Source organism: Triturus cristatus, chromosome 8 (genome assembly GCF_964204655.1).
Source record: "Triturus cristatus chromosome 8, aTriCri1.1, whole genome shotgun sequence".
NCBI lineage: Eukaryota > Metazoa > Chordata > Amphibia > Caudata > Salamandridae > Triturus > Triturus cristatus.
This window is the reverse complement of record NC_140591.1, coordinates 383,952,905-384,241,262: the sequence shown is the minus strand read 5'-3', so window position 1 is coordinate 384,241,262 and position 288,358 is coordinate 383,952,905.

Here is a 288,358-nt window from a genome sequence, read left to right as displayed (position 1 = left end):
TAACAGGCTATAAGTCTATATTAGGATATTGTGTCCTCAAGGGGCAGAATATTTTAACAGTGTTATAGCCTGATGTCTATTGCAGCCATTAAAGTCCCACTCCCTTGTTGTAGACCTTTCCTTTTAGCTTAGGCCTATCACACTAGAATGGGTCAGTTTTGTATTGAAAAATTGCCAGACCACAGACTCAAGACTGGTCCTGATGCCTTCCTCCTGCCCATCCATGTCCTGAGGTGGTTTTCTGAGTTTAATTCCCAAAAAAGAAAAACATTTTTTTTTAAATCACAGAGGGCAGCAGGTCTAATTAATAAAAAAGAGATGCCAAATGACTGTCAAGAGGGAGGAGGTAGTTCAATGTACAAGAATACAGCAATGAAACCCAGAGAAAAGTGACTTTATAAAAATACACAGGTACCATTCACAGGGAGCTTGGTAATGCCACACCTTAAAATGCAGAAATGTCACTAAAAAGTACAAAATGTCTTGCTTATTTGTGCCTGTGAGGAACCCCCTAAGCCCAAAGTCTAAATAAAATGATTCTTTAATAGTAAACACAACTTTTTTTAAATACATCTGGGTTATGTGGTACTCCTGTGGTATCCAGTGAAAGAAGTAAAGACTAGACCTAGGCAAATTTCAATTTGTCAGAATAATTTGCACAATTTTGCTTATTTTGCATTTCACTTACTAAGCAATATCCCCAAAACGTAGCCAGTACACCACTTTGCCTAATTATGCACTAATCATGGTAATAATTTACAACGAATGCACGTCAATAAAAGTACACAATATTCTGTCGTTTACAATGCTTCATTTAAATGCATCCTTGCACCAAAAGTTGACATGATGACGCATTTCGAGCTAAAATATAGTGTAAAATAACACATTTGCATTTCACATAAATTCATGTTATTTTGCATAATGTTGCCGAAATTATGTGCAATTGCACGAAGGAAAATTGCTTGAATTTTGCAAGCCCCTAGTGAAAACCCCATCTAAGTAACGTGACACTTCTTCATTGGTTCAATGGGTCCAGCGGGAGTTTAGTGATACCTTATCAAAGGTGAAAAAAAACATGAAAGGAGCCATTTGATTGTCCAGAAAGTTTAAAGGACTTAAAAGAAGTAATTTGTCAATGTTCTTTCACAGAAGCACCTAGAAAGAAATACAATCTAGTTCCTTCATGCAATCTAGAGAAGTAAACAATCTTTGATGAACAGAAGGGAACTAATCCAGGATGGAAGGGGAGGCTCTAACAACAGTGTCTTGGCTGGTGATACAGAGGAAGGTCCTGGTGGCTGGAGATTGGATGGAAGGGTTTGGAAGGTTTGGCTCCAGAGTCAATAAATACAGTAGTTGCCAGATATCTTTGGGTGGGGGGTTGCGATGTGGTATAGAGCTCGCTGGTTAGATCGCAATATGTCATACTTCTGAACCAGGCCTCAGTAGTGTGTTCGAATGCATTGCCCCAATAAGTAGGGAGGGATCAAGAACCAGCGAAGTCATGAGAGTATAAAAGACCAGCTAACCAATATGCAGTATTATTGGGGCAGGTCCATGTTATATGTGCAAAGTCTGAATTCGGGAATTTACATTGAGGGCAGAGGGAGGATCTGGAGAAGTCAATTTTGGCCAGGCTGGCAGGCGTGGTGTAAGTTCTATGCAAAAATTGAAAATGGAGTTGTTCATGATGGTGGTTGGGGGATATCAGTTTAGTAAACTCAATCTCCATTGGTGAGGGTTTGGCCAAGGTCCTGCTTCCATTGCCGTCGGGTTTTGCTATCTAGAATGTGTTTAGGAGCCATGCTGGCGCGGTAAAGCCTAGGGACCAAGTGTATCCCATCAGGGTCTGTGATTAGTCAAGTAAGGGGTGTGAAGTCCTCAGGTGCCAGTGGATAAGAGTAAAAACAAGAGCATGTCATCCCAAATAATCATCGGAAGATGAATTGATCCATATATGCGGCATCTGAAATAGTGTGGTCTGTGGTGAAGAATATACGGGAATAAGTCGCCGAACACGTTGAGCTCGTGTCTGGTCAGTGTACACTGTACTAGTTTTTTTAAGTGTAAAAGGTAACCAGGAATTTTGGGAAAGGTGAAGTGCAGAGGAATATAGAAGGTCAAAGTGCATTACGCTCCTAAGCTTTCGGAGGACCCAACATGTTGTGGATAAGGTCTGTGTGTCTGAAGAATCAAGTTTAAGGTCTTGTGGTAATAAAGCAGCCAGAGAAGTAGGGTGTGCTAGATAGGGCTCAGGTTCAGCATATCTTAGGCAGGCATGTGGGTGATAGCAATGGTGGGCAAATTGAGACTGTGCGACCAACATTTTATTTTTTAATTGGGTACGACGAAGCCTCGTTCATAAGGGGGGACAACGGTATCCCAAGCAACCCAAGGTTGAAGGCCAGCCCAGATCAGGCATATTATTAGACTGCCTGTCGTTGGAAATGCCCAATTTTTTGGGCGGGTGTACACTCCAATGGGGTTTAGACCCTTGATACCCTAATTGTAAATAAGTTGACGGTGAAGTAGGTTTGGGGAAGACACACCTACTTCACCTTCAACCTAAGCATTAATAGACTGCATAGGGAAACAAAATAGGAGGTTGTCAGAGGGATGATTATATTTTAAAAAGATACAGAAAGAGGGGGAGAACAATCATCTTTATAATGGCTTTGTAGCCTGCAATGGTTAGGGGAAGTTGTATAAAACGTTCAATATGTTCAGTTAATTTGCCTATGGCAGGGCCGTAACTAAGGCAGATAACTTGTTCTTTATCTCTGTGCAGGACTATACCCAAATATTTTGTGGAGTCCATACACCATGTGAGAGGGTAGTCACAGCAAGGAGGGCTAGTAATATCAGTAAGAAAAAAAATGTTTGGACTTCGTTCAATTAATGTGTAGTCCAGAAATACCACCAAATTTAATAATCTCACAAATGGGGGGGGAGTACATTTTTCGAGGGGTTTCTGATGAACAATAAGATGTCCTCGGCATACATAGATACGAGAAGTGGTCCAGGCTTAAAATAGAGACCCCGATGTGAGGAGAGGAGTTGGCCTAACGGCTAGGGCGGTCGACCTCAAATCTGGGGAACCGGGTTCGAGAACTGGCAATTACGCTGAACATCCTATGATTCTGAGCAAATCACTCAATCTCCCCGTGCCTAGCAAAAATGAATGTGTCCTCATGTAACGCAACTGGTGCTATGATACCCGATACCTTCGGGTCAAGTTCGCACTATATAAAACACCGTAAAAAAAAACAAAAAAAGAAAATGTCTTTCTTGGAGATGGCAAACCAAAGGGTCCATAGCAAAAATGAACAGTAAGGGTGAAAGGCGACATCCCTGCCTGGTGCCTCTAGCTACATACCAAATCAGATAAGGAGCCATTGACCTGTATACAGGCAGTAGGTGCTGAATATAAAAGGGAGACTAGAGCAATAAACTGTGTGGGAATGTCAAGTGGCATAGAGAAATAGCCATTCCAGAGAATCAAAGGCTTCCTCCGCATCAAGAAGGGCAACTATAGTGGGCGTACCTGGGGAGATCCGGTTCAAAACTGAGAATATAGTACGTAAGTTAAACGAAGTGGATCTATGGGGTAAAAATCCAGTTTTAATGGGAGAGATGATTTGTTCAAGCACCAGCAATAGTGTATTAGCCATTGCTATGGCCAAAATGTTACTGTCAAAATTAAGCAAGGACAAGGCCTATAGGACGTACAAAGGGTAGGGTCCTTGCTGGGTCTGAGCAGCAAATAAATCGCTGCCTTTCTCATAGTAGGAGGAAGAGTCCCTTTAATCCAGAGCTTTGGCATAGACATCTAGTAAATGGGTTTGAAGATACCTTTAAACACTTTCTAAAAAGCATTGTTGAGGCCTTCAAGGCCAGGGGACTTAGAGCCATCTAAAGCTGTAGCACTCTCCTGGGCCGTGAAGGGTTCAGCTAAAAATTGGGATTGACCAGTAGTGAGCCAGACCTTGGCTATTTCTTCAAAATAAGCCAGCTGCAATGTATCATCCAAATCGAGGTGTGTGGTGTATAAAGAATTATAAAATTAGACTAACTCTTGAATAATATCTTCATTTGCAGTGAAATGGGTGCCATTGTCAAGGCAAAGTTTAGTAATGCATCCCTGACCCCATGGGGGGTGTAGGAGATGGGCTGGAGTGCGGGCAGGCCACTTACCTTCACCATAACGGCGAGCAGTTGCATATTTACCAAGGTATGCTATCTCTCTCTCTTCAAGGCCCTAAAACTCTGCCAATAATATTGCTCATCTGTGTAAGTAGGTGGGACTAGAGTTGGAAGAATGTGTCCTATCGAGATTCACAAGTTCAGCCTCCATCCAAAACATACTGTTCCGTAGGTCCCGGAGGAGGCCGGTATGTTTTGAGATGCAGAACCAATGGATATACGCCTTGAAGGTGTCCCATAAAATGGGATGAGTATCGACGGAGCCATTATTTAGCATAGCGTATTCAAGGATTGAATCTCGTAGTTCTGAATAAAAGACAGCATCAAGCAAGGTAGTGAAGGGGAGGGACCACCGGTGCTCCGAACCCCCACAATATGGTAGTCTGAGATTCAGTCTAAGTGGAGCATGGTCTGACAGTGTACGTGGCAATATCTGTATAGTTTGTATCCACGGGCTAATAGTTTTGAATAGGTAGCAAATGTCTAGTCGGGTCCATACTGCATGTGGGGTGGAATAAAAGGTATACCCAAGAATGTTGTGTTGGTGAATACACTGACAGTAATTGAGGCTGTACGTGTTTGTGATGTCAAGGAGGGTGCACAGTGATTGGAGTTTGCGACAGGGGCAGAGGCTAGTTGTGTCTCGCCAGGGATTGACTATTAAATTTAAATCACCTCCCAGTAGCATGATGTCAGTGTCAAACATCCGAAAAGAGCAGCTAGCTCTTGATAAAAGAAGGGATCATCCATGCTAGGGGCATAGACATTCAGTAGAAGAAACTTCCTCACCAATAGGGTTCCTGTGAATAAGATGTAGCGGCCATGAGTATTAGTTATGGTAACATGGTGATGAAAGGGAAGATTTGTATGAATGAGGATACACACTTCACAGGAATAAGAACTGTAGGTGGCAAAGTATCTACGGTTTCGTCAGAATACAGCAAAGCAGGGTGAGGGTTGAGGGGGAATATGTGTTTCTTGCAAAAAATCTACTGTTATTCCGTGTTGATTTAGATATGATAACAACAGTAATTATCATGCGTGCCAAAGTCATACACGTAAAACCATAATTGGTTTGCTCAGCCAGGTAAAAGAAAGAAAAATGAAAAACAGAAACTAAAATCTAAATAAACCGATGAGACCCACCCCCCACCCACACCTGATATAAAAGAACCAGTAAATCGACAAACGTAAAAGCAATGCAATCATAGTCAATTCCCTTACTGAAACATACAAATTGAAGTTTAGTCTAAGAGATAATAAAGTTACTAGAGAGTAATTTGCAACAGGGGAGTGGGATGATTGGAGAGCCACGGGCTGTCATTATAGGACAATTATTATTGTAAAGACGAGAACCCTCACTCACCCAGAGGTGACATGCTTCATCATTGGGTTCCCTCTTACACACTGTGACTGCAAGGTACACAGTGTGGGCTACAACTCTCCCACAGGAGAGGAGCGAGAGGTGTTTTAATCATCCAATGGTGGTGAGAGTGAGGGGCAGAGTGCGAAAAAATATACTCATAAACATTGAATTAAAACTATTTCATAGGAGGACAAAAAACTTTAATAGGTGTCCTTGAAGGATAGACATAAAAACAGTGTGAAGATAGGGGTATGGATGTTCCCTATTTAGATTAGGTCAACATGTGTCTGCCTTGATGACCAAAAGGTTTGTGGCATTCTTCAGGACCATGTCATGTCACTCTGCTATTATTTGTGAAAAAATAATGAATGTAAAAATGACCATACTTAATTGGATGGAAATAACCATAAACGAGCTGCAGTCTGGTCCGTATCCGGTAAAAATAGAATTAATTCTATCAATCAGAAATCATTGATCGCACCAAAACAACCAAAAACACCAGTGTGCATACCAGCTTGTTACACACGTGACAAAAAAAGGAAAAGGTTTGTGTCATTTAACACAATCTCACCGATACTAGACACCTCATCTGCCTCCGCCTTCAAATGGTCCTTTACACGTGGATCTCGAGAATCTAGAGGTGTAGTATGTGCACACATCATAAATTATTACACATAAAAATATCCTATCTCAATATCTATTCCTCCATATTGTCCTCTTGTCACATGGTCGAATAATTAACTAGGTAGTGCTCCCAGTATTGTGCGAGCTCTGTTGTTATAAACACGTACGTCACAGGTATGTCATTTCGCCAGTGTAAGTACCATCAATTGGCAACATATGATGGCACCTAGTATGGACTAAAGCATACTGCTTCTGACTTATGTGGTTCTTATTTCAGATGCACAGAAACCAGATCATAGGGGTGTGCCACCCATACAGTATAAGCAATAAGCACTTATAAGGGACACCGTCCTGCACATAAACAATCATTCCCCTCAATGCAGGCACCCTTGCACTATGGTGAAAGGGTGCCTGCGCTGGTGCAGGGCAGCTAAATTAGTGCCAGCGGTGGGGGAAATGCAAGGCTGCACAGTATTCTTATAAATACGGTGCAGGCCTGTGTTTCAGAAGTTGTTGAGCTCGGCGTTAAGCCAAGGAGGCTAATGCTGCGATCCGCCACTTCCATGTAAATATGCCCCTTGGTCTTTAATGCTTGGTAAAGCTTGCTATGGCAGTCTATAAAGCTATTAGAACATTCTGCTCCACAAGGATACAGCTGCCTCACACCATTCCCCAAAGCATGCTCACTTTGTTGATTGCGAATTTTCAGAGAGATGTGTTATGAAGCAGTGGCGAATTTCTTTACTTTGAATTGGACTTTCCTTTATCACCTACTCCACTCATCACACTGACCACAAGTAGTTAAAGCTCTTTAGCTTGTTTACACCTCAAATGATCTTCAGGTCTTTTCTGGATCACTTTTAGACTTAATTTGTCATGTTTTCATGGGTTACTAATACAATATTCTACAAACATTTCTCAGGGTTAAATTGCTGTTTCTACTTTTTGAGATAAAGAACTGGTAGACCTTGAGTGGATGAGTTAGACGCCAAGTGAATTTTTTTATGTTGTTTCTAAAGGTGAATTTCACAATCTTGGTAGGCCTAGATGTAGTCTTCTCTTTGAAATGTTTGTGGAGGTTGTTTCTAAGAAGTTGCATGTAGGTTGAGGTCCAATTTCATACTCGGGGTGTGAGAGAGGAAAGTATAGATATCTCTAGATGCAAAATTTTGCAAGTGCCTGACACCAAACTCCATAGAATGCTGGCATTGTAGAATGTGCACTTTCCCTCTTAAACCCTGTCCTGGTTTGATTGTAAGTTTTCAGACCGATGTGGTGGGAGACAAGTTAATTCACTTTCAGTTTGTCTTCTTTTTTGTCACCTATGTCAGTCGTTGCACAGACCACACGAAGTTAAAGCTCTACAGCTTTTTACACAGTAAATCATTTTCAATGTATTTTACCCTATTTTCAGACTTCATTTTGCATGTTTTAACGGGTTACTGATGGTGTATTCCACAGGTGATTAAACTTCTGTTTCTACTTCTTTAGGTGTATTATTAGTATATTGTTGTCATGCTACCTAGATGAGTAAGGTGTAAAACGTCTGTCAAACTTACAATGAATTAGTGCTAGCAGTTGTAGTCTAAGAACAATGCAGCATATCACAGCCAGACTTACATGTCCACCAGACAGGAGTCAAAGAGAAAGATTTTTAGGTTCTTTCTGTAAAAAGTTTCAGATGGACTAAGTCGCAAACTGAGAGAAAGAGCATTACACAACTTAGAATCAAGGAAAACAAAAGATCTTCCACCTCTCCTAGACTTGTGAATCCGAGGCAATTGGAAAAGTTTAAGGTTGTTGGATCTCAGCGATTTGACTTGAAGATAGGGCTTAAATCTCTTCCTCACATAAAGGGGATCTTTATCGTTGAAAGCCCTAAAGGCAAAAGTTACTGCCTTAAATTGGATCAGCTTGGTAAACAGTAGCCAATGAAGTGGGCGTATGTAGGGAGCCACCGAGACCCAAAGTCGAGCCTTAAAGATTAGGTGAGCAGTGGAATTCTGCACCATTTGCAGGCACTGAAATTGGTACGGTGGCAGACCCAAATGCAAACTGTTCTCATTATCCAATTTGAATGTTACCAGGGCATGAACGATTGAGTCTTTCGGTATTAGATGGAGCATCCTTTTTAGGGACCTAAGTGTGGCAAGGCATAGGACTCTGCCTCTGCCCTGCGTGAGCTATTTTAACTCATGTTTTGATGTTATTGCCAAATTGAATGTGATTCTTTATTTTAAAGCTTTAAAAGCTTTAAAGCTTACCTCTCACTTGGTAGCCAAGGCTTGCCCCCGCTACGCTGCCCAAGTGCCGATTTCACTTCCTAGTGAACGCCCATTAGGGGTGTCCAATCACAGAGGGCGGGAGGAGGAGCTAAGGCTGCAGTCTGCCATTTAATGCCGGTAGCATCGCTGGAGCGCAGCAGACGCGTGCTGTGGGTGCGCCAAAGGCAAGCCCATCTGTGCCCACCCACGGCTGTCCGGGCCAGTCACCATGCCCAATTTTTAAACTACACCTTGTCTGAGTTAAAGCTTCTACACTCCAAAAACTACCCTCTCAATCCCTCCCTTGGCCCAAAACTGGTCAGAGCAGGGATTATGGAATCTAGGGTCTCCTTCCTTGAACTTGATCAATCTTCCTCTGTCGCCGGAAACACCCAGAGACAGGATAATCACTGGACATTTGAACTAACAATCACATATCTAAAGACTTGCTCCCTGGTAAGACACAAACTAGATATATTTCACCTACTGGACTCAACTAACCCAGACATTCTTTTATTAACCAAAACTTGGCTCACACAGGAGTCCGCTCCCCAAGATTCTGGCCCCCCTCCCCTACAACTACTACATCCTTCAGGCAAACCGACCAGCTGAGAGAATTGGTGAGGGGTAGCCGCCATAATATGCCAGTTACTGAAATTCCCCACACTTACTAAGCTAGACATCACCTCAGTGGACAATCTAGTTATTAAACTGAACTCGGCTCTGGTACCCTTAATTTGTGTACTGCGATATAGGCCACCTCAGAGCATGCCCCTTTCTCCCCATATATTAGGTGAGCAGATGGCCAATCTAAAAATCAACCATGCAAAAATGTTGCTGATCAGTGACTTTAACTATTGTGCCAATAATGTGATGGGTGGACCACATTCTGCATAATTGACCTATCTACTTAGTGGGTTGAACCGTACTCAAGATGTGACATGCCCCACACACATCAAAGGACACACACTAGATCAAATTTGGACATCTAACCTTACAGTGTCTGCATTGACAGTGTCCCCCTGCACATGGTCACTTTCTAATAAAGTTTGTGTTTAACAATATAACTACATTCAAACCCCCAGTTAAAGGAGGGCTCATCGCAAGGAAATGGGACAGCATTGATAATAATACCTTCTGTAGTTCAATGGCGAACACTGTTCCCACTAATCAGCCATTCGTTAACCTAAGCGAGGAAAACATCAAAGCTTGGTTAACAGCAGCTAGTAACGAACATGGCCCTATCAGAATAATAAAAACAGCCAGACGTCATGAGGCTCACAGATGGTTCTCAGAAGATTTAACGACTCAAAAACTAGCTCTAGGCAAACTGAAAGGAAGTAGAGACGGAACTACTCCCCTGATATAAAAAATCCATCCTATCCAATAAAGCCACTTATTTCTCTTCAAAGATTCTGAACTCCACCAATAAATCAAAATAAATATTTGTAATTGTCAATGAGCTGTCCAATCCTGATAGTCACAATAAAATCTACCCTTCCCAGTCGCTCTGCAACTCCTTGAATACTTTTTTTATTGATAAAATCACTACGATTAAAACCAGCGTTCCTGCCAGCCGTGCTTATGAAGCATTACCAACGGGGCTGAGAAACCCCTGCTCCCTTCATCAATTCCCAGAAATTAGTAGAGAAGCCCTCTTGAAAATACTTTTCAAAGTTAAATCTGGATCCACCTTACATTTTTAAAGAAGTCTTCACTGCAAACCCTGACACTGCCCTCTCTCTTCTGAATGAGTCTTTAACACAGAGCCTTCAAAAAAGCTATCATAGTCCCCCTTTAAAAAAAAACTGGGTTAGACCCCCTCATCCCGATTAACTACCTTTGCTTCCCTTTCTGATCAAGGTATTGGAATCCCACATAGCAAATTGCCTCTGGTCATTCTTTGAACAGTCTCATTACCTTGATCCACCCCAAGCAGGGTTTCGTTCCTTTCACTCAACTAAGGCAGTAATGCTGACTGTGTTGGACGAACTTAGGAAGGTTGCTGACAAAGGCACCCCACAGGCTCTGGTGTTATTGGACTTATCTGTGTTATTTGACAGGGTTGACCATGGCATTTTATTGGACCGTACCAGGGCCGCAGGACTTTAGGGCTCGGCACTCAGCTGGATTACATCCTTCTTGGAGGACCGTTAGCAGTCTGTTCGCCTTTCCCACTTTACTGCACCAAATACGAAGCCAACCTGCAGAGTGCCACAGGGATATTTATTCATCACCGCACCTGTTCAATCTGTATCTACTCCCTCTGATTGTGTCCTTAAGAGAAAGAAATGTGAGCACATTCATTATGCAGATGATCTGCAACTAGAATTTACCATCGAAAACACGCCCGATTCCACGTTTGAATTCCAAGCCATCATGCTGCACATCCGCAACTGGATGAACAGCAACCATCTAAACTTAAATCCGGTTAAAACCAAGCTGATCCTGTTAGGTGGTGCTCGAAACCCTTGGAGCTCACACTTCTGGCCAGCTGAGCTGGGTTTTCCCCAATCTCATCTTCTGCAGCTAAGTGCCTCGGGATTACAATTAACTGTTACCTGTCCATGAAGTACCAGATTGGAATGGTAGTTTCTACCTGTTTCTTCCAATTGCGGAAGATAAGGAAAATCAGCAGTCTCCTCACTGGGGAAGCACTGATGCAGGCTGGTCTAGCCTTGGTTATTTTCCCACATAGACTACGCTAACTCACCATACTTCAGTCTACTGCGATATCTAGTCAAAAGACTGCAGCGTGTGCAGAATCAGGGCGCGATACTGATTTCCCATCAGCCCAGGTGGCAACATCCTTCCCCTATATGAGGAAGCTAGATTGGCTCCCTATATCACAACGCTGTGCTTTTAAAATCGGGTGCCTCATTTTTACATTTTTGCATGGCACCTGCCTGAAATTTGTCTCCAATCTTATTCAGAGACACTAACCCAACCGCAATTTGCGCTCAGCCCACATGAACCTCCTGGTCTCACCGTCTTATAAATCAAAGAGGCTAGGCGGCTGTAGGTTTGTGGTGCTGGCCCTCCGCTTCTGGAATGCCCTACCCCTCAACAGCAGATCCTGTACAGACCTTCTGAGATTCAGGAGACTTCTTAAGACATAGCTGTTTATTCAGGCATATGAATAACTCACCAGGACTCAGGCTACTCCTATTCATAGCGCAAAGAAACCGACCGGTGTATGTGCGTTCTACAGTTTTTTCTAACATACCATAACAAGGCAGGTGGCAGAAAAAGTCTTGATTTAAGGCTCGAATGGAGTTGCCTGGTACCCAACTCCAATACATGCTAACTTTGTAGAATGTGTAGTTCCCCTAGTTAAGGCCTATGCTGGTGTGCACTATTTGCCTATGAGTTTTTAGGCAGATGTGTTAGAAAGTTTGAGTGTGGATTTTCCTTTCTCAATTATTACAGTCATCACATAGGCCACAAGAAGTTAAAGCTGTACTGCCATTTACATATCAAATTTGAACCCTAGTTTCAGACTTAATTTTGCATATATTCACTGGTTACTAACAAAGTATTCCATATACTTTTCCCTGTGCTAAACTGTTCTTTCTGCTTCTTAGGATATAGTACTTGTTTGCTGCAGTCATGTTCAGTGGATGAGTAAGCTGCAAAGTCAGATTGCTGTCCACCTTCTAAAGGTTGATCTCCCCCCATCTAGTACCCCTAATAGCAAACCAAACCACTTTTTGGACACTTTATGTATGGCGTTTCCAAAGGGTTCTATGTGGATTGAACTTCATTACTTTTTTCAGATTAAAAAAGAGGAAAGTAAATTTTCTCAACTTGTAAAATTTGGAAGCTGCCTCATACGTCACTACAAAGCGAGTTGACTTTCAAGAAAGTGCAGTTTCTTATCTTAAGGCCTAAGTTGGTATGTACTGCTTGATTATGGACTTTCACATGGATATATTCGAAAGCTCAGGCACGTTTCTTTAATTTGAGTTTGGATTTCTCTTTGTCACCTACTCAAATCATCAGGCAGACCATAACAAGTTAGAGTTGTACTGTTGTTTATAGACTTAGGGCCTTATGTAGGTGGGCTGGCATTTACCACTTCATAAATACCGAATCATACCGATTCGGTATTTATGAAGTGGTAAATGCTATGTAGGTAATTGGTCGGTAAATATTACCGATTCGGAAAAATTCGGTAATTACCGAATCGGTATTTACCGATTCGGTAATGAGGCATACCTTCCCATTGATGGGAAGGTATGCCTCATTACCGAATCGGTAAATACCGATTCGGTAATGGGGGAGCACATGCAAGGGTGGCAGGGTGTCACATTGACACCCTGTTGCACCCCTGATTCGGCCATGTGTGCACATATGGCACACATACATGCCCTGAGGGCATGTGTGTCTGCCACATTGCACACATCTACGGGCAAAATATTGCATTTACACACATATTCGTCATTTACCACCAACTATTAGTTGGTGGTAAATAACGAATCCCCATACACACCACACAGTCCCCCTACATCTCATTTCTGTATTCGGAATTTACCGAATCGGTAAAATTACCGAATCGGTAATTTTACCGAATCGGTAATTTTACCGATTCGGTAAATTCCGAATACAGAAATTCTCCCCCTACATCTCAAAAGCCAAAATACCGGTCGGTAACGGTATAATTACCGAAAATCGGCCGTTACCGACCGGTATTTGGCTACCTACATGAGGCCCTAAATGATTTTACTAACTTTTCTGGCCTACCATCAGACTTAAATTCCACATTTTTAAAGGTTACTAATCAGTATTCCTCATACTTCTTCCTGGGCTACACTACTGTTTCTACTTCTTTAAATGTCGTACTTCTATACCTAAGTCCTGTTTGGTGCAAAACAAAGGTGCAAAGCCAGTTTTGAGTCCAGTTTCTACAGATAAATCGCAACACCTTCGGCGGGCATACCAGCAACCCACTTTTCAGGTACTTTCTCAAGGGTGTTTTGAAATGGTTTCCTGTTGGTTGAGCTCCAATTTCTTTCTCAGGGGCAACAGAGAAAAGTAAATATCTCTCACCATCCCAAATTTCAGAGCTGACTCATACTTGACTCATGATGACTTTCTACAATATGCAATTTCCTATCTTGAGACCTTTACTGGTGTGCAATGTTTGATTATTACTTTTCACATGGATATTAAGAAGCATAGGTGAGTTACTTGGGTTTCAGGAATAATTTCTCTTTCTCACTTACTACAGTCATCATTTGGATCACAAGAAGTTACAACTCTGTAAGGTGGAGACTCGGCACTCAGGGTGGGGATCTCCACCCATTGCAACAAGCAAGTAGAAGGAAGTCAGCCTTTCTGTTGTTATTCAGAACACCATCCTCTTCCATCCTGCTGTTCCTTGCAATATTCAAGGCTGACAAACTTGATGAGACGGCCCCTCCATTATAAACAGGAGATCATTAGTCAGGTGTTAGTCAACAAGTACCCTAAGCTTTAAGAGTGCCAAAGACCCAGCTCAGCAATGCAGTGTGCGCACAAACCTGGAAAGACATTGTGCCGTGCTGCAGTGCAGTGCCTGTCTACACCCGGCAGGGGAATCTGTGTCAAAAGTGCTGGAGGGCCTTTGTCAGTGAGCCTGAATTAAGGCCAAGGACATTATGTACTTGTCCTACCAGCCATGTTCTTGCCACCTCCACATGACACTCTTTATACCGGAGGATCCTGAAAGCTGCCTGGCTGACCCTTGATATTCAGCTGGAAGAGTTTGAGAAGCAGAGAGATTGCAAGTGTATCTTAGAAGTAACAATCACTTAAGAGCCCATTCATTTTAAAAGTGGTGTCCTGTCATGTGCTCACTGTGAACTTTGTCGTGACCTTCCATGTTGTATTTGTCATGTTATTTTGTGTTATCCAGTGTCTGAAAATGAAACATTCCTAACATACATGTTTAGCGTTTGTTTCATTTAGATGGACTATTCCTAAAATGTTGACATTAGGTAAATACTATTAACATACTCAAAAGTAAAAGTTAAAACACACAATATGCATTTGTAAACTGCAACATTTCGATTTTGCCAATTATAGTTTATGTGATGCTGACATTTACTTTACTTCCTGACCACAATATAATAGTTAGCATTTTTCTTCAAAGTTTACCAAAATATTTAATTAATACATACAAATGGGTAGAGCAATTCAACATCTTTTACTATGCTTTTTACCTATGCTTAAAAATTCTCTCCTCTCAGGTAACCAGCATTTGGAACCTATTGATAATTAAAAAAAAATTACATTTAAACAGAGTTTTTCAGACAAAGCTCTTACTATCACTTTGTCCTCCCTTGAATCGCTGATTCTGTGGATATTTTGAACATTTTCAATTTTAACTATATGTAATTACCAAGATTTGAGTATGAACCCAAAATATAGTAGCAACGTTGTTAGTGAGACCACAGCGTCAGCACTTTCAAAATGACTCGGTTTTTCCCTTTTAGCTAAAGTTATGAATACAAGCATTATTGACCAAATTTTTAATCACATAACTTTCAGTAGGGGTGGGCGATACATTCCCCTCCGCAGGTGGAATTGGCAGAATTTTGTCCAATTCGAGTTAGGCTTCTAACGTGGAGTTCCGGCTAAATTCTGGTGGAGTGTTTTCTTGCACATGGCTCAAAAACAGTAAATTGAAGGGTGAGATCTGGTGTCCCCTCGAGTGATTTTCTGTTGGTAGGAGGTCACAAGGTGAAATTTTTCTAATGTTGGCAGTCACAGAAGGTCTCAACCATTCGGAGTCAGAAAGCTGCCGCTCAAGTAGAAAATCTGCTCAACCAGCGGCAAAATCAGCTTGAGAAGCTGCACTCTCTGGTACACCACGTGGTGCCATTCATGTAGATTTCTCAGCATGGAAAGAGCTCTCGGCGCTAAATCACAGCGTGAGCAGAGCTACGTGCCTATTTCCACCCGTTCACCAAATTCTGTGGAATCTTGAGGAGTTTTTTTTGTAATTCCTCTGTATCCCATGGACTAAAACTGCATTGGTTCCACCAAAGCCTTCTTTTCAGTCAGCAGCGATAATGCAATCACCTGTATACACACATGATTGGTCACCAACAGACTTCAGGCAGAGGCTGAACAGCCAAATGGGGGCAGTGGATATGGATAGTCCCTGCCAGGAGTAGTAAGATCTTGGATCTCTTCCTGGCCTTGCAGAAGAACAAGGATCTACCACAATATCATCTGGGAATGCACCCAGCCCCTCCCTAACTCCTGTTGCCCCATTCCATTGGGTCCACTAGCTGTACCCCCATCCACATACGCCACCTCTGACGCCCATTGTGCACACAAAGGAACTAGAGTTAAAGGCACTTCTGAGTTGACACCCAACAGCCCTCTTGTGTAGTCCAATGCCTTCCCCCTGAATAGATAGATACTCTCAAGGAGTTCCTGAGGTTAATCGGAGTGGTTCAAGCAGGGATCTCTTGAGATATCCAGGAATTGGTTGGTGAAGTCTAGATAGTCCTAGAGATGGTCTTTGAACAGCTTGCAGAAGATCATGAGGTCAGTTTATGTGACTTCATGACTTCTTTATTAGCAGGTCTTATAGTTTGTATTGTCTCTCCAACCCACCCTAACTCCTGTAGTGCTGTCTCAAAGTCCATCTGTGATCCCCGTTTCTCCTGGTACTCCTCTGTTTCACTCTTCCAATGGAGTCTGGTCTTGCCATGGGCAGCCATTTCGCATCTGTGTCTGGAGATAATTTTCACATTGTTGTGAAGAGTGAGATAGAAGGTGACCAGGAAAATTTGTCTCTAGCCAAGAACATGTTTAAGACACACTGTTCGGATTGGGGGCATGAACTTATTGTAATCAGGGACAGTGAACTCTTGCTTTTGGACTCTTTATTGAAGGTGGAATTTTTTATCTGCCCTTTGTGTATACATATGTACTCTTGATGTTTCTTGACCTGTTGTTATTATTTGCCCTTGCCCTTCCATTTAGAATTTCCCCTCTGATAAAAGACTCCATTTTTCAGTTATGAGTATTTATAGTTAGGATTGCTTTTCCATAGACAAAACGTTTTTTTGTTTTGCTACTAACCTTTGACATTTTGAAGAATCTTCATGAAACTTTAAAAAAAAAAATGCTAATTTACCTCAGCTCCTTCCTGAAAAGTGTTGGGGTGATCCATCAAGCATGCGACAAGTAAAAATCGGGGGAGGGGAGTCAAAAAAGCAAATATCCCCATGCATTTTCCTTAGACTGCTTTACTGCTAAACGGAATTACACTAAATTTGGAAGGAAGCTAGATCTTGGTATGTGGATAGTGTGTTTTGTGATTTGATGTAAGTTCATCCAGTAGTTTTTTAGATTAAAGTTTAAAAATATTTGTATATCTGAATGGTTAGGTCTGAGGGACACCTACAAAAGTCTTGAGGGAGTGCCAATTTAAAAATAGCCCAAGGAGCTTTTTTCCCTTGATCTATTCTGCTCCTGTGGGAGGCAGACTCCTGTGGGAGAGAGCACTCTGATTGCCTGCAAGCAACACAAGATAAATGTTGCTGGCAGCCACTACAGGACTCAGGGACTTAGTCCCCTGTCCTGATGTTTTTTTAAACGGAAATAAGGTGGCAGGGTACAGATACTATGCCCCCTAATTCCCAGCAGGGGACCCAGACATCAAGGCCAGAGAGGCAGAGTCCAGTAGTGATGGTGGCAGCTTTTCTTCAGTGCCCTCTGGAGACAAGAGGGTCCATATTCCCAATGGTCCAGTGCCGGACTTTGTTGTGGAGGGCAATATTGTCCAATGGTTTGAGGCTTATGAGATTGCCTTGCAGATGCACAAGATCCATGAAGAGGATTAGGGGGATAGTCTGTGGAGGCATATCCCTAGCGAGGGGAGGGGCACCTTACTGGCCCTCAAGAAGGAGGACAGAATGAGGTATCCTCCCCTTGTTAGGAAGTATGATCTGAGCCAAGAAAGTACAGACAGAAGTTCAAGGGCAACCAGAAGCTGGCCCAACAGACTTGTGTGGATTGTGTGGATTTCTTTTGCAAGGCACTGGATAGTTAGGTGAAGGGCAGTGAAGCAAAAGATTATCAGAGGCTGTACAATTTGATTGCAAATTAGCACATGCTCAGTCTTTGTTTTCCAGATCTGCGCCAAACCTAATTGATAGTAGGCTCACTCAGCCCAGGGAGCTTGCTAAGGAGGTGGACCACTGGTCAGCACCAGGGTCCATAAGAAGGTTTCCTTTGGAGATCAGCACAAGGGTGGGAAGGTTTCCTATCAGAAGGAGAAAGAGGGGGACAAACATAAGAAGAAGGAGTTCTCTAAAGGGACCCAAATGAGTTCCATGGGTCAGGTTTCCAATCCCCCAACTAAGAAAAAGAAGAGATGGTTCCCTGACAGTAAGTCTTCAGGGAAGGCACTCCCCCAGTGATATGAGTGTCAATTGCCAAATGTCCCAAGAGGGCACAGCCTCTCAGTATTGGACAGTCACTGGGGCCGGCTAATGTAGGACTTGGGAAGGTGATTGTACCAGATAGTGTGGGGACAAAGTAGAGTTTACCCTAGTGTCCCTGAGTGACAGAGAGATTGTGCAGAGGACTCACATGCCTAGTAATACTAGGAAGTACGGGTAGTGGGTCACCATCAATGGACAGAGGGTGGAGACTCTGAGCAACACTAGAGCCTGCATGACAACTACCAGATGTCATCTGGTGACCTTGGAGCAGGTAGTCCCTAATGCATTCTACCAAGTTGTTGCAGCTGACAACCATGAGAGTCACTATCCCGTGGATCTGGTCCCCTTTGAGTGGGGGTCTCAGGTTTGTTGAAGGTAGCTGTAAGTCCATCCATGCTTGTCGATTGTCCACTTGGCAATTGCCTGCAGCTCACCATCTGGAAGGTGGTGGAGCTCAAGTCTCACCTGAAGATGTTAGGGTTGTTTGAGTGGGTGTGCCTGACCACACAGTCCATGGCAGCCCAAGAGGGTAGTCAGGAGGACCTGGAGCCTGGAAGAATGACCCAGGCACCTACCAAAAAGAGGAAGGGCAAGGGGCATGGAAAACCTGCTCCTGAAACTCCCACAGTCCAGGAGGATGCTGACCCTGAGTGGAATACATCGGAGCCTACAGCGGAGGATGTTGCTAACCTGGGGAATCACTCGAGCTAGCGAACTGGCAGAAGCACGGGGGTCCCACCAAGGAGGAGTTCTGCAAGGTGCAGAGGTAATGTCCTACTCTTGTGGGCCTACAGCAGCAAGCGGAGAATGAGGCAGCTGGTGACACCTCTGGTGATCACCTGATTTATTGGAACCATGGTTTCCTGTATGCTGAGCCTAGGATTCCTGAGCCTGGTGCAACCATGTGTTGGTGGTCCCCCAGTGCTACAGCACCATCCTACTGGAGCTGGCTCAATGTACCCCTGGCAGGTATTTTGGGGCAGAACAAGACCCACTTTTACTGTCCAACCTGCCAGGCTGGTGGCAAGCCAGCAGGGAAGGACAAGGCTCCCCTGCAACCATTTCCTGTCACTGGTACCCCATTTCAAAGGTTAGACATCAACATTATTGTGCCTCAAGCTCTTAAAACAGCCATGGGTAACAGGTCCATCCTGGTCTTGGTGGACCATGCCATGCAGTATCCAGAGGCCATCCCTCTGAAAACAGTGGCTGCGCCTGTAGTGGCCAGAGCACTAATGGAGATTTTTACTCATGTGGGGTTCCCCAAGGAGATAGCGTCAAACCGGGGTACCAACTTCATGTCAGGGTACCTGAAGGCTATGTGGAAGGAATGGGGGATAACATACAAGTTCTGCATTCCTTGCCATCTTCAAAATAATGGGCTTGTTGAGAGATTCAACAGAAACCTGAAAGGCATGTTAATGGGCCTATCAGATTCCATTAGATTGAAGTGGGACGTCCTCCTGCCATGCCTTTTATTTGCTTACAGGGAGAGACCACTGAAGGGGGTTGGTTTCAGCCCCTTTGCACTTCTGTACGGGCAACCTGTGGGAGGACCTTTCAGTCTGGTGAAGGAGGGCTGGGCCAAGCTCCCAGGAATGCCCCCCAGGTGTGGTCAGCTACATGCTGACACTCCGTAACCAGATGAAGTGCTTCTGGAAGCAAGCATAGCAGAATCTAGAAACCAGGAGGGCATGAAATGAAGGTATGACTGTAATTCTACTCTGGTTGAGTTTCTGCCTGGGCAGAAAATCTGGGTTATGTAGACCATGGAGGCCAGGGCCCTTAAAGGCCACTAGTCTGGGCCTTATGAGGCTAAGGAGCGCAAGAGTGATCTACTTGGTGGACCTCAAGACACACAGGAACCCTTTAAGGGTCCTGCATGTCAATCACCTCAAGCCCCACTTTGAAAGGTCTGAGTTAACCATGCTTCTAGTCATGGAAGGGTGTAGTGTAAGAGGAGAGTGAACCTTTGACAGTCATCCTTTACTCCAAGGAGCAGGATGGGTCAGTGGAGGGTGTCAGCCTCCCCCCGACACTGACCCTGGAAAAACAGAGATCCTGCTGCTAGTTTCTGTGACAGTTTGTCTCTTAATTCTCCTTTACCCCAGGATGATTTACATAGTGTTCCCATGATATTGATACTGGGGACAGCATGCCTGCGAAGAGTAATATCTACAGGTGTAATAAGATGAGAGCCAGCATTAAGGAGGAGGTCTACAACATAATAGAGTTAGCGGGTATTGAGTACTCAAACAGCCCTTCGTCCAGTTCAGTGGTGTTGGTTCCTAAGGCTGCTCCTCCAGGTGTCACTCCAGAAGTTAGGTTTTGTCTGGACCTCAGTGGGCTCAATGCTGTCACCAAGACTGATGCAAACCACATCCCCAGAGTTGATGAGCTAATAGAACAGCTAGGAGCTGCCAAGTTCCTGAGCACATTTGATTTAATGTCTAGGTACTGGCAGATTGCCTTGACTGTGAGGGTTAAAGAGAGGTCTGCATTCTCTACCTCAGAAGGGCACTTCTCATTCTGGGTCATGCCCTTCGGGTTGAAGAACACCCCTACCACCTTCCAGAGGTTGGTCAACCAGGTCCTGGCTGGTTTGGAGTACTTCAATGCCACATATCTGGATGACATTGCGGTCTTCAGTTCTAGTTGGAAGGATCCTCCAGGCCACCTCAGATAAGTGCTTCAGACTCTGCAGAGGGCAGGCCTGACTATCAAAGCCATTAAGTGCCAGATAGGGAAGGGTTCAGTAGTCTGCTTCGGTCACCCAGTGGGAGGAGGCAAGGTGTAGCTCCTTCGGATGATGGTTGAAACCATTCTGGCTTGGGAAACCCCCAAGACCCTGACAGAGGTGAGAGCCTTTTTAGGCCTCACTGACTACTACAGGAGATTTGTCAAGAGGTATGGCACTATTATTGCCCCCTTGACAGAGCTGACATCCAAGAGGTGATCTGGACAGAGGCCTGACGGGAAAGCTTTTGACACCCTGAAGGAGCCATGTGCACAGCACCCATGGTCAAGGCCCCTGACTTCTCCCAAGAATTCATTGTACAGACAGATGCTCTAGAGCATGGCATAGGGGCCATGCTCTCACAGCTAAATGAGGAGAGCCTGGATCAACCTGTAGCCTCCATCAGTAGAAAGTTACTTCCCAGGGAACAGAGGCAAAGTGCCATATAGAGGGCAGTCCATCCTGTGGTTTGGGCAGAGAAGAAGCTGAGACCATACTTGTTTGATGATCACTTCCAAGTTCAAACAGACCACAGACACCCTCAGAGGGGTAATACAGATGAGCAGTGAGAATACCAAACTGCTGAGCTGGTGCATCTCCCTACTGGGAATGGATTTTATGGTGGAACACCACCCTGGAACAGACCACACCAATGCTGATTATCTCTCCAGGTTCTTCCACCTTAGTGAAGAGAAATCCCAAGGGTAGTTCTCGCCACTTCAATCTGGGGGGACATGTGTTAGACCTGGCATCCTTGGCATTGTTTCCTCCCTGACTTTTTGCCTCCTGACATCCTGTTTTTGGTGACTTTGTTTTTGCTGGCCTTAGGACTCTTTACACTTTACCACTGCCACCCAGTGCTAAAGTACTTGTGCTCTTTCCCTAAAACATTATAACTTATTATATTATTGGCCTATATACAATTGGCAATTTAATTTACTTATAAGTCCCTAGTAAAGTACACTACATGTGCCTAGAGCCTGTAAATTAAATGCTACCAGCCGAAACCTTCCTTTTTAACACATACATGTCACCCCTAAATTAGGCCTTAAATAGCTCCAAGGGCAGGGAGCGGTGTATTTAAAAGGTAGGACATTTACTTTGAAGTTCTACATGTTCTGGTAGTGAAAAACTCTTAAATTAGTTTTTCTCTACTGCAAGGCCTATCTCTCCTACAGGATAACATTGGAGTTACTGTATTACATTTTATAAGTATAAATTCCAAATGTGAAGAAAAAAACCCTTCAAGTTTGGTTTCTCTGGAATCACAATTTAAAGTCCTTTCTTTTGGTGAAGTTGGATTTTAAACTGCAATTCTGAAAATGACACTTTTAGAAAGTTGTCATTTTCTCGCCCTAGCTATTTGGTGCCTGCAGCCTGTCTGGTCACATGACTGGGTATAGTTGGCAGAAGGGCATCTGTGGACTTCAGGGCATGCCTCTAGAAGCTTCTTGCCACTTCAAAGGCACAACTGTGTATAAAAGAAGGACCTCAAACACCACCACTTCAGTACACTTCAGGACCTGTGGATATTTTTCCGGGAAAAAGGACCACTGTGCTGCTGAAAGGACTGTCCTCTGCTGGACTGCTACTCTGAAGGATCTGCTCCCTTGCTGTGCTGACCTGCTGCCGGCTTCCCTCTTGTCTGGGTGGAAGAACTGGACATGCAACTCCATCCTGAACCCAGAGTGACTCAAAGACCTGGTCTGCTGGCCTCCTGATGTGAACCTCATGGACATAACATGCTCCCCACAGCCGATGGACCTTTCTTCAGTGAGTTCCTGACCCCAAAGAGGTGCTTCTCATGTCCTGGACCTTTGGTGTGGCTATTGAGCTCTTACATTCAAGTTTTTGGACTCTACGCAACTGTGAACTGGTCCGTTCTCACCAGTACCGTGCAGCTGGCATGGAAAATCAACGGTAAGCCACCATACGTTCATCACTTTGCACAGCAAGCATTTAAAGCCTGCATGGACTGAAAAATTGAAGCACCAGCCTGCCCGTCCGTGACACCAGGCCTGCACTTTTCACCACGCCAACCACAGCCAGCGATGCTTTCCTTGCACCCGGCAATCTTCTTCAATGCGACCAGAATTCTTGGCACAAAAGTTGAGAAGGTAAACCTTCATCCGACCTGTGCTCCATTGCGGTCAGCATGAACTTTTGAATTTGCCCTGGTCTAGCATGACCAGATAGCCGCAGTTAGCACTTTCTGTTTCTAGGCACTATTCTTCAATATATTAGGCCTGGGCAGAGTTCATGGAGTTATCGCGGAACTCCACAAAGTGACAAAAAAACTCCACCATGCTACATGGAATTCTGCAAGTGGCAGAGTGCATTTGGTCATGCCGTTCGAATTGATTTTCAGCCGGTGTTTGTCAGCGTGAATGGAGCCAGGCACAGCGTAAGAGGGTGCTGCTTCTTTTCTTGCCACTTGAATAGATTTTCTACCTGAGCGGCAGCTTTCTCAATTTGAACGGAAGGTTTCTCAACGCGAGTGGTCGCGACCATCCGCGACTCTCCATGTTGAGAGATCTGACCGCCTGCGTTGAGAAATTTCACCGGGAGTACATTGGCTAAAGCAGAAAGAACTCGGAACTCCATGTGCTCCATGAGTACACCCCCAAACCGACAAAATATTCTTTAAAAATTCATAACTCCAGTTCTATTGATTGGATTTTTTCGATTTGGTCTTGTTTAATTTATTGAATTCTGCTTTATTTGTGCTTTTTGGCACTATTCTCGCTGCAAACATTAAAAATCAATATCTCTAGTTCTATTAGTTGGATTTTGGAAATTTTGGTCTTGATTTATTAATTAAAAATAACTTTATTGTTCAAAAGCCTGGTGGGATGTTTTGTTGGTGGGGGTTTACTGTTTTACATTTTGAAGTGTTACACAAATACTTTTCACATTGCTTCTAGGTTAAGTCTGACTGCTCTGTGCCAAGCTCCTAGGGAGTTGACACATGTTAATCTGGGGTTTGCTTGTACGTTACTCTGACTAGGACTGTGGTTTCTGCTTGACCAGGGCTCATAGCCCAGTCAACCAGTAATTCAGATTCTAACAACTACATACACTCTTCATATAAAGTACCAAAAATAACCATTTACACCTCATAATGTATATTCATGCCAAATTACTTCTACATCCATTCGCACACTTTCACTCCACATCATTTTCAATTAACACACTCCACTCTATACGACTCCACTCTATGCTATTACACTCTACACCATTCCACTGTACGTCACTCAACTAGACTCTATGATAATTAATTGACCATATGCCACTGCACTCCACTCTACTCTACTCTACACTATACAACCGTCTACCCTACACAATTATACTTTATGCCACCCCATTCAATGACACTCCAGTCTACTCCACTCCACTGTACACCCCTCCACTCTTCACACCACCACTGCATGCTATTTCAATGTATGCAACTCCACTCTACGATACTACCCTCTATGCTATTCTACTCTATGCCACATGACTGTGCGCCGCTTCATTATACACCACTGCACTGTCTTTGCTGCTTATGAGATAGTTGCTCTTTGCACATATTCTTTGTTTGAATTTTAATTGGCCCCATACTTGCACCGTAAAAACTGATGGATCATTTTTATCGAATTTTAACTTAAAACACAATTGATTGCTGCTTATTCACAGGGGACTGCTTGGTGGGGGCACACGCTACCTTACTTCCTGTGCTTCCGTGTTGCCTTGAGAGCCACCATTTTTCTGCTCGGTGGCGGTCTAGCTCTCAGGCACACGGGATTATTTAATGCGCGCTGATCGGATGTGCAGCGGACGCACAAGGCAAGCCTGTCTGCGCCCGTCAGCGACCCGGAAGCGCCCAGCGCCAGGCATGCTGTCCGTAGATCCGTGTTATTGGCGGCCAACAAAGGGTATACTCGGGGGGATTTGCTATCATTAAGACCCGGTAGTTGCTCAGCACCTTCCAGCTGGGATGTCGGCTCTGTTCGGCGTCCAGTCTGCCCAGAATGCCATTTCCATCTAGGCGCTGGCTTGAAGAGACCAGAGTTCAGGGATGCCCCCCTACCGAAAATTAAAAATCGCCCTTTCATCAGAGCTGGCTTGATCAATAGCAGGTCGCTGGTGAGACACTATCAAGATATTTTTGATCTTATATTGGACCATCAGCTGGATCTCCTTTTTATTACTGAGACCTGGCTGGTTATCTCTTCCAATCCTATTATTCAAATGGCTATTCCAGCGGGCTTCCGAATTTCTTGGGCGGACCGCCCTAGTGGTAGGGGGGGTGGTGTTGCCATTGTGTATAGAGATGTCTGGGAGGTGTCCCAAGGGTCTAACATTACATTAGGGCAGGGTGAATTTTTGGACTTTACCATCATTTTATCGGCCCACTCTACGTTGGGCGGGACATTGGTGTGTAGACCGCCCGGCTCTGCGGGTCCCTTTCTCAATGGTCTGGAGGAAGTTATTGTTCCTCGAGCCCTGCGTTTTTCCCAATATCTTTTTCTGGGCGACCTTAACATTCATCTAGATCAGACAGATTCGGTGACTACCCAGTCTCTTCTGGATTCTTTAGATTTAGCTCAGCTCTCCCAATGGGTTAGGCACCCAACTCACTGCGGGGGCCATATTCTCGACCCTATCTGCTCCAACTTCCCCATCCATATGGAGAGTCCTCTTTCAGTCTCCTGGTCAGATAATTTTTTCTCTTGCTTCACGTGGCCTCTGGGAGTTGAGGCTGTGGAGCACCAGGTTAATCCGCAGCTTGCCACTGCTAAAATTAATCCGGTTGCCTTTAAGAATCTTCTAGAAATTTCAAAAACGGTTCTTCCGGCAGATTTGTGTGGGGCATTGACCTGCTTTACAGATTGGATTGAGCGGGCTGTGGGTACTCTTTCTCCCCCCTCATGCCGCCATCGCGTGAGGAACACTCCCTCTAAACCATGGTTTTCAGCCGAACTAAGATTGCTCAAGCAACATTGTAAAAAGCTTGAACGGGGTTGGCCATTAGATTTTTGCGCCTCTGCAAAAAAGACCCTTAGAGAAGCACAGAAGGTGTACCACCAGGCCATTAGAAAGGCCAAAAGTCTCTATTACGTTGATCGTATCGAGTCGGCCAGTAATAACTCGAGTGAAATTTTCTCTATCGTTCAGAGCTTCATGGCCCCTAAGGCTATGATTTCCACATTCCCTGCTTCGGCTGCTTGGTGTGAACAGCTGTCAAATTACTTCATTGATAAGATACGGGCCATTCAGGGGACATTTGCTGGCCAGGACCTGTATTTGGGCGCGGCCCCTATAGTTGGCCCTACGCTGTCTGCCTTCGCCTCTATCGATCTGTCGGAGACCCTGAAAATTTTAAAATCCATGAAATCGGGATCTCCTGCGGATCCGTGTACAGCTAGATTACTGGCCTCTACCGCCGAGGTGGTGAATAATGAGGTTAATTTACTTATTAACCTCTCCCTTAAAGAGGCAGTTTTTCCTTTGGAGTGGAAACAAGCCAAAATCCTCCCCTTGTTAAAAAAGTCCTCACTTGATCCGGGAGCTCCAGGGAAGTATCGTCCCATTTCTCTGCTTCCCTGTCTTGCAAAAATTTGTGAAAAAGCTGTTAACAAACAGCTCTCTGACTTTGTAGAGGGGTCTGATCTTCTGCATCCAGCCCAGTCGGGGTTCAGAGCTGCTTACAGCACCGAGTCCGCCTTGCTTGAGGTTTCGGAAGCTATTCGCGAGTGTTTGGACTCGGGCGGTAGTGCAGCCCTCATAATGCTGGATCTGTCGGCAGTGTTCGACACTGTCCCTCATGCCCTGCTCCTGACTCGACTAGCAGACATTGGTGTCACTGGACGAGCCTTGAAGTGGCTGGAGTCTTTTCTGGAGGGACGGTCGCAACAGGTCTGGCTGCCGCCGTTTTCATCTTCCCCACAGTCGGTTTCCACAGGAGTTCCACAGGGGTCCTCTCTGAGCCCCCTGTTGTTTAATATATATGTCACCCCTCTGGTCCTTCTGGCGGAGGCACATGGCGCCAAGATTGTGGCATATGCCGACGATACCCAGCTTTTGTTCACCTGGGATAAATCGGATTTTTCCACCGTAAGGGTGCAGGAGTGCCTGACAGCCGTTTTTCAATGGCTATCGGCGGCTCAACTAAAATGTAACGAAGAGAAGACTGAGGGGCATATGTATCAAAAACCGATTTTGCGATTCTCAAATAGCGATTTTTTGAGAATCGCTATTTGAGAATCGCACAACGGGATGTATTTAAAATATCGCAAATATTTAGTGATTTCTTAAAATTCCTTAATTGCGATTAGCAAATTGCGAAATCTCAATTAAGGAATACCTTCCCATTCATTCGTATGGGCCAGGAGACCCATAGGAATGATTGGGAAGTAATTCTCAAATTGCGATTAGCAATTTGCTAATCGCAAATTGAGAATAATTTCAAAGGTGAAAGGGTGTCATGATGACACCCTGATGCACCCCTGAAATGAGCTTGTGTGCACATATGGCGCACATACATGCCCTAAGGGCATGTATGTGCACCACGTAGCACTTTGAAAAATTCCAAAACGTGCATTATTCAAAGAAATCGCAAATTACCACCAACTAGAAGTTGGTGGTAATTTGCGATTTCTTAAGGATAATTCGCATGATTTTGGTGCATGTTACATAGCATTTAAGAAATCGCAATTAGCGATTTCTTAAATGCTTACGCAAAATTAAGAAATCGCTAAATTAGCGATTCCTTAATTTTGCGATGAGAAATTGGCTCATACATACCGTTTAGCGAATTTTTATTCGCAAACGCTGTTTTTTGCGATCCGCAGCGTTTGCAAATAAAAATTTGTTTGATACATATGCCCCTGAAAACCTTCTCTATGGTAACTTTCCTCTTAGTTTTAGGGAATTACTTTGGCCTTCTGACTTTCCCCTACCCCTGTGCTCAGGTCTTCCAGCAAAAAATCTAGGGGTCTGGTTTGATGAGCAGTTGTCCTTCTCAACCCAGGTCAAAAAACTGACGGGGAGCTGTTTTGGGATACTTAAGTCTCATAAGAAATTTCTTCCACTGCTGCCAAGATCAGCGAAGGAAACAGTGGTTCGGACTTTGATCCTTTCCCGGGTTGACTATGCCAATGGGCTGTATCTGGGCCTTCCTGACTATACTTTTAAAAAATTGCAGGTGGTCCAGAATGCGGCAGCCCGGATGGTATTGAACATTCCGACGAGGATGAGTATGCATCATCTGTGCACGGTTCACTGGCTCCCGATAAGGAAGCGTGTTGAGTTCAAGGCTTTGGTGATAGCTCATCGCGCCTTATATGCTGGTGGTCCGCCATATCTCAGGAAACGTTTTGCTTTTTATGTGCCTACTCGGCATCTGAGATCGTCTTCTCAGTTGCTTGCAAAAATTCCTCGGGTGCGCCTCCAAAGAATGGGGGGCAGATCTCTTGCGGTCAGGGCCGCTATGGCTTGGAACTCACTTCCCGTTTCTCTATGTGCCATTAAAGAAATTAGTCAGTTTAAAAAACAGCTCAAAACTTTATTGTTTTAACTTTCCCTTCTCTGGATCCTCACAGGCTCGCGCCGGGACACTCCTAGGAGTAGCTGTGCGCGTTATAAAACTCAATAACATAACATAACACTGTGCACTATTCCACTCTACACCTCTCCAACGCTCTATGCCACTCCACTGCACACCACTGAACTATACACCACTCCACTCTACAACCATCTAGTGTACTCTATTACACTGTACATCATATTCTATGAAACTCCACTCTATGCCTCTTCACTCTAAGTCACAGCACTCTATGCTACTATACTCCACGTTATTCCACTGTACAACACTGCACTCTATGGTACTCTATCCTACTCCACTAGATGACACTCTGCTCTGCACCACTACACTGTACGCCACTAAACTCAACAGTATTCCACTCTACATCACTCTACTGTATGCTACCCCTCTATATGCCACTCTACTCTATACCATGCCACTCTACACCACTACAATCAATGCTGTTACACTCTATGACACTACACTCTACAAAACTCTACTATTTGCCACTCCATAGTACCCTATTACACGGTATGCGACTACAGTCTATGCCACTCCACTGTATGCTACTCCAATGTATGCCACTGCATTGTACCCAGTTCCACTCAATCAATCAATCACGGGTTTGTTAAGCGCGACTACTCACCCGTAAGGGCCTCAAGGCGCTGGGGAGGAGGGGAGGTGCAGGTTCCAGTCCATCAAGGAGGGGGTCTTTCAAAGAGCCAGGTTTCGAGGTTTCTCGTGAAGATGGGGAGTGATGTTGTCTGCCTGAGGTGGAGCAGAAGGGCATTCCATGCTCTGGCCGCGAGGAAGGAGAAGGAGTGGCCTCCTGATCTGGTCTTTTTGTTGCGGGCCATGGTACACCACTCCACTCTACCCCACTCCAGTGTACGCTGTGCCACTGTATAGCACTGCACTCAACGCCACTCAATTCTACGTTATTCAACATTACACAGCTATACTGTACCTCACTCCACTCTATGCCAGTCCGCTCCACACCACTGCACTATACACCACACCACTATATGCCACTCCACTGTACTCCACTCCACTCTATGCTATTCCTCTGTACACCACTCCACTCTACGCGACTGTGCTCCACTCCACTCTACGCTATTCCACTTTATGACACTTCAGTCTATGCTGGGTAATTTTTTAACATGAGTGGCATTGCAGGTAGATTTTGTGCTTAAGTGAATTATTCACTTAATTTTTTAAAACAACAAGTCTGAACGTGAGCAGTCGAGTTTTGAACGTGAGCAACTGAAAATCAGCATGTTTGAGATGAATTATTACCCGCACAGATCATTTGGTTAATTGTTTGAGTGCTAGATGCTTTTTATACTTCATTTTGCATTAGATAATTTTGCATAATTACGCAAATGCAAAATACACAAGTTTTGCACAGCCCTAGTTTGTAACATTTTGCCATATTATTTACAGCAAAAGCTGTACCCTCCTCAGGAAAAAAATTGCCTTCCATTGCGCGGCTGGTCTGCATACTGCTGCCACCTTTTATTGGTCATTTTAGGAGTGGCAACTGCACTGCTTGCAATACTAGCAACACGGTTAAAAGTTTCACTAACAATGGTTTGAATTTTAATCTGACACATTTTTCAAATTGCAACACACCTAATGTAAATACTGCATGGAATGCCATGTGGTTAACCGTACATTGGGAAAACAACACAACCTGTACGTTAATGCATATTGCAACACTAGTCACGTGTCAGATGCAAGGCGGAGCATGCAACCCTAGCAGAGCAATACATGCAATTCAAACATTCCGAGAAGGACATCAAGAGGTGGGTGATAGATGTAATCAAACCTATGGCTAGATTTAAAAACATTGACTGTTTCCTCATTGTCCGAGAGAATGAATGGATTTGGAAGGTGGACAGTGTCAGGAAAGGTCTAAGGGCCATATGTAGGTAATTTCTATTTACGGATTCCTAAATACCGAATTTTACCGATTCGGTATTTAAGAATCGGTAAATAGAATGTAGGTAAAAAAATCGGTAAATGTTACCGATTCGGTAATATTCGTTATTATTGATTCGGTATTAACCGAATCGGTAATAAGGAATACCTTCCTATTCATTCCTATCGGCCTGGAGGCCCATAGGAATAAATGGGAAGCCGTTCACTATTACCGATTCGGTAAATACCGATTCGGTAATAGAGGGGGCATATTCAAGGGTGGCAGGGTGTCACATTGACACCCTGTTGCACCCCTGATTCGTGCATGTGTGCACATGTGGCGCACATACATGCCCTAAGGGCATGTATGTCTGCCACATGGCATTTCTAGAAAAGCACAAAATTGCTTTTTAAAAGGTATTCAGTATTTACCACCAACCTGTAGTTGGTGGTAAATAACGAATCCTTAAAACAAAAATGCACTCACTTGAGTGCTCCCTAAATAGGATTTAAGGATTCGGTAATTTACCGATTCGGTATTTTACCGATTCCTTAAAATACTGATTCGGTAAATTACCGAATCCTTAAAACCTGCCTCCTACATTAGAAAGGGCTAAATACCGGTCGGTAACGGGAAAATTACTGATTTTCGGCCGTTAGCGACCGGTATTTAGCTATCTACATATGGCCCTAAATAACTAAATTGAATGGTAGACATTTGCATTATTATAGTCTGAGCCCTGCTATTAGCTGAATTGATGTGATAATTCGTCTATCAATATAAATGAGAAACCATTACTGTCCTTATCGGTTTAATTATTAGATATAATGTATGATCCTGCTTAGTGTTAATCTTATTTAAACTTGAAGCAATCGATTCATTCACCTAAGCCTCCGTTATTGCTTGTATTGTTTATCATGGGATTACTACAATTGTTTTGATCAGCTGATTTATCTGAGATTGTATTCTTTTTGGAAAAGTTGTCATCAAGATCGTAATGCATGACTTTCACCTTCTTTGTGTATTCTCCCAGCTGTAATTTTTATGAACCTATTTATCAGCATTAACGTTATGTACTTTCGGTTGAATCTGCGGGTGTATTTGAGATAGTATTTGTAGGAGAGTAGGGTCTGCTATCCTATGGTCACCCCAAATTTTTGCTTTTTGCTTCACTGGTTTTTGACATATTGAGGCTGTGGGCCTGCCAATCAGACCCCCAGCCTGCTGTTCTCTCTACTAAATTAAAACTATGCACCCTAGGTGCATAACCAATTGGAAGTGGATCACCCTGTCAGCCCCTGTACCAGTGTACACTAGGTACCCAGGGCATTGGTGTACCCAAGGCCTGCCAGGGGCTGCAGCATGTATTATGCCACCCCAGGCTTGGCCTAACAATCTGACACAACTGGCTGATCACTCAGCTGGGGTAAGTTGGTGTAATCACCTCTTACTTAGGTGTAGTATACCTATACCTAACCTTAAATGGGACACCTGGTAACCCCTAAGTCACTCCTATGGCAGGCCTTAACAATCCTGAAGGCAGAGTGCTTGGTTCCATGTGAGATGGTGCTCTGGCATGAGCTGAGCCTGTCTGCAGTGGTCGGAACAACTTCCTTCTGCTGTTTCCAGATATCGTCATACCATATACTCTTAAGTGCATTATGAACCTCGCGGTTAAATGCTATCTTTGGTTTGGCTTTATCAAAACATGTCGAGTAAGGTGTCATACGAATTGGAATACTAACCCCTCGCCAATTCTGGCGACGGGGTTAGCATTCCACCCTTCTAGAGGGACACGACATGTACAGTACCTGAAACCCGGGTAAAATCAGACATAGCCTCAGCTCCACAAAATGGATGCTGCCACCACAGACACAAGTCTGCCCTCCTGCTGCTGGGAGTCCTTCCAGCTTGGGAGGTGTGGACAAAGGGTTTCCTGCCAGGGGAGGTGCGTGCACCACCCCAGACAGGATTTTGTGTATTGGTCAGGTAGGGCTTGAAAGAAACCAGACATGCCTGTGGCTCACAAGGAGCCTCGGTGCATATGCCAGTTCAAACCGGTCCTGGGGCACACCAGTCCCGGGCCTGGGGCGAGCTGGACAAAGGATTGGGGGTGTAACCACCCCCCTTCCTGGTCCCACCCTTAGGGAGGGACCTAGCAGGTAGTCCGGCCCCTAGAATCCGAATAAAGGTAGGAGCTGTGTCCTAAGACTTCAGACATCCTGGAATCAACTTGAAACTAAGAAGAAGACGGGAACTTCGACATTCTGCTGCACAGAAGACTGAAGAAAATCTCCCCTGTGGTCAGGGAGTGACCACCTTGCTAACGCAAGCACCATCCAGCGAATCACCGTCTGCTTTGCCGCCGCCTCCCGCCGGAGCCCGAGCCCAGAGACTGACAAGACCTGGACCTCCAGACCTCTCACCGCCCGATCCACAGTCCCTGAAAAGAGGAGACCCGTGGAGGCACCGAGACACGTGGAGCCAGCCATCTTGGAACGACTACGACAAGCTGACAAGTGCAACAACCGAGGCTCCCTCCAAGTTGTGCTTTGGGTCCTGAGAAGCCCAACCCTCGAGCAGCATCTGCACCAAAGGTGAGCCCTCCAGCATCTCCACGATCTGCGTGGGGCCCTTCTGCATTTTGCCACTCGACGCGCCTAACCGGTTGCTGGCCCGCTGGCTAGTGGCCACCTTGGCGACGAAATCTACGACAAACACCGCTGGTCTGGTTGCTCCAGACTGGCCCTTGCTCCCCTCCAAAGGAACAATCCCTCTGACCTTGCTGGTCAGAACCAACAGCTGATTTCCGAATCCTCCTACAATTGCTTTTGCCAAGGCTTGTTTGCTTCGATCAAGTCGCCGACACCGCCGACAGCGAGAGCCTGCGTGGGACAGCTCGTGACTCGACTCCTGGACGTCGTCGACCTTCAGGGACCACGTGGCTGCAGAGTCAAGCTACACCTTCCTTCCTGTTTGCACCCGACATCGCCTGGTACCCACCTGGTGCCACGCTGGTCACTGGCTAGTGACTGTGAACACTGTCCCCTCTGCTTACAGGTCTTCAACATCTCCGATCCACTCTTGGATCCACCGCATCTCTCCCGGACCGACCGCCTGCAGCATCTTTGTCTTCAGGCTCCACGGAACAGATAGAAGAAACCCGACGCACTTCGAGGCCTATGCACCCGCTTCCTGTGGGTGAGGTAAAGCTGGCACTCCTGTGCCCAAGTGTAGTATTACATCTCTAGTGCCTGTGTTCCAAATCTTGAGTTCCTAGTCCATCCGGAAGATCCTTTTTGCAGTAACTTTGTACTTTTTACGCACCCATTGAAACCTATGGGAGCACGCGTGTGACTATTTGCTCTGCACACGCCACCCGTGGACCTCCTGGTCACTAACTGAAGTTAGCTCCTTGTAGGCCCAGCGATTCTAGAGGCCCTAGGCCTTTTTCCTTTTCTGTTCGTGGTACTTATACCACTATTTTAGTATATGGTTTGAGTGGCCACCAGGGCCTATCCATATAACGTGCAACTTCTGTGTATTCTGTGATAATCTTGTTTGACGATTTGTGCTCCTGTGCTCATAAAGAGACTAGGGGTTACTTTGAGAAATAAATACATATATATTTTGAATATATATCTGTGTGGTGTCCTTTCATTGGTATAAAAGGGGGTGCATTTGGTAAAACAGCTGGCTTAACACGCTTCACGAGTTTAGCCTCAAAGACTGCTTAGCCTACGCTACCACTAGGGCAGCTAGTCCGAAAAGGTTGACTTACAACCACACCATAAGGGTTGCTTGGCATGGTACAAGGTGATCACTAACTAGTGAGCATCATATACCAGGCCAACTTCTCACATTGGTGAGCAGCGGTTGGATTTGAGCTTGCTGTGTTTTACCATTGTAATCTCTTGGTTACCAATTGAAAGATCACATAGGTACCTGTAGGTACATATAAAACAAGATTAGATATACATAAGTTCTACTGAACTTAGTTGTTGTAGAGCAAAGGGAGTAGCACACCCTGACTACAACTACTAGATAGGTTTAGTAGGTAAACCCAAGTGTAGGTAGATTGCAACACATCCACCCACACTTAAGAGCAATGGCCGGGGCAGAGGGGTCCACTGTACCCATCTCTGTTGAGAGTGACCCCCAGAGGGCACCATCCAGCTTTGCTACCCTTAATCAGAATGAGCTCAGGCATTTGGCAACTCTTAGAGGCCTTAAACAGCCCAAGAACCCAAACTCTGCTGAGCTCAGAGAGCTCTTACAGAATGATGAGAATCAGAGAGCACTCAAGAAAGCTTCCCAGTTAGCCCCCTTAGGGACAGGAACAGGAGGCCCCCCTTCTAAAGATGCCACTGAAGTACCCCTTCCCAATAGTCACCCCTTAGATGGGATGCCTACCACAGAGGATGAGAGTGAAAAGGATACTGACAGTAGTGAGGATGAAGGGAGAACTAGCCCAGTGCCAAGTGTTATACTTGGCCCAGCTAAACCAAGGCTATTGGGGACTGACAGTGGGTTCAACCCACTGGATCTCCCCAGTGGACTTAACACAGGGCTGGGAAGGCAAAGGAATCGCTCAGGTGACTCCAATGCTTCCCATGGCTCTAGAGGCTCTCAAGGTCACTCCAGGAGAAGGATGACCACCCCTCAGAGGAGGGAACATGAGGCCAAGATGCAAGAGGCCCAGCTGAGGATCAGGAAGCAGGAGCTAGAAGTAGCCCTGATGGAAGAGAAACTTAGCAAGGCTAGACAGCATAAAGAGAGTGGGTCTATACCCACTGGTGGCAGCATTGTCCCTAAGGACAAAGATAGGGTTTTCGACAATAGAAACCTGTCTAAGGTTGTGCCCCCCTACAAAAGTGGGGATGACATCCACAAGTGGATAACTGCTCTTGAGAGAGCCTGCAAAGTACAGCAGGTTCCTGAAGATCAGTGGGCAGCAATCCTCTGGCTCTCCTTTGAGGGAAGAGGCAGAGACAGACTCCTCACTGTTAGAGAAGAGGATGTCAGAAACTACAGAGTCCTGAAGAGTGTTCTAGTAGATGGGTTAGGCTTAACCACTGAACAGTACAGGTTAATGTTCAGAGACACCCAAAAGACACAGACTCAGGACTGGTCTGAATACATTGAATGTGCCACTAAGGCTTTGGAGGGTTGGTTGCTGGGAAGTAAGGTATCTGATTTTACAGGATTGTATAATTTGATGATGAGAGAACAGATTTTAAATAACTGTCAAAACCAGCAACTGCATCAACACTTGGTTGACTCTGATCTGACCTCTCCCCAAGAATTGGGAAAGAAGGCAGACAAATGGGTCAGAACCAGGGTTAAGCAAAAGAACCAGAACCAGGGCCAAGGGGGTGATCAGAAGAAAACAGACCAAAAGGGTGGAGATCAGAAATCTAAAGACCAGAAGTCTTCAACAGGGCCCCAAACTACTGCTAAAGAGGGTGGGTCCCAACAGTCCAAGAAGAAGAAAGAAGGTCAGAAGAAACCCTGGTGCAATCATTGTAAAAATACAACTCACTGGACTAGTGATTGCAAAAAGGGTGGAGCCCCCAACACTGTTGCCCCTAAGGCACCTGCTCCCAGTACTACTGTTAGCAGTGTTGGTCCCCAGACAAAGGGTGTAGTGGGAATCACTATGGGAACTGAAGGAGATTCTGACTTAGACAGAACCCTTACACAGGCAGTCTTGATCTGTGATGGGGACATTGATTTGTCCCTGACTGTGAGCCCCAGTAACCTGGGCAAGTACAGACAGACTCCTTTAATTAATGACAAAGTGGCTCAAGCCTACAGGGACACATGTGCCAGTGTCACTATGGTGACACCAGGCTTTGTGGACCCTGGACAGTACATACCAGGTGAGAACTACCTGGTGACCAATGCCAGCAATGCCACTACTTCACATAGGGTGGCAGTTGTTAACTTCTCATGGGGAGGGGTAACTGGCCTCAAAAGGGTTGTGGTTAGTGCAGACCTCCCAGTAGAATGTTTGTTGGGCAATGACCTAGAGAGTTCTCTATGGTCAGAAGTGGAGTACAGGACTCATGCAGAGATGTTAGGTATATCATCACATGTCCTTGCTGTGACCAGGTCACAGGCCAAAAAGTGCCTCACTGAACCTCAGGTCTTGGATCCTGGAACAATGGACCAAGCACCTACCAAGAAGAAGAACAGGAGGGTCAAGGCTGTGCCTTCCCCCCTGCCTCAGAGTGATGATCAGCCTTCCCAGGAAGCTGATCTAGAGGACCCTGAAGGAACTGTCCCTGAAGAGCTTGAACCTGATCAGGTTGAGTTTCTGGGGACAGGGGGACCTTCAAGGGCTGACTTGAGGCAGGCTCAGTTATCCTGTCCCTCTCTTGAACCCCTCAGACAGCTGGCTGCTGCTGAGGCTGCTGGGAATGCTCAAGGTACCCATAAAGTGTATTGGGATGAAGGGCTCCTTTATTCAGAGGCTAGAGACCCCAAGCCTGGTGCAACCAGGAGGTTGGTCATACCTCTGCAATTTAGGGGCTTCCTTCTTACCTTGGCCCATGACATTCCTTTAGCAGGACACTTAGGCCAGAACAAGACTTGGGACAGGCTTGTCCCTCACTTTCACTGGCCTCATATGAATGAAGATACAAAGGAGTTTTGTCGCTCCTGTGTTACCTGCCAAGCCAGTGGCAAATCAGGTGGCACAACAAAGGCCCCCCTAATACCACTACCTGTGGTGGGGGTCCCCTTTGAAAGAGTGGGAATAGACATAGTGGGTCCCATGGATCCTCCCACTGCATCTGGGCACAGATTTATACTGGTGGTAGTGGATCATGCCACCAGGTATCCAGAGGCAATTCCCCTTAGGACCACTACAGCTCCTGTTGTGGCCAGGGCCCTGCTGGGAGTATTCTCCAGAGTGGGGTTTCCTAAGGAGGTAGTATCTGACAGAGGTACCAACTTTATGTCAGGATACTTGACAGCTATGTGGAAGGAATGTGGTGTCAACTACAAGTTCACCACCCCTTATCACCCACAATGCAATGGGCTTGTTGAGAGATTCAACAAGACCCTAAAGGGTATGATCAAAGGATTACCTGAAAAGCTCAGGCGAAGATGGGATATCCTCCTACCCTGCCTTCTGTTTGCTTACAGAGAGGTCCCACAAAAAGGAGTTGGCTACAGCCCCTTTGAATTGTTGTTTGGGCACCCTGTGAGAGGCCCACTGTGTTTGGTGAAGGAAGGATGGGAGTTACCTCTCAAAAAGCCTAAGCTAGACATAGTGGACTATGTACTTGGTCTCCGCTCCAGGATGGCTGAGTATATGGAGAAGGCATCTAAAAACCTTGAGGCAAGCCAGGCCTTACAGAAAGCTTGGCATGACCAAAAGGCTGTCTTGGTTGAGTATCAGCCAGGACAGAAGGTATGGGTGTTGGAGCCAGTGGCCCCAGCAGCACTCCAAGACAAATGGTCTGGACCCCATACAATCCTGGAAAAGAAGGGAGAGGTCACCTACTTGGTGGACCTAGGAACTCCCAGGAGTCCCCACAGGGTACTCCATGTTAACAGGCTTAAAGCATATGTTGACAGGGCAGACATGGGCTTGCTCATGGCTACAGATGAGGGACAGGAGGAAGAGAGTGACCCTCTCCCAGACCTGTTGTCTCAGAACCCTGAAGATGGCTCAGTTGAAGGAGTGACCCTTGGAGGCAACCTCACTGCCCATCAGCAGACTGAATGTAGACAGGTTCTACAATCATTTTCACATATGTTTTCCTTGATACCTAGTCAAACTGACTGGTGTACCCATGTTGTGGACACTGGTGACAGTCTGCCTGTAAAGAACAAACTTTACAGACAACCTGACCACGTCAGGGACTGTATAAAGGCTGAGGTACATAAAATGCTGGAATTAGGTGTCATTGAACCCTCAGAGAGCCCCTGGGCTAGCCCAGTGGTTCTGGTCCCCAAACCTCACACCAAAGATGGCAAGAGAGAGATGAGGTTCTGTGTGGACTACAGAGGACTCAATGCTGTCACCAGGACAGATGCACACCCTATTCCAAGGGCAGATGAGCTCATAGACAAACTAGCTTCTGCAAAGTTTTTGAGCACATTTGACTTGACAGCTGGCTATTGGCAAATCAGATTAGCTGAGGAGTCTAAGGCCAAAACAGCATTCTCAACCCCAGGTGGGCATTATCAGTTTGTGGTGATGCCCTTTGGTCTGAAGAATGCACCTGCCACCTTCCAAAGGCTGGTGAACCAAGTCCTTACTGGGTTGGATGACTTTTGCGCAGCATATCTTGATGACATTGCTGTCTTTAGTTCCACCTGGGAGGATCACCTGATCCACCTGAAGAAGGCTCTTGAGGCTCTGCAAAGGGCAGGCCTCACTATCAAGGCTACTAAGTGCCAGATAGGGCAGAGTAAGGTTGTGTATTTGGGCCACCATGTAGGTGGGGGCCAAGTTCAACCACTGGAGAGTAAGATACAATCCATCAAGGACTGGTCCCCTCCAACCACCCAGACTCAAGTTCGAGCTTTCTTGGGCTTGACTGGGTACTACAGGAAGTTTGTTAAGAACTATGGGTCCATTGTGACTCCTCTTAATGATCTGACATCCAAGAAGATGCCCAAAAAGGTTCAGTGGACAGTAAGCTGTCAAAAGGCATTTGATGACCTGAAGGAGGCCATGTGCTCTGCACCTATCCTGAAAAGTCCTGACTACTCCAAAGAGTTTATTGTCCAAACAGATGCTTCTGAGTTGGGTGTGGGAGCTGTGCTGTCACAACTTAATGTAGATGGTCAAGACCAACCCATTGCTTTTATTAGCAGAAGGTTGACCCCCAGAGAGAAGAATTGGTCAGCTATTGAGAGGGAGGCCTTTGCTGTGGTGTGGGCCCTGAAGAAGCTGAGGCCATACTTGTTTGGCACTCACTTCAAGATTCAGACCGACCATAAGCCCCTCTTGTGGCTAAATCAGATGAAGGGTGAAAACCCCAAACTGCTTAGGTGGTCCATTTCCCTACAGGGGATGGACTTTACAGTGGAGCACCGGCCAGGTACTGACCATGGGAATGCAGATGGTCTCTCCAGGTACTTCCACTTAGGACATGAAGACGAGACTGGTCAAGGCTAGTTTAATGTCCCAGCGTTTGGGGGGGGGGTTGTGTAGGAGAGTAGGGTCTGCTATCCTATGGTCACCCCAAATTTTTGCTTTTTGCTTCACTGGTTTTTGACATATTGAGGCTGTGGGCCTGCCAATCAGACCCCCAGCCTGCTGTTCTCTCTACTAAATTAAAACTATGCACCCTAGGTGCATAACCAATTGGAAGTGGATCACCCTGTCAGCCCCTGTACCAGTGTACACTAGGTACCCAGGGCATTGGTGTACCCAAGGCCTGCCAGGGGCTGCAGCATGTATTATGCCACCCCAGGCTTGGCCTAACAATCTGACACAACTGGCTGATCACTCAGCTGGGGTAAGTTGGTGTAATCACCTCTTACTTAGGTGTAGTATACCTATACCTAACCTTAAATGGGACACCTGGTAACCCCTAAGTCACTCCTATGGCAGGCCTTAACAATCCTGAAGGCAGAGTGCTTGGTTCCATGTGAGATGGTGCTCTGGCATGAGCTGAGCCTGTCTGCAGTGGTCGGAACAACTTCCTTCTGCTGTTTCCAGATATCGTCATACCATATACTCTTAAGTGCATTATGAACCTCGCGGTTAAATGCTATCTTTGGTTTGGCTTTATCAAAACATGTCGAGTAAGGTGTCATACGAATTGGAATACTAACCCCTCGCCAATTCTGGCGACGGGGTTAGCATTCCACCCTTCTAGAGGGACACGACATGTACAGTACCTGAAACCCGGGTAAAATCAGACATAGCCTCAGCTCCACAAAATGGATGCTGCCACCACAGACACAAGTCTGCCCTCCTGCTGCTGGGAGTCCTTCCAGCTTGGGAGGTGTGGACAAAGGGTTTCCTGCCAGGGGAGGTGCGTGCACCACCCCAGACAGGATTTTGTGTATTGGTCAGGTAGGGCTTGAAAGAAACCAGACATGCCTGTGGCTCACAAGGAGCCTCGGTGCATATGCCAGTTCAAACCGGTCCTGGGGCACACCAGTCCCGGGCCTGGGGCGAGCTGGACAAAGGATTGGGGGTGTAACCACCCCCCTTCCTGGTCCCACCCTTAGGGAGGGACCTAGCAGGTAGTCCGGCCCCTAGAATCCGAATAAAGGTAGGAGCTGTGTCCTAAGACTTCAGACATCCTGGAATCAACTTGAAACTAAGAAGAAGACGGGAACTTCGACATTCTGCTGCACAGAAGACTGAAGAAAATCTCCCCTGTGGTCAGGGAGTGACCACCTTGCTAACGCAAGCACCATCCAGCGAATCACCGTCTGCTTTGCCGCCGCCTCCCGCCGGAGCCCGAGCCCAGAGACTGACAAGACCTGGACCTCCAGACCTCTCACCGCCCGATCCACAGTCCCTGAAAAGAGGAGACCCGTGGAGGCACCGAGACACGTGGAGCCAGCCATCTTGGAACGACTACGACAAGCTGACAAGTGCAACAACCGAGGCTCCCTCCAAGTTGTGCTTTGGGTCCTGAGAAGCCCAACCCTCGAGCAGCATCTGCACCAAAGGTGAGCCCTCCAGCATCTCCACGATCTGCGTGGGGCCCTTCTGCATTTTGCCACTCGACGCGCCTAACCGGTTGCTGGCCCGCTGGCTAGTGGCCACCTTGGCGACGAAATCTACGACAAACACCGCTGGTCTGGTTGCTCCAGACTGGCCCTTGCTCCCCTCCAAAGGAACAATCCCTCTGACCTTGCTGGTCAGAACCAACAGCTGATTTCCGAATCCTCCTACAATTGCTTTTGCCAAGGCTTGTTTGCTTCGATCAAGTCGCCGACACCGCCGACAGCGAGAGCCTGCGTGGGACAGCTCGTGACTCGACTCCTGGACGTCGTCGACCTTCAGGGACCACGTGGCTGCAGAGTCAAGCTACACCTTCCTTCCTGTTTGCACCCGACATCGCCTGGTACCCACCTGGTGCCACGCTGGTCACTGGCTAGTGACTGTGAACACTGTCCCCTCTGCTTACAGGTCTTCAACATCTCCGATCCAGTCTTGGATCCACCGCATCTCTCCCGGACCGACCGCCTGCAGCATCTTTGTCTTCAGGCTCCACGGAACAGATAGAAGAAACCCGACGCACTTCGAGGCCTATGCACCCGCTTCCTGTGGGTGAGGTAAAGCTGGCACTCCTGTGCCCAAGTGTAGTATTACATCTCTAGTGCCTGTGTTCCAAATCTTGAGTTCCTAGTCCATCCGGAAGATCCTTTTTGCAGTAACTTTGTACTTTTTACGCACCCATTGAAACCTATGGGAGCACGCGTGTGACTATTTGCTCTGCACACGCCACCCGTGGACCTCCTGGTCACTAACTGAAGTTAGCTCCTTGTAGGCCCAGCGATTCTAGAGGCCCTAGGCCTTTTTCCTTTTCTGTTCGTGGTACTTATACCACTATTTTAGTATATGGTTTGAGTGGCCACCAGGGCCTATCCATATAACGTGCAACTTCTGTGTATTCTGTGATAATCTTGTTTGACGATTTGTGCTCCTGTGCTCATAAAGAGACTAGGGGTTACTTTGAGAAATAAATACATATATATTTTGAATATATATCTGTGTGGTGTCCTTTCATTGGTATAAAAGGGGGTGCATTTGGTAAAACAGCTGGCTTAACACGCTTCACGAGTTTAGCCTCAAAGACTGCTTAGCCTACGCTACCACTAGGGCAGCTAGTCCGAAAAGGTTGACTTACAACCACACCATAAGGGTTGCTTGGCATGGTACAAGGTGATCACTAACTAGTGAGCATCATATACCAGGCCAACTTCTCACAGTATTCTTATTGGATAAACTGTCATCTAGATTGTAAGGGATTATTTTTACCTAGTTTGGGAATTCTTCCAGATGTAATATTTATGAACCTATGACCTACATTTAAAATAAGTGAATTTGATTTATGGTTATACCAGTCTAGCCTTTCTGTTGTATAAACAGTCCGAGTTGTTTTGATCATGGTATATTATGTTGTTTACAGAGTTACCTACTAGTAAGAGTTTTTTAGCCATTATTCTACAAGAGGTGAGTCTGTGAATTACAGCATTAGGCTACTCTGTTAACTATGTGCGGGTCCCAATTGGATCTTTACATTCTCGGACACCGTTTTTTTTAATTTCTGGCACTCAGACATTTAAATTCACATTGAATTTTTCAGTTTTGAAGTTACCAGGTCAGTTGTCAATGCCCTAGGGCTGCATGCAGATTTTTATTTTAAAGGCCTTGTTTCTTGTACATCGATTTACATTTCAGTTACAATCTCCGTGAATTTGGTTTCACTTCACAATCAGTTTTTCTTCTTAATTGATTTCCAACCATTTGGTGTTTGGTTTTCACTATCATAACGGCAGATCAATTTTACATAAGACAAGCATATTTCTTTGAAATTAGACATTATTGTTGTTTCCTAAATTTTAATTAGCTCCTGCTGGGTCACTCATGTATCTCTGCATAATTCCTACTGGTCCTGAAGATGGTCTCGTGGATTGATACCACTTGAGACCAAAAGCTGTCAGACAATCCCATCTCTTTGGTTAATTTTTCATTTTCCCAATCTACGTGGAATTTTGTCTTGAAGAAAGACGGACATGCACATTGATCGATTTGAGAGTAGGATTCCTGCTCCGTGACAGATAAAACCATGGAATTGTGTAGTTGTACTGGGATAATGCATAGCAAATGTATATTTTAAAAGTACTTGTATTGAACCCCCATTTTTTCAATTGATTAATACAGGTTCCTTTAGATTGTATCACTTTATGTGCCTGTCTTGTAGTACTTTTGTCAAAGTTGTTTCTGGTTTCATTCTATTTAAAAATTTCTATATGATTGATATAATTTTATTTTTGATGCCACTTATAGGGTACCACAATAAGGTTAAATACTTTGTATCATTTTGTTTAAAGGACTCCCTTATCAGCAGTTTACCTTACTACAGCCAGTAGGCGTGAGCCGTAGGATCATAAAGACGACAAAGAGTTAAAAATGCAGATCCTAGGTGTTGGAAGTATTTATGTGGTTCTAAGGGAAAGGGAATGTTTGTGAAATATGTCTGATTCCTTTTAGGTGTCTGTAATTTTCCATTTCACTTCCATGTGTTGGTTGCCTATTGACTACCAAGCGGTGAGCTCCGCCCCCTAGTGCGAAGGCTCCGCTCCAAATGCCAGATGTGAAATATGGCTACAAGTTGCTTGTAGTACTGATAGTGTCATAAATTATGATTATTCTAATTCGACTGCCTAAACTATGGGGGTGGAGACAGGTAAACCTACACTTTTGAGAACCTTTACTATTGGAATTGGTGAATAGCCAAAAGTAGTAAAGTTACTCAAAACTTTAAGTTGAAATGTACATGTGTGGCTTACTCACTGGTATAATTTATCTTTGTGAATACCCCTGTTACTTGAGTTTGAAATCCCTTAAATAACAGAAGATGAGAGCCATTTGGCAAAATAATAACATTTTGTTTAATTAAACATTACAGCCTGGAGAAAAGTTACAGGCACAAGATCTGAGGACTGTCTCACTTTACAATCAGTATGTGTCCTTCATTTGTACAAAACATGATGTGTTTTACATGTTTCCGGCTTACCAAATATGGGGAGGAATGTTGGTTGCTGCCTTTGGAGTAGTACATTTAATGTCTAATGGTTACCACAGGTGGTTCTCGACCTCACGTGGACACAATATGGCCAGTAAGTAACTAGTCCAGATGTCCGGCATGGGGAGCACAAGATCACTAGCTGTGCTAGCTCCTGATTGGCTATGTGTTTCTAAATTATGTGGCATCTGACTTTTTATGGTGTTTTAGCAGCATGTGTACCTCTTCCGGCAATGTGTATCTTATTGGGGCAATCTCCCTTGAACCTTGTAATATCACTGCGCTTATCCGTGGGACTGATCAAGAGTTTCATGCTCGAGCATTTGCCTGCCAGATAGGCTCCTTCTCATACGTGACCTACTAATCATCAATCGCAGACCTTCGTCTCAGGGCCTGCTTGACTACATATTCGCGATTTACGTTTGATATGGAGTAAACAGTGGGTGATTATGTTAATAAGGACAATATTTCACTTTCATCGATGAATGCATCGATTTCCATATTAACATTCCCCCCTCTAGTTGGTTCTTCAACTACACTAGCTAACTCATGCATTTTGACAGTTACTTTATTTGGGGGCTGTTGTCTCTTCTGCTGGCTTTTGACAAAAGCTACCTTCCTATTTACCTGCATCTTTACCAGTTTGTGGTCTGCATTTTTAAAGCAGGTGATTCCTAATTGTATAACCCTACATACCATAGCAACATAATGATAACTGGCAACAGTGATTTACATAAACTGAATTTCAATCGATGGAGCCAGGACAACCAATTCGAATAACCACTCTAGCTGAGGGGCACCTCCCTCTTCGTGTATGTTTATTTGTAGATTGTGCAGTGTTTAAATGGCAAGCCTTATTGTACCATTGTTTATATCCTTCCCTGGCATGAACGTACAGCAAGCTGCTCTAATCTTGGCACAGACCCCTCCCTCTATTGTGGTCATTAAGTCCAGTACACCTCCAAAAATCTTTTCACTGGGAAATCTCGGGCAATGTGATATCATTCCCTATGTGTCCCTTCCTACACATCCTGTCCAGTTTGGTTTGGATATCAGTGGGTTCAGTTAGGATGTAGAGAGATGTTGGGTGGTGTCATATCAAATTATGTTTACAAATACCCTGTGTGGTTCTATCTTGTTGGGTTGGATCTTGGCCCTATTTCTACATAGATAGAAGTGCACGAGACATTTTGCTTTCTCTGGGGCTACTTCTTGGAACAAGTAAAACCTGTCTGTGCCTAGCACATGTGGGATTAATGAATAGACAAAACATGACTTGGCAGGTGCCTGAGAGCTGAATGTGGTCATGTGCTGGTACCATGAGTCATGCAAAAGGGTGCTGTGCAGTATATGTGGGATGCTGATGTTCTATTTGGTGTACTTGTAGGTAACGTAGGAGAGATCCCTAAGCAGGCACTGTAGTTCCCATCCAGTTAATGTCATTTGTCTCAGCAGTTCCTCTGTAGTATTCAAGAGTGGGACTATCCATAGTATGAAGATCGTACATAACCATATAAATATACATAACTTCTGTTGCAACACTGCAGGCATAGGTATTGCTCTCTCTCCTGGGAGTCGTTCCCGCTCTTCCTTTGGCTGTGTCCCTTCTGAACAGTTAATGAAAGTTCGCAGTTTTAAGTTTTAGGGTGATATCGCCATGGAAGGGCTCGACTGCACGTTGGAACGGCACACCAATTCACTTTTACTCTCCCCCTTGAGGGCCGTGGTTGTTAAGTAGATCCCTCGCTGAGTGCCCATGGTTCAGTAAGCTTCCTTTTTTCTTGGGTCGTGGGGATTGATGACAAGTCAGCGTTGTTGCACTTCATTGCCCTTGATACTACCTGTTTTTTAATAAGAACTTTGTTAACTGTTAATTCAGCTTAATTACTTACGCTCCATTTTCAATGGTTTTAGAGAACCTGTCGTTTACCACAGAGTTGTGATCACATCAACCTACTAGTTGTGAACTTGTGAGGTATCAGAAGGCGAACCCTGTTGGATATGACTTTCAGTTATTAGGAGAGTAAGAGTGATTGCTATAAGCATTATTAATGAGACAGATCTTACTTTTATAAGCCACTGAGCTCCCCTCCTTATCCTTCTAGGGTGTTTGCAGACCTTTTCTGACAATTTGGCTCTGGGTGGTCAGCTCAGTGTTAGGTATGTTGTGCAGTGGTCCAATGTGTTCAGGGAGGGATAGGATTGTGGCTTTAGCAGGGTTTCTATGGGCATCACTATTTTTTTCTAAAAAATGCCTCCCCCGGTGCATGCATAAGAGGGCAGTTGCTGAGCGGCCCCTTCCCGAAAGTATGTTCCTGCTGGGGGCTACCTGTTTTGTTATTGCACCCAGTTGCTCTTGCTGTGAGTTGTGTTTTTCAGTCCTTTTATGTTCGCTGCATGAGTGCTGAAATATTGTAAAAGAGGGTGTGTTCCCGTTTGGTGTTGCTGGTGCATGCAAAATGCCCTGGGAATATGTTTTTATGTTTATGCATCTCCCTGTCCCCAGCACGTGGTTTGCTACATGGCCCTCCCTTGTGGCATCTGATCATGACCAGCCTTTTTATCTGGAATCCTCCTTTTGAGCTAATTTTGGGAGGGTTTCTTTTAGTTTGGGTGTTTCCTTGAGTTACATAATTCATGGTTTTTCTTGCCCCAAGGGGAGAGGGTAAGGGGCTTCTTTGTGCTCCCCTTCACCCCTATACCGCCCCGCGGGGTCGGAAGTCAGGGATGACTGCTTTTCATGGATTGTGCCTGCAAGGTTGGAGCAATATGAGTGGACTATGCTTTGAATGGAGGGAAGATTGGAAAGGGTGCACCCGGTGCCCTGCTTTCCATCTGGAGCAGGGGTAAAGGTTTGGAAGCCTCCATCTCTGGCACCCCCTCTCCTTCGGACCACATCCCACTTCCTATCAGCAATTCTGGTGGGCCTGCTGTCCTGAGCTTTTAGCTGGGGTCTCTTGAGTTCCTCAGATTAAATACAGTCGTTGATTGCATTACGAAATTGGTGCTCATCTTGGCAATCTCCAGAAAGGTGAAAGGTTGAGTGAACCCCCAACTGGAGTCTCAAACTCGTCATCACACTTAGATCATTGACTCTTGCGTGTAGAGGTTGCAGAGTCTTAGAGTCCTATCATCCCAGGCGCAAGAAGAACATTGTTCCCACCACTGAGTATGGCTTCATTTAGAACTGAAAGGGAGGCTTCCATTGATTCAGAGGCTGCTAAGGCTTTTGGGGGCCATATTGAGACTACAGGCCATGAAAGAACTGTTAAGCTTGGACATGATACCCGATAATGGGGTCCTTCCGGCTTGGCGATTGGAATGCGTCCCATTGGAGAAGTGTAGCTCACTGGTTAGAGGAGGCATACCCTGAAGCAGAGATCAGACCCGGGACCTGGGTTCGATTCCCGACGCGGCAGGGTCCAGAGCCCAATCGTCCACGGACTCGATAATTCTCGCTTCGGTGCCCACTCTAAGCACGAGTTCACACTATGCAGCTCTGGGCAACAAGCCTGCTTAATCTCCACAACGGCCCCCCGCGGCGGGATGCCTGGCATTCACCTTGGGGATGCCCAGTATGGGTTATCTTACAGGGAAAAACCAGGACGGGTTCCCAATGCAAGCGCCAAGATGCCCGTAGGGTGATAGCTGCGCTCTATAAGTACACCAATCAATCAATCAATCATTAGACTTTGGCTGGGAACCCTGGGTTTCTGCTTTTTAAACAGTTTTTGAAATGCCCTCCTGCTCCCTCATCAGAGTGCCCTGTCCCTGGGGTTTGGCCAATGAACCACGCCCTAGGGGATCAGCAACAGAGTGGACCCTAAGGTTTTGTAGGTGCCTTAGGCAACCTGATTATTCTGCGCTCCTGTAGGATGACCATTTCATTAGTGTGGATGCAAGATTGACACAGCCCTCAGCAGCCCTGATTTCCTAGATGCAAGTAAACATTTCCGGCCTCCAATGCTGTCTGTCAGTCCTTTCTCATTTGATACAATTTTTAGGGGGAGGGGATAGGGGTATGCCGGTTGTCTTTATCATTTGAGGTGAACAACTTAATTTGCTGGGATTATTATTACCTGTCTTCATTTACTAGCGGGGTCTATTTTACTGTGAATTTTGGCTTAGTGGTTGCGTGAAGGCACTACCTTCCCACACTGTCACCCCTCTTTGCCAGAGATGTGACCCTGGTCCCTGTTTTGCTGAGTTCCCTATCTGTGGTTGCTGCTGCCACGTGCTCGCCCAGTTTTGATCCCTGCTGTAGTTGTGTGGCAAATGGCAGACCTCCCTGCGTCTGAGTGTATGATATGTTCTGATTACCCTATGCTTGGTACTGAAGAGGGACGTTAACCATATCCTGTCACGTGGAGTTGTGTGGCAGCTGGCCCTTTAACTCTAACTGCTTCTACTTTTGCTGCTCATGGTATGCATTTATCAAGCAAGCCTCTCCCATGTGACCCCGCCTACTTCAATAGAATGACTCTTTAATGTCTTGTTGCGGCCAGCCTCCCTGGCCTGTACTACCATAACCTGTTTGTGTTACTGGATTACCTGTTTGGAACACTCTAAAGTTTTGCCGCAAAGCCCCCATTGTGCCTGGTGCCATCTGCATGGTTGCAGCCATCTCTGCTACCTCTAGGTCAGCCTTTTCTAACGTTTGCTGCACTAATTTTGATGTGTCTCTTTGGGTCTGCTCCTGCTTCTCTCTCTCCTTTTCTTGCTTTTTCCTATGATAATGGAGTATAAAAGCTTGTATTCCTGCCAGGGTTTGGTATCTAAACCAACTGCGCTCTCCAGCCCACTCTGAATCTCGGTAGGAAAACCTTTCTTCAAAATATTGTAGAAAAATGTGACGTATGCGCCCTTGTTGGCCTACGGCTGTCCAGCTTCCTGTCCCCATCATTCCCTCATTCTATTTAGAAAATAGTTTATTCTCTGGCTTCATGATCTCTGCCACTTGCCTTCCTACATCTGGGTGGTCATTGAATAATTCTCTCAGGACAGTCCATATCTAGTGCCTGTGTGTATTAAATGCAGCCCGTCATGCTGGCCATTTGCTAGCGTGATTGATGGAATGCGAGCTTGGGTTAACAGTGTGTTTGTCTGCTCACCAATTAGGCGGCTTAGCAGACTCTTAATTTCACCTATTGCTAGGTTGATACCTGCAGTGATTTTCTCGAAGTATGGAATCCATTTGCCTGCCCCACCTAGCAAAGACGGCAACTTTGCTCTCAACCCCTCTTTGTCCATCTTGACGCATGACATGTATATAATCCCCACTGCCCCCTTTTGCAGTAACTGGTACACTCTCATTCTAGGTGACTCAACTGATTTCTCCTCAGCATAGCGCTCCCATCTTGTGAGGCATTGCTGCATGTAAAGGAAGTCCCAACTGGGGTCTCCCCCTTCATTCCTGATGTAATCCTTTGCTACTGCCATGTCCTCTGGCTCAAACTATCCTTCCTTCGGCCAAGACATGTCAAATTGGGCCTTCTCCTAAGTCCAATTTGCTAATAGGTCACAAAATGGGTGAGCAAAATTCTTGCCTTCCTTTTGGCTATTATCTTCCTCTGGGTTAGTTTATCTTTGTTGTGCACCCATGCGGAGCAGCATGTATCCTCGTTGCTGCTTCCCTCATGTGTATGCACAGGTGCGTAAGTACCAGGCTGTCTTGTTCCCTTATTTCTTGGGCAGCCAATCTCCCTTGTCGACCGGACGGTGTGTCTTTAAGCCCTGCTAGTAGCCTTTCATCTACCTACCAGCACTGCACCCTGTACCTGGTCCGCCTTCCCTCATGTAAAGAGCTCGCTGTCCTGTACACTTGCAATAACTACTGGTTGCGTGCCTTTTCTCTATCAAGCATCAACTCACGCCTCTCTTCCTCATGCCTTCTGGCCTATCTCTTTTTCTCTGAGCTACACGCTGCTTCCATTGGCCTGGGGTCACCTTCAAATTCACACTCAGTTTGTTCCTGGGCAATCCCTGTAGCCCTACCCTCGTCATAGGTTTCCGATTAACTGGAGTGTTCTTCCTCTCCTGAGCTCACTGATTTCAATTGAGAAACCCTACAAACTTTGCTGACACTCGTTTACTCTCGCCTGAACCAGTGGGAGTGTGTGTTTTACTTGCCTTTGGGTTGTCACTTTTTGAGCTTTGTGGATGGGGAGTCAAGCTTTTGGGGACCTTCCCTAGGGACTTGGGCTGAGTTGGTGGCAGCTGGGCTCGCTTGCTTTTGGTTTTCTTGGGCTTAGACCTAACTGTCCTTTTTTCAGTGGGGGCTCATCGGCTTCTACTATTGTTGGATTTGAATATCCTAATGCAGGAGGATCATATGGTAGGGGAGGTGCCGACACCTTGTTCGCTATTGGCATTGTGGGGCTATCAGTTTCTGCTTCTTCAAAGATGGCCCAGAATTCTAACACTGACTTTCTTTTGTCTTTCTTCTGTACTGCATATTTAGTCTGTATATGTGTTTTAGCATGTTCAATTATATTAGTGTCAAATATATTCTTCTTATTGCAGGGACATGTTTGTGCATTTGTGTGTAGATGCCACTCTTGGAAAAACTTATTAATTCCCTTCATCTGTTTGGGGAACCTAGTTCCCATATGCTTCAATGGGAATCCTTGGCTAGTAATTTGGATATTTACAACTTAAATTAAATTTTGTAGTTTTCTTTGTCTAATCGTTGGGGCAATCATACGTGATGCACTCTTACAAATTATGTACTAGGAGCTCAGCGTTCTTACAATATCTGCATCAAACAGTTTGACTGAACATTTCAATAAGAACAAGATAAAAATACATATGTAGTGTTACAACATTGGGCGAATATGCGATATGTTAGAATAGCATCGGCACAATACAGTTTCCAATCAATACAACATCATCACATACATAACACAGCTCAATAATGGTTGACAGAAAAAATAACTTTGGCAAAAAATGAGTAGGCTCTCAGCACAGGTTATCCTCTAAAAAGAGAAGATTTGCGTGTAGCACGTTCCTAAGTGAGTTGGATAGTCTACCAATATCCACTCCCAAACAAAGGTGGTAATCATAGAAACCATATCATAATACCTTTAGAATCACTGGTCCCTCTTGGAAACACACAAGGTACGCCCAGATTTCCAAGTCCAATTTTGGCCTTTGTTCGAATTCCACCCTGTTAAATTCCCAGGGTCCAAGCCAGATATACCTCCCACACTCATTCCAGATACTAAGGGTGTTAAGAAACCTCTAAGCGTTGAACTAAAAAACTATGGGGCATATTGACAAGCGTCAGCGATAAAAATGTTATCGCTGGCTATCGCAGGAAATTATCGCCATGCTAGCGTTGTATTAACAACGCATAGCGCAATGGCGATAATTTCCCAGCGATGTTCCATGGAAAACGGCGATAACCTTGCAGATACGACCCTTTGGTCGTATCAGCATAATCCACCTCCAATGGTAAGCATAGCTAAGTCTGCATTTTAGCAGACGTTAGTTTTTGGAGAAAACAGCTGTTTTCTCCAAAAACTAATGTCTGCTAAAATGTGTGGGCAGCCTTGTAAATATCGCGATGTGTACATCAGCGATATTTACAAGGTTGTACTGCCCAGTGACGCCCACTTTGCATCTCATTAGAGATGCAAAGGGAGGCGTTGTGTAAAATGGTGCTAACATGCGCTAATGCATGTTATCATCCTCTTGTAAATAGGGCGATATTTTTATCTCCGCTTTTTTGGCTTTAAAAGCCAAAAAAGCGAAGATATGGCCCTTGTAAATATGCCCCCAAGAGACGGAGGTATCAACTCCGCCCAATCAGGATAGCTGAATCTCAAAAATCAATGTCCTGGGAATTATCTAGGGTTATCTTCACCTAAACTAGTGTACTCAGCTATCGAAAAAAGGTGACTTCTGAGGGGAACGCCTTCAAGGCCGCCTTACGACTGATTCAGTTAGGACATATAAAATAAGTAATATGGCAGACCCTGTTGGCACAAGTGCTTAGGTTATCTTTTTACTCTTCTCCCTAGTTTACCATACAATAAATTCTTTAGAAAATTGTTTGAGGTTCTGATGTAGTCTCTTACCCTCTGCGATGGCTGCTTCAGGGCGAGTTCTGCCCTGGACATTCAGCAGAACTCCCAGTCAATTGCGGTGTCTGCCTACCTTTCGTGTTGTGCAATCACAAATCTGTCCAGGTGGGGTCTCATTCTGTTGGCTGCAATTGGGGTTAAAGTCCCAATCAGCTCCTATCTGGCTTGCCAAAATGTTACATGAGTTATATTCCCTTAAATAACAGAACACGAGAGGCATTTGGCACAACAAGAAGAGTTTGTCTAATTAAACAGTGTTTTATTTATTTATTTTATTTGAAAAGTTATATAAAGTTTGAACATGACACGAGAGGGTATCAGAGCGATGCACAAAAGAGCAGAAGCAGAAAGGAGGAAAAGGCAAAAATACAATTGCAAAAAATCACTTAAGAAGCACAAATATAAAATAGAAGCAGCAACCCACCTCGTGGGACAAGTAAAGTAACAGAAGAGCAACCAACAGTATGACCGGGAGAATAGTTACAGTCTCAAAGTCTGAGTTTGCATTCAATATGTGTCCCTCTTTCATACAAAACATGATGGGTTATAAATGTTTCCAGCGTACCATATATGGGGAAGAATATCGGTTGCTGCCCTTGGAGTCGTAAATTAATTGTCTACTGTTTACCACAGGTGGGTCTTGACCTCGTGTGGACACAATGTGGCCAGTGAATAACTTGTCCATATGTGCGGCATGGGGAGTGTGATCACTACGCGTGCCAAGTCCTGATTGGCTATGTGTTCTTGACTCATGTGGCATTTGACTTTTTGTGGTGTTTTTATGGCATGCACACCCCTTCCGTCAACGTGCGTTATTGGGGCAATCTCCCTTGCCCTTCTAATGTTGCTGTGCCTATCTGTGAGATTGATCAAAAGTTTCCTGCCTGATCGATCCTGACCTATCAATTAGCAATCCCAGGTCTTGGTCTCAGGGTCTGTTTGACTACATATTTGCGGGTCGAGAATAATGTGGAGTTCACAATGGGGAATTCTGTTAATAATTACCAGATTTCAGGCCTCATCAATTAATGAACCGAGTACCATATTATCTGCAACTAAAATGTGGTATTAAGCCTATTACTGAGCTGCAATATATATATATTGCCAGAGACAAATATTGCATGTTACATTAAGGCTGCACAATTTATTTAACTATGTATATCATGCAACATTATTTGAGCCAGTCAACCTGACGGAACAGCATGTTTTTCTTTTGGAGAAATAATAATAATTCCTACACATCCCTAGCAACAAGGTTACATTTTTCAGAGGACAAAGGGGAGTGCTTTGGTAGTAAGGAGTCTCAGTAGGGAAGATCAGGGACTGGTGACCTCATGTATGAGTGGTTTTCAGGCAACGTGACAGCGGGCAAATACAGGGTGACGAGAAAGTCAGTTACCAGTTCTGGAAAAATGTAGCACTAATACAGCCAAGGAGTATGACTGGGGGAAATTTGCTGAAATTTCTTTGTGGTAAGGCCCAAAGAAGTAAGTAAAATTATGTGTTCTTGCATGAAAAGTTGGATTAGGTACTTTGCACTATTTTTTGTAAGAAGAAAAAATGTGCCCTTGCCTCTTCTTTTTGTGTATGAGCGCACTTTCTGCTAAAAAAGGGGCAACATTTCGTATTAAACAAAAAAAAGAGCTTTTCACGTTAAGAATGTTTGTGTAAAAAAAATGAGCTTTTCACATTAAGTATGTTTGTGTTCTTCCCAAGTCTCAGTTATGCGACGTGGCCTAGTAGCATAATCGTATGCATTTCGCTTTATAATCAAATTGTCAAATTCTAAAAATATCACCAGATACTTTCACTTTTATCATGTATCCTCACATGCTGACCATCACACAATGAAAAAAAAGATTTGGAAACAAAGAAAGCTCTTCTTTTGCATCTTGAGGTTACTTTTAAAAACGTAAATCCTGTTGCTCGCACCAGAAGGTTGTTCTCTCCTAATGTGGAAGGCAAGATGTTCATGTCCTCCGCATTTCCTTTGTAATGGGGAGGAGGTTAGTGTCTTATGAGAAGTTACTCAAGTTTTTTACAATTGAACTAGACCACATATTTTCCCACTTCCACAGGGGAAATCTTCCAGATCAGTAATTGAGCAACTGTTCTGTTACCACAACAGAGACTCTATACCCCAGAAATCCCACTCACATATCGCATTCTAGATAAACAATGTCAATATCCTAAAATTCCCAGATTGCCATTGGCAGTATAGTCCTAGCTCAGAGATACGTAGATCTGGTGCATGGAATTACTCCCAATGAAGGTCAAAAGTAATCCATGGGGCAGGCAGAATCCGCTTCTTCACAAAGTCCTTGATGGAATGGGAGTGGCTGAAACATTATGGTGCCCATGTGATTGATGACCATGGTCACCAGCAACGTGGCCCCAGACCTCACAGTATGCCTGGCAGGTACAATGAGCAACCTACACTACTCTTTTCCAACAAAATGCTGGCTGATCAGGCAATGCCAGTCACAGCAGAACAAGGAGAGACTCTGGATTGTTTGTTAGAAATAAATAATTCCCACAACTGTTGAATCATGGCCTGAGGATGTCAGACAAAATGTCCAATTTGATGCATATGGGACCTGTGATCACTCCAATGAACTCAGTCTTTTGTCAAGAAAACAGCAATCATATATGAAATATGCATCATTCAAGAGTCACACTTTGATGTTGCGTAAAAAGGCTCCTCAATTGAATTCTTTGGAAGGGGTTTAAGATGTTGATGCAATTTACAACAAAGTAAACTTATCTGAGGCCATTCACATGCATAGTGTCAGTGGCAAAGGATGACGAGATGGGCAGAGTGAGTAAACCAAAAATCCTGTAATTTCTCTTATTATTTCCATAGACCTTTTATGTAGTAGAGCAAATTAACCAATTCTTGTGTCTTATGCAGTGACTACCAATCAGTACTCTGCTTAGGAAAAGCTTGTTAAGTAGCACAAGTATTTTTTGCTAGTGTAAGAGGTGGAATCCTAACTCTCAAACCTAGGTTGTCAAAGAATAGCACAGATCACTACAGTAACCTGTTAGGAATTCTGAAATGGGGCCAGTAGTTAGTAAACTAAGCGCTAGTGGGATGGAAGAGGCTGGGTTGTTTTTACAGATACCGCAAAGTGACAAGATTGGGAGGCATGAAAATACCAGAGTGGGGAAACCAAGAATTTTAACCACACCACAGCACATATGTTGACTCATAAAAGCTACACTACAAGGTGGAATCAATGCAGGATTGTCTGGCACTTTTAAAAACAGCCATGATCTCTCCCTTTATGCTGAATAGGTGCTGTGAGTAATGATCTTTCTACCTGCACTGACTGAATCAATAGTAGTATGACTACCCATACAAATACAATCATGACATGCCATACCCATGGTGTGCATTGATCATCAAACTCTACAAGGTATGCAACCAATTTCAGTGCTCTCATTTTTGCTCTCATGAACAGACATTCTTCCATGACAGATTATTTTATTTAGATGATGGACAAGGAATGCTGCTACTGTTCCCTATGTTTCTCTATGAAATAGCTATCAGCATTTGTTCTGAAAAATTTATCTGTAGTGCTTATCTTTCAATATCCCGGGGTAGAGTTAAACATATTTTTTGCACTGTCTTTAAAAAATTTTCACAGGAGACCATCAGTAAAGTTGTATATTGTTGAAATTACCAATGTTCTAAAACTGGTGTCTCCTTTTACTCCTGTATGGTACTAATATGTGTGAAACCAGAATTTAAGAAAGTTGAGAAAGACTTGAGAAAGAAATCATGGATAGGGAATAGAGATCTGTTATTGTTAAGGGACTATTGCACTATGCCCCACTACTACTAAATTGTATGTGTACCTCAAATATGCTGCCAGTCGAACTACTGCACACTGATACAATGAGACCTGACTGTGGGGCCTGTTTGTGCAATCAGGGTAGAGGATTTTAGCTGTCTTTTTGGTGTGGAACAAATAGATTACATCCTCTATTGTGCTCCACTGCTAATGCCACAAATGTAGCGGACTGCAAACGACAGCTACGCAATTGGGAAATATACAATGTATAATAAGCCCAAATACCTTGACTCTAGAGGGTAGTCTATCTACTCTCCAGTGCATAAACTATACACCTGCATGAACAGATTCTTAATTAGCACCACCCTATTTCACTGTATTTATGTAAAATGATATCAGGAGAAATCCACTGTTAATGATTATGGAACGCATTAGACTTCTTACAGATCCTGTCATGGCATTTACATGTGTCAAATTTATAACACCCAACCTTCTGTGGAACACTAGAAAAGTGAAACAGTCAATATTTTGCAGAGAACCAAAATACTGTGGGTGCCAAAGTGGTGGAATGGGCAGCATTTAAAGTGGAGAATTTCAGAGTAGAATGTAATTAAACTTCCAAGGGGGTGAGAGTCACACTCCGGCAATATTCAAAGAAAGCGGGGAAGGAAATGAGATCATTAGAAATCAGCAGTGCATTAGGCAACCTGTGAAGGCTAAAAAGTGCAAGGCCTGACAATCCCTTTTTACCATGTTGGAACACTAACAGATTTGGACTTCATGATATATACCAAAATAATGCATTCAGTTATGAAATAATGCAGCAATTTTACTTGCCTCCCTAATTACAGCAGAATAGAATAGTTCAGAATTGACATCCTTGAAGGATCGCCCGGGAGAAAATGTTTACTCCCAAACTGAGATCAATTGCATATATTGAGAATACTACAAAATTGTGTATATCCAGACTTCTTCCACAACATAGTTTACAGATTAGGAATTACCTATAGTCCAAATATCTTATGAAATTTTAGAGAGAATAAATTGAAGCCCTTAATCAACCCATACTGACCAACAATATATGGGAAGCCATGTGAACTATGTGTACGAATAAATTGCCATTATCAGACAGATTGCCTGTACAATTCTACAACAAGTTTTCACTTCAGCTAGGTCAAATGTTATTAGATTTAGTCAATGACAGATGAAGCATTGGGATGCTGCCAAATACCACTAGAAAAGCAACATTACTAGTAGTCCTACCTAAACCAGTAAAGGGCAAGCTGGAAAAGACATTATTTAGACCCCTCTCATTCCTAAATTTAGATTACAAGATTCTGGCAAAGACATTTTCAAACATATTGCTCCCAATGCTAACAACACTGGTGCATTCTGAACAGAGCAGGGTTGTACGTTAAATTGTAACTAGTCACAATTCTTCCCTCAATGATAGCACTTGACTTAGAGAAGACCTTCGATTCGGTTTGGCCCTATTTGTATGCAGTATCAGAAGATATGGGGTTTGACTCTACAATGAGGTACTGGGTTAAATTACTGTATTTGAAGCATAGATCTAAACTGAAAAAGGGAAAATGTTTTGCCCCAAATAGAACAGAGAGGAAGGCACTAGACAAGGCTGCCCAATATCCTCCCCAATATCCGCCCTAGGCATGGTACACTTGGGATGCCACTTCAGGATATGGGCATCATTAAGGGCTTGAACTATCCATTAAATGTCATAGGATATTGTTTTATGAAAATGGCATAGTTCTGAATACAAAAGGCCTGTAAACACAACTTTGAGACATTATGGAACTGCTAAACACATTTAGTACATTTTCAAATGTGAGAAATCTACTCGATAAGGACTGCTTTAAATGCCCAACCATAATTTGAACTTGACCTATTTCCGTGTTGGTCGATTTTAACATATCTGCTTATATATTATCCTCTTGAACTGATCAAGGTTCATTATGACTATTCGACTCATCTGCTGATGACCTAGTCATAACCAAATGATTAGCTTCTATATAAAAAGTGCTGGTGCCCTCTGAGTGAGGTCTTTCCACTGGTATGGAAAAAGAAGATTTCTCTACTTAAAACAAGCTATAGTGACTAATTCACTGTTGGCAGATGTTAACCTTCATGTTTGTCCTCTTTTGATCCTGTGATAAATTAGATGCAGCATTGTGTGTCTTCCACTTTTCAACAGGAGTCAGAGGATTTCCAGTGGCTTACCACTAACAGAGCTGTATTATATCTAAATCAACTAAGACAATTGTAATAAATATTGATATCATGTAAACTCCCATGTCTCCCGCATACATGCAGCAACCTAATTCACTAACCCTTCAAAGTGCTTTAAGTGGATGTTAGAAATGGGGTCTCTAGTTGACAGTGGTTTGCACCCTGTCTAAGTAGGGACCCTAACTCTAGTTAGGGTAAGGGAGTCACACAGCTAAGAGAATCCCAGATCACCCCCTTGTTAGCTTGGCACGAGCAGCCAGGCTTATCTCGGAGGCAATGTGTAAAACATTTGTACACACACACAGTAACAAAGTGAAACCACTACAAAAGTAGTCCCCGCCAGTTTAAAAAATGGCCACTATTTATCTGACTAAAACAAGACCAAAATGACAAATCCAACATACACAAATCAAGATATCACTTTCAAAACATAAAGTAAGTTTACTCGATATAAATCAATATACGCATTCGGTTTAGGGAAATGTACCTTAGGTGTGTCAAAAATCAAAGACGGTGAAAGGCACAGGGAAGGTGAGGTGCCAGAAAAGCAAAGCGATGCGTCAGTTCCTTACTACACAGAGGAGGTGATGCATGGGTTCCCTACTGGCAGGGAAGGTGATGCATCAGTTTCTTCCTACTGGGCAGGTGAGGTGATGTGTCCGTTCCTTACTCGCAGGGGAGGCGATGCATCAATGTCCAGATGTGTTGCCTGGTGTCGATGAATAATCGGCGATGAGGGATGATGCATTGAAAATCCAGATGCGCTGCGTCGATGGACAGTGGCAAGGCAGGAGCTGTGTCGATTCCAAAGTCGCCAAACAGTTGCTGCATTAATTTCGCAGCTGCGAAGCAGGTGATGCATCGAAGTCAGAGCGGGTGCCCTTGAAGTCAGTGACTTGGTTCACGAAACTCATGCTGCTGTCATTTTTCTGACGCGCTGCAACGCCGAACTGGGGAATGCAGTGAAAGTGGTGGCCAATGCATCCAGTGAGAATCACACTTCAGGGCAGGCAGCAGCGATGCATCAATCTTTTGCAGCAGTGTGTTAAGTAAACAGGTGCTGGGAGTCAATGTGTGGGTTTTCTCCTTTAGATCACCAGGCTACATTTGAAAGGGATCAGGAACTAGATTTGGCACCACTTGGTAAGTCAATACGCTCAGCAGAAGAGCCCAGAAACTGGCAGGTGAAGTCTTTGATGGCCCTGAGACTTCTTAACAGGATGCAAGCACACACAAGCCCTTGGGGAACCTTGAAAACAGGATGTAGAAACATGAGTCCAGTCCCTTCACTCCCAAGACCGAAGAAGCACGCAGAAGGCCATCACAACAAAGCAACAGGAAGAGTGGCAGTCCCTCCTACAGCATCATCTCTTCTTCATGGCAGAATATCCTTAGTCCAGAAGTGTTCTGTTTTTGGGGTGCCAGTGTTCCAATACCTATAACCCTTTCTGCCTTTGAAGTAGGCAAACTTCAAAGACAAGTCTTTGTAGTGCACAATACCCTACCTTTCCCTGACCTGGCTCCAGACACACTACAGTGCGTTGGAGACAGCTTTCAGTGAGCACAGGCACAGCCATATGGAGGTGTCAGTGACAACTCCTCCCACCACTCTAACTCAGGCAGGCCCATCATCCTGGTGATGGCCCATCAAGATATGCAAGGCACACCTCAACTACCTTTGTGTGACTGTCTAAAGGGAATGCACAAGCGCCCAACTGTCATCCAACCCAGACGTGTATTCTACAGACAGGCACAGGCACAGAATGGTTAAGCAAGAGAATGCCCACTTCCTAAAAGTCATGGACACTATTGGAGGTGGGCTGGGAGCAGTTAAGCTGAGCCTGTAATATATAAACAATTGGAGTGCTAAAACTGCCCTTCAATTAAAGCTACCGTAGCTTTAATTGAAGGGCAGTTTTAGCACTCCAATTGTTTATATTTTATACACTTCCTAAAAGTGGCATTTTCAAACACGCAATTTAAAAACAAACTTCACCAAAAGATGATTTTTTAAATTGTGAGTTCAGAGACCCCCATACTCCAAATCTCTATCTGTTCCCAATGGTAAATTACACTTAAAATATACTTCACGGTAATCCCAATGATACCCTATGGGAGAGATAGACCTTGCAATATTTAAAACAGGAAATTTGCAATATCTCACTATCATGACATGTAAAACACACCAGTACATGCCCTACCTTTTAAATATACTGCAACATGCCCATGGGACTGCCTTGGGCCTACCTTAGGGGTGACTTACATGTAGTAAAAGCTAGGGGTTGAGCCTGGCAAGTGGGTGTGCTTGCTAGGTTGAAATGTCAGTTTACAACTGCACTCAGAGACACTGCAGTGGCAGGCCTGAGACATGTTTGCAGGGCTACTCATGTGGGTGGCTCAATCAGTGCTGCAGGCCCACTAGTAGAATTTGATTTACGTGCACTGGGCACACCTGGTGCACTTTACTAGGGACTTACTAGTAAATCATATATACCAATCATGGAATAACCAATCACCAATGCAATTTAGATAGGGAGCACTTGCACTTTAGCACTGGTCAGAAGTGGTAAAGTGTCCAGAGTCCTAAAACCAGCAAAAACTAAATAAAGAACACAGTCAAAAACAGGAGGCCAGAAACAAAATGACAATCACGTCAAAAGATGCCAGGTCTAACAGTGGCATATCCCTTTGGTTGGAAATTGGACTTCTAGTTCGCAGAGGAATGCACCCTGTCCAAATAGGGACCATAATCCTAGACAGGGTAAGTCACAACACAACCTAAATTATCCTGAGCTCACCATCTGGTAGCTTGGCACAGAGCAGGCAGGCTTAACTTAGAAGGCAATGTGTAAAGTATTTGTGCAATAACTGCTACAGTAACATAGTGAAAATACCAAAAAAATAGTCCACAACAGTTTAGAAGAATAAAGTATGACGTTATAAATAAAACAATACCAAAACAACAAAAATACAACATGTAAAAGTTGAGCTACTGAAATTTAAAGAAACGGATGCAGAAATGGATGCAGAAAAGCACTTAGAAGCAATTAGCACTTAAAAGGTTACTTCAGGTCATGCTGGACCGTGGAAAAGGAAAAGTTCGGGCTAACTGCGATGGAGTGCCAGCCGGCTACAGGACCCTAGCAGGCCCCAGTGAACAAGGTGCCTATCCTGGTCGCAAGCAGCAAAATGCGTCAATCTTCTCTATCTCCAGTGAGGGTGATGCATCAGTTCGGAAGACGGTTGCTGGAGTCAAGAGGCGTTGAGCACTGCACTGGTTTCTTTCATGCAGTCGAGGGGATACGTCGATCTCACCAAGCTACAGCAGCGGCCAAGCACTGTCTGATGCATCAATCTCTGGAGGCAAAGCGCTGGATCAAAAGTGAAAGGCAGGTAGAGAGAGGAGGAAATAGCCCTTCCCAAGTACTTGAAACAAGGTAAGATGGCAGCCTTTAATTAATACTTCATTCAATCAAAACACAGCGAGACTGAAAGGCCCTTGACGAGAGAAGCACAAAAATAGGGGGAGAAGCAAGCAAATCAAGAACAAAAAAGTGGGGCTGAAAAATTATCTGTTCACATCTCGATAAATATGAACTTAAACAAGCAGGGTATAATGGCCTTTATATGTTGGTAAAAGTTCAAGTTTTAATCAAGAGAACTGAAGGTTATCTTGTGTTTAATCTTTAGTTGCTTAAAACACAATTAAGAAAACAAAACTGCAACAAAATCGCCTACGTTTAATCAATAACATTTAATAATAATATTTATAAACAAACGGTGCATTAAGTGAAATACCAAACCTTTAATTAGCTTATGATATTACAATCACAAATACCAAATCTGCACGTCAAATCAAGAGGAAACATATACCAAGAGGAAGGAAGGGGGTAGTATACATCAGAGAAGATAGGTGGGAGGAAGGAGTAGAACGCACATTGAGATTAATAGAATGAAAACACCAAGCATAGCAATGAACAAATCATTGGTCAAAAATTTCCACTAAGAGCGTTATTAGGAATGAGTAGGTGCTATTTTCCTGAATTAAGTGAGGAAGAAGCAACTCTTTTAAACAAACAGACTTTTCCTTCTAATTAATTGTTGTTAAGTGAGGAAACAGGCGGTACCACAAAAACGTTTACATTTGGGATTTTTTGTTTTGTTTCTGCTGGCATAGATAGGGTGATTTTGTACACCAGTTTTTAGTACATCGCTAATTTCAAATGATATACATCTTTACGGATTGTGTTCAGTTAAAAGATTTGAACGACTGTGCAAAAAATATGTTTAACTCTACCCTGGGGTATGGAAAGATAAGCGCTACAGATACAGTTTTCAGACCAATAGCTGATAGCTATTTCGTAGACAAACATAGGTAACAGTAACAGCATTCCTTGTCCATCATCTAAGAAAACGAATCTGTCATGGAAGAATGTCTGTTTGTGAAAGCAGAAATGAGAGAAATGAAATGCCTGGGGTCCAGGAATGAAAATGTTATCATGTTGTTCTCTGCAGTCACGCTCTGTAACTTCTCACACAATCTTTTATATTTAGGCGGGAGAAAGGAGTCTAGCAAAATAGTGAATATACAGCTGGGCTTGAATGGTTTCCCAAACAACTAAACTAAGCGGCTTATTTACATTTTAAATGGGAAAAAGTGACGCACCGGTGGCGCAAGGGGCTTGTAAACAAGCTCCTAAATGTTTTTTAAAACAATTCTTTAACACCATTCATCTCCATGCCACCTTGACATTTTGATTGACGAAACAGATGCAAATGAAATATGAATGCTTACTTTATGCAATGTAATATTTCAGGCTAAGATATTCTTAGCACACAAGGATTTAGACACATCAAAATATTAGCATTGTGTTCCTGACTTTTGACTTCGAGGATAAAAAATAAATATGTAACCATAGATAAACTCCCAGGTAATAAATCCCCATTGAAGAACTAACCAACTATTTTCCTCTGCTCCCATATTTATCGCCTGTGGTAACTAAGGGGCATATCACCAACAACCGGTGATAATTATCGCTAAGCACACTTTTTAGGTTTCTAACGCGAGATAGCACGCTATCAGCGACGCTTATCTCAAAAGCGATAGAAATACCAGCGATAGCTACATATTGAGCGATTATCGCTGGAAATCCAGCGATAATCGCACAATGATTGGCAAAATATTGATGATAGGGCAGACTTAACCATTATATCCACCTTCCATTGGATATAATGGCTAAGTCAGATTAAAAGCAGGCGTAAGAAAAGTAGCGATAACTGCAGTTAGCGCTACTTTTCTTATCACTCTGCAGGTTAGCGTGAAGCTAGATAACAGGAGAAATGTCGGTTAGCGACATTTCTCCCATTATTTGGGGTAGCAACGCCCACTTTACATCTCATTAGAGATGCACAGCTGGGCGTTCAGGGTCAGGGAAATGGCGAAAATGCATGGAAACACGTGCTAACGTGTCCATGCTGATGGGGCGTTAAGATTATCGCCGCTTTAGCGGCAAAAAGTGCCGCTAAAGCGGCGATAATGCCCTTGCTGATATGCCCCTTGGTTTTTGTATAAGCTTACGTGAAATGTAACAGTGTCACATGCCACTGAAACCTCCCTGCAGAGAATATTCCAGTAATAATGTGATTCTTTTATTTGTAACCGAAGCCTGGCTGATGAGGGTGGCTGGGACGTTTTCTCCATTAACGTTCAACTCATTAAACCACACTTCTACCTTCTAATCATCTTGTGGTTCATCTTCTTGTACAAGAGCAGCACTATGTAACCCTCAAGTATCAAAGGATAAATTGGAGAAGCAGAAAAGTACCACTTAAGAGGAGAAAACATCTCAACTTATATTGTGAAAAGACTTTGAAAACATCACGCTTTTGTAAGTCTTGTCATTACGATGTGGTCTGTCCAGGAGGGATTTGTGTGTTTAATCTTACCACAATGGCTACTGAGCTGTCCAGCGAGCATTGCTGCAGGCGCTATCCCCCACCAGCTAGTTGGGTGAGGAGCAACACGTGCCGAGAACAATGTTCCAAACCGTGTGCCCAGTACATGTGTGAGTTAAAAAAGATCTACTCTCCGTAGGAAGCAATGTTTTTGACGATGGAGTGGCCATCTTGGGTCACTTGCCTCATACACTTTAGTCTGCATGGTTGGCACGACGTTTTCGGCAACAGGCACACCTTTACTATAACTGCCTTTTCATGACAGCTCTCAGGGACCGGCATGTCTTAAATTATTGAAAAGTGTTACAGCAAACAAATGATGGAGGAAATGCTGACAATGCAAACATCTCCCCCAGTCAAAAGATCTGGGTGAAATCCATCATTCTTTTGCTCACTACGCCACCCCAGTTTGGACCCAGCCACATGCAAATCAGTCTTGACCCTGTGCCCCATGGGAACAGTCCGGACCGAACTGCCAGGCCAGGTCCTCCCTGAACCGGAAACAAGCATCCTGGGACTAGTTTCAGGGTATGTCACCCTTTTTCATCCAGGCTAGCTTGAATCCAGTGGCACAGTGAGCAAGGGACCCACGTCTGGGCATACCTATCCCACTTAGAGTGAAAAAGTGTTACAGCAAACAAATGATGGACGGAATGCTGACAATGCAAACATTCTCCCCCAGTCAAAAGATCTGGGTTAAATCCATCGTTCTTTTGCTCAGTACACCACCCCAGTTTGGACTCAACCATATGCAAATCAGTCTTGACCCTGTGCCCCATGGGAGCAGTCCAGACTGAACTGCCAGGCCAGGTCCTCCCTGCACCGGAAACAAGCATCCTGTGACCGGTTTCAGGGTATGTCACACTTCTTCAGCCACGCTAGCTTGAATCAAGTGGCACAGTGAGCAAGGGACCCACGTCTAGGCATACCCATCCCACTTAGGGCGAAAGGTGTTACAGCAAACAAATGATGGACGGAATGCTGACAATGCAAACATTCTCCCCCAGTCAAACGATCTGGGTTAAATCCATGGTTCTTTTGCTCAGTACGCCACCCCAGTTTGGACTCAGCAATATGCAAATTATTGAAAGGCCTCTTAATATTGTCAATTACGGCGACAGGAAGGTCTTTGTTTTGAATTAAGCAAAAACCAAAGGAAATGATGGACGGAGTGTTGAACATTGCAAGCACTCACCCCCAGTCAACTGATCTGGGTTTAATCCATCATCGTTCTTTAGCCCACTCTGCCACCCCAGTTCAGACATGGCCATATGCAAATCAGTCTGACCCTGTGCCTCATGGGAACAGTCCAGCCCGAACTGCCAAGCCATGTCTTCCCTGGACCGGAAACAAGCTTCCTAGGACCGGTTTCTGGCATTTCAGCCGTCTTCAGCCAGGCTTGCTTGAATCCAGTGGCAAAGTGAGCAAGGGACTCACGTCTGAGCATACCCTGCCAACTTATGGCGAACAAAGCAAAAACCAAAGGAAATTTTCCTTTGGTTTTTGCTTTGTTTTGAATTGCCTGTACACTACCTCAACGTAGTGATCCTCGGTGATATGCTCTTTGTTGTTGTATTTTGGAACAGTGCGACATCTGGGGGTACAACGTAGTTTCTGTCCTGCAAATGTTATGGTGACAGACATGCTTGGGAAGTGATTAAAGGTACAAAGTTAACTTTAATGTACTAATGGTGCCCGTGTATTCCCGATGATACGCAAACACATCTTAAGCTTGGTTGGGCTTCTTAAGATTCAGATAGGCAATATTGTATTGAGCTTCTGCAGTCACGGCGATAGGTATGTCTCAATAAAAGGAAGAAGTTTGAGTGAACAGCTGGTGTATAACTGTTGATAAATTACAGTTTATCACATTTCCCCACCATACCTGTATGACATGTCCACGAACGGCCACTCTCTGAGCAAGCGGGAAGCAGCGGCGCTAAGCTCCAAGGCACCAAAGTTCAAAGCTGCTGCAAAACGGCATAGCAGCATAATGGCATACCCGCTGTGAGGGTGCCCCGCCCCTTGAGAAGGCCCAGTCAGGAGCTGACACTGGCATGACAGACGTCAGGCCCCATGCACGATGCCACTGTCACTGGTGTGCAAGCATGAGGCATGGCTGAAGTCGCTGGGAGCCGCTTGCTGGCTGAACCACTTACCAGAAGCCACTTGCCTTGTTTCGGCTCTGCAGATCACAGGACCCACCTACACCGCACTCCTGCCCTCTCCACTGCAGGTTTATCTGCGTACCATTGAGTTGGGTAACAATAAACATCTGTTATTCAGCCCCAGGTCACCTACGGGTAATCGTGCGCTTTACAAATACACCTGTTATGTTATGTTATGTTATTTTGGCTTGGCCTGGCTGCCTGAATTCTACAAGCAGCTCCAGGCTGCCATCGTTCAGCTGCTGATGTCCTGAGCCCACATGTTAAGAAAGAGATCTAGGCCCCTACTCAGACTCTGGGAGCGAAGGAAGGCAGGAGGTAAGCTGGGTCTGTGAGGCCTAATGCCGAAGCGTCTGTCTTGGGCCCAGAGATGGGGAAATGGGGAGTGAGTTGTAGTGCATTAGGTGCTGCGCCGGAGTATTGCAGGCAGAGGTGGCCTGCCTAGGTTCAAGTTTGGCTTGCGCAATGTAGCTCCCTCCCCCTGCCTTCTACTGGTCCCCCTCCCGTGAAAAAAAACTCTTGCAATGTTGTTTGGGACTGCATTGGCATTAACACCAGCATTACACAGAGCTTAACACAGATACTCTTCAAGTCTCCCTAGACCACTCATTACTTCCAGCCCAACTTACCCTCAGACAAGACCAGGCCAAGGGCACGTGATTGGCCTGGTCAGCCTGGTCACAATGAGGTCTGGTAAAGAAAGAGGACTGGTCCTCACAAACAAAAAGAGGAAACATCTCTGCAACACCTGCACCTCAAACCACATTGGCCCCACTGGGTGCCACACTGTCAAGTAGCCCACAGAGGGGCTTACAGGGTGGCCAGGGGCACATTGCAGGGAAGGTATGAGAGCTATTAATGAAGCAACCATGAAGATTTAGCCCTGCACTCACCAACCAAAAATCTACACCAAATTTGATTTCTTAAAGGAGGCTGGTACAGCTACCTACTCCAGCAAAGAGAGGATTGTGGGTCTTTTACCACTCCTACAACCTGTCGTCCTTTCTCATCGGTCAGAGGGGAACTCAAGCATAGCACCCCTTCCTTCTGTCACTGCCCTTACCACAACAAGTAAGATAATGTGCACAAAGGAAGCAACGCCAGATGGCGAAGAGGGAACAAAGGACATTGTCTCTTAAAGCGTGGACGTAGAGAAAGAAGCCACTGGGGCAGAGCCTTCTCTGTGCCCCAAATCTCCCCAGGTGCAGTGCCCTAAATCTCCCCGGGATCATTGCTCAAGGACTAATCCAAGTGGAATATGTGACGTTACAAAGTGATGATTTACATCGCTGTAAGTTACATTGCATTTATTACAACGTAAGTCATTACAACAACTTGCGCTGAAGGGCACTGGACTTAGGAATAGTATGATTTACTATTCCAACTCCAGCCTACCTAACAGTAGGGAAGGTGTTGGAATAGTTAATCATACTATTCCGTAGTGTATAGCGCCATCCATCGCAAGTCGTTGTAACGACTTGCATGGTGATGACTGCGATGTAAATGTATCGCAGTGTAACGACCGCGTTGTATAGGTCGTTCGCCATCCAAGTGACATGGGCGAGATATACATTATGTTCCCTAACCAAAGCATTTCTCGATCAAGTGCACACGAGAGCAGCGGCCGCTGAACGTTATAACTGGGGGTAAGTCAAGTAGCGCTCAACAACACCCAAACAAGAGCAAAACTGCCCCCGCAGTCACCAAGTGCCTCCAAACATGTGATTGCACACACAGTTTCCAGCAGCGTACCCCACTCGTAAAACCCCCACTGGCCAAACTGAAGAGGAATGGGTGGACTTTATTGCCTCATATGCACAGAACTCTTCTAAAGGTGGTAGTCACTCCTGCCCCACAAGTATTCCCAGTATCAAAAAGGAACAACAGACCGACTCCATCTGGACATCGCTGCTTAACACCATGCAGCTCTCTGTGAATGCACTGTAGTGCCAGTCAGACAAATGGGATATCCAGTTATCACTTCTCCACTGTTTAGTAATGTATGTCTCTGGGGTTGATGAGAAGCTCACCAAACGTGTAGTCCCATCATCAGGCAATGCAGGACGACTGCACTTGTGCTCCAGTTTTAGAAAAACTATCCACCCTCCCTAACATGTTGAGAGACCTCATAATGAATTTGAAACAAAACCTCTGCACTAAAAAAGGACACCCATCTTAGATCTCCAATCTCACATAAGGGGGTCAGTCCATTGACCTTGGCCTTGAACTGCCTCAAGAAGAGATCCAGGTCGAGGGTGACAGGACAAGTAGTCTTCAGAACTCCAGCAAGCCTCTTGAGACCCTCAATTCATCACACCCTCCACTGCCCTCTCTTCCTTTAGGCTGACCCAAAATATAAGCGAGATCCAAAGTGGTAAAGGGCTGTCAGCCAATTGCCCAGCAGAATAATACCCACGCATGCTGCAAGCAGAGAAAAAAAGGCTGAAATACAAAGAATTATATCATCAGATATTTCCGAAGCAAAAACGATTCCCAAAGCCAAGGAAGTAACAAGCAGGGCACTTAGTCTGTACTACCAACCCCTTCACATAACACCCTGGCATCTACCTCATAGGAGCTGCACTCAGCTGCCCCAGGAAAAGAGAGAAGGATCAATGGTGGTGACTCTGCTGAATCTAGTGATCGAGGTCTGAAGCCATGCTGGTATTTCGGCCGACTTAAAACGCTGCAATAATGGGCTCTGCACACCAAGGTGCTAACCCAACAACTAAAGGGCAAGTAATAATGACCCAGCAAGTTATCAGTTCATCGGCAACAACGACCTTAATTATGATTCATTCCCCCCCTTCAATTGAGATAAGTAAAGAACTTAGGGGTTGATTTCGATGGTGGTCGGACTTATGTCCGGCCGCCATCGTTTTGGGGGTGTGACCACCGGAAAAGCTGTTGGTGGTCCCGCACCCCGAATTACAATGGGACTACCTTCATGGTGGTCACAAACTGTATTTTTTGTGTTGTGGCATGTGCTGCTGGCTGCAGCACACGCCACAGTCCAGAAACCACACATTGTGCATATGCCTGCACTATGTGGCAAGAACAATGCGGTGCCTTCCACATGGTGCACGGATATGTAGGGGGGCAACATAGGTGCACCCAAAAACCAAAAGTAAGGCCAAAGGAGTTAAGGGGGGGCCTGCTACGGGACCACAATGTCCCCTTTTGCCTGCCTTTTTATGGCTGGTTCACCGCCATGAAAGGGCCAGCAGAAAGGAACATCGTAATGCCTATGGCGATGCCTGGCAGGCATGCCTCCATTGTAGGCATTTCTCCACCTCCACTGCACCGGGGGGGCTCAAGGTGCCCATCATATGCATGGCAGTTGGTCTTGCCATCTGCCAAAAAACTACCCAAAACCCTAATGTGGCAGACGGAAAACATACTTAGGATGACAGTGAGACTGCCACCGATCGGCTGTCAGTGGTAGTCTCACAGCCATCCTAATCAGCCACTTAGTCATACAGAAATTCTCCAGCTACAAGTGCAGCAATATTCTTTTCAAAATCTAATCACCTCCCAGGCAGTGACCAAATGGACACAAACACCATCATTTTCATGCCTGAATACAAATCAAAGGGGAGACGAGGCATCTTAAATAGGGGGAACATACTACACCTCTTAGCAATGATCAACTGCATAGAGAACTTAAGTTCATATGACCTAGTGGCCATCAAATGTGTCCAAATGAGCAATCTTTAGGAAAATGATGCATATAAAGCCACCTGAATATCGATTGCGATAGCCAGGATGGTCTTGGACGAACAGGCCACTTTTCGGTGCTGGGGGATTAGATTGCTCCCTTATGAAAGCCCCCGCTACCCAACACCTTTGCTTGCTGAAAATCAATCTAGCATGGTCTTGCAAGCCAGTATCACTAACTATTCAGTGCTCAGGGGAGTGAGGAGCACTTCTACCTCTGAAAAAGCCAAACCAGAATTTCAAACTGGCAGAAGTACACAAATGGAAGAAGTACCTGGCCTGAATTGGAACTGGATAATTCACAAAGTAAATGGCACAAATGCTGCCCTTAGATAAAATGTCCAAGGCAACATGCCCAAGTTGCTGAGGCCTATGCTCCTGGAATATAAATGGCCTAGCAAACAAAATATCAGATCCACAATTTCTACTCTATTTGCTTTCCTTTGACCTTATGCTACCTTTGACCTTATGCTATTCCAGGAAACTTGGCTTGAGCACCTTTCTCATTTGCAGGGTTACACGATTCATCACGTACCAGCACGGAAAGAAGCTGAATTTGGCCATCCAATGGGTGGGTTGTGAATATATGTATCAATAGCAAATATCAGCCCTGCTAAGGAGCTGAAGATGAAGTCTACTGCAACAAGCAAGGTAAATGCAATCAGAGTGACACTCAGGAGTGAAGCAGAAGAATTGAAGGTAGTGATATTTAACATGTATCTATACCCAAGGGATGGGGCCAAGGGCTAAAAAAAATGGTTAGTGAATACACAAGGCTCCTCGAAGAGGAACAAGTATCTGACTTCATATTGACCGGGGACTTCAATCTTCACCTTCTCAGCACACCAGCTGGTGAAGATCTAATATCTGTCCAAGCTTCGCAATGAGACATCCCGGAGCAGGGTCTCAACAAGACAGGCAAATAATCTAAGATTGGAAAACAACTTGTGAGAGAGCTGGAGTCTCTTAGTTTCTGGGCACCGAATGGTTGCTTTCAGAATGACAACCCGTCTGCAGCTGCTTTCCACCCAACAATTATATAAATACAATGGTTCTGTCGGGAATTTCTAATTTCTTTTGGAAAGTTCAAAAAATATTCATTACATGTAACAGATATCAGATAAACGAGGGAAAAAAGAAAGGCACACACCAATGAAGTTTGCAATTTGGTAATTTAAGGGAATAAAGTATTATGGGCTGTCGTAATACATAAGTTCAAAAGAGCAAAATATTGGTGACTTGTGGTGATAAAGTGACATGTGATGATAAATAGTATATACAGTATATTTCAAATGCGGTAAAAGTGAATAAGAAGAATAGAAAGGTACATTATTTCTTGATATGTCTTTATGGTTTTTCACATATGCTACAAGATCCTATGTGAATTAATCTGTGATCAGAAGCATTGTGTAGACATATAAGGGTGTGTCGACGTTTCGACCCCGTGTACTGCGCAAAATATAATAAGCGTCATGGTGGGTCTTCCTCAGGACAGTGCAGATGGGTATACAGCCTACCAATATTTTGCTCTTTTGAACTTATGTATTACGACGGCCCATAATACTTTATTCCCTTAAATTACCAAATTGCAAACTTCCTTGGTGTGTGCCTTTTTTTTTCTCCTCATTTATCTAATATCTGTTACATGTAATGAATATTTTTTGAACTTCCTAAAGGAAATTAGAAATTCCCGAAAGAACCATTGTATTTATATAATACGCCCACCCAGATTCTGAGGGACACCGGGTCACCCCATTATTTTTTGCTCATTCCACCCAACAATGGCCAACTCAACACTCAACTTCACAATCGTCACGCTTTCCACATTTCACAAATTCTCCTCTTTCCATCTGGGCATGACAGACATGAGTGATCATCTTCCACAAGAAGTCATCTTTAAATCATAAGCCATACGTCTCAGTCGTCCAACTGCAATTGGTAACTCTGTATTTACCACCAACAATAAACAAATCAAATGTCTATATAATCCATTAATTGAACGGGAGAATGATCTTACTATTGCACCAAATGTGATTTCTAAAATTTTAGAATATCCCTTACGGTCAGCGTGCTGCTCTTCCATGGCACTGTTGGCAAATATTACACTTATAGATTTGGCATGGATTGATTACGAATGGTGTAGTCCGTTTTAAAAACACTTTCCTTGAGGGTTTAGGCCTTCCTCTCAGTAAATATCACAATTGGACACAAAGTTACAGGGCGGTATGTATTTAGTTCGTGGCACTATAGCATACAAGGTGCTTCAACGGCACTGGGAAGGCACGTGTGCTACTTCTTTTCTTACACCAAGCAATTTAGCCTTGCCGCATAAAGCAGCACATGAGACATTACATTTGGGGAGTTTCACTCATAGGTATAAAAGAGATAAACATGCACCTATTCTGGAGGTTAGACATGGTCTATTCTTTTTAGCTAATGAATATATTTTTTCCTGGATATGGTATAAACGACTTTGAATTGGCCCTTGTTAACATGTCTGCTGAGTTAGCCATAGCATTTAATGCAACAAGAGATGCACTTCAAGAGTTGCAGGTGGAACTTAATTTGGTGGCTGACATGACTATTCAACCTAGAATTCCACTTGCCCTACTGACAAAACAACAAGGAGGACTGAGTGTTTTACTGAATTCCTCTTGCTGTTATTTGTTTAATAAAAGCGAAAACATAGCAAGGGATGTGGCACAAATTAAGAATGCAATTCACATATTCCGTGGAGCAGAGAAAATGACAGATTCTGATGATTGGTCATGGCTATGGTCGTGGATACTAACAGGATGGTTGAAAAGCTTAGTTCTAGCACGATTTGGTATCTTTATAGCCATAGTGGTACTTTTATGTTGTCTTCAGTGTGTTGCTCCATAGGACAGTAATTGTGTAGTAAGAGCCTCCTTTTAATTTCTGCAGCTAAAGTTCAACCTCCTACAGAGCAGGAGACAGATATCTTAGCATACAACAAGACGTAGAGGAAGCACACAAACACACTTTTAAATTAATGGCCATTAACCAATAGAATATGAATGCATTCAGCACTAGCATATAATTTTTTCTATGTTTGAATAATGACTATCTCGTAAGTGAGTATCTTTTTGCCAATATGTGCACTTTATTTAAGTACTGTGTAATGGTGTAATGCCACCCAAATATATGTACTTTATGCATAGGTTGTTACTACTGTGTTTCTACCATGTATATATTTTTATACTGGTGCATGAAAAAATATATATCCATATGTAAGCAACACATAGATATTATATTTAGATCTAGTTCTCACCCGCACTATCTCAAAGCTACTGAGCAATCCTGCTTCCCCCTGTAACAAGCTGCCTGTTCAGAACGTGCAGCTCAGGTACTCCTTGGCAAACCAACCCCTGCTTCACAAGTCTATTTCAGCCCTGACCCAAGGCCTTACACTGCCCTTTCTGACACCTCCAACAGCTGACAATACAAACCACTCTAAGCCTCCTGTCTCTTATGTTAAGTTTAGCTCCAGTCTCTCATGTTAAATTTAGTTCAACCTGTTTTCTGTTCCCTTGTTTGTCTACAATGCAACATGTATATGTTTGTACTGTGTTCTTGTAGTTTTGTGCTTATGTGGCAATTCTATTTTCTATATATTTGCCCACGTTTGGACCAAGTCTCCTTTTGGGGGCTTGATGGCGATTGCACTTTCTAACATATATAAAGACCCCACAAGAATGACTCATGGCAGAAGAAACTTAGTTCTTATGCATAACACTGGGATGTGCTTTTGCCCCCTGCCTTGGCCTGTCAATAAGCTTTGGTACCTGCAAATACATTTAATCTGTTTCGGAGCCCTGGTGTCTGTGTTTGCTTTGCGTCACTCCTATGAGGGTTGGAAACGTTGTTCTCTAAAAGTCACCCTCTCAGAATAAAGAAGAATAATTTAGTTATTTAGGGATGGCCAAGTATTACTGCACATTTATTACCCAATTTCGCCATGAAGAGTCCTAAGATGAGGAATTTGTTAAAGAAAGGTGCAGATTTGTGTGGGACCAAGATGGTGAAAAAAGGTTCAGGTTAATAAAACAAAAACTTGCGTAAACCCCAATTTATTTAAGTTTAAAATCCACGGTAGTTACATATGCAAGTGTGAAGGGGTTAGGAGCAGTACTGCTGCAAGGTGAAGAGTCCAATTCTAGAACAATCATGTTTGTGTCTAGAGTCCTGAAAGGACCTGAAACAAGGTACTCTGTGATCGAGAGGAAGGCCCTTGAAATATTCTGGGTGGTATGGCCATTTCTTTTGGCATGTGAAATTAAAATCGAGATTGATCATAAGCTCTTCCGAGAGATTTTCCACAGGAAAGGCATTGATGCGGTGTCAGAAGGAATCACTAAGTGGGTTGTGGCATTGCAAAAATATAATTTCGTGGTGGATTATATACCAGGAGCAAGAAATGTTGTTGCTGATGCGTTATCCAGATTGGTGTCAAAAGATGAAGGGATGGTGATGATGAGATTGAAAATGATGAATGTGTTTGTGCCATTGACGGTGTAGCAATTCCTGAAGAGGAGTGGAGACAAGGTTCTTGTGAGGACGTAGTAATTCAAGAGATTTTTATGCTGTTAAAGTCTGGATGATGTAAGAAGGGTTTGTTGCGGGTATTCTGCATCTACACAGAACTATGCACAGGAAAACAGAATCTCGGTGTATAGGGGGTGTACCAACCTATCACCTTAGTACCCAAAATCCCAAAACCGACTAGCTATAGTGTCTCATTCGTTCTCCTCCAAAAATCTCAAAGCTACAAATGATTAGACAACCCAGAACACCACACTCCAGACTCTCTCAGGAATCGCGGTAGCAAGACATACCCTTTCCCTTGATCACTCGTACTTGTTCACTATAAGAATGGGCAGAGTCACTGTGATAGTTCAAACTGTTTATTTTAACTATCGTACTCTACAATACAGTATATGAGCCACTACCAGCAGCAAAATGCATAAACTCAAAACAATTAGCATTGTTAAAATTCCATAGAATACAAAGGGGGAATTCATTTTGTAAAAACTGTGGAAAAAGGACTATAAGGCCTAACCACTCTCCTCTTGACTGGAAGAAGTTTATTTATATAAAAAGAAGATCTCTGGGCTTTGACAGCAGACCCCATACCTTAAAGCCTAGATGTAAGGTTTACAACAAAGGAACAGCATAGCTCTTCTCCATGGAAAGGCTCTCTCCAAGTGTGTGTTAAAACATCATGCATCCCCGTAATATCAAAGCACGAGCCTCCAGCATTGCACCTGTGTTTAGCATGTAATGTCTAGGTGCTAGGGACTGACCAGAACAGAATAACAAGGGGCATTGTATATCGACCTTGAACAAGGTATTCAGACTAAACTCCAAGAACGCAGCAGACAATATGAAAAGCAGACGGTTCTCATGTGAAAGACATAAACAGAGCCTTGCAAAAATAAAGTCATGTAGTAACGTGCGAAAAGCAGCATCATGGGAGCAAAGCTCATGCTAACTGTCGACAATGTCCCTAGGGGCCATATAACACCCTCCCTTTGGTACGGTCATAGGACATAGACAAAGGACTAAAACAGAGTTCAAATGCCAAACAAAGTTCAAAGCGTTGTAAAAAAAACTAATTGGCATGGAAAAAAAATATATATATATTCAAAAATCCAATATGTTCGTTGAGACTATTGGTAAAGTGTGTCTCGGGGATAATGTTATCATGAATGAGGTGGTAAATCCATCAAAGTATGTGAACTTAAGAATGCAATTACTCCAAAAGTTCATCCTCTCGTTAGCAGAAAAAAGGGATGCCATCCAATCAAGTAGGTTGGGGGAACAAACGTGCTCCTCGTAATCTGATGCTTACAAAAGCATAACCAGACAACTTGCATGATATTCGATGAAGTTCTGATGCAGGAGGTTCTGTGCAGCCGCACAGATATCCCATTCAGCCAATGCTCCAAGTGCTGCTGCACACGCCATACAGTCATCCCCAGAACAAGCCTGGTCATGGGCCTCTAAGGGACCCATTAACTTGTTAAAATAAGGGACTGGACATGACGTATTGGAGAGGTATAAATCCACAGCCCAATAGAAGGGACATCGCCGACAGTAGAGCATTGGTTGCATGAAAGTAAAGTAGGCAAAGTGAAAAGTTAATCTATAACTCAAGCCAAGCGTTGCTAATGGCAAGCATCCAAAAACGTGTTGCATTCAATTATGGTACAGTTGCAATTGGCCTTGTCAGTGCAGTACTACAAGATGAGCAGCCATTGCACAGCAAGAACAGAAGAATCAGGGTTCCACCAGCTAACACCAGTAATAAAGGGAATCCTCCTAAGACGCAAGAAAAAATAGAATGATTAAAAGCCGGTATTACAAATATCGTCTGAAAGGAAGTCACAACGCAAGATCCCACATATTTTAAAAAAAAAGGCCTTTAGTGTCAGACAAATTAAATATTTGATGCATAAGCTCCCCAAAGTGAAGTGGGAAGTTAGTGTTCAGAAGGACTGTATCTCGCTAGATGTCGTAGCCACCTGTAATTCGAAGGTCTTGCGGGCCGAAGTGAGAGCCACCTCTTGTTGAAATAATAACGCTTTGAGCCTGCTTAACTTGTTGAAATCTGTTTTCAAAGTGGGAATTGAAGGCCAAAGGGAACTATCTACACTCCCATGCGGGGGCGGAAAAAGCACATTGCTACAACAAGTTACGCGCTGTGAAACTGTTACTAAATATGGGATTCCTGCCCGTAAACCACAGCAGTCTTGGTTGTTCAAAATAAGATATTGCCGTTAGTAAGCAAAGTAAAAGTGGGAATTATTGATGGCACTGGGGTTCCTTAAAAAAACAAGCTAGATTAGGCGCTGACCCATTACAAGCGCCGTGCAATTTAACGTGTTCGCAAACCAGGGAATGTCCTACTGTGGAATTGCAGTCCTCCCCTGTTAGTAAAACTTCCTTACCCTCTCGCTGACATCTGTAAGTGAAAGGCAGGGACCATAATTCATGGAGAAATGCACTACCCAGTGGTTCAAAACGGCCAATCGGAAAATATTGAATGCATGACTTAAATTGGAACTGTGAAAAAGAGAGAGATATAACCCCATGAATTAACCAAACAGCAGAGTCTGTTTCCGCTACAGAAAACGGCAAGTGCTCTAATTGTTCAATATACAATAGTGTATAAGCATCATCTTTCATGGATATAAATCTCTGTTTATCAGTCAGATTAGACGGTAGAAACAAAGCAGAAGCATTCAAATAATCCCAAGGAACTTTTCTCATTTTGACCCTGCAACGTCCATGTAAACTGCCTAACAGATCTTAATTGATTTTGACAATGTTACAACACAGATACATCACCCTGAACAATATCAATAACTGAAGAAACAATATTATCCAATGTATAAATGCGTGATGAAAGTGTATTGATGCTATTGTCGACCACGGCAAGGACTTTATCTAAATTAGCCTGATCAATTTGGCGCAGACAAAGAGCTGCCTCAATCTGAGAAAGTTTCAAAATTTCATTGTAAGTGGCAAAAATAAATCTCTTAGATATAGGAGTCCTAGGGCCCAAGATGAAATCAGCCAAATTGATGTCATTCGTACAAGAGTGTTAGGTGTTGTTTCACTGATGCTAAGGAGGAATGTTCCAACTATTGTTGGCATAATTTACCAACCTAGTATGTGGTGATCGAATGTGTAAGTGGATAACGAGGATCCGGTCTAGGCTGTGTGAAACCAGGTGCTACATTATAATAACGTAATTGACATGCATTAGAATTTGTTTGCCACACCAACCAGCCAGATAAATCAATTTCAGAGACATTGAAGGTCTCATTTTGAAGCAAAGCCTGTATAATTTATCTGAGCGTGCCAATTGTCATATTCCGCCAAGGACGGAATGGATGGGATATTAAAATTTTGTACCAACGCCAGGCCGAAACAAGTGGTTTGGTACACTGTATCATTTAAAAATAAAATTTGAGTCGGGATCAGGCAGGCACGATGTAATGCTTCCGTTCCCCGAACCTGCCATTGTTTAGTGCCCCTGATTGATTTTAAATCAATGGTCTCTTTTCAGTGATCATAACGCTGTGTGGCCAATTAATCCTAAAAGAGTTGGAGTAAATTAATTTAGTGTGGGTCAAGATAAATTTGGATTGAGATGACAATTGCAGTCTAAAGAAATAGGATTCGGGATTAGACGTGTCATAATCGATAAAATATATGAACTTATCTCTAAGAGTTTTAGAACTCCCTTGTACGGGAGTAGGACAATGTTCCCACTGAGTATAATTAAAAACTGGTCTTAACGTGTTTGTTCTATGCAAAAAATGATGCCCATAATATTGATAACAATAGAGATCAGCATAATTGACAGAATTTAAATACAAGTCTTCAGCATCAAAAGCATTATACATTTTTAAAACGGAAAACAATGAATGTACTGCTTGCACATTCCAATTGTCAGAATGTATGTCCCGTGTTACCACATCTCCTAAAGAGACGCAAAACACGTATGGCACCCAGAGCACCTCGGTTGGGCCATGAATTTCAAAATCTACTTTGTCCCAAACAATGCCATCTGAAACCGGGAAGGGTGAAATGTTCACAAGTGTCTGATCACGTTTCATGATATGGAATGATGCGTGAAGGGCCAGAATTCCATTGACCAAGTTCACAGCAGAGCATTCTGGCAAATAATGACCATTGATTAGTAAGAAAAACACTGTCACAAATCCAATTGACATGAAGAGGAAAATCAGGTTAAGCACCAACCAAATGTAGGTACATGGAGGGACCAGGTAAGTCTTTTTGAACCAAGAGTAGAAAACACTTAATGAAGTCGGTGGGACTGCCAAACTGGAAGTTGAGGAGGATGAGTCATAAAAGAAGCTGGCATGGTCCCCAAAATAACCGTTTGCATCTCTCGGTAGTAAGGTTGATGGGATATATCAACATGATGTTGTCGAGGATTGCACTGCGCTCTCCTCTGGGACTCATCTGTGGGATACCTAGACTCGACATCTGCGTTGGAAGAGGATGGAGGTAAAACAGGCGAAAGATCAACAGCAGTTTCCATCTCATCCTCACCGGTACGGGCTTTAGTTGTAGACGTTGAGGACACCGGAATCAAAGAAATAGCGTTGCAGGAAACCACAGGTGTTACACTATTCAGAATCGGCCAGACGGTGTAGCTTCACATGGTCCACTGAGATGTATCTCCTGTCTTTTCGACCAGGTAAAGGAAGTAAAATGACTATACGAGTACCCTTCAATCCAAGTACTGGAACTGGTGCACGATATGAGGGACCACATTCTTTTTTGTTCTCCAACTTTTCTCGTACCAGATCTCCAATCTTGGGATGCCAACCGGCAACCGGAATCAGCAAAGCTGCATCAGTGGAAGAGGGTAAATGTTCAGTTGCGTAGCTGTCACAGGTCTTTTGTAGATCCTGTAACACAGTAGAATGATTATCTACGTCAAAAGTTGCGGCAGCCGCCACAAAGTCTAGACCATCAAGTTCTGGCACAAACATTTTAATGTCAAAGAGCATTTAGTATGGGTTCAGCCCATCCAGAGATCGTCTATGAAGATTATTGAGTGCACGTTGAACACTATACAAATGGGCCAGCCAGTTCCTGCCGGTACCTAAGACTTTAGCTGTCAATTATAGATTTAAGCCACAGTTCATTCACTCCACAATTGAATTGCCCTCAGGCCTGTATGGAGACGAAAACTGCACCAGCACTCCATTGACTTCATTGCGTCCTTGTACGGTTTAGAGGCGAACGCTGGACCTTGGTCTGAATGGAAGGTGCCACAGGCAAACATCCCGACAAAGACACGCAAATCCCTGATGTCATTTCGAGCGTCAGCACTGCCTTGTGGCCATACCCAAAGGAATCTAGTGCACAAATCAACTGCAACAAAAATATATTTATACGCAGTATCAGAACAGAATGAACTGCAGTGATCAAGATATACACAGCCAAACGACTGATTAGAAATACACAGCTGTGTTTGAGGTGGGCGTGCAACTGTAGAAGGTTTAATTTGTTGACAAATGTCACAAGAAAGTACATAATTACGGGTCTGTTTGTATAAAACATTCCACCAATAACGTTGCTGTAAAATCGAGACTCTCGCTGACACACCGGCATGAGCAGTAGCCATGCCCTCGTGTGCGACTTTAATCAGATTAAATCTGCAGTCCAAGTTGCGAATCAGCCGGTCCCCAACTGAAGGAATCTTAGCATAAGGAACTTGTTCAGGAGTTATATGAAAAGAGTATTTAGAAGGGAAACCCTGAGGATATACAGTTCCCTCCGTCGTTGCAGCTACCGCTGCCAGAATATCATTATCCATTTTAGTCATGGACCTTGTAATTGCTGGTACAGAACCCATGGCTACTGCAGATTTGGCCGCTTCGTCAGCCAAAGAATTAACAAGAGCATATGCTCCCACACACTGATGGACAAGAGTATGGATAAACTGTGTGAGGGGCAGACGTTGTTTAAGGTCTGCCGCTCAAACCCAAAGCGTCAAATGCTTAATTGCGCTGCCTTTAGAGTTTCGATATTCATTTTGAGACCAAAAAAATAAGTTGTCATTATAAGACTGGACACAGTAGTAGGATTTGTACAAAATAAGAATATTCACATTAGGATCTGCAAACTTGAGAGCAAGAACAAGAGTACGCAGCTCTGCCAATTGTGCCGTACAGTCTCCAAGTGCCTGAGTGTGCACTATGGAAGACTTAAACTCTCCATTGACAATTGAGCCATCAACAATTTTGCAGGCCGCTGAATAAGTGTGTTTGGAACCAGTGGCCGGCTGCGCCGAGCCATCGGTATAATTGATGCATTCTTACTCATGTAGAGGAAGCAACGACAACGAAGGAGGATGAACATATTCATACTGTAAAAACTCCTGTGTCTGAAGCGCAGGGTCAAAGTTAAATGTGACATCAGAGGATGTCAAAGACGTAGCCCATTGTATCCAATAGGGCTGTAGTGCCTTCAAGTTAGGTACACTTGCCTTAGTCACGGCCTCCAAAGCAGGGAAGGGCGTGACCAGAAGAATGCGTTTTCCTTGCGCCAGTGAGCGTTCTTTCCGAACAGCCATCCGGACTGCTGTCAACATTTTTTCAACATTCGAAAAACGCATTTCAGCTGCAGTGTACAAATGTGATTTGTATGCAATAGGTGCTGTGTCTCCCTCATTGAGCCTTAAGTATACGAAACCCACCGCCCCTGATACTATACGTATCACCAGGATCGTGGTGTTGTCATACGTCAACAAGTAGTTGGTTGCAAGCATGTCAGATTGCAAAGAATGTAGTATAGAGGTATGTTCTGGAAGCCAGCTGGCAGAGGAATATGTAGGTTGTATCAATGCATAAAGTGGTTTGATACGCTGGCCATTATTGGGACTGTATATCCTCCCGAGATTAAAAAATCCCAGCAAGGACTGAAGTTTCTGCAGTGTAGAAGGGGGTTGCAATTGCGCACATTTCTCCAAGAAGTGTGGGGCTAGACCCTTTCCTTCATTATTGAGCACTGTCAAATGTGCCATGTGCGATTTTGTAAAATTGAACTGCTATCCATAGTCGGCAAATGATAAAGTGATCCTGTCGATTCGGACAAGATGCGGCATAAGCTTGTTGTCCTTCAGATAAATGTCATCAACGTACGAGAATTCATCTGGATCTATGTCATGCAACAAAGACACAACATGTGCTGCAAATGCCCCGGGGCTATTCTTATACCCCAGAGGCATGTATATTTTTTCGGATTTCCCACTGCGGTAAATGCTGTCAAGTCACGACTCTCAGGGGCGAGATTATGACTGTAGAAACCATTGGAAATGTCCACTGTTGTTTTGAATTTTTTACAAACAAGATTGTTCACCAGCGTAAAGCTGTGGGTGTTTTGCACTGCAAAAGTGCGACAATGACTATTCAAGTTTCGGTAATCCAATACTATCCGATATGAACCATCAGGTTTCGATACCGTAAAGAGAGGATTATTCATTGGTGATGTACATGATTCAATCACTCCTTGATACTCCAACTGTGTTAGAATGTCACAAACGTGAGCCTTAGCTACACACCTAATCAGATATTGCGGTTGTGGCTGTGGCATAGATTGTAAAGGTATATCTTGAGCCGATGAATCAGCATCCTAGCCCACCTGATTACAGTACACCGCCGGGGCAAGGGACAAAGCCCACTCAGCTGTGAATGCCTTTGCATGCTCCTCAGAGATGTAACTTGAAAAACTCGGAAGTATCACATCCTCCCCTTTAGAAGCGGCTAGCACAAATGGTGGAGGCTAATCTGCCTCTGCTAACAAAATGTCATACGAGGAGGTTGGATTCTCCCGGAAAACCGCCTTGATTGGATGCGCTATATCACCATCAATTTGGAAATTAGTCTCATAGAGTCTATGCGGGGGGGGGGGGGGGGGCAACCCGGGTATCAGCTGTTTCTACTGTAATGAATGTATCAGTTGCTGTCACCACCAGACAGGGTCGCAATGCCTCCCGCACTATGGTAACCTCCGCTGCTCAGAGTCACCGCCCATGTCCAGTTCAGGAGTCGCATTCTCACCATCTGAGGCATACCTCGCTGTTAAAGCGGCAAATTTTTTCTTCTGATACAGAGCTCGTAAACAAGGCGGTTGCCCTTGTTTAGCCTTAACGTCAAACTGTTGAGGTTGATCTCGTCCCTGTTGAGTGGTCGGACCCTTGCCGCGTTCCTGCACTCCCCGCCACCGACGTGAGAGTCCGATGTGTCCTGTAAAGAACGAGGAGAGCGCTGATCAGGGACCTGAAATCTTTCAGGAGTCTTATTTTTCACGCGGTCGCACAAGTCATAAGTAAGCTCAGAAGTCTAAGGTGTAGGTGAACCAGCACCCAAACCTTGCTTCTGCTGTTGCTGCCCCTGTTTTTTGTTTTTCCAGTTCTTTTTAGGAAAGAACAGGCTCCCGTCTTTGTCAGACTGGGCCTTTTGTTGAGCTTGAGATTGCGTTTGCATTTGAGTAAATGGCTTAACCCCCAAAATATTACGGCCTATGGTTTTATAAGCCTTTACAATAATTTGTGGTAGTTCGCGTGGCTTGTCTGCATCTGGTACAGCCTCCAAGCAGTTTGCCAACTGTAAGTTCACAGCATCACCCTTGACATTGGCAAGTATCATATCAGCAACCTCATTGAACACCCCCACCAGTATCATTCCCAACTCTACAGTCGCTTCTGCTCCATGTTCATCTTGAACACGTTTAATCATGGAGGGGAGTACAGTCATGGAGGCAGTGCCAAAACACTTTGAATATACCGCCGCGAACACCATGCCCAGGTGTTACAATCAGCTAATTGGGGAAGTAAGTCTTTAGGCAAACTTATAGTCAAGATCCTGTGTTTCTCCACAGGAGTGGTATTTGGAAAAACAGCCTCTAGTTGTCCAAATTTTTCAGCAAGCCAATAAGGAAATTCATCCTTATTCTGTGGATGCTCGCACATTACTGAATTAAGCATAAGGGGCTGATGGTCACACCAGCAAGTTTCACCTGGAAGTTATGAGACATGAACTGTATAACAGCTCTATGCACATGTACCAAGGATGTATGTAATACGCAGAGGTCTGCAATTGCAGCAGTCAAATAACGTGGGTGTGGGGTATACCCAGCCAAAATGGGCCATCTGGCCCCAACTATTGATAAAGGGCCTAAACGGACTGGCATTATTGGGCGCCATTAAACCAAATTTGGTGTAACGTGCGCAAAAGCAGCATCATGGCAGCAAAGCTCATGCTAACTTAGTAATGTCGACAATGTCCCTAAGGGCCATATACCAGGTTGTGGTGGCAATGAGTGTCAGAAGTTCTGGAATGTAAGAGAAGAATTATCAGAAAGACATGGACTGTTGTTTCGTGGTACAAGGTTGACACCTCCAGTCATCCTGAGGAAGTTGTTAAAATTGAACCTGGGAATTTTTAAAACTAAAGAGAAACTAAGAACAGTTTATTGGAGGCCAGGGATGGACATGAGATTTTGTGTAATGTATGACAAGTGATAACATTCTTAAACCCAGAGTCCTTGTGTTAATGTACTGATTTTCGAGGTGGCCAAAGGTGACTTTCACTCAGGAAGTGGAAACTATACATTTGACGGTGTTTCTCAGAGAACTCTTTGATAAGGAAGGTATCCCTGGAGTGTAGGTAAATAACAATAGAGTTCAGTTAGTCTCAAAAGAAATGGATTTGTTTCTAGCAGAAAGAGTAATTAAACACAAAAAATTTGCTTTATATTACCCAGACCCTAATGATGTTGTGGAAGGTTTCAATAGGGTTTTGAAGGAGACCATCAGGATGTATAAGGATAATGCTGAGGAATGGAGAGAAGAATTATATAGGAATGTTGAACTGTATTGTTTAGCTCCACATTCAGTGACTGGAAAATCTCTGTTTGAACTCATCATGAAAAGAAAGTTGAACAGTGTTATGGCTAGGCCTGGGTGTAGTTCGCGGAGTTTTGGTACCCGGAACTCTGCAAAGTTACAAAAAAACTCAGCGAAGTTCCGCGAGTGGCAGAGTGCAGTGCGAACTGCAGTTTGTTCTGGTATTCCTGCCGCTCGGGTAGAAATTCTACCCGAGAAGCAGCTCGCGCTCGCAAACTTACTGTTCGCGATCATGAACGTACCGTTGGTCATCATGAGCTGGGACAAAACTCCGCTGCAAATCGCGAAGTGGAGTTTTCTGCACTCCATGAGCTACGCGGAGTGCAGAAAACTACACAAACTCTGAACGGAGCGTAGTTCACCGCCCAGGCCTAGTTATGGCACCATCTCGGGTGAATTTGAAATGTGGGGAAAAAGGGACAGATATGATTGCACAAGAGAGAGTGAATAAGAAAATGGAAGAGAGGTAAAAATGATTTGATGAAAGAAAAAGAGTAAAAGTCACTGAGGTAAAAGTGGGTGTTTAGGTGAGAATCAGAATGCCAGGAACCAGCTGGAAATATCCCATATGAGTGATAAAGCTTTTCAAGAATGCTGTTAACACAGAGAGCCCTAGGCCCGGGTTGAACTGCCTCCGTTCTGTACCCACATGGCATCCCACTGGGTGTATTAACATCTCCTTTTGAGCATAGGCCCACAATTTACCTTGGTTGTTTGGTTGCTGTTTGTTTATTATGTGGTCAAACGACTTTGTATTGCTTTACTGAATATCGGAGGAAGTTGATTCATTGTCAGACTTAGTCACCTATTGTATGCTTGAAATGATTTCAGAATCATGACGCACACTGTACCTAATTCTCATAACATTATCGTGTGAAATGTGAGAGGTCTCAGGACTATGCACAAGAGACAGAGGGTATTAGCACAATTACATAGGCGCCATGCACATATCTCATTTTTACAAGAAACTTATCTCACTTCACTGAAGGCTCTGAAATTACAACACGAATGAAGGGGACAATTATTTCACATATCCTGTTCTGCATATGTGAGGGGGGCTCTTATTTTGCGCTGAGATAGGGTCCCGTTTAAGGTTTTGGATACTAGAACTGACACCCATGGATGATATGTACTGCTGAAGGGCAAACTAGATGGAGCTTCTATTGTGTTAGGCTGTGTATATGGGCCCACCGTGAAGCAAGATGTTGACAGTCTTGGCGGATTGGGCATTGTACCCTTGGGTGCTGGGAGGGGATTCTAATGCAGTTGTAGACATGACCCTTTATCATTCCCACTCCAAATGCCAGGCACTGCCCCTATCCGTCAAGCAAGAGCATTGTGACAGTGGATAGATGGATGGGATCTCTTGGACCTATGGTGTAGCCACAATTTGTCTATGAGAGAATATTAATTCTATGTGTACCCTCATCAGTTACACTCCCGCCTTTAAAGGTTCCTTTGCTCCTCGCACCTCAAGTATAGTATTCCACATGCCACGTATCAGGGAAAGAAAGTTTCTGACCTCAACCCATTGGAACTCTGTCATGGGGCCGAGTTCCAGTCCCAATCCCCACCTGGTGTATAGAGCCCACTCTACTCAAGGATGCAGTGTTCAGAGACACACTTGCTACTTGCATTGATACATATTTTTCTGAGAATTTGAACACGGCCTCCTCTCTACTGGTAGAGTGGGAAGCCTTAAAGATGGTAATTAGGGGCATGGCTATTTGTGCAGTGGTGGGAGTCCGTAGAGAGGATGTATGGGAACTGATGCAATTGTAGGACACACTGGGGTCGTTGGATAGGGCTGAGGTTAATGACACTGAGACAGCTGACAGGTTGCAAGAAGCAAGGATAACCTATGCAGAACTCCTAGAGCACCACTGCGTAATAGATTATAAGGCTTATACAACGAGGACACATACAGATTCAGATAAATCAGGCACACTTTTGGCCCATTTCACCCACACCCATTCTCTCCAGAAATATACCAACCCATGGGACTGCCATGGAACGGCTAGACATCAACATGGCAGTCTGCAACTATTACACACTACTATACACTGCCATGGCACCCCCGGATCCTGCGAAAGTCACCTCCTTTTTGCAACATGAGGCACTGCCAAAAGTGTCAGTGACTGATCAGGAAACTCTAAGTGCCCCTATTGCAACAGGCGAGAAACGAGGAGCGATCAAATAACGCACCCACAATAAAATGCCTGTGTCAGACTGCATCCCAGTCGAATTCTGCTTTCCGCATGCTGTCTGTTCCCCTATTGGTTGAACATCCAGGTATTGAGGTCCCTCCTGAACTGCTGGAGCAATGGTGAGGCCCTGAGGTGGGAGGAGTGGTTGTTGCTGCTCCTTGGATTCAGATCTGGTTGAGTCTGTTGAACAGTGTGTGGTGGGATACCCTGTCAAAGGCTGCTTAGAGGTTGAGGAAGATGAGGGGGGCTGTTCCTCCGTGATCTAACAGTATTCTGATTTGTCCATGGCTGTGACTAGGGCTGTCTCTGTGCTGTGGTTAGCTCTGAAGCTGGATTACGAGGGATCCAGATGTGTAGTGAGCTGCATGTTGGTGGCTTTCTTGATGAGCTTGGCTGGGAAAGGAAGCAGGGAGGTCAGTAGTCTGTGGATGATTCCTTCAGCAGCAGCTTAACGTCAGCATGTATCCATTTTTGGGGGAAGTGGGCCATGGTGATTGAGGAGTTGAGGACCGTGGTAAGTTCTTTTCTGATGGGTGATTTCCAAGGTTAAATGTATGGTGTGGGTAGGGGTCTGCTGGGGCTCTGGAGTGGATGGATCTCATGATGGATGCTATTTTCTTCTTGGTGAGTATGTTCCACGAAGTGAGCTGGTGTCAGTGTGTGATACTGTTGATGCTGTCCTCGGCAGCAGGTTGGGATGCAAAGTCTTGGTAGATGGTGTTGATATTGTTATGAAAAAAGTCTGTGAGGGTGTTGCAGAGAACTTGTGAGGGTGAGATGCTTTTTTTGGTTCCTGACTTTGTTGAAACGTTCCTTGCTGTTGTTGGAGCTGTCCTTGATGTAGGTAGATGGGGTGGTCTTCTTCAGGAGGTGATAGATCGGTTGAGGGCATCTTTGAAGTGTGTTTGAGCCTCAATGGTCTTACTGGCACGCCATCTTCTTTCCTTCTGTCTGCAGAAGGGTTTTCAATTCTGCCGTGAACCAGTTGGGGTGTCGTGTTAATTTCTTAGGGTTGGTGGGATTCTTTGGAGCGACTTTGTCAGTGCTTGTCATTAGCCAGTTCATTGTTGTATATGAATTTTTGCAACAATATTGTATACAACACCTATGACCCAGGCTCGTACAGGGCCTTTTATCTCTGACTCGTATTAGATCTCATGGGGGACACGACAGGGCTGCCCCCTTTCGCTGCTCCTGTTCATGCTCGCCATTGAACACATTGCACAATGAATCTGACAGGATGCTGTTGAATGGGAGATCTCCATTGGTCGTACAATCCATTCTGTGTCCTTATATGCGTACGATATGATCCTCGATCTTAAATCACTCCAGGGAAGCCTAGCCGGGATAGCCCAACTATTAACCGAATTTGGGGCATAATCAGGTTTGCAAGTCAACATGGATAAATCTTATGCATTTTCCTTCACTGATACTTATACAGACCCCATGCTGCCACTTGGATGCACCTCTCTTCCTGTGGCTCCACATACAATCCAGTATTAGGAATGCAAATATATTGAGAGACACAGGATCTACTTGAGGGCAGCATTGTCCATACAGTCAACACTTTATGCTCACAGATCCCATTCTGGACCACATTATCTCTGTCAGTGACTGGGCATCTGGCGCTGACACAGATGGTCACGCTGCCTCACCCACTCTATTATTTTGTTAACCTACGACAGTGGTGCTGGCTTGGGTTTTCAAGCTGTTGAACGCTATTTTAGTGGAGCTCACATGGGGAAAAGGGTGCTGCAGAGTCAGTCTTGCAAAGTCAGTTACAGACTGATGATGGTGGTCTGGGAGCACTTGACTTTAAGGCATACTGACTAGCTGGGCAGCTGCAGTGGCTCTATTTTTGGCTGGCCGGCTGGAACCTGATAGAGATTGGGTATACTGTGGCCATCTACTAACTAGAGTACCCGGGGGCAATAGTGCCTGTGACAAGCTCCTTTCTATTGTGCATAGCCCTGACATACTGGAAGATAGCAAGGGACCACATGGTCTCTATGGTTCCATACGCACCAAATATATCACTGTGTGTCCTCCCGACATCCTTGGGTAATCTGAGGGCAAGCAGGCGCAGCCCTTGGGAGCAGGAAGGGGTGGTAAAGGCGGACTCCTTATTCCAGGATGGAGTGTTGCTCCCACATTGGGACTTTGTGCACACACATGGGCTAGCTGAAGACCTCTTTCTCACACATGCAAGTATCCTTCGATATGTGCAAAGATACTGGGCACCTGAAGGGAGGGAACCCGAAACACATGTACCACTTCAGGTGTTACACACTATGGGACATGGCAGGCACCTGGTATGTTGGCTCTACCGCGGGTTCTGATCCCACCTCCTGATATTGCTCTGTTTCTTGAAAGCGAAATGGAGAGAGAATCTTTCACATGAACTCTCAGACAAGAATTGAGCTGCTCTGTTAGCGTATCCCACATACGTCTCTCGTAACTCGAGTTTCAAATTGCTCCAATTCTCCATTTTACATACAGAATACCTAGCTCCACACAGAGTCAGCCAAATGTTTCAGTCGGCATCCTTCACATGTCCTCACTGTCTTATAGCCAGTGCCAATCTCCTGCACATGCTATGGTCATGCCCTTCACTGTCTGCTTATTGGGCCACAATTTCCACAACATTAACAGAGCTGATGGGCATCTCACCTTGGGATACCCCAGCACACTTTCTATTAGGGCTACATCCCAGAGTGATGATTTGGCCCTTTTACTAGCAAATCGACTGATAACCAGACACTTGAATTCCACGAAGGTGCTACAGCTGATTCTATGGCAAGAGAAGGTTTTACACTGGCGACAGGCACGATATGGCTGGAGGAATATAGAAGAAAGCATAGGAGACCCATCTCACTCGCATGGGATGCCCTCCTAGAAAGGTTTAGATTACAAGATGAGGTCTCTAAAGAGGAGTAGTATGCTGATTTTTTAGGCTACACATGCAACGTATATTTTACTTCTACTGTTACACTTCCTGCGTCCTCTCTCCCTACGGGGCTGGATGTGCATTGCACCCTATAGTGCACTGCTGCCTTACATGATTAATATACCATAATGACAGATCACCCGTTGTAATTTGCTACTCATTCATAGTGCTGTGGACACTTTGGCCACACACCACCACCTCCACACTTGGTTACTGATTTATACTCTAATAGATGGGGGGCATTGTCTAGTTGTTTGGAAGGATAGATGGATACTGTTAGTAATGCATTATTCAGTAGCAATGAATATTCATTTCCAGACACCAGCTACTTGATAATGTCTGTATTACATGTGACATGATTCCTCTGTACTACATTGCTTATTTTGACATTGTGATTGACATAACAACAATGTGAAATTATTAATTGAAATAAAGTTAGTGTAAAGAAAAAAAGACAGGGGACACCAGGGTGTGGAATCTTAACAGAATGGTTGTAATGAAATATGTTGCGGACGTGAGCATGGAAGGTAATAAAAATGGGAATGGAAACCTAAAAGGAAGACAAAGTCTGAGAAAGGTGATTCCGTCCAAGTAGTTGGAGGATTGTGTACAAGATGTGTATAGTGATTATACCATTGTTGGTTGATGTTTTTTAGTTTGCACTTTGTGTCGAAAAGGCACTCCCCTCTGCATGTGGCCCACTGAGGGCTAATTTAATGGACATGCAGAGGTGAGTGCCTTATCATCATTTCAGTGCAGTATCATGGAGCCTGTGACCAAGGAGCTGCCTGCTCTGAAACGCATAAGGCAATGAAATGGATCTGAATGAAAATGCCAGTTTCCTTTTATTAAAGAATCAGTGGAATTTTTGAGTGCGTCTTCAGCTGTGGATGTTTTGTTGAAAGATTGATGACCATCAGTCCAGCTGGGAAACTGCACCACCCCTCAAGGTCAAGGTTAGGGAGCCACGAGGACATTTACTCGAGTCTTCCTAAGTGGAAAAGCAGAAAAGAAAACATAAACTGAACATTTTCATCTCGGAGGCCCACTAGAGGGCTCTTAAATTAAATGAACATTTTGCTACAGTACAAAAACCTACTAAAGGTAAAGGAATTTTGAAAGTGCGCTACTGATCCCAGCAAGCAACACTTAGTTGAACTCACCTGTGAGGCCCACTGAGGGCTAATTAAATGGACATGTAGAGGGGAGTGATTTTTCACCATTTCTGTGCAGTATCATGGAGCCTGTGACCAAGGAGCTGCCTGCTCTGAAATGCGTAAGGCAATTTAATGCATCTGAATAAAAATGCCAGTTTCCTTTTATTATAGAATCAGTGGAATTCCTCTGCTTTTTGAGTGCGTCTTCAACTGGTAATGTATTGTTGAAAGATATATATGTATATTTATTTATATTTCACCAACAATTGATTCAAAGGGCAGCGCGCAACACTGTAAAGATGGACATTACTAACCGCGATGAAGACAGCAGAGGTCGAAACACATTGGTGATGGTGGAAAGTTAATAAAACTGCATTAACTAAATCCCTGGGGTGCGACGTATTTGCTTTGTTGAGAACTGATTATGAGGATTGATTCATCCTTGCACGATCTCACCAGCCAAGTTGCGTGCTGCCCCCTTGAATCTATTGTTGGCGAATTACATATGTGAGGAAGCAGCGGTGCCCGATAGCGAACAAAGAAAATTTGGATGTTGTGCAATAAGAATTTGAAACATTTTGAAAAAAACTCTCAAATTGCGACCTTGGAATGCCAGGTGCACACCAAGAAAGCAGCAGCTGTCAGTAACAGCCAGCGACTAAAGAGACAGAGCTGGGAAACTGAGCGAGCAGGCCGGCGACACCGCCCGAACCAGGAAGAACCACGTGGAATGGATGCTAACTGATTGTTTGGAGGCACAAGGGATGGTGAGGGTTTGCTGTTGAGGCAGTGAATGTTACAGAGAAGCTGAGGACATCAGCTTTAACGGATTCACCAGGGTTAAAAAAGGAAACGCTGGCAATGATATCAAAAGTAATATTGCATAACACCATCAGAAGATTCATTTTACAAACAAAAACAATTTTAAAGAAATTGTCAATCCCAAGGAGTAATATAGGAGTGAGCAAAATACTATCCTGGAGGCAAGAGTGACCAAAAGACAACAAAAAGCTAACATTACTTACCAGCAATAAGGAAGAAAAAGCTTGAAAGAAATCTAGCAACATGGATAAAATTAATACAACAGAAAACAACATGAAACAACTGTTTGTATGTCTAGAAATACTAATGAGAAAAGAAATAAAACAAATGATGGGAAGTAATCACAATGGAAAAGTACATTGAGGTAGACAGAGTACCAAGAGGTCTGCGGATTCTTCATTACCGAGCCATCCAGATACAAAACTGGAAATGTTGGATGAGTGGGGCAGAAATAAAATGCCATGTTCAAGGACCATGATGCAAAATATTATTAAGTATGGAAAAATAGATTTGGATTTGATTTGATTTGAGGTTTATAGAGCGCAACATTCACCCGAGGGCCTCAAGGCACTGAAGACTATCCGTCCAGCAGAGGACAACCTTTACACCAATACATCTGCCCCAGCTGAGGGATTAGCCAGACAATAGCCAGGTTTTAAGAGCCTTTCTGAACGGCAGTAGAAGAGGGATGGCTCTTAAGGTGAAAGGAAGAGAATTCCAGAGTTTGCATGATGTGCGCAAAGTGATAAACAACATTGAAATACAGATTCAATCCTTAAAAAAGGACGAGGAGAGTAATCAATATAGTAAAGAGCTGGAAACTAAGTTCGATGAATATGAAAATGATATTAAAGAAAGAATGCAAAGGAAATTCAGATGAGATGAGAGAGACTATGAAATCAGAACAATATTTACCTTTGCAAAACGATTTATCGCCTTAAAGCAACAACTGCAAGCCAAACAATTGAGAGAAAATGCATCAGATGCAACCATCAGTGAATCAGATGCTGATTTAAGTGAAGGTGAGGGTGTTGCGACTGCCATCAAGAAAACAAAGGGGCAGATCTATGTCGGAGATGCGCCACTTTTACGCCGCCGTTGCGTCACTTTTGTGACGCAGCGGCGGTGTAAACCCTGCGCCACGTTGCGCCATATTTACATCGTGACGCATCTATGGAGATGCGTCACGATGTAAAGCCCTGCGCCACGTGAAACCTGCGTCAGGTTTCACGTGGGCGTGTCGACATAGGGGGGGGCGTTCCGTCGCAGGAACGCCCCTGAAAAGTGACTCAGTCAAATCTATAAGATTTGACTGAGTCACTTTCCCAACGCTGATGCGCCAAAACCCTGCGCCTGCTTGAAGCAGGCGTAAGGCTTGACGCACCATGTTAGGGATAGGGTTGGTTGGAACAGTGCTGGAGTTGCGTCGCGCTTGCGACGCAACTGAAGCACTGCGCCAACCTTACGCCATTGGATGCGTCACGCATCTGTTTATTCCTGCGCCATGATGCGCCGCATTATAAATGCGGCGCATCATGTGTGGCGCAAGGGTAAACTTGCGTGACGCATCATTCCTGGCGCATCCTTGCTGATTTGCAGGGATGCGCCAGGCAACATAAATCTGCCCCAATGTTTTTAGAGAAAATGAGATTACTCTACAATAGACCAACGTCCGGGAACTGGAAGAGGAAAAGGGAGAGGATGTGGACAAGGATGGGGACGAGGAAGAGGAAGGTCAAACAGTGGTTCACGGGAAGATAAACAAGGAGGGGAACAAGAAAATACAAACAAATACCCCCTACGCAACAGACAGAAAAAACAGGAATGTGAGAGCACCTGGATGAGGATGAAAATATCATTATCTACTTATCACAATACGCATTCAACAAAGATCAAAGCAGATTATTGAGGAAAGGCCCCACAATGTGTCCCGAAAGGCACTATGATTTTGTGGAAGCAGAAATTGATGTATATAAGTATATAAGGAAATTAAAATTAGCAAAGATTTTGAAAAAAGGACCCTCTCCAATCATTGAACCGAAGTGAAAAATCTCAAAATGCTGTATCTATTGATCAAGTACCGGATTTGAAAACTGTGTATGATCTTGACTTTAAATGTTGAAGAAATGTCAGAGTCACAGATATTTAATGAGTTGGAAATAAATACTGTGGGTCATGAATATACAAAGTTTAGATCCCAATCCACGTTTTGTCCCAATTTGAATCCAGGAAATAGAATTGATATATATCATGAGCTGGTAATATCAGATTTGGAGAATTTGAAGAATAACCTACATCAAGAACATAAGGAACACTTAGCAAAAGCAGAACAAACTTGCTCTCCAGGAGTTAATGAACAACCAAGATATCAAGATTAAACCAGCAGGCAGAGGGGGCAATGTCATGGTGATGGATTAAACACAATACAAAAAGGAGGCTCAAAGACAAATTAATATCAGTAGTGCCTACAAAAAAATTATGCAGAATCCAATAAAGGAATTAACAATAACCTTGAATGAAAGAATCAATGTGTGGAGGAATAAAGGGCTATTAAATGATGAGGAATCAACATTTCTGAAAAATGATAGTCCTATTATTTCAACATTTTATTTCCTCCCAAAAATACACAAAACATTAAAGAACCCACCAGGGAGACCAATAATATCAAGTTGCGGTGGGTTATTTGAATCCATTTCGACATATGTAGACCACTACCTTGCTCCAATAGTGACATCATTAAATTCATATATAAAAGATACAGTTGATTTCTTAAGAATACTTGCTGATGCTGACTAGCAGGATGGATATCTCCTAGTTACAGTGGATGTGGTGTCGCTGTACATGTTCATTAGCCATGAAACAGGCTTAACCGCAGTAAGGCATTTTCTGGGTCCAAAACACATCAGCAAGGTAAAATAAGAGCTGAGGAAATCACTTGAGCACAGACACTGATCCAAAAAAAGAGAAAAATGATAAAAGAAGACAATCAGAAAATTAGATTGCTACTACCCTACATTAAAGAGAACCAGCAAATTGTGAATATTATGAAAACAATCAGTGGAATATATTATGAAAAGATCCAGACCTGGGGTAGAGACTAGGAGAAAGACTGGATGTGCCCCTTCATTGAAAGATACATTGGTATGTAGTCACTTTGCGAGGCCGAAAAGTGAAACATGGCTAGACAACATCAGAGAGGATTCAACAAATGTTAGAAATGCAAGGCATGTCAAATAGGGAAAAACATCAGTGAAATTAAAGACTTTAAAGGAAGAACCTTTATGATTAATGAAAGAAATAACTGTGAAACATCCTATGTTGTGTTTATGCTGGAATGCCAATGTGGCCTACGTTATATAGGAAGCAAGATCTGCCTATTGAAAAAGCGAATCTTAGAGTATATCTGGGCATTACAAAATAATGTCATGAACTATGCAATGGCAAAACAAATGAGAATACATCAAGGATATAATTGGCAAACAATAAAATACTGGGAAATTGCCACAGTGCCTGCCAGTGAGAGAGGGGGATAGAACACTAAAATTAAGACGCCTTGAATCGAGATTGATTGATTATAAGGTTCGAGGCAAAACAACCTCATGGTCTGAATGGGGATGAAGGATGGTACGTGTTGTAGAGTACGTACTTCTCTAGATGTTGCCGGAGGACAGTAGTCACATATCCACTAGAGTAATATTAAATATACACCTCATATATGAAATATGCTACAGTTAGATAGGACAAGGTTGGTGACCAGTGACGCTTAGCCAAAAATAAAAGAAAAGAAAATTATGTTACTTTATCTTTACGTAACACGAATTGGGCTATTCAGTTACTTATATGACCCAGTGGGCACAATGCCATAAAAAATCTAGAACTTGAGGAAATACATGAAGAAATCCTCTATAGTTATTTTGGCTGAAATCATTAAGGTCAATGGGGCACTTGCCGCACATGTGTATGTTATAGTAAACATACAACCACTCATAACTTTAAGGGGCAAGAAACAAGATGGTCATAAAACATATTTCATATGAACAATAATACGTGACTCTTAAATGGCCATAGTACTCAATTCAATAGATCACAATGTCTTCAACCCCCATCAACTAACTTACTGGGAATTCATTGCGTTACCATAGTGCTATAAAACACTGATGCAATGATGATTTCTTTTTTTTTTTTTTTCTTTCTTACATACGAAAGATATGGCAGATCATATTTAACAGTTAGCGGCAAATTTTAACAGCACGTAGCCCGAAAGCAACATCAGAAGAAAAAAAACAAGAAAACAAAAGGGAAAAAAGTAGGATTTAAAGTAATAAGAGGAGAAGAAAGAGAGGACCAAAGAGGGAAAAGCATATGAAGACAAGTTCATCCTATCCAATCCATAATAGGGGCCCAGATTTTCTGGCCGATCTCACGTCTTCTTCGTCCTTTTAGTCTATATACTGCTGACTCCATATTATATATGGCCAGCAATCAAACCCTCCAGTTTATAAATGTAGGTGGGTCAGGGCAGATCCATTGAGAAGTAATACCCACTCTAAAAACAGACATAGCAATAAGCAAAAAGCCTTCTTCGGCTTTACTCCGCACTGCCGAATTTTGCATCCGATCAACCCTCAATATCACTAAAGTGGGTGTTAAAGTCAGGGGTTTTCCGGTAATCTGGACAAGAAAAGATTCAATATCTTGAATATATTGGGCCAGTTTGGAGCAGGAATAAAACATGTGAATCGTGTCAGCAGCAGGGGTTCCACATCTGCTGCACGAATTCCCACGATAACTGGACCATTTCGAAATTTTCCCGGGAGTATAATATAAGTCAAAAACTGACATATAGTGTTGGGCCCTGAGACTACCAGTTATTAAGGTTTGGTTAGCCAACTCAAGAGAGATTGCCAGATTGGTACCTTCTTGCCCAAATTCCTATCCCACTTATCATTTTGGGTGCTTAAATCATCAGGCAGGTCAGAGATAAGTGTTTGGTAAATTAACCCAATCCTAGATCTTTTCTCTATAAGCCCTACAAGAGGGATTTTCACAAACTTAACTACTCCTAAGGTTGCTATCTTCGACAGATAGCTCCTAATTTGTAGGAACTTAAAGAAATGCCTAGTAGGGAGCCCATACTTGTCTTGAAGGTCAGAAAAAGAAACAAATTGACCCTCAATGCCCAGTGCATTAATCCCTAGATTAACCCAGCTAAAGGTGATTGAATCCAGAAAAATTGAGGGCAATAAACCATATGACAAAAGGGGGGTATTTGCGTTAATATTAGTTATGCCAGAGCGTCGACGAACCTTTTTCCAAACAGAATACCCTGATTGAATAACTTTGAATTTAGTTTTCTTATAATAACTTGGTCCAACTTTTCTGACTAAACATTTACGTGCATCCTCTCCGAGTAAGATTAAAACAATTGTAGGTCTGGCAAATTCAGGCACCACTGCCTTATCCCCAGATAATAGTGGTCACATTTGCTGTAAAAGTGCGGCCCAATGGTATTGCATTAGAGAAGGTAAGCCCCACCCACCACTTAATCTAGGGAGTATTAGCCATTTAGAAGCCCTTCTGGCTTTGTGATAGCCCCAGAAAAATCGTAAGCAAGCCCTTTCTGCACTAGAGATGAATTCCACTGGAAATTCGATAGGGATGGTCCTAAATAAGTATAACAATTTCGGGAATATAGACATTTTTAAAACATTGGAGCGACCATGGAGTGAGAGGTGCAAGTGGTCTAATCTCTCAAGAGTCTGATTCACTTCTTTAATGACAGGTAATATGTTGATTTCTGGTATCTTCTCTACTAAAGGGGTGATCTTCACCCCCAAATAGGTTGCAACTAAAGCTATTGGGAGTCCTACAGGTTTTGCAACATCTGAATGTATGACTTGGGTTTTGTCGACATTAAGACGATATCCCGAGACTGCACCAAATTGCTAAGCTACGTCATAGACTGTTGGGAGAGCCAGACAGACGTCCTTTGTGAAGATGGCAACATCATCGGCATAAGCTAAAGTTTTGTAAGCCACACCATTAACAATGACCGTCTGTATCTGTATATTGTTATCCAATTTACTCAAGAGGGGGTCAATATAAATTGAAAATAGAAGCGGAGAGCAGGGACACCCTTGACAGGTTCCTCAGCTAATCGAAAAGGAGCGCGACTCTTGTCCTGAGATATGTATAGAGGCCTCTGGGGAGATGTATAAATCTTGTACGGCTGTGATAATCTCATGCGGGAATCCCTTAATTTTTAGCAGTTTCCATAAGAAGCCCCAGGAGACCCTGTCGAACGCGTTTTCGGCGTCCAACAGGATCATTGCCAAAGGTTGTTCACAAACCTGAGCCCAATCGAATAAACAATTGCCCGTCTGATATGATCTGATGTATCACGGCCAGGCACAAAACCGTGCTGGCGAATAGAGACTAGGGCGGCAATGACCTTTCCTAATCTAAGTGCGATGATTTTAGCATAGATTTTACTATCAGCACAAATTAGGGAGATTGGTTGATAAGAGGAGGGACTGACCTCTGGCTTGTCTTTCTTTCTAAAAACTACGATGGTGGTCTTATGCCATGAGTTAGGAGTCCTGCCAGTCTGGGCAAGTGCAAACAGGGATTCCAGCTCCCCTAATAGAGTGTGCCTAAATGCTCGATAGAATTCAAGGGGTAGTGAGTCAGGACCGGCGGCCTTCCCCCGCTGCCAATGAGGCGATCGCTAGTTCCAACTCTTCCCTAGTTATCGGGGAGGAAAGTGCATCCGACTGTTCCGGTGTAACCTTAGATGTTGTATAGTCACACAGAAATTCCTGACCCGGTTGAATTGCATCATCCTCTTCCGTGTCTGAAGTGTAGAGCGTCCTATAAAAGTCTTGAAACACCTCCAGCACCTTGCCCGGTTGATCCTGAATCTGGTCTTTTTTATCTTTAATGTGGCTTATTCGATTTGAGACTCCCTTATACTGTAGTCTTTTAGCCAAGAGTCTGCCTGTATTTTCGCCAAACTCATAGATGTCCGATTTATACTGAGTAAACTTAGCAGCAAGTTCCTCCCCGAAATGTTGGTGTATTCTGTTTCTAACAATAGCTATCTGACGTGAACATTTCTCTTTTTGAACCTGATCTCCAATAACTTGAATAAGTTCTTCCTCTGCTTCACGAAGTTGGTTGATACACTGATTGATCCTTTCCTTGATCACCTTCTGGCGATATAGAGAGAAGCTGAGAGTCTCCCCCCTCACAGCTGCCTTGAAAGTATCCCAAACTATTAACGCAGAAGCTGTGCCCTTATTTCTCTGAAAAATATCTATTATCCGATTTAATAAACTTTATTCGACAATTAAGTCATGAAAGTATCGTACATTTGCCAAACTTCATACACAAGCTAAAACATAAGTTAAGACATAACATATTTCCATAAACACATGATTTTCGGACTTACACCTGTACTAAACAACAATTTAGGTAAACAGCAATAATATCTAGTGAAGCAGTTAGTAAAAAAAAAGAAAAAAACTTCCTAGTTTAATTTAAATTAAACAGATAAGTCCGAAATTAAAGGGTAAAAGATACATTATACATTACTTCAAATCTTCAAATCAGCGCTACTGAATTGGCACTATTGATATTTGTCTGCCTGGAGCGCATTATCCAGGCCCACTTTATGTACTTTGCCATTGCAATTGCAATTAGTGGGCTTGGGTCAGAACACAAAATTCTTAATGCCTCAACATATCTTCGGGTGCCTAAGAGGCGACAGACAGGTAAAACCCATTTTTTCCGTGGAAGCTCATAAAGGGGACAAAAGAAAACGAAGTGGCTCATAGATTCGATCTTATCCCTACATTTTGGACATTTGTCCGAGGACCCTTTTGTCCATTTTGATGTAAATGAAGTAATAGGGAGAGTGCCTAACCTAAACTGAAAATAAAGTTTGCGATCAGTTGGTGCCTCTATCAAATCCCAATAACGTTCCTGACTAGGATAAACCTTGATCTCTAGGTATCTAGCTGTTAGCTGGGAAGTACACCCCTTTGCAGCAGATTCGATGGCGATAAATTCCCAGTATCTGGTTTTGACAATTTCCTTTGAGGGGAAAACAGCATTTAGGGGATCGTCCCAAAGGTTGCTCCAACCCAGTTTGTATAATAACACCTTAATGGACCTCAACCAGTCTATTCTATGGAAGTGATCTTTCTCCATTATTTCTTTTAGGCCCAACGCATAATGCTTTAGCTCCTCAGTTGACCAAATCCTGCGCCAATAAAGCAGTGGTCGCAGATTGGCAGTGTCTTGTATGGTTTTCAAACCTAAGTCCCAAAAAAGGGGTAACAAAGGAGTACTTTGCGGTACGCCAACAACTTTCCTTATGAACTCACTCTCCATGGCGATCAATCGCTTTGGGTTACTTCCATATCCCCATAGCTCAGAACCATATAAGGATGAGCTGCGTACCTTCATCGTATAAACCTCAAGGAGTGGGGCTATTGGCTGGGTCTGCGATGTTTTGAACCTTTTTAGAAGGAAACCTGTCTGCTGTTTAAACTTCAGAATAGAGGAGTCTATTTGGCTTTTCCAGTACATATTCTTCTGTAATGTTACTCCCAAATAGGTAAAGGCGTCCACCTGTTCCAGGGGGGAGCCGTTCATTACAATTACGCCACTAAAGGGTTTGTACGATCTACACGGGTTCGGGCCATTTAAAACCATAAACTTGGTCTTGGAGACGTTAATCTCCAAGCCACGTAGCAAGCAGAATTCTTCAAAGCGCCGGAGGGTTAGCTGTAGGCCACTCGGGGTTTTCGAAATCAGCAGGGTGTCGTCCGCGAACATAAGGACAGGAATGCGGGTACCGGCCATTGCTGGAGCATCTGAGGGGACCCGGGAGAGGAACTCGGCCACCCCGTTCACGAAGAGTGAGAACAAGGTCGGTGCCAAGACACAGCCTTGCCGCACTCCTCGCTCCACGGGGAAAGACTCCGTAACCTCGCCCTGCCTTCCCCACCGGACCCGAGCAAAATTGCCCTCATGTAGGCGGACGACTAATGCCAACAACTCCGGAGCCATCCCCAAACCCTCCAGCACTTGCCACAGCCTGCCACGTGGGACCAAGTCGAAGGCCGCCCGCAGGTCGACGAACACGGCATACAAAACCCCTTTTTCCAGGACCACTGTCCTCCAATAGAGGACAATAAACCTAAATACCTGGTCTATAGTGCTGGTTTTAGGGCGAAACCCCGCCTGCAATGGACTTAGCACGTTACTTGATTCCATCCAGGTCTGGATTTTGCCCAAAACCAGCCTGCCCAAAATCTTTTGTAAAGCATCTATCAGGCTAATGGGTCTATAGTTGCAAGCCATCGATTTATCCCCTTTTTTATATATTGGGACGATTTCCGCACCTTTCCAAGAGTACGGGATCGGCATTCCCTGTGCAATAGCATTTGCTAGGTGCATAATATATAATAACCACCTCTCTCTTTTGTACAAAAAAACGTCGGCCGGGATACAGTCCATGCCGGGTGCACGACCCGGAGTCACCTTGTCGAGCGCAATGTCAACATCCCCGACACTAAACACAGGAGTATCATAAAAAGGCCTTACCTGAGGAGACTCACTAGCTTCCACAGGGCCTATCGAATATTGAGACTTAAAAAAATCTACCCAAGAGCTCTGTGGTACATGATTTTGAGGGCTGTCAACTATTTCGCCCTTTTTCCATTTAAAAATGTTCCAGAATTTTTTCTGGTCTTTATGAGCGCATGCTGCTTTTAAGTCTTGCCACTCACTTTCATTCCACTCCTTTTTTGCTTTCCATAGGGCTTTTTTATGAATATTACGAGCGAATTTAATCTTGCTCGGATCTTTTGATGTTAAAGCAAGTCCCAGCTCGGTGCGAGCATGTTTGCAGGAGGCATTATACCAACCCTCCTGCTTACTTCTTTGGGCTTTCAGCACTACGGGGGGTTTGCAAAAACAAGATTTTAGTTTTCCAACTAACTTCCCATGGATTTCCTCAAATGTTACTGGGTGTTGTCCTAAATTACCTACTGCCGTAATTGACGACAGTGCCTCTTCAACGTGGGACTCTATACTATCCAACAGGTCTGGGTGTTCTACTACGTGGCGCCATTTAAGTTGGCGTTCGTTATTTGATAGAACTACCGCTAGACCATTCTTATCGGGTATTTGATCTTTGTTAGCTCCCATTCTCAAATCAAACGCAGCTATTAGGGGATTATGATCGCTTTCAATCCGTGTCTCAACCACCATATCCACTAACATATGCCACATCCTCAAATGGACTAAGAGGTAATCTATATTGCTTGCCCTTGTGCCATTGCTATACGTTTTATTACACATCCTATCTGATTTGGTTCTGCCATTGGCTGCCCTCAGCTGGTTACCCAGGCAGAACCCTTTCAGGTACAGGGCCGCCTCAGTCCATTTGCTAACAGTCTTCGCCTCAAGCTGTGGGACACCCCATTTTGCATCCTCTTCCTCTGTCAGGAGCATGTCTTGAGACCCAAGTGGCTCGAAGGTCGTGTTAAAGTCTCCAGCGATAAGTGGGAGCACATCAGAGGGGCTAGATTCTACAATGGTGTTTAATGCAGATATCACCTCAGATTTTTTCCCACCTGGTAAGCCCCTTGCATAGACATTGAAAATGTCAATTTTAAGGTTTTGCGGACTGGTCAGCCTAATTCCCAATATATCGGGATTCTGTGTTTGGATAGTTTGAAGTTTACATTCTAAATTCTTTTTAACCCAGATGATCAGGCCTCCTGATGCCCGTCCCCTGGGCATTTCCACTGCCGGAGCAAAATAGTTCAAATATCCCAGCATGAACACCGGATCCACTGACCATGTCTCTTGAAAAAGACAGATGTCATGCTTACTGATAAAATCCACCCAAGGGGGGGATGCTAGTTTAGAGTTTATACCCGCCACGTTCCAAGATAAAAACAATACATGGCTTGCAGTATTGGATCCCCCTTCCATACTCCCTGTGGTTGGTATAGGAGAAGGGACTATATCTTGACCAAGACAAGGCCTGGAGTTAATGCCTAAGATTTCCTTCTGACATTCAACAAGCATGCCTTGTACACTAGTCCCAATCATATTTACTTGTACAAGGGATGTATTAACATCACTACCATTAGGCGGATCGCTATCACACGTACCCTCATCTGACATAAAGAGCACATTTGTTTTACCACTTGTGCCTGATGATAGTAATGATACACATGGCATGGCAACGTTAGAGTGTATACTACCACTAAACAGTCAGTCACAGTCCGCTAACCCAGAGAGTACATCGAATCTATTAATCGATCTTATATCCTCAAAAAAGGTTCCGTTAGTCAAGGGGCCCCTGCATGTGTTCCCACCTGTAAACTGTGGCTTGGATACATAAAAATAAGACAGTGGCATTGTACTTATCACAGAGGAAGAAGCGGAAGCGTTTTGGGGCCAGGAACAAATGTATTCCACACACCGCCTATCCCTAAAATTAACAACCACACAATCCCCCTTAGATGATTTTATATTTCTGCCCACCCAGTTTACACGCCTTGCATATAAGATCTCAGCACTCATCTGGGCCGGCAGTGGTCGTTTGGCATTAAGCCAATGAGTGCATTTGTTCTTCAAATCCCAATAGGATTCCCTTGCCCCCTTCGCCAGGCTGGGAACCCCAGTTAAAATCACCACATAGGGGGCAGCTTCAGGGGGTAGATGTAAATCAATTAGGCTTGAAGAGGCCTGGGCTCCGGACTGAATGGATGGAAACTGCCTGCCAGTTACTTCTCTACTAACCCTAAGGCTGGCTGATATCGGGTGTGGGGAGAGATGTTCATCTGCTATCCTAATGTCCACTGCTGGGGTCTGGTCAGGCTCATGGGGGATAGGCCGATTATCTAGTGTGGAGTTAGTCAAATTACTGACTGTAGATTTGGTCACAATCCGTTGGCCTGTTATACCAGAATGCTGTTTTGACGAGCTCTGGTGTTGTTTGACACCCCGAGAACTCCCCGATGCGAGTGAGAGTTCCATACACACAAGTCTACTCTCAATAGAGCCTAATCTTTCGTAGATGGGATCACATAATTTCTTAAGAATACTTTCAATTTTAGCCCAAAAAGGTACAGTATCAGTTACTTCCACATCCGCCGTCCCCAACAATGGTGATGGATGTGACCTTAAATCAGTTGTTTGGGGTTTGGGATGTGAGGCAAAAGCCTTCGGTGGAGCTGGGGCTAGGGATTGACCAGCCTTGGTATTAATAATCTTCCCTGCGGCTTTCTTTTGGTTACCCCTACAGTTTTTTTTCAGGGTGGTGGCTGGTTGTTGCTTGCCGGAAGCCGCATTTAAGTTGCTGGTTGAGCGAGTTTTTACGCCTAGCAAAGGTTCTGAAATGGAGACCCCATTACCCATATTAGCATTATAAACATTATCGGCCGGTATTTCAATGAAAGACGTAGGGCATATCATTGACTCGTTGGTTTGTTCTTCCAACACGGGCGATACTGGGCTCGAAGAATCCAACCTTACGGGCTGACCACAGGGAGGTGATTTTGAATTGACCATACTCCCCAAAGAAGACCTCTTGTCGCAGAGAATGTCAAGTGAAAGTCTTTTCTCCGTTAGTTCGATGTCCTTGGCAAGGACTGTCTGCACTCTCACCAAGAAATTGTCCAATGTTCCCATTAGGGCACCCCCAGTCGATTGCAAGATAGGACCATCCCTTTTCTGCGTTTTATCCATTTTTGTCATCTGGTCACCACGTTTTAAAACAACAAGGTCCCTCTGAGTTACAAATGAGCTGTACTAAGCTTGCACTTACCAGGCTCCCAGAGTTGCAAGCAGCAGGTGTTAGAGAGGGGTCCCGTTCCGTTCTCTAGCGTTCTCGGACGGGCTCAGACGGGCCCGCCCTTGGCCCGGGCTTCGCCCGGCGCGCGCCCGCGCGCGTCCCGCGAAGCGGGGGCCGTGAGGAGTGTTATAGCGTCAGGGCGGGAGGGCGGGAGTACGGGAAGAGGACACAGCTGTGTTCAGGCACGGGGCTGCTGGTCCTCGCAGTCCCGCTTTACACTCACTTCCTCAGATGACAGCCTCCAGCAAGGATTTCAGGCGACTCCTCCGCTGCTCTGCTCTATTATCCAATTTGACATATATCTACAATACTCTTGGTCAAGTAATAGTTTTCGCTCAAATGTCCAAGTTGCCATAGCTGGTTTTGGACCACTGAGCGGTAATTGTAGAATTAACGGATTATGATCCAAAATTACTCGGGGATATAACTCACAGCTAGTCCCTTCAAGGATCGGGTCAGTAACAAAAAAATAATCTAGAAATAAGAATTTGCTATGGAGAGCGGAGAAGAAAGTAAAGCCCGGTTCAGTCGGACGCAATCTCTGCCAGACATCTATCAAGGCATATTTGTGGCAATGCCCATGAATAGCTTTAAATGTCCTGCCCTTTCTTCCAGAAGATGGGGTATTACTATATGAATCAAAATTAGAGTTCAGATGAATATTAAAATCCCCGCATAGAACTTTGGGAGAGGGCCACAAAGCAAGTTTGACGAGAACAGGCAATCAGATCAAGACCAACTTCCTTCAACCAGGCACGATTGTTTCAGGAAACATGGGTCTCCTGTAAAGAAAGTAAATCTATATCCCAGTGCCTGATAAGTTTGGCTAGGATACTCTGCTTCCTTCTGTCATTTAAACCACAACAGTTCAGAGAACAAATTCGAATAAAGTTGTGTCTAGCCATCATCTGATAAAACTGTCAAGACCGGCCCTGTAGACATCAGACATGTCGGACGAGTGTCTCTAATCAAAATAGCATCTAGGATACAATTAGTCAAGTATTGTTTTAAGAGGTTTTTATATTGTCTGCAATATTTTTTTTTTACAAAGAGCAATTTGTGCCCACCACCAATACCCACCCCTAAGACTAACCCCCCTAACCCTCCCTCCACCCTGAAAAACTTCCCACCCCAAAACCCACCCCTTCCCTTCCTCAACATCAAAGGCATGGGGACCCTTGTGATGCTGAGCTGAAAGCCTCACTCTCTCACTGCTGCACACTAGAAGTGCTCAGAGATAGCTTGTAAAAAGAAAAAAAACCTGAAAAACAGCCATTTGAAGACAATGGAAAAAGGGCGAAAAGTGGAAAAAAGAAAAGGATTAACCCTTAAGAGACCGGACAGTACCAGGTCTAACAAAGTCAATCAGATCTCAAGTATGAACACTGTACTTGTCTGAAAATTAAGTCAGGGATTTTGTCCTGTATTCATAGATGATAGGTACTCCGTGGCCTGAGCCTCTTATTGAAAAAAATGAGTTTGCCCTTTATAGATCGCTTTTAATTTGGCCGGGTTCAGGGTTCAGGAGAAAGATCTGAGCACCCTTCGCCTGGAATTCTGGCATCAATTGTCGTAGGTGCCAGCGCAGTTCAACTGTTTTCTGGCAGAAATCGGGGCGCACTAAGAAGTTGCAGCCTTTCCCAGTTCTTTTGCGATCGGGCCTAGCCAGGTCATATAGGGATTCCCGGGCCGGAAAGTTATTCAAGGAAATCAGAATGCACAAGAGCGGTTGTCAGAGCGACCACCTGAGCTACGTTGGTTAAAAGGAAAGCGGTGCGCCCTTTGAATTTGGGTCTTCCAATCCCATTGAGGGAGATCCGGGAACGCTTCCTCGAAAAGTTCAACCACAAATTGATGGATATTGGAGCACTCTTGGCCTTCAGGAATACCCAAAATTCTTAAGCTATTGCGCCTGGCCCGGTTTTCTAAGTCAGATAGTTTGTACACAGTGTCATCCTTAATCAATTGTATTGTTTCCACCTTAGATTTCTGCTGGGCCAAATCATCTTCGAGACAGGAAATCCTAGTTTCTGCTTCTACTATTCTTGAAGAAAAATCAGAACAGGTCTTGGGCATCCTACGGATGGAGTTTTGAAGTTTCCTGCAAGCCCCTTGTGTGTGGGAGCTTTCAACTCTTGACTCCTCTCTGTGTGCCATCATCACCTGATAGATAGCAGATAGCGTGATTTCTTCAGAGCAAGTGATAGCTGAGGCAGTGCTTACAGTCGTTACTCCATGCATTATTTTGTTTTTATCCCCCAAGCCTGGTGAAAATGAATAATCCCAAAACATAGTTCCTGTGGTTGCTTCAGACAAAGTAGGACAAACTGAAGTTGCTCCCGTTTTTTTTACAGTCTCTAAGCCCAGCTGAGAACAATCCACATCAGCCTCCCAGTGAAAACTGCTAGTGTCACTGCCATCTCCAGCCCAGTCTTTATCCTGATTTTCATCCTCTGAGGAATTAGGTACATCAGACAGAGAGAAAATTTTATCCACAGAGTCATCTTTCATGTTAGAATCAAAATCTTCCTTTTGAACATTCAAGAACCCTTTTTTTACTGTGTCTGAGCATTCTGCCACTAGTGTATCAACTAAAGGGACTTCACTAACCAGGATGCAACTTGTTTGCTGAATGGAACTCGACACAGCTTCTAAGCTACCTGAACTCACACAGGCAGACTCTGTGTCCTGAAGTGTCGGTTTGTTCACAGACGGGAGCATCGATACAGTGTAAGGCTCCCTGCTGTCTTGAGCCCCTGCTCCAACATCCAAGATGAAAATAGGCGATTTAGATGACCAAGATACTCTGCCCCCGGGCACGGGGGCTTTGCTTTCTGTGTCTGCGCTTTGAACAGCGCTGGAACCGTCTGTCTCCCCCGACCAGCGGTATTGCTTTTCAGCGTCTCCGACGCGGACACGGAGGAAGGAGCTGCTTGAGGATTATCGACCTCCCGGCCATCAGTGCGGACATCGGCAGCGGGAGCGGGAGTCTTCAATAGAGCACTAAGGGCAGACGATGGTCCCCTGCCCCTGACACTTTTACTGGATCCCTTTGGCGGCACAGTAGCGGGTAACAGCGTCCGTAACCCAGTCTGCACAGATGACACAGCAGATCCAGTAGATACCGCGCTGACCCGGCCTGAGGACACCAGAGATGCAAGGTAACAGGGGAGCAGAATGCTCCACACCCAAGACTGGAAGCGCCAGATCATTCAGATCCTCCAGGTAAGCAAACAACATGTGTACCCGGCTTTTCCAGTACGGGCAGTTCTGGTAGCAATTCAAACAGTTCAAACAGCAATTCAAAACAGCGGTTCAAACAGCAGGGTTCTTCATTGCAAAAGGCAAATTAGCAGCAGAGAGTGGGAACGCAGCTCACTCGGCCGTCATGACGGACGCCATCTTGCCAGGAATTGTGATGGTGGTGTTTGTTTGTTAGGAAACAAAATTCATACACAGTTATGGAACTACATGTCGCATGATACCTCATTAATGGTCATGTGGGCATTCATGTATATATGGAAAGTAAAGATTGACAATAATAACCATGATCAAAACCGCAGAGGTCAAAATGCGTTGGTGACGGTGGCAAGCTAATAAAATTGCTTTAACGAAATCCCTGGAGTGCGCCGTATTTGCTTTGTTGATAAAGATATATATCTTTCTATTCAAAAAGTGTTTTTTCTTTTGCAAATATCTTTAACGCCGGGTGACGAATCTTCACAAAAGTTTCAAAACTAATGGGGTGCTCCGGTCAGCTCCTGTCTTTAAGGTTTCGTGGTGATTTGTCGAGCGGGGACCGAGAAAATAGGGGGGGTCCCAAAACGCATTTTCCCCATGTTAATTTCCGTAGGAAGTTTTAGACACGGCTACAGCCTAAACTGCTGAACGGAATTACACCAAATTTGGCAAGAAGGTAGCCCTTGGTTCAGAAAGAGACCTTTTTTTAAAATGGTGTAAATCTGTTCAGTAGTTCCTGGTAAATTAAAAAAAGAAAAATATTTATATCTGAGCACATTGGAGGGTTGGCGAACCCTCCCGGGCACGAGCTTCACTCTGATTGGCTGCCAACACTCCAAACTAGGAAGTGTTGGCAGACATCTTGTGACTCAATAGAACCGAGTCACAAGAAAACAGAGAAATAAAGGTTTAAAAACAAGAAAAGGGGGCAGGGTAGAAACACCGTGACCCCCTAGGCCTGCTCAGGGGGTCCAAAAGCATTATGCACTGCTGGTGGGGCGATGAGGTCCTCTTGAGTCCCGAGGACCTCAGGACACGAGTGGACTTCATCCTCCGAGCAGCAGTGCACCAGAAGCCGCGTTTGCAGCGTGGTGTAAAAATGGGCATGGCCACGGAACACCTCTCTGCAACGCAGCTCTGTGGTGCTTACTGGAGGAACCTGGTGGGCTAGTTGGCCCCCAGCGAACCTCAGGATTCAAGGGGACTTAATAGGGATGTTATGGTTAGAAATTAGCATGTAAAAAACCTTAGAAAGGCACTGAAAAAACCATAGGTTTCAGGGACGTTATTGTTAGAAATTAGCATTTAAAAAACCTTAGAAAATCACTGAAAAACCACAGGTTTCAGGGACGTTATAGTTAGTTGGACATTTCTCTCGTACAAAACCAGAGAAATTTGGCTGTTATAGTCAGTAGAGCTAACTATAACTCGCGCCCCCGCAATGCACTGCTGATGACATCACATATTACATCACTCATGACATGGTCAGTGACATCACTGATGACATCACTGATGACATCTCAAATGACATCACTGATGACATCATCATGTGATAATCTGATGCACCTCCTCACACCCTAATAAAACCTTTTATACAACCATTCTAAAATACAGACTAGCAATATTAAAACCATAGACAGACCAATAGCAGTTAGTACATACCCGCTCAGTGATTCCTAGGTCTACACACACACATCCACTCATTCACTCATACAGAAACTCAAATATGCAGTCACTCATCAATACAGCACTATCATATGCACTCATGCACCTATACATAAACTCACACACCGCCACTCATCCATTGACTTACTCACACACCTCCTTAGCAAAGAATCAATCACACCCAGTTACTCACATACACAGTTATAAACAGACCACCTCACTTATTTATACAAAAACTAACACATACTTACTCTCATATAATCACTGATACAAGCACACACTCATTCATACAGCCACTCTCACAATCACTCACTCTCACGTATAGTCATTTATATACTCCAACACTCACATATACTGCCTTTCACATATGTAGTTACTCACACATATACCACTGAGACATCTATTCACTCACCAACACACCCATACACACACTCACCCACCCATATAGACCTTTACAGATGCACTCTTGAACCCATACACCCATTGAATCAACCACTTACACATCTTTGCACAGAGTTACCCACTCCCCACAAACTCACACAGACATTCAGGCACCCATACAGATACTCAGACAACCAATCAATAACACATATAGACAATCATGTAGCTACTCACCAACCCATGCAGCCTCTTATACACCAAGTGACAGACTGATACAGACATTTACACAGTTTACTCACTAACCCATGCATTCAGTAAGATACGCTTAATCAGTCAGTTATACAATCAGTCACACACCAACTAAATCATCCATTCAGACACTTATACACACACTCATTCTTCAATACACCTTGGCATATATATATATATATATATATATATATATATATATATATATATATATATATATATATATATATATATATATATATATATATATATATATATATATAAAACATATTTAAACTTTAAAGAAACACACATTCACTAGATGATGTCATCAGTGATACCATTTGAGATGTCATCAGTGATGTCACTGACCATGTCATGAGTGATGTAATATGTGACCTTCTCAGCCAGTTATAGTTAGCTCTACTAACTATAACAGTCGAATTTCTCTGGTTTTGTATGAGTGAAATGTCCAACTAACTATAACGTCCCTGAAACCTGTGGTTCTTTCAGCGCTTAAAATTTTTATTCAGCAACCAACAGCAAACAAACGTGTTTCAGCGAGAAGCCTTCTTCGGAGTTCATGACACACCGAAGGAGGCATGTTTAAAAGGCATTCTAATGGAGCACTGAAATCAAGAAGGGACAAGCACTCTTATACTAACGTGAGTGCCATTTTGAAATTGTGTATACATATATATTTCTTATAGAAATTCATTGACAATGTGCTTCATTTTTTACATGGTTATAATCCAAATTAATACTTGTAAATCAGGTTATCGCCAATTTAAATGATTCAGCTGTGTATCGGCTGTACTGTATTGTACCACATAACATCATACTCAATCTAGCCATGAATCAGCATAAGTCCCTTCCTATCAAACTCCATATTTACGTGCTCATGCATTTTAAATCCCATATATTATCATCAAAACACGTTTGGTTGCTGTTGGTTGCTGAATAAAATTTTCAAGCGCCCCCCGTGAGTGTGGTATTTCTTTACGACTGATGAAATAGAGCAAAATACATAGCGGGGTCCACTACCGCAAACCGGCACCCGCCCACGAGTGCTCCGTCTGAAGTGTATATATATATATATATATATATATTATCTACTGGCGGTCGCCAGTAGATAGTTATAGTTAGGACCCTGTTTCCATAGGAAATCCGCAACATTCTATTTGGAATAACTTTGGCGCCGGTCGACGAATCCTCGCGAAATTTTCAAAACTAATGGGGTGCTACGCTCCGCTCCGCTACGCTGCGTGCACGGAACGAACTGCGTGAAGTGGGCGCGCACGCCACGAACGGCGTAAAGTAACTTAGCATTTAAAAAACCGTACAAATTCACTGAAAAAACCATAGGTTTCACACACGTTATAGTTAGGAATTAGCATTTAAAAAACCTTGCAAATTCACTGAAAAAACCATAGGTTTCACACACGTTATATAACTCACGCGACCGCAATCCTCTGCTGATGCTAATACTGTATTTAGACACTTATTTGCCCATGTCTTCTTCCAATAAATTTTAGCTATACATATATTGCAAATATTTTTTTTTCATAAAGACACATATGTCATCAGCAGAGGATTGCGGTCGCGTGAGTTATAGTTGCCTGCACTAACTATAACGGGGGAATTTCATTGGTTTTTTATGAGTGAAATGTCCGCTAACTATAACGTGTGTGAAACCTATGGTTTTTTCAGTGAATATATATATATATATATATATATCAGCTCAGCGGGGAATGTCCACAAGATAAACCGCACTCAGCAACGAGAAGCTTTCCCCCCAAAGCTTTATTAACAGGTACGAACAGTCGATATCACCAGAAAATTATTAGGGCATCAGGCCGCAGTCCGACGCGTTTCGAGTTGCCTCTTCTTCCAAGGAAATGCAGCCTTCAAGCTCTTAAATGACTCCGCCTCTTAAGTAGTGCTTCTATCGCCTGCCGAGATCGGCACACTGTATGTATGGGATTGCATTATGGGAGACAGAGTCATGAATAATGTCCACAGATGGAAGCGCTTGTAATTACTTGCCAATAGAAAGCTCCACATGAGCCCCATATATATATATATAAATATGTATATATATATATATATATCATGGCTCCAGAGTCCCCCTTGCTTCTGCACTTGCAAGCGGGTGCTAATTAGTGTGCGGGTGTACGCACCTATATGGCGCTCCAAAGAAAGTTTAAACCAGCACTAAAGGGGAAAGAATTATCCTTTTAACCCATTTGCTGCGGTGCAAATTTCCCCGCTGTGCGGGCGGATGTTACTCGTGCGGAAATCGGACGGTCCCCAGCCGTCCGACGCATAGAAGGCGTTAATGGATTATTCATGTACAACTACGTATTGCAATGTTCGGGCTCCCCATAGTGGTGTCTAGTGTAACCATTTTGTGGTTAGGATTACCCCATAAAATTTTATTTTCCTAAATGTGATCTGTGAAGTGTTATGTAGAGATTTTTGTTCAATATCTGGTCATTCTTTAGTATATAAAGCAAACACAAGGAGATGATAGACGGAGTGCTGAAACTTTTCAAACACTCACCCCCAGTCACAGATCTGGGTTGAAACCATCATCATTCTTTAGCTCACTTTGCCACGTCAGTTCAGTCACAGCTATATGAAAATCAGTCTTGACCCTGTGCCTCAAGGTAACAGTCCAGCCCGAACTGCCAAGCCATGTCTTCCCTGGACCTAAAACAACCATCCCGGGACTGGTTTCGGGCTAACAGCCCTCATCAGCCAGGCTAGCTTGAATCCAGTGGCAAAGGGAGCAAGGGACCCACGTCTGGGCATACCCTACCAACTTAGGGCGAACAAAGCAAACACAAGGAGATGATGGACGCCAGTAGATAGTTATAGTTAGGACCATGTTTCAATAGGAAAAGCAGGTTTTTTTTTGCTTATAACTTTAGCGTCGTTTGACGAATGTTTACGAAATTTTCCCAAAAACTTCTCTATTCAGATCAGCTCTCATGTTGAATGTTTGGGGTGATTCATAAGGGGGGGGCTGAGAAAAAAGGGGGTCCCAAAACGTGTTTTCTCCATGCAATTTTCATAGGAAACTATAGACAGGGTTACAGGACAAACTGCTGAACGGAATTACGTCAAATTTGGCAGGGAGAAAGGTCTTGGGTTAGAAAGCACACTTTTGTTTAAATGGGGTAAGTCTATTCAGTAGGTTTAGAGTAATATCAACATTTACAGATATCAATATTTGAGATCTGATTGGCTGAGGCGTTACGAGCATGAGCGTGCGGCTCATTGGCAGCGAACTGTTGAAACTAGGTAGTGTTGGCAGCCATTTTGTGACTGAGTTGTAAGGCGTAGGGGATCAGAGCAGTGCATTGTGGATGTGCGAGTTATAGTTAGCTGAACTAATGGTGGAATTTCTCTGGTTTTATATGAGTGAAATGTCCAACTAACTATAACGTACCTGAAACCTATGTTTTTTTCAGTGAAGATATATATATATATATATATATATATATATATATACATGTATATATATGTAAATGGAAATAGTCCTTTCCGCTCTCCTTTCCTCTCGGCGGAAATACAGGCACGGACCTCTCGCCTCCAAATCGAAATCACACAATCCCACAAGCCAGGGCGGGTGAAGCAAATAATTTAATACCCAGTTTAAAATGAAGAAATAAACGGACCAGTGTCCTCCATGACGCGTTTCGCTCCACGCAGGGAGCTTGATCACATGATGCGTCTCCGTGAAATGAGCTCATAAATAGAGCGACACTGAACACCACAAAGAAAAAAATAGAAGACAGACTGCCGAATAGATCCTAACACATAATCTGCTCCCTTAGGGCATGATCAGCAATGCATTCAATGTCTTGTGCAAAATACGCAAAATATAACAACGGGGCTCAGTAAACAGTTAATTAACAGAAAATAGACAGTCATTGATGAAAATGTATAAATATATAAATATATATAAAAAATATATAAAAAATATATAAAATATATAAAATACAAAAAGGAGGTGCCATAAAAGGTGGTCTAAAATAAGTGCATAGTGCATATAATCCACCTAAAAAGGCAACCTGAATAAGCCTATTATACAAAAAAACGAACTGTCATATTAAAGTGCAAGGACAAGTGTCCAGTGACCGAGAGCCAAAAAGGTATGTTGCAAAACTCAATGTGTACAGCACAGGACATGGGTCAAAATTAGCAGCATATATGAATAAAACTAGTCCAAAAAAGAAACAAAAATTCATAAATATACTAAAAAAGTCATAGAAAGATATAAAAATTCATCTTATCAAACAGATCAAAAGCCCAGGGAAAACAGAAAATCTCTAAAGAATCAAGCAGTCTGAAAGTTAAAAACTTGTTCATAAAATGCCTAAAAGACATAAAAAAAGTGTAAAAACCATTACAGCAATAGAGTTACATAGACAAGGCAAGTAGCGACAATAGTTAACAAAACCATTCATAAAAAATTGTGAAGATCCTCATTAATATTCAGACCATTAGGAGCTCTTGTATCTAAGGCTAGAATAAAATGTGATTCACGCTGTCTAAGTAATTTATCACGGTTGCCACCTCGTCCGGGGTTGGCAACTGCTCCTATGACAGTGTATTCCAGATCTTTTAATTTATTATCATGGATGGCCTTAAAATGTCTTGCCACGGGATAGTTGTGGTCTGAGTTTACTATCGCTCTGATATGTTGCAGGACTCGTTTATGCACAGGGAGTTTTGTACTTCCTATATATTCAAGATTGCAGGTGCATTTAAGCTTATAAATTGCATAATCGGTGCGGCACGTCAGATGTCCCTGAATGGCTATTTCTTTGCAATTAAAGGCAGTTCTGTAGTGTGTACTTTTTGTGGCAAATGTGCAGGCCCGACAGGAATTACACTTAAAAAAACCCCTTTTTTATTAAGCCAAGTGCCTCTGGTATTGACCGGAGGCATGGTTCTCACTAGGGCATCTCTCATGGAGGGCGCTTTCCTAAAAGTGATAGAAGGTAAACTCAGAAGGATAGGGCCCAAAATATTGTCTGTTAAGACAATAGGCCATTCAGAATAAATAATTTTACGAATGGCTTTTTCTTGAGAGCTAAATGTGGTAATAAGACGAATAGACTGAAGATCTGATTCAGTAATCTTATTACTACTAGGTTGTAAAAGAGTGACCCTAGGCACAGAATTGGCTTTATTAAGGGCAAGTGTGAGGAGAGGTTCTTTATAGCCCCTGTCCAGGAACCTATTAAAAGCTGCCATCTGACATTCAATTGAGACAGTATCATGGCTACAGATACGTCGTATGCGGATGAATTCGCCATACGGTATACTGTTGATAAGGTGACGTGGGTGTGCACTTTCAGCATGTAAAATCGAGTTTCCTGCAGTTGTCTTCCTATGTAATTTGGTGCAGAGTATATTGTTGTCTATATAGACCAGAACATCAAGAAACTCGACAGAAGAATTATCAATGGAAGCAAGAATGTATATATATGTATATATATATGTATATGTATATATATGTATATATATATTACCTACTGGCGGTCGCCAGTAGGTAGTTATTGTTAGGACCCTGTTTCCATAGGAAATCCGCAACATTCTATTTGGAATAACTTTGGCGCCGGTCGACGAATCCTCGCGAATTTCTCAAAATAGGTGGGGCGCTACGCTCCGCTCCTACCCTGAGAGTCTCGGGGGGATTCATCAAGCGGGGGCTGAGATAAAAGGGGGGTCCCAAAACGCGTTTTTCCCATGCATTTTTCCATAGGACCTTTAGACAGGGCTACAGCCCGAACGGCTGAACAGAATTACTAGAAATTTGGCAGAGAGGTAGTCCTCAGGTCAAGGAAGTGCCTTTTGTAGGTTTGGTGTAAATCTGTTCAGTAGATTCTGAGAAAATAGCCTTTAAATCAATATATATATCTGAGCCAGCTTACGGTACGCTTACCGTAAGCTTACCGTACGCGTACGGTGGCGTGCGCGAGCGCGATTCTGATTGGCTGTTAGATCTTAGTAAACATTCGAATCGGCCGAAACCAGGAAGCGGCGGCCGCCATTTTGTGTATTTCACTCCGGTAAAAAAGAGTGATATCTTGAAAAGGGGGCAAGGGAGAGAGTTACAGACCCCCTAACATTTGTAAGGGGGTCAAAGAAGGACAGAAAAGTACAAAGGAAACATTTATTGATTTAAAAAAAAATCACGGGGTACGCGTACGGTAAGCGTACGGTAAAAAAAAAATACAAAAAAGAAATGAAATTCAGATTTAAGTGTTTAGATATTAGGGGGCTCTAAAAAGAGCCGTTGTGTTTATTAAGTGATTTTTTTGTGGTACCTACAAGTAAGTACCGATGCAGAGTCTAAGGTTCAAGAGGAAGACTCTGTTCCCTTCATCATTGAAGTGCACACCATCTCCTCTATAAATGTCTTGCATGTCGTAACGCAAGTTGTTGTGGTAAATGGAACCCATACCATAGTCACGGAGGAAAGCAGAAACAGATTTGTTGACGTGCTTTCTTGCTTTGTCAATCTGCGGACAGAAATGATTGGACCAGTTCCATTTTTGCCTTTGGCATATGTTAGAAAACACAAAGGCAGTTTTAGGGAAAAGTGAAAACAGTTGTGCAAAGGTGTCCTTCATAAGCATTTCCAGACCTACCCCAGTCAAAGTGCCTAGGTCATTGCCACCACAGTGCACTATTATGAGGTCAGGGTGTTGGATTTGCATGAAGGATTTCACCAATGGCATCAATTGGTGCCACTTTAACCCTCTCTGACCAATCTATTTAATGTCTACATTTGGCAAAGCAAGGTCTCTCACCATACCTGTTTTCTCTGCAAACTTTTCACTCCAGAAGACATAGCTGTGCCCTACAATCCACACTGTGAACATCTTCAAAGGAGAACTGGATGCACTCAGGAGGTGTCTTTCAGTAGAATGGCAATATGAAAAGAAAGACAGTTTGGAAATGGAGGCATACATATTTTTTTCAAAACAAAAAGAACTGATTGGCTGTTTCATACCATTCTAGAATAAAAACTAGGCTGTATGTGTAAATTAATAGAAGCATGTTTTGTATTGGTACAGAAAAATGTGTTACCAAAGAACAGTACTATGGATTTGCTGTTAGGTTTGAAAAGTCAAGCACTCTTGCTCTGAGGAATTGAAACATTGTGTGGCGAACTTCTGACCTAACTCCACACAGCAGTGTTCCATGAGCTGTTGCTATGGTAGCAGGCAGAAGTCAAGTTGGGGGAAGGGTACTAGGCAGAAGTCAAGTTGGGGGCAGGGTACTTTTGGAAAAGGGTTGGTTTTCAACCAATAGAAATGTGTGATTACATTTGAAAAAAAGGGGGAAGCACTGAGATTTGAAACTTACATGTATATGTGTGGAAAAATAGAGGGAAACTTTGCCATTATCTGGTTCTGCTGAGAGGAGAGAGGTGTAGAGAACAGAGATCCTGGCTTTGATAATCTGCTGTTTGAGTGCCACATTTCTTTCACAACTAACTAATTTTAAAGGTGAGGTTAGAGTTTGAGAGGGGATGTATATGGTAAATTAAGAAATGAATAATAGAAATGTAATTCTTTTTGTTGAAGTTGAAAACAGCAAAAATAAGGCAAAAATATTTTTTGATAAATATGTAAATATGTGTACTGTATTATAAAATGTTTTAAAAATATTAATACTTTTTTCTTTTTTTTCAGATTGATATAGAAAATTTTCGAAAACTAGAACCATTTTTAAAGCAATTTTTTTTAAAAACAAATGAATAAATATTTTTTTGAGTGGGTATGGTAAGTCAATAATAATAATTGTAGTCTCTCAAGGACCTTGTAATGTGATAATTGATTTTTAGTGTATTTTTAAAAAAAAAAAAAAATTACGCGCACCGTACGCGTACGGTAAAAAAAAAAAAAAAAAAAAGTTTTTAAAAACATATATAAAAAAAAGATGAAAGATAACGTTGGCTCTTAAAAGAGCCGTTGTGTTCATGCAGGGACAGAGGAAAGAAAGATTGGGAAAATTAGTCTCTGCGACAAGTGTGCTGATCTATTTTGTTGTTCACTAGGGAAACACTGGTCTCCCTATGACAAATTAGATCATGACAAGAGGCGCATCGAATATCAACCCTCAGAAATCGAGGGTTAATTTCCAGAGGGCCAGCAAAAGGAGATGCTCCCCCCACAGATGAAGGGCTCACCTGACCTGCAGAAGAAGGACTCAGCCCTGCAGATGATGGTCCAGGCTGAGCTGCTGTGGATGTGCTTGGTTGACTTACTGAAGGGTTACCTCCAAAAAGTCGAGCATGTGTCCTTTTGTGTACATCCTTGAGGTGCCTCATCATGGTATGATTCCCAAAGGAATACTTCCTGTCAGGATTACCTCTTGAAAGTACACGCTGACACAGCTTGCAAGTCACTAAGGGTGCATTTACCTTTAGCTGGCCTTCAGGAAAAGTAAAATAATCCCATACATAAGAGGTCTTTTGTTTCCTCGCTCTCTGCCTCAAGGTAGTGCTGCTAGTGCTAGCCTCACTCTCAGAAGGGCTCTGCTGTTCTGCCATCGTATCACAAAGACAACCCAGCTCCTTCTCCTAAGGGATCACAAGCAGAAATGAGGGGAATGGGTGTGGTGTAGGAGAGTTCTAGAACTGAAAGTAGTTTCATCCAATCAAAAGTTGTGTTTCATGATCACATGACCTACCGTACGCTTACGGTACGCTTACGGCAAAAGTACGCATGCGCGTAAAAAAGACACGCGCTTGCGCGCATGCGCATAACAGTCACTACCCGACACTTCCGCGTAACGTGCGCGTGTAGCGTACACGCGTACGCGTCCCACGCGGAGGACGCGCGGCTACGCAAATTGCGTAACTATACGCAAACAGCGTAGATAGATTACGGACGTTGCGTAAACCGTACGCTTACCGTAAGCTTACGGTAAGCGTACTAAAAAAAAAATTAAAAAAAAGGAAAAAATGTATTGCTAATAAATTATACATGTTTATTTTATAAAATATATTAAAAAAAACATATTATAGAATTTTAAAAATTTAACCATAGTCTTTAAAAAAGGATAGAAAATTAAAATAAAAATATGTAAAAAAAAATAGAAGAAAAAAAAAAAAATTAGCATTTAAAAAACCTTGCTAATTCACTGAAAAAACCATGGGTTTCACACACGTTATAGTTAGGAATTAGCATTTAAAAAACCTTGCAAATTCACTGAAAAAACCATGGGTTTCACACACGTTATAGTTAGGAATTAGCATTTAAAAAACCTTAGAAATTCAATGAAAAAACCAAAGGTTTCACACATGTTATAGTTAGCTGGACATTTCACTCGTAAAAAACCAATGAAATTCCCCCGTTATAGTTAGTTCAGCTAACTATAACTCGCGCGCCCGCAATGCACTACTGATGACGTCACATATTACATCACTCATGACATGGTCAGTGACATCACTCATGACATCACTGATGACATCTCAAATGACATCACTGATGACATTATCCTTGTGACAGAGTGGTAGACCTCCTCTCACCCTAATATAACCTTTGATACAAACATTCAAAAATAGACACTAAAATTTTCAAAACAATGGACATACCAATAACAGTTACAACAACCTATTCAGTAATTCTAAGATCCACATACACATCCACTCATCCACCAACAATCCTATACAGTCACTCATACATGTACTCACACATCATATGTACTCATACACCTAAACATCCTGTAACACAATCCCACTCATCCATAGAGTTACTCACACACATAGTCACTCATGCTAATAAAGAAACAAACATCCATTTACTTGCATATACAGTTATACACACACCAGCACACTTACTTTAACAGAAACTTACACATACTTAGTCTTTTTAACAATCACTTATAGAAACACATACTTATTCATACAGGAACTCTTCCAATCTCTCACTCTCACATATACTCACTTATAAACAACAATAGTCACATATACTAGTTTAAAACATATGTAGTTACTTATGAAGACACTATTGAGACAGTCATTCACTCACTAACACACCCATGCACACACTCATCCACCCATACAGTCCTGCACACATGCTGACTTCAACACATACAAACAGTGAGTCACTCATTCATGCACCTATGCACTACGTAATACCCCCCACTGCACAATGAAGACACTCAGACTGATACTCAAAAAACCAACTAATAACCTATATAGACACCCATGTAGCTACTCACCAACCCATGCAGCCACTTATACACAAAGTGAGAGACTGATACAGGTATTTACACATTTAAACATTACTCACTAAGCCATGTATTCACTAAGATACACTTAATCAGTCAGTTATACAATCAATTTTTCAGAAACAGATCATCAATTTAGACACTTATATACTCATTTATTCTTCCATCGACCTTGAGATATACATATATAAAACATATTTAATTTTCAGAAAAACACACATTCACTGGATGATGTCATCAGTGATGTCATTTGAGATGTCATCAGTGATGTCATGAGTGATGTCACTGACCATGTCATGAGTGATGTAATATGTGACGTCATCAGTAGTGCATTGCGGGCGCGCAAGTTATAGTTAGCTGAACTAACTATAACGGGGGAATTTCATTGGTTTTTTACGAGTGAAATGTCCAGCTAACTATAACATGTGTGAAACCTTTGGTTTTTTCATTGAATTTCTAAGGTTTTTTAAATGCTAATTCCTAACTATAACGTGTGTGAAACCCATGGTTTTTTCAGTGAATATATGTATATATATATATATAACATACTGGCAGCTGCCAGTAGGTAGTTATAGTTAGGACCTAGCTTTCATAGCCAATATATTTGGCGCCGTATGAGGAATCTTTGCCAAATTTTTAAAACTAATAGGGCGCTACGGTCAGCTCCTGTCTTGACCATTTCTGGGTGATCCGTCAAGTGGGGGGTCCAGAAAGCACTCTTTTCTTTAAATTGTGTAAATCTGTTCAGTAGTTTTTGAGAAATTTAAACATATACATATATCGATATTTCAGGATTGTGAGATCTGATTGGTTGAAATCTCCTGGTCTCGGGCTTGTTTCTGATTGGCTGCCATCACTTCGAACCAGGAAGTGTTGGCAGCCATCTTGTGACTCGGTTGAAGTGAGTCACAAGTAAAAAGGTAAGAAAACAAGAATAAAATTGAAAAGGGGGCAGGGTAGAAACACCCTGACCCCCTAGGCCTGGTCAGGGGGTCTTGCAGTGACCCCCAGGGCCCCGAAAAAATATTTTTTATATTTTTGTTGGAACTCGCCTAGAATCCCGCTGGGAAAAAAAGTGCAGTCACCTGCGCTTCGTTTCGTTTAAGCCCCCGGGTGGGCCAGGTCCCATGGACAATGTATAATTGTTATGCGGGGGCCTGCAGGGGCCACACCACAGCCCCAGGGGCTGCCACCTCCATGGGGCTTTTTTATTAATGTGCGGGGGCACATGGCACTCCCACAGCCCCAGGGACTGCGAGCTCCCCGGGGCATTGGTTTAATATGGGCAGGGGGCCTCGCGGGCCCCCCAGCTCGGGGGACTACCCCGTTCCTGGGGCTGCTATATATTAAATGAAGTGTGGAGGGGGCTCCTGATCCTCCACACTGCCCCCGGGACCACCACCTCCCTGGGGCATTGAGTAAACTAAATATGGGGGTCCATAACGGACCCCTGGCCCTGGGGACCACCACCTCCCCGGGGCTTCAAACTTAATAGGAGGAGGGCCACGCAGTCCCCCTCTTGGAGCCCTCCTTGGCCCCGGGGACCGCTACCCCCCAGGGCTGGCTCCGGCAATATCCCGGGGTGCCCACCCCAGGACATTGCAGCTTGCTATGGCAGAGCGGGAGCACGGCACCCGCCCTGTCATGGCAAACTCCTGCTTTGCTTCATGGAAGCGAGAGCAAGAAACCTGATCTCACTTCCATGAGGAAAAGCAGAATTGTTTTCGGGCAAAGGGAGCTTCATGTTAGCAGCTCCCTTTGCCCAAAAGCAATGCAGGAGGCGGGGAGCTGGCTGGGAGTGCGAGGGCATAGGGGCTGCCCCCGCGGACCCCAAAAGGTTTATCAGAAGGGGGCCACAAAGCCCCCCTTCCTAAAATTTAAAAAATAACAGAAACCAGCGACTCGCCGGAGCGCCCATCCCCTCCCAGCACCATTCTGCAAACGCAACTCCTGGGGTTGGGGGATTAAGTCCCCTTGAATCCTCAGGGTCCTTTGGGGCCAACTAGCCCACCAGGTACCTCCAGTAAGCCCCACACAGTGGGAATTCTGAGAGGTGGTCCGAGGCAATGCCCCTTTTAAACCAATGCGCCTCTTGGTGCACTGTTGGTGGGGCGATGAGGTCCCCTTGTGTCCTGAGGACTTCAGGACTAAAGTGGGCTTTATCCCCCAAGCAGCAGTGAGCCAGGAGGCATGCTTGCAGAGTGGTGTACAAAAGGGGGCGAGGCCTGTGTCCACCTTTCACCTCTGTGGAACCTACTGGAGGTAACAGGTAGGCTATTTGGCCCCAAAGGACCCCCCAGTAGCAAAGGGGGCTTCAATCCCCATCAAAGAGAGCACCATGGAGCGCGTTTGCAGAGTGGTGTGCAAAGGGGTTGTGGCCTGCTATGAGAATTTAGCAATCCTGCTGTGTGGGATTTACTGAAGGTAATAGGAGGGGTAGTTGCTAAGATGTCTTCAGAGGCCACACCCCCTTTCTCCACCACTCTGCAAACACACCTTCTGGCACACTACTAGTTGGCAATGACGTCCACTTTACTCCTGAGAGACTTTAGGGGCCAAGAAGCCTACCTGGTACCTCGTGTAAGTCCTATAAGTCGAATTCCTGAGTGGTGGTCGGAGGCCCAGCCCCTTTTCTCCACCACTCGGCAAATGCAACTACTAGTTAAAGTCGCATTTGCGAAAGTTACGGTTATTGGCTTTGTAAATGTAAAAGTATTTACTAATGTGTTTTTGGGGTGGAGTGGATGCGGATGTGTGTAGTGGAATTATGTGGTATGTTGTGCAGTGAAATTATGTGGATAGAAAGTATGTGGTATTTATTGTATAGGAATTATGTAGAGTGAGATTTATGTGTTATGGAGAGTAATTATGTGGTATGGTAGTCTGTGTAGTGGAGTAGTAACCTCAGGTTTAGTCTTCCACGTTTCCATAGAAGCTAAACTATAAACTCAATGAGACAAAAAAAAGAAGGAACCACTGAGGAGCACTTCTGGATCTAGTCAGAGGTATGAGCAGGGCCACTGGAATTATGCGACTGTTTGGCTGCACCGATTTTCGCAGAATTATACATTTTCCTCATTTGCCACATAATCTATAATCTGCTGCATAATCTGCAGATTTGAACAGAAAAACCTTGTTTCTAGCTCAAATGTATGAAACGTTACCAAAAAAGCAGCAACAAGTGTTACAGCATGGTGGAAGTCCCTTTGCAACCAGGCATGGTCACCTGTTACTTATTGCTAACTGTGGGTGTTAAATTGGTACTAATGGTGCGTAATCACTCTGGCTTCTTTCTGCGCCTCTCTTGCTTTTTTCTGAATTTCTCTTGCTTCTTTGAGTACCTTTCTTCCTTTTTCTGTACTTCTCCTGCCTCTTTCTGCACATCTCATCTGCTTTGTGTACCTCCCTTTTTTCTGCACCTCTCTTGCTTCTTTCTGCACGTCTCTTGCTTCTTCCTTCTGCACCTCTCTTCCCTATTTCTGCACCTCTCTTACCACTCTCTGTACCTCTCTTGCCTGTTTCTGCACTTCTCTTGCCTATTTCTGCACCTTACTTTCTTCTTTCTGCAGTTCCCTTGCTTCTTTCCATACCTATCTTGCTTCTTTCTGCTTCTTTCTGCACCTATGTTGCTTCATTCTGTACCTCTCTTGCTTTTTTCTGCACCCCTCTTACCTCTTTCTCCACCCCTCTTTCCTCTTTCTGCACATCTGTTGCCTTTCTGCACCTCTCTTCCCTCTTTCTGCACTTTTCTTGCCTATTTCTGCACCTCTCTTGCCTCTTTCTGCACTTCTCTTGCCGCTTTGTGCACCTCACTTTCTTCTTTCTGTACCCCTCTTGCCGCTTTCTGCACCCCTCTTCCGTCTTTCTGTACTTATCTTGCCTTTTTCTGCACCCCTGTTCCCTCTTTCTGCACCTCTCCTGCCTATTTCTACTCCTCTCTTGCCTCTTTCTGTAGTTTTCTTTCTTTACCTTTTTGCTTCTTTCTGCACCCCTCTTGCCTCTTTCTGTACCCCTCTTTCTACACATCTCTTCCCTCTTTCAGCACTTCTCTTCCCTTTTTCTTCACCCCTCTTGCCTCTTTCTGCACCTCACTTGCCTCTTTCGGCACCTGTTTTGCCTTTTTCTGCTTCTCACCCGTCTCTTGCTGCACTTCTCTTCCTTTTTTCTGCACATGTCTTGTTTCTTTCTGCAACTCTCTTGTCTTTCAGCACTTCTCTTGCCTCTTTCTGCACTTCGTTTGCCTGTTTCTGCAGCTCTCTTGTCTCTTTTATCACTTCTCTTGGTTCTTTCTGCAACTCTGTTACTTCTCTCAGCACCCCTCTTGCCTCTTTCTGCAACCCTCTTTTCTCTTTCTGCACCCCTCTTGTCTCTTTCTGTAGCCTTCTTCCCCCTTTTCTGCACCTATTTTAACTCTTTATGCACCCCTCTTGCCTCTTTCTGCACCTCTGTTGGTTCTTTCTGCACTTCCGTTGGCTCTTTCTGCACCCCTCTTGCCGTTTTCTGCACCTCTGCTGCAACTTTCTGCACTTCTCTTGTTTCTTTTTCTGCACCTCTCTTGCTTCTTTCTGTACCCCTCTTGCCTTTTTCTGCACCCCTCTTGCCTCTTTCTGCACCCCTCTTGCCTCTTTCTGCACCCCTATTCCCTATTTCTGCCCCCTCTGAACTCTTTCTGCAACCCTGTTCCCTCTTTCTGTAGTTCTGCCTCTTTCTGTACCTCTGTTGCTTCTTTCTGCACTTCTCCTGCCTGTTTCAACACTCATCTTGCCTCTTTCTGCACCTCTGTTGGTTCTTTCTGCACTCCTCTTACTTCTTTCAGCACCTCTGTTGCTTCTTTTTGGACCCCTTTTGCCTCTTTCTGCACCCCTCGTCGCTCTTTCTGCACCTCTCTTGCCTCTTTCTGCACCGCTTTTCCCTCTTTTTGCATCTCTGGTCCCTCTTTCTTCACTTCTATTGCCTCTTCCCGCACCTCTATTGGTTGTTTCTGCACTTCGCTTTCCTCTTTCTGCACCACTCTTGCCTCTTTCTGCACCTCTTTTGCTTCTTTCTGCAGCTCTGTTGTTTCTTTCTACACTTCTCTTGCCTCTTTCAGCATCCCTCTTGTCTCTGTCTGTACCAATGTTGGTTCTTTCTGCAGTTCTCTTGCCTCTTTCTGCGCCTCTCTTGCCTTTTTCTGTGCCTCTCTTGCCTCTTTCTGTACTTCTCTTGGCTCTTTCTGCACTTCTCTTGCTTCTTTCTGTGTTTCTCCTGCCTCTTTCTGCACTTCTATTGGTTCGTTTTGCACCTCTGTTGGTTCTTTCTGCACTTCTCTTACCACTTTCTGCACCACTCTTGCCTCTTTCTGCACTTCTCTTGCTTCTTTCAGCACATCCTTGCTTCTTTCTGCAACCCTCTTATGTCTTTCTGCCCCCTCATCTCACTTTCCGTACCCCTCTTGCCTCCTTCTGCACCTCTCTTGACTCTTTGTACAGTAATCTCGCCTCTTTCTGCACCTCTGTTGCTTCTTTCTGCACTTCTCTTTCCTCTTTCAGCACCCCTCTTGCCTCTGTCTGCACCTCTGTTGGTTCTTTCGGTACCCCTCTTGCTTCTTTCTGCACTTCTCTTGCTATTTTCTGCACCTCTCATGCTTCTTTCTACACCCCTCTTTCCTCTTTCTGCACCCCTCTTCCCTCTTTTGGTGCCTCTCTTCCCTCTTTCTGCACCCCTATTCCCTGTTTCTGCACCTCTCTTGCCTGTTGCTGTACCTCTCCTCCCTCTTTCTGCACTTCTGTTGCCTCTTTCTGGACCTCTGTTTGTTATTTCTGCACTCTCTTGCCTCTTTCTGCACCCCCTTACCTCTTACTACATCTCTGTTGCTTCTTTCTAAACTTCTATTGCTTCTTTCTGCACCTCTCTTGCTTCTCTCTGCACCCCTATTGCATCTTTCTGCACCCCTTTCCCCTCTTTCTGCACCTCTCTTGCCTCCATCTTCACCTCTCTTGCCTCTTTCTATAGTTCTCTAGCCTCTCTCTGCACCAGTGCTGGTTCTTTCTGCAGTTCTCTTGCCTCTTTCTGCACCACTCTTGCATTTTTCTGCACATCTCTTGCCTCTTTCTGCACTTCTCTTGCTTCTTTCTGCTCTTCTCCTGCCTCTTTCTGCACCTGTTTGTTCTTTTTGTACTCCTCTTGCCTGTTTCCGCACCTCTGTTGCTTCTTTTTGCACTTCACTTGCTTGTTTCTACACCACTCTTGGTGCATCTCTCTTACCTCTTTCTACAGTTCTTATGCCACTTTCTGTACCTCTATTTCTTATTTCTGCACTTCTTTTACCTCTCCCAGCACCCCTTTTGCCTCTGTCTGCACCTCTGTTGGTTCTTTTAGCAGTTCTCTTGCCTCTTTCTGCACCTCATTTGCTTTTTTATGTGTATCTCTTCCCTCTTTCTGCACTTCTCTTGCCTCTTTCTGCACTTTTCTTGCTTCTTTCTGTGCTTCTCTTGCTTGTTTCTGTACCTCTTGCTTCTTTCTGCACATCTCTTGCCTCTTTGTACATTTCTGTTGCTTCTTGCTAGACTTCTCTTGCTTCTTCCTGCAACCCTCTTGCCTCTTTCTGTACCTCTGTTGCTTCTTTCTGTACTTCTTTTGCTTCTTTCTGTTCCTCTCTTGCCTATTTCTATACCCCTCTTACCTCTTTATGCACCTCTGCTGCTTCTTTCTGCACTTCTATTGCTTCTTTCTGTACCTCTCTTGCTTCTCTCTGCACCCCTCTTGCATCTTTCTGCATCCATTTTCCCCTCTTTCTGCACCTCTTTTGCCTCCATCTGCACCTCTCTTGCCTCTTTCTATAGTTCTCTTGCCTCTTTCCGCACCTCTGTAGCATCTTTCTGCACTTCTCTTGCCTCTGTCTGCACCAGTGTTGGTTCTTTCTGCAGTTCTCTTGCCTCTTTCTGCACCTCTCTTGCATTTTTCTGCACATCTCTTGCCTCTTTCTGCACTTCTCCTGCCTTTTTCTGCACCTCGGTTTGTTCTATCTGCACCCCTCTTGCCTTTTTCTGTACCTCTGTTGCTTCTTTCTGCACTTCTCTTGCTTGTTTCTACACCTCTCTTGCTTCTTTCTTTACCCCTTGCTTCTTCCTGTACCCTTTTCCTTCTTTCTGCACCTATCTTGCCTCCTTCCGCATCTCTCTTACCTCTCTCTGCAGTTCTTTTGCCGCTTTCTGCAACTCTATTGCTTCTTTCTGCACTTTTCTTGCCTCTTTCAGCACCCATTTTGCCTCTGTCTGCACCTCTATTGGTTCTTTCAGCAGTTCTCTTGCCTCTTTCTGTACCTCTTTTGCATTTTTGTGCATCTCTTCCCGCTCTGCACTTCTCTTGCCTCTTTCTGCACATGTCATGCTTCTTTCTGCACTACTCTTGCCTCTTTGTACATTTCTGTTGCTTCTTTCTTAATTTCTCTTGCCTCTTCCTGCAACCCTCTTGCTTCTTTCTGTACTTCTCTTGCTTCTTTCTGCACCCCTGTTGCCTCTTTCGGCACGCGTCTTCCCTCTTTCTGCACTTCTCTTGCCTCTTCCTGCACCTCTGTTGCTTCTTTATGCACTTCCCTTGCCTCTTTCTGCATTACTGTTACTTCTTACAGCACTTCTCTTGCCTCTTTCTGCACCTCTGTTACTTCTTGCAGCACTTCTCTTGCCTCTTTCTGCACCCTTGTTCCCTTTTCCTGTACCTCTCTTGCCTGTTTGTGCACCTCTTGCTTTTTTCTGTACCTCTCACCTCTTTCTGCATCCCTGTTCCCTCTTTCTGCACGTCTCTTGCCTCTTTCTGCAGTTCTCTTTGCTGTTCCTGTTCCTCTCTTGCCTCTTTCTGTTCCTCTCTTGCCTCTGTCTGCACTTCTTTTGTCTCTTTCTACACTTCCCTTGCCTCTTTCTGCACTTCTCTTGCTTCTTTCTGCACCTTTCTTCCTCTTTCTGTATATGTTCTACCTATGCAGGCATAGTTAGAAATGAGCTTTTAAAATACTTAAATATTCACTGAAAAAAACACAGGTTTGAGGAACGTCATAGTTAGGGATTAGCATTTAAAAAAAACCTTAAAAATTCACTAAAAAAACACAGGTTTGAGGGACGTTATAGTTAGGGATTAGCATTATACTTAGGCTAACATTTCACTTGTACAAAAATGGAGAAATTCAGCTGGGCTAACTATAAATCGCGCACCCACAATGCACTGCTGATGATGTCACATATTACATCACTCATGACATGGTCAGTGACATCACTCATGACATCACTCATGACTTCTCAAATGACATCGCTGAAACCTGTGTTTTTTTCAGTGAATATGTATGTATGTACATATATAAAATATATATATATATATATATATTCACAGAAAAAAACCATAGGTTTCAGGCACGTTATAGTTAGGAATTAGCATTTAAAAAACCTCAGAAATTCACTGTAAAAATCATAGGTTTCAGGGGTGTTATAGTTAGCTGGACTTTTCACTTGTACAAAACCATTGAAATTCCCCCGTTATAGTTAGTTCAGCTAACTATAACTCGCGCGCCCGTAATGCACTGCTGATGACGTCACATATTACATCACTCATGACATGGTCAGTGACATCACTCATGACATCACTGATGACATCTCAAATGACATCACTGATGACATCACTGATGACATCATCCAGTGAATGTCTGTTTTTCTGAAAATTACATATGTTTTATATATGTATATCAAAACAATGATGGAAGAATAAATGGGTATATAAGTGTCTAAATGGATGATTTGTTTTTGAAAAATTGATTGTGTAACTGACTGATTAAGTGTATCATAGTGAATACATGGCTTAGTGAGTAATGTTTAAATATGTAAATATCTGTATCAGTCTCTCACTTTGTGTATAAGTGGCTGCATGGGTTGGTGAGTAGCTACATGGGTGTCTATATAGGTTATTAGTTGGTTTTTTGAGTATCAGTCTGAGTGTCTGCATAGTTCGGTGGGGGGTATTACGTAGTGCATAGGTGCATGAATGAGTGACTCACTGTTTGTATGTGTTGAAGAAGGCATGTGTGCAGGACTGCATGGGTGGATGAGTGTGAATGGGTGAGTTAGTGAGTGAATGACTGTCTCAATAGTGTCTTTATGAGTAACTACATATGTTTTAAACTAGTATATGTGACTATTGGTGTATATAAGTGAGTATATGTGAGAGTGAGAGATTGAAAGAGTTCCTGTATGAATAAGTATGTGTTTCTATAAGTGATTGTTTAAAAGACTAAGTATGTGTAAGTTTCCGTAGAAGTAAGTGTGGTGGTGTGTGTATAACTGTATATGCAAGTAAATGTATGTTTGATTCTTTATTAGCATGAGTGACTATGTGTGTGAGTAACTCTATGGATGAGTGGCATTGTGTAATAGGATGTATAGGTGTATGAGTACATATGATGAGTGAGTACATGTATGAGTGACTGTATAGGACTGTTGGTGAATGAGTGGATGTGTATGTGGATCTTAGAATTACTGAAGAGGTTGTTGCAACTGGTATTGGTATGTCCATTGTTTTGAAAATTTTAGTCTCTATTTTTGAATGTGTGTATCAAAGGTTATATTAGGGTGAGAGGAGGTCTGCCACTCTATCACAAGGATGATGTAATCAGTGATGTCATCAGTGATGTCATTTGAGATGTCATCAGTGATGTCATGAGTGATGTCACTGACCATGTCATGAGTGATGTAATATGTGACGTCATCAGCAGTGCATTGCGGGCGCGCGAGTTATAGTTAGCTGAACTAACTATAACGGTGGAATTTCAATGGTTTTGTACAAGTGAAAAGTCCAGATTACTATAACACCCCTGAAACCTATGGTTTTTACAGTGAATTTCTGAGGTTTTTTAAATGCTAATTCCTAACTATAACGTGCCTGAAACCTATGGTTTTTTCTGTGAATTTCAAAGATTTTTTAAATGCTAATTTCTAACTAAAGAAGAAAAAATGCACAGAAAGAAAAAAAAGAAGTGCAGAAAGAAGCAACAGAAGTCCTCAAAGACGAAGAAAAGTGCAGGAAGAAGGATAACGTGCAGAAAGAACAAAAAGAACAGCAGAAAGAATCCTTGTTGCAAAATCATCCTGTACCCTCAACTTTTTCAGACAGATACTGGTGGTAACTGAGTCTGACTAACCAGTCCTAGAGCCAGTGCTATGTTAAAAGACACTTAGAATACAGTGAAAACACCTACATACACTAGGGAACATTATGCGTTGGGGTCCCCCTGTGATTAGCATGACCTCCTCTGTAAGCCCCTAGTATATAATAGGGCAGGGGGATTAAAACTACCTCTTAAAACAGGCCACAGGCGTTTTTGCACACGTTAACTCAGGCCCCGTCCCCTCCCTTCACCACTGTGTAAACACGCCCTGTGTCCGTTTTTAGTTGGGAGATTAAGTTCATTTGAATCCTGAGGGTCCCTAGGGTCCAACTAGCCCACTAGGTACCTCCAGTAAGTGCCACAGAGCTGCGTTGCAGAGAGGTGTAAAAAGTGGCACGGCCTGGACCACCTCTCTGCAATGCAGCTCAGTGGCGCTTACTGGAAGCACTTGGTGGGCTAGTTAGCCCCCAGGGGCCCTCAGTATTGAAGGGAAATTATATCCCCAATTTAAAACGTGCCATAGTGCGTGTTTGCACACGTCACCTCAGGCCCCGTCCCCTCCCTTCACCACTGTGTAAACGCGCCCTGTGGCTGTTCTACGTTGAGAGATTAAGTCCCCTTGAATCCTAAGGGTCCCTAGGGTCAAACTAGACCACTAGGTACCTCCAGTAAGCGCCACAGAGCTGCGTTGCAGAGAGGTGTAAAAAGGGGCTTGGCCTCAGAACACCTGTCTGCAGCGCAGCTCCCTGGCGCATACTGGAGATGCCTGTTGGGCTAGTTGGCCCTCAGGGATCCTCAGTATTGAAGAGGAATTAATTCCCCAACTTACAACTCGCCAGGGGGCGCGTTTGCAGAGTGCTGCAAGGAGGGGGCGTGGCCTCCGGCACGATGCCAGTCTTTTATTTATTTTAATTTTTTAAGAAGGGGGGCTGTGTGGTTCCCCTTCTTATTCTAATTTATTGGCCCTGATGACCCCATCCCCCAGGGCCTGTCTCCTAATTATATTTTTTTGACCCCAATCCCCAGGGCCGGCCACTGTTTTTTATTATTTTAAAAAAATATATATTTATAGACACACCTAGGACATGCTGGACGAACCGTACGTACCTATCGCCATGACGATTTGCGTGATATTCATTAAAAGGCGACTATGCATACAATGAATCCACGTGGAATGTATTTACACCACTAGTGAAGCTCTGACATGTCTGATGCCCTACCGTGCCTAATCCCGGTAGACACCCTTGTCGTTTATTTATACAAACATGGGTAGCTATTGACGGGCACATTTAATACACATGCACACCAAGCCATTCAAAGGGGATTCGACAAAAATTCGACCAAAACTATGCAAGAAACCCCCCTCACGGTTAATAAAACACACATCCACTGCCGGATGTGTAATACTTTTTATTTTACTCTCTGGAAAGGGGACGAACATCACTTGAAAGTCACAGCGCGCTCCTGGCAGAGCCCAATGCTGTGTTACACCCACCATTGCCTGCCGAGTGCCACACACCTCTGTGTTGTATTCCACCAGCTAGTGCATATGCTATGACACTCTCTAGCTCATGTGCACTGTAACACCACCCCGTGAATATGTCATGCCACACTTGTCTTCGCACGGGTTATATTGCCCCATCTAACGTGCCTTCCTCGATGCCTATGTTATAACGCACAGTGCTATGCCATACATATTACAATCTGGGATCCATATCTTTGTCACAGTGCATATGCAACGTTACACTCCCCAGCACATATTTTATATTACAACTTTAGAGACTAGTTAGGTTACACAACACTGCCCTGTGCATATTACACTCCAAGGCGCATATCGCATAGCACGCGCTAGTGCCTGTGCTATCTCGCGCTCTCCAATGAATCTGTCATTGCGCACAATGTATTGCATATTATATTTCACGCCCGGTTCATCTTATATCACACTTTTTGGTGCATAGTTTATACCATACACTATATATAGTTTTCATTTTCAATCGTGCTCTCAGAACTATGTTCTATATAACACTGTGTTCACCTACCCTTTTCACGGGCATTACATTTTGCGATAGCGGGTGGAGGGTCAGGGAGTGTTTCTGCCAAGTGAGCCCGGAGTCACAGTCACAAACGTCCTCTTCTTCCTGAATAAAAGTGAGATTATGCTGCATACTTGTTCATATTTTAAGTAGTTCGCACAGACACACGTTTTAAAAACAATAAAGTTCCTAATACCCGCCTTCTCTGAACAGTTAGCTTGCTGCCCCATCCCCCTCCTCCCTATCCTCCGTTGTGTGAATCCATGGACTAGCCTCCTCCCTCCTGCCATGCATGGTCTGATGTGCTGCCACTGCCCTCAATTTAGTATGATGTACCAGTCCACTCCTCCTGCCCTCCATTGCCCAATTCTATGCCCCATCATTGACCTCCTGCTTAAACTCTGTGCTTAGCTTGCTGCCCCTATTCTACTCCCCCTGCCCTCCGATGTCTTTGTGCATGCCCCTGCTCCATCCTTTTTGCCCACCATGTTCCATGGAACTGCCACTCCTATCTACTCTGAGTGTTCTGTTGAGCTGCCACTCCCCTCCCACCTGCCTAGCATTGTCAGATGACTGTAACCTGTCCCTGCCACCTCCACCCTGCATGTCCACATGCCATGCCCCTATCCTCTTCCTCCTGTCCTACATGGTCCATTGTACTGCCACACTCTTCTGCCCTCCCTGGTCTGTTGTGCTGCAACTGCTCCTCCTGCCTGCCCCGTGCGGTCTGTTGTGAGGCCCCTTCCCCTGAACTTTCTTGTCTGTGCACAGGTCCTGACCCTCCCTTCTATCCTCCATCGTCCTTTGTGCATGCCCCTGCACCCTCCTTGTTGCCCATCATTGCCATTGTACTGCCACTAACCCTCCCACTTGCTATGCATGGTCTTCTGTGCTGCCATGGCCCCTCCCACCTTCCCTGTGTGGTCAGTTAGCTGCCCCTGACCCCCTCCCACCTTCCCTCCATGGTCTGTGTGTATGCCATCACAGTCTCACTGTTGCTCTTCATGGTGTGTCTTGCTTCTAGTGCCCATCCTGCCTGACCTCCATGGCTATCTTGCTGCTCCTGCCCTTCCCCCTTGCCCCCAGCCCTCTGTTTACATGTGCAGACCCCTACTCCCTCCCTTCTGGCTTGTCTGTTCCATTGTAATGCCCCTGATCCGTCCCTCCTGCCCTTAATGGTCTGTTATGCTGCAGCTTTCTCTCCTGTCTGTCCATTATGGTCAGCTAGCTACCGTTGCCTCTTGCCCCTCTGTTCTTTGTTGTCCATGTGCATGGTCCTGTCCCCTCCCTCTTGCTTTCTATGGATTGTTGTGCTGCACTCCCATCCCGCATGCCCTGTGTGGTGTATTGTGCTGCTGTAAACCCTGATGCCTGCCCTGCAGGGTCAGTTTGGTGCACCTCTCCATGTCCCTCCTGTCCTCTGTTATCCAAGTCCATGTCCCTACCCCATTTCCTTCCATGATCCAATGTACCATACTTGCGAACATTTTGAGCTTGGTAAGAGGGAGATTTTGAAACAAAACTGGGGTATTGATTTTCCCCTTTGAGTTACATTGAAAAAGAAGAGATTGTAGACAGTAGACAGATCAAATAAAGCCCATTTGAGCTTAAAAACATTGGACGTTTCCTGGCTGAATCAGGTCTGTTGGCATGTATGGTTGTACTACCATTGCCTCTTCCTTCTGCCGACAATGGTCTATTACATTGCCACAGCCTCTCTTGCAAGTCCTGTATTGTTGATTTGTTGCCCCTGCCTCCCTTTCCACTGCCCTCCATAGTCTGTTGTGCTGCCACGGCCCTTCCTGCCTGCTCAGTGTGGTTAAATTGTTGCCTTTGCACCCTCCTACCTGCCTTCAATTTTCATAGTCCGTGCCCCTGGCCTCTGCCTCTCAACAGTATCCTAATGAACAACTAGATTGCTAACATTCTATATTTATTACAAAAGTGTAGAACGCCTGACGTCATGTTGATGTAATCAAAACTGTAATACCTAGAGCATTTCCTTTAGAAATTACATATATGAGAGGGTCTTATTGGCATCAAAATTATGGTTAGTGCTCTAAAAGACTAAAATAAGGACATATTTTCTGAGTTTTCAAATAGCGACAAAGCACTTTTAAATTATTTGTTATCTTTATGTTTTTTTATCCAGTTGACCACTTGATTAAATGTTGCACTTAGGGGAGAGGATGTGGTGTTACTTCCAGAACTGCAGACTTTGCAACTGGGGAACCAGGTTGGAGTTTCTGCTTCAGCTCGACATTCTGTGCTTCTGGTCAAATCACTTAGTCTCCCCATGTCTACAACCAAAATGAATTTGTTCTTGTGTGATGTAACCAATGCTCATGTAAAGCACTCCAATACCTGACAAGTCTGCACTATATAACACTGCAAAAACACAAAATAATAAGTGTTTTGCACACTTCTGTCATTGGGCTATATTTGGGCTACATCTGGGTGATTTTGGGCTACATTTGGGCTCTTTTGTTTCCGGTGGCCATCTTGGGAGATTTATTTGTTATGAAGTTTCCTAATTTCCTCATGTACTTCAGTCTCCTCAGTAGGAAATGCTTTCAGTTTTTTACTTTGATTCCATCATGAAGGGATTCAGATATGTCACACATTTGCCATAAATTCTGAAAGTTAGCTCTCTAGTTGCTCATTAGATCACTGTAGTAAAACTACTGTTCACCATGGAAGTCTGCTCCTGGTATTAAAAGTGCATGTTTCAGTCTGCATGTCAGAATTTTGTAATGAAATAGAAGAGGATTTGAGAAGTCACTCAAAATGTGCCCTCATTTTCTTTCTTCAGCATTAATCATAATTTCTATGGCAAAATGAACCCCCTCATTGTGTTCCTTTTTAAATTAAATGTTTTAAGTGTTACCAGTTTATTCCAATCAAGATGGCTTCAGGTGTGCCATACTTTTGTCATAATGAAGACAGTAAGCGCTCTAGTTGTTTTTAAGAACACTCTGGGACATTCTGTCATTGGGCTATACTTGGGCTACATCTGGGTGATATTTGGGCTACATTTGGGCTCTTTTGTCTCTGGTGGCCATCTTGGGAGACTTATTTGTTATGAAGTTTCCTAATTTCCTCATTTACTGCAGTCTCCTCAGTAGGAAATACTTTCAGTTTTTAACTTTGATTCCATCAAGAAGGCATTCAGATGTGTCACACATTTGCCATAAATTCAGAATGTTAGCACTCTTTTTGCTCAATAGATCACTGTAGTAAAGCTACTGCTCAACAGGGAAAACTGCTACTGGTATTGAAAGTGCATGTTTCAGTCTGCATGTCAGAATTTTTTAATGAAATGTGCCCTAATTTTTCTTTCTGCAGCACTAATCATACTTTTTATGGAAAAATAAACCCCCTCATTTTGTTCCTTTTTAAATTTAATGTTTTAAGAGTTACCACTTTAATCCAAGCAAGATGGCTTCAGGTGTGCCATACGTTTATCATAAGTAGGACTGTTAGCGCTCTAGTTGTTCTTTGGAACACTCTGGGAAGCTGCAGTAGAACACAAAGGAATCAACTGACAGTCTCTGCCCTTGTTGGATGTACATGTTTTACTGAGAATGTCAGACTTCATTCTCACATGACTGAGAAAGATAATGTGAATTTAAAGAAAATAAGCTCTCAGTTTAGCTTATAGATCACCTTCCAAACCTCTGTGGGAAAAGCATGAGAAAATATTTTTCTCTCAATCATGATATCCCAGCAGAAGGCTTTTTCACATGGTGAAATCACCTTAGAACATACCACAATTCCTAAAATGAGTATGGTACCATCAACAAATGATTTATAATGTAACTAAAGTCTTAAAACCTTCTATTAACTGCAATGCTTTTTAATGAGGTGCTTTCATGTATATTGGTCCCAAGATGGCTGCCAACACTTCTTGGATGAAGTGCTGACAGCCAATCAGATCTCAGAATGAGATGTGTGGTTAGGCTCTGCCCACATATATATATGATTTTACTTTAGATTTTCTCAGGAACTACTGAACAGATTGACACCAGACCTGCAAAAGGCACTTCCCTGAGCTGAGGACTACCTCTCTGCCAAATGTCAAGTAATTCTGTTCAGCCGTTCGGGCTGTACCTTGGACTAAAGGTCCCTATGGAAAATTGCATGGGGAAAACGTGTTTTGGAAACCCCCTTTTTTCTCAGCCCCCGCTTGACGAATCCCCCCGAGACTTTCAGGGTAGGAGTGGAGCGGAGCGCCCCACCTATTTTGAAAATTTTGCGAGGATTCGTCAACCGGCGGCAAAGTTATTCCAAATAGAATGTTGCGGATTTCCTATGGAAACACGGTCCTAACTATAACTATCTACTGGCGACGGCCAGTAGATAATATATATATATATATATATTCACAGAAAAAAACATAGGTTTCAGGGGTGTTATAGTTAGCTGCCCATTTCACTCATACAAAACCATAGAAATTCCTCCGTTATAGTTAGTTCTGCTAACTATAACTCACGCGCCCGCAATGCACTGATGTCACATATTGCATCCTTCATGACATGGTCAGTGACATCACTGATGACATCACTGATGACATCTCAAATGACATCTCAAATGACATCACTGGTGACATCACTGATGACATCATCCACTGAATGTGGTTTAGTTTGAAATTTAAATATGTATTATATATATACCAATCTGTATTGAAGATTGAGTGGATATATAACGGTCTGGATGGAGGATTTAGTAGCTGTCTGACTGTCTTTTTATGTGAGTAATTAAAAGTGTCTCACTTAATACATGGATTAGTAACTAAACTATGTGAATGTGTGCAGCACTGTCTCTGTTGTTGTATAACATGCTGCATCAGTTGTTCACTAACTACATGAGTGTGTATATTAGTTATTTATTAGTTGGGTGAGTATTTGTATGGGACACTGAGTTTGTGTGTGGTTGGATGGGGTGTGTATAACTCTATGCATAGATGTGTGAATGGTTGATTGACTAGGTGTATGGGTTTAAGAGTGCATGTGGAAACAGTTGTTTGGCTGACTGAGTGTATTTATTTGTGTGTTGGTGAGGGAATATATGTTTTAGTTGTACATCTTCAACAAAGTAAAAAAATAAAAGGCATTGTATGTGAGAGTTGGTGTATATAAATAAGTATGTGTAAGAGTCAGTGATTGTGAGAGTAACTATATGAATGAGTGTATAATTGTAATGGTGCTTTTTTAACATATTAACGATGAGTTACTATGTGTTTGAATAAATGAGGTGTTGTTGGATAATTGTGTAAGTGAGTACATTTAAGTGCGATACATTTTTTTCATGAGTGAGTAGGATGACTGCATAACCGACTAAGATGACTGCTGATGTGTCAATGTCTATATATGTGTATAAGTGCATTTGATAGTGTTCTATTAATTAATGACTGCATGTATAGATGATTCTGTTGTTGAATGGGTAGTTGTGTGTGTCGACTTAGGAATCAGTGAGTGGGTATGTAGTAACTGGTATTGGTGTGTCAATGGTTTCAAATATGGTACTCTGTATTTTACAGTGAGTGATGAAAGGTTATACTAGTGTATGATGAGGTGTATCAGATTGTCAAGTGTATGATGTCATCAGTGATGTCATTTGGGAATGTCATCAGTGATGTCATCAGTGATGACACTGACCATGTCATGAATGATGCAATATGTGACATCATCAGCAGTGCATTGCGGGCACGTGAGTTATAGTTAGCAGAACTAACTATAACGGAGGAATTTCTATGGTTTTGTATGAGTGAAATGGGAAGCTAACTATAACACCCCTGAAACCTATGTTTTTTTCTGTGAATTTCTAAGGTTTTTTAAATGCTAATTTCTAACTATAACGTCTCTGAAACCTATGTTTTTTTTCAGTGAATTTCAAAGGTTTTTTAAATGCTAACTTTTAAGTGTGATAGTAGTTATATCTATTTTTTTGTACTGATTTTCTACAGTTTTTTAACTGTTTATTTATAAATATTTTATTCATTAAATAACATTATATATTTTTCAGAAAATTGCAAAAAAATATTTTTTTTTAATTTAAACTGAAATATTGATAAATGTTCTTGTTTCCATTTTTTATTTTAATATATTTATATTATTTTCTTTAAAAAAAATTCTAATTTTTTTCGGAGTCTCAAAGTGTACACATCACGGTGGGTGCGCGCATTCTAGCCGCCATTTTAGAAAAGTCATAAAGGATCCGCGTATGGTGCGCTACGGCTGCGTGTTTTTCAGTTACATCATATACATTTAATATCATGTGATATGCGCGATTGGTATGCGACCAGTCTGCGACTCCTGCTCCTGCGCATTCACAACACATGCGCATTACGGTACGAGATGTTTGCGTGGTTGCGGGTCCCGCGTGACATCATATAGATGCTGGGGCGCGCTGGGTGTGCGACTCCCGCAAAAAAATATTTCGTTCCAAAATGATATGTATGTGTCTTTAATATACATATTAAGGCAAGAGATTATGTAAGATATTCATCAAAATAATATATTTGTACTTATAATAAACGTATATTATTTTTAAATATATTTTCGCGAAGTCGGGTGCGTGCATCATGAGCGCAGAAAACCAGGTCAGCAGAGCTGCTGTAGAGCCAGAGAACCAGGTCAGCAGAGCTGCTCTAGAGCCTAAGAACTAGGTCAGCAGAGCTGCTCTAGAGCCAGAGAACCTGGTCAGCAGAGCTGCTGTAGAGCCAGAGAAACCAGGTCAGCAGAGCTGCTTTAGAGGGAGAGAACCAGGTCAGTAGAGCTGCTTTAGAGCCATAGAACCAGGCCAGCAGAGCTGCTTTAGAGCCAGAGAACCAGGTTAGCAGAGCTGCTTTAGAGCCCGAGAACCAGGTCAGCAGAGCTACTCTAGAGCCAGAGAACCAAATCAGCAGACCTGCTTTAGAGCCATAGAACCAGGTCAGGAGAGCTGCTTTAGAGCCAGAGAACCAGGTCAGTAGAGCTGCTCTAGAGCCTAAGAACCAGGTCAACAGAGCTGCTCTAGAGCCAGAGAACCAGGTCTGCAGAGCTGCTGCAGAGCCAGAGAAACCAGGTCAGTAGAGCTGCTTTAGAGGGAGAGAACCAGGTCAGCAGAGCTGCTCTAGAGCCAGAGAACCATGTCAGCAGAACTGCTTCAGAGCCATAGAACTGGGTCAGCGGAGCTGCTTTAGAGCCAGAGAACCAGGTCAGCAGAGCTGTTGTAGAGCCAGAGAACTAGATCAGCAGAGCTGCTCTGGAGCAGGAGAACTAGGTCAGCAGAGCTGCTCTAGAGCCAGAGAACCAGGGCAGCAGACCTGCTGTAGCGCCAGAGAAACCAGGTCAGCAGAGCTGCTTTAGAGAGAGAGAACCAGGTCAGCAGAGCTGCTTTAGAGCCAGAGAACCAGGTCAGCAGAGCTGCTCTAGCTGACACTGACTGACTGACACTGACTGACTGACACTGACTGATTGACACTGACTGACACAGATTGACTGACACTGACTGACTGACTGACTGACTGACACTGACTGACTGACTGACACTGACTGACACTGATTGACACTGACTGACAGTGATTGACTGACACTGACTGGCTGACACTGATTGACTGACACTGACTGACACTGATTGACTGACACTGACTGACTGACTGACACTGACTGACTGACACTGACTGACACTGACTGACACTGACTGACTACCCTACTACTGACTCTCTACTACTCTCTCTCTACTACTCACTCTCTACTACTCACTTTCTACTACTCTCTACTACTCACTCTCTACTACTCTCTACTACTCACTCTCTACTACTCAATCTCAACTACTCACTCTCTACTACTCTACTACTCACTCTCTACTACTCTACTACTCACTCTCTACTACTCACTCGCTACTACTCTCTACTACTCACACTCTACTACTCGCTCTCTACTACTCTACTACTCTCTACTACTCACTGTCTACTACTACTCTCTCTACTACTCACTCGCTACTACTCACACACTACTACTCACTCTCTACAACTCTACTACTCTCTACTACTCACTGTCTACTACTACTCTCTCTACTACTCACTCTCTACTACTCTCTACTATTCACTCTCTACTACTCACTCTCTACTACTCACTCTACTACTTTCTACTACTCTCTACCACTCACTCTCTACTACTCTACTACTCACTCTCTACTACTCTCTACTACTCACTCGCTAATACTCTCTACTACTCACTCTCTACTACACTCTCTAATATTCTCTCTCTCTACTACTCTCTACTACTACTCTCTACTATTCACTCTCTACTACTCACTCTCTGCTACTCTCTACTACTCACTCTACTACTCTCTGCTGCTCTCTACCACTCACTCTCTACTACTCTACTACTCTCTCTCTACTACTCACTCTCTACTACTCTCTCTCTACTACTCTCTACTACTCACTCTCTACTACTCACTCTACTACTCTCTACTACTAACTCTCTACTACTCACTCTCTACTACTCACTCTCCACTACTCACTCTCTAATACTCGCTCTCTACTACTCACTCTCTACTACTCACTCTCTACTACTCTCTCTGCTACTCACTCTCTACTACTCACTCTCTACTACTCTACTACGCTCTACTACTCGCTCTACTACTCACTCTCTACTATTCTCTACTACTCACTCTACTAATCTCTCCTACTCTCTACCACTCACTCTCTACTACTCTACTACTCACTCTCTACTACTCTCTCTCTCTACTACTCACTCTGTACTACTCACTCTCTACTACTCTCTACTGCTCACTCTCCACTACTCATTCTCTACTACTCACTCTCAACTACTCTCTTCTACTCACTCTACTACTCACTCTCTACTACTCTACTACACTCTCTACTTCTCACTCTCTACTACTCTCTCTCTACTACTCACTCTCTACTACTCTCTACTACTCACTCACTACTACACACTCTCTCCTACTCTACTACTCTCTACTACTCTCTCTACTACTCACTCTCTACTACTCACTCTCTACTACTCTCTACTACTCACTCTCTACTACTCACTCTCTACTACTCTCTCTCTACTACTCTCTACTACTCACTCTCTACTACTCACTCTCTACTACTCTCTACTACTCACTCTGCTACTCACTATCTACTACTCTCTAATACTCTCTCTCTCCTACTCACTCTCTACTACTCTCTACTACTCACTCTCTAGTACTCTCTACTACTATCTACTACTCACTCTACTACTCACTCTCTACTACTCTCTACTACTCACTCTCTAATACTCACACTCTAATACTCACTCTCTACTACTCACTCTACTACTCTCTACTACTCACTCTCTGATACTTTCTCTACTACTCTCTACTCACTCTCTACTCTCTATTACTCGCTCTCTACTCTCTACCTCTCTACCTCTCTCTCTACTACTCTCTACCTCTCCACCTCTACCTCTCTACCTCTACACCTCTACCTATACACCTCTACCTCTCTACCTCTCTGTACATGCACACATATGCACATATATATATGCATATGCATTTATATATATGTATGTGTATATATATATATTCACTGAAAAAACCATAGGTTTCACACACGTTATAGTTAGGAATTAGCATTTAAAAAACCTTGCAAATTCACTAAAAAAACCATAGGTTTCACACACGTTATAGTTAGGAATTAGCATTTAAAAAACCTTGAAAATTCACTGAAAAAACCATAGGTTTCACACATGTTATAGTTAGCTGGACATTTTACTCATAAAAAACCAATGAAATTCCCCCGTTATAGTTAGTTCAGCTAACTATAACTCGCGCGCCCGCAATCCACTGCTGATGACGTCACATATTACATCACTCATGACATGGTCAGTGACATCACTCATGACATCACTGATGACATCTCAAATGACATCACTGATGACATCACTGATGACGTCATCCATGCGCGCATGCTCCGTACGCGCATGCTCCATATGCGCATGCACGCGTGCTTCGTACGCGCGTGCTCCGTACGCGCATGCGCGCGTGCTACGTACACGCATGCGTGCTTGTACCGTGCGCGCACCGTACACGTACCGTACGCGCACGGCAAGTCATGTGATCAAGAAACAACACTTTTTATTGGTTTATAGTAGTTTCAGGTCATGTGATTAAGAAACAACACTTTTCATTGGTTTATAGTAGTTTCAGTTCCAGAAACCTCCAACACCACACCCACTCCCCTCATTATTACCTCTGATTCCCTGGGAGAAGGAGCTGAGCAGCTTTTCTAGTACTTCAGTACTTCAGAATGGCAGAGCAGCAGTCATCTTCTGGGAGTGAGCAGGAGACCCTTGTGAGACAGAGACAGAGGAAACAGAAAGACTCTTTTGTATGGCAATTTTTTACATTTCCACTGGGGCAGAAGAAAGTGAATGCTCCCAAAGTCACCTGCACTCTTTGTGATCGTGTCTTATCAAGAGGAGATCCTAAAAAGAAATACTCTTTTAGTATCTTCACTATGATCAGGCACGTTAGAGATGTACATCCTGTGGCTTATGTTTGAGCTGCTAGAGAAAACCCTCCAGCAGCTCAGCCGAGCACATCCGCAGCAGCTCAGCCGAGCACATCATCGGCAGCTCAGCAGAGCACCTCATCTGCGGCGGCAGCTTCACCTTCTTCGGTTCCACTGGATATACTCCCTCTGTTTGAGAGGGTGCATATGCGGTGCAACTTGTGTAATGCTCTTATCTCTTATGCGGACACCAGCATTCCGCTAATAGAGAGGAAGATACAGCAGCACACGTGTGACACCCTATAATTTTTGCCATGTCTTTTTTTTCCTCTGACCCTCAATTAACACAACGGCTCTTTTTAGAGCCACCTAACATCTAAACACTTAAATTTTTTTTTTATTCTATTTTTTTAATGTTTTTTCCCTGCCGTGCGCGCACTGTGCGCGCACGGTACGCACACCCCACGATTTTTTATAAAAAATAAAATGTTTTTTTCACCCTTCATGGTCCTTCAGGGACCTCCTGACAAAAGCAAGGGGGTCAGGAACTCTGTACCCTACCCCCTTTTCACGTTCTCCACCTTTCTTTTAAATGGAAACACACATTTCTTTTTTTTGCATATTTTAACCCCTTCCAAATCATTTCTACCCCCAACATGACTTCTGCCTGCTAGCATAGCATTAGATCATGGAACACTGGTGTGTGCAGATACGTCAGAAGTCTGAAACAGCCAATGAGTTCTTTTTACTAAAAAAAAAGTATATAAGCCTCCATTTTACAACTACATTTCTTTTCATTTTGTCATTCTACTGAAAGACACCTTCAGAGTGCATCCAGGTCTTCTCCTCACTCCCTGAAATACACTGGTGTTCTACCATTTTCAAGTAAAATTGATTGCTGCTCAGCTCCTTGTCCCAGGTAATAAGAAGAAATAGTGAGGGGAGTGGCTATGGTGTATGAAGATTCTGGAAGAGAAACTACTATGAACCAATGCTTCTGAGTGCATCCAGATGTCCTCCTCACTCCCTGAAGTAGATTGCTCTTCTGCGATTTACAACTAAAATTGATACCTGTTCTGCTCCTTGTCCCACGAAATAAGAAGAAATAGTGAGGGGATTGGCAAGGCATTTATAGAGTAGACAGTGTACATTTCACAGATGAAGGGAACAGAGTCTTCCTCTTGATCTTTAGACTCTGCATATATACTTTCTTATAGGTACCAAAAAACACTCAATTAACACAATGGCTCTTTTTAGAGCCAACCAACATCCAAACACTTAAACTTTATTTTTAATTCTATTTTTTATACGATTTTTTTGTCGCATCTCTATGCTTCCCCTACGCAGGCGCACAAACTGCAGCCATGCACCGGCGCAGGCTCCCTTGCACCATGGTTCAAGGATGCCTGCGTGGTGGGGAGATTGTTCTGTGCAGGAAGGGACACAGGCTTTTTCCTCTTTCAATGCATGCTGTAGAATGGAGGACGCACTAAAAGAGGAAAAAACGAGGAGAAATAAAAACATTTCTCCTCGTTGTGCCTCGCTACGCCACCTCTAGGGTAGCATAGCATTCACACGCATCTCCAGAGTTACGATTTCTCGTAAACCTGGAGATGTGTCTAGTTCTTTGAGTGTTGCGTGGGATCACCCACAACAACACCCATGGAACGCCCCTTCAACGCACAGTGCTGCGTGTGAAGTGGCTGTATTTATGTGGTGAGGAAAAGTCACGCAGGGTGGCTTTTCCTCTCCTTGTAAATATGGAGGAGCTCCCTGCGCCACCAGTATGTAATGAAAAGTGACGTAGGGGTGGCGCAGGGGCCTTGTTAATCTTCCCCAGAGATGTTAAGCAAATTAAGGGTAATACAGACAAAGGGAGAGAGACAGAAACAGAGACAGAGAGCAAGGAACTGAGAAGGACAAAGGCAGTTAGAATGACTGAGACACATGGAAACAGGGAGAGATACATGGTTGAAAAAGTAGTGATGGAGGCAGTAAACCTAGGGGAATAGTATAGAAGGAGTGAGGGAGTTACGAAAGAGCAGTAAAGGAAGAAGAGAGAGAGAAGGGGAATGAGAAAAGCAGAGTGAGGAGAAGTGAAGAAAAGGGAGCATGAAAGTGAAGGGGTGACAAATACAGATATTTCAAACTTGCCTGACCAACAGAATAACTTAATTATGAATAAATGGTTTTTTTAATTGCTAGAAAAAAGGATTACATTTCCTAAATTTTCTTTCTCGATCTGAAAAAAAAGAAAAAAAGTAGTAATATTTAACTTTACATTTTAGAATACAGTACACATATTTTCATATTTAACAAAGTAATTTTTTGCCCTTTTTTTGCTGTTTTCAGAATATATTGAATTTCACTGCAAATTGTGAAATCAATTGCATTCATCAATTAACAGCGGGCAAAAATATTAACAATCTGAAAGATTGTTTAAAAAAAGCCCTGAATCTCTACTCAGTAAAACATACCTTGATAGAAATGTAACATATATATTAAAAATATCATCTAAGAACAATAACTATTTGCAATAAATAACGTCTGTAAATGTTGTTGCTTAAGCTCATACACCAAAATAATATCTGTCAAAGAAGTCCACAATAGAAACAGTTACCTTTCCATGAGGCCAAATGGTAATTTTTAAATTCTTTTTTGGTGAAATATCCAATGGTAATCCTATAAAATCGAAATAATGGTTTCTTCAGATGCTGCAATTTGTATCTAAAATTTTGGTTTTAGAAAAATTAAGTAGGAATTTGGTAATTCTGCAGGCAAACGTTGCTTGAAAATCAATTGAGAATCATTACACAGTGTCCAGCCTTTTTTCACATTTTAGATAAACTGACCAGAAGATATAGAAGGTCCATCATGGAAAATTATTGCAACTGCAACAAAAGTTTTTCCGGATATTGATAATTGATTTCCTGTAAACTTCTTTATTAAAGTGTCCAATTTTGTTCCATCAGCTCTACAACGTTGCATCATTAAAATTACATACTGTCCATATTTCTTTAAAAATAACGTGGATAACAATTCTGATTTAAATTGAGAAAATTCCATGTTGTTATTTGCATCTTTAACTAATTTACTAAAAGTCACTGATTTACTCTCTGGTAATGTTAAATATATGAACCTTTCAAAAACAACATTAGAGCTGCATGTGTTCAAACAGTTTTCACAACTATGTTCCCATTTATAAGAGAGACCAAACATATTTTCTATTTCTACCCCTTCATCTTCTAGTACCATAAACATATACATTAAGAATTCCTGTGCATCTTGCTGGACATTTTGAGTAAACTGTGTACATCCTGAACATACATCTAAAAGATTTCTAACATCAGAAGCACTTTCTATTTTAGTTGTATCATTACTCAGCTTCTCATAAAGGAAACTCAGCAGAGAACAGAATCTTTTTTCATGATTTAGTATTATCTGCTCTTTCAAACTTTCAAGATAAAATACAACATTCAGCACTACATTAGCGTAGCAGTTGACACCAGAGCTATTTTCAAAATGACAACCAACAACCTCTTCAGCATAGTCCTTTTTCTTTTTGCTTGCAATCACATCAGTCTCTATTTGTTTACTCTTCTGTACATCCTCATTACAGATATTCTCAATTCTCCTTTTCCGACAAACAACACGTTTTTCAAACACAGGATACTGACCTAAATGAGGAGCATAGCTTTTTCTTAATCTATTATATTCCTTTACACAGTTTGCATCAGCACTAACTTTTGACTCATCAAAGTCTATCATGAATAAACCAGATATTTTTTTCACGCGTGACAAAGCAACATATGCCATACCCTCTTTAACCCCTTCCATGCTCATGACGGAACGATTCCGTCATGAGCATCGGCTGAGCTGTGCTCATGACGGAACCGTTCCATCATGGCCCCGCCCGCGCTCGAACCCTTCAGCACCGCGGGGGAATCCGCGCAGCGCTGAAGGGGTTAAACACAGTAGATCCAATGTTTACAAAAGCACTATCTACAGTTAATCCTTGAGATTTGTGAATAGTTACAGCATATGCTAGAGAAAACGGAAACTGCTTCCTACGTACATATAAGTCTTTCACAAGCAAGAAACGAACTGAACAACGACTAATGTCTTTAACCTCTTCAATCTGATCAAATTTTATTTAAACAAATTCAATTCCACCTTTTTTCTGGTAATTAACAAAACCCACAACTTTACCAATAGCTCCATTCACTAAACCTTTTTCTACATCCAAATTACGTCTTAAAATTACTCGATAGTTCATACATACATAAAGATTCTTTTCGAAACCAGCTGTTTTTGATATGTTTTTCTCTAGAGAATCCAATTTAGTTGTCAATTTGCTTGTCAATATAATAGTTATTCCTTCATGCTGTATTTTATCCACAGCTTCCAGTTTTATAATCTCTTCATTTTCCAATTTCAAAAAGTTCTTGATTGAATATAGAGCATTCATGTAGTGTTGGCATTAAGCAGATTACAGTATTTTTTCCAGCAATTTTCTTGTATATTTTCTTGGAACTATTTGTTCTGTTGAAAACAAATTACATAGCAATCGACTCTGAAAAGCTTTTCTGCCATGTTCTGTGAGTAGTCCAATTCTGATATCTTTGAGAATACTTGCATAATCATCATCATTTGCTTGCCGCATATTGGTAATGAGTTCTTTGTGCTCAAAGTATGTCCAAATATTCACATTACCTATACTTCCTAAGGACTTTTTCGTGTCTTCATGTGTAAGAGTATGAAATGCTGGTTGTCCTTTAACTGGAGTGAGCTGCAGTAGATCCCCAAAAACTATAACATGTTTTCCTCCAAATAGCACGTCATAGTTTGTCTTTAGAATTTGCTGCATTCTTAAATGCACTAAGGCAAGCATTACGTTTGATACCATGCTTACCTCATCAATAATGAGAACTTTCCTTTTTTTCAATACTCTTGAAACTTCAAAACATGCTTCTCCTGTTAGCTTGTGGTATTGTATTTTGTTCTCATGCTCTACTGGTAACATTAGCAAACGATGGAGGGTAATTCCTTTCATGTTATATGCTGCTAACCCAGTTGGAGCAGTAACAACACAAGACAAAGTTGAATCAGTTTTTTTCTGTAGGTAGCTTCTAATTACTTTAATTAAGAAACTTTTTCCGGTTCCAGCTTGTCCACTCACATACATTCTGATTGGTTCAAATGATGTGCATGAGCACTCTTTATTTTCATGTAGTAATCCACGATCAATTTGTTTTGTGACTTCCTCATAAATTTGTTGTTGTTCATCATTCAGTTACTGTTCCAAATTTGGTAAGTTTAATAAATCTTCCGGAGCTTGATTCATAGCTGTTTCCACTTCAGTCATGGCTATTGCAGCTTCATTTTCTACGATTGGTTGTCCTAGGGGATCTTGACTGAGCGTCCCAGAACTTTGACTGTCTTGAGAACTGTCTCTAGCTACTTCAGCTGCAATTGTTGCTTCTTGTTCAATTTCTTCATTTAACATTTGTACATAAGTTGTGAAAGTACTGCATTCTATGGTATCTTTGCATGCATTAAAGGAATCTTCATAGCTTTGAAAATGTCCAAGTAATTCATCCTCTGAACGCCATGGTTTAAACAACTGTAAAAGTGCTAAGTGGTAAAATTCCTTCTTGTCAGTAGTGTCGCAACTAAGCTTTCTGTGATTAATCAAACTTCCTTTTGTTTGTTTTACCAAACATCCTTCCTCACCAATGACTTTATATTTACCATTGTTGATGTCTTCTGTGGTATTCCGTTTAAAAATGTAGTTCTGCAGCACTTCATAGAGACACATGTTCTCAAGATGATGACTTCTCTTTGGGTAATATGTGTCCAACATGTTTGTTCTTAAAATGTCTGTACTTTCTGGTTCGTACTCTGCTAAATATTCAATTTCTCGAATAGATTTCAATACCCGATTTCGCATTCCTGCAAGGCCTAAACTAACCCAAATTATTCTTCTGGATTTGGAGTACAGACTTGCAGATGTAAACCTATCTGAGCATTCGTATGACCCAATTTCTCGATGCGATAACATCTTTAAACTGAAACTGTATAGCTTTTTACTGACAGTCTTCTCGTGAGAAATCTCTTCCCACATTTCTTTCAATTCCATTTTCTCAGATTTAGTGATGTAAGATGTGACATACCGAGCAACAGCAATAGAATTGTCAGCTACATACTGAATATCCATGTTAGCATTCCACATGGATAAAATGACTGGGTTGTAGTCATTTATATATTTTGACTCTTCTTTTCCTCTTAGGTTGTAGGTATTTTTAGGCGATTTTCTTGTGATAGTATGTCGCACAACTGACATAAAACTGTTTACTCTTCCTTTTGAAAGAACAGGTCGTGGAAATCCAAATTGACATTTTGTGTAGAATTTATCTTTACTCTTGTACTTTCGTCGACAGTATTTTCCACACCGATGACTTTGGAAACGTAAAACTTGCTCTTTTAAGTTTTTTTCTTCTGTGCTTTTAGGTATAGCACATGTTGCATATCCTTCAATGAAAGATAAAACTGCATCATCAGAATCTGTTCCAAATTTTGGGGCATCCTTGATCCACAACAGCATATGAATATGAGGAGCACCTCTTGCTTGGTACTCTTTTCTCCAAAAGAAATCCACAACTTCTCCAAGAGGTGGATTTTTTTTATTGCAGATGAAGGACATCATAGCCTCAAATCTATGAATGAAATATAGGCAAACATTAACCGGATCCAATGAGCACAATTCTCCTGCTGTCTTGTATTGGATGTTTTCAATATTTGAATTTGCCTCTTGAAGAAAATCCAGTAAATCATCCCAAGCGTACTCAGCACAGCTTAGGGTAAGGAACCATGTAGGAGTTCCTAAATTCCGTAACATACATTTCAATTCTCCATGGCGTCGGTACCAATATTCATTAGTCACACGCTGACAAGCCATCACATTAATCAATTGTGATTCCAAATGATCATCTCGCTGTTGCACTTTGTTCAGAAAATCCTTTGCAGACACATTATGTAGATGTACTCCAGTTTTTAAAATGTGATTTACTGCATAAGATAGTGCAGATAAGTCACTTTCAAATAAAAGATGGAACAAATAAGGAATACTTTGATGAAATCTTGGATGTTCTGCATATAATCTTGTAGTCCGATACTCAGAAGCAGGACTCTGTACTGGACGTTCATCATATCGTCCACCTTTTCCTGTAGGAAACAGCTGGGGAAAACAACGAGCTTCCAAGCTCTCCTCCCATACACTCACAGGAGTTCCTTTTGCTTTTTTCATCTGAAACAGATCAATAGTGTTTCCCATAACTTCTTTAGAATGAAGAGGATGAATGCTGAAATGTTCATGAATTTCTTCTTCTTTTGACTTATCCACTTTTTCAATTTGCCCAGTTGGAATTCCTGTGTCTGCTAGTAAAACTTCTTCATCTTCATCCATATAAATTGATTCATACCATTTATTATTTCTTTTCAAATATAAATTTGCTCTTTGTACTTTTCGTACATCTACCAGCTCCTGCCAAATTTTCTTATTCTGTGTAGGTACACCATTAACCAGAAGAACTAATGGTTCAGTTTCCAAACTATCTGCATCAATTGTTTCAATATTTTTTTTCAAATCTAATGGCAAATAGACAACTCTTCCTTTTAAACCTCTTTGTAAATCTGAAGGTGGTAATTTGCCTGTTTTGGGCTCCATACGAACTATAGTCTGAAACGGATGGACACATTGAATGAGTATAGACTCATACGTATTTAAATCACTAAGTTCTGCAGGAATATCAACCAATTCTAAATTATTATGTACAGCTCTAGCTGGCATTTTATTTTCTTCTAACTTGTTATAACAGTATTTACAAATACGCTGATCTTCACCCAATTCAAAACAATTTTCCAGAAACAAATATGTAGCAAAATCATTCCACTTAGAATTATTTTCTTTTTCACTTTTTTTATAGAGATCAACATTCCTTGTTTGAGTTTTATAATAGCTTCTCCGGCAATAAATAGAAGTAATATTTGGTCTTTCATTAGAGATGATAGTAAATGTTGTCATTTGATCTTCAAATGTTTTACTAACAGTGGGTTCTACATTCTCTTCTACATTTTCTTCAATAACTGTGTCATTTCCTGCACTTTCTTGCTCTGGACCAAAGTAACAAAACTCACAAACCTTCTTCACTTCTGATACAGATCCATGGAACAGAGCACTATTCAACTCATGTAACTTTAGTGCTGGACTTTTAGCAAAATACAATCTTCTCACAAACTTTCTCATTTCAGTATGATGAACTGCCAGCATCCTAAAATGGTGAAAAACACTTTGACAAACTTTCCTAGAAAGACAAGCCAGAGAATGTCCTTGCAAACCAGTATTCTCTCTCACTCTGCATGGATCTAGTCTTTGAAGCACCTTAATCTTCTGTTTAACACTTTTTTTTACTATATTCTCTTAGTAAGTCACGAAATTTATCAATAGATCAATAGATTCCTGTCGTACAGTACAAATACTACTACAATTCCTAGTGTACACTGGGGCTTTAGGACGTCTCCCCATAACCTCATCAGCTAACACTTCTTCCTCATTTCTTGGAACCATTTTCTCCTTTTCCATTACACAACCATCCTTAACTTCACATGCTCAACCACTGGTGTCAACTGCAAGCAGCAAACTATTACTTTGAAGATAACTTTCTTCATTAAAAAATGGTTCAGTACTTGAACTATGCTTCCATTCACCTAAGAACACTTTACAAAAGTTTTTTTTTTTCACTTCTCTTTTTCTTTTGCTTTTTGACTTCATTACATTCACTAATTTATCTAATGTACGGATCCTGTTCAAAATTAAAATGAATAGTTTTCTTTTTAATTCCAAAGCCTTTGCAACAATTGATTCAATATGTTTCTTTTTCTTATAAAATTTGGCTTTCTTCCTATATTTTTTCACATCCTTTAGCAAATTGAACATCACTCTTCTCTGAAACATTTTTCTACGAAAATGTTTTTAAAATCTATTTTTCTTTTTAAGTCATTCTTTCTTACTTTTGATTCTACATTAGCATTTAGTATATTCTGTCGATTGTCTTGTTGTTTTCTACTTGAAACACAATTTCCAGTGGATATATTTTTTACATTTTTTCTTTGCTTGAGGATATTTTTTATAAAATCCTTAGTCTGCTTACCAGAAGGCTTTTTCTTTTTTCCAACATGAGGTTCTTCAACTTATTTTTGTTGTCCAGTTGTCTTCAAATATAGATGTTGTTGCTGTTCTATTCTCTTTCTTGATTTTATAGGCATCTTTAATTTATTTCAGTGTTGTTCAGCAATACCTGAGAGAAACAAAAAAAAAATACCTTTATGTAATTTAAATATATTACTATATTTTTTATCAGCTTTTCAAAACCTATCATATGAGCTGTCCCTTTCCTACGACTGCAAGTCTTACACAATAAAAGCTACACAAATTAAATCTCTGACAACAATTCCTGTGTGCACACAGACTCATGGTGTGATTCCAGGCAGAAAACGATATTTGATTGGCAATTTCAAAGCACATTTACTGCTGTGGTTTTGCAAGTGATAATTACTGTAACAGCCTGACACATTTTCCTTATAGTTTAGAGAGGCAGAAAAGAGCACATGTCCTAACAGCTACTTGAGAGCATGAGCATGTGGAACCTGGGTGAGTGATTAGACTAGAGCAAAGGAAATGAGCCTTGGTGATGTTGATTGTGTTAGCGTTACTCACTGCTATCTGAAATACCACACAGTGCTGAATACTTAGCATGGGAGTGCAGGAGAAGCACCTGCCTGTGTGCTAAGAGCGTGCTTCTGGAGACTGTGTATTGTCAGGTGCAAGAGAGATCTGCATGGACGCTTGCACAACTGCATGAAGACTGCACAGATATATGTAAAAGTACATGTGGGGTAAGGGTTAATTGGAGTTTTGAACATGTAGGATCTACCTCACCCATTGCAGGAGTGTAAGGAAAATCTACCCTGTTGTTTTCAAATGTGTTAGCATTTGCCTCTCATTTGTGAGATATTGATTTGTACTGAATGCTATCCATCACACTTCAAGAAAACAAGCTGCCCCTTTCCTACGAGTGCAAGTCATACAGAACCAGACCAACACAAATTAAATCTCTGACAACAATTCCTTTGTGCACACAGACTCAATTCTAGGCAGAAAACAATATGTGATTTGCAATTTCAAAGCACATTTACTACTGTGGTTTTGCAAGTGATAATTACTGTAACAGCCTGACACATTTTCCTTATAGTTTAGAGAGGCAGAAAAGAGCACATGTCCTAACAGCTACTTGAGAGCATGAGCATGTGTAACCTGGGTGAGTGATTAGACTACAGCAAAGGAAATGAGCCTTAGTGATATTGATTGTCTTAGCGTTACTCACTGCTATCTGAAGCACAACACAGTGCTGAATACTTAGCATGGGAGTGCAGGAGAAGCACCTGCCTGTGTGCTAAGAGCATGCTTCTGGAGACTGTGTATTATCAGGTGCAAGAGAGATCTGCATGGACGCTTGCACAACTGCATGAAGACTGCACAGATGTATGTAAGAGTACATGTGGGGTAAGGGTTAATTGGAGTTTTGAACATGTAGGATCTACCTCACCCATTGCAGGAGTGGAAGGAAAATCTACCCTGTTGTTTTCAAATGTGTTAGCATTTGCCTCTCATTTGTGAGATATTGATTTGTGCTGAATGCTAGCCATCACACTTCAAGAAAACAAGCTGCCCCTTTCCTACGAATGCAAGTCTTACAGAACCAGACCACCACAAATTAAATCTCTGACAACAATTCCTTTGTGGACACAGACTCATGGTGTGATTCTAGGCAGAAAGCGATATGTGATTGGCAATTTCAATGCACATTTACTACTGTGGTTTTGCAAGTGATAATTACTGTAACAGCCTGACACATTTTCCTTATAGTTTAGAGAGGCAGAAAAGAGCACATGTCCTAACAGCTACTTGAGAGCATGAGCATGTGTAACCTGGGTGAGTGATTAGACTACAGCAAAGGAAATGAGCCTTTGTGATATTGATTGTGTTAGCGTTACTCACTGCTTTATCTGAAATACCACACAGTGCTGAATACTTAGCATGGGAGTGCAGGAGAAGCACCTGCCTGTGTGCTAAGAGCATGCTTCTGGAGACTGTGTATTATCAGGTGCAAGAGAGATCTGCATGGATGCTTGCACAACTGCATGAAGACTGCACAGATGTATGTAAGAGTACATGTGTGGTAAGTTTTAATTGGAGTTTGTAACATGTAGGAACTACCTCACCCATTGCAGGAGTGGAAGGAAAATCTACCCTGTTGTTTTCAAATGTGTTAGCATTTGCCTCTCATTTGTGAGATATTGATTTGTGCTGAATGCTAGCCATCACACTTCAAGAAAACAAGCTGCCCCTTTCCTACGAATGCAAGTCTTACAGAACCAGACCACCGCAAATTAAATCTCTGACAACAATTCCTTTGTGCACACAGACTCATGGTGTGATTCTAGGCAGAAAGCGATATGTGATTGGCAATTTCAATGCACATTTACTACTGTGGTTTTGCAAGTGATAATTACTGTAACAGCCTGACACATTTTCCTTATAGTTTAGAGAGGCAGAAAAGAGCACATGTCCTAACAGATACTTGAGAGCATGAGCATGTGTAACCTGGGTGAGTGATTAGACTACAGCAAAGGAAATGAGCCTTAGTGATATTGATTGTGTTAGCGTTACTCACTGCTATCTGAAATACCACACAGTGCTGAATACTTAGCATGGGAGTGCAGGAGAAGCACCTGCCTGTGTGCTAAGAGCATGCTTCTGGAGACTGTGTATTATCAGGTGCAAGAGAGATCTGCATGGATGCTTGCACAACTGCATGAAGACTGCACAGATGTATGTAAGAGTACATGTGTGGTAAGTTTTAATTGGAGTTTGTAACATGTAGGAACTACCTCACCCATTGCAGGAGTGGAAGGAAAATCTAACCTGTTGTTTTCAAATGTGTTAGCATTTGCCTCTCATTTGTGAGATATTGATTTGTGCTGAATGCTAGCCATCACACTTCAAGAAAACAAGCTGCCCCTTTCCTACGAATGCAAGTCTTACAGAACCAGACCACCACAAATTAAATCTCTGACAACAATTCCTTTGTGCACACAGACTCATGGTGTGATTCTAGGCAGAAAACAGTATTCCTGGGTGATACCAGTACACCTTAATTTATGGTGAAGACATGCTCCATAATATCTTACAAGTTCAAGGCAGTTAAATATAATCCAAAACATAAAATGTAAAACACAACTTTAAAACAAGAATCACATTTATATTTTTCATATCAAAATGCACCACATACATCCACTCTCAAATTCATAACTCACCTTTAAAAGTAGTTAGTTGAGAAAGAAATGTGGCACTCACACAGCAGATTATTAGAGCCAGGATCTCTCAACTGTACACCTCTCAGCAGAACCAGTAAATGGCATTCTTTCCCTCCTTTTTTCACACATATACATGTTAACTTCAAATCACAGTGCTTCCCACATTTTTTCAAATGGAAACACACATTTCTATTGGTTGCAAATTTCAACTATTTTCCAAATGATCCCTACCCCCAACATGACTTCTGCCTGCTACCATAGCAACAGGTCATGGAACACTGGTGTGAGCAGAGAGGTCAGAAGTTCAGCACACAATGTTTCTAATCCAAAGAGCAAGAGTGCTTGACTTTTCAAACCTAACAGCAAATCCAAAGTACTGTTCTGTGTGAACACATTTTTCTGAACCAATACAAAACATGCTTTTAAAAATTTAAACATACAGCCTAGTTTTTAGTGTTGAATGGTCTGAAACAGCCAATGAGTTCTTTTTATTTTAAAAAAAAGTATGTAAGCCTCCATTTTACAACTAGCTTTCTTTTCATATTGTCATTCTACTGAAATACACCTTCTGAGTGCATCCAGATCTCCTTGAAAGATGTTCACAGTGTGGATTGTAGGTCATAGCTATGTCTTCTGGAGTGAAAAGTATGCAGAAAAAAGAGGTATTTTGAAAGACCTTGCTTTGCCAAATGTAGACATTAAATGGATTGGTCAGAGAGGGTTAAAGTGGCACCAATTAATGCCACGATTACTTACCGGTAATCTTCATTACTCCGAGTATAGTCTTCCTCGCCACATGACTAACAAAGTGAGCTTCAGCTCCACACCAGAACCCTCCAAAGCAAAAAAAGTCAGCCTCCCATGCCTCCCATCCCTTCCCAATATGGCCGACCCAGTACACCCATGACCTCTATAAGGGGCAGGCCGGCCCAACCCATCAGCCTGAAACTACCAAGCATAAACATGAAGCCAATAGCCAGACAGGGAGGGAGGGATGGGAACTCATGTGGTGAGGAAGACTATACTCGGAGTAATGAAGATTACCGGTAAGTAATCGGGGCATTACCTCCTCGTTAGTCTTCCTCGCCACATGACTAACAAAGTGAGCACATACCAAAGCCAAGCGGCTTCAAGGAAACTCACAAGGAACCAATGGACCAGAAGGGAAACCCCCCGAGAGAGGGCAAACCCAACAGACCAAACAAGTGGAAAAAAAACACCCAAGAGAGAGGCAACCACGGGCAGGAAGAACCAGCCCGGGACAGAAAAACACTGGAAGGGCCGAAAACCCCGGACCCCCCCAGACAAGAAGTGCCATCAGAAAATCCGCCCAACCAAAGGCCGAAGGAGGACAGAGAAGGCATGGAACCAAACTGCATGGAACCAAAAACCACAGAAAACAGGCACCAAACAGAAAGCAGCAAGCCGGTCCAAAACACCAAGACCGCCCAACTAACAGCCAAAAAGCAAGAGGGGAGCAAAACCCAAACAGCCCAAGGGCCACCGGAGCCCCCTAGGAATCGAAGAAACAGAGGGCAACCACACCACCGAGACCCAACAAAAAAGGCCACAGCAGCAAGAGACCCAGGCCGACCAAAGCCCATCCAATCGCATGGGGCACCACCAACAGAGAGAGAGACGAACCAACCCCAAACCAAAGACCGGAGAGGAGAAGAAAACAAAAGCCACCAGACCCGGCGGCAACCAGGGGCAGAAGAAAAAGGAACCAAAGGGAACCGAGACCAGCAGGAGCCGCAAGAACGGACGGAGGCACAGGAAAGGAAACCAGCACCCCACCCGAACAATAAAAACGAAGGGAACCCAAGCCCCACCAGCAAGGAGAGGCAGGAGGGACACGGACCACAGCCGCCCAAAGGATCACCGAACGGGAGCGTGAAAGCAACGAGAGAGCCCAGGCAGGCACAAGGCAAACCAGACCCCAGGGGCCACAGGAAACCACAGCAAAGCGCCCCGCCATCAATGCCACCGAAGAGGACCAGGACCAAGGCCAATCCCCAAAAAGGAAGGCGAACACCCACCAGGGGACCCACGCACAAGAAAGCACCACAGACCCAGAAGGAAGGGGAATGCAGGACGAACGAGTGAGACAGCCCAGCGCAGAGGACAAGCAAAATGCCCCAGCAACAGTCCACACGCAACAAAGGAGCCGCCGAGGCGAGCACCCAGGAGGCAAAACCAACCAACCCCGGGACCTAACACCCAGGACCGCCCCAGCCGAAAACGGAGAACCAACAGGGACAGGAGCGAACATAGGGGCAAGGCCACAGGCAGCAAGCCACCAAAGGCGAGAAAGACAGAAGATCCGGGCGGAACGAGCCCGAGAACGGCCAAAACCCCAGGGGGAAAACCCGATCCGGAAGGACCCAGCACCCCCACCAGGGACAAGGAAAAACAGGATCCAATCCGCACAGGGAGCGACAGGCCCCGACCGGGGAAGAGAACCCGGAAATCCAGCACCCCCCGACAATCACAAGCACAGCGTGAACAAAAAAGCCCCAAGGGGTAACAAAAAAAAACAGCAGGACACGAAACCCCAGAACCGAGTGAGCCAGTATCCACAGAGGCACAACACGGACCACCCAACAAACCCAGAGCCACCATCCGCAGGAGCAGAATCGGGAAGCACCCAGGCGAGCCACATCAACAGGACAAACAACCCGGCCAGGCCAACATGCCCCAGCGCGAAGCCGGGAGAGCGGACCAGAAGGCAGGAAAAGCCAGCACCGAGGGGACAAATCGGAAGACAGTGACCGAGGCAAGCCCACAAAGCCCCCGGGGAACCGGGCAGTGCACCAACCGCCCAGGAGAGCAACAAGAAGCCCCCGTGAGGCAGGGGCAAAAACAAGCCAGGAAACGGTCCACAGAAGGCAGAAGAGAAACCGCCAAAAAAAGAAAAACGAAGCAACCGACCCAGCACAGACCCAAGCCCGCCTCACAGGCAGAGAGGCCGCCAACACCCCGTGAGGGGAGAACAGAACACAAAGACCCCCGGCCGTCCATGCAGACTGGGAGGGGAGCCACGGGAACAGGCGACATCGGGAAAACACCAAAGAGCACCAGGGCCAACCCGACGGGGAGGACCCCAAAAGGACGGACCGGGCAAGTACCACCAGACACCCAGGCACAAGGAGATGAAGGGGGACAGCCACCAAAGGCAGCAGATCAACCACTGAGCCACAGCACATGGGACCGGGCCCAAATAGGCAGTAAAGCCGGGAACCAGCGGCAAGGAGAGCACAGGACCCAAGAAAGGGCAAACCCGACCCACTCGGGGTGACACTGCAAACAACGGCAAGCAGACACCCTTGCCTAAAAGAACTGGGACGAAAGCCAACGGATACCGAGGTACACCAGGCCAGTCCAGCAAAGATCAGCAAAAACACCACCTGCCCCAACGTGTGCACGGGAGCGGGGAACAAAACAATGCACACAACAGGCAAACAGGACACCACCAGAGCCCACAGAAGGAGGCAGGAGAAGTGAAGATGCACCACATGCACCAGCCGAAAACCCTGAAGGACAAGGAGGCGCAAAGGAAGCCCGCTGAGCCAGGGATCAGGTGGAGGAGGGAACACCACCGCCGCGGCCAGGCCAACAAGCTCATGGAAGAAAAGCCATACCGCAATTAGCAGGAGCAGAAGCCAAAAGCCCACCCGGAGACCACAGAAGCAGCCCGAGAAGGAAGAACAGGATGCAGGCACCCACAGCCCCCAGAAACCCCGAAGGCCAGGACAGACGCAGCACAACAGCGGAGAGCAGGTGGGGACAGGAGCACCCGGGAAGGAAGGACCTCCGGATGGCCCCCAAAAAAATGCGTGAACAACCAGCACAAGCATGGCAAAACACACCGCCCAACCGAGGAACCGAGAACCACTACGGCCACCGCCCCGGGAAAACCCAGGTGGTCACCCATCCAGGCACCAACCAGTCCGACTATGCGAAACGTCTGAGAACAGACGAGAGCAGGCGCTCACAGGGCGGAATGGCCAAAGAGCCATGGCGGAAGGACAGACCACCCGGAAGGGCCCAACACTGAGTCAAGCAGTGCACGTAATACGGCAGCAAACCGACGAGCACGGACACCCAGGAGGAATCGGGCACCAAAGAATTCAAGAACACAGGGCCCCACAGCGAAAAGCAGAGAATGCCACCATACTGGGAGAACAAGGGAAGTGCACAGAGACACGGAACCTCGAGCGATGGAAACAAGATTGGAACCCAGTCCCCCAGCGACAGGGACTCCTAACGCAGGCAAAACACAACACGTGAGAGAAGTCAAATACAGAGGCAGAAGGAGAGCATAGAAAACATATCCCAACCTCACTGAAGGAAATACCAACGCCCACACAGTAGAGCCCAGCGCGGCGAGGGCCGCTGCTACCAAAGGCGCAAGAGGAGCCACCCAGACAAAGCACCTGGGACTCTAAACAAAGAAGCGAGCCCACTGGAAACGAGAATAGGAATCCACCCCCGTCAGCGAGCCCAAAGAGCGCGTGACCCGAAGGCAACAAGCGCCAAACACGAGCACCAGGGAGATGTAGAGGGCTGCCAGAATCACAAGATGGCGAGCGACCCAACCCACTGAACGAAAAGCCGGAAGGGAATGGAGGAAACACACAACACTCACCAGAGGAAGAGAACCCACCGTCCAGCACAGGGCCACCATGACCTGACAAACAACGCAATTGTGGGGCCCCTGCACATGCCAATGTCACATACTGAATGGCAGATGGCCGTACATGGAAACAGGCAAGCCCGCAAATGCAGCCGAAGCAGACTGTAAAACGACTCCAAGAAACACAGAACAGGAGCCGAACCACGCACCAGGACATCGGCGACTCCCTCATCACGGGCAACAATACCGCCCAAACAGAAGAGTGCAAAATCATGCGCCAACCGGCGAAGAAGGCCAAAACATAAAACCACCCAGAACCAAACACACACCCAAGAAGGCAAGCGTCCAACACCGCAACCAGAAGGCCACAGGTTCTCACACGGGTAACGACCACCGCTGATGGAAAACAGCCCCGAGCAAAGCCGGGGGAGCAAGGCCACGCCCCACCGGAAGGGAATGGCGGAAGCCGACCTCCAACAGCGCAGCCCCTTCCCATGAAGGCACCGGGAAACGGCACCTGCCGCATCCCAGAACCCCGCAAAGCCCCCGAGCGGCCCCTGGAGTGCCGAGAAAACCCACCCCGGCACCCGAAGGGAAGCCCTTTGAGACAGGGACGCAGGGGGCGCGGCCGCAAAAACAGAAGCACGCCACCGCCAACAGGAGGACGGCATGCAAGGGGAAAACTCCCCCGCAGGAGGCGAAAGTGGGCATCAAGCCACAGGAGGGGGAAAAAACACTGCCGCAAGAACTGGGGAGCGAAATCCAGATCGGCAGTCCGGGACCTCAGACAGACAAAATGCCCACCCGGAGAAGAAACGAGACCCAAAGGGAAGCCCGCATCCACCAGGGAGAGGAACGCACACCCCGCCAGAGCCCACCAGACAAGGTAACAGCAGGGCCCAAATAAGAAAGCCCGCAAAAGCAGGGCAGGAACCATACACAGGGAGGGGGTGCAGGGCATAGGTCCCAAGAGCCCCCAAGCACCAGGAGCCCGCTAGAGCAGAGCTGGGAACCCCAAGGGTCAGTGCGAGGGCCAGAAGGCTGGGGAACCAGAGAGTGAGCGCGCTGGAGCAGGGCCTCCCCCCCAGGGCACCGGGACCTGCTGGAGCAGGACCTCAGCCCAACTTACCCGATCAGACGCTCTGGAGAATCTACAGCGCAGAACTAAAAAAACAGGCTGATGGGTTTGGCCGGCCCGCCTCTTATAGAGGTCATGGGTGTACTGGGTCGGCTATATTGGGAAGGGATTGGAGGCATGGGAGGCTGACTTTTTTTTGCTTTGGAGGGTTCTGGTGTGGAGCTGAAGCTCACTTTGTTAGTCATGTGGTGAGGAAGACTAACGAGGAGGTAATGCCTTTGGTGAAATCCTTTCTACATCTCCCACAGCCTGACCTTATAATTGTGCACTGTGGTGGAAATGACCTAGGCACTTTAACTGGGGTAGGTCTGGAAATGCTTGTTAAGGACACCTTTGTGCAATTGATGTCACTTTTTCCACAAACTACCTTTGTACATTCTAATATATGCCAAAGGCAAAAGTGGAACTGGTCCAACCAATATTGTACACAGATTGACAAAGCAAGAAAGCACATCAATAAGTCTGTTTCTGCTTTCCTCAGAGACTATGGTATGGGTTCTATATACCACAACAACTTGCGTTACAACATGCAAGGCATTTATAGAGGAGACGGTGTTCATTTCACAGATGAAGGCAACAAAGTCTTCCTCTTGTACTTCAGACTCTGCATCGGTACTTACTTGTAGGTACAAAAAAACACTCAATGAACACAATGGCTCTTTTTAGAGCCAACCAACATCTAAACACTTAAACTTGATTTTTAATTCTATTTTTCTATATTTTTTTTTGCCGCCGTGCGCGCACCGTACGCGCACCCCGCGATATTTTAATTTTTTTTTTTTTTTTTGTGACCTAAGGGGTGTTAATGTTAATGTTAATATTACTTTTAAAGCGCATACACTCATCCCAATAGGATATCACGGCGCTATAATGTCAATAGTGAGAAGTAGGCAGATGACAGGGTCATTATTTAAACAGGCTTGGGGAAGAGGAATGTTTTCAGTTGCTTCCTGAAGGACAGATAGTTGTCTGCTAATCTAAGATTTACAGGCAGATCGTTCCAGCTGGTTGCCGCCAAGTGGGAGAAAGCCCGTCCACCCATCCTTGCTGTTTTCACGCGGGTGACGTTAGCTCTTGCTATTGTTTGGGAGCGTAGATCTCTGGATGGGGCATAAAATGTGATTTTGTTTTTTAAGATACGTGGGCCTGTGTTGTGCAGTGCTCTATACGTTATGCATAGTAGCTTGAAAGTGGCTCTTTGTCTCATTGACAGCCAATGCAATTCTCTCATGCAGCTCCTGGCTGGATCGTATTTCCTTTTATTACAGATGGCCTTTGCCGCAGCGTTCTGTACAATCTGTAATTTAGAGAAAAGGTAGTCAGCCATTCCTACGAACAAGGAGTTTCCATAGTCAAGTCTACTCATCAATAACGACTGGACCAGGATCTTTCTACACTCTGTGGGGATCCATGGAAAGACTCTTCTAAGCATTTTCAGTAATGCAAAGCCTTTTCCACAGATCGTTGATACATGAGTTTTCATGCTCAAAGTATTGTCTAATATCACACCTAAATTCTTAGCCGCCGTTGTTGGTATGGGAGGGGTGCCCAAGGTTGAGGGCCACCAACTGCTATCCCATAGTTGTATATGTCTGCCGAACAACAGTATTTTGGATTTATCTGCATTCAGCTTAAGACAGTGGACATGCATCCAGTTGGCTAATTCCGTAAGGCAGTTTAGTAACCTGTCCTTTGGGTCATCCTCCTCATCTAATGTGATCATCAGTTGGGTGTCGTCTGAATAAGAACAGATATCGACACCCCATTTTCTTCCTATTTGAGCTAGCGAAGATACAAACACATTAAACAACGTCGGACTCAATGAGGCCCCTTGTGGGACCCCATACTTAATGTTCCGAGGGGGAGACGAAAAGTCACCCATCCGTACTAATTGGGTTCTATCTTGCAAAAATGACTTTAGCCAACCTAAGGCAATTTCTCGGATTCCTTTTGCTGCAAGAATTTCCAGTAACCGATTATGTGGTACGGTATCGAATGCCGCCGAAAGGTCCAATAAAACTAGGGCAACAGTTTTCCCCCGATCTACCTGGGTTCTGATATTATCCATCACTGCCAAGAGTGTAGTCTCGGTGCTATTATTGGATCGGAACCCTGTTTGGGAGATGTCCAGTAGATCGTTGGCTTCCAAGAAATTGGACAACTGTCTATTGACTAGTTTTTCTAATACCTTAGATAAATAAGGTAATTGCGAAATAGGCCGATAGTTTGCCGGATTGTTAACATCAGAGCCTACTTTTTTTAATAAAGGGGTGACTATTGCGTTTTTCCAAATTGTTGGGAATTCAGCAGAATTCAGAGAGAGGTTAAATGCTTTTGTTACAGCCGGACAGAGTATTGGGGTTAGTTGTGCAAAGATGTGATATGGACAAGGGTCCAATGGAGAGCCCGATTTGACTTCCAACATAGTTTTGCCCACCTCCTCTTCTGAGAAGGGTCCAAACCTAGGGCAGCTAGCCTGAGTAGTTGGCGGCACATGGAATTCTGTATGTTCCATGTCGATGTTAGAGAATGATGCGTAGATAGTATCTATTTTCTCACAGAAATATTCATTTATTTTGTTGCAGCCTTCTTGCGAAGGGGTGAGAGCTAGTGAAAAACTTGCAGGGCTACATAGTTCTTTAACTATTTTAAATAGTTCTTTCGACGAGTTTTTATTTTCTGTTATTCTACATGAGAAATAGTCAAATAGTCTTTCTTTGCTTTCCTAATAGCTTTGTTATAAAGCATAAGTTCTCTCTTGTAAGTGGCTCTAGTTTCTTGGGTTTTATTAAGTCTCCATTTATGTTCACATGATGTACATTTCCTTTTTAATGACTTTAATTCTGGTCCGTACCATTCCTCTGATGGTGTAGATCTGTGTTTGTGCTTAGTGTATGGTACAGAACAATATTCCAGTGCACTCTCAATATCATTCTGAAGTAGTTCTATTACATCATTGGCTTTAGTAGTTCCTGTGTTTACGTGCGTGAAGTGTTGTTGGAATTTATCTACAGAGAATTTTTTCCAGCTCCTTGTTTTTACTACTGCCGAAGCCAATGGTTTAGAATGTTTAGTAAACAAGTGAACGGAGAAAACAATCATGAAATGATCTGTCCATATCATTGGTTGTATCTCATTAATGTCGATGACTCCTATATTAGAGAACATTAAGTCTAATATGTGCCCTGCCATATGTGTAGGCTGATTAATTCTTTGAGTCAACTGTAAGATTTCCATATCCTCTAATAGCTGTTTAGTCAGGGAGTTACTACTTTTGTCGTAGTGTATGTTAAAGTCCCCTATCAGCAGGATATTTTTGTTTTTAAGACAGACTGGCATAATTTGTGCAAGAAGCTGGGCACTAAAATCCAGTGTACTGCCTGGGGGATTATAAATTAACACACCGCAAAATAGAATGTTAGTGTTTATAGACACAGAAAATGCCATTGCTTCATGGCTGTTGGTCTGTGTGATTGCTACTTGCCTGCATATGAGGGAGTCCTTGAATAACAAAGCTACCCCTCCACCTCTTTTCTTCACTCTATTTAAATGGAGTATTTTGTAGTCAGCTGGAAGAGCAGAGGCGACATCGGGGGTACTATGGTTGTCAAGCCAAGTCTCTGTTATAAAGGCCAGATCAGGTTTAAGATTGGTCAATATGTCCCAAATCTCCATCGAGTGTTTGGGTAGAGATCTAGCGTTAAGATAAATGCATTTAAGGGCAAGGTTTGGGATGTTTACTGGGGTGGGATAGCGCCAGGTGTCACTCTCCCATCTGCAATTGTGGCAACAGAAAGGGCCCATGGTGGTTAGTGGTCCCATACGTGCACATAGTGCAGGCTTGCTTACCCTTGTACAGTTGAGGCTACTCCTAGGGTATCACCACTCGTTTGGGCAGGGGATTTGGCCCCTGGTCCCGGCCCGTCGCGGACGGGCGCAGACGGGCTTGCCTTAGGCGCGCCTTCGGCGCGCCCGCAGCGCGGTCGCGCCAGTGCCCCTAAAATAGTCTTTGATAAAAACAACTAGACCTGCCTGAACCACCCCTCCTCTCCAAAATGGCCGCCGTTTCCAGAACCCGATCCGCAGGTGGGACCTGCCCGAGTCTGGAGATCGCTAGGCGGGCAGGGAAAGCCATGTGAGGGTAACGGCAGCACTGCTAGTGTTGGGCTAAAATACAATTTTTAAAAATAAGGTGCTAAATGTGCACTCAGCGACAAAGTGCAAATGCGGTATTAAAACAGGATAAAAGCTTTAAAACATTCGCCTCAAGCCGCAAACGCGGGTCTATATGCCTAGAGTCACCAGCTCCCGGCTCAAGCCTCAGGAGTATAATTGACAGTGCGCGGTCGCGCCAGTGCCCCTAAAATAGTCTTTGATAAAAACAACTAGACCTGCCTGAACCACCCCTCCTCTCCAAAATGGCCACCGTTTCCAGAACCCGATCCGCAGGTGGGACCTGCTCAAGTCTGGAGATCGCTAGGCGGGCAGGGAAAGCCAGGTGAGGGTAACAGCAGCACTGCTAGTGTTGGGCTAAAATACCATTTTTAAAAATAAGGTGCTAAATGTGCGCTCAGCGACAAAGTGCAAATGCGGTATTAAAACAGGATAAAAGCTTTAAAACATTCGCCTCAAGCCGCAAATGCGGGTCTATATGCCTAGAGTCACCAGCTCCCGGCTCAAGCCTCAGGAGTATAATTGACAGTGCGCGGTCGCGCCAGTGCCCCTAAAATAGTCTTTGATAAAAACAACTAGACCTGCCTGAACCACCCCTCCTCTCCAAAATGGCCGCCGTTTCCGGAACCCGATCCGCAGGTGGGACCTGCTCGAGTCTGGAGATCGCTAGGCGGGCAGGGAAAGCCAGGTGAGGGTAACGGCAGCACTGCTAGTGTTGGGCTAAAATACAATTTTTAAAAATAAGGTGCTAAATGTGCACTCAGCGACAAAGTGCAAATGCGGTATTAAAACAGGATAAAAGCTTTAAAACATTCGCCTCAAGCCGCAAACGCGGGTCTATATGCCTAGAGTCACCAGCTCCCGGCTCAAGCCTCAGGAGTATAATTGACCTTTCATGGTCTCCCTGAGAAGGCCTAGGGGGTCAGGGACTCTCTACCCTGCTCCCTTTTCACATTCTTCACTTGTGTTTTTAGCTCTCTTCTGCCTCTAAAACTCAAAATGGCGGCTGGCGATTTTTTGAAAAAAACAAAATGTTTTTTTCACCCTTCGGGGTCCTTCAGTGACCCCCTGACAAAGGCTAGGGGGTCAGGAACTCTCTACCCTGCCCCCTTTTCCCGTTCTCCACCTTTCTTTTTCCCTGTCACACACACAACACACAAAATGGCGGCCGACACTTCCTGATTTCGACCGATTCGAATGTTGACTATAGATATTTATGTACTTTAACTGCAATTTTCTCAGGACCTACTGAACAGATTGACTCCATATATGCAAAAGGCACATCCCTGACCTGAGGACTACCTCTTTGCCAAATTTCAAGTAATTCTGTTCAGCCGTTCGGGCTGTACCTTCGACTGAAGGTCCTCTGGGAAAATGCATGGGGAAAACGCGTTTTGGGACCCCCCTTTTTTCTCGGCCCCCGCTTGACGAATCACCCCGAGACTTTCAGGGTAGGAGCTGAGCGGAGCGCCCCATTAGTTCTGAAAATTTCGCGAGGATTCGTCAACCGGCGCCAAAGTTATTCAAAATAGAATTTTGAGATTTCCTATGGAAACTCGGTCCTAACTATAACTATCTACTGGCGACCGCCAGTAGATAATATATATATATACATATATAAACATATAAATATAATCTGCATATCTATATAAATATAAATGCATGCAAACATATACATATACATATATGCATACATATGCATGGTATGTACATGAAAGTTTGAAAAACTCTAATACAAGCAAAGCTAAAAAGCCACCTAATTACAAACAGAATTGCTTTAACTTAAACGAGGGCGCGACCTATTGCATGTTCAATGCTTGTTTACTTTGATTCCATCAAGAAGGCATTCAGATGTGTCATACATTTTCCATAAATTCTGAAACGTAGCACTCTAGTTGCTCATTAGATCACTGTAGTAAAGCTACTGCTCACCAGGGAAATCTGCTGCTGGTATTCAAAGTGCATGTTTCAGTCTGCATGTCTGCATGTCAGAATTTTTTAATGAAATGGAAGAGGATTTGAGAAGTCAAAATGTGCCCTAATCTATCTTTCAGCAGCACTAATCATAATTTCTATGGCAAAATGAACCCCCTCATTTTATTCCTTTGCAAATTAAATGATGGCATCAGGTGTGCCATACTTTTGTCATAAGTAAGACTGTTAGCGCTCTAGTTGTTCTTTAAAACACTCTGGGACATTCTGTCATTGGGCTATACTTGGGCTACATCTCGGTGATATTTGTGCTACATTTGGGCTCTTTTGTCTCTGGTGGCCATCTTGGGAGACTTGTTATGAAGTTTCCTAATTTCCTCATTTACTACAGTCAGTTTCTTTACTTTGATTCAATGAAGAAGGCATTCAGATGTGTCACACATTTGCCATAAATTCAGAATGTTAGCACTCTAGTTGCTCATTAGATCACTGTAGTAAAGCTACTTCTCACCAGGGAAGTCTGCTGCTGCTGGTATTGAAAGTGCATGTTTCAGTCTGCATGCCAGAATTCTTTAATGAAATAGAAGAGGATTTGAGAAGTCACTCAAAATGTGCCCTAATTTTTCTTTCTGCAGCACTAATCATACATTCTATGGCAAAATGAACCCCCTCATTTTGTTCCTTTGCAAATTAAATGTTTTAAGTGTTACCACTTTATTCCAATCAAGATGGCTTCAGGTGTGCCATATGTTTATCATAAGTAGGTGTGTTAGCGCTCTAGTTGTTCTTTGGAACACTCTGGGAAGCTGCAGTAGAACACAAAGGAATCAACTGACAGTCTCTGCCCTTGTTGGATGTACATGTTTTACTGAGAATGTCAGACTTCATTCTCACATGCCTAAGAAAGATAATGTGAATTTACAGAAAATATGCTCTCAGTTTAGCTTATAGATCACCTTCCAAACCTCTGTGGGAAAAGCATGTGAAAATAGTTTTCTCTCAAACATGATTCATGATATCCCAGCAGAAGGTTTTTTCACATGGTAAATTCACCTTAGAACATACCACGATTCCTAAAAAGAGTATGGTACCATCAACAAATGATTTATAATGTAACTAAAGTCTTAAAACGTTCTATTAACTGCAATGCTTTTTAATGAGGTGCTATCATGTATATTGGTCCCAAGATGGCTGCCAACACTTCTTGGATGAAGTGCTGACAGCCAATCAGATCTCATGATGAGATATGTGGTTAGGCTCTGCCCAGATATATATGTGATTTTACTTTTGATTTTCTCAGGAACTACTGAATGGATTTACACCATTTAAGCAAAAGGCACGACTCTGAACCAAGGTCTACCTTTCTGCCAAATTTGGTGTAATTCCGTTCAGCAGTTCGGGCTGTAGCTGCGTCAACAGGTCCTATGGGAAATTGCATGGGGAAAACGTGTTTTGGGACCCTCCTTTTTTCTCAGCCCCCGCTTGACGAATCACCCCGAAACTTTCAGGAAAGCAGCGGACCGGAGCGGGCCAAAAATTTTGTGAAAATTCGTCAACCGGCGCCAGACTTATTGGGAATAGAATGTTTCAGATTTCCTATGGAAAATAGGTCCTAACTATAACTACCTAGGTAATGTATATATATATATATATATATATATATTACCTACTGGCGATAGCCAGTAGGTAGTTATAGTTAGGACCACGTTTCCATAGGAAAACCTCAACATTCTATTTTGAATAACTTTGGCGCCGGTCGACGAATCCTCGCGAATTTCTCAAAATAGGTGGGGCGCTACGCTCCGCTCCTACCCTGAAAGTCTCGGGGGGATTCGTCAAGCGGGGGCTGAGATAAAAGGGGGGTCCCAAAACGCGTTTTTCCCATGCATTTTTCCATAGGACCTTTAGAACGAGCTACAGCCCGAATGGCTGAACAGAATTACTCAAAATTTGGCAGAGAGGTAGTCCCTAGGTCAAGGAAGTGCCTTTTGTAGGTTTGGTGTAAATCTGTTCAGTAGATTCTGAGAAAATAGCCTTTAAATCAATATATATATCTGAGCCAGCTTACGGTACGCTTACCGTACGCTTACGGTAAGCGTACGGTGGCGTGCGCGAGCGCGATTCTGATTGGCTCTTAGATCTTAGTAAACATTCGAATCGGCCGAAACCAGGAAGCGGCGGCCGCCATTTTGTCTCTCGCACTGAGAGAGATTTTTAAAATCGGAAGCCCAAAAACATGTAAAGGGGCTGTTTTGACAACTCCCTCCCACATAGTCATGTTGAGGGAGTCCCCAAACATCCCCCAAGTGCAAAAACGGTTTTATTTTTTTTTCGGCAATTTCGCGGGGTACGCTTACCGTACGCTTACGGTAAGCGTACGGTAAAAAAAAAAAAAAAAAAAAAACACTATCCACACTTACCCCACCCCCTGTGCTTTTGGTGGCCGAAGGCCACCAAATGTGCTGGGCTTATTACAATGGAAAAAAACACTATCCACACTTACCCCACCCCCTGTGCTTTTGGTGGCCGTAGGCCACCAAATGTACAGGGCTTATTATAAGGGAAAAAAACTTAGCATTTAAAAAACCGTACTAATTCACTGAAAAAACCATAGGTTTCACACACGTTATAGTTAGGAATTAGCATTTAAAAAACCTTGCAAATTCACTGAAAAAACCATAGGTTTCACACATGTTATAGTTAGTGGAAATTTTACTGATAAAAAACCAATGAAATTGCCCCGTTATAGTTAGCGCAGGCAACTATAACTCACGCGACCGCAATCCTCTGCTGATGACATATGTGTCTTTATGAAAAAAAAATATTTGTAATATATGTATAGCTAAAAATGTATGGAAGAAGACATGGGCAAATAAGTGTCTAAATACAGTATTAGCATCAGCAGAGGATTGCGGTCGCGTGAGTTATAGTTGCCTGCGCTAACTATAACGGGGCAATTTCATTGGTTTTTTATCAGTAAAATTTCCACTAACTATAACATGTGTGAAACCTATGGTTTTTTCAGTGAATATATATATATATGCAACCACAATCCTTGGATAGGAAGTTGTGTAAAAACACAACCAGGAACGGACCACCACGCAGGTAAGTAGTTTCAAAGTGCAGGTTTATTCCTCCCTCACAACAACATGACGCGTTTCGCCCGGATTCAACCGGGCTTGATCACTAGGCCTGGGCAAAAATTTCGTTCCGTTCGCGGAAATTGCGATAATTTGACATTTTTGCGTTCCGCGGAGAGCGCGAAAATGTCAAAAATTCCGGTTTCCGCAGCTTGGCGATAATTTGTTTCTTGCTCGCGCTGTAAAATGATACATTCTCGCGCGCGCGCGATCGCCTTACCTGAATCCCTGCGTTCGCCGACAAGTTTTCTTGATCCGGTCGCGTTCTCCATGAGATGTTGTATTGTTTTTAGCCATTTGCGCTGTCTCGCGACAGTTCGCGCCCGCAGTGACGTCATGCGTCGCGCGATCACGTCTTTCTTCTCGCGATCATGCACCGCGAGAACAACTCAAAACAAGATGGCCGCGCCCGCAAGCAACCACATGGGTAAGTTGGCGACCCGCAACCATGCAGAAAATCTCGCGAACATGCCGGAAAAAAACTTCCGCATCTTTGCGATATTTCTGCTTGTTTGCGATAATTTTAAACATTCTCGCGATAATTTGCGAAGGTTAATTCCGCAAATTCCGCCCACCCCTATTGATCACATGACGTGTCAAGACCAATTAGTGCAATAAATACATTTTTTGAGTAAAGCAAACTCCTCCTACAGCAATCACGGAACTAGAAAACAGACTCCCGATGGGAACATCAATGAGTACAAATCATTTTCAGTGAAATCTTGTATCATATAACATGATGAATAATGCCATACATGCATATTTAAAAAATAAATAAATAAATATGTAAGATCACATGACAATGTCAAAACGTTATTCAGTGAATAACCATAAAGTTAATTGACACTGTCTTTCTTAAGTTGTAAACTTGATAAAGTTTTGAGTGCAGGGCAAGTGCCCAGTGACTATCTGGCATTATAAGTCTCAATGTTATCTGTAAAAATCATTGAATTACTTTAATCCTGAGGAGCAAGAGTAAGAAAGCTTTGTGCAAAATCGCATATTTCTCAGTGCAAAAACTTAGATAAATAATAGTTCGGGCTGTAGCTGCGTCAACAGGTCCTATGGGAAATTGCATGGGGAAAACGTGTTTTGGGACCCTCCTTTTTTCTCAGCCCCCGCTTGACGAATCACCCCGAAACTTTCAGGAAAGCAGCGGACCGGAGCGGGCCAAAAATTTTGTGAAGATTCGTCAACCGGCGCCAGACTTATTGGGAATAGAATGTTTCAGATTTCCTATGGAAAATAGGTCCTAACTATAACTACCTAAGTAATGTATATATATATATATATATATATATATATATATATATATATTTATGATCAGGTGATCAAGGCCGCTTGGACGGCCGAAACGCGTCTGGATATCGATTGGGAAATAAATTAATAAAACTGTTTGGCACTACAAGAGGTCTGCGCCCGTGATTCCCAAAAGGGAGACATATTGCGAGTTGCTTCAAATATATATATATGTATATATGTCCATCCAACTCCACAAGGGAGAGGCACATACACGGGGTAGGAATGAATAAGGCTTGTTTATTAAATTCAGGTCTCCCACGACCCCCGCAAAGAAAGAGAGACGCGTTTCGCCTATATGTGTATAGTTACTTATAGGGGTTTTCTGCCAGACTTCATCCGTTTGTCTGTGGTTGTGTCATTCAAATTTTTCCTCAACCCACTCAAGCATGCATCTAGGGGCAATGTGTTATCCCAATTCAGCCAATGGATGACTTTACTATGAGTTACAGCATGCTGTTTTTTCACAATGAAATGTACTAAGGTATTGAGCCTATTACAAACCAGCTAGGTTAGGCCTCCTTAAAATATGTATAAACAATGTACCCAAGCTGAGATTATTAGAAAACATTTTGCTAACAGGAAGAAGTCAATCAATTATTTTGCCTGTGCATTTATTCACAGTTATGTCCTCGTATTTTGTAAATATTTCATATAGACTTAAAAATATCTCATTTCAATTGTCAAGCACATTATTGCATTTGGATAACCATGAAAAATATCATCATTACAAACTTATAATACATTAAATCATGAATTACAAAATTGTGTTCTAAAAGTCCTTTTCACTTTATACCAGTCTTGTAATAACCGTTACACTAAGGTTATAAAATGCAAAACCCATCAAGTGTTCTCAAAAGTACTTTTTGCTTCAAAGCAGAGTGGTAATAACCATTAAGCAGAGGTGATCATGATTGTTTTTAATTTAAAAAAATGAGTCTCTTGATTAAAATGATCTTTTGGGGGCTGGAGGATCCCTTCCTGTAAAATAGACCTTCTAATTCTTTGTGCTTGCCTACTTTGGGGTTCTGGTTCATGTTTAGTACCCCCAAGTGTATTTGTTAACGTGTTTTGAATCCTTTATCACATTTAGGTTCTCCTCAGGACTTGGACTGGTTAAATTCTTAGAAAAAAATGATTGCTTTTAGTGCACTATTTTCTGTTATAAACTATTCCTAAAGATTTACCTCCACTTATTTTATTCATCTTGTTACTAGGCCTGGGCAGTAAATTCCGATCCGCTCGTGGAATTTGCAGAATTTGGGTAATTTTGCGTTCCGCGGAGAACACAGAATTGCCCACAATTCCGCAATCCGCTGCTTCATGGAATTTTGGGCTTGTTCGCGCTTTCAAAATGCGTGTTCGCGAGATATTTCTCCCCGAGCACGCAAACAGCGTTCGCTAACAGGAAAAAAGCATCGCGAATGGGTGAAACAAGCAATTTCACGTGTTCGCGAAACTTTTGCGTGCTCGCGGAGATTTTTTACCGTTTTGTGGAGCTTTGCGAAGCGCGACTACGCTAATTCCGCCCACCCCTACGTTGTTACCTTAATTTACACTACTACCTTAAGGGTCCAACAGGCACATGCATCATCATAGGGTTTTGCGATTCCTTAATAGCGATTATTAAGGAATCGCAATTAAGGAATAGCAAAACCCTATGCATGTAGGAATCGCTAAAGAAATAGCGATTCCCACAAATTCCTTAATTGCGACTAGCAAATTGCGAGTCGCAATTAAGGAATGTCTTCCCATTCATTCCTATGGGCCTCCAGGCCCATAGGAATGAATTAGAGATTGCGGGAGCAATTTGCGAGTACCAGTAGGTACTCGCAAATTGCTCCCGCAATTTCGATGGTGCAAGGGTGTCAAAATGACACCCTATTGCACCCATGTATGTTCACTCTGCACAAATGTTGCATACACACATGCTCTAAGGGCATGTGTGTGGGCAACATGAAACTTAGAAAAATGCAAATAAGTGCATTTTTCTAAGTTTTCGCAAATTACCATGAGGTCCAGCCTCATGGTAATTTGCTCATGCTAATAGCGAAATCGCTATTTTTTAAACTGTAATGCATTGCATTTAAGGAATCTCAATTAGGGATTCCTTAAATGCAATCGCTATTTAAGGAATCCCAATTTTGAGATTCCTTAAATAGCGATTTTTGCATTTGGGATGATGCATCCCAAATGCAAAAATACTGGTCGCAAAGGGGCAGATTCTGAGAATCTGCCCGTTTGCGACCGGTTTTGTGCTTGATGCATGTGCCTGTAAGAATGTATTTTGTGATAAGAAAATAACATTAAATGCTACAGGATACCACCAGCAGTAGCCAGCAGCCACTCACTTTCTCTTAGTTTGTTATTCATGTGCCTTTGCAGGAGGATTTGTGCCCCAAATTACTCTTAATTAGTCATGCTAGTGTAATCAAATACATTTGTCAATGTTGCATCACAAGAGCAATGCAAGATTACTGAGATTACTCCTGTCACTCTGGCATCATAAACATTTTGCTCAAGCCTCATAGGCTCCTAATTCGTTTGGTTGTTCGAGGGGGTGGTTTCTCTGTGAAAGGGATGGGCACAGGGCAAAAACCATGTGCAGCAGATACTTGCCCTCCTCCATTGTGTGGTTAGTTGCACACAAAAGGTCGACTGCCCATGAAGGATTTGGTACCGGGTGAAGGTTGTGTGTAGTAGAACCTTGGTCATCTGATGGACCGAATGGAGCTAGGGTGCCTGCTTGGAGTGACATTTTCATGAACAGTTGTGTACAGGCCTTAGCCACCTAATGGGGTTAGGGTGTCTAGAGGTAGTGAGCTCTCCCAGGAAAGCTTCTGCAGAGGGTGAACACTGGTACAACAGGAACTTGCCCACCCATTTGTGCTTGATTGCTCATGAGAGGTTGTAACATTCAAAAGATTCGGTACAAGGTGAAGGCTGTGTGTAGTCAGGCCTTAGCCACCTAAGGTGACCTTTGGTGTCTGTAAGGAGTGCAATGCAATAACAAAAAGTATCCTCTCCAGAATGAACTAGAATATAAAGTATAGGCACTGTTCTCAATCAGAGGAGTAATGGTATGCTTCTACCACTACCACTGGACAGGATACTTTTTGTTATTGGATATCACTTGCGAGGACTTATCCTTTTCCACTTCCCGTGTGTGGAAGCCCCTCTCTACCCTTCAGGCCTCATGGCTAATGTTGTAATGTTGTACACATGTCTGTAGGGAGTGGGCACAACATTTAAAAGAGATTAACCAATCTACAATAGCAAGCAAAATTGCTGTACTATGTTGCATGAACTGGGGAGATCACATCTGCAACGTATCTACAAAGAAGTGGTACAGTTCTGCTCTTTGCCTATGCTGGTGTATTTCTGAAACCATGCGCCAACACAGGCACCCTTGCAGCATAGTGGAACAGCATCTATGTTGCTGTCAGCATAGTGGTTATGCAAGAAGGGGTCCTTTCCGGCACAAATATATGCAAACGTTTTAAGGCATTTTACTCTTTGTATTTATGCTGTAGAATGCAGCACACATGCAGTGAGGAAATAATTATGAGAAAACAAAAACCTTTAGTTACAAACCTATGCAAATCATGAATTTTGAAAATTTCTAGGATAATCTTTCCATCTTCAACAAGTGGCCTGAGAGCCCCTGTCCTGCTATTGGTATGTATCGCAGAGTGACTTTGTAGGGCATATCTGTTTCACTCCCCTTGCCGCTTTGGCTCCTGTAAGACATTTCGTAGTCTTGGCACTGATTCCATTTATACTGAGGGGGAGGCAAAGGCAGTCCCCATGTACCTGGATTATGTTATTTCCACCCTGTAACCCATTCAGTGGGACTGCCCAGCTTTCCTAACAGGTTGCTCATAAGTGGCGAGCTGTGCATCCCCCCCAGTGACCACAAATAACCTCCTTTTCTTCCAACTTCCCACCCCTTGAGTGGAATTTTCTCATTCAAGCATTAATACATTGTTGCTTAATATTGTGCATGAGTCAAAGAGTTTAGTGTTAATTCATATTCTAACATTATTGCCCATTTGTATGTCCAGCCATTTACCCATGTAACTAACTTGGGCTTGCACATGACTTTAAGAATTGGACTTTTGGCATGTGATATAACGGGATACATGTTTTTGATTGTGTTACCATTGTTTGTACAGCTCATCACCATTTGCACTTTCCTGCCCTGTCATATTCATTTGGCATTTGTATTCATTTATACATTTGATAGGTGCCATTCTTTTTTATTTGACATTGGGAAGGGAAGTTGTCAAGCAAGAACTGATTTGCAGGGTTCCAAGTGTGTGTAATGAAGCACATCTAACTCATGCATTCATACTGCACTGAGGACCTTTTCTAATGAGTGGTGTGAAGCTGTCAGCTGGAGATATCTCCAACTGATTAGATATTTTTGCTATGATTCCTTGCAAGCCTTGTTAGGGTGTGACAATAAAGTAAAGTTCGATTGAAGTTTATGAGAGAAGTGTGGTTTCACACTAGGGTTAAGCGGAATGAAAGTATTGCAGGAATTTGGCAACCTCCTGCTACTTTTGCAAAGCAAAGTTCTGGCCAAACTCCGCCAATCGCTGTGTGGCAGAATTGTTTCCTGCAAGGCTCCAAAAGTGCAAGCGAAAGCTGTCGTCCCCCACTGCCACTTGAATAGATTTTGCACTTGATTGACAGCAAAATCAACTCAAATGGCCGCACACTCATGCCCACCACATAGTGCCGTTCGCACATTTTTTTCAGTGCTGCTTAAGCTACTGGTGCTAAATTGCAGCGCGAGCACTGTAACATGCATATTTTCTACCTGTTAACAGACACGGCAGAATTTCCCAGAGTTTATATGCAGCTCTGTAAAATTACACAGAGTGAAATACCCCGAGTTCCGCCCACCCCTATTTCACAAGTGACCTACTCGCTTATGGATCCTAAGCTGGCTTGCAGTTGAGCCTTAGCACAAATAAATAAAGAGGAAAATAGGTACTGGAAGTTAAATAGATAAATTGAACATGTTTAGCACTGCATTGTATTTTAGCGTTACATTTCCTAACATATCCTCATAATATTGTAATTGCATTACTTCTAATGAGGCATTAAAGCTTTTTACAGTGAGTAGCATGATACTCCACGACCCAAGGTTATTGGTTAATATAGTGGGTATTGCGATTAGTAATGTGCTCTTAAGAAAAATTGCATGCTTTTACTCCAGTTACTTTGTGATGTATTATATTAATATCAATTAGGAGTGATACTTAGTTTGTCTGTGTGGTTTCTAGTGAATGGTTGGTGAGATAGATAGGCTGGTAGAGATTAGGCAATGTTAGTTTACAGGCATATGGTCTTGCGTAGATCTAAGCAGAACTTGTGGAGTTTCACGCCACTGAATTCCACAGAGTTAAATGAAAACTCAGAAGGATTCAGCGGATTTCCGTGAATGGGCAAAATTAGGCACGTTGCGCTGCTCGCGTTGATTTTCAGCACAGGGTGCTAATGCTCCACTGAAAAATCAGCATGAATGGTACAACACTGTGCGCCAGAGGGCGCTGCTTCTAGGGTTGATTTTGCTGCTGCTCAAGCTGATTTTTGGTCCGAGCGACTGCTTTCTGACCGTGAACGGTCGACACCGCCAGTGACTGCCCACCTTGGGGAAATCTCACCGTGGTGCCCGCATAGTGACCAAAAATCGTGCTAGGGACACTAAATCTCGCCATTGGCATGCCACATACTAGAAAAATCTTCGTAATGAGACGGTTGGCAGAATTTGCCCGGAACTCCATGTTACATGCATAAAAATGAGTGGCCAAAACTCTGCGAACACTGTCGGAGGAGCGGAATTTATCGCCCACCCCTACTTTTAAAGAGAAGGGGCTGTGATCTATGAAATGAGGTATCAGGTAATTTTGGAATTACAGTAAGAAGGATTAAATCAGCAATGAGACTGAGAGAAGGCTATACTCAGAAATAGAAGGCATGCAGAGGATGGAAAGTAGGAAGAACGTCACTGAAAATAGAAAAGAGAGGAATCAAGCAGAAGTATATCAAGATCAACTTTTCATGCAGGATTTGGGAGTATAGCAGCGGAAGTCAGCGGAAGAGATAGCAAGCAGTCAGAGGATGGAAGCTGTAGAAAGAAGGATGTGAACTGCAGAAAGAAGGATGCAAGCTGTCGAAAGAAACAACATTATACATAGTGCTCCAAATCCCGGGCATGCAAATTAAACATGTGATTCTGAGTGTACACATCATTTAAACATGAAAATCCCTAGCCTGTTGTGTGCAAACATAGCCCTTTTAAACACAGTCTGGAGTATCCCAACCTTGGTACATAGTCTGTAGGCTGCAAAAAGGGATTTAGGTGCACATGCATCAAAATAGACAATAGCGAATCTTTAATTGCGATTTTTAAAGAATCGCAATTAAAGAATCGGTATTGCCTATGCATGTAGGAATTGTAAATAAAATTGCGATTCCTACACATTCCTTAATTGCTACTCGCAAATTCTGAGTTGCAATTATGGAATGACTCCCATTCATTCCTATGGGCCTATAGGCCCATAGGAATTAATGGGAATTGCATGCGCAATTTGCGAGTACCCAATAGGTACTGGCAAATTTTGCATGCAATTTCAAGGGTGCCAAAAAGACACCCTGTTGCATCCATGAAATTACAATTTATCCACATGTTGCGCACACACATGCCCCAAGGGCACTTTAGTGCATTTTTTAAAGAAATTGCAAATCATCACCTTTAGATTGACGGTAATTTGCGATTCCTATTTGCGAAATCGCACATTATTTAAGGTTAATGCATTGCATTTAAGGAATTTTGCGAATACTTAAATTGCGATTTTTGGCATTTGGGATGATGCATCCCAAATGCAAAAATACTGGTCGCAAAGGGGCAGATTCTGAAAATCTGCCCGTTTGCGACCGGTTTTTTTGTTGATGCATGAGGCCCTTAGGTGCACATGCATCAAAATAGACAATAGCGATTCTTTAATTGCAATTTTTAAAGAATCGCAATTAAAAGAATCGCTATTACCTATGCATGTAGGATTTGCAAATAAATTGCGATTCCTACACATTCCTTAGTTGCGATTTACAAATTGCGAGCTGCAATTAAGGAATTGATTCCAATTCATTCCTGTGGGCCTAGAGGCCCATAGGAATGAATGGGAACTGCATACACAATTTGCAAGTACCCAATGGGTACTCGCAAATTCCACATGCAATTTCAAGGGTGCAAGAGTGCCAAAAGGACACCCTGTTCCCCCCTTGAAATTACAATTTATCCACATGTTGCGCACACACATGCCTCAAGGGCATGTGTGTGTGTAAAATGGGACTTTAAAAAATTTAGCATTTTTCAAAGAAATCGCAAATTACCATCAACTTTAGATTGACAGTAATTTGCGATTCCTATTTGCAAAATCACAAATTTTTTAAGGTTAATGCATTGCATTGAAGGAATCGCAATTAGCGATTCCTTAAATGCAATCGCAGTTTAAGTAATCGCAAATTTTGTGATTCCTTAAATTGCGCTTTTTGCATTTGGTATGATGCATCCCAAATGCAAAAATACCGGTCGCAAAGGGGCAGATTCTGAGATTCTGCGCACTTGCAACCTTTTTTTTTGTTGATGCTTGGGGCCCTTAGTGCAGAGAAAAAGAAGATCTTGTTTAGACGTCTTCTTTCACTATTTTATAATTAAAGGGTTTTGCCTCACTAACTGAAAATAAGTTACTTGGCATTGGCTAAGAGTGCTTACCAAATGCACAGTCAGATTTCTACTGAATTTTGTAACCTAATCCTATCTAAGTGTAAGTTGTGCTTTTTTGTGTATGTGGCTGTCGTTGAATAAATGTGGTACTTATAAGTGAAACAGAGTGATGAAGGCCTGAGGGTTCCGTTCTGGATGTCATGAACCTGTTCCTATGCACAAGGTGGGGTAGATGTTGTATTTACAGATAGTGGAAGTGTATTACAAGAGATGCAGAAGGGAGGAGACCCAGACATTGAAGTGAGGACAAAAGAGACAAGGCTACTATAGAAATTAGATTTAACCACTGTGATTTTACACTGGACAATACATTTTTGCTGTTATCCCACTCAAATTGCCACAGTAGTAGCACTTTAACCTTCACTTTCTTGTGTCAGTCAACCGGTTCAAATCATCTTTTGCCTAGATTTTGTAAATGTAATTTGGGCCAGCATCCTGCTATCCTTGCTCACACTGATCAGAGCTTCACCACATTTTCTGATCCTACAGGAACTCCCTTGGGCTCACTTGGAAAACAGACACACCCCTCAATCAATCAACTTTATTCAATTTTTATAAAAAATAATCAGAAAGGCATAAAAAGACAAATAAGAGTGCATTAAAAATCCAATTTAAAAGATTACAAATGCCATACATAAATAATTAATACCATTATATAAACAATTTTAAATCATTAAAGTACTTTGATGTATTGCAGACTTTAAAAAAGCTTTCTATGAAATAGCAAACAACTGGGTTAGACAACATTCGTAAGAAATAAAGAGATGGTTTACATTGATGGAATCTGTACAGTTTAAGAACGGGTAGTAAAAAAGCTCTTTAAAAAGTTTGCAATATTTTCAAAAAAGATAAACTGAATTAATCTCTGAGTGGCTGTTTCTTCACAAGGGCGTATTAATACAGACAGTACATCGAAACTTGACAGACTTGCTTAAAAGGCCATCCACGTGAACAATCCCATTATTAGGACAACTTGCTATGCATCTCCAGTGATCAACAGAGACTGAAATGTAAAGACTCATGGTGACAAGAAACCGTAAAATTCACAACATCCCAAGCTTTTGAGTCATTCATTGTATGAGATACTACCTCTGGTACTCTTCATGCGAGCAATTAAAAACTCTTTTTTATATAAGTACTTAAACTAGGTCTCGCCAATGCAACTGCTCCCTCAACACCTCTTATCACCCCTCAACTGGTCACATTAAACAATTCCTTCCCCTAACAGCAATCATCTCTTCTGCACTATGCGTCTTCTAATTAGAACACCAATTTACGCAGTCTTTTTTTTTAAATTAATTTTTATTTTTTCAAGCAAGATTGTTCAACATACAAGAATCATAAATTTCAAAAACATAACATTACCAAAGTAATAACAGTATAAAACATAAAGCACAAATAAACCACCGGTTGCGACGGGTGGAGCAAGCACCAACAGAATACATTAAAAATTAAATGAGAAGAGTAGAGGATTTTCAGTATTATTCAAGATTTGAATTTAAAAAGAACAGCTGAATTAATCCACATTTTTTCAAACTTTCCCAAGGAAGGATGACCTCTAGTTTTTGCTAGAGCTAGATCAGAATCGTGAATCAGTTGGATGAGGACATACCATTCAACCGCTTTTGATGTGGCCAAGGAAACTCAAGATATTGTAAAGCAAAGCCGGGCACAAACTAACATTATAGTAGCGAAACACTGCAGCTCACCCTTGTAGTCCGACTTAACGCTCAACATTATCTCCTTAGCAGATAGTGAGACTCGATGGCACAGACTGTCTGGCATAAACGTAGTTACCCCATCCCAGTATTCTTGTAAGGCATGGCATAATACAAACATATGCCCAATGTTTGCAGCTGGAAAATTACATTTAGGACATTTAGTATTATTTAAGGTGGAATTCACTCCCCATCAAGAGATTGTATCCAGGTTATTATATTGAACACAACTTGTCCTAAGTTGTTGCAATTTTAAATTAGTAGTGTACAGATCGATCAAGTATGTCTAATGCACTCTGAATCGAAGGATATCAGATGCCAGAGACCAACTACATTTATGAGCTAACAAGGCAGTATCATCCAAAACATATTGACCAAAGCCTTGGTACAACATGCTGCTCGAGGATTTCCCAGTGTATTTATACTATTACAACGTCTGTTCTTGGCTTTCTCTATGAAATGGGTATTTACATCTTGACAATAATTAGTCCCAATTTTGCAAATACTTACAAACAAACGTGACAAGGGAGTTCATAACTATCTTGCAATCCTGAAAAGGATAAAAAAGCATTCAAGTCGTAGAGTTATCCCAGTGTTAAAACCCCATGCCGTGTCCAAACCCTAAACAGGGGATCATGAAAGACAGGTGGAAAAGCGAGATTGTTCCAAAGTGGTGTATCTTTGTTCAAAAAAGCTATTGAGTATTTAGCTCAAATCACCCGCCAAATATAAATGATATCAGTTATTTTCCTAAAGCAAAGCAAGGCCTCTTGGAATAATTGGGGTCCCGGTCTGTAAAAAAAGAGCCTAAACTCAGATCCAAGAGCTAGATGGTAATCAGAAGATGATGGATCCGGATCATCTGGGATTAATAAACTGCAGATGACCGCTGAAGGCAGGCCAAAAATAAAACATAAAATCTGGGAATTGAAGCCTTCCTTTCTTATACGGGAGCTTCATAAAACGAATGGCACATCTTGCACACCTATAACCCCATAGGAAACTTCCAATGGCACCCTCCAGATGCTTAAAAAAAGATTCAGGGACTCTTAAAGGAATTGCAAAGAATAAGTAAAGAACTTTTGGGAGGATATTCATTTTAATAATATTAATATGCCCTATAAAAGTAAGTGGGAGCTTATTGTAGGATTTAATCTTAGAAATGACTGATGTTAACAAAGGTTCGTAGTTCAATTTAATATTATTCATGACCACTGGAGAAAGTTCAACTCCAAGATAGACTGCTGTTTTGGTTACCCCAGGTATGAGAGAATCTGGTGTAAAGTTTAACAGGGTTTGAGTTTTGGCTGAATTAAGCTTGTACCCCGAGAACCTGCCAAATCTAGCAATTTCATCAGAAACCTGCCGGAAAGCAGCAAACGGATTTGTGCAACAAACTGCAAAATGGTCCGCTTAGGCAGTCAGTCTGAGTTGTTGGCCTCCGAACAGCAGGGCTGAATACTTTTATTAATAAAAAACGTTTGTTGGTATGGTTTCATATACAGAGGAAACAGGAGGGGTGAAAGTGGTGTCCCTGTCGTGCCTCACAGTTAATTGGAAATATGTTTGAGTATTTCCTGACGTGGGCCACCTTGACTTGCACAGTCTTATATAGGGCCTGAGTCAGTTTGATAAATCCCTCACCAAAGCCAAATGATCCCATAGTGGCTCCCATACACTCCCATGATACCCAATCAAAGGCCTTTTTGGCATCCAGTAGGATCATGCATATGTTGATATTGGACTTACCGGCAACAGCAAAGGCTACTATTGCTGTAGTAATGTGGGCAGTAATATCTCTGCCTGGGATAAATCTGTGTTGCAGCTGTGACACCAATGTTGAGAGTATAGGGACAAGATGCATGGCCAAGATTTTTGCAAACCATTTTGCATCTGATTTAATCAGAGATACGGGCTGATAATACCCCATATCTTCTGCAGATTTGCCTTTCTTTAAAAATACCACAATATTGGGAGCATTCCGAGAATTTGGAACAGCGCCTCCTCTATGAATATGTTGAATTACTTTTAGGAATTCTGGAGTTATTATATCTTGAAATAACTTAGAAAATTCTAAGGGTATGGCATCCTTGCCTGCCGCTTTGGCTGTGGAGAGGTCCACTGAAGCACCCTCTCTCTCAACAGTGCCATAGAGAATCCCACAACCCAGCTTGACCAATTATATGCGGTTGAGTATATAACTCCTTGTAAAACTGGGAAAACTGCTCCAGAATAGAAATGGGATTAGTACGCACTAAGCCATCCATGCCCTTAATTGAATGAATCATACTTTTAGACTGTCGATCCAAAATCTGATTTGCTAGGGCTCAGCCTACCCTTTCCTTGTACTCTTATTGAAGAGGTCTATATTTCATGTATCAAGCAGCTATTTGGGGGCATATCATCAAGGTGGCGCTATAAAATTAGTGCCTCTTTTGCGTCCGTTTTTGGCCGAAAAGCGGCGATAATTTTATCGCTTTATCAGCAAGGTCACGCTATCGCTTGAATCCTTGCCTTAGCGCCCTTCCCCTTAACGCTCAGCTTTGCATCTCTAATGAGATGCAAAGTGGGAGTTCCTTCCCAAAAGAACATGAGAAATGTCACTAACTGACATTTTTCCTATTATCTAGCCTCATGCTAACCTGCAGAGCAATAAGAAAAGTAGCGTCAACCGTCGTTATCGCTACTTTCCTTACGCCTGCTTTTCATCTGACTTAGCCATGATATCCAATGGAAGGTGGATTTCAAGGTTGAGTCTGCCCTGCCCTATCAACAAGCTATCACCAAATGTTGTGCGATTATAGCTGGATTTCCAGCGATACTCGCACATTTGGCAGCTTGCACCTGGAATTTTATCACTGTTGAGATAAGCGTTGCTGATAGCACGCTATCTCAGTGCTAAAATTCAGCATTAGCCGGCAATGATTATCCTCAAGCTAAGCGCGCTGAGCGATAATTATCGCCAGCCCTTGCTGATATGCCCTTTGGTCTTTTAACCTACAGCCCAGAAGGGAACATTTTTCTAGTAATTGAGGATAGATGGTATGTTCTTCTGCATCTTCATGGGAGATTTTCAAAGCATGTAGAAGTTCAAATTGAAGAGTAGCTTGGCCCAAAAGACGGGCCTCTTCCAAAGCCACCTTCTTTTGCCTGACCACATGCTGTAGTGTCACACCACGGACACAAGCCTACATCATACCCCAAATTACTGTAGGTAATGCTGTGCCATCATTAGCCAGAAAAAACGTCCTGAGTAGCCCTAAAATATATCCCTTATTGTCATCGTTGCACAATAAATGACGAGGAAATGTAAACTTGGGGCGGTTTTCCCTAGTTTCAGATGGGGCAAATGTAAACAGAAGTGGATTATATAATCAGAGGGAATTCTAGGACATACATCTATTTTCGCACGCTCCACCAGGGACCTCCAAGCAAAGACCATATCTTTCCTATAGCACTGCTTGTGTGGACATGAAGAAAAAGTTTACCCAGGCTCAGTGGGGTCTAGAATCTGCCAAACATCAGCATTCCTGTGTAACTGGATCAAGCCTTTGATTGATGCCCGGGTTCTAGGCTTACAATGGGTCATGGTACAATTAGTAGAATCTATGCCATAATTAAGCACACAATTGAAATCTCCCATTATGATCACTTCTCCACCCCAATCCAGTAATACCAAAGATAACATATCTAATACTTCTGGGTTATCAGTATTTTCAATTGCGTTGTTTACACCATGAACAATGTCCCCAATTTGCAGTCCGAAGGGTTTGATGAGACTTTAACGTATTTTTTCAAATCTTTCAAAAAACTTTAGAATTTTTCTTTAGAAATCTTCTTTTTATTGAATTGGTATCACAGTGTTATGTCACACTTGTAAGTTAATCTTCCATAGCTCCTCTTCAAGAGGGAATTTCTCCATAAATCACTTGTCATGGAAACATTCTTAATTCATTTAAAATACATTCCCGATGCATTTCGGGACAAAGCCCTTCTTCAGGGGTATCGTTCGACGTAACACAGTTGGTGTATTCGGGTAACAAGTTCAATTAAATGCAGAGTGTTTTTCCACAGTTCTAAATGTCTTTCGAGGTCGCTGTAATTAGTACGACGATGTTAACCATCCCCAGTATCTCAATAGTTTAACAAAAAAGAAAACGGCGGGTCAGGAAGTTGAGTTTACAAATACGCCCTCAGGTCACAGGGAGATACCTACCTGCACCCTACCAAAGCATCAATAGTATAATTGTGATCACAATTCAAGAACTTCAGTGTGCCACACAGCCATTGACCTTTTCGTTATCAGTATTTCGCTATAAACCAAACAGATAACAAACTTCGTCAGTTCAATATGAATTGTACAAGTACCTAAGAACCTTTTGGATCAGCAGCGGTTCTGAGAAATTGGCAGTGAACATTTTTTGCTGAGAGTATCGCAACTCCTTGAATTGTGTCATATCCCAGTTGTTTTAATAAAGTCGATCTTTATATGCCAAGTGTGTCTCAGTCAAAGTTACCAATTGAGGATTATAAAGCCATATCTCTTCTCAAACAAGTTGTCTTTTATTCCGTGCATTAATCCCTGAGACATTCCAACACATACTCACCATAAGTCTTAAGTAACTTACTTACAAACCTACTCCCTTTATGTGTAAGACTATGGTTCCTCCATTAGGAAAAAAGTAGAATATGATCCCCAAGTACAATTTGGACGTTCTGGCTTTTTTTCCATCCACCAATACACAAAGTTCTCTGCATAGTATTTTCCAAGCATGACCACCCCCTCTAATCTACACCCATTAAACAGACCCCCGTGGTCAGGGAACAGAATCAACCCCACACTGGGCTGCAGGGAAATACTGCACTGACGGAGCACCATCTATCCTTGCCCCTCTTATACCTCCAAACCAATATAAAATGAGAAATGCACTCTTTACTAAACAAACAAATAAACAGAAAGACAATCAGAAAGCACCTTATTGCTGCTGTTAAGTGATGCATAATGAGGCCATAGGCAAAGAATGAGCCTACATCAACAGATCAGCAGCTGTTATTATGCAAATAGAGAAAAAGACAGTAGAGAAGATAAAATATCAGGGGGAGTAAGAAGAAGGAAAGCAAACAACGAGAGAGAAAAGAAAAAAAAAATAGCACATCCTGACACTAAAGCTCTATTTAGAATTAATAGGTGCAGAAGTCCCTTTCAAATGACTCAAAGCATGTATTGCTTCTGTCTCTGAGTAACACATCAGACTACGTCTATCCTTTATAATCATGAGACAGGCTGGCTCTTGCAGAAAGACTTGAATCCCGGTGGCCTTGAGAGGGTCTATGAGTTGACACAACTTTCATACCTGATCCATTGCTGGTTTGGAAAGATCTGACCAGGTAATAATAGACATCTTATCAAACACAACTGGTACAGCTGGACATGATTTAAGAGAGATCATTTGCCTAAGAAGAAAGTTTCCAATATATATTAGGATTGGGTGAGACTGTAATGGTCTAGTATTGGGGACATTACAATTAAGGGGGAGAATTTGGGCAAGTTGGATTTGTGAATCCCAATCCAAGTCACTCAGATCAGGAAATACTTTTTCAAACAGCTTGACCATATATTGCCCTGGCCCTCCTTACCCTCTGGAATTCCAAATATCAACAAATTATTTCTCCCCTGACAATTCTCTATATCTTTTACCTTAGTCTAGAGATATTCCAGCTAGCTTCACTCCTGATAGCTTTAACTGTTGCCAATCCCACCTCCTCTACCTGAGCAACTCTTTCTTGAAGTTTAATAATTCCTGCAGTGAGGCTAGTAATCTGACTGGAAACTTCACAAAGTGATTGCTGTATTTTCAAAGTATCCACCCTGGTCTGAGCGTAGTGTGCTCCGGCCTCTGAGTGCTGGGCCTACAGAAATTGCTAGATTGTTACCAATGATGGCTCCTGGGAATCAGTTTGTGAGTTACTCAGAGAGGGAGAGTGATCAGATAATGTATCAGAGGATATATTGGAGGTAAATACAGGATCAGGAGTAAAGGACTTTGAGGGGGAGTGCTGATCAGAGAGCTGCTTATCCTCACCTGCCCCCAGGAGGGCAGCAGATAAGCGTTAAATGAGAGCTTTGACCTCAAACTTTTGATGTGACCTACTTTCTTAGCAGGCTACTTTTAGCCTCCGGGTTATTAGTTTTACCACTCTTGCTTACCCACCGTTGTTTTGCAATGTTGTAAGTCTGAGTCTGTTGTGGCAACTTCTGCCTTGCAGTACTTTGATTTAACTGCACATGCTGCTCATCACCCCCCTGATTGTTCACAGAGGTATCGCTTGATATAGTGCCATTCGTATGCTGGCCAGAAACATGGTGAGCCAGGCATCCAGTAAGGAGGTCTGTACTGCTCCCGGACCTTAGTACTGCGTTGGAGCAGCTGGTCGGCTGCCCTGCCACACCTGGTTTATCTACCACTGTATACTCAGCAGATTCAATTATCATTTCTGCCCTACTGTCTGGCCTCCTACAGTATGTAAAGTGATAGTGACATTTGTTGTATCCTGCACTTCTATCTGAAGAAATTGATTCCCTGAAGACTTCAGAAGAGGCATACTGGGAGCGCAAAGTAGATAGCTCAGCTGGTCACTAGCAAGATGCTGCAAAGAGGACATATCCATATCCATATTAAAGTGAGACAGATTCACAAAGCGAAATCCACACTACCTAGTGCAGTTTGTGACACAGCCTTATTTTCCCTGACTAACCCTGCTGAATCTGGCAGCAGGATGTGAGCGTCACAGCTGGGCTCCTCTAGACAGCCCTATGAACCCAAGAAAATAACGCAATGAAAATCAATTAAAGAGGCCTCATTCTCTTCATTAATAAACTCTCGTGGCTATGCTTCAGTATGCATTAGAGCCCTTAACACAGCATCAAGAGGAGCAGCATAGGCAGTTTGGATTTTATGTAGTGGATCTCTTGCCGCTAAAACTTGCTCTACTGTCTTCAGAGTGCGGGTGCAGTGGTCCCTGAGTGTGAAGAACACTTGTATAAGGTAATTCATGACATCAATTGCAGGAACATTGTAAGATGAGTTACTGACTAGGGTGTTGCAGCAAGAGATGAAGTACTGTTGGAGCCAGAAGTGCTTCTGTGCTTCTACATGAATCTTCTCATATTAAGTGATGGGATTTACTTATTTTCTTAAATGTCTTTGCTTGTGGTTGATGAACAGTTCCATAATCTGATACAATCCGGGATAAACATATTTCCTGCACAAAGATTTCTACTTATGCAATTTTAAGCAATATATGATGTGACTCCTCTTATACCTTTTGTTACAGGTGCCATGATGTAGATTATATTGCTGTCCAGTAGCAAGTAAATTACTTCCCTCATTCACATTTATGTACCAGTAATTTAAGCCCACAAATTGTATTTTTATGGTTTGAGTTGGGAATACTGAAGACAGAACATAGAAGGGTCAAGACATTGTGACCAGAACATAGAGGGGGGAAAAAATCACAAGGTAATTTTGCATGGAATTGATATACCCAATCTTAAATATTTGCTTCTTGGTAATAAACATCTTCAAAGCATGTAGATTTGGAGCTCATAACAGCAAATCCATACTTATCTCTGTGCACTTATAGCTTCAATATTTTTTCGCTCAATACTCTAGCACAATACTGTGACCGTTCAATACTCTGCCCTTAATATTCCCTACTACATCGTTTGTTCACACAAAAACATTTTGGCACCAACAAGAACCAAGAATCAAGGAGCAGAAGACCAGATGGCAGAAGGTTAGCAAAATAGCAATGTTTTGAGGGCTTCTGTATAAGCAAGGTGGTTAGATTAGTGTTATGTTGGGGTTTGGGACATTCCAACTTGTGAAGTGAGGGAGGGGAAATACTTAAATGACACCGTCATGTAAGGTTAAGAATGGTTGTGGCCATGACGTGTACAGAGATGTAATAAAAGGCCCAGGGCCCGGACCTCGAGGGAGAAAACTAAAATGAGCTGTGTTGTCCATACAGTTATCCTGGTGCTCTGCACCTGTTACTTTGGCCGCGTGGCCTGACATAACAATTAGCAGGCTGTTTCTGAGTTTCAGACCCAGATAATGTAGGAAATGACCGCCTCCATGTAAAAGCCTAAACCTCTGAACAAGGTGCAGCAGTAGAGAACGAGATCAATAGCGTAAAGCTGACATGTTTATTTTGTCTTGAAGACAAGTATGATCAAGAACCTAAAAAATCCAAAGCATGATGCAAAGGATTTTAAACTTTACCCTCTGCTTAATGGATAGCCAAAGCAGCTTTCTCTTTAGAGGAGACGTGATCAATCCTGTTAAGGCCTAACATTTCCTGACAGCCAAGTTATTGATGTAATGAAGTTTCTTCATTGCAGTGTCCAACAGCCCAAGCTAAAGGTGGTTGCTTTAATCAAGTTGTAAATGAACACATGTGGAAGGTACTTTTGACACAAGGTTATTGGGTAGAAAAGCCCCAAAAACTTGAGCACTAAACCCACAATGTCCAATTTACTGAAGCAGTGATCTAATATTTACATTAAATAGCAAAGAAAGAACTTTGGGGTACTCCACAAGTGGCACATGCAATGCCAGTGTATAGAGGTGGTAGTGGCAAAGAATTGGCGTGATTGGTTAAAAAGAGGAAAATCATGCAGCTATTGTGCCAGAAATGCACAAGTCCTTTGGATCCAGGCTACATCTGAGCTTAAATGGTTATTCAAATAGCTGGATTGGAGGCCCCGAGAAACCTAACCTGTAAAGCTCACTGAAGTAGATCAAATGAATAACTCAGCACAACATGTTGATCACAAAGTCTCAGGTTTATTGGCAACAGTCAACCAGCCTCAGGCGGTGACTGCCAGAGATAGAAACCTCACTAGATAGACCTTCACACTACCTTCCACATTCCAAAGAGAAGGAATCTAGAATGTGGAATGTAGTGAGACAGGTACATCACCACAACATCTCCCCCAAAATACAGAGCTTTAAGAAAATACATAAATTAATGACATGACAGGTGCATCGATTATCGCTTAAGAACATATCCTCATATATATAGATACATCATGTATGAATTAAACTTCCTACATCACAATATCTCTATTGCTGTAACTTCTCGTACATCAAGATATCTAACTGGTTTAGACACAACAAGTTAATTTCTTCGTTCGGCTGGGTGATCAGCCTTAGTGAATGACCTATGCAGACTGGGCTTAAGGCTTCATTGTCCATCAACAGACTTGCCTGAGAATAAATACCTGTCAATTAATCTTCCAGCAGAAAAATCTTCCTCTCTCTCTCACAAATACCATTTCCCAGCCTCACTTTCACCACTGTACTTTGGTTTCACTACTCACGTTCTTATGTATAAACAGCATTTCTGGCCCAGCATGTACTCTGACTAGTGACCTATCTGACCCTGCCAGATCCCTTGTAAAAGTAGAAGGAGGTCAGTAAATGTGATCTCCTTGAAAACATAATTTAAAACTAAAAGAGGGTTAAAATGTACACATTGGAGGCTAAATTGGAGCAAAGGGAATTCCAAGATGGCTGCCAAAAAACAACCTCCAGTGCAGTGTTCTAGTGTTGTAAATCTGAAAGCAGAGATAGAATGTTCAGCGAGCTCTCCCTCAGAACCTTGCATTTCTCCTGAAATTCCTGAGGAGTAAAAATTATTTTCCAGTTCTCAGTGCGAAAGCTAGTTAGGGTAGAACGTCGAGTGTTCGGCGTTTAGTTTTTGTCACATTGGCAGTTTCCAGGGAGAAGGAGAATATTGTCTCAATACTGAGTTGAGCAAGTTAGGACTTTCTACGTTATTCCCTGACTGTGAACTAGAGTGGGCGGTTACTGTATCACCGGAGTTTTACTGTCTCCCTTCAGCAAAAGCAGCAAGAGTAAAATCCTTGTTTATCTCTCACAATAATTAAATCTGGAGTTTAAACTTAGGATAAAATATGGATTTTAGTATGCTCATTGTTAGAAATGAAGGGACTCTAGTTGGCGCAGCCAAGTACCAGTGACAAGCAGGGACCCTTTACTACTAGTCAGGGCGAAGGATGACTCCTTAGAATAACCCCTGCTCACCCTCTAGGTGCGTGGTGCGAGCAGTCAAGGCTAAACTTAAGGGCGTACACAGTTAAGCACTTGCAATTATACACACAGTAAATCCCTTGCATGCACCACAAACGGACACCAATCAGGTTGTATACAAAAATAAGGCTTTTATATATTTTCAGCAGATGTAGTACAAGGCCCAGTAACGGTGAAACAGTGGGGCCACGATCTCTATGAATACGGAAAGTTCTCTTCTATACGGAAAGTTCTTATGCGGGCACCAAGCTGAACTGTGGGCCTCAGCGCACTGCGTGCTGAAGCGGCTACCGGGAGGCACACGTCAGACGACAGGGAAAACAGAACGTTGCGGACCCTGGATCCAATGCGAGCTCGCGGTCCAGTTCGTAAGTACAGTACCTTGTCTCTTTTCGTGAAGGCGGGTGCGGGACTTCAGTGGCTCTTTATAGAAGGGCGAGGCGGCGTCCGGGGCTCCCACACTTCACGAGAGGGGTCTGGTCCTTCAGGCTCACAGCAAGAGCGGGGTGTTACAGGTGGCAAGTGAACAAAGCGGGGCAGCCGGGAACGCTGTCTACGTCCGGGCCGTCTGAGGCTTGAAGATGCTCACAACGCCGATTCTGGCGGGAGGGGTGAAGGTGTGCAGCGGGCCACCGGCGAGCAAGGTGACGGGGGCAGCCCAGCACGGAGTAAGGAGAGCAGCTCAGATCGAGCGAGGCTCTTCCCAAGGCAGGGGCGGCTAAGCAGTCCGGTCACGGCTCATGGAGGGGCTGGGGGGCACGAGTGTCACGGCTCCGGCGAGGGAAGGAACACCACAGTCCAGCGGTGGGCGAGTGAAGGTCAGGTTGAGCCCAATGGTCCTGGGGCTCAGTTCAGGGGGCAAGCTCGCTTTCAAGCCCTTGGAGATCGTTTTGAAAAGCACAAGTTTCTTGAATATAAAAAATAAAGCAAAGTCTCTCTTCTCTCCTTTGGCAGCAAGGTCACCACTGCAGGCCAGTCCCCCAGGATAGGGACAGTCTTCCTCCTTACAGCTTTCCCGGCGCCTCCTCCTCAGGCAGAGATTCTTCTTGGGTCAAAAGCATATCTGATTTCTTAGGAGCAGGGCTCCTACATTTATACTGCATTTCTTTTGTTCTCCCAGGCCAGGGGGGCCCTTGCCTAGTTCAGTCCAGTTCTGGAGCACTTTGTTGACGCGATGCAGGCTTCTTCTTTCAGAGTGCAGGGCAGAGTCACCAGACGCTCCACAGGGGGCGGAGCCGGCATTGTGGTGGCAGAGCACAGTCCTATTCAGAGTCCAGGTGTACTCCTCCCACTCATCTACCTGTCAATCTTTCTATTCACCACCAGGCTACCTAGCCCTGCCCATCTGGGTTTCCCCAGCCCTGTCACTCACACAAGCCAGACAGCAGATACACATCACGCAGGTGGGCTGAAATGGTTAGGCAAGCAAAGGCCAACTTTCTAAAAGTGGCATTTGCAAACGCAGAATATTAAAATAAACCTTACGAAAAGATGTACCTTATTATTCCGAGTTCAGGCATACTAAACTCGATCTTCTACCATGTTCCCTGGGTCGGTTAGGATCATAGGATGTAACAATCTTAACAGCCCATTCTGGCCTATGAGAACAGGGTAGCCTTACAATAGTGAAAAACGAAAATGGCTGTAATTCACTATTAGGGCATTCCACACACATCAGGGCTTGTCCTACCTTATGCTTACAACGCACCCTGCCCTTGGGCCTACCATAGGGGTTACTAACATGAAGTTAAGGGAAGGTTTAGGGACTGGCAAGTGTGTGCACTTGCTCAGTCAGCATGACAGTACCAGACTGCACGCAGGTTCTGCGATGGCAGACCCTAGAAACATTTTACCAGGCCGCTTCTGTGGGTGGCACAACCAGTGCTGCGAGCCCACCAGCGACATTTGTAATTACACGCCCTGGCACTCCTGGTGCACTTTACTGGGGTCTGACAGTAAACCAAATAAGCCAATTATGGAATCCAACCAACATAGCAATTTACAATGGGGAGAACATATGCACTTTAGCACTGATCAGCAGTGGTAAAGTGCCCAGAGTCATAAAACAGCCAACAACAGGTAAAAAAAAATGCAGGAGGAAGGCAAAAAGTTTAGGGATGACCCTGCAAAAAGGGCCAAGTCCAACACTCATGGTGTGTATATAGTTTAGAACTAAGGCAAAAGGGCATGATATTTCTTAGTTTAGATAGACATCAGTTTGTAGTACATATAAATTACTTACCAGTCTCTGGTGTTCCTGCTTGTCATACTCTAATCTCCCATCCACTAAGACACAATAATACCTAGAAAAAAATAATTCAAAAAAGGTTAATTCCAGATCAGCATTTTCCTACCATTAAAGAAAAGGACAAGAATAAGAATTAATATTGAAAACCTTCCCGAAGCAGCATATCTCTAGTTGGAGAGGGGCATTGGGAACTGTTTGTCGTTCTGCTCCTGTGCATTATATGGTGAGAGCACCTGACATGACTGAATTTGGATTTTCCCTTGGGAACATGAGTTACAAAGTTGATTTCATTCCTACCTTCTTTAACCCTGTGTCTGGCATCATACCATTCTCTAATTTTTTCCTGAAAATCTTCTACGCTGGGCCTTACAATCCTGTCTACCGCTACAGCTCGATCAGATTTACACTGGTTCTTTCACAGCCATTCAGGACATAGCTTTGATGCTGGCACACACACCCTCATAATTTCAAAAGGGCATGTCCAATTACTACTTTAGGACTTGACCGATGGGACCAAAGCATACTCTCCACAGCCTCAAACAACTCTATCTTGCTTTGAACAGCCCTCAGAAGGCACTCAACCAAAGTGCGATCCATTATCTCCATAAGTCCGTTTGCCTGGGGGGAGGAGTTGGCCTAACGGCTAGGGCGCTCAACCTCGGACCAGGGGAACTGGGTTCGAGTCTTGGTAATGATGCTGAACATCCTGTGATTCTGGGCAAATCACGTAATCTCCCCGTGTGTCCCAATGTAACGTAACTGGTGCTATGTAAAGCGCTCTGATTCCTGATTGGATTCGGGTCTAGCTCGCACTATATAAAACTCTGAAGATACAATGCTATGCGTTTGTGTTTATTCACAATGTTCTTCAAAAATTCTCTCATCTCTCTTTAGATAAAACTACACCTCTTTGTCTGAAATAGTTTCCTTTGGACAAGCTTCCCTCAAGAAATATTTTTCTTCAAAATCTTTATGACACCTAAAGTGTTGGGTTCCTGCCATAAAATCCCCTTCCCTCGACTTGCTGTAGTAATCTACACTACGATGGCAAACCTACATTTCTGTGGTAGTGTATTGAAAGGACCAATAACATCTATTGCAGGCTTAGACAATGAACCTTTGGAAGACAGATTGGCTGCAATGGCAAAAGTTCTGTTTTCAACCCTTTATCACAGGTTGCACATATAACACATGCACATGCAGTCATTTCAGTGTCCATCCCTGGCCCCCAATAACTATCCCAAATCTTTCTTTATTTTAATAATCTGCCTCAAATGTCCCTCATGTCCATTCCAAATGATCTTTTCTCTTAACCTACTGGGAGGCATAAATTTGTCACAATGCACTAACATACCAGTTTTGTCTATCGACAACTCATCTGCCATCTTGAAATAGACATATAGCCTTACTGAAAAGACTTTTCCTTTGGGAAAACCGTTCTTAACAAACTTCTTCACACTCTTCAGTTCTTCATCTTGCACCATTTTGATATTCTACTCATCCTCTGTAAACACATTGTCTTGACATACATCAATTGTTGTGATTAAACGCTCTTCCTCTTCCTCATTCCAGTTCTCGGAACACTCCTCACCACTGAACAGAGAATCCGATAGACAGTCGGCTTGAGTGCTGTATTTGATGTTCAAATTATATTGCATGGGTTGGGAACTCAAACCGGCCAGTCTAGGAGTGTGACCAATGGCTTGTGATCTATCTGCAGGGTAAATCTCCTACCCCAAATAAAATATCTGAAATTTTCCACCGCCCAGCAACAAGACAATTGTTCCTTTTCTATAACTGAAAACACATTGTTCACTTTTAACGACCTGGACGCAAAACCCACAGCCATTTCATTACTTTCTTTCTTCTGAGCAACAGTTGCACCCTAACCATCGTTACTTGCATATACTGTGATAATACATTCTCTGGCGGAATCAAAATGCGCTAAAACACCAGCAGATTCAATGTTATTTCTGAGAGCCAGAAATTTGCCTAGGTACATGTCGCACCACTCAAATGTTTTGTTTTTCTTGAGCAGTTCCCTCAAATGAACCATTTTTGATTAAATGTTTTTAATGAACTTGGCATAAAACTCACATACTCCTAGGAAAGATGCCACATGTTCCTTGTTCTTTGGCAAAGGGTCTTTCGTAATTGCTTCTACCAAACCAGGCCTAGGCTCCACCCCATTTTCAGAAATAACATGGCCCAAGTATTTGATACTGCTTCTCGCAAACTCACATTTCTACACTTTGGATATTATGTCAAATTTTTGTAACCTTTTTAACATTAAATGCACACGTTTGTCATGAATGTCAAAATCTTCTCCTGCCACTAGAATATGGTCTTGAGTGGTCATAACTTCTTTGACGCCCTGGAGCACATTTTCCAGCACCCATTGAAAATCCGAAGTGGCAGATACAAATTCAAAAGGCATCCTACTGAATTGAAATGTGCCAGCTGGTGATACAAATGCTATAAGCTGTTGAGAGGATTCATCTAGTTCAATCTGATAGTTAGCAGACACCAAATAGATCTTGCTAAACACTTGAGCACCTGCGAACATGCTGATGATGTCATCTATGCAAAGAAGAGGATGAGAAGCTATCTATATTGCCATGCAAACGCTTAACTGACCATTCTTCTTCCTCACTTTCACCAGAGGGGATAAACATAGTGTTGATTCGATAGGCTCAATGACATCATTCTCACACATTTTTTTGAATATTTCAACTAGCTCTTTATGAACACTAAAAGGAACGTTCTTAAGTCTGTGTTTGACAGGGGTGACTGCCTTGTACACACCTGTCCACTTATTGATAGGATATAGATCACGAGACACTTGATCAACTGATACACCATGATTAACTGATACTCTATCTGTGACCAACAAAACTTGAACTTTTCTTCCTGGCCTTAGTATCATACCAAACACACCCAGATGATACCACTCTAGTATTTTCAACCATTTCTTCAACACGTACACTTTACCAAAATAATGTTGGCCTTAAACTGCATGTGACATTTACAAAATCCAGACAACTCAAGTTTCCTCCCATCATAAGTTACTGGGTTCCTGTCGGGCGGTAGCAATTTCCTGTCAGCTCATGTCCAATGAAACAATTCATCTGTGGCCGTAGTCATTCTTACTCCTGAATCAATTAACAATCTGAACACTTTACCATCAACAGTGATGTTTTCATATGGGTCAACATAATTGGATTCTCACCCTTGGAAAGCTAACACTAAGGGGCTGATTACGATGTCGGTGGCACCAACACTGATGTTCTGTCGGTGTCGGTCCCACCAACATCTACAATAGGCCTGGGGTGGACTCCGTTCCGTTCGCAGACTTTGTAGAGATTTCTGCACTTCGCACTCCGCAGAGCTCGCAAGGTGCAGAAAACTCTGCTTCGCGATGTACACTGTAGTTTTTCTCCGCTCGTGATGGCAAATGGTAAGTTCGCGATCGCGAATGGTAAATTCACGAGTGCAAGCTGCCCCTCGGGTAGAATTTCTACCTGAGCAGCAGAAATACCAGCACAAACTGCAGTTTGCTCTGCACTCTGCCACTTGTGGAACTTTGCAAAGTTGTTTTGTACCTTTGCGGAGTTCTGGGTAGAAAAACTACACGAACTACGCCCAGGCCTGATCTACAACTGCAGTCAGACTGTCACATTAGGATGTGGTCGATCAGACCGCACGGCCCAAGGGACTGACCGACAGCTTTGGAAGGGCTCAAGGAGCCCGTCAGGCGGTCAGTCAGATTGCATTCCCCACAATGGAGGCAGTGCCTTCTCAGGCACCGCCGTGGGGATTACGATCCAGCTTTCCGCCAGCCATTTCACGTTGGTTCTTCCGATGTGAAAAAGCTGGAGGAAAGGCTTTTTGGGGGGCACCTGTGATGCCCCCCTAAACATCCCTGCATCGTGTGGCAGGCAATGCATGGTGCCTGCCACAGTGTGCAGGGATGTTTACAAACATGCCTCTTAGGATTGAGGCTTATGCTGTGGCCCTTTTTCCTGTCTGCAACACAAGCCTCAATGCGAAGAGCTATGTTTCCAGCCACCTCCATGAGGTCAAAGGGCAATTTGGTGGGCAGGGCTGCCGGCTACCTGTCGGCAGGTCCTGCTCCTCAAACGATGGCGGTTGGACGCTGGTCCGACTGCTATCATAATCAGCTCCTAAATTTCTTTCCTCAATCTGGTCACCCTCCGAACTGTGACTCAACTATTTGTCAGGTACTGAATTCACTTTAACCTTTGTTGATTGGCAAACCTTGACAAAGTGCCCAACTTTACCACATGTTCTGTATTTAATATTCTTAGTCATACTAGGACGGCCATTAGAACTATGCTCAGGGTACCGGCACCTGAAACAGATGTTTTTCTGATTAAAAAACTCACCTTTACCCTCCTTTTTCTTTACAAACTTTTTACTCTGCCCCTTTTGTTTAGTATTTGAATTTTCTTTGATGACTGACCCCCCACTCTGTTCTTTCCATGTCAGCTCTTTTCAAGACTTCTGCGATAACTCTCTGCTCTTCACAGTATCAATAGTTTCAACAAGTGTAGGATTTTTCAAGGTCTGTAATTTCTCCTGGAATTTTTTGTCCCGACAGCGTTCCACTATCTGTTCTCGAATAAGTCAGTTTATATCAAGCCCATGGGCAGCCGGTCCAATCCCGAATTGAATCCAACCAACTCATATACAGAGGTTCATTTGACCCAGACAGAAGGCTAACAGCCTCATGCATCAACCCAAAATCCAGTCGGTAAAATACCGATTCGCTAATAGCTCCCGGTATTAAGTTAAAAATACCCAAATCCCAATGCATCAACCCAAAAGCAGAAATCGCTATTTAAGGAATCCTTAAATAGCGATTCCTTAAATAGGGATTCCTTAAATACCGATTCCTTAAATAGGGATTCCTTAAATACCGATTCCTTAAATAGCGATTGCATTTAAGGAATCCCAAAGTGAGATTCCTTAAATGCAATGCATCAAAGTTAAAAAATTAGCGATTTCGCTAATAGGGGGAGCAAATTACCATGAAGATGAACTGCATGGTAGTTTGCAAAAACTTTGAAAAATGCACTTTTGTGCATTTTTCAAAGTTTCATGTTGCGCACACACATGCCCTTAGAGCATGTGTGTGTGCAACATATGTGCACATATCATTTTCAGGGGTGCTATAGGGTGTCATTTTGACACCCTTGCACCCTTGAAATTGCATGAGCAATTAGCGAGAACCTACTGGTACTCGCTATTTGCTCATCCAATCTCCGATTCATTCCTATGGGCCTGGAGGCCCATAGGAATGATTGGGACGGCATTCCTTAATTGCTACTCGCTATTTGCTAGTAGCAATTAAGGAAAGTTAAGGAATCGCTATTTGAATAGCGATTCCTACATGCATAGCCTTTTGCTATTCCTTATTGGCGAATCCTTATTTTTCGCTAATAAGGAATCGCAAATGCTAATGTTGATGCATATGCCCCAATGTCCTTTGTAAATGCAGATTAGCCAGGATAAGGGATCAGAACTGTAAACACAAAGGGATGAATCTCACACACCCAACCTCAAGACCCTGTAGTTGGCATCAATACCCTGGTATAGGGGTATAAATGGCAAGGAAGTAGTCTCTCCAAGGTCAGTATGGATCTTGGAAGTCTTACACAAAATCCCCACCATGAGCATGTGTGCGGGCACACACACATGCTCTCTCTCTCTTTCTGGGTGAGGGAACGCATTCTCTAAAACTACACAGAGATAGGAGCAGAAGTACTTGCTCTCAATAAAGGCATATTTATCTGGAGCTCAGCACGGTGGCCCCAATTGCCTGAGCCTACACCTAGTCCCACCACCTGAAATTTAAATTTATGGTCCTTTTGGGTTCATCCCTTTCATTTAAGAATCCTCTAATAAAGTAAGAGCAACATATTTCTTTATCTTAAGACCTCTTAGGAAAGTTCTCCCCTTTCTTTCACCATTCTTCAGAAGCAAGCTCTTCAATCTCTTGTTCTCTACACAATAGACTGCTGCAGCTCTCTACACTTTGGTGCACACAAATATATTCTGCATCATCTCTAATTGGCTAAAAAAAAATCTGTTGCACATCTCATCTTCAACCTTCTGACTAGGTCCTCTTTCGCCAATCACCTGGACCTAGTCTATTGGTTTCCTGTCTCAAGATACATCTTCTGGAAATCACTTTGTATCTGTCAACATGTTCTACACAAGGTAGAATCCTCCCACTGACAGGACAGACTTATCCCTTATAATCCAACTACAACTTTCAGTCTAGCAATTACACCTGATTCACTGCCCCAGGATTTTCAAAGCCTGGTTGGGAGACAAGCCTTTCTGTTATTTAGCACTAAGCAGTGGAATGCTTACTATCACAACTGAGGTTATAAGTGGTATCCAAGCAGATAGACCAAAGCCTTCCTGAATCCTAAGATCCTTCATACTTATTAAACTAACCACAAATACTGAGAATTAGGTTCTGTGGAAACAGTGGAGAGAGAGACAGTGAGGGAGAAACATCGGTGTACATTTGGATAAAACAATTTCATCTCCTGTAAACAAAAGGTTTATGCATTGGACAAATTCCACAGTTTTGAAATTAGAATGGTAGCTATTTAAAAAACTCAGTTACCATGGCACACTCACCACCTGATGGCTACAGGACAATGTTACCAGCATCCTTAATCTGAATATTCCAGGATGCCAATAGGAGCTGAAGGAAGACGAGCTAGAGGTAAGTAGCTATAACATGAGCACAGTTATTCCTGACTAAGGAAGCTACCTGCAGAAATGGTAGAAATCAATCAAGGTGCAAATGGAGCAGCAGTCAGGTGTGAACTGGAAGGTAGTTCAAATAATTCAGAAATACACTCAGTTGCCAGGCAAACACTGAATGAGAAAGCAATCCTTAAATACTGCTCTGCCCATGTTGAACCAGAAGGAAGCCTAGACCGAAATGTGTTTGGTCTGATTCCCTATTCCCTGTGCAGGAAACATCCATGATTTTGGGATGGGTAGGATACCAATACCTTCAGTCATGACTCCCCCATACCCATATTCCTGAATGTCATAAGTGCTAAGTCAGCCTTCGTTTTTGTCCTCTAGTGTAATCACAAACCCCTGTAACCTATTTGTGAGCAATTCCTGATACCTACCTGCCTCCCTTTAGTCCAATAATTTGAATTTTCAAAGCAAAACTAAAATGTGTCTGCTTCAAAACTTTGATTAAGGTAAATTATTTATGGTCTTCTTGATAGCAATAATGCCCTTATCCTTCAGTGCCAGCATATTCGTTAAGGTTAAAACCCATCTTTTCCCCAAGATATAACTCAGTATAGCTTCCCCTGGCCCAAGTGCTCCTCCTCCGTGAGCTAAGCTCAAGAGATGTCTAGTGGGATTGTCAGCGCGGGGACGCACTGTTCCTTGTGCAACCATGCGCTTAATAAATGTCATTAATAATAATAATAATAAAGGTAAGAGTACCCTTAAGAAACATATATAGATATTTAAAATACATAAGTCTTATTTAATGTATGTCTTCAACAAACTCAAACATACAGCTGTTTCTATTAACCTATATAAAACAGCTTTGTCTACATTATGTTAGCAATCTTATCCTCATTTACCTTCATTGATCCTGTAGAAAACATCTCTAAAAGAAATGTTGATACTGTAAAAAAAAATAAGAACTAAAGAAAGAAAAGAAAATAGTCAGGGACTCTTCTCTCTAACTCTAACTTTGAGAACGTTTGGAAAAATCCATTTTCTTCAAACATATGAAATTGTAGAATTGTCAGTATTTTCCATTTCATGACCCCTTTTTCTTGTAGCCTTTTGTGTTTTTAAAGAGATATCTATATATTGTTTCAGGTCTTGTAAGGCAATTCCGAGCTATACTTGAATTTCCCAAAGTACTATTCAAGGGTTTGAACAAACCTCCTTGGTATTGGTGCCTATATGCTTTAGTATTATATATCCACCATTGGTTCCTAAATAAGCATGTGTCCCCTGACTGCTGCATTTAACTGACCTAATATAATTTCCTCTATTTCTAATCTTCTACCATGTTTATAGAACATGCTTCCCCATTTAATTACTAATAAGATAACTTGATACAATCTGTAGTGTGGAAGTTTGGCTCTCCCAGTCGAGCTGTTCCACTCTCCATACTCTCAATGCCACTATGAGTTGTAGATGCAGGAGGTTACAGGTACACAATCATCATTGCCCACCATCTCTGTCCATTAGCTACGGCACCCTTTTGGTCTTTGAAGGCCAAATCTGCCTTACTTCACTGTTAATCAAAGTAGCAAGTTGCACTTTCAATTGACATTTTCTTTTTACATTTCTGCTCTCCATCTCGACCATTTTGGCAAAATAGAAGAGGGAGCATTCTGGGCTTTGTACTTCTTTTCAGCAATATCAATACAGCCTCAACCTGTCCCTCAAAACATCATGTTGGAACAAACTGCTCCAATAGAGTCTGGTAAGCCATTTGTTGAATAACTTAGGTAACTTCCTAGGGGGCATATTTACAACGAGGCGATAAAAAATTATCGCCGCTTTAGCGGCCGTTTTCGGCCGAAAAGCGGCGATAATTTTATCGCTATATTAGCAAGGCCACGCTAACGCGTGAAACCTTGCTTTAGCGTGGGGATGTCTAACGCCCAGCTTTGCATCTCTAATGAGATGCAAAGTGGGCGTTCCTGACCTGACATGATAGGAGAAATGTTGCTAGGCGACATTTCTCCTATCATCAAGCCCCACGCTATGAAGCATAGCGTCAGGAAAAGTAGCAATAACACCTGTTATCGCTACTTTCCTAACACCTGCTTCAGGACTGACTTAGCCATGATATCCTATGGAAGGTGGATATCATGGCTAAGTTTGTGAGTTCCTGTCAGCAAGCTAACGTGAGATTATCGCTGGGTTTCCAGCGATAATCTCAAGTTAGCCAGTTAGCGCTAGGATTTTTATCGCTGATGAGATAAGCGTTGCCAATAGCACGCTATCTCAGCGATAAAAATCGGCGCTAATTATCCGAGCGCTAAGTGCACTCAGCGATAATTATCGCCGGTCGTTGTTGATATGCCCCATAGTCCTCTAAAGTCGATTTTTTCCAAAGGTGAAAAATGTATAAAAATGCTATATCTTTACCTCTAGTGGTTCAGAAATATTGTAGAAGAAATGTTCAGTTAAAACTGGTTTTGTCTTAGGATGCTACAGCTTAGCAATCACATCTTCTTCTGTCTCCAGCACCGTCTGTAATGTTTAACTTCAGGGGAGTCATACCACAGGGCTTTAATGCTTCCTGCAGGACCTTAAAACCTATGTCCATCAGAAAAAATTACATGTTTTCAAAAAAACATAATACAAATCTGGTTGTTCCTTTGATTTTGTGAAATTGATTTACTTACAATCTACTCATTTGAAATTGGAAATGTGAACCATACTTCTAACATAAATTGTGAATTTTGTTCTTTGGCACTTTGTAATTTGGTTTTGACACTTTTTGGAGAAATGTAAGCCTTCTATGCACATGATAAGTATCTAGGATGCCATTCCTAAAAATATTTCCATCACTTTTGCATACCTTCATTGAACAATGAGCACCTGGGATGCAATTCTGGTGCATAACTACTAGGGGTGAGCATAATTTGCATAATTTGCTGTAGTGTAATTACTCACAATTACACTAGATTATGCAAAAAAATATTCATGGAGCGTAACCCTGAATTTAACGCTCTTAACTCAAAATGCACCCTCATGCCAAAAATTAACAAGAGGATCCATTTAGCGCTACTAAAATAGTGCACAATGCAACAGAAAAGGAACAGCAGCTGTCAATCACGCTGCGTTCCTGCCCTCTTGGGTAGGTAGTTTTGCTCTAAATTACTGCAAATTACGCAAACTGATGTAAACATGTAATTTTTGGTCAGAAGAGTAATGCAAAATTACTCAAATTACTCTGGTTAATTAAAATTGTGCTCAAGCTTAATAATTACAGTTGCTGTACTAACATGTCTATTATGTCCACATCAAAGAAAAACCCTTCCCATTTTAAGGGCACTGCACACTTAGTCAAAATTAGGTCATCAGACCATAGCTCCTCCAGATGTCAAAAACGTATGTACAGAGTAGTGAGGTCCCTTAGCATTATAAAGGGGATTTGTTAGACAAAAGCACCAAACTGCATGTGGAATTTCATTTGGTTGTGTGCTAATAGTTTTTGGTAGGATCCAAGTGATTAGTGCTCAGGGATCCTGTCACGTGACATTTTTCAGAAAATGTGTTGCGCAACAGGCACCTAGGAACAGAGTAATCATTAATACTTCTGTTAATGACTTCAGAAGAGGACATGAAGGAAAAGTAAAACAAGACCTCTTATATATAGAACTTATTTAATTGCAGATGTCTACTGTGTTAAATGAAATTTAAAAAAAACTGAAAGTAAAAGTGAAAACAGCACTTTGAAATCTGCGGATATGTTCTGTGTTTAATTAACTTTCCTAAAATATTCTTTTGTGAGCTCAGTTTCTGATGCAATTGGAAAGTTCAGTACAGGTCCACAGCGCCATCTTGCAAGTACCCTTGCCTGTGCAACCAGCAGCAGCTTTGCAGCCACTCTTGACAAATACACCACATGCCTTAGATGCCACTGGTATTGCAGTCCAAAATGGTGTCCAGTACTGACTCTCTCTGTCCGTTTCCCTCCTCCCATCTCTCACGAATGGGTAGCTCCTGCTGAGGTACGTCACATGTGGACCACATCCCTGCTTGGTAAACAGCACGCTTTGTATGTTCAAGAAGAGCAGACTGTGTTGGTGGGATGGCTTCCATAGTCTTGTTATGCTGAAAAAGCATTTCTCTGTGGGCTTCAATCACTGACTCTAGTTGGATGGTTCTCTGGTACAAGAGTATGGTGAAGCATTCAAGAATGTAGAATCTGTCACTCTGAATGTTCACTGCTATGAATGGATTCCTGGCAATGTTGGTGTAGGCTGCTGTAACGTACGATAAGATTTCCAGGCCATTCATCCTAATTTCTGCCCTTTTCCAAAGGATGCCAAGACACTGTCACAGCCAGGGAAGCTGTGAAACACCAGCAAGGCTGTGGAATTCTCCTTTCCAAAGGTCTGTGCAATTACATTAAAGTGGATGTTGGAAACGAACCTCCCTGTGCCGAATGCTACCCAGGTATTGTCCTTGAGACACAAGTCTTGTATCTGGTGAAACTTTCCTTTCAGAATCACTACATTGGTGTCCACAGTATGGACCAAACAAGACATATAGTCTTATTGCAGGACATGTTGTACATGGAAGACCAGTCTTCTATCTGCCACTTCATGATTGCAGTCTGGCATGGATAGGTTACTGCCTCAGACCAGAATGCTGTCTCCATATGTTGTCAATATTTCCTTGCCAGGGGGGAATTCACTGCGCTCCATCTTCTCATCTAGGAATTACTGTTTGTTGTCTGCATCACACAAGAAGATTTTGATCTGAAAGAGTCCTGAAACATGCTTGTTTCTACCCTGGAAAATCAAAGGAGCTTCGATGGTGAGATCCCTCAAAGATAAAGTCTAGCTTCTGCTCTATTCAACCTAAATAAGGAGCCTCTGAATTTGATTTCCAAAGATAGAGGTGCCTCCATTCACCAAAATGCAGATGACATATGTTCATATATAAAACCCCTAAACCTAGGGAAACCCTGCTCATGCACAACCCATTAAAAAAAATCCTATTCAGTACATACAACCACCCCACCCCCAAATTTAACGGTTTCTACCTGTAAGTCCGGGCTACAGAAAAACTTTCACCATCGCCTCCCTCCATAACATTTTAAAAGATTTTACTCTAAATATTTTTGTCCCTCATTTTCATATATTAATCAGGTGTCATCTAGAATTTGATGGAGGGAAAGCATTGCTGTAAATTGGCAGCGATATCTCCCTGTCAAACTTGCAGTTTCTCCGCTCTATATCTAGTCTGGGTTTACATCAGGAGAGCCTTTGCTGGCTTTGCTGACATAACTTCTGAGCTAGCAGCCAATCCGACAGGCAGCTGCTAGCCACAGTTTTAAGGCCATCCTTCCTATTGAGGTGGCAGTGGGGGTATTAATTATTTTTCCCTTCCAAAAGGGTTTAAATGACCCCATAGCTCTGGTTCTTTATTCAAAAAATCACTTTATCTTCCTAAACCAACTAGAACTGCTGTACTAACCCCTGTCATCTCAAAGCTTGACTTTCAGAAATTATATCCTGATGGGTGTCCAATAATTACCTCTTGCCCCACTCAAGGTAACACTTTACTCGTTAGCTACATTTGTCACTAGTTAACAAATCATCAAACACACCACATCTGTTCTATCCTGCCATTCCTTATCAGCAAGAATCACGATTGAGGCATGCTGCTCAGATATAAATTCTTACATCTTAACACACCCGCATACATGGCCAACCTCCTCCCCATCTGAAGAGGTACAAGAGAAGTGAGGAGAAGAAAATCACTGCGACTAAAAGTACCTCAAAGTGCCTGAAACTCTCATTTACACAAACATATTATTTGGCTATTGCTGTTAACTCTGCCTAATCTCTCTGCCACTTGATATTAAAACTAAATATTTCCTTCTCTAATTTAGGAAACACATGGAAATAAACACTTTCTGCCTCTAATTGCAATTAGTCACTATACTTTACATCAACAATAGAAATACATTTTTAATTTCAATGACCTCATTATTGATTGCTACTACTAGGTTATTGTAATTCACTCCTGCATTTCATTTTTTAACAGAGAACTATCATGGGAACCCTACTTGATCGATGCAATGGAAGCCCTGGAGATGCCCAACATTGAATTCCTGAATTTAATGCCAAAGCTTTTTGCAAAATTGCTGTTAAAAATGGCTAGGGTACAATCGAGGGTCATGGACATTCAAGAATTGTCTCGAAAAGCTCACACCAGCCTATGCGATTCACCGTACCGAGAGCCAGGGAGGGCCATGTGTTTAGCCTCCCATGTGAAATTGTGAGTCAAGAAAGAGCTATTGAGTCTAAGATGTGGCTTAATTTCTCTAAAGGTTTACAGATTTGGAAGATTATCAGGGTCTATGGAGCAGAAGGGCCGTCTATGTTATTTTAAGAAGAAAAGTCTTGCCCACATTATATGTGTCTGCCCATTTTGGAAAATGTAAGATCCTTCTGGTTGAAACCTATCTTTCGTAAGCTTGGCATAAGACAATGCAATATGGCCATGGTGGCATGTCTATGTGGTGAGTGCCCACAGTTATCAGCCTGTTGTTTGAAATCCCCCAAAGACACTCAAAAACTATTGAACAAGCTCTTGATCATTAGCGATAGTATGACTTTTATCAACTTGACATTTTACAAAAGGATGTTTTGAATTTTTATTACTTCTTCACTATTTAGCTATTTAAGTGTTTATAGAGGGCCAAAATAATGGTGCCATGTTACGGTCATGTCTAACACTCTAACACTCGTAGGCAGTAACTTTGTAAATCCGTTATTATGGAAATGTTACATATAATGTAGTATTAGTAACTGAGACCCCATTAAGTTTTTTTTTAATATGGTTAAAGGGGTCGGAGAGTATGTGCTGTCTCATACGCTGAATTTATATAGTGTTGGTTTCCCTAGCTTAAACATCTCTAGGAGAGATGCTATTGTGACTTGACATAATTAGACATAGGGGCTGTCCGCAGGGTTAATCCATTGTACTCAGCAACAGTAATGTGGATTAGTAGACATTTTTATGATTCACAAAATAGACCCCTGCTTTTATAATGTTAGAGTTGGTTTTTAGTTTTTGATAAATCTTTTAACGCACTCCGCACTTTAGGGAAATTGGTCCCCAATAAAATTGTGTGCTGTTGTATTTATTGCATGATCATGTAATGTGCTGTACCACGATTTGCATATTATGATGGTTTTTAATAACTTGAAACAATACAAATCTTACTTACTTACTACACCAAATGGCAAAGAAAGCAGGAAGTGACTTGGCTACCGATAAACACGAACTACACCTCTTGTGGTGAACTCTGCTGAATGTTGTAAAAACTTCTCAAGCAAGCTGTAATGGCAGGTCCAGATTACCACAGGGCTTTGAGGGGCTTATTTAACAGGCAGGCCCAGGAGCCACGCAAACCACAACTGAAGCCAACAAGACTTCTCCAGTCACCTTTGTAAAAAGTTTACCTGGAGAAATCCATACAAAGTAGAATAGAAATGAGCAGTGAGTGAAACGAGATGCTGAAAACAAACCTACTTTGGCCCTTATTTATTAAGATGTTGTGCATGGCACAAAGTAACACAAAGCCTTGTGTTGTTTTAGTAAGCATTATAGCAGCCAGCAAGTGCAGCAAAAAATTGTTCAGCACCTCGCGAGCACCGGTGCAATCCTTAGTAAATCTAGGCCTAGATCTTTAGTCAGGATAGCTGTTCCAATAAGTTCCAGCAACATTTTGTCAAGATAACAAAGTGTATTAAGTACTATGAGCACGGCAGATATAAATGAATTCTCCACCTGGGACTATATTAGACGAGTTATATATGAAGCATTAAACACAAAGCACCATTTGTTTTTTATGTAAATTCGCTTTTAAAAATGATTAGTACTTACTGTTTCGCGCTTATACTACCTAGCACTGTCAGCAAATTTGCCACCATATAGTCTTTTTTGATTTGTTCACCTAATTCTAACCTGCTAGCTGGGAAACAGAAACATAATCCGACGAGACTTTCACAGCCCCAGTGGCTCTAAAGGCCCCAATGGTGTCAGTTAGGTAAGGTTACGGTTTACTATTTTAAAGCTGGCTATTTCATCATGCCATAAAAAGTGATTTACTGTACATGCCTTTTTCCCTTGACTCGACATTTCTACACAAAGCTTTTAGATTTTTATTGTTCCTTGATTTATTTGCTATAGAGATTCTTTAAGTTATATCTCAAATGGCATTGGATTTCATGAAAGTTTTAAAGGTCTCTCAAAATTGCAGCTTGGATATGATTACTTCTTTTAACATCATTCCTTGAAGAAAAAGGAAAGCTGATTTATTATGCCATATATGCTGTGAAACCAGAAGTCTTTCTAATTGTGGGATGCTTTAATTGAAAACATTTCACTGTGAATATTTAATAACAGCTGATTTAAAGTTGTCTGGCACCAGCATTGTAGGCTATTGTTGAGAGTACAATTTTGCAATTTCTCCACAAATACAGCACAACTATGGTGCTGGAATGTAAATTCAAATGTTCTAAAACCAGCAACCCACGGACCTACTCGGTGCCTGTATGTCCTCTGAATACACTTAACAATAAGCCTTTCCGGTCATAAGCGGAATTCCCCTTTGTGTGGAGTATGAAAAATGGCGCAGAGATTCCGGTAAACTATCATCTCTATGTGTTGTAAGACTAGGGACTTGATATTAAAGCGTCACAATGTTTGCTTCCTATACAAAATATTGTTTGAACATATCATTCACGTGTATTTGCTTATACAACTTACCAAAGCGCTCGGGAAATGGTAGAGTGAGGCTGATTGCTGGTGGTTTTTATTTTTCGAATCTACGAACGACGGTTCGAATCTCGGCAAAAACACTTTCCTGAAAAACACATAATAATAATGTGGTTTCATTGGGCTATTAAAATGAGTAAATCCCTATTTGATGTGGAAGAAGATGGTGCGGTTTCTTGCTTCATATCCGCGTTTGTGCACATATTTGATCAATGAGCACATGTGAGCAATATATCGGAACATTCTGCACTCCAGGCAATGTTCGCTAGACAGCGTGTGACCTCTGTTGAGGGCATAGGCTGCTTTATTTTCCACACTGTTCAAGTAACATGACATTAGTTTGTGTGCACGTGGTCCGACGTAATAGAGCACGTGCCATTGCAACAACGCAGGCAGTTCTTTGAAAGGTTAACCAAAGGCTTATTTTGTGTATTGGAGACACTCAGGCACGTGTAAGCTACAAAGTATAAACTTAAGTAACACGAAAACATGTTTTTTAAACCGTTAACAGTGTGAACAGTCGCAGTGCAGATCTACAGAGATGAAGGTGTCACTGTAACAATTTACTTCAATCGGAAAGTGTGCTTGGGGCAGAAGCTGGAGGAAATACACGGCAAAGAAGTTAAGAGAGCAGAACCAGAGCGAAAGAGAGCATAAAGGAATATAGCACACTTACAGAGAAACACACAACGGGGGAATCACAGGGGATGGAGGGTCAACAGACGAGAAGATGTACAGCCTGTCCAATTGAAAGCATGTCACAGGTCTTAAGCACATTCTCACTCAATATGTGTTATCCTTTCGTCTTTTGGGCACTGATTCACAAAGCTATTTGCATTAGTATCTTTGACCATAAATCTACAAATAGCCTGTTTTTCTGAAAGTAAAATCACTTTTACACGTTCAAAAACAGTGCTTACATATTTTTGGGGTAAGTAGATTTTCTACCATGATAGGGGAGCGGACATTCAGGGCAAGAATGTTCTGAAGGTTTAGGAATGTTTGCTTGTGTATATTCAGAACGTTTTTCTGTCCGATTTCTACCCTGGTAATGGTCAGAGATTTATTCTTAAAGGCAGGTGTAGGTGTAAGAATCCCTTTTAGAGGGTCATTGTGCACGCACGGGCTATTGGGCCCAACTGTGGAGACTTCAAACTCCAGATATCCCTGGGCCCGACCTATCATGTATTGTGAGCAACTGGGCTAAGTATCCCTTATACACGTAACGCTCAGGATAGAGTGGCCTGAGCAGTTGAAGGCTCCCTTGAGGAGGTGGGGAGGCAGGGCTGTACTAGGAACCGAGACCGGCCCTGGCAAACAGCTCGGCCGGCCCCCGGGGTGAGGTGGGGAGGGTAAGCAGAAGTGCGGCCAAGCTATTTGCTAAGGCCCCCCACTTTGGCAGCCCACCGGGGAATTTCCCTGTGGCTGCTATGGCCAGTCTGGCCCTGTGGGGAAGAGGAGGGGGAGGTGGATACAAGAAAGTGAACACAGGCTTACAATTTTTTATTTTTTTAAATGTATTTATCGTTTTTATTAAACAGTACACAGAAAAAAATTAGGCACATTGGTATGCAGTTACTTCGTCTTCTCAAATTCACAATCAACATTGTTTGGCACTTTTGACAATCAACCTTTTGCCGTTATAGTTCTTAACAGTTACACTTTACATTAATTATCCCTCATTTACTACCTCAATGCTTTACATCTGGCTGCAATCCCAGTTCTGCCTGTAGGCACTATCCTCACATATAATTCCTGAAGCTGGCTCTCCTTTTCTATGAACCTTGTTCTGAGATCTGACTAGGTTGCGTGTTACGTTCCTCCTGCTGCCGGAGGTATTCCCTTAGAGGCTGCCATATGTCTTTCGGGCGAGATGTGGGTGGCTGTAGTTCAGCATATAGCTCGCTTGTGGTGTCACAATATGACATGCTCTTAATCCAGCTTTTAACTGTGGGCTTCTGTCTGGTGTCCCAGCAAATTACTATTTCGTGTTTCGCTCGGATCGTTGCCACTGCTACAAATCTGCGATTACTTTTAGGCAACATGTCCACATATCCCATCAGTGCTAGTAATGGGGAGGGGGCCAGCTGCAACCCAGTCATTTGTTGGATTGTACTAAATATATCCTGCCAATAGGTTGCTATTATTTTACATGTCCAGGTCATTTGTATGAATGAATTTTGCGCTATTTATCCGGGCCATCTGTTGTGGTGTTACATAAGCCTGTCTTAGTATCTAGAAGTGAAGTAGCTTGTGTCCGTGGTTACACGAGACAAGCTTAGATTGCATACAACATCCCTTCCATATCTTATCAGTGAGCGGTTGTCCTATATCAGCTGTCCAGGCATCTCTAACTTTGGTGTTATGTTGTGGCATTAGTTCGAGGCATGTCTTGTACAGCCAGGATGTAATGTGCTCTCCGCTGCTATCTGTGATTACTAATGTGAGCGGTGCAAACTCTTTAGGTTCTATAGGGTGAGTTTAAATTACATCTCTCAGTGTGTTCTGTATACGGGCCAGTACAAACTGATCCATGAAGGAGGCTGATGAGAAACGGGGGTCCTCAGATCGGATGAATACAGGACCATTTGTAAACAAATCTCCTATGGTGTTTAACCCCAATTTGACACGAGTGCGCCTAGTCAGAGCTTCCAATGTCAGAGATAACCATGGGTTAGCTAATAATGGCAGTTCTGGTGAGTATAGTGTCGCCCCCCCCCTGTCTTCCTGAGGAGCTTTTGCCATGCCCAACAGGTGGTGGATAATGTTTGTCTATCATGCGGATCGCATGGGATCCCCACAGGTAGGAGTGCATTCAGTGGGGTTGGGTTAGCTAGGTCCCTTTCTGGTTTAGCATAGGGTATTCGTGCCTCCGCGTGGTGCCAGTGACGAGCATATCCACACTGCGCTACAAGGACGTACCGCTGCTTATCTGGTACGCTAAAGCCCCCCCTATCATAGGGGAGAGTGAGCGTGTCCCAGCTCACTCTAGGCTGCTTTTCCCTATACCAATTTTGTAAAATGTGTGCGGACCTGTTTGAAAAAAGCGTCTGTGAGTGGAATGGGTATGTTTGAGAAAAGGTAAAGCAGATGGGGCAGTACCACCATTTTAATAATGGCTATCCATCCAGCCATTGATAGCGGTAGCTTGACCCATCTCTCCACTTGTGCTTGTAGGCAGTCCATCGCTGGGCCATAGTTGAGGTGCAACACTTGTTCTTTATCTCTGTGCAAGTGAATTCCTAGATATTTTGTCTCAGCCTCACACCAAACACAGGCTCACAATTCAAAATGTGCACAGCAGTAGTAATAAATCACTGTCGAGCCAAATGCCAACTTTTATGAAAGAAGAGAAGTATTTTATTTTCTACCGCTAACCAACACAAAGGAAAAATGCGACATTTAGAAACAACTACACAATCCACCTTGATGTCAGGGCTCTAGTGTTTCTATGGGGATTCCCTGCCCCACTCAGTCCTCACATTAGCAATAGGGGTTATTCCCCATTCACTGTTGGTAAAATCCAGGGTATGCTCCATAGCAGTCCAAGTCTCAAGAGTAATCTCAGCTCTAACTTAAAGTCAACTGTTTTCCAGTGAGTCCACTTCGACTCTCAGCTAAAGTCACCCATGTTCTTGCGCTGATAGGGCCAAAAACAATCTTACCCGCACAGGTAGGGGTGAATAGTCATGAGTTCCTTTGTATGCCCCATCCACGGGCCCTCACAGCGGCTGCAGTAGAGTTGAAGTGAGTAGGCCCCATGTGCCCCAGGTGGCTACATTCCGGGGGTACAGAATTTCTCACTCTCGTAGAGGCTGTCTGCTGCTCCTCCTAGAGTGTAAATGTCTGGTTCCTCTCCCATTGGGGAGGTGGCTGCAATGATCTTGTCTTGAGCCCCTCACCTGGGTGATAGTCCTCAGTTCTCTGGCGGGCGATGGCAGATCAGGATACAGTAGTTGCTTTCGGTGACCCACCCTGACATACGAGGTCACTGAATCTCAGAGTACCTGGGCTCCTGCTTGATGGCCATGGTGATATCTTTCATGGCAACCCCTCTGGCATGCGGAGTTACTGACCACTACCACAGAAGTCTATGTCCTTTACTATGTGGTGGTCTTTTTCATGGTGGCCCCTTCTGGTGCAAGGGGTCGCTGATTTGGCACTACACATAGGCTCTGGACCATTTGGTGCAGAGGGACACATAGCTCAATTCAAAGTACCCCTCTCCTGGCATATAGGGGTTTGCGCTTTGTCCTGCACTCCTGCAATGACCCGATCAGTGCAGCAGCCATTTCCACACACCTCGCACCAGGAGTCCACTTTATAGGGCTTTCCACTGGTCCTTACTCCCTCCAGTGCTCTCCTCTTCCTCAAAGGACACATAAGTTTTGGCAAGCAGGTAGACAGTGGTACTCCAGGCTCCAGGGCTGGTAGCCTTGGATTCCCTGGGTGATGTAGCCTCACCCAGCAGGGAGACTAGCATGCTTTGACCCCTGTCCTGGTCACAGGCAGAAGTCTTGCAGAGCTTCCCCTACTCACATACCCCATCTGGCTGCTTGGTAGATGAGAATATTTGCGGTCTCAAACTCCCCTTGGTATAGTCCATTTCCAGACACAAAGGGGCTGACTACGATGCGGCCCGTTAAGGCTCCGACCGATGGTGGGAGCCTTCCTGGCCGCATCATAATGGGCCGCTTGGTTTACTTTCCGGCCGCCGCATTATGATGTTTGCCGTTGGAAAGTAAACTGGCTGGTCATTCTGGCTGGCTTCCAACGGGCTCATGGAGCCAGTCGGCCAGTTGGAACCGGCCTTGTAATCCCAAAGGGTGGGCCTTTCCGCCCTTGGAATTGCGATGCATGGTTTCAGACATGGTTTCCATCCCGGCCTGTCCGACATAAGCGTGTTTGGGTGCCCTCAGCAGGACCCCCTTAGGAGCATGGCTTCTGGTTGGGGGCCGAGGCTGTTGATCCCTGCACCCCGTGAGAGACCCCTTGAGGTGCCAGCCACAGGGTGCAGAGATGAATAGCAACTCCCATTTCTCAATGGGAGCTTGTGTTACGGCCGGTTTATGGCTGTAGCACCAGCTTCCATTAAGAAACAGGAGAATGCGAGCAAACAGTGTTCGGTCGCATTGTGATTAGCAGTCGGGACCGCCGACCGGAGTTTGGTCGATCCCAGGAACGAGATGGTGTAATCAGGCCCTAAATGGAATTTAGGGTCTACATCTTTGAAGTTTTATGTTGATGCTCTGCTTTTTTTAAAGTGTCCACTTCTCTGTTCCCTTTTTCTGTTGAAAATAAGTCTGTCACAGCAGGAGTGTCTCCAAAGCTGACAATCCCACAATACAGGCCATGGGAGTGACTAGCGTACCAGCCAATACCATATGTTCTTCATTGATAATTCCCTCCCACCTCTTCAGTGCGCTTCACTCTCATCCTTTCATAGCCTTATTCCTTTAACATAGGAAAAATGGTTTTGGTTTATTTGACTACATGGCTTTTTTAACATGTTGTCAACCAATACGTCTCCCAAAGTGAAAGTTTCGATAGAAGATACCGCTAACCAAAGTGTAGTTCTGTATTGCTGTTGTACTTTGTGCAAAAAAAAGTGGCTAATGTGGAACGTAAAATGGGTAAATAATGTTTTTTTTATCTAGGCGCACGGACCACCAGTGCTGCAGCCAGCGCCAGCAGCCAGGCAGGGATGGAGGAGGCCCAGTCAGTTGGAGGGGGAGCAGTCCCAGCAGTGGAAGGGGCAAGTGGTTAGTCACCTTGCTTGTAAAAGTCAATTTATACTCGGTATTACTTCAGGAATCGGCCTTGTAAAAGAAAGCCCTTTTAAAAGCTTTGGTCAAAGGAATAGCAGGCTGCAACAGTGCTGGTGCACTTTCAGCTCAATCAGACACCTGTAGGATAAGAGCTGCAGTTTGTAGGTTAGCTTGGAAAAAAACATCATAAGGTAGTGGTCTGCATGCGTTTATATTTTACAGATACACCTGATGGTTTAATTGTGAGCATATTTTTTCCTAATGGGTTGCTGAAAAGGAAGAGACAAGATTTTAGAAGGATGTTGAATTTTTATCAGTTTTAAGAGATGCTAGGATTTTAGGATAATGGTGAGTTTGAAACTTGTTTTAAGAGGTGCTAGGATTTTGAGTTCCCCCGTCATAGCTATGGTGGAAACAGTACTTTTTTCCTGTGGGCTGCTCAGTTTAAAGGTGTGATGTTTTTGATCAGAAGACTCCATAATGGATCGGAGAGCTTGTTTTTAGCATTTTCCAACTTTGGATTTTCTCAAGATTCCTCAAATAAGTACAAATTCTACTCTAAATTTGAGGAACACTGTACACTGGGTGGCACCAAAAACAATCTATTGGTTAAGAGCTCTATAAGAATCGATGCATCAGAAAAAGGACATTTAACACTAAGGGGCCCATTACGATGCCGATCGTAAAGCCTCCAACCTAAGGTCTCAACTCTGACCAGCTGATTACAATACAGCCAATCAGAATTAAAACCGGCCAGTCATTCCGGATGGCTTCCAATGGGCTCAAGGAGCTCGTCGGCCTAAAAGATCCCATCGGCCAGTTGGAACCGGCCCTTAATGCATATGGACATTGGTTTATGTGGTCCGGATTATGATGCCGGCCTTTCCAACATGGAAACCTTGTAGGAAGCGTGTTTGGGGGCCCCTAGTAGGGCACCCATTCCTTTGCAGCCTCTGGTTGGGAGCCAAGAATCCCTGCACCTTGAGGCAGGCACCTTGAGGGGCCTGCCAAGTGGTGCAGGGATTGACACAATCTCCCATTTCTCTTTGGAAGCTTGTTTTATGGCCGGTGTATGGCCGTAGCACAAGCTTCCATAGAGAAATAGGAGAATGCAACCACACTATGTGCAGTCGCATCATAATTAGGCGGTCAGCACCGCCGACCGGTGGTCAGTCGGTCCAGTTTCTGTCACTGTGTCGGTCAGAGGAATCTCCGACAGACATCGTAATAGGCCCCTAATTGAGAGACAAATGCAATAAAAAAGAAACAATCTGTCTCAGAAAGGAGTTGTTAGTTCAGAGCAGTATGAGTTGGTTTTTAGCACTAAACTAGCCAACATAAAATTCGAATCTGAAAAAAAGGTTAGTATTTTAATAAAGCATATACTTGCTAGCATGACAAAACAATTAAACGTGCAGCACATTGCAAAATATACCAGCACCACAACATCAATAAATGCATAAAATGGAAAATCTAAAAGATACTAAGAGAGAAATAGATTTTACCCCTCTTGCGCCTACAGGCTGAGGAGAGGGAATGCCTTATGTAACATGCAAAGCTAAGTGAGCCTTATAGTCCGTCACTATTGGCTCTGTGGACAAAGGTGTCAATACTTTGTGCAGAAAAAGGAATAACCTGGCAATTAGTGGCCTTTTGTTGCAGCCACAAACTACGCCTTATCTCACCAAAGTCTGACTTTTCTGAACATTCCGAATTACACCTGAGGTCACTCCCAGGGGTAGTGCATACCAACCGTCTGACGCCCAGCGGTCCAAGCTTAAAAATCCACCTTTTCACTTCTTTTAGATCCCCCCATTTTTAAGAAACTCTGTAAGTCTCTAAGAAAACTGATTTGACTACAAAATAAGATCAATGTAGTGTCCCCATATAACACACCAAGTATCAGGGGTGTACTGTTGTGCCACACTCAACTGTTTGAGTTAAAATATAACCTTATATAACACACCAAGGGTCAGGGGTGTACTGTTGCGTCACGCCCAACTATTCAAGCTAAAAAGTAACAGTATATAACACACAAAGGGTCAGGGGTGTAGTGTTGTGTCAATCCCAAATGTTCAAGCTAAAAAAATGCTGCTACCTTCACCTTTCTCTAGCGTGCTCAGTAGGGAAAAAATGATCTATGCGCTTGTCCTAGTTTGCCATATGCCACATATTAGGACTAAGGATCAGATGTAGTCTTATACCCTTGTGATGGTGGCCTCCCAACGGACCGCTGCCATGCATATTCAGCAGAACTTCTAATCAGTTATGAGGTCTGCTTACCGATCTTGTTTGCACAGATGAATCAGTTCGGGCAGTGGTCCTTGTTCTTCAGAAGCAGTTGGGCTTGATACAACAATCTCTCCTGTCTGGCTTGCCAAAATGTTGCTTGGATATGAATTTACCTTAACCCGTTAAGTGCGCCCGTCCGTTGGCCGACGCGGCCCCGCCCACTCAATAAAACTCCTGCACCGCGGCAGAATTTGTGCCGCGGTTAAGGAGTTAAAGAAATGAAAAGACAAGAGACGTTTGCCAAACAGGAACAAGTTAGCTTAATAAAACGCAGCAGCCGGGAGAGTCTCGACAGAATGTGTCCGAGATGGTCCTTCTGTCATAAAGTTTGCTTGAGATTATATATATATCTTGTGAGAACCAATAAAGTTATTTCAACATTCCTGAAAAGCATCTCAGTCATAAATCTAACAAGTTTGGCCATCTGATAAGGACTCAGATGGCTCTCGACCTTGGGGAGAGCTAGTGTGGGCCATGTGTATGTGTCCAGATGTCCGTCATGAAAGCGTCTGATCACTACGTGTGATGTGCATGTCGTGTTTTGATTGGCTGAGTGATCCCACCTACATGTGGTATCTAACCTTTTGGTACTTGTTGGGAATGCAAGTCTTTGGCCAAACATGTTTTATTGGGACCAATTCCCTCTGACCTGTGTGTGGTGCAACTATCTGTGGGATATATCAGGGTTTTCCCTGGGTGTGCGTATGTCCTTGGGCTAAATGAGAACCCACTTGTGACTTGTCATTCAATAGGCTTGGGTGTGGGTCACAGGACCTGCCTGACCACATATCTCTGACTCAGGGTTGATGGGAAGGTCACCTTGGGTAAATCCGACAGTAATGATACGAGTTCATTTGAACTCTTGAAAATAATATGGCAGTCACTGGTATAATTTTTATCGAGTTACTTAACATTGTCCGTTCAGTTGTCATAGTATCAATCCACATTGTCTGTAATATATTTACACAGTTATGCTTGCTTAGGTCATAGGGTACATCAACATTGTTTCTAGTGGTAACAACATTGTCATTCATGCATGGATTTTGCATACATTGACCTCATTACCGTTGGTATTGAAACTGGTGTGAGGGTATAGATTATGGTCTACATTGACATTACATTTATAGGTATTGAAATTGTTATGCAGGCACAGGCTATGGTATACATTGACATTGCATATATTTGTATTGCAGTTGTCCGGCCTGCACGTTTCATGGTATTCATTTACATCGTATTTACTATTCCAACATTACACTGCAATGCCGACTTGGCAGTTAAAACCCCTTGCCCAGCATTACACTCCTCTTTTACTACATTTACATCACTCCTAAAGTAGGCCTTAGGTAGCCCATTTGGGAGGGTGCTGTATAATCAAAAGTTGAACACGTGCTTTCAAGTTTTACATGAACTGGTATTGAAAAACTCCCAAATTCCATTTTTACCACTGAGAGACCTGCCCCTCTCATAGGTTAATGTTTGGGATTCCTTAATACATTTATTAATCTGTAATTTCTATTTTAGAGAAGGTAGAGTTGCCATGTTTAGTACCTATGGAATGGTAATGATAAATCCTCTTTAATGGTAAAGTTGGAATTGTCATTACTATTATGAAAATGGCACTTTTAGAAATGTAGGCATTTTCCTGCTATTTGGTGTCTACTGCCTGTCTCTGAATATTTGCTCTGCTGACAGCCACACACAAAAGAAGGCTGGGTTTGACTTCATGTATCTTTCTGGGAGGAAGTGAGGGAGGAGGTGGGCACAGCATCACACTTACGCCTGAATAGTCTGGGCCCTGTCCATGCACAAAGGGCTGTATACCCCCTGTACTGAGTCTGGAGCCAGGGCAGGAAGAAAGGACCTTTGTGCAGTTCAAGGCCCTTCTTTGAAGTCACCCCCACTTCAAAGGCACAACTGGGTATAAGTACTGGACCTCAGACCCTACCAAATCAGTATACTTTTGAACCTGAAACCAACTTGCTGAGAAGAAGAACTGCTGTGCTAAGGACTGCCACTCTGCTGTACAACTGTTCTGGATGACTGCTGCCTTGCTGTGCTGCCCTGCTGCTCCTTCTCTGACCGGACCTTCATCACTTGACCCAGAGTGACTCCAAGGGTTTGATGACTAGCCTTCTGTTCTTAGAAGATTTAGGAACATCAAAGTATTCCATCCTACTCCTATTCCTGGGTCATTGGAAGTGGACCCAGGTGCTTGCTCCAGCAGAACTGAAATGTTCTCAGCTACAAGATCGGAATCGGCGCATCTGCACTACTGTGGGAATAGAACTGGCACATCTCACTCGGAACCAGCCCATCGCCAATGGAACTATTGGATCAGAACCACTGCATCACTGCCACTGCAGAAGGACATTCAATGCATTCCTAAGACTACGTGGAGAAACCCGCACATCGGCTTTGGAACCAACGCATCTTGGAACTGGCTCTTCATCATCAGAACTGGCGCATCATCATCGTTGCCTGGATAAAACCAAAGCATATCTGTGACTGCGGGATCGACACTGAAACATCACTTCACTGCACCCTGAATCTCATTGTTTGGGACCAGGATTAAGGCACTTTTGCTCAGCAAGGCTTGCGTTCTTCCTGTATCAGGCCCACGCTCCATCATGGTCATCCTGAACTCTTGACTTTGTCCCAGTCCAGCATGACCAATTAACTCTTTAGGCGCTTACTGCTTCTAGCACTATTTTTGCATATAATCTAAAAAAAATTAGATCTTGACTTCTACCTCTTGGATTATTGTTGTTTTGGTCTTGTTTTATTTATAAGATTATACTCTATTTTTCTAAACTGGTGGGGTCTTTTGTGGTGTTTTCACTGGTTACTATTTGATGTGTTGTACAAATACTTCACACATTTTCTCCTACATTAAGCCTGACTGCACTCTGCCAAGCTACCAGAGGATAATCACAGGTTAATTTATGGAATGTATCTGACCTACCTCGACTCAGGGTACATACCTTTGTTAACCAGAAACCCAATTTCTAAAAAACACACTGACTACTAAAAAATGGCCCTCTGCTACATTTCTAAACAATAACAACCAAGGCGGCATGGAGAACAAGGAACACATGTAGGCCTATGGTAAAAGCACACTGAGTACTACACAAAATGGCCACTGGCCACATATTCAAACAGCAACAAACAAGTAGACGTGGACAACAAAGAACATATGCCAGCCTATGGCAAAAGCACACTGACAACTAAACAAAATGGCCACCAGCCACATGTTCAAAGCAATAACAAGCAGGAAGGCATGAACAATAAAGAACACATGCAGACCTATGCCAAATTTACACTGACTACTACAAAATGGCCGCCAGATACACATATTTAAACAACAACAAGCGAGGAGGCATGGACAAGAACACATGCAGGCTGTCACAATACAATTCCTATGGATCACTTTGTTACCAGAATGTTCCACCTCTAGGCAGCTTCAAGTTCGTATGCCTTAATAGCATGGACTATTAAAGTGGCCAGGTGAGGGAAAGGTGACACTTCCTATTTCTTTAGTGTTATTCATGAGTGCCCTCTCAGCAGTTTACCTGAACCTTCTTGGCAGTGAATCCTGTGTTAATGATATTGGCAGGGGAGGATGTTGTTAGATGCTATTCCCTCTGTAAGTAAACATTATATACTGTTAATTATGTAAACCACCTTCATGACACATCTAATGTAAATATACATCTAATACCTCTTTTTATTCTTATACCTACCAGGTCATATACTGTTATTTGAGCGGATCTTGAGTGTAGCACTAGAAAATGAACAGGATACAGCGATAGTTTAAGTCACTATCAAATCACAATCAGGTACATGCATCAAGGTAGACTTTTGCGATTCCTTATTTGCGATTATTAAGGAATCGCAATTAAGGAATAACAAAAGCCTATGCATGTAGAAATCGCTAAAACAATAGCGATTTCTAAAGATTCCTTAATTGCGGGTCGCAAATTACGAGTCGCAATTAAGGAATGTCTTCTTATTCATTCCTATGGGCCTTGAGGCCCATAGGAATGAATGGGAATTGCATTCGCAATTTGCGAGTACCCAATAGGTTATCGCAAATTGCGCATGCAATTTCAAGGGTGCAAGGGTGTCAAAAGGACACCCTGTTGCATGCCTGAAATCTGCATATGAGTACATCTTGCACACACACATGCCCTAAGGGCATGTGTGTTTGTAAAATGGAACTTTAAAAAATGCAAGTTAGTGCATTTTTCAAAGTTTTTGCAAATTACTATCAAGTACAAATTGATGGTAATTTGCGACTCCTATTATCGAAATCGCTAATTTTTTTACTTTAATGCATTGCATTTAAGGGCTCTCAATTTGCGATTCCTTAAATGCAATCGCAATTTAAGTAATCGCAATTTAGAGATTACTTAAATTGCGATTTTTGCATTTGGGATGATGCATCACAAATGCAAAAATACCAGTCGCAACGGGGCAGATTCTGAGAATCTGCCCGTTTGCGACCAGTTTTTCTTTTGATGCATGTGCCTGAATATTCCTTAGTTCATTTTCTTGGTTAGTTCTTTCAATTACATAGTCTTTCTTCCAATCAGTATTGCAATAGTGCAGGACCTGTCTCGCACTGTTACCACAAAAGTCTCCACAAATGTCATTGTCAATAAACGTGCATTTAAGTGATCATTGCGCAAGCGCTCTTACCGCCCGAGATTGGGCCAATCTTAAATTCTTAAAAGTGTTACCGGAATTCTAGTCTCTGAGGATAGTCCCTCTTCATTGCAGCACGACCCCTTTCTGGAAGTCTCCTGCTATTCTCGCTGCCAAAAACCAAACAGGATACCGCCCCTGGAAGACACGGGCGGAGAAGAGCAGCCACGAACCCTCCAGGTCGGCTGAAGGAAGGAATAGAGAGCATGCAACCAAGGGCGTGGCTCCATTTTATACTTGCGAGCCACACCCAAGATGGCCGCTGTATGCCGAATGTCCCTCTCAATACGATATTGCACCGAGATCTGCTGTAAAGCAAATCATGTGCAGGCATATCAAAATAAAGAAAGATGCCATGAGGATCTTTTAATTCTAACCCTCCCTTATAGAAGTCAAATTGGAATCATAAGAAACGGAACAGTTATATATGGCTTGACACTTTAGTAAAAGTAAATACAAATTTCAAATCATTAGTAAAACACACAGTCTTCAATTACTGATGGACATATGAACAATGTCACCAATATTTGTTTACAGCAAGAGAGGCATGGATCTTGCCACATCTCTGACGGCGACATCTCTGACGGGGACATGAAGTGTGAAGACTAACATGTGAGAGTTGTGTCCTAGAGCCTCTAGTAAGAATCATGACACAGGCCTATGGAAAAACCACACTGACTAATACATAAAACCTCCAGTAAGAACACATGCAGGCCTATGGACACTCACCACATAAAATGATTGCCGGCCACATAGCATAGAGAACAATGAAAATATGATGGCCTTTGGCACACTCATACGCACACACACTCACACCCAACCACACACTGATCAGCAATGTCAAAAACAAAAATTAAGTCAGCTATAAAAATTACCCAACATGACACATCTTACCAAGGCATCAGAAAAAAAAATTACTCAACCAAAATACACTTTAACACTTTGCAGAAAAATGCAAAATACAAAAAAAACACATTTTGCATTTAATCCAAGGCCATCTCTATATCATAGATGTTTTAAAACAACATATACCACAGAAACAGTAGTTCCACATACCCAGAGCCTAGTACTGGCGGGATTACCCATGGGCAGACTAGGCCACATATTAAAATCAATAGTGCAAATTTCACAAACATGGAGGAAAAGTACTTAACAGTGCAACCATTTTCCCTTATAAATACAAAAAAAAAATGCAAAAAATCATCCTCTTCTGCAACTCCAGGCCACCCACAATCAAATTTAAAAACTGAATAAAAAACTAAAAAGGTACACATCTATACTAGGGCATGCCCTCTTTTAAACAAAATCCTTATCCAAAAGGTTTTTAATTACCTGTTTCTTATGTCACAAAAAAAGTCCTAAAAATTCAGTGGTATATGCAGCAGGAATTGCAGACAAGGGCAGTTATCCTTTCACCTTTAAATACAAGTGAAAAGTGACCAGGGGATGGACAAAGCACTGTGTTGACCCTTCTGGACAGGAAGAGGAAGTTGGAGTCTCTGTGGTACTTCAGTACTGTGAAAAAAAAGTATAACAAAAAAGTGTGTTTAGCTCTAAAAAAACTACCTGAATCATACGTTAAGGTAGAATATTTACTCAGGGGGGCATGGCTAGGTGCCGATGTGAGGGGAAGCAGACTCCGGAGCTCCGACCGTAGCTTCCCCCCGCCCGTAATGATACTGATGATATAGAGGTGCCCCTTGCCGCGGAACCTGTTGCGAACACACTGGTGCCGGTGGTGAACGGCTGCAGAGAGGTGGCGGTGCTTTGCAGGTGGCAAAAACGCAGATTTTGTTCCCGAGAGCTCGAAGGGCTGCGGAATCAAGATGCCGGCTGGGCGCCGATGCGGCAGCTTTCACTGTGCGTGGACAGAGTGATTCCAGGCTCGCAGTGAGTACTGCTAAGTGTGTAGCGCACCTCGGCGATTGTGTTACTGGCATTGGGGAGAGCTGTACCCCGCTGTCTGCGGAGAGCTCAGAGCGCGCCCCTGACCGGGGAAATGAGACGCCTCCACAAAATGGTGGCAGTAGATGGCGATGCCGAGCCCTGGTGAGAGGCAGCCTGTGGGACTGCGGCGTGGGGGTGACGGCTGGGGACCGACCCGCCTGCACATCCCGGCCTAAGAAGAGCTGGAGGGACCACTCTGAGCACTGAGCTGAGGTGCTGTAGCAGAAGTGGGCGGTGCTGTGCCGAGCCTGTGCCGAGGAGGCCCCTGCCCGGGAACATAGCACAATGAAGAACGTCTGACACCGGGAAGGTGGGCGCTCATTGGACCTATGTGGGAGCTGGTTGAGAAGTGCGCGGAGGGCGCCAACACAGCGGGAAGGTGCTGTATTGTTTGGGAGTTCCTTTGCGGCTGCCATTAGTGGGTGGCGGTACCTCTGGAGGGGGGACTCCCCGCGCTAGTGTGCCCCGTCGATGGCCTGTGTGCACGGAAGAGGCCCTTGGGGACAGAACTCAACGCTGACAGCCTGCGAGAACGGTCGAGGGCTCAGACCATAAGTCCTGTGGTCCGATGGTGTGAACTGGCCCGCCCTGCTGCCGACCGCGGCACCTACTCTTGCTGTTGCCGCTCTGGAGACCCCTGCGAACCTACATAACCGCTAACAATGGGGAGGGTCTTCAGAAAGAAGGGGTTCGTTGTGTTGCGAGTGGAGGACACAGGACCGCACACAGATGAAGAGGACGAGGTGGCGGTGAGGAGAAAGGATGCTGTCCCGCAGGGCCTCACTCTGGTAGACATCATGCAGGCCATCACTTCTTCGAGAGAAGCTCTAGAGTCAAAGATGGATTCTATAGGGGCAGACCTCAATCTGTTGAAGGATGATCATCACAAGCTTAAGGAGCGTAAGAAGCTTAACGAGAAGGCCTTGGAGGAGGTCCCAGAGGCAGTCACTGCACTACAGCCTTCGCTGAAAATAGTGGAAGCCAAGGTCAGAGTGCTGGAAGTAAGAGCAGAGGACAGCCAAGGGCGCTCCCGCCGGAACAATCTGCGTATTATGGGGACCCCGGAGCGGGAGGAAGGGGACGATGCAGTTCATTTTATGGAGAACTGAATTAAAATGGAAGCGGCCCTGGAAGGACTCTCCTCCTTCTGTACACTCGAGTGCGCCCACAGGGTCCCGACTAGACCACCCAACCATGGGGCCCCTCCTCGGCCGATGGTGGTGTGGCTGCTTCATTACGGGATAGGGATCACATCTTACAGCAAGCCCAGGAGAAGCTGAATTAGCAGATTGGGAATGCCAGGGTGATGATCTTTCCGTATTTCACCTGGGAGGTAGAGAGACAGCGTGCTTCCTTCCTGACTCTCAAACGAAAGCTGCGCCAGTTGCAAAGTCCCTATACCATGTTATTCCCGGCACGTCTCCGGGTGATCGACGGCACAGAGACTCACTTCTTTACTGCCCCACAGGAAGCGTGGCACTGGCTGGAGACTCGACCGACACATGTAGCAAGTACTTTGCCACCGAGCAGTGCACGGCGGGCAAAGGTCACTCCCCCACGATCTCTGAGAGCTCTTACACCAACAGGTTGCCAACTGGAGAGACACAGGTCCGGGCGGGCCGTTGCAGAGATTAGCCATGGGGAGGCTAGTCCAAACTCAACTGCCAGCGAACATGGCATGGACATATCTGAAAGCTCCCGTTCCAGTAGCACGAATGGAGGCTCTGAAATTGAACTGCCAGATGTCACACAACAAACTGCGGATGGCATAATCTGAAGATTACACTCCGAGCTGCAGAGGGGATGGTCATCGTGACGATGGGAACTGTCTGTTGGAGAGGCTATCATGAGGTGGCAATAGACCACTGGCACCAGAGCAACTGATGGGGCTACCACTTATACTACGTGGTGGGGGTTTAGCCGGGGGGGTTCTGGGTCCTGCAGGGCCAGCCTACGCCTCTCCACTTTTTTTGTGACTTGTAGGTCACCACACTGGTTTGGATGGGGACTTGTTGGTTCGTACCTGTCCTGGGGAGGGGGAGTTTGGGGGGTTTGGTTGTTGAGGGGGTTTTGTTTGGGGCCAGGCATATCGCTGTGGGGGGGTTCGAAGGCAGATTAGCGTGGTTCGAGCAATGGGATCCTCCGTAGGAATCAAATGCATCTCCTGGAATGTCAGGGGAATGCACACGGTGTTACATCATCATAAAAGACATGGATATCTAGTGAGGAGAGGGGTAACGATTGCCTTGTTACAGGAATCTCATTTTATGCAGAAGGAAGGGATCGAATTGCAGAAGAGATGGAGGGGGCAGGTATTTTGCACATTGTATTCGGCCCATGCCAGAGGCACATTGATTTGGGAGCGGGCAGGAGTTCCTTTTCAGAGTATCAGGCAGCTGGTGGACCCAGAGGGTAAATATGTGGTGGTATCAGGGCAGTTAGATGGCAGGTATATAGTGAAAGGGAGCCTTTATGCCCCAATGTAGACCAATCTACGTTCTTTGCACACCTCTCGAGGACGCTGGCGACCATGCTGACAGGGTCGGCATGTTGGAGGGGGACTTAAACAGTATTACTGTTGTTGACCTGGACTGATCTCTCCCACCACTCCCAGATGCTCCCAAACATAGACTTGCAGCGATCAGACGTGACTGGCAGCACCACTGGGGGTTGACGGACACCTGGAGGGCCCATCTCCCGGACAAAAGGGATTATTTCTACTACTATGCATTGCACAAACTACATGTTCGGTTGAACTCGATCCTATGTTCCCCAGACGTGCATGGTGGGGTTCACACTCAGTGAATATTTGGCTAGAACGATCTCTGATCATAACCCGTTGTTGTTGTCCTTAAACTGGCTACGGCTCCGACCTACTATACCTAGTTGGCGCTTGCACCCGGAGACATTGGAAGACCCAGTGTTTCGGGCCACAATAGGTTCCGTTATTGATGACTATTTTTTAGATAATGCCGGAACAGCGACGAGTCCACTTATTGAATGGGACGTCTTTAAACAGTCATTAGGGGATGCTGCATTGGAGAGGTGGTTGAAGTGCGGAGGGTGCTGCTACGGGAAATGCAAACTGCGGTGTGCAGGCTCTGGTGCCTGGAGAAGGAGAGACTGGAGCGAATAGATAGGCAGGCTGATCTTCTCGCAGCCCAAGAGGTCCTAGCTACGCAAGTAGAAAAGCTGCGCTGCTTAGATTATAAGACATACATTACCCAGGCCAATACGGAATGGGAAAAATCTGGGGCACTGTTGGCCTGGCTAGCCAATCCAGCGTGTAGAGGAAGGGTGATCTTGGAATTGAGGGGACAGGGGGATGAGGTATTCTACAGTCAACAAGATATCAGTGCTCAGTTTTTGGAGTATTACGCTTCCCTCTACCAGAGTAAACTTGACCCAGGGGCTGAAGACGAGATGGATTTCTTGGCTGATGTGTATCTTCCTAAGGTTGATGCTGAGGCAGCGGAGGAACTAGGCAGAGACGTGGAGGTAGGGGAAGTTCATAGCGCCATCAAACATATGGCTAGGAATAAGACCCCGGGACGGATGGGCTCCCGGTGGAGTTTTACTCTGCATACATAGATGTATTGGCCCCACTGCTAGTGGCACTGTATAACAAGGCGAAACAGGAAGGTTGTCTTCCTGCTTCAATGAGGGAAGCGGTAATTGTCCCACTCTTAAAACCTGGTAAACCACCCGAGGAGCGAACGGCATATCGGCCCCTCACCATGCTTAACTTAGACTATAAAATATTAAGCCGCATATCGGCAAGTCGGCTATTAGCCCATATGCCGACGCTTATCCATGTGGATCAGGCGGTTTTTTATCCCATCCAGAAATACGGCGCTGAATGTCCGCAGACTGATGCGTATATTGGGGGTAGACACCTATTGCAAGGAGGAAGCATACATTTTTACAGTCGACATCGAGAAGGCTTTTGACAGCCTAGAGTGGCCGTATCTCTTTAGGGTTCTGAGAGCCTTCGGCCTGGGGGACCGCTTTGTGGAATGGTCGGATGGGGGGGTTGATTTCGGAGGCCTGTGTGGTGGACAGAGATACGAGACAGGGCTGTCCGTTATCACCCTTATTGTTCGCGCTGGCGATGGAACCCATGGCTGCTCATGCCAGGTCAGGCCGTTATTATCAGGGGCTGGAAGTAAAGGGACAGTTACAGCACATTGCGCTATATGCAGATGACCTCCTGCTTTTTCTGGCCAACTCAGGGGAGGCCCTGCGAGGAGTACCAGGACACAGGACACCTGCTGGGTGTCCTGGAGAGAGTTGCGGGCTTAGGGTGAACTGGGCCAAGTTGTGTCTTTTTCCCACATGGTCGGGTAGGGACGGATAAACGGACCAGAGGGAGTACTTTGGGAAACTAGATGTCCTCCTTACCTAGGCACTCAGATATACCATGACCCTGTAGATCTCCTAGAGGGTAACCTAGGGCGTGCAGTATGTAGCACAAAAGGCAACTTTGAGGTATGGGGGACCCTCAAGCTATCTGTGGCGGGAATGGTGGCGTTGGTGAAAATGGTTACGTTACCCAGGCTTCTCTATTTCTTTGGGACGCTCCCAATCTGGATCCCACCTAAGATCTTTGCTCAACTCAACACAATGCTCACGGGTTTCCTTTGGGGCACTGGGAGGCAGAGAGTGGCTCTCATCACTATGATGAGGCCCAGGGCACAGGGGGGTTTAGCGCTGCCAGAATTTGAGGCCTATTATCATGCAGCACAGCTACAGTGGTACACGAAATGGATGGCAGGATGACTAAAAAATTACAGTAGACCTTGGTGGTCCGGACCCAAGTCTGAGCCTCCTATTGTCTGCCCTTGGGGAAGGGGGTGGTCCCCCCGGACTTACAAACGGTGCGCCAGTGTTGGAACCGACTTGCTAGGTGAGCACAAGTGCGGACCCCGTATGCGCCTGAGATTCCGTTGGTTGTTTGTGAGGCATTGCCCCACGGAGGGGACTGGAGCAGGTTGCGATTATGGAGTGAGGCCGGGATCTCCACTGTAGGGGATTTATTTGAAGACAATACCTTGCTCCGTTTTAATGATCTACTGGAGCGGCACAATGTCCCCAGAGGTGATTTCCTCCTTCATGCCGCTCTGATGACAGCTATCCGGAAACACTGGCGGGAGGGGATGGTGGAACCCCAGACCTCTCTGGCCTGCCATTATGTGGTGATGGCGGCTGGTACTATCAAGGCGGTCACTTGCCTCTACAGGCGTATCACACAGGGAATGCGTCGGCCCCTAACGACACTGCGCCTCAAATGGGAGGAGGACCTAGGTGAGGCTATCGATGAGAAACCATGGGGGGACCTTGTGGAAAGGATGTATGTCGTTACAACGCACACTTTTACAACGCATGCACTTACAACACATTTTTTACAACGCAACATCCACTACAACGCATTCCATTACATAGCATGACACTACAACGCATGTTTAAAAACTACCTTTACAACGCATTCCATTACATCGCATACTACCTTTACAACGCATACCATTACAACGCATAATATTAAATTGCATTTAAGGTAAGTATTGGATAGTATAGGGGTAAAAATTACTATTCTAACTCCAGAGGGTGCAACAGTAGGGTAAGTGTTGGATTGCGTTGTAATGGTATGCGTTGTAAAGGTAGTATGCGATGTAATGGAATGCGTTGTAAAGGTAGTTTTTAAACATGCGTTGTAGTGTCATGCGATGTAATGGAATGCGTTGTAGTGGATGTTGCATTGTAAAAATTTCGTTGTAAGTGTAGTGCGTTGTAATAGTTGCGTTGTAAAGGTTGTTCACCGTTGAAACACCCGACTGACGACACTGTTGACGATCCAGGAGAGGTGGGCCTTTTAGCAAGAGAATGATCCTGAGATTACCTTGTTGTCCTGCGGGCATCTCTGGGTTGGGCTGACGTGGTGCCCATCCCCTCCAGTGGTGCCACTCACCAGAGGCGTGGGACGTAGCACCCCTAATACATGGCTGAATTGACCACTGCCTGAGTACAGATGCTTTGAAGTATCAGCGACATGCCTGGGGGGGTGGGAGGGGGTTTGGAGGGAGTTGGAAGGATGGGAGGGGGGTCTATAGGATGTTATTTGCATAGGGAAACTAAGTGAAATTTAGGGCGCATAGAGTACACTAACAAGCAATACAGGATCCCGAGCTGAGGGAGGGCATTGGCCTGAGATGTGAAGTCCCATATTTTCCCAACAGGTGGACTGGCACTTGACACTAAAGGATTCTCTTGCACTTTTGTATCCCACAATGTTAATATCGAGATGGTCATCATGCCTTCCGCAAAGCCCTTCGGGCTGTTTTTACTGTTTTATTGCAAATCAATTAAAACAATTACAAAAAAACATAGAATATTTACTTGCAAACGTATTTTTGAGTTAATTGAGCTGCTTCTCAAATAAAACATTCATTTGCAAAGCCGCCCTGACCGATCGCGTAAACGAACTGGTGGTGGAAGGCTCCCTGCCGACTGGAAATAACACCATAGGATGCCAAATCTCCCTCACAAGTTCACTTCATGGAGTCTTACATTGTTCCCAATTGTCACCTCAATGCTCGTACAGGAGATACATTTCACCACGCGGAGATAGGCAGAATTTGGCAGAAAGTTTGTGTTACAAGAGTAACACAAAGTTACCAAATTCCGACAATTCCATGAGCAGAATTAAAATATTCCTTAGCAAAGTGGTACTGGAATGTTTTCTTGCTCTCCCAATGGAACTATTTTTTCAGTTGCAAATTTTCAACTCAGACAGCGCTGTTAAAACCTTTAAAAACAGCTTGTAGGAATCTTGTAATTGTGTTTGCAAGCATAAAATCCTACAGACCAGATACATGTCTGCAAGCTGGGTGCCCAATGATTTTGCCCCATACCAAATATTGGTTAATATTAAACAATGTTTCTCAATCCCTGGATGTAAGACTGAACACAAGCTTTAAGAGGAAGATTGTTATTTTCAATGAGGTACCTCTCCTGTCATTCAATGCCCCAGAACCGAAAATCCCTTCTAGCTTTCTAAAACATGGGTTCAAGCAGCATGATAGGCAATGCTCCAAGAGACAAATGTGCAGCCCTCTATGCTTTGACACGTTTAGAATCCTTAAGGGTGACAGCAGTCATCACCTCCACCACTGTGGCAGGACTAATGTCCACCATATTTTGAGTTTTCTGCTGGCTTTGCAGAGATCTTTGTGATTTTAGTGAAGCCACTGCCAAAGAGGGTCCTATGAAGGCACTGAAAATTTTCCGAACAATGTCATGTTTCTGGCAGTTGGTCTGCAAACCTTGTTTCCCAAAAAGAGGCATTTTTATCTGAATCAAAAATATAGTGGGACACAATATCATGCCAAGAATATCGATGACAAAATTATTGTGACCCTGAGTTTCTATAGGTAAGTAAAGTTTTAATATATATAAAACTCCACATATATGTACCGTGACAATATATATATGTATATATATTTCTTGAAGGTACGTAGATGTGAAGTTAATAATAGTACATCCATACTTTTCTATTTGCACTTACTTTCTTTTTGACACAATATTCTGTCCACACAATATTTTTTGCTTCTGATATTCTGTCATTTATTCCAAAAAGAAACTCCTAAAGTTGGAGTTCGATTTTGACATACAAACAATAAATAGCCCTGACACCCTGGGATCGTTCTCCAAACCTGTGAATATTATTTTCTGTTTTTCAAATTTGGTACCAATAAGATTTCCCTAGTTATCCCAAACTGAAAGCAAATATATTTAGGTTGTCTGCTCGAAATAGGGCGGAGTGTCTGATGCGTCCATACAGAGGACCCAAACTCTGTCATGGTGTTGGTGTAGGGTTTCCAAGATGAGAGCCAGACGGCACTGCTGTTGGTAAGATGGCATTCTGCCCAACTCTAAATAGAGAGGGCAGACAGTAAGTTTGGCGAATAAGGTGCTCTGCCATGTTTGTCCACCGAACTCTAAATCAGGGTCTAAATCAGGAAGGTGTTATCTCCAGCCCTTATAGGCAAGTTTAGTCCAGTTTGGATATGAGAATAATAGCTCTTCGGTCTTCTGTCCTGCGAGAAGAGTTTCCCTGTATTTGAAAGAAACTGATGCAAGGAATGTGATCACAACGTGTCCTCTTTATAAAGGAAACCTTAATGCTGTTGGTGTTTTTCTGAAGCCTAATTTAAAGTACCCAATTTGAGCTCTGAACTCACCTCATTGTTCAACAGTGTAGCATGTCCTTATGAAAATGCATGGGGCTGCTAAACTCACACTCTGACCTTCAATTTGTCATGTTGTCTTAGGCATCCTGCTTTTCTGCTCTGTTAGTTTAATGCAATGTAATCTGTCAGTCAGACAATAGGAGTAAAACAACCCACTGTGCTCATATTCCAGTAATCTGCTGCTGACTCCCCAGAGGACATAACCTGTTGCCATTTAGGGTTGTTCCCACCTTAAAGAGTATTCCTGATTGTTACTTCAGTCCATGAAATGCTTCAATTTTCTCCTGGCTATTTGCAATTTGTTCCTGTTAGGGTACCACATGCACTTCTTTAGTGAACTTTAAATATATTATTTTCACATACTTATTCTAGACCTGTCCAGTACTAGATAACACTTTATTATGGTGAACGTGACATTGATTGCACAAACGACATGGCACTGCTCTCCAGAAGTCCAATAATTTGTGTATAGCAAAGCATAGAACCGGGGTTTTTAAAATATGTGACTATGAATCTTAATACAATAAAATATATTTAATCATTAGGGATGTCTGGTGCAGAACTCATGCTCTGTCATGACCTCCACCCCCACTTCTACCCACTTCTCTCCTGACTGCTCTTCCAGCCTTCTTCCTGGCAGGTTGCTTAGTCCAGCAGTAGTCTAAAGTTCTGGGGTCAGGGTCCAATATTTATACCACATTTTCCTTTGAAGTTAGTACAAGCAAAGTTTCACTGGCATACTTGAACCAGTTCAGCCTGGCTCAGGCTAGTTTCACCAGAGGAGATGGAGACAGCTTTGTGGAAGGCAGCCACAGCCCATTCGGGTGGAAGTGACAATGTCTCCACCTACTCTAAATGTAGCCAGGTCTATTCAGCCTGGCTATGAGTCACTTCCCTCCCCCTTGCGTCTGTCCAGTGTTATTGCACATCCCCTGCTCCTGTCACTCTAAAGGCAGACAAGGATTACACAAAAGGCAGATGCCCACAGGATGGGTAAGCAAGAAAATGCCCACTTTCTAAAAGTGGCATTGTCAAACACACAGTATAAAAATCATCTATACTAAAAGATGTCTCTTTAAATTCTGAGTTCATGAAACCTAAACTCCATTTCTCTATATTGTCCCCATGGAAAATTAAGTTTGTAAGATGTTGCAAAGCAACTACCATGTTAACCTATGAGACAGAGAGCCTTGCAATAACGAAAAAGTAATTACCCAGCATTTCACTTTCAGGACATGTAACACACACCAGTACATGTCCTACCTTTCACATACACTGCACCCTGCACATGGGGGCATCTCGGGCCTAACTGAGGGGTGTCTTACATATAGGGAAAGGGAATGTTAGAGCCTGGCAATTGGGTGCACTTACCATGTCGACATGGCAGTTAAAAAACACACACAGACACTGCAGTGGCAGGTCTGAGAACCCCTTTGAAAGGGTGGCACAATCAGTGCTGCAGGCCCAATAGTAGCATTTCATTATGAGCCCTGGGCACACGTGCTCATTGATAGGGACTTAGTAGTAAATCAAATAAACCAATCATGGAAACACAAATCCATACACAATTTACATGGAAAGCATATACACTTTAGCACTGATTAGCAGTGGTAAAGTACCCAGAGTTCTAAAACCAACGGAAACTAGGTCAAAAACAGGAGGCCAAAAACCAAAAAGTCTGGGGGGTAAACCCGCTGAAAAAGCCAAGTTTAACTATCACTATGTTGGACAGTGCTGTTTGTTGCTTACACTCCTTGGCCCGGAGACTCTCTTGTAATGTCAAGAATCTACTCCCAATGTTTTCGTAGCTTGCATGGTTTCTCCATTTTCTCAGGAACTAGAGCTATTGTATGTATTTTCGTAAGTGGTGGGGGATATTAATTAGCATTTACAGTTGAAGTTTTAAAGTTCACTGATTTTAATTGTTTAGAACTGGCACAAAGAATACTGTTTGTTGATAGAAGAAAGTTCCAAACTGCCTTTGTCAGCTCTCGCCCTTTCAGATATTGTTTGACATCAAATGTTTTTTTTCTATTTCCTACCCACATCAGTGTTTTCTAACTTTTGCCCAAGAGGACATACTGAGGCCTGCCAGATATTCAGTTACCAGTGATTAAGTAAATAATGCTTAATTTATTTATTTGAATGGTTGTTAACATATGTGCAGCTCCCTGAAGACAGAGACTACTTTCTAGTAGCTATTTCCACTTGGAAAAGTAAAGGCCTGATAAGTGTTTGGCAGATGGGTGCTCTTTCACAAACATGAAGGATATCCCCTTCTCTTTATTACAAGTGCATTAGGATCTAATAGTGTAATGATGTATTAGGGTTGGGTAGGAAGGATGTCCATCATGTTTGTGAAGTAGTACCCTTCCCACAACCTCTAAATCAGGTCCTAGCCCTGCACCGACTACACAGGCCTCTTATTTCATCTCCTTCAAACATTCTGAGCTCTGTGTCTTATGTGTCTTAGCTCTTCAGTCAGCCAAGAAAATTTGTTTTTCATTTTCTTTTTTACTATTCTTTTAATAAATGTGTGTTATAAATCACCTGCATTCATTAATATTTAATATTGCATAATACATGGGATTCTCTAATCCCTATATAATTACTCATCACAAATTTCCTTATTTGAGGTGAATTGTGACGCATTTAGTCACAGGTACTAAAGAAATTATGCAACTGCTCCACTGTAATAACTTTTTCGAGTTGAGCTCCGATGTTACACTGCCTGCTGCCAGAGTAAGCACCAAGGTGAAACATACGTCACGGATCATATTTGCATCTGCAATTTAAACAAGGAAACCAGTAACTGGCTTCCCTTTATCTGACATGTTTTTCTTAAATGAAAAGTGTTCAGCAGGAAAGAGAAATGTAAGGCAAATATTTATTTTTTCTATCGTTAGATCATTACAAAATAGTCAGAATATCACTATGTTGCAACACAGCATTTTTAAAATCTTATTTCCATGAAACTGACAGTGGCGACTGGCATCTACGGGTAGAGTGGGAGAGGCGCGAGTGCAAATATAAAAAAAAATAAACATTTACTTGAACCGACATCATCTGACGTCCTCCGCTCCAGACCTTTTCTGAACCAGACCTCTTCTGAACCAGACATTGCAGTGCGGGAACCAATGCTGGCGCTGCTCTCATGATGTGAGAGCAGAGCCCTGATTGGAATAGGCGGTCTCACTCAGTGCTCCCAGCACCCTGGAAGCCTGCACCTACTCTAGCCCAGCTGTCCTAAGACAGCTGGGTTTGAGGTTTCAAAGTATGCATGTCTGGCTGGCCATCGCAAGATGGCGAGCCAAAAAGGCATGCGCACTTTAAAAAGAGCACAGCTAGCCCACCCTCCTCCCTGCTGCTGTCACTCAGCGGCGGCACGGCTCCGTCCTTACGTTCTGTTCAGGATGGGAGGATGAAAAATAAAATGGTATGGTAATTGCCATTTTATTTTTCATCTTTGGGGGTAACTTAAGTGGGACGATACTCCTCCGCCCCAACGGAGGAGCCGCCCTTGAAAACTGATGATCAGATATGTTGGTAGAAATGACTGGGTGCTTTTTGGTGTGCTTAATGTTGCAGTGGAATTTCTACTTTCCTTCTTCGTATCTCCAATATACATTTAACAGCAAGGCACCAAAAGGTAGATCAGTTTGTGGGAAGGGTGATGTCATGACCAAATATTATCAGAAATTAAATGCACTTTACGAAACATTAAGAAGATATTGCAATGCACCTCGGAGAACCATGACCTTATGAAGGACCTCAACCATAGGCTTTGTTGTGGTAATGGAACTCCTCTGTGATTTGGTATATATATCCTTATACTGTATGGTAGGGGTATAATTTCAAACTGAGATTAATATGTGTGTGTGTGTTTGTGATTGTGTATTAAAAAAAATTCCGTTCATTTGAATTTGTGTTTGGCACACTGGGGGACGTCAAAAGAAGTAATCACAGCTAGGTCAATCATTAGGGTGATTAAATCAAAAGTTTCCAATGGTTTTCACAGCATGTTTAACAAAGTATTACATCAATAGATCTTGAGTTTTTTAAGGATATAAAACATATTGAGAATATTCAATGTGAATATATTTGCTGAGTCCACTAACTGTTCTGTGATGATTAATCAATCCATTCTGTGCCTCAGCTTTGCATGAGCATGGAGTCCCCATTCCCTGTGACCACATCCGTCGGTCTAGAGCAGTATGTATTTGCTTATCAAAACTATAACTGAGTGAATAACAATCCACATTTGTAAAGCACGAACAATCACCCTAAGGGTCTCTAGGAGCCGTCGGGAAGATTTAGCAAGCTATTGCCCAGAGTCACATGGTGCTGGGCTAATCTGCCGCCAGCGCCGAGGATGGAACCGTGATCCCTGGATTCTGGAGTCAGTCGCCCTGCCCGCTGCGCCACACCTCTTCCTCTGGCGCATCATGAGTATCGAGAAGTATTGGTTGCTCAGAAGTTCGAACAGATTAGCACACTCTTTTTTGCGTGCCTCATGATCAATTATTACGCTTATAACTAAAGGAGCAAACGTGAGTAGAGAAGGGTAGGTGAGTGTCCCCCATCTATATCTTGACACCTCGAATTAAAACTGAAGGAAAAGATGTAAAACATCCAGGGAGTAAAAACATGATGTTCGAAGGCATGAGAGGGACTGGTGCCTGCAATTCAATGGATGGCTCCCTGCATATATCGTGTGGTTTCCTTTATGTCGGCCGCGATAATTTACAACCTCCTCCTAATTAAACACGTCTTTATGTGGGTTTGGCGACGAGTTCAGTCCCTGCAATGGCTGGGAAAAGATGTATTTGGCTATGTGTTGCCAGGAAAATTTCAAATGGAGGGAAACCTCCGTGATGACGGAGTCTTTTTCCCCAAATATAAAATACATCTGCTTTCCTGTCCTTTCTCACATTTGCAGCTCGCTATTGCAATTTCAAGGTAGCATTCATTCTTACAGAACGTTAATTGTAGTAACCAGGTGTCAAGAAAAGTATCATCATTTCTTTAGCACAATAGAAAATGGAGCTTTACAAATATTGCAGAAGTAAAAAAGGTTAATGTATTGTAAAGTAGTAATACAAACGGAAGGAAACAAAGAGTTTTGAAAAGTTAAAGACATATAATATCAGCCATGCCTGAAACAACCTACCGTATTCGTTCTGCTCTCGGGGCCACGTGAACGAAGCTTTTTGGAGGTCGCAAACAGCCCGATGTGAAGAAGGGGGTGGTAACCCATTCGCAAATAGGAAGGGGTCCCAAGCGTACTCTTCCCTTTTGAGAATATAAAAGCAAGAGCATTTTTAAGAGAAAGCGGTGGTCCCATTGACTACCGCCTACTCTTGAAAATGTAAACTTAAAAGTTTAAATGCATCCCGTTTTCCTTTAATAAAAATGGACTGCATTTAAAAAAATATATATATATTAAAAAGCAGGCCACCATTCCTGTGAATGTTGTGATTCCTAGTGGGTCACAAATTGCAACCTACCTCCTTACTATTCACAGAGTAGTTCGATTTGCAACCAGGAATCTCTATTCTAAAAATAATTCTTTAATACATTAGGAATTGAGATTTCTAGATTGTGATTCATTAAGAATTGCAATATGGAAATCGCAATTCCTAATTTCGGCACCCCTGGCTCTCAGTTCCATACAGCATTACACAAAGAAACAAAAATATGTATGTATGTGATTGTATATTTTATCTTGTCAGCCTCATGATGTTGCAAGAGCTGCACTGTGTGTAAATGAGAGTTTGTATTGAATTGTTACAATTGGTGTCATGTGACAATTTTCAGTTACATTGTATAATTTTGTCAAGGCAGGTTTAGGCAAGGCTGGGGTGTAGGGTCGAACTGTAAAATAAATTGCACACTGTGCTACATCTGAAACTGGCTTTAAAGGTCGAGCCTGTATGCATGACTAGATCCACGCATTTATTTATTTATGCATTTTTATAGTGCAGATATTACCTAAAGGTGTTAGAGCACTTTACAATAGAAAAGGATCCTTACATAAGGTGCACGATTATTGTTACATAGGACATAGCAGCATTACCTAAGCTGCGTCTTTATCATTAGATGGGACATAGCAGTATTACATAAGGTGCATGATTATCATTACATGGGCCACAGAGTTACTTCAGGTAACACACATGGTAATAATAATAAAGTATTAGTAACAGCAGTCCTAGACTAAATGCAACAGGTAGAACCATAGTATTAGATGTACAATTATTAATGGAAATTGGGGCGGCGGGGTTAGCTAAAGTGTCTTTCAAAGAGAAAAAGTTTCAGTTTTGGTTTAACCCTTTCCGTGCTCATGACGGAACCACTCCGTCATGAGCCACTGGTGCCGTGTGCTCATGACGGAGTGGTTCCGTCATGCTGCGGCCGTTGGCGGCCGCTCCGCCCACGCGGCGCTAATTCCCCGCCTGTGCGGGCGATTAGCGCAGTGGGCGGAGACGTGACGGAACCACTCCGTCATGAGCACAGCTCACCCGTGGCTCGTGACGGAGTGGTTCCGTCACAAGCACAGCGCCACCGCAACTGCCCCCAAACCCCCCCAGCGCCGCGGCGGAATTCCTGCCGCGGCGAAGGGGTTAAAGACAGGGTTCAAAGTGGTGGTGCGTAAATCCGTACGTAAGGAGTTAAATATTCTGGTCACACTTCCGGAGAAGGATTATGCCATAAGTCATTCCTTTTTAGGTTGAGCCTCGCACGCAGGGCCGGACTGGCCGTAGCGGGCACCGGGCAATGCCCCGGTGCGCCGCATGGGTGGGGGTCGGTTTTGGGAACCTGGGGCCGTTTTTGTTACAGGGCCGTTTTTGCAGCATAACTGCAAAATCGGCCCTGTAACAAAATCGGGCGAAAACCGGCCCTGGCAAAGAGCTCGGCGGCACCCCCAAGCCCGGGGGAAATGGGGGTGGGGGGCCTGGCCGAGCACTTTGCCTGGGCCGGTTTTGGTTCCCAGTCCAGCCCTGCTCGTACAACCTGTTGTATCCTCTTCTCTGTGCTCTGGCACACTCACCAATTGCCATTGGTTGTTTCCTGTGGCATTTAGAAATGCTGGCTTTGTTATTGGTGCATTTGTGTAAATGTCCCTTCTATGTGTGCTTAGCTCTCTTTCCGGCGATTTCACTCAGAGAACAATTTGGTTGGACATCACCCTGTACAGCGTCTGATGGCCCCTCCTCCCTTCTCCTGTTTGGGCATTGCAGTCTTGGCTCTCGTGTGAGCTCTGTGCCAGCCCTCCAGCTAGTTCAAAGGTAAGTGCAAGGGAGAGTTGTATTCTGAGCTCACATATTTGAAAGTGATTTTGATTTACAGTACAAGAGCACATGCCCTAGGTACAACTCTTTTAATGGAGGTACACCAATGTGAGTGTAGCGGGCATTGATCATGCATCTTACTTTCACATTGCTGACATTTTGAGAGGTTACCACTGCACGTAGTAGCAAGGGCGCATTGCCTGCATTGCTTCTGGCAATTGCACAATTCATAGGCTTTTCTGCACATGCAGTATGTGGCACGGAATTCTGAAAGGGGGTGTGAATGGTGCTAACATCAGAAGGGTACAATGCTATTGGTTTTGACATCACTGTAGCTTTAGGAGACTGTAAATAGCTTCTGGGCTGGGCAGGGTCCAGTAGGAACTGTGCACTCTTGCATGGTGCGAGACTCTTGTGGGATTTGTCCGATTTCACATGAAGCAGCCGCATGCAGAAACATTATGTATGTTAAGCATGCCAACATGGTGGGGACATGTAGCTTTGCATGCTGTTGACTGTAATGATTCCCTGTTCTCGGGTGGAGACACAGGAAGCCAGGGTGGTCCCATCTCCGAATCATCCCCCAGGTGCAACCCTTCCCTCTCCCAGAACGCCACCACAAGGACCCCCATTAGACACAGAAAAGGGACCCGGAGGTTGCACCGCATGATCGACTCAGGGAAACCAGCACACAGACATTTAATTAATGGAAAAATATTTGAAATAAATGGAGGCAAGAGGTTTTATGCTTGTGCTACATTCAGGAGGGATGCCACTAAATATATTTATATTCGACCGTCATTCCGAGTTTTTCACTTCCATGGTAGAGATTTTGGCTTCTGAGAACAGTGACATCTCTAGTTGAAGTTGAGATAAACATGAGGAATCTGCCCCCAAATGACCGCTTACCTACACTCATATAAAACCCGCCCCTCCTTCCCACCACTTGTAATGCACGTCTCCATGATGAACTGCAACGTATGGCATGCTGGTCCTTGCAGGAGTGCCCTTCTACTTCCCTGCTTTGCCTATAGCTGACATTGCCCTCTAGGCCCTTTTGGGATGATTTCTTCTTCCTGTTTTTCACACGCTTGGGTATAGAATATTAACGTGTCAGTGAACTCCATCCAGTTCGTTATACAAAACAGACTCCCGAACACACACACACCTTTGCTTAGCATGTATTGCCATGCACCCCAAGGTGTGGATGTAGCTGCATGCACGTTCGGATGCGTCATCCTTCAGAGTAAGCCGTGATTACAACTTCTGGTTATCTAATTCAGTCCTGATAGCATGAGGACAATGTATTAGAGTGCAAGTGGCAAACCTGTTTGCGCATATCTGCACAGCTAGAGTTTTATTGCATGATATCAAACTGCACCTGTGCCTTTTTCGGTTACTTTCCGAAGAAAAAATAATGATATGTGATGTCATGATAATCCTGCATCTCCTTTGTCAGTCGCAAACTTTTGATTATGTGATGCTATATCGCTGGGGTAGTTCCTTTTTCTATCCACGATCATCAGAATGTTTGCTTGCACCATGTCATAATGCACTACCCCTCTCATGATATCACAATGCACCACATTCCCTCGGGCACCTGTGATCTAGTGTTTGTAAATATATAATGTCATAAGTGAATAGTATTTCCTTTTCCATCTCTTACACTGCTGCATTGTGTGATGTCATAATATATTTCCCCCCTCATGATTGCATCTTTTAGAATGTTTGATTGTATGATGTTTCAATGCACCACAGCCTCTAGAGGCGCCTTTGAGCTGGTGTCTGTGAGTATATGATGTCACAGTATCTCCCCTTCCGTCTTTTACACTGCTGGATCGTGTCTGGTCATAAATTATAATCGTCCCTCTAATAACAAGATCTTTTAGAATGTTTGACAATGTGGTGTCACAATGCGCCACAGCCTCTCAAGGCACCTTTGTTGAATAATTATGTCATAGTCAGGGCCATTGGAATTATGCAGTTGTGTGGCTGTTGCGATTTTAGCAATAAAATGGTTGTTTCTAGCTCAGACAGTTCAAAAGTTACTAAAAATGCAGCGACACAAGCTGCCATGCAGTGGAACTTTGCAAAGCCGGACTGGTCACCTTTCTGTTGGTTATTTCTATGCCTGTGTATTAAACTGGTAGTAACGCGAATGCCCATACAGTGTTTCCAAGTTTAAAAATATAAAAAATCATGGAGTAATACTATTACAAAATGTGCCACCTTTGCCTCTTCTTTGCCATAAAATGTACTCAATCCTGCTGCATAATTTGGCCCTCTCCTGCCGCATTATTCCAGTGACCCTGGTCATAGTGTACAGTAGCTCTCCTCCCATATTTTAGAATGCTGGATTATGTGAGGTTATAATGCACCCTCCCTCTCATGACCGCATCTATAAGAATGTTTGTATGGTATTATAATTCAGCACAGCACATCGAAGTATGTTGGTTCCAATGTGTGTGACTATATGATGTCTTAGCAAACAGTATCTCCCCTCCTATGTTTAACACTGCTGGTTCGTGTGATGTCATAACAAACCATCCCTCCCATAACAGAATCTTTTAAAAAGTTCGACCGTGTGATCTCACAAAGCACCACACAATGGTTAAATACTTATAAAGCCCCAAAGGTGAGAACGATTGCATTGGTGGAGTACCCTCAGATAGTTTGAATTTGTCCGCCAGGTAATGTAGAGTGAATATGTGTAGGGATTTGTGAGTGATGCAGGATGTCTTGTACATGGCCGTAGCTTCAATGGGCAGCCATTGTAGGGTGGTCAGTATTGGTGAGATATGGTTGTTCCTTTTGGCTCCAAAGATGAAGCGTGTTGACGAGTGTAGAATTGATTTAAGGGGAATGGGATGAGTTTTAGGATTAGCAGTCAGGAGAGAGTTACAGTAATCGATTCTGGATAGCACCCTGGATTGCACAATAACTTTTACAACATGTTCATTAATGTGGCCCATTCCACATGGAAGAGGCAGATGGCAGCTTGCATTTAAGGCCAATGTTGATCTGCAATTGTAGGTGTAGCCTTTTATCTAGGATAATTCCAAGGGATTTTGCACTGTCAACTAGGAAGGCTTTGCTGTTGAGGATGTTTACTGTGTCCATCCAGGATTGTACTAGCAGTGGTGATTTTGATGAGGAGGAATTCAGTTTTAGAAGGGTTCAATTTTAAGTGCCGGGAATTCATCCAGTCATGGATGGTGTTTAGTGTGTCGGCTAGGTGCAAGATGTCACTGGGAGAGGAGACCTTTAAGTGCAGTTGAGTGTCATCGTCATAGCGATAGAAGATACTCGATTTTCTTGGTAAGGCTCCAAGAGGCTTGATATACAGATTGAATAGAGCTGGAGCTCTATGACCTGCCTGTAAACCATAAATTCCCATTCAATTTTTAAGGGTGTTGAGGAGCATATTGCAGTTGGTTGTATCAAAGGCTGCCAATTGGTCCAGAAGATTCAGGAGGCAGGAGTTGCTGCAGTTTAGGATTCAAATCACATCAACAACCACATGGAGCAGCGCTGTTTTGGTACTGTAAACTTGGTTGAAGCAAAACTGGTATTCATCTAGGAGATTGTTGAGTCCATAATTTTTGACAAGAAAGGGAGGCTGGATACAGGGCAAAAAGTGCTGAGGTTGCTCACATCTGCCAAGTGCTTTTTCGAGAGGAGGAGTAAACTATCCAATTTTGAGACTGTCTGGAAAAATTCCGTGCCTGGGTGAGATATACACCAATTTAGTCAAGTAGAGGAGTATGTGTGTGAAGATCTTTGGTAAGGGTATCCTGAATCGGGTCTGCAAAGTGATTGGATGGTTTGGTTTTCATGATGGTTTTCCATAAATATTGATCACTAATTATGTTAAAGAGTTCTCAGGTATTCTTGGTATTGTACATAGTATTCAGATTAGGGCTGACATTATGAGGCAAGAGTGATTTCACTTTGGAATCTAAGAATTGTGCAAATTCCTGTTTTCTTGGTTGAGTCATCAAATTTAATGGGCATGGAAGTGGAAGGGTTTTTCTCATTTTTGATTAGATTGACAAGTTGTTTAGGTTGATTATTGACTGAGTTTAGTAGTGAACTGAAGTGCTTTTATTTTGCATAGAAGATGTTTCTTTTGCGAAGCAATCTAGCCTTTCAAAGATATGTGAAATTAAGAGTGGAGGGTGATTGTCTCCGTTTTTTCTCAAGTATTGTCAGAGTTGTTCCTTCCTCGTATAAGGCCTTATTAAACAAAGGAGCTGAGGGTTTAGCTCTTTTGTTTTTGTTCTGAAGTTTAACTACCTCATCTAGCAGATCTGAAAAATGTTCAAAACAATGTGCAGTTGAGATATTGATGTCAATGTCCAGTTTGAGGGGCATTACTTATTTCTGTGCCGTTTTACTAAGTGTATTGATATTAACATTTTTGGTGTCTTGAAACCAGTTTGTCATTCTTCTTGGTTGGACTAGGGTCATGGAATGGGAGAGATGCAGAGCAAAGGAAATAAGAAAATGATCAGACTAGTCAACTGGAAGGGATTCATCAAATTAGATCAGGGCTTCTTTTTAGATTAATAAATCATGAATAGCTCTTTTATTATGTGTTGGCCTTCATTTATGTTGGATCAGTCATATCCAGAAAGAAAAGAGGCAAGGATATTGATTGCTGGGTCTTCTGTGTTTCCCCAATGAAGTTTAAAGTCTCCCAGAAAGATAGTTTTGTCACTTTGCATTGATTGTTTGTTTGCAAGATCCATGTATTCCTCAAGAAAGTTTGTTTTGTCACCTGGTGAGTGGGAAATGACATTTAGGGCCTGGTTTAGATCTTGGCAGGACTACCATTGTGCCACCGCAGTCGCTGTCCCAAGTACTATGTCGAGGTGACAGCAGTCTGCCTACCGCTTTTAGATTTTGTGGCAATAGACAGTTAACTGCCGCGGTGGCAGTTCTTTCTGCTGGGGAACAGTATTCCTTCACCGTCAGGCCAGCGGGTTTGCGTCAAGCCAATGTATATGTTCCTGTTGTGCTGGTGGTGTCCTGGCAGCTGACTGAGTCAGGCCATGGTGGTGTGGGAACAGTTAAGTATCAGTTATCATTATCTCACTACGCATATATGTTGTGACTCTTCTCTATATGTATATGTGGGTAATGGAAAGCGGCATTCGTTTTACAGATAGCATTGCACACCTACTGCATTGTATGTACACTCACAGTCACCACAAGTACAACTACCACCACCAAATATTTTTTTTTAAGTGTCACTACAAGAGTATTCATTTTATCACAATGAATCGTAAGATGAACACTTATGTATGACACATTACATTACATTGCATGTAACCTACCTTAGATTCCAGAAGCAAAGGGGTTGCTGAGCATTGTGGTCGAGTAGCAGCAGCACAGGAAGGACCTGGACAATGGGTTTCAAGACGGAAATAGAATTGTGTACCTTAAAAAAGGTAACTTCTCACATATTTTTATTTATTTCTAGCAACCCGAGTTTGGGGGTGTCCCCACCACAGTTGACTCGATGGAACGGCACATCGTGATCGTCTCGGCGGTATTCTTGGTGAGACTCCCTCCGATAGCCGCACCTGCCTATGATGCCATTGACTCGGAAGGAAGATTCTGGTGGTCTTCCCTCCAAGGACTGGCCAATATTTAAATACAGTGGACGGACTGCCATGTCTGAGGGTGGGCATATCATCAGACAAGTGATGGGGGGGGGACCCTATCTGCCAAGATCTAAATCAGGCCCTTAGCTGAAAGGAGAATTGTGTTGTATATGCAGATCTATAATCAGGCATTGATATGAAGAGAACACACAGTTCAGTATATCTCTGCATTCTGTGGAATCTCTGCAAATGGTATTCCCTCCCCAGCTCTCCCTAAATAGTTGTTTTTGATGATCGAGTAGTTTGGAGGAAGTAGAAGGCCACTTATGTTGTGAGAGGTATCATCGAACCAGGTCCCAATGAGGACTAATGCTTCAAGGTTATAGTGTGAGATGGAACCTGCAATGTTTTAGCTTGTGCTTCATTGTTAATCTGCAATTATGAATCATGGATCTCAAAGTCAAAGTGACCGATTTGGTTCGAGGCATGCCAAGGGGTTCAGTTGTGATTGCAATAATGTTCCAGCTGCCCCATGCCTTTTGTGGGTGTGGTTGAAGTTAACTTCCGGTCATTGTAACAATAGGTATTCTGTGCTGGTTAAGACTGGATATATTAGTGGGAGTTTAGGTGCTGGTAGGGGTCTTTTGGGAGTTGGTATTGAAGTTGGTGGTTGTAAGAAATTGGGTTTCGGGTTGGCAGAGGTATGCACTCTGACCAAGCTAATCAGTGCATGTGGTATACATTACTAGAGACTTATAAGTAAATTAAATGTGCCAATTGTGGATAAGTCAATGTTACTATGTTTTAAGCCGAGAGATAATGCACTTTAGCCCTGGTTAGCAGTGATAAAGGGCCCCGACTACTAAAGTCAGAAAAAATGAAGTCAGTAAAACAGGAGGTTTGAAGGCAATAATTTAGGGGAAACCATGTCAAGGATGCCAGGTCTAACAGTGGTTTGTAGGGGGTTGTTAAGTGCGGTGGAGGGGAGTGGAAGGAAGTGTTGAATTGTGAACATTTGAGTATTGTGTGATGACAGGAGGGTTACAGTGAGTGTCAATTAGGTGATGAGAGTAACATGAGGGGTAAGCAACGTAAGTTGAGACTGAATGTTCATGTGTGTAAGTATAGATGTAGCATAGGGGAAGTAGGGTGCTTCCAATGGGTCTGCAGTATTTAAAGAGTGTTCTACTTGTGTGATATCTTGAAGAAGAGAAGGGGGAAGATGGATTGGGACGGTATTGTATCATGAGATTGTGTAGACTCTGTGAAATCAGAGGAATTGTGGTAGGAGTCAGTGAGGGAAATGTGCATTTTGTGAGGGCTCAACGTCATAATGTGAGATTGGTTGTTTCTGTGTGTAGGTGCCTAAATAGTGGGAGTGGGATTGAGCTGTCTTGATGGGCTTATAACGTGTGATGAGAATTCACTTAGCTGAAAGATGTATCGGTATGCCTCAGGGAAACTGGAGGAATTCTCTATAGCCCTAGAGAAAGAGGGATTGCTGATCCAGTGGGCTGCTTCCAGGTATTAGAATGATTAGCAGGTAGGCACTGGAACCAAGTAGTGTTCCAGGTAGTGAGTACAGTTGCTTGTCATTCTTTGACACATGCAATCTTATGTGTCTCACTCAAGTTTTAAAGTCAGAACTGTCAGTGTTCATGGTTTCAAGTTCTGATTTGACCTTCAGATTCCTAATGCTACTTTAATCTTCAGATATTTTAATGTCCAGGCCGGTAAGAAACGTTGGAGAATTAACTAAAGCTGGTATTTTTTCACTCATTAGTACATACTGCATATGGTCTAAGTAGGGTTGCCACCTGATTGTTTTTCTACCATCTCTATTGGTATTTTAATGTCCAAGCCGGACTGGTGTGAAATCATCTAAAGGCAGTATTTTTAGCTCTTCTCTGTACATACTTCAAGCAGCAAATATAAATAGAAAGCAAATTTAAATGTGTTCTAGACCTGTGAGGAGAAAAAACAAATTATTCCGAACAGAACGGAGGTATTCAACACACATGATAAAAAAAATGCTTTTTTGAAGTAGGCAGGGCAATAGGACCCTGCAACACCTCACTGTTCTTGACCAGTGCATGGAGGAATGGACACCATGTCTAGCCCTGAGAGCTGGGACAGTAGTGGTAGGGGGTGTGGCAAAAATAACATGGGTGTAGAGTAGCTCTTCCAGAAGTAACGGGCTAAGTGTGCAGACAAAAAGGAGCAGCCAAATGATAAAACTGCCACACCATCCCGGCTCTATGTGTAGTACATTCTGACACACACTGATGAGGTACGGGGGCATTATACTGATGACAAAGAGGAGTTGACTCAATATGTGCCCGCACTGAAGACCAGGGTAGAAAAGACCCCAATGCTTACCTGTGCACTAAATGTACTATGCCATTCACCCTCTGGCACATTCCATTGCAAGTTGGCAGATTGTAGTGCAGGAATGCCCCATATTATACAAGGTCACCATGAAGATCTAAGTTCTTTTAGTGTGTTCTGCTGAATGTTCTTCATTTTCTCCAGACCTTGGAACTGTTACTGAAGAAGAAAGCATGATGGGGACATTAACATCATAAAGAGACCCCCAGGGTCTCTGGCTGATGTTTGCCATGACCTAGGGCCAATCTCAAGATGACTCAGTGGGCTAAACAACAGATGCCTTTGGCCATTTGTGAACACCTTAATAACACAAAAGTGTGAAAAGACTGAACGAGAATGTCAAAGGCGGGCAGTTGATGTGAGTGACAACTGCTGGCAAGCTATCTCAAAACCCAGGGGCTGACATGTATCCCAACAGACACAAAACCTATCCCTGGACACTATTGCATTTAACAACCTTCAGGAAACAGCAAGTGAAATATAATGGCAGCCAAAGAAACTATATCCAATTCCATCTCCCTATGCCCTCCTCCTCTCGACCTCAGAGATTCTTAAATTCAAGGTCCCATATGGGGGAGTAGGTATGGGCCATTTGAACATTATCTGTGTGCCACATGCAAAAAATACACAACGAGCAGGCCAGAGATCTGTTTCTCAACTTAGTAGTGGATGATGCTGAAGATCTTCTTGTGATGTTCACCCCAGAGTATGTTGCAACATACTAGAGAAATGTGAAGTGCCTGATTTTGAATGATTCTATATAGTATGAAAAGGAGCAAAAGTGTCCTTAGATACATTTGCCATAAAGCTGCAAAAGTTGGTGACATATTGCAGATTTGACTAATTCAATAACAAGGAGGACATACCCCTTAGGATCATTTGAGGAAGGTATTCAATGTTGTTTGGCAATAAAGAACTAAAACAACCACTCTTACTAGTGAAGATACTTCACATGGCCAGAATCAATGCATGAGCAATGACCCATGCTTTGAGAATGGATGCCGGATGAAACAGAACAATTGATAAAAAGAATAAAATGACATCTGCAGATGACACAGAGACAAACAGCTACAAACAACACTCGAAAGAGAGAAGACATGCAGCCACTGTTGTCTCACTGACCCCTCTCAGATGTCAGTTAAGGGACCGGAGAAAAGTGTTGAAACTGTAACAAATATAATCACTTACACAAAGCTAGACGTGGCAGACATTCAAAATCTGGGGTAAACCCTGTGAGAGGAGAGTACAGTAATTAATTTGACAGGTAAGGCAGATGGACTCAAGAAGTCACACCTTCTCCACTGAGCACATCCAGAAAGAGACTCCGACTTCAATAGTTAATTGGATTTTTAATAAACACTATAAATAGTGGATTAATCATTTTGGTAGCTTGTCCCAAACTAAAAAATCTGAATTATTACTTTATTTGAATGATATGATTAGCTCCTTCAAATTAACCTATGTGCTTTCCAAACTAGACCTGTAAAAGGGCTAACATCAGCTAGAATTGCATCCCAAATCTCGGTATATTACCACATATTCCATACACATGGGTCTTTTTTGATACAGGCATCTCAGCTTCGGGTGTCAATAAAAGTGAACATCTCCAAAGAAACATAAGGAATTGCTTTACGTGCACTAATGGCATCCTAAAGTTTGGCCAAATCAAAGGAGAATACAGTGGTGCCCTAATGGAAGTCTGCGCTACCTTAAGGCAGCTTATCTGACACCAAATGCTAACAAGTGCGATTTTATAAAAGAGGAGCTCACATTTTAGGAAAAATGTCTGTTCTCACAGAGGAATCAAGCCCATCCCAGCAAAAGTGGTGCCACTCAACGAGACATCCATCCCCACAGATGTAACAGCCTGAGGTCCTTCTTAGGCCTAGTGAGTTACTGCTCCAGATGCAGAAGCATTCCACTCTGAAAGCTCACCAAGCACCCAGCAAGAGCAACCATTTTGTCTCAACATACATCAGGATGAGAGTCCTCAAGTATGATCATTGTATATTCTAGTTGAAGCCTAACAGAAATAGAAAATATCTACTCACTGCCTGAAAAAGAGAACCTGACTTTGGTGTGGGCCTGTGAGCATCAACGCATGTTTTTATACAGAAAGTTATTTACGATTTTAACAGACTAAAGCATGAGCCAAAATACTGTTGAATATGCTTGATGGAATATGACTTCACGATAACGTACAAGCCTCTGAAAAAAGAAAAACCCTATAGACAATGAGCCTGATTTAGAGTTTGGCAGACAGGTAACTCTTTCACAAACATGATGGATATCCAGTCCTTCATATTACACAAACATTATATTCAAAGGCACCTGTAATAAGGCAGGTAGGACATCTTTTACATTTGTGAAAGAGTATTGAATCTGCCAAGCCTTAAATCAGGCCCTAAGTGTCAAGGCACTTTCTTCCTATTTTAAAAAGGATGCCACCACTTGCAGATGAATGAATTAACTTTATACTGTGCCAGTTGACCAATGAATGAACTTCCCTGCAGAGATTAGCTTGGCAGTCAAAGCAAGATGCCATGTTGAGTGAAGTTAAGTGACTGGTTGAGAAGCAAAGGAGGAAACATGTCAACAACAGTCAATATCTGGAGGGAATCAAAAGAGAGGAACTACTACCATTCAAAAATGTTCATGAAGATCTCTTGGAAAACAGTAAGGGCAAGCTTTTGTCCAAGAAGAACTCTTGGAAACCGTTCACGACAACCTTCTGTGTGGAACCCAGAATAAACATAACCAGGTTGTGGATATTGCCCATTAGAGCCACTGTGGCATAGTGACTACCAACAAACTGCATCATGAGAAGATTTGGCTTCCAGTTGTAGATTCCATAGAGGATGGTACATCAAAAAATTGAGAATTTGCCAGAGCATAAGGAATGCTATATAACTGCAATGGTTATTGGTGTCCAGTCTTCCAGACTTAGCATGGTCGACACTAGCAGCTGTCTTCTATGGACCTCTACATATTGGCAACTATCTCTTAGTGGGAATTGATGAGTGTTTTTAATTTCCCCTAGTGCAACAAGTCTCATCCACATACGCAGCTGCAGTTCTACATAGCGTAGATGATATGTTTGTAGTGTGGGGTATCTCAACAAGGCTGAAGACTTACAACAGAACAAGAACAGCAAAGTTTCACTGGTTCATTACCTTTTAAGAGATTTCTCACAGACAGACCAAAACTCAATGCCTCCAAGAAAATGACATGACCTAGCGGTCCATAATTACTATTAAGAAGATAATCTAATAAACTGGGTTGTTTCAAGATTCAATGAGGAAAGCCCTCTGTCATATCCTCAGAGATTATTGCAACACAGTGCATGGGCCCACTGGAAATTGTTCCAGGGAGCTCATTTTTGAAAGGAGCAGTCTGACCATACTGCCCCAGGTGGGGAATGACACCACAACCTTAAACAAACACAATGTCATCACAGCATCTGATCAAGAAGCAGAAGCCAGAAAGAAGAACTATGTAAGACAGAGAGGTCATGCAATTCTCTCCAGCAAAAGTCCAGAATTTATCTTGCTGGTATGACATCATCAGCACTGTATCTGATGCCCTCATTCAACATCACACCAATGAAGGTCCCTCAAGTCAAAGGAACCATGATATTAGCAGCAAATAATCAACAGTCTGTCACCCAAAATGTTCCCACTTGCATTAAGATATATCACCTCACACCCGCCAAGGAGGAATAAATCACTGAAAATGGTGGAGAAGAGAATCAAGACATGGAAGAAGCTTTCAGTGGCAGTGCAAAAGACCAATTTTCCTGCAATTGAGCTAGGCAGATTGCACCTACGACCACTGAGCGTCTCACAGCAACAGGAGCTTTTTATGGTTGGCTGAAGAGTTGTAGCTCAATGTTTTCAAGTGTTTTTTTATTTGCCTTTTCTTTCTTTCTCTCTTCTCCTGCATGTCTTTTCCTAAGAAAGAGTATATGTATTGTGTTATAGGCAGGAAAATAGGACCCTGCACCACCACACTGCCATAGATGACTGCCTTGGGGAAATGGACACCGCTTTCACAGAGGGGGACTAGATGGAAAGTGGAAGTTGAGGGAAGGGAAGGGACAATTCAATAGGAGACACAGAAAGGAAAACATGTGTGGAAATTACCTTCCCCTTATACAGTGACTAAAAACACAGACACAAAAAATAAGAAATAAATAAATATGGAAAACATCATCACGGATCTATGTGTCATCCTAGCTGGCACAAACCTATGAGGTATGGGAGCAAGGTGCATACCGACACAGTGGGGTGAGATATTTAATGTGTCTGATAAATACCTCCAATGACTATAAATGTAGTCAGCATCAACACTCCTGTTCACGGATGATTAATAATGTTGCAGGGATTCTCTTTTTGAACAGAACTATGCATGGGATCACAGAGCGTCAGTATGTAGAGACTGAGTCACATAACCACATCAGTGGCTATGCACCACAATCTACACTAGCTTATAGTACCTCACCTTTACTCCTAACCTTCCCAGAGTAGCAGGAAAGGTGGCACCCCAGAACACAACACTGCAGTCCCCTCAGGGAACCGCAGTAGATGGTCATCACCTTTCGTTCTCTCACTCATGCATGGCCATAATAAAAAGAAAAAGGACACAAAAAACAGTTTACAATATTTATTGGAACTATCGTGTTCTAGCATGAAGCAACTGCACTGTAATTACAATACATACAAAACATATTAATTTAATTAGCATCACCAATAACCAGTACAAAATGAAAAGCCCTAGCATGGTTATTGGTGTATCTGCCTAAGCGTAGCCTCACAATATTATACTAAACATCTCTGGGATGGTGACGGACCCCATACCTGGCATTTGCTGTTAGCTGGTCTGCATCTCAGATGACACTAAGCTGGCGCTGTTGTTCTGGGGTCTCTTCTCTGCTAAAAAATCCTCCTCTCTATTTTCAAAATGGCAAGTTTCAGCTTATTTGAAATGCCCTACTTTTACAGCAGCTGGGTCTCTTCTATTGTGTCTAGGTGTTAGTGTCCGACCACAGAGTATAACAGGGCACAATGTTGTTTGACCTTGTACTAAATGTTCAGACTAAATCTCAGCAGAAATGCAGAATAATAAAACATGTGCAAGCTAATTGTAAAATATTAGTGCAGCAAAAAAACAAGTATGCTATTTCATAATGTGTGCAAACAGAAGCAGTCTACAATGTTTGCATCTTGTGCGGTTCGGCTGATATAACGGAAAACTACAGTGGGCTCTAGGGGACACACAACAATACCATGGTGGCTGTTTACACCAAAAATTACTTTACTTTGCAAGAGCTACAACTGCAGATTTACTGTCCTCCTACTGGTTCAAAAGGAGGATGTTGCACTGTCCGTCCTCCCGCATGGTGGAGAAGTGCCTGAATTGTCAGCACAAGCCTTCACCCTCTAACCATGTCTAGAGTCAACAATTTAACTACTTATCAGCCTGGTATGGATATCTCCTGATCTCCCGACTTCTACTGAGGAAGCCCTAATGCCATAAAGTCTTAACATACAATAGTGCCATACAATCAGTTACATCCTGGACTGCATTTTTTGTCTCACGGTGGACACCAAAGGTTTGTGAGACTGCTGCATGGCATACACCATTTCACCTTGTCTGAGATCCTGAGATAGGATTTGAGTGCTTTACTAACTTTGGTCATGGAACACATCCTATTTCCACTGACCACCAACATTGAATGCTGTTAATGTCAAAACCTATTGTCTTGGAAGTTCCCCTATTATCTCAGGTCCCTTAGACTGTACATATCTCACTGAGAGCAACAGACCAAACATACAGCCAGATTCAAACACAGACTGTCAAGTCAATATTTTAGATGTGGGAAAGAGACTGGGGCTCCCTACCCCTGCGTGTTGGTGTCTGTGGGCTTGGGGTGGAGCACAAGTGGCAGAGAGAGCACATGACTCATAAGTAGGCCTGGGCAGAGCTTGCTGAGTTTCACTCTGCTGAATTCTGCGGCGTTGCAGAAAACCTCTGCCAAATTCCACAGTGTTCCGTGAGCGGATGGAGTATTGCTCGGCCACCACCCATGAAGTCCCCTTGACTGGTGAGGGTCGTTGGGAGCCAAGAACCCCTATTGTTGCCACATGTAAGTCACCTACAGTGGGATTGCTGAGAAGTCATCAGAGCAAAAGACACAAAATTGATGGACGGAATGCAGAAAAAATCTAAACATTCACCCCCAGTCAAGAGATCTGGGTTAAATCCATCATTCTTTTGCTCACCATACCACCCCAGTTTAGACCTGACCATATGCAAATCAGTCTTGACCCTGTACCTCATGGGAACGGTCCAGCCCGAACTGCCAAGCCAGATCCTCCCTGGACCGGACGCAAGCATCCTAGGACCTGTTTCGGGGTTTCACCCCTCTTCAACCAGGATAGCTTTATTCCAGTGGCACAGTGAGCCCAGGACCCACGTCTGGGCATACCTGGCGCACTTAGGGCGAGAAAGCAAAAGACACACAAATGATGGACGGAATGCAGAACAAATCAAAACATTCGCCCCTAGTCAATAGATCTCGGTTAAATCCATCATTCTTTTGCTCACCATGCCACCCCAGTTTAGACCTGGCCATATGCAAATCAGTCTTGACCCTGTGCCTCATGGGAACGGTCTAGCCCGAACTGCCAAACCATGTCCTCCCTGGACCGGAAACAAGCATCCTAGGACCGGTTTCGGGGTTTCACTCCTCTTCAGCCAGGGTAGCTTGATTCCAGTGACACACTGAGCCGAGGACCCACGTCTGGGCATACCTGGCGCACTTAGGGCGAGAAAGCAAAAGACACATAATTGATGGACGGATTGAAGAACAAATCAAAACATTCACCGACAGTCAAGAGATCTGGGTTAAATTCATCATTCTTTTGCCCACCATGCCACCCCAGTTTAGACCTGGCCATATGCAAATCAGTCTTGATCCTGTGCCTCACGGGGACAGTCCAGCCCGAACTGCCATGTCAGGTCCTCCCTGGACCGGAAACAAGCATTCTGGGACCGGTTTCAGGGTTTCACCCCTCTTCAGCCAGGATAGCTTGTTTCCAATGGCACAGTGAGCCCAGGACCCCCGTCTGGGCATACCTGGCGTACTTAGGGCGAGAAAGCAAAAGACACACAATTGATGGACGGATTGAAGAACAAATCAAAACATTCACCGACAGTCAAGAGATCTGGGTTAAATTCATCATTCTTTTGCCCACCATGCCACCCCAGTTTAGACCTGGCCATATGCAAATCAGTCTTGACCCTGTGCCTCATGGGGATGGTCCAGCCCGAACTGCCAAGCCAGGTCCTCCCTGGACCGGAAACAAGCATTCTGGGACTGGTTTCAGGGTTTCACCCCTCATCCTCCAGGATAGCTTTTTTCCAATGGCACAGTGAGCCCAGGATCCCCGTCTGGGCATACCTGGCACACTTAGGGCGAGAAAGCAAAAGACACACAATTGATGGACGGAATGCAGAACAAATCAAAACATTCATCCTCAGTCAAGAGATCTGGGTTAAATCCATCATTCTTCTGCTCACCATGCCACCCCAGTTTAGACCTGGCCATATGCAAATCAGTCTTAACCCTGTGCCTCATGGGAACAGTCCAGCCCGTAATGCCAAGCCAGGTCCTCCCTGGACCGGAAACAAGCATCCTAGGACCAGTTTAGGGGACACTGCAAGTATGCGGACACCATTGCTGTTACTGGACCCCACTTGTAAAGCTCTAATATCCACCTCCTTGAAGTTGAGCTCATGGGTCAGTTTCCTCCCCTCCATGGTCAGACTCCTTTCTTTACGAGCCTCCACAGACAGGCCCAAATCCACATTTGAATCCAGGATCAGGTCATCCTCCTCCTCAGGAATTTCCTGCTCCACCTATGGATTGTCATTCATTGCTACCTGAGTATCTGCCCAGGCTCTCAAGGCTTTCTGCAGTTCTACCTTCCCAGTGAAACCCCTTGTAGACACTTGAAAGTCCTTACAGAAATGCTTCAGCTATTGCTCAGTGTAAGACTCTAGACTGGCCAGCTAAAAATCAATTACTGCAGGTGCAGGTGCTGCTTCTCCAGAGTGAGTTATGGTTTGAGCAGAAAAGTCAAAAAGTCAATTTGGCAGAATTGAAAAAAGCTTGATTTGGTCTTAAGTATAGAGTTGTAGTTAACACTTAATTACTATATGGTATTGTACAAACACAAGTCCTATCCTCACCGCTGTCCACCAATGTTACAAATTGGGGGACTGATTTACAAGGAACTGACTCATCTGCATAGATGTGTCAGTTTCCTTGCGCCAGTGCCAAATGTCCTTGCACCACCATGGATGCGCTGTATTTACAATGCAGTGCTCCATGGCGCAAGGATTAACGGGTGCGTCAGATATACTGACACATCTGTTGGCACAAAAGTGACGCATTGCTGGAGTTGCTCATGAAAGTTACGCAACTCCAGTTATGTGGCTCAACAGATAGGAGAGTCCCATGCAAAAAGCCCTGCACCATTCCTTATGCCAGGTCTGAGCAGGCGTAGGGATTTTGACGCAGTGAAGGTGTAGAGTGACGCAGTGAAAAGTTGTAAATTTCACGGCATCAGTTCTACATAGCTTCTTGCATGGGAACGCCTAGCCTGCACACATTATCCCTGGCGCAGGTATAATGTGACGTAGGGCTTTGCAACGTGAACCATCTCCCTAGATGCGTCACGTTGTAAATTGGCTGCATTGTTTGTGCTGCAGTTGCGTCAAAAAAAGTGGCACAATGGCAGCGCAAGAAGGTGCAAGGGGCTTGTCAATCTGCCCCTGGGTCTCTAGTTGGCAGAGGTTCACACCTTATCCAAGTAGGGACCACAATCCTAGTCAGGGAAAGCTAGATACACAATATGAACTGCATTCACCCTCTGGTAGCCTGGCACAGAACAGTCAGGATTATCTAAAGAGACAATGTGTAAAGTATTTGTGCAACACACACACACAGAAACACAATGAAAATACCACAAAAAAACTCCACACAGGTTTAGAAAAACAGAGAATAATTTTAATATTAAAACAAGACCAAAATTACAAAAATTCAATACTTAGAATCAGGGTTATGATTTTTAAAAGATTAAATCAAAAAGTAATGCTTAGAAGTCAATAGAGTTAAAGGGTTACTTGAGGTCATGCTGGACTGTGGCAAATCCAAAGTTCAGGCTGACCATGATGGAGGGCAGGCCAGCTACAGGACTCACGCAGGTCCCACTAAAAAAGTAAGTTAGATAGAGCAAGCATCGACGTCAAAGACTCAATACAAGCAGTAGAGGAGATGCCGCGTCATCGTCGATCCTGTGGATGGAGTCGAAGCGTCGGCTCCAAACCATGCAGTCAATGAAGGCTTCATAGACTAACCCCTTTTTGATACAGGTACTGCATCATTGAGCTGTGTTGTCCTTGGTCGTCGAGCCAAGCAGTCCGTCAAGGAGATGTCATCCATCAGCTCCTGCGCTGAAGAGCAATGCACAGGTTCCTATTGGTGCAAAGTCATCACTGTGTAGATTTTATGGTTCTGGACAGCAGAAATCACATTTGAAGGGCCCAGGATTGGATTGGCACCTCTTGGCAGGGCAGAACTCACAGATGACAGAGTCTGGGTGCTGTTGCAGAGTTGAAGGAAATCTTTAATGGCCTTGAGTCTTCAGAACAGGGGCCAAGCCAGCAAGCCCTTGGAGACACTGGGGGTTCAGGTGAGATGGGTTCAGTCCTTGTCCTCAGCAGGCAGCTGGGTACCTTGTAGCACAGCATTCCTTACTCTTGGCAGAGTTCTTCACAGATCCAGTAGTGTACTCTCTTGGGAGGGTCAGAGCCTCAGTACAAATACCCAAATGTGGCTTTGAAGTGGGGTGACTTCTAGGCAGGACCCTCAAGTGCACAGGTCCATTTGCATCCAAGTCCTGCCTGCCAGGATACCTGTGGGTGGTGATCAGCCCTTTGTGTGGGAAACAGGACACTGACTATTCAGGTGTAAGGGTCAGGTCCTCCTTCTCCTTCCTGCCCAGGAAGAGCTGTCAGAATATAAAATGACTGTAGAGGAGGTCTCTCTCACACCCACCCTTCATGTGTTTGTGGCTGTCTAGAGGGAATGCACAAAGTATAGCTGTCACCCATCCCAGACGTGTAACTAATGGAGACAGGCCGAAAGGCACACAGAGCAGTAAGAGCAGAGAAATGTCCACCTTCTAAAAGTGACATTTCTAAAACAGTAATCTTAAATCCAACTTTACCAGTATATAGGATTTATCATTACCATTCCAATTATATGACACATAAATCAGATACACATTTCTAATCAGGAATTACTGCTTCAAAGTGTTTTAAGGAATTTCCAATTTTAGCCTATGTGAAGACTAGGCCTTAGAGTAGGCAAAAACAAACTTAGCTTTTCATCACAACCGGGACATGTAACACATAAAAGTACATGTCCTACACACCCTGCCCTTGTGGATACCTAGGGCTTACCTTAGGACTGACATATGTGTAATAAAAGGGGAGTTTAAGGCTTGGCAAGTGGTTTTAAATGGCAGGTTGAAGGAGCAGTAAACTGCACATACATGCCATGCAATGGCAGACCTGAGACAGGTTTGAAAGGCTACTTGTGTCGGTGGCACAACCAGTGCTGCAAGCCCTCAAGCACACATGGTAAGTTAGTGAGCATGCGCAAGATTTGGCATCCCCTAGTTTGATTTTCTGTCGCCAGAAGGTCACCTGCCGAAAGTTCCCCAACACGGGCGGTTGTGGGCGGTAGCCACTGTTTGTGGTCAGAAAGCTGTCGCTCAAGGTAGAAAATTTAATAGAGCGGCAAAAATAACTAGAGAAGCAGCGCCCTCTGGTATGCCACATGGTGCCATTCGCACTGATTCTTAAGCATGGAACTAGCTCCCTGTGCTAAAAATCAGCATGAGTAGCGCCACTTCCCCAATTCTGTCAATTTGCGGACCTCCACGGAAGCTCACAGACTTTTTGTTTAATGCTGTAGAATTCCGCAGCGCAAAACTACATGTGGTCCACCCATCCCTAGTTTTCACAGAATTTTACAGGTAATTCATGATCACTTAATTGCCTAAATATTTCCTGTAAAGATTATTTAGAATGTAAAGACATTTTTCAGTCACTTTCGGTACCATGGAACAATTGCCAGCTGTCTTATGAAGTCCCTGATCTCTGGGAATGCTGCCAATGTCCTTGATGTCTCCCCCGATTATATGACGTTACAACGCAAACAATTACAACGCATGCTTTTATAACAAGGTTTTTACATCGCAACTACCAGTTCATCAAATGATTTTACAATGCATGCCATTACAACGCATTTTTAAGAACTACCATTACAACGTATTCCATTACAACACATACCGTTACAACACATACCATTACAATGCATAATGCATTTAGGGCAACAGTAGGGTAAGTGTTGGATAGTGTAGGGGTAGAAATTACTATTCCCACTCTAGTAAGTGCAACAGTTGGGAAAGTGTTGGATAGCGTAGGGATATCAACTACTATTCCCATCTACCCCAAAAGCCATAGCCACCCTAAAACAAAAAAATCTTCATTACTTAACTTATAATGCGTTGTAATGGCATGCGTTGTAGTGACATGCGTTGTAGTGACATGCGTCGTAATGGCATGCGTTGTAATGGCATGTGAAGTAAAGGCAGTTGCGTTGCAACAGTTGCGTTGTAATAGCATTGCGATGTAATGACTGCATTGAAATGGATGTTTCCCGTCTCCCCCATTTTCTGCCTCAAGTGCCCACAACCTCGGCTCCAGGCCTTCTACCAGCCTGGGTGTGCTGCCATGTGACTCCCGTCTTTAAAAGACTGAGCTCTATTCTCCTGCTCAGGTCTTGAGCTCTTTAGAGCACTACCAGATGGGAACATGGTGCTTTCGGTTTGTCTCCTCCTGATAATTCTAAAGCAGAGGCGTCTGCTGGCATCGCTTAAGCTCCTGAGGCACAGAGCACAGAGGTGGCAACAATGCCAGGTTGCATGTGAATGTTTGTAGCAGGGGACTCCTGTAGGTACATCAGCACACAGAGAGGGTGGTAGATTCAGGTGCAGCAGCATGAGCCAAGGTGGCTGAAGCCATCATTTCAGTAGCCTTCTCCTACATCATCATCGGTTTGCTGAATTGGTGGAAGGCAGTTCTCATCGGGCAAACCCTGCTGTCAATGTCCATTGTTGAGATGGTCATACATTACCTTGCATGTTAAGGTATCATTTCTGATCTGCCTTTGGTGTGCATGACATGATCAAACTCAGGTTGGGCTCTATTCCAATTTGTCCTCCTATATTGTAATGAGTCAATTCACACCTTGGACTATGCTTTCTTATACTGACGCAGGTACTCTAAAAATTACATTAAGACAATAACATTGTACTTGTATTTCTCGAACTCCTGAGTGATGGAACCAGTCCACATAACCCAGGCCATTAATTCACAATTTTCTTTACACCCCTGCTCCTCTAAAACGTGCCTTCCTCGTGCACGGATCAACTAAAGGTGCACTGCTTGTTTATAGCCAAACCCGACCCCCTACTTAGATGCTTTGCAATTTTCCTCAGTTCGTGATATCCATCATATTTGTTTAAAATATATTTTCATAGAATTTCAAGATCACAAAGTGCGTTGTTTAGTGCTATATTCTATTGCATACTTGGGATTGTTTTTACTGCTGATACATCATGTACATAGAGACAAATTTACCTTGTTCGTCTGCCCTTCCTTGCTACACTTCTCTGGAAATACTTTCCGGCTAGATTGGCATTGAACTTCCCTGCCTCCTACCATTACTCCAACAGCAGTATGGGTGCAGGTTAAATGTTACCGTCGGTGTCTGCAGAATAATTCTCTTACCCTCCTCTTCAGGTAGTTGAAATATTTCTTTGCAATATTCAACATCTCATCTTCAGCATCTCAAGGTTAGGATGAAGACACATTCGTCTTGCTGGTGACAGATTGTCAGATATTTGCAAGGATCTTCTTTGGAATTTTCACATTCTTTCACCTCCTTCTTTCCCACTTCCTGTGCCAGTACAAGAAATTCTATTCTTTCCAGAGATTTTGAATTTGGTCTGCCTAGCAGTGACCATATGACCATCTTCATAAGATTAGTAAGTGTTGAAAACAGCTGTATGTGAAGGGTGGCTTTGGATTGCAGATATACTTCTAATAGGCTTTTTAAACCCACAAATTAAAGTCTTTCCGATTGTTTGGCATTATCGAATGTTAGTAAATACCTCAGAGTGCTACAAGATAATTCGGCCTCATGAGCTGGACAGTATTCTACCTTCCTATTCCCCTTTTTAAACTTCTTGGCAATGTGTTTCCTGATTGGTCTGTGCCACAAGCTGCATTTGCATGGTACTACTGGAAGCAATATTACTGCACCCATCATCATCATCATCATCATAATCTTAATTCGATTTTATAGATAAAATCACAAAAGATAAACATTTCATTTAAAAACAACATATAGAATACCAGTATCATAGTCATTCATATTTTTAAAATCCCACCAGAAAGCGCACAAGGAAAAAGCAGGTCAAAGGTGAATTCAACAGCTGTAAAAAAACAGTAAGGATGGCCAAACTTGGTTAAAATTAGGCGGTGATAAAATCGTGCGTATAAAATTGTGGCGCAGGTAACTATATTTTGGGCAAAGCATAACCACATGTAATGTGTCATTAATCAAGATGTTATCGCAGTTGCATGGGGGCAGGTCTGAGTATTTGAAACAACCCCAATAAAAGGGGACCAATCCATTAAATAATTTTAACCTAAAATAGGTCAACAATCGGAGTTGATGGTGAGGTGTGTCCCAGGTTAGATAAGGTCAAATGTTACTAACTGTTTTCACCAACAGCGCGTGTCACATAGAGGGTTTTACTGCACCCAATATTACCAATTCTGATTTCAGAGGAGCTATTGCATGCAATATTACCGAATGCAGGAGTGCACAGCAACAGGTAGCCTTGTCACAGATGAATCTGGGTTGCACATGCAATAATGTATCTGAGTCTGGAGTTTGCCCTGTGGTATTGGTATTAAACACATTCGTTATGTAGGAAGGGGGAGTATTTTTTAGTGATGCTGGTTAGCCTTCACCATGCACTACTCTCACAAACCCCAAAAATGGTCCTTGGATTCACAATAATAAATCCTTAGCTCAGTTCTGGCAGAGTGGCAAAGGGCAGTCAGGATTAACTAGAGTAACGTGTTAAGCATTTCAGAGTAACCGCATGGATGATAATTAATTGACACAACGCAAAAGAAATCCAGCACCAATTTATACAAATAAAGCAGATTTTTACCTTAATTTAGACACCAAAATGAAAGAAAGCAGATACTTGAAACAGGAGTTATGGATTTTAGAAGGAATATAAAATCAGTGCAAAATAATACTGTGAAACTTTATCATTGCGAACAGTGGTAAAAACCACAAGTGACAATTGCTAAGTTGCGGGCCTCAGGACCAAACCACGACACTCAGTTTGATTTTACCTGGCTCATAAAGTCCAGGTGCAGAGTTGTCCTGGCTATACTTGGTGCTGATGCAAGAGCCATGGGAGAGCTGGTTTTACGGCTTACATGGTGCTGGTGGGGAACAGGATGCAAAATGTTGATAACGAAGCCACTGCTGACATCGGATGGTGGTTTTGTGGAGTTCATCTAAAGGTGCAGTATTGAGTAAAAGTGGTGGTTGCCAGACTGGCGACCACTAAGTCTTGGTGATGATAAGCACAACAGGAAAGTTATTTCGTCATTTGGAGCTCCAGGGAAACACTGTAGTCACCTGAAACTTCATGAAGGGCAGGGATACGATTCCCATTATGCACTAGACCATCTATTTCTGGGTGATCACTCGGAGGACTCGATGGCCAAGGATTCTTTGGTTCAGGTATGTTGTTTTTATTTCCAATCGCAGGGGACTAGTCTCACTAGTCCTGGGGAGTCTGGGGATGCCCTTGACTCTCAAAGGGGTCCCTCTGGCTGGGGGAACTGAACTTTGGTCCAGGACGGAACATGTTTGTGCAGTTCCAGGAAGGTTGTCACAGGTGCAGAGTAATGTTAATGTTAATTTTTGTAAAGCACACACATGCCATAAGGCATCTTAGTGCTATGGTTTACATAGGTCTTTCAGTGATGTGAGATTGATTTGCAGAGTTTCATGCCTTTGGTTTGTGAAACTCCTGTTGTTGCAGACACAGGCCTCTTCTCTTGTCCTTGTTGCATGTCAGATCAGAACTGAGGTTCTGGTGTCAGGGGGTAACCCATGAATCCTAGATTTAGGGGTGTTAGAGATGTAGGTGCAAGTGACCCTTTTCTACCCAGAACCCACTATTCTACCACTTTTAAAAATGGCTGACGCCTTCCTCAGCTGTACAGAATAGGTTGCCCACCCTAGAGATGTGGCTATCTTTCTGGGGGTGTACACCTCCATACTACCTAATTTTCCTTCCTGCCTGGGTGCAAATGTGCCTGGGGGAGGGGAGGCTGTTTCCTCCTTTGGGAGGCAGCCTTGCTGCATATTGCAGACGGTGCAGCCTTTGAAGCTCACCACTTTGATGTGCCACTACACTAGCCAGCCTGTCAGGGAAGGAAGGTGTGACCTCCTTCCCATCCAGGCCATTGTTTCTGACTCATGGGAGAGTTCACACCTCCTAGCAGGGGGTCACATTTCTGTCTTGGCGGCAGTAAGCGTGTGCTGGCATCCAGTGGACAGGAAAGGCTGAGGCAACCAGGTGGGTAACCTCTAAGTTTGCCACGTTGTCCTTGGCCCATGTTCTTCTAAGGAATGCCTAGTGCTTATGGTGTCCTTTAATGTTAAAGGCCACTATAGGGATATATAAGCTTGCACTTACATGTCCACACCTTCAATATAATGCACCGTGCCCCCTGGGCTTTAGGAGGCCTTCCTTAGCGGTGACTAGAATATATTAAAAATAGTGCATTGACTTTACCACACATGGTGAGGCAAAGTTGAGTTCGAGCAGTTTGCACTTATTCTGCAGTCTGCAATGGCAGGACTGCTGTCAGCTGTTTACTTGGGTCACACAGGGTGTCACAGACACTGCTTCAGGCCCTGGTGTCCCCTTCAGCACCCATGCCATGGGTATCACTGGTACCATATACTAGGGACCTATAAGAGAGTTAAAGTCCTCTGCCAATTGGGGTTACCAATTGACATTTGGCAGTTTTAGGGAGAGAGCCCTGCCACTGGGGAAGTAACCTCACAACCAGTTCTTCATTATTTGCCACATTTAAAGGGGCATCAACTGTGTAGCAACTACACCATCTGGAGATACATTGAAGCATCTAAACACATTGAATTGGAATTAGGAACTTCATGGAAACTAAGAACGTTCGCCAAATTGAATAATGATCATGTGGTTTACCTTACCTTCTTGCAAAGGAGTATTCATTAGGTGGGTCTAGCCGCCAGAAAAGTAAAGCAACAAGAAAATGAACATACAAGCAACATGCCCTGTTAAAGAATTACTATTAAATTCCACCACCATATCTAGAACAAGGTTGCATTGAGAATGGCTTCAGGTGAACCATTTTAGGAAAAAGGGATCAAAGTCGTAACTCACATAAAACAGCAAAAGACCACTTTGAAAATGAACTGAGCTTGGTTTTTAGGTTAGGGCGAATATATTGGGGTCGAATAATGACGTCCCTTGGCACACTTGGAAAAATAGCCATATGAAGGAGTATTTAAATAAAGTAGTGTCTCTTTATCAGCAATTAAAAATGTATAGCTGGCACTTACACATTGTACTTGTATTTCTCGAACTCCTGAGTGATGGAACCAGTCCACATAACCCAGGCCATTAATTCACAATTTTCTTTACACCCCTGCTCCTCTAAAACGTGCCTTCCTCGTGCACGGATCAACTAAAGGTGCACTGCTTGTTTATAGCCAAACCCGACCCCCTACTTAGATGCTTTGCAATTTTCCTCAGTTCGTGATATCCATCATATTTGTTTAAAATATATTTTCATCGAATTTCAAGATCACAAAGTGCGTTGTTTAGTGCTATGTTGTATTGCATACTTGGGATTGTTTTTACTGCTGATACATCATGTACATAGAGACAAATTTACCTTGTTCGTCTGCCCTTCCTTGCTACACTTCTCTGGAAATACTTTCCGGCTAGATTGGCATTGAACTTCCCTGTCTCCTACCATTACTCTAACAGCAGTATGGGTGCAGGTTAAATGTTACCGTCGGTGTCTGGAGAATAATTCTCTTACCCTCCTCTTCAGGTAGTTGAAATATTTCTTTGCAATATTCAATATCTCATCTTCAGCATCTCAAGGTTAGGATGAAGACACATTCGTCTTGTTGGTGACAGATTGTCAGATTTTTGCAAGGATCTTCTTTGGAATTTTCACATTCGGGTAGCATATCAACCCACCTCCTTCTTTCCCACTTCCTGTGCCAGAACATAAAATTCTATTCTTTCCAGAGATTTTGAATTTGGTCAGCCTAGCAGTGACCATATGACCCTCTTCATAAGATTAGTAAGTGTTGAAAACAGCTGTATGTGAAGGGTGGCTTTGGATTGCAGATATACTTCTAATAGGCTTTTTAAACCCACAAATTAAAGTCTTTCCGATTGTTTGGCATTATCGAATGTTAGTAAATACCTCAGAGTGCTACAAGATAATTCGGCCTCATGAGCTGGACAGTATTCTACCTTCCTATTCCCCTTTTTAAACTTCTTGGCAATGTGTTTCCTGATTGGTCTGTGCCACAAGCTGCATTTGCATGGTACTACTGGAAGCAATATTACTGCACCCATCATCATCATCATCATCATAATCTTAATTCGATTTTATAGATAAAATCACAAAAGATAAAACATTTCATTTAAAAACAACATATAGAATATCAGTATCATAGTCATTCATATTTTTAAAATCCCACCAGAAAGCGCACAAGGAAAAAGCAGGTCAAAGGTGAATTCAACAGCTGTAAAAAACAGTAAGGATGGCCAAACTTGGTTAAAATTAAGCAGTGATAAAATCGTGCGTATAAAATTGTGGCGCAGGTAACTATATTTTGGGCAAAACATAACCACATGTAATGTGTCATTAATCAAGATGTTATCGCAGTTGCATGGGGGCAGGTCTGAGTATTTGAAACAACCCCAATAAAAGGGGACCAATCCATTAAATAATTTTCACCTAAAATAGGTCAACAATCGGAGTTGATGGTGAGGTGTGTCCCAGGTTAGATAAGGTCAAATGTTACCAACTGTTTTCACCAAAAGGGTGTGTCAAATAGAGGGTTTTACTGCACCCAATATTACCAATTCTGATTTCAGAGGAGCTATTGTATGCAATATTACCGAATGCAGGAGTGCACAGCAACAGGTAGCCTTGTTACAGATGAATCTGGGTTGCACATGCAATAATGTATCTGAGTCTGGAGTTTGCCCTGTGGTATTGGTATTAAACACATTCGTTATGTAGGAAGGTGGAGTATTTTTTAGTGATGCTGGTTAGCCTTCACCATGCACTACTCTCACAAACCCCAAAAATGGTCCTTGGATTCACAATAATAAATCCTTAGCTCAGTTCTGGCAGAGTGGCAAAGAGCAGTCAGGATTAACTAGAGTAACGTGTTAAGCATTTCAGAGTAACAGCATGGATGATAATTAATTGACACAACGCAAAAGAAATCCAGCACCAATTTATACAAATAAAGCAGATTTTTACCTTAATTTAGACACCAAAATGAAAGAAAGCAGATACTTGAAACCGGAGTTATGGATTTTAGAAGGAATATAAAATCAGTGCAAAATAATACTGTGAAACGTTATCATTGCGAACAGTGGTAAAAACCACATGTGACAATCGCTAAGTTGCGGGCCTCAGGACCAAACCACGACACTCAGTTTGATTTTACCTGGCTCATAAAGTCCAGGTGCAGAGTTGTCCTGGCTATACTTGGTGCTGATGCAAGAGCCATGGGAGAGCTGGTTTTACGGCTTACATGGTGCTGGTGGGAAACAGGATGCAAAATGTTGATAACGAAGCCACTGCTGACATCGGATGGTGGTTTTGTGGAGTTCATCTAAAGGTGCAGTATTGAGTAAAAGTGGTGGTTGCCAGACTGGCGACCACTAAGTCTTGGTGATGATAAGCACAACAGGAAAGTTATTTCGTCATTTGGAGCTCCAGGGAAACACTGTAGTCACCTGAAACTTCATGAAGGGCAGGGATACGATTCCCATTATGCACTAGACCATCTATTTCTGGGTGATCACTCGGAGGACTCGATGGCCAAGGATTCTTTGGTTCAGGTATGTTGTTTTTATTTCCAATCGCAGGGGACTAGTCTCACTAGTCCTGGGGAGTCTGGGGATGCCCTTGACTCTCAAAGGGGTCCCTCTGGCTGGGGGAACTGAACTTTGGTCCAGGACGGAACATGTTTGTGCAGTTCCAGGAAGGTTGTCACAGGTGCAGAGTAATGTTAATGTTAATTTTTGTAAAGCACACACATGCCATAAGGCATCTTAGTGCTATGGTTTACATAGGTCTTTCAGTGATGTGAGATTGATTTGCAGAGTTTCATGCCTTTGGTTTGTGAAACTCCTGTTGTTGCAGACACAGGCCTCTTCTCTTGTCCTTGTTGCATGTCAGATCAGAACTGAGGTTCTGGTGTCAGGGGGTAACCCATGAATCCTAGATTTAGGGGTGTTAGAGATGTAGGTGCAAGTGACCCTTTTCTACCCAGAACCCACTATTCTACCACTTTTAAAAATGGCTGACGCCTTCCTTAGCTGTACAGAATAGGTTGCCCACCCTAGAGATGTGGCTATCTTTCTGGGGGTGTACACCTCCATACTACCTAATTTTCCTTCCTGCCTGGGTGCAAATGTGCCTGGGGGAGGGGAGGCTGTTTCCTCCTTTGGGAGGCAGCCTTGCTGCATATTGCAGACGGTGCAGCCTTTGAAGCTCACCACTTTGATGTGCCACTACACTAGCCAGCCTGTCAGGGAAGGAAGGTGTGACCTCCTTCCCATCCAGGCCATTGTTTCTGACTCATGGGAGAGTTCACACCTCCTAGCAGGGGGTCACATTTCTGTCTTGGCGGCAGTAAGCGTGTGCTGGCATCCAGTGGACAGGAAAGGCTGAGGCAACCAGGTGGGTAACCTCTAAGTTTGCCACGTTGTCCTTGGCCCATGTTCTTCTAAGGAATGCCTAGTGCTTATGGTGTCCTTTAATGTTAAAGGCCACTATAGGGATATATAAGCTTGCACTTACATGTCCACACCTTCAATATAATGCACCGTGCCCCCTGGGCTTTAGGAGGCCTTTCTTAGCGGTGACTAGAATATATTAAAAATAGTGCATTGACTTTACCACACATGGTGAGGCAAAGTTGAGTTCGAGCAGTTTGCACTTATTCTGCAGTCTGCAATGGCAGGACTGCTGTCAGCTGTTTACTTGGGTCACACAGGGTGTCACAGACACTGCTTCAGGCCCTGGTGTCCCCTTCAGCACCCATGCCATGGGTATCACTGGTACCATATACTAGGGACCTATAAGAGAGTTAAAGTCCTCTGCCAATTGGGGTTACCAATTGACATTTGGCAGTTTTAGGGAGAGAGCCCTGCCACTGGGGAAGTAACCTCACAACCAGTTCTTCATTATTTGCCACATTTAAAGGGGCATCAACTGTGTAGCAACTACACCATCTGGAGATACATTGAAGCATCTAAACACATTGAATTGGAATTAGGAACTTCATGGAAACTAAGAACGTTCGCCAAATTGAATAATGATCATGTGGTTTACCTTACCTTCTTGCAAAGGAGTATTCATTAGGTGGGTCTAGCCGCCAGAAAAGTAAAGCAACAAGAAAATGAACATACAAGCAACATGCCCTGTTAAAGAATTACTATTAAATTCCACCACCATATCTAGAACAAGGTTGCATTGAGAATGGCTTCAGGTGAACCATTTTAGGAAAAAGGGATCAAAGTCGTAACTCACATAAAACAGCAAAAGACCACTTTGAAAATGAACTGAGCTTGGTTTTTAGGTTAGGGCGAATATATTGGGGTCGAATAATGACGTCCCTTGGCACACTTGGAAAAATAGCCATATGAAGGAGTATTTAAATAAAGTAGTGTCTCTTTATCAGCAATTAAAAATGTATAGCTGGCACTTACACCTCACTTTACCATCATGACCCCAACACATTTATCTTCACATTCGGAGCAACATGAACAGTTTTGCATTTTTCCGAAAATGGTAGCTGGCTCATCTGCTAGGGTGCCTAGTTTCGACATCTCTACACAGTTTTCCCATGATTTCTCACCCCAACATAAATCACATAATTTCCAGTCTTACTCCATCTTTGAGAGCAGTACTAGGTGCACCAATAGGACGGAAAGTGTACAATCACTACTCTGTGGTAAGCAGACTACTTCGTCCTGCTTGTCAATGGTTTCTCATCAGTATTATGACCTATCCAATAACTTCTAGATTACCATATTCTCTATTTGTTCTATAATATAGCACGTATAGTCACAAGATTGTGAAACATGGGCTTCTCCCATATGAAGCAATGACTGGCTACCATGTTGCCTGTGTTACCCGATCACTCTTTTTTAATTATTCCATGATCTAGAGATATATGAATATACAGACAGGAGTGCTATAGTAGAAATACACAACAGGCACAACTGCAGTCATTTCCACTATGTTACACTACATGCCTTAACACACTTGTGAGGCTGGTTTGCAGTTTCTGCAGCCTGCACAAGAAACTCTGCATTATTTTAAGAGTCACTCTATCATGCGGTTAGGCAAAATGTAATAAATACCATGCAGGATGATGATATATAAAAACTGTTGTATCATTATTGAAGAATATGGCTGTGAAATTTAGTGGTGGAAGGTTGTTTTCCAGCTGATTTATGGATGGGCGTTCTCCTATTTTTTTAGGGTTTAATGCATCATGTCATCTGTCAGTGGTTCGCCCTTACTCCTGTTGACCGAACCACTAAGGGTCATAAATCCCTCATCATCGGTGGGATTGAATACCGCCAACTATATTTAGAGTTCTCTGTCACATTGGTGTGATGCACAAGCTCATATGAAAGAGAATGGCAATGATAGAAATCCAAGTGTTTGGAGGATAGCTGTTCTCATTAACTGTACAATTCTTCAAAATGCACCTGATGAATATCTACCAATTCCAAACACCCATTGCCTCCTCTACAAAATAGGCCACTCAAGCAAACCAAACCCCTACCCAGTCGCTGCCGCAGCAGATAAGAGCGGTGGGGCGGTGGGGCCAGGTGAGGGGGGATTTCAAGAGATGACCATGAGGGAAAATTAAATAAATAATTAATTTTCCATGGTGGTCTTATCTCTAAATACCCCCTCACCTGGCCACTGCCCCACCACTGTTACCTGCAGCGGCTGCGGCTGCAGCTACCACTCATAACACGGACCTGTGCAGTTCCACAATGGAAGTGGGTAGAGTGAATGTTATGTTCAGCATGCAATACTTACAGGATGACCCCTGCAAAAGGCAGAGGAGCTTGCTAGTGAGAGTCTGTTGCTGCTACGCCCAGTCCCACCACCATGGTTGGTCTCCCAGAACCCTCAACATCTATCCCTTGAAGGAAAAGTTATTGGCAACTCTCCACACTGAAGGCGTTGTGGATACTGGAGGCAGAGTGGACAGCTATAAGTATTTGGTATAAAAGTCTTTACATGTATTGGGCTATAAATTCCTTTAGGGCCCTATAATTAAAAAATGAGAACATTATCATTAAAGCAATGGAGTGTCCTATTTTTGTGGACTCTTTTGAGTCACAGTACACTGAATTCTTAAGGCTGAGTTCTCTCAGTCCCTACTCCCACTATCCCCACAATATACAAATATATATGGGATTAGAGTGATCAAATAAATACAGGTCATCATCGACACATGTTCTTATTTAGACTATAAAATAGCCAGCATGGAATCTTACCCGGTCAATAATAATGAAACACCACCACACTTTAGAGTCTCACAAGCCAACATGTTTTTGCAGGTGAAGCTTTCTTTAACTCTGCTGGTGTAAACCTAAGGCAGATGGCCTGTTGCATATTGTGTCTTTATTTAACTTTGGTCACTCACTACTACATTTTGGGTACACATGTTTAAAAACAATAATGAACTTATTTTGGACTGGTAGGGAGAGACTGTTAGACACAAACAGGATTATTTACAAAAAAAACACATATGTGGGATCAACACTTCAAGGATGCCTGGGGTTTTTCAGTGTAGTATTTGGCATATTTTAAAACAATATTATATTTTTAAATTCTGCTAAGTAAAAAGTGATTGAGTAACCATAGGAAACATTTTGACTGCTCATGAAAGCTGCTTTTCCTTCTGAGGTCCTGCTGTGTCTATGCCTCATGTGGCACCACCATGGTCTCTGGCCGTCAGGTGCAGATATATAGATGTTTGTCTCTTACAAAGAGAGTTGAGTTAATACGTTCTGTAATTAGGGGAGGGGCGAAGGATAAGGAGTTAAGCTAAAAAATGACACCAAGAGTCTTTAATTTAAAATTATGTTTTGGATGTGTATTGATATAATGATTTAAATCTTACATATATCAACTTTAATGCTGTTAAATAATTTACTTAAAATCATGATTCGGAATTTAATTGGATGATGTGTTCTCCTTACTTCATACCTAAAAAATATTTTCTAATATTAAACAGTACATAAGCTTTTTTCAGTAACAGAAAAAGTGCACATTAAAAAGAATATATTTAACATTTAACAAATGATCACATTGACTATGTAAGTAGATCATACTTATCATACCCTGCTCCATATTAAATATGAAATTCTTGTGCAACACTTACTATGTTTGCTTCATCATTAAGAAGGTAAATTATGGCATAATTTATTGTCTAACAATGGTCAATGCTACTCGGTGGCTATCTATTATTATTATTTTTTAGAAAAAATGTCAAAGAAAAACTAAACATGGAATCTAAAACTACAATGACACCTGTCAGATCTTGTTCATAGTGCCACAGGGTAAGCTGGGGCAACCAGGCCCCAGCTTTGGGAACTGGGGTCATTTGCCTTTGATGTCCCAGTGTCCATCGTATGATGGATCTGCAAACTGGGCAAAGTACATCCTCTTCCACACTTGACTCTTAGTGATAGCAGTGATAAGCAATCACAGGAAAATAGTGTGGGGGTTCATCAAGTTCAGAAGTCAACTGACAATCCGCAGTGCAGTAGCTCATTATCCAACAGAGTGGTTATCTTTTTAGAAAAGGAAGTATTTTTAGATAACTAAAAGGATACTGCCTAACACAATGTATAGGCACCAATTCACTAATAGCATGCCACTGTTCTCAAGGATTTAAGGTCCCTCTTCTGCACCTACGTTTACCTTACAGATGGTTTGAGATGCTTCAAGCACAGGTGCATTGCTACCCCTCAGATGTTTAGAGGTGCTGCTCTCAGTTTATGGTTTTTAGTACAAATGTCAATCCTACGAATTTGATTTTTTTAGTCCTTCTTGGTCCGTAGTCAGGACCACAGCAAACATGCGGTTGCTTCCATCTTCCAGAAGAATCATGCAGTAGCCGCGAGTGCAGCAGCAGTCCATTGGACACAGCAGTTGTAGTGTCACAATCCGAGGATTGGCTGAAGGCAGGCTCAGGCAGTCCTAGATGGTTGCAGGCCCTCTTCTAGGCACAGGCTGAGATGGATGGGGATAAAGGTCACAGGGCCACAACCAGAATTTCTCATGCGGCAATGTGGTCCTGACTCTACTCTTCATACAATATTCATGATCAGTGGCACAGGTGTCCTGGCAGTGCCATGGTCTTGCTGCTTCTGAATCAAATCAATGGAGTCTGCTTTGGGCACGCACCACTACAGTGAGACAGCTCAGGCTATTAGTTACAGGTAAGAGATACAAAATTAATTCTCAGGAGAACACTGGTAGTTTTCTTCTGACAGGCAGACCCACAGCTTTTGGAAATATGCTTCTTGCTCACCCAGCACCTCCTGCTTGGTTGGCTCAATCCTTTCATCTTCCTCTAAGGCAGGTCATCTTGTTTGGACAGTAATCTTCTGGGTGCTCTGTGGAGCACCACCTTCCTTGGTCAAATATATTGTGGAATCCACTAATGGGTCAGCAGCTCCCATTTTCATACAGACAAAACAGACCGGGCATCTGAAGTTTTTGTTTTTACTTACTGAGCAGGCTTTGGTTTGGGTTTTGTTTCATATGTCATTTTCTAGGCTGTTTTTCAGACTGTGCCTTTTGCATAGTACTGCTCCTAACAGCAGTGTCATCTCCAGTTGGGAGCATGCACAAGAGAGACACAAAGAGGTTAAAGAATCCTGCCCCTTGCTGCCAACAGCCAAACGTACCAGGGGTCAGGATGAGAGGCAAAAGAATGGCCTTGTCTAAAGAATCCTTCACACTCTAAGCAACAGAGACTGTATTCCCACCCTTCATCCCCACCATCAACCAACTGGCAGTACTTAGGAAGACTCATCTTCCTGAAGCTCCTACACTATAAGGACCTTATTCAAATTCTAGAGGAAGGTCTGTCTCCTGTTTCCTGACTTCAGTAGCTAGGTCTCTATCCACCAGCTTTAGGAATGTCAGCAATACACTTCCACTCACTGAGAAAAGTAATTCACCTCCACCGTTTGTACATTAACATTCAGGGGGCTTCCAAATGGGAACCCATAGGCCTCCCTTTACCGTGGTTTGCCCATACACACAATGTATGCACCATGCATGATGCACACAGAAATACATACAACATGCATGGAATAGTTGCATTAAGACCTAGGTTAGTGTGTAGTAATGGAACTTGACATGAGCGGGCAAGTAGGCCTCCCCTGCTGTGACTCAGATAGAAAGATCTGGTTACCGCTACAGATTCACAAAGGATGCCACCACTGTGCTACATGATAAACTATGACAGGCCAGCAGCCCACTGCCTAACAAATGAAAACATGCTTTTTGCACCCCTGTGGGTTCGGAAAATGTCTAGTAACTCTCTCCCATCAAAGGACAGACCTAGGTCTCTGCACACATGCTGGATAATCTTGAAGCTGCGGCCAGAAGTTATGTAATGTAATGTAATGAGGTGCTTATATAGCGCTCCATCACCCGGCGGGTATCCTGGGGCTTAAAAAGGAGAGTCCCCACCAGAAGTTAATAGGGGCAGCCAAGGTGTGACACAGGAAGGGAGGAAAAGAGAGATAATATCAGAGGGAAAAATTAGAAGTAAAAGCCAGATTGCCAATAAGAGCTAGCTGGACGCTCAAGGTAGGGGAACACAAATGAACATCGTGCAAGGAGCATTTCCATTCCCAACAACATAATACATCGAAATTCTAGACATGTTAATGATTGTAATATCCACATCCACATAGAAGCATCCAGATATAGCAACAAAAACAGCATAATAATTCCTTATATTTTATGTTTTTTTACCTAATTTTAAACATCTAGAGAATCATGTTTGTTTCCTCCATTACAAGAGCTGTAGATGTAATATGTTCAAAATGATAAAGCACGTAATAAAGTTGTGCACCTATAATACGGAATGAGCGTTAGTAGTACCCTTTCCAATGGGATACCGGTCAGGTAGTGGCTCTTGGGTCCAACCATGGGGGTTGATGCCTTATACTCCTGCTGTTCCCATAACCTGCAAACTTGATGCAAATTTCTTTTCCCAACCCTGTATTCTCCTTTATCTACAGGTGCACACTTTGTGTGTAAAACTGGACTTATCGTCGTGCAGGCGTAAATTGGAAATGGCCACTGCAGTACTTGCACCTTGACTTCTGGAATCGTTAGGAGTCTCCCATCACTTGCAGTCAATTGTCAGAACCCCTTTTAAAAGGCCACAGTGCAAGCTGGGGCTAATGGGTACAACCAAGGGGTTGAGCCCTTTTACTCCTGCTGTCTTCCGATGCCCAACCTACTATGGATCCTGAACAGCATAGTCAAGTAATTCCCCTTCAACATTTGATTCACAATGGTAGCATGGCTCGAGCAGTCCAAGACTTCCCAGGGAAGTGAATGGGATGAGATGGAGGGAGATAGGTGCAAGTCAAAAGCGAATGCAAGAATCAAAAGATGAACAGGAACACCAATAAGATAATTGTCCAGTCAAATGCTCACTTTTGTGAAAAAAAGTTGTATTTAATATAAGTGCATAAAATACACCATGAGCACATTAAATGAAATCACCAGTCTCTTAATATTAGTTCACAAGCATTGTCTTGGTCAGTGCCCCCAAGTCCACCATTCCTGTCTAGTGGGGCTAGTTATTCTCCATTGAATAATGGAGATGACTTTCAGATGTGGCCAATGCTAGTCACCACGTGACAAAGTTTTGTTGTGGCCTGAAGAGTCAAATTGAGCCGCACGGCATGCTAAGTTTGTGCAAGATCCAGGAGCTGGCAAGTTCATGGAAGCCTGGTCAATGCTTCTTGGGCTCCGACCTGACATACAGGGATCGCTGACTTACTCACACAAGGGAAATGGCCTTAAGCTTCATAGCAACTTCAACCTGGCCAACATTCACTGAGAAGGGCAGGTGGCCCTCACTACCACAAAGGTCCCAACCAGACTGAATGTTTCACACTTGGCTCACCTGTATACACTCATAAGGATTTCTTCTGGGTCTCCCTCCCTCCAGACGCTCTCCTACTCACAGGGTCCACTGGTCTTTGCCAACAGGCAGAATGCTGGTGCTCTAACCTCAGGACTAGTGGTCTTGACTTCCTGGGTGATGGCTCCTCACCCAGCAGGGAAACTAGCAGATCATGGCCCCCAGTCCTGTTTGCAGCAGCTCGAAGTCTTCTTTCCACATTGATGAACAAATTGTGTGACTCATGCTTCCACTTTTATAGTCTATTTCCAGATTCAAATGCGATTTAGAGTCTGTTGCTTTGAAATTGATACAGTGGGTGTCGACTGCTTTGAATTGATGTCTCCTCTGTCCTGCCCTTCATCATAGGGGCGCTTTGTTTCAGCAGCAGCTTCTGCAGTTGCCATTGATCAACAACACAGGCAGGCTGAGCAAGTGACCAGGGATCATACCTGGCTGTTACCTTCACTTAAACGTGCCTCACAAAGGTTCAAAGGACTAAGCCTTCCCCTCTATTATGATTCTACAGTCCCAGTCTTATGAGACACTCACTTAACCTGACAATCATCCTAGACTGCACTGGCCAGCAACACTTCCTTCAATCAACGAAATGTTTGATGTGCACAGAAGATTACTTGCTCTCCTTCCTCCAGTGTTGGTGTTTCTATCCCAGGTCTCAGGAATGTCAGCCATCCACATCTCCTATCTAGGTTTGCAGTGCTCCCCTTTAACAAGCCATTCCAGGCCCTGAATTCACAACAGGGAACCCGTAGCCCCCCATGGTAAGTGCTGTGCACAGGCCCACATACAGCACATCCAACACACAATCATCATGAGTTGCATGACGCGACAAATAGTCATCATGTAGGACAGGGTGAGTTAATTACACAGAAGCTGAGCTTTATATGAGTGTGCCTATAGGCACCACTACAATGACAGAGGTAAAATGGCATGTTCATGCTACTGCCTCTTATGAAACTTTTCTCTCCCAACAGATGCCCCTCCCAGATGAGACAACCCCAAATACACTCTTAAAGTGGAAAGGAACGGTCATTTGAGCGGCAAAAACATTGGAAAGTCCATCTGTATTCTTGTGGCTCAATCAGACTTTGTGCTCCATCACAAAATATAACACTTGCAGGGAAATGAACCATTGCAACAGCTTGAGATTCTCTCCACACATAACCCTCAACCACTTCAATTGGCATCTGATCTGTTTCCACCACATTCTACTGCTAAACAAGTACGGACAGAACTTCTGCAATACCAATACTATTGCAAAGTACTGTTTCTCAATGGCCACTCAGTTCTCTACCCTAGGCATCTTCCTCCTACTAATTAAGGCGACCAGATGCTCACTATCTTTTTCATCCATTTGAGCTAACACAGGTTCACCTCATTCGTCAGAGGCATCTATCTGTACAATAACAAATTAACTGTAGTACGGCCCTCTCAGTACATTGGATGTGTTGCCTTCAGTTCCTCGAATGCCTTTCGACAGTCCTCAGTCCACATCACTTTCCTGGGCTGCTTCTTGGAGGTCAAAGCTGTCAATGGAGCACCTATACTCCCATAGTTCGTCACAAACGTTCCTGTAATATTCCAAGAATCCTAAAAGGGCCCTCACTTCAGTTTGGACAGTAGGCACCTCCCACTCTTTCACATATTTTAACTTGGCATCCAATGTGTGAATCGGCCCATTACTCTCATCATGCCACAAGAAGACGCCCCCCCTGACATTTGGTTGCCTTAATAGTCAGTTATGCCTCCTGTATCCTAGGTGCCTCAGTGAGTTCTGCTATGAATTACTGAATACCCCAATGTCATCCAGATAGTCAAACAGAACTAGTCCTCCAGCCCAGTGAGACCATGGTTCAACAGGCACTGAAAAGTGGCAGGACAATTATTCAAACCAAAGTACATTACCATAAACTGATAACACCCCTCTGGCTTGAAAAATGCACTCTTCTCCTTAGCACATTCTCGTGAAGCTATTTGCCAGTACTCACTGGTTAAATCAAGCTCAGCTGCTGTTGAATTGGATGTACATTGTTCTTGGTTGCCTGATTCAGGGCTCAATAGTTCACACAGAACCTCAAGTTTGTAGACCCTTGCTTTGGTATGAGCACCACAGGATTAGTCATAGGACTATGATATTGCTTAATGACCCCTAGTTGTAACATGTTGGCAACTTCCACCTTAATGCATCCCTGAACCAGATCAGACATTTCATGCATTTTGACCTTCACTGGCAGACTTTCACCTGTGTAGATGTCATGGACACACTAGAGTCAGCCCTCGAGCCAGCGGGAGGAGGCTGGACCCCATTTGCTTCTCAGGTTGCTAATTGAACCCCTTCCACATTGCCATCGCTCGTGTCCCCATACAGCAGGTCAAGAAGAGGAACTGTCATCCTCATTCTCTTCTGCTGTAGCCATGACATTCACTGTGCAGTCCCTCCAGAGTTAAAAATTCAGTTGGTTCAGAAGAACCATCCTCCTTTGTTCCTTTGTCGCACCTCTGTCCACCAATTAGTTAACCTCAGAAATCTTCTGAGCTATCTTGTGTTACCCACACCCCTTTTACACCAAAGCCCTGCGACAAATAGTTCTCAGCGCCCATAACGCCTGACCTTCTTGATGCCCAGTCAGCATAGCTTTCTGGTCACACAAGTCCTTCATAAGCTATTGCCTTGCCCAAAAATGTAACTTCACCTTGACTCATGTATTGAGCCATCAGCTCCCTGGGGGTCAATAACATAGTCACCACATCCTTCAATGGAGAATCAGTGGTTTCTTCCCACCTTTATCAGACAAAAAGGAGTGGGCCCTACACTAGGTATCCATAGAGAAGTTTGGAGACTCAACTTCACTCCCTTCTGCTGAATCTATCTGTAGGTGAACAAGAGAGGTTCTCTGGCAGACACCAAACCATTTGTTTGAGGGTGGCATGCTGTGGAGTAGTGTTATGTCACACTAGCTTGCTCGCACATCTCTGTCATGTAAGAGGAGTTAAAGTAGGTACCCACGTCAGAGATTACCGTTCTTTGAAATCCAACCTTAGAAAAGATCCTCAGGAGATTTCTCGCTACTAACGTTTGCAGTTATGCTCATCAGAGGTCCTGCCTTGCAATACCTGGTGGCACGATATACCATTAGAGCAGGACCAAGGCTGATTTGCATGTGGACTGGAAATGCGACATGAGCAATTACCAGTTGCTGAAATTAACCCAAGAATTCCATCTATCAATGTTTTATTTGTCGGTGTGACACCTTTTACGAAGCACTCCTTGTATGTCTTCTACGATCATTCGAGCAAGGCTGAAAGAGATGGCAGCAGGGGACAGCTCAGGGACCCTCCACTAGAGTGAGTTTATTATTTTAAAGCCAGTTTATTACTTTAATGTACACAGACACTAATTGGATTTGCTTTCACCTTAACTCAATTACTGTTAAACTACATTAGGTGAGGCGACATCTCAGTGTAAATGTAAATCTGCATGTCAGATTTTGTTGCTCCCCATTTATTATTGATTGTTTATTGTAAACAACCACATTCTGATAAGCACTTCGAAAACCATAAATAGTAAACTGATAACTCTAGAAAGAAGCAAGTCCAAAGTGAAAAAGGAGGTTGAAAGAAGTGGAGTAGAACCGTTTGTTTTACAATAAACACATTGCATACGTTTAGAATTTGACTGTACATTGTTGAAACAACTTTTATAAATTAGGGGGTAGATTTATCAATATTTCACTCAGCGCTGCATGAAAGGGCAGGAATGCACCGTATTTAACATCATACAACAACACATTTCTATCCTTTCCTTGCGCTGGTGCTCAATGTGCAGCCTAATGCCAATGCCAGCACCCTTGCGCCATGGTGCAACGGTGCCTGTGTTGCAGACAGGGTTGTTTTTGTGCAGGAACGGGAGACTCCATGGGCAAAAACAATCCTCTGAGGCATTCTCCTCTTTCAATGAGTGCAGCACACATAGAAAGAGGAAAAGACGAGGAGAAATAAAGATATTTCTCCTCATTACAGCGCACCTGGGGAGGCACAGCATTTTGATGCATTCCCAGGTCTACCATTAACGGCAAATCTGAGAATGCACCAAAATCCATGGTTGGATGCCTGAGAACACCTTACTGGGGCAGAGTAATACAACACAGTGATTTGCTCTGCATTGAGTTACTCTAGACTCTTCAAGCCACGCAAGGTGAATTTAACTTAATAGTTGAGTCGCCTCTGGGTCCCTTGCATGGTGCGAGTGGGACCCAACTTAAATCTGCCCCAGGTTAGATTATTAGAAAGAGTGGTGTTGCATTAGCTGACATGCTCAGCACATTTTCTTATGAAAGGGCATAAAGTAACTAATATGTTGTCTTCTGGCAACTGAACAGAAGGCTTGACCATTAAAAATGTATGAGCAGCAACTAGCCCAGGAGTATGTCAAGCAAACAACCCAGGAGTACTGAAGTCAATGGCATGCAATAAGGAGTAGAGAAGCCTCCAATGGAATATCAGTTGTCTTTGTGTATTGCAATAGCCTTGGCCTTTCTGATAAAGACAAGCAAATCTCACTATATAAAAACAAGTCTTAGACTACAATTTGTTGTTGACTAAAGTGCAGGACTCTTTTGGTGCGTGACACATAGCGTTGGTCCACTAGTCGCCTATAACAATTTCTACATATGTTCTGTGAAATGTGTGCAAAGCAAACCTTCAGCGCTCAATAGTTTGCAAATCATTTTTAAGCAGACACTCTTCCATTTCACTAAGATCATTTGGGTTCAAGAACAGCAGAGGGCTCTAACCAACACCAGCCTGGGATGATACAAAATAACTGCTCAAGAATGGAAATTATTATAGTCATAGCCACTGGAATTATGGAATTCTATAGCTGCAGAGCTTTTTTTGCATAATTGTGGATTTTCCACATTTTTCACAGAATACACCAACTCTTGAGTAATTTGCTTACTTGATCTAGCTTAAACCAGTCACATTTCAGGAGCTCATTCATGTACTTTGGTGTTAAACTAGTGCCAATGGGGTGTATCATTGCACATACGGTGGAATAAATAGTAATTAAAATCCCACAATAAGAATACCATACTCCAAAAGAATGTGCTGCATTAGCCTGCACAATTTGGCATAGTTTGTTCCTCCATTGCAATATAATTCCAGTGACCTTGGTTATAGCACAGTGTTTGTGACAGACTAGCACCATGGATTTTCACAGACTGGGGTCGTATCTCATAAAGTGGGCGCTAGAAGACCTCAGTTAAGACACAACAACAAACATTCCAGTTAAACCATAAGAAGGTGCAACACTACAAAACAGAAAAAAAGAACACAACTAGATAATTACAATAAAGCAAATATCGCTTTGCAATAATGCAGTGCAAAAACAGAGCATCACAAACAGCAACAGAACACATCACTACAACAATACGATAGCTAGGCCTGGGCGAAAATTTCGTTCCGTTCGCGGAAATTGTGATAATTTGACATTTTCGCGTTCCGCGGAGAGCGCGAAAATGTCAAAATTTCCGCTTTCCGCAGCTTGGCGATAATTTGTTTCTTGCTCGCGCTGTAAAATAATACATTCTCGCGCGCGCGCGATCGCCTTACCTGAATCCCTGCGTTCGTCACAAGTTTTCTTGATCTGGTCGCGTTCTCCATGAGATGTTGGATTGTTTTTAGCCATTTGCGCTGTCTTGCGACAGTTCGCGCCCGCAGTGACGTCATGCGTCGCGCGATCACGTCTTTCTTCTCGCGATCATGCACCGCGAGACAACTCAAAACAATATGGCCTCGCCCGCGAGCAACCACATGGGTAAGTTGGCGACCCGCAACCATGCAGAAAATCTTGCGAACATGCGGGGAAAAAAATTCCGCATCTTCGCGATATTTCCGCTTGTTTGCGATAATTTTAAACATTTTCGCGATAATTTGCGAAAGTGGATTTCGCAAATTCCGCCCACCCCTAACAATAACACATCAACAAATGTACACAAACGTTCTTGTCAGAAATTACTACCCCCAGAATTTAGTTTTTCATATTATGGTGCAAATAGATGTATGGAGCAACTCTTGCCTTAGTTTATCACCAATGCAAAAAGAACAATTGATGGACAGAATGCAGAACAATGCCATAAATTCACCCCAGTACAGAGATATGGGCCTAAATCCATCGTTTTTTTGCTCACCATCCCATTCCAGTTTGGACCCAGCCATATGCAAATCAGCCTTGACCCTGCGCCCCAATGGGAACAGTCCAGGCCGAACTGCCAGGTCAGGTCCTCCCTGGACTGGAAACAAGCATCCTAGGACCGGTTTCAGGCTTACAGCCCTCATCAGCCAGGATAGCTTGACTTCAGTGGCATGGAGAGAACGGGACCCACGTCTGGGCATACCCATCCCACTCGGGGTGGCAAATGCAAAAAGAACAATTGATGGACAGAATGCAGAACAAAGTCATACATTCACCTCAGTACAGAGATCAGGGCCTAAATCCATCGTGTTTTTGCTCACAGTGGCATTACAGTTTGGACCCAGCCAAATGCAAATCAGTCTTGACCGTGCGCTCCAATGGGAACAGTCTAGCCCGAACTGCCTGGTCAGGTCTTCCCTGGACTGGAAACAAGCATCCTAGGACTGGTTTCGGGCTTTCAGCCCTCATCAGCCAGGATAGCTTGACTCCAGTGGCATGGAGAGCACGGGACCCACGTCTGGGCATACCCGTCCCACTCGGGGTGACAAATGCAAAAACAACAATTGATGGACAGAATGCAGAACAATGTCATACATTCACCCCAGTACAGAGATCTGGGCCTAAATCCAACGTTGTTTTGCACACCATGCCATTCCAGTTTTGACCCTTCCATATACTAATAAGTCTTAACCCTGCACCCCAATGGGAACAGTACCGCCCAAACTGCCAAGTCAGGTCCTCCCTGGACTGGAAACAAGCATCCTAGGCCCGGTTTCGGGCTTTTAGCCCTCATCAGCCAGGATAGCTTGACTCCAGTGGCATGGAGAGCACGGGACCCACGTCTGGGCATACCCGTCCCACTCAGGGTGACAAATGCTGGACTGTTCCCATGAGGCACAGGGTCAAGACTGATTTGCATATGGCCAGATCTAAACTGGTGTGGCATGGTGAGCAAAAGAATGATGGATTTAACCCAGATCTCTTGACTGCGGGTGAATCTTTTGATTTGTTCTGCATTCCATCCATCAATTGTGTGTCTTTTGCTTAGTTTATCACCAAACACATGAAATGGCGCCACTTAAAAAACGTTGTGATCCAGCTACTGCATCTTGTACACCTGTGCTCACTGTTGCCATTTTCAATTCCGAGCGGAATGCATGCCTGCATCCCTGAAAGCAGAGGTGCAGTTCATCCCTGCACCCTGTGGGCGGCACCCCAAGGTGCCTGCCACCGGGTGCAGGGATCCATAGAGGGGCACCATAGGTGCCCCCAGGCTGCCATTCGTGCTGGAAAAACCGGCACGAAAAGCCAGTGAAAAGCTGCCATCGTACTCCCTCGGTCGCAAAGAGGCGGCCGGGGGAGTACTGGGAGATTTCCGGACGTCGGGCGGGCTCTCTGAGTCTGTCGTCCGCAATCCAGAAAACCCTTTCGGATTCCTTTCCGGCCGAGCCCATCGGAATGGCTCGGTCGGAAAGGAATCCATCCGAATCATGTCAACCCTTCCGACCGGAATCGGAGCCTAAATGGATTTGTAGGCGTGGCTTGGCAGTGCAAACGGCGTCTGTCCTTTTAACCTACACCAATATAATTATACAGTTGTTTGCTTCCACACAAATATTTATTAATTCCCATGTTATTTATTTGTAATGTTTTGACACTGCAACATTATTATAAAGCCAGATGCATTAGCATTGCCAATGCTTGTATAAATTTTTCCCAGGCCTAGTCCAGACCTTGACCTGCATCCAACCGAGCCAATGTCTGCAAGAGACTGACCCAAAAAAGTCAATGGCTGAAGAGGACTAAACCAAAGTCTCTTTGGGTATGTGTCATTGGCTATGTATTGTGTTGTGTGGTGTCATACGTGATATACAATCTTATCAGACAAATTTGGTGAGCTCTTCTTTCTACATTGTTAATTGCAAAATGCTTTTGGATTGTGTGCCTAGTCATAGACCCATGCCCAAAATAAATAATTATGTCTTAGTTACAGTATATGTAACTGCTGAAAACATTGTAAATGTCCATAAAAAGGTGGAATTACCAGATACTTAATAAACTGCATTTTTATTAACACTGATACTGTGTTACATTTGATATAAGTTTTGAAAATCCAGTTATTTAATTGCTGTCAGCAACTGAGCTTAATCGGCAAATATGTATTTGTAAAATGTTTGATCTATCTGTATTTAGCACTGTCTGCAATGATATTTACTGAAGTGAACTTTTCCCAAAGTCTGACAGCATGTGTATAGGAGGAGATAACCTAATATAATGAACTAATGCTTTAAGGTAAAGAGATAAACATAAGGGCACGTAAATACGACTCAACTTTCAATCCTGAGGAGGATGTGGCTTGAGTGCCAAACAAGGTGATTTTAGTCTTGTGTGTTCCAACATGCTACTGAGCTTGTTGTTTAAATATCACTGCTTTCTTGTCTGGAATATTTGAACCTGTCAGTACCTCAGTTTTTTCCATGGCCCTGCCGCTTTGGGAACACTCCTTCCTCTCCCACCATACGGCATTTGGTACTTGGCACTTTTATATTTTTCTCTTCATGTTGGTCCTTGAATAATGTTTTCTCTCCCTGAGGCAACTTATTTGACATCTGCAATCTCTTCTGTTTATCTGCAGGCCTTCGTGGTCCATAAGGTACTTTTGTTTGCTCTGCTTCGGCCGGCCCTTTTTCAACAGGGCATGTTTGTCCAGTCCCATAAGCACTGTGGTCATCTTTCATTGTTCATAGCGCATTTTTCTTTCCATTATTTGCCCATTTTATCTGTGTTCTTCCCGTACTAATATTAATTTTGTGCCTCCTATATTCCTGCTTAGTGTATGTGCAGAACCCATTTTTTTGACATTATTATGCAGTAAAATATCAATTAGGAAAATAGCTAATGTCAATCCCAATGGCACTAAATCAACCTTTGTAGAACAAAACCTTAAAGGGAAAAAAATATCCACTGTCTCCTATATCCACATCTAGTAACCCAATAACATGGGTTGTATGCACACCGCAAAAACAACGTTACGGCAGATTGAGGATAGATGGATTATTATGGAAAACAGAATGGATGAAATGGAACAATGCGTGAGTTTAGTCCAAGATGCACCTGTGATGATTCCCATGTTTAGTCAGAAATTTTGAAGTTGCATCTCCACACAGAGGATTTAGAAAACAGCAATTGTTGTAATAATCAAGGCTAGTATGGCTTGGCAAAATATATTGAGGGCCCTAATCTTCTTGACCTATTAAAGAAATTCATTTCAGATGTTTTGAGCATCTCAAACAGATCTACTATTAAATTGCAATTTGCTCATCATCTGGGAAAATAAAATACTCGAGCTTTAAATTCTAGAAGTTTTACTAAATTGTTCCTGGTGTATATTAACCTACGTTTCCTTCTACGAGCACTTAAGGATAAAAAGAAAATTGTCTGGCTAGCCGCAGCCTCTTTATCTTGCAAGATGTTTAATCTGCTACCTGAGGAAAGGAGTTTCTTGTCATGCGTCCTCTCAAAAGGCAAGTCTATGTCAGAAACTGGATTCTTCATTCTTGCTTATGCAAAGTAACTCAGGAGGGCACCACTAAGTCTTTTAAGGTTCTCATTCAGCTACATACTTTTTGTACAAATCTCTCCCCTCATAGAATATAGATGCTCTCATCAAAAACATTAGGGTTTATTGTTACTATGTTTTTCATGAAGTGGGTTTAGTATGATATTTATTACTCTTTTTTAGCTTCTATGCATTTCTGTTTGTGCAGTTGACAGACAATATCTATTTTATCATTTCTTTTTTGTAATCTGCGCTCTGTCCTTTGATCTGCCACTTCCTTTCAGTGTTTATGTATGTCTTTTCCTTATTTTTTTCTGGGCATTCCTCTGTTTTCTCTATTGGTTCATTATTATATGGTACTCTCTCTTTTCTTTATGTACCTTCCTTGTACTTCATAGTTACAGTTCTTATTGATTTATTATATCAACACGGGAAGAGTTGGGGACCGGGAGCAACGTTAGGAGGTAGGAGGTCCAGTACCCAGGCTCCCAAGAAATCAGTATTTAAACTATGGGGGTAACTGTTCCTCAGATTGAAAGAACGAGACCAGGTGGGTGAAAGTAGCTCACACGCAAGTTAAGTTAGTGTGAGTAGTAGAGGAATTTCTCCTGTAGTTTATAGTGCCCTCACACACCCTAGCGGGTGTCATGCTTCATCATAGGGCGATGCTCCTCGTGGGGGTGGCGCTGCAGTCCCTCACGGGCCCCGCAAGAGGGCTCTTTAATGGTGTTCTTTTTAAAGGAGTCACCGCAGTTGTGCATGAGTGTGTGTGGGCTTCTGAAAGGGATGAGTGTGTTAAAATTACTAGATGGGACCCAGAACCGAGGTTTTTATTCACGGATCCAGTCTGTAAGTTAAAATGAAGTGGATCCTGGAGTGCCTCTTTGGAAAAGAATCTGGAGGGCAGGTGTATGACTAGCTGATGCTCACAGGATAAGTGTAATAGTGTCAAGAAATCATAATGGGGTCAACATGTTTCGCGCTCAATGATGGTCCATAAGGGATCCGTTGGCGCTTCGTCAGGACCGGTGAAAAGAAGTAAAAGTAGTGTGATTGAAAAAACAATGAGATTCCAGGAGGAGCCTGTGAATCTATGGTACCTTGTAATTAAAGGAAGATGCGTCCAAGCACTGCTAGGTACTCTTATCAAAAGAACCTACGCCCAACCTGGAAAAGATAAATAAAGAAAAAGAAACTCAAATGTATATAGTAACTACATCAGCTTGTTGGACACTGATGGTAGGCATGTCCTGTTAAATGATCAGTGAACAAAGCTCACAAAACATGCACATATCAGTGAAGACCTGTAATTAGGTTCTCATGCTGGTGTTATAACCTATCAAATGTTAAAAGGAGTGCTTAGATATGTAGTCAAGCGGCGTATGGAGTGCACAAAACCCAGTGACTGGATCATACAGGTTAACCAGACAATAGCGAAGTCTTAGCTGCTTGAGGTGCTCTTTATGGGTAGAGAATTAGTCTAACAGGGCTCGTGGAGGGTAGGAGAAATTAGATTAATGTGAGGGTGGGTGCGAGCCCGGGGGTGCTTTACACGATACATTTACATTAACTGCATGCAAACAATTGACCAGCAGCGTGGTCAAGCTGAATAGGCAAATTGCAAAAGGGTTCGTGACAAACTGTAAAAATGAGATAAGTGGGGTGTTTTTTTAAAAAATGGACTGACAATAGTAACTACTAAGAGGCGAGGGAGGCGCATGCAAAAAACACGGGTAATGCCTACCCCTCCTATCGAAGAACGGGCTTCTTCGACACCGTCATTGTAATCGGGCTGAGAAACTAATTGAGATGGAAAAGGAGCGGCACAATGAAGCATCCCAATGCAAGTCGTATCCGTAACCAAATGATACTGATCATCGTACTGTGAGCTGCGGATGCTACAACTTACTTGTGCTCGCATGATAGTAGGATGTGGAACCTACCCCACCGTTGCGTGTGCCGGGAAAGTAAAGGAAGGGGGGGCAGGAGTCTTTATTTATCTTGTGTAGATAAGTGGCTGCCGTTATGGGTAGGCAGGTACTTCCTGTAGTGACGTCACCGATGGGCGGAGCGCCGAGGCTGACAGTGCGAACGCATGTGTGATGCGCGTATAGTAGGAAGGGAATGAGGGGGTTAGATACTGATGGGGCGGCCATCTTAGCTTAGTCTTTAGGTGCTAAAAAGTATTATCGGTAAACAGAGTGGAAAACGCAAAGTGCATAACAGAGCCTGGCCATCCGCGATTAACAATAAGAAATACCCCGGAGTAGTATGGGCAAATTGGCAAAGAAAATAAGGATTACAGAAATCATATTAAAAATCGGGTTGGACTAACTATGGTAGCGGGGTAAATGTCAAATAGCAAAAACAGAGATACAGCTATTGTAAGGAGAGGAACTGGCCATAAAAACTAGCGTAAGGAGGTTAGCGAAAAAATCGAAAGTGTATGTTCAGGTTGGCTAAAATAACATGGGTATACTGTTGCAGGGATTCTGCTCATGCACAGAACTATACGCAGGAAACCAGGACCTCAGTGAATTGCGGTGTACCAAAAACTCACCTCAGAACCCAGAACCCCAATCCGACTAGCATCAGTGTCCCTTTCGTCCTCCGTATTCTCTCGGAGCTCCCAATGTATAGACAACCCAGAACAAGCGACTTAGAGTACTCTCAGGAATGGTGGGAATCAGAAATACCTGTTCGTTATTATTCTCATATCAGTCCACAACAAGAGTAATCAGAGATACGGCAAAGTTTAAAATGTTTATTTTATAAACTACGTGTCCTAAGATGCAGTACTTTGGCTAACATAAGCAGACAAATGATTACAATTAAAACCATCAGCATTGTTACAATACAATAGAAAATGAAGGGAGAAATCAGATTACAAATGATAGTGGAATACAACCACCCTCCCTTCGCTAGTGAGCTAGCATTATTATACTAATAGAAGGTCTCTAGGTTTGAATGGGGAAACCCATACCGTAAAGATCAGCTGAGGTGAATCACATCACAGGATCAGCTTTGCTCTGCTCCTGGAAAAGTTATTTTGCAGAATGTGTGTCTAATGCATGCAAACTGTAATATTAAAGGCTCTCTGCTTTCAGATATTTGCAGCTGTGTGCGTGTTATGGCTAGAGCGTGGGCCGATCACCCTGAACTCAAAAACATACATTGTTTGGTGGCTCAGACTGTTTCTGCACATAATGTTCAGACCAAGGTCTCAGTGCACGTTTAGGGATGTGAACAACAGACAGTTCTTATGTGAAGAAAAGGCAAGCAAGCATTTCTCAAACAATAGCATGTATCTGAAGTGTCATGTGCAAAAGCAGCAAAAGTGGCAAGATAGCGTTTTTAACATCTGAGGAGCTTATGCTAACATAGCAATGTATGTATCTAAAACGCTGCCTCCACTACACCCTCCCTTGATCGGACCACGAACTATTAGGGACACAATTAAAGGAACGCAGAGTTCAAGTTCGACAGAGCGAGACCAAGTGCATGTATTGGAAATCCAAATAAAGGGGAGTAAAAGTTCGAAGAAAAAAACCTAAAAAAAACCCCAAAATGAATGGAGAAAAAAAAGAAAAAGGGAAATGGAAAGTCGGAACATCTTGCAAAGGCTCAGCGAGCTCAAATGTCGAATTAAAAA